Source organism: Phocoena phocoena, chromosome 12 (genome assembly GCF_963924675.1).
Source record: "Phocoena phocoena chromosome 12, mPhoPho1.1, whole genome shotgun sequence".
Lineage (NCBI taxonomy): Eukaryota > Metazoa > Chordata > Mammalia > Artiodactyla > Phocoenidae > Phocoena > Phocoena phocoena.
The window spans coordinates 36502815-36791172 of NC_089230.1; the positions used below are offsets into that span (position 1 = coordinate 36502815).

Here is a 288358-nt window from a genome sequence, read left to right on the forward strand (position 1 = left end):
TCTGTCTACCCAGGAAAGTACATCAGAATAGGAAAAAGGAGGGGAGCAGAGAGGAGGGAGGAGGGACATGGGAAGGGAGAATATAAACACAAGCAGCTTGAAAACAAATTCACTAAGTCCTTCTGCCCTACCTCACTGGGGACAGGTCGTAGCCCCCGTCTCCACCCTCTATACTGAGAATCACAATATAATTTAAGAATGTCTCTTTTGGAATAAGATGGGCCTGAACCTAGTCTTGGCAACACAATTATTAGCTGAGCAATCCTGGCTATCTCACTTAGCCTCTCTAAGCTTCACTTTCCTCATCTGTAAAATACAGAAAATAATAGTAACTACCTCAAAAAGTTGTCTGGAAGATTAAATGAGATTAAGTTATGTAAACTCTTGGGTACAATGTTTAACACATAAGGGTAATGAATAGATGTTAGCAATGATTATTATAAACAATCAGCCAGGGAGAGCTGAACTGCTCCGTCAGTGCCCTTATAATTAAATGCTTGCCAGGGAAGACATGGATGCTAATAAAATCTTTCAAGAAGTCAGGTGGGACACTTGTGACAGAACCAGCTCTCACTGGAGTGGCCACACATGGGCCTGACTTTATCAGTAAGCTATGTGTGCGGGTCCAGTGCAGAGCACGGGGGAGGCGAGCCCCACAGGGGTCAGTGCAGACTCGGGCCCACCACCAGAGCAGACCACTGTGGCAAAGCCCTTGGCTGGTGTTTGGAACCACGGCTAATATTCTCTTTTCTCTCCGAGTTCTTATTAACTCTAAGAAAAGTGGACTTAAACCTAGTTGGTAAGTTAACCAAGGGGAGAAAAATCAATGCTTACTTCCTTAGAACTGAAGATGGGCAGACAGCAGGAAGACTCCCTTATGAGGTGCTGCTGTACTAAAAAAACAAAACAAAACCAACCCAACCCCTTCTTCTTTCCCATGAGGTGCTAGCAGCACATCCCCTGGTGGCCAGGTGATGTCATAGCAGGTGTTTTTCCATTATGGGGACAAAGTCTGCATAAGTCACATCTGCATGTCTATTTCTCCTCCCCTTAGCAGATTACATTTCAAGTTACTAGCATGTACATTTTGGGATCCTGCTGAGGCACTTGCAGATAAGGAAAATGAGGATTTTCCTTTTTTCTCAAAATTCGTATTGCTATGGATTAACCCAAACGAACTTCATGATGCTGGTTCTGAAACCCTTGGCATTAAGGGCAGGTGTCAACATGGCCGGGTGATAGTCACATGCCTGGAGCTAAAATGTCTGGTGTCCTGAGTGCTAGCCCAGTTCATCAGGAGAACACCAATTTCCACCTGGAGTCAAAGTCATCCTCAACCCCCCTACCCCCCACTATTCTGCAACAGAGGCCCTGAGGGAATAATGATGAGAGGACAGGTTTCTCCAACAACATGATCAGGAGAGCTTGATGGCTGCGTAGTAGCTATTTCAGGTCCTTCATTCATAATTCTGTTCAAATCTTTTATGATTCTAGTTTGTGCCTTGAATAGCAAGTTCCATATGTTATTATACCGTGTGAATATTGGTTCTTTTTTATTTTTCTTGAACTTACCTTTTAAAAAATAGTAATAGTTCATAATGACAAGGTATGTAGGTGTCCAGTGAGCAGAAGGAGAGAGAAAAGTCAAGTAACAGAAGGCCAGTGAGGACTTCGATGTCCCACAGTTGTTCATTTCTTCCTTTGCTCTGAGCTCTCTCTCTCCTCAGACGTTAGGGAGACAGACACACTCAGAGAATGTTTGGCTTTATACTTAGGATATCTGCACCCTGTTTTTCTATTTTGACAAACTACATGTAAGAATAGCCAGCCAAATGGGAAACACTGCTGTTCTTGGGCATCTACAATGCTGCACCATGATATTTGATAGTGGGTAGGTTCCTCTACACTGTTTCAGTAAGAAGAAAGGATATTATTCACCCAGTTTTGAACGCATCACTATCCCTTCACCATTTCCTTCTGAAATTAAAGAAAAATAATTAAGTCCATATTTTGATGGAACCTGGAAGAGGACATTCAGTCTCTCTCTTCTTCATTTAGGAATGCTTCATTTAGGAATGGTTTGGAAATTCTTTTCTTTCCATTTGAGCATATAATTTTAAAGCCTAAGTGGAAAAGATAATCTAAGAATGTTTAGGGCAGAGGTGAAATCAACTGAGATGCCTTCTATTTACACCAGGACAACCCACCTTCTTATGACAGACCCAACCGCTGGAGAAAAATCATTACCTAAGGCATCTACCACAGCAGGAAAAAAAGTATTTGCTCCCATTTTAAGCTAATTCTCTAAAACTATCACAATGCTTTGCCTAAGACTGAAAACTATCTTAGGGAACCTGCTCCCTGAATGTCTTCTACATAAGCTGGCCTTACTGGCATATACTCAATAAAGCAAAGCAAGCCTAGGTCTGGATTTGACCTCACTGAGTCACTGCCTTGACAGCCCAGTGGAAATCTTCTGACCGTGGAATGCCATGCACGCAGCTTGATAGGAATCTTCTAATGCAGTATTTTTTTCAAACTGTAGGTCACTACCCCATTTAGTGGATCACTAAGTCAACTTAATGGGCTGTGACTAGCATTTTTTAAATGAAATAAAACAAAGTAGCCTAGTAATATGACAGATGTATTAGTTTTATTCCTTTTATCTGTTTGATGATTTCTGTTTAAGGTCCTTTGTTTTCTATATATTTCTATATTTTTCTTCTTTGTTTTTATAATTTGTTCTTTTTAAAAAATCTATTTTACTTAAATATAGTTGATTTACAATGTTGTATTAGTTTCTGCCATACAGCAAAGTGAATCAGCTATACATATACATATATCTCCTCGTTTATGGACTTCCTTCCCATTTAGGTCACCACAGAGCACTGAGTAGAGTTCCCTGTGCTATACAATAGGTTCCCATTAGTTATCTATTTTATACATAGTATCAATAGCATATATATGTCAATCCCAATCTCCCAATTCATCCCACCCCTCCCCCCTTGGTACCCATAAGTTTTCTCTACATCTGTCTTTATTTCAGCTTTGCAAATAAGATCATTTATACCATTTTTTTTAGATTCCACATATATGCATTAATATGTGATATTTTTCTCTTTCTCACTTACTTCCCTCTGTTTGACAGTCTCTAGGTTCATTTATATCTCTACAAATGACCCAATTTTGTTCCTTTTTATGGCTGACTAATATTCCATTGTATATATGTACCACATCTTCTTTATCCATTCCCCTGTTATGGACATTTAGGTTGCTTCCATGTCCTGGCTATTGTAAATAGTGCTGCAATGAACATTGGGGTGCATGTGTCTTTTTGAATTACGGTTTTCTCTGCATATATGCCCACTAGTGGAATTGCTGGGTCATATGGTAGTTCGATTATTTTTTTTTTTTGAGGAAACTCCATACTGTTCTCCATAGTGGTTGTATCAATTTACATTCTCACCAACAGTGCAAAAGGGTTCCCTTTTCTCCACACCCTCTCCAGCATTTATTGTTTGTAGATTTTGTGATGATGGCCATTCTGACTGGTGTGAGGTGACACCTCATTGTAGTTTTGATTTACATTTCTCTAATAATCAGTGATGTTGAGCATCTTTTCATGTGCCTCTTGGCCATCTGTTTGTCTTCTTTGGAGAAAAGTCTATTTAGGTCTTCCACCCATTTTTTGATCGGTTTGTTTTTTTGATATTGAGCTGCATGAGCTGTTTGTATATTTTGGAGATTAATCCTTTGTCAGTTGCTTCATTTGCAAATATTTTCTCCTGTCTGTCATGTTAGTAAATAAAATGGGATAAATTTGCCTCAAGAGAAAAATTTCTCCAAATAGATCATAAAGCACAACCCAACTACACCTGCTTAAAACTATCTAAAAACTATGTGAGTTGGAGGAGGTCAAAGATAAAAGTATGCGAAATGGTATACCAGATGGAGGTAAATAGTGAAAAGAAACAAAAACAAAATAAAAACAGACAGCTGAAAATAATAATAATAATAATAATAGAAGGCAAGATTATAGTCAAGGTAAAAACCAGTCATGAGATAAAGAGGAGCATTTCATAAAGAAAACCATCACAGGTGGATGCCTAACCAAATCACCCCAAGATCAAATACTAAACATGCACAGTAGAGGTAATACCAGCATTTGCAGCGGATGGATCCAGGCCATTTCCTGGGGCTACTGGTTGTGACATCATGGAGCGTATAGTCCCCCATTGTCCCCTTCCAGGAAATCTGTTGACACTCTATACCCAAGGCTCTTGTTGGAATATTTCAGTTGTCTTATATTTTCTGGCTGCTGTAGTGAAAGTGTGAGAAGAAATCACTTCACAGTGCCTTGGCTTCCAGGCTCTTGCTGTGAGGACCTGTGACATCTGAGATGGCCTAGAAATTACTGACAAACATCCATTGGCCTTCCTTGAGCAGAATATTTTGGATTTTCTTCCTTATGATTTTCCCATATTATTTCCTTTCTTTTTGAATGAATTGCTGTGTTTAATTCCAGTTTTTCCTCTATTACATTGAGAGCTATGTCCTCTAGTTTTGTTCTATTATTGATTACTAGAGGATTTTGACACTCATACTTAAAAATACATACTTAAAAGTCCAAAGTTTAACAATATTTCTACACTCTCCTTAAAAATTATAAAATGCTGAACATAATCCCTCTTTTTTTTACGTATTTATAAAAGCTCAAATTTTTAGTTGTCTTTTTAAACCTAAATGTTCCATTTTTCTAAACAATTTTCATTTGGATTTCCTTATCTATACTGATTTATTTTTCAGATTGATTTCTTATATCTTCTTCTCCTCCTTCTTCTTCCTCTTCTTCTTCTCCTTCTTATACTTCCTTTAGAAGTAACTTTAATGATGGCTTATTGGCACTAAAATCATTTTTTTCCACTAAAATATTTGCTGTGGGTACATTTCTGGGTTTTCAATATTCTCTGCTGCATTCTGGCCTCCGTTGCTTATAAGATGCCCGCCATCCAGTGGTTAAGAATCTGCCTGCCAATGCAGGGGACATGGGTTTGAGCCCTGGTCCAGGAATATCCCACATGACACAGAGCAACTAAGCCCGCGCGCCACAACTACTGAAGCTCATGCGCCTAGAGCCCGTGCTCTGCAACAAGAGAAGCCACCGCAATGAGAAGCAGGCGCACCGCAATGAAGAATAGCCCCTGCTCGCCACAACTAGAGAAAGCCCGCACACAACAATTTAGACCCAATGCAGACCCAAAAACTAAATAAATAATTAAATAAATTTAAAAAAAAAAAAAGATGCCCGCCATCAATTTTTCTCTTTGTAGTTAATCTGTGTTCTCTTTATGGATACTTTTAAGATGTTTGCTTTACCTTTATTGTTCTCTGCGGTATACCTCGGAGAATTGTGGTTTAGTTCCAGACCACCTAAGTAAGGCGAGTGTCACAATAAAGTGAGTAATAAAAATTTTTTGGTTTCCCAGGGCATATAAAAGTTATGTTTATACTATAGTATAGTCTATTAAGTGTGCAATAATAGCATTATGTCTAAAAATATCACACTTACTACAGGAAGAAGATCCACTGAAGGATAAAAACCTGTCCTTCCACTTAGATAACAAGTTGACAGAGGAGAGAGTCACTGTAAAGTTTCCACTGGAGTCACCAGTGTTCTCTGCTATGGTAACTTGTCTGAAACCTACCCAGCTGTGAAGGCTTTGGCGGAATGTACAATACGCTTGGATAACTATGGGTATCTTATTCAGCAGGTGATGCCATAAAACCTGGCCACTTTCTCAACAGAAACTTCCCAAACAAGATCTCTATTAGTTATTCTTAAAGGTGAAATGCTCCCTTACTCCTCCTTCCGAATCCCAGCTAAAAACCTTTATGCCTTTACACCGTAAAAATCCTCAGTAGGGCTTCCCTGGTGGCGCAGTGGTTGAGAGTCCGCCTGCCGACGCAGGGGACACGGGTTCGTGCGCCGGTCCGGGAAGATCCCACATGCTGCGGAGCCATGGCCACTGGGCCTGCACGTCCGGAGTCTGTGCTCCACAACGGGAGAGTCCACAACAGTGAGAGGCCCGCGTACCTCAAAAAAAAAAAAAAAAAATATCCTCGGTAAATGAGGAGGTATAAAAATAAAAGTTCATCTGACAGTTTCTGGATTTGAGATAACACAAGACTTTGTTTATTCTCTGGCAATGTGTGTATGCATGTCTGTGTGTACATGTACAAATATCTAATTACACATGCACATGCACTTTTTTTTGCCACTGTTTGAGAAAGACAGCATCATATTAATATACTCCTCTGTCTCTCGCTATTCTTATTTAACAATTCACAATGAATATACATGCTAAATGGTATAGCTATAGCTAATTGTTTTAAGGGACTGGTGACTATTCCATGGTAAGCAAATACTATATGTATTCAAGCATTGCCCCTTTGATGGACACTTATTTACTTCACTTTTTTCTGGATGGGGAAGGGCCTACTATAATCAGTGTGGCAATGAGTATCAGTGCGTGTATTATTACACAAGGTAGTTTTAGTTCCAAAAAATTTCAAGAGAAGAATTTAAATTTTAATAGATGTTGCCTGATTGTTTTCCAAAAAGACTGAAGCAATTCACATTTCAACCAGCAGCATATGAAAGTATTCCTTTCCTCCATCCTTCTCAGTTACTGGAGTTATCACACTTTTAACTTTTTACCTATCCAAAGTATATAACACAATATCATATCATTACTCAAATCTGCATTTGTATATTTAAGCATCTTTTCATATGCTGTCAGCCAACTGCATTTGCTTTTTTGTAAACTGTGCATTCAAATAATTTGCCTATTTTCTACTGATATATCAAAGCATTAGATTTTTTTATACTTTATTGATATTAATCCATTAACTGCTATATGTGATGAAATTTTTTCTCCCACCTATTATTTGCTGATGGAATTTGATAATACTTTTTTGTGATGTAAATACTTTAAAATTTTATGTAGAATAAAATGTTTATTATTTTTCTTTTCTGTGTTTCCTTTCTTAGTAAAAACAATCTCCCCAGTCATTACATGGTACATAGCCATGTCACTTTTCTTTGAATATTTGCATTTTTTTACAGTAAAGATTTTAATCTATGTACAATTAATTTTTTAAGGCATAGAATAAGAGTCTGACTTTATTTTTTTCAAATAGTCAATTGTACTAGGACTTTGTTATTAAATATTTTCCACTAAATTGCATATATTAAATTCCAGAATATTCTAAGATCCATTCTGGACTCCATTTTGTGGTACTTATCTATGTTGGCAATTCCATGCTGTTTAGAGTGACTTTAGGGTATATATTAATAGTACATAAGGTGGGACTTCCCTGGTGGTGCAGTGGTTAAGAATCCACCTGCCAATGCAGGGGACATGGGTTCGATCCCTCGTCGGGGAAGATCCCACATGCCACGGAGCAACTAAGCCCATGCACCACAACTACTAAGCCTGCGCTCTAGATCCCGCAAGCCACAACTACCGAGCCCACACGCCACAACTACCGAAACCTTCACGCCTAGAGCCCGTGCTCCACAACAAGAGAAGCCACCGCAATGACATTGTGCACCGTAACAGAGTAGCCCCCGCTCGCCGCGACGAGAGAAAGCCCGTGTGCAGCAACGACCCAACGCAGCCAAAAGAAAATAAATAAAATAAAGTAGTAATATTTTTTAAAAGTCCATAAGGCAACTCCCTCCCACACTTAGCTGTCATTATCATAATGCCTTGTCTAATCTCACATATTTTTTCTTTATAGCGACTCTTAAGAGCATTTGTCCAATTCCAAAATATCTTATCTATACTGGAACTTTAAATGGACTTATATGAAATACAGTTAGTAATTAATCTATTAAAGTTTTCAATTCTCCTTGGAGTAATTTTGGTAGTTCATATTTTGCTATACTTCCTCTGGTTCAGGGGTCAGCAAACTACGGCTTGCAGGCCAAATCTGGCCCATTGTCCATTTTTGTAAATAAAGTTGTATTGGATCATAGCCATGCCCATTTGTTTTTATAATGTTTGTAGCTCCTTTTGTGCTACTGTGACAGAATAGAGTAGTTGTGACAGAGACCATATGACCTACAAAACCTAAAATATTTACTATATGTCCCTTTATAGAAGAAGTTCACAGGCAAAACCCAAAATAAATGAACAAAGCAAAACAAACATGTAGATACAGAGTAGTGATTACCAGAAGGGAAGAGGGAGGGAGATGGTGAAATGGGTAAAGGGGGTCAACTGTATGGTGATGGATAGAAACTAAATTTTCGTGGTGAGCACACTGTAGTGTATACAGAAGTAGAAATACAATGTTGTACACGTGAAACTTATATAATGTTATAAACCAAGGTAACCTCAATAAAAGAAAAGGAAGAAAAAAGTTTGCAGATCCCTGCTCTAGGTTTAAAATTTAGTTTCCAAAAAGTTATATGTGGTATTCTTCAGCTTCTAAAATTTCTTCAATATTTTAGTTTTGTTTCTTTTTTTACTTCTAACTTTGCTCTCTTTTTCTCTGGAAATAGGCTCTCAAGGGGTGTGTATCTTTCCAAATATTAACTTTTGATTTACCCTTTCTACTATTTTTGTTGTTGCTGTTTTCATTCATTTCTGTTTCCATCTTTTAAAATTCTCTCTTCTTTTAGTGTGTTTTTTCTAGTTTCTTAAGTATTAACTTTTATTATTTGTGGTTACTTTGTATCTCATAGATTTTGGAGTGTTTTCCTCTTCATTGTTTTCTAGACAGTTCAGAATTCATTTTGATTTTTTCTCTGGCCAAGTATGTTTATTTCCAAATTTAGGGTTATATTTTAATATTTATTTCTAATTTTGTTGGACAATAAAAAATGTGGTCTGTTATACACTAACAACAGAATGTCAGAAAGAGAAATTAAGGAAACAATCCCATTTACCATTGCATAAAAAGATTAAAATACCTAGGAATAAACCTACCTAAAGAGGCAAAAGACCTGTACTCTGAAAACTGTAAGCTGCTGATGAAAGAAACTGAGTATGACACAAACTGATGGAAAGATATACCGTGTTCTTGGATTGGAAGAATCAATATTGGTAAAATGACTTACTACCCAAGGCAATCTGCAGATTCAACACAATCCCTAACAAATTACCAATGGCATTTTTTACAGAACTAAAACAAAAACACTTTAAATCTGTATGGAAACACAAAAGACCCTGAATAGTCAAAACAATCTTGAGAAAGAAGAATGGAGCTGGAGGGATCATACTCCCTGACTTCACACTATACTACAAAGCTGCAGTAATCAAAACAGTATGGTACTGGCACAAAAACAGACATATAGATCAATGGAACAGGATAGAAAGCCCCAAATAAACCAATGAACCTATGGTCAATTAATCTATGACAAAGGGGGCAAGAGTATTCAGTGGAGAAAACACTGTCTCTTCAATAAGAGGTGTTGGGAAAACTGAACAGCTACATGTAAAAGAATGAAATCAGAACATTCTCTAACACCATATACAAAAATAAACTCAAAATGGATTAGAGACCTAAATGTAAGACCATATACTATAAAACTCTTAGAGGAAAACATAGGCAGAACACCCTTTGACATAAGTCACAGCAATGTTTTATTGGATCCACCTCCTAGAGTAATGAAAATAAAAACATAAATAAACAAATGGGACCTAATTAAACTTAAAAGCTTTTGCACAGCAAAGGAAACCATAAACAAAAAGACAACCTTTGGAAAGGGAGAAAATATCTGCAAATGATGCTACAGACAAGGGATTAAGTTCCAAAATAAACAAACAGCTCATACGGCTTAATATCAAAAGAAACATAAACAACCCAATAAAAAATGGACAGAAGACCTAAACAGCCATTTCTCCAAAGAAGACATACAGATGACCAACAGGCACACTTTTCACGTGTGCCTGTTTCAATTATTAGAGAAATGCAAATCAAAACTAAAATGAGGTATCACCTCACACCTGTCAGAATGGCCATCATTAAAAAGTCTACAAATAATAAATTCTGGAGAGGGTGTGGAGAAAAAGGAACCCTCCTACACTGTTGTGGAAATGTAAATTGGTGCAGCCACTATGGAGAACAGTATGGAGTTCCTTAAAAACTAAAAATAGAGTTACCATATGATCCTGCAATCCCAGTTCCTGGGTGTGTATCCACAGAAAACTCTAATTCGAAAAGATATATGCACCCCAATGTCCACAGCATTATTTACAATAGCCAAGACATGGAAGCAACCTAAATGTCCATTGACAGATGAATGGATAAAGAAGATGTAGTGTGTATATATACAGTGGAATATTACTCAGCCATCAAAAAGAATGAAATAATGCCATGTGCAGAAACATGGATGGACCTAGAAATTATCATAATAAGTGAAGTCAGACAAATATCATATGATATCACTTATATGTGGAATCTAAAAAAATGACATAAATGAACTTATTTACAAAACAGAAATAGACTCACAGACAGAAAATAAACTTATGGTTATGAAGGAGGATGGGGGGATAAATTAGGAGTTTGGGATTAACATATACACACAATGATATATAAAATAGATAAACAACAAGCACAGGGAACTATATTCAATATTTTATAATAATCTATAATGGAAAAAAATCTGAAATAGAATATATAACTGAATCACTTTGCTGTACACCTTAAACTAACACAACATTGTTAATTAACTAAACTTCAAAAAAGTAAAAAAAAAAAATCCCATTCCACATAAGCTAAAAAGGTAACGTTACTGTCAGAGCATGTAATAAATTCCTCATTTTCAACATAAAAAAAGTATGTGGTCTGTAAAAGCTGTTCTGAAATTTTTAAGCTCTTTTTTGGGCCAAGTACTTCACTAACCTTCCCCATGTTTCATGGCACCAAGAGAGTTAGGGAAAGAACATGAAGTTCTATAGAAAGTTCCATAATATATCCTATTAAGTCAACTTAATTGAATCACCCAAGGCCCTTTTGTCTTTACCTATTATCTACTATCTCCTCATTAAAATACATCACTATAAAACTGAATTATTAAACAGTTATCCATGCAATTGTGATAGCTTTTGATTATGCATTTCTAGTTGCTATGCCATTATGAAGATTATGATATCACAAAGTGTGACTCTTTTTATTGTTTTGTGCTTTCCTTCCAATACAAATATTGTCCTCATGCTTTTATTTTGTTTGCTCTTTGCCTTGTATATTTTTGCCTATCCCCTTCCTCCCTCAAACTTAAAAAATATTGCTTAAGTATATTTCTTGTAGCAACTTTTCTCCATGCTTTTATTTTTATTGCAACAGTCTCTTTATTTAGATCTTTTACACTGTAATGTAACAATGGTATACTAGATTTTTTTAATTTTATAGTTACGATTTAGTTTGTTTTCTCCTCTTTTTTTCTTTGTTATTTTGCTGGCTTGGTAGACTTTCTGTTCATTCCTTTTTCTCTTGTTAATTTGAAATTTCCACTACTCTTCTCAATTCTATAAGTTGTTGCCTTTCCTTCACAAACAGTGGTACTAAAATCTTCTGAAGACAAAGTGCCTAATACTAGTAATCAGACAAAATCGAATGTTGGCTATCTTATACAAAGCCAACTATTGCTTCCTTCCAGATCCATTAATCCTACATCACTTCCTCCTTTGTCCCTGTAAGGCGAGAGCTTGCATTCTTCTCTCTGTGGATATGCCCGCCTCTACTGCAAAGTCCCAGAAGCTGGCCTCCTTGGATGACGCCGGAGGGCCTCATGTGACTTTGGTTTGGTCAGCCAGAGGTTTTCCCAGGAGATCTGTGACAGCAGAGAGGTAGAAGACTCACTTCAGCCACTTCTGCTGTTCCTGCAGCCAAGCACAGTCTTGGAAGCATCGGCTTTCTGTGGCTGAGGTCCCAGTGTTTGCCCCCCACCAGCTTCATGACGTGAGCCATCCATTTTGCCGGTGCAGACAGGAGCAGGTGTAGCTCAGTTCTGGAGCCAACGGCAGGAACGGCAGCTTGGTGGCAGCAGGTCCCGATGGCAGTGGCTTCCTGATTCCAAATGCTTCTTAATAGTAGCTGTGGCAGCAGCAATATGGGGCCCCAGTTCTGGGAGTAGCTTTAAGAGTTGTTCCTGAAAGCTGAGTCTGGAGTCTACTCCTTTGGCCACTATGATTCTGTGGCCTTTTAACAGGGCTCTGTAACAAATTCCTTCCTGTTTAAAATGGATGGGTGCATTCTGTCCTCTGCCGTTGGACTCTAAATGACATGCCCCCTTCCTCCACAAAGGACTCCCAGATTTTACTGAGATAATAATTGAGTACATTTGGTTTAAGACGAAGTTTCCCTTTCAGTATGTCTCTTCTATGTCAAGACTCCTTATTTAGCTCATATTACACATTCCCAATCACTATCATGATTTATTTACATTTAATCAACATTTGAGTGTCAACCAAGTTGCCAGGGATTGGGCTCTGCAGGAAAAACAACTGCTAAAACTTGATCCCTGGCTCATATAGTCACCTTCACAAGTTTCACAGGTTTTATAAATATTTTCCAGTTTCATTCTCATACAATCCAGTGATGCTTTGTTCATTGTTTTCATTAAACGTCCTTCCCTTACGATCTTCCAGTGGAGTCATACAAAGAAATAACAACAACATCAACCCTTCTTCTGTTCAAGGCCCTTCAGTAGGCACTCTTCATCCATCTATGCTTCTTTCAAATACTTATATCCTATCACTCCTAAATACAAAACCTAGCTCCAAGCTCACCCCTCCAAGAAGTTCTCCTATATAGTTCTGACCCAGGCTGGTCTCCTTGAACCTTCTGGATGCTTCAGTGTTGCATATGTATCTTCAATGCTGCTTTCATTCCCATTTTTCATTCCCATTTTCTTTTCATTTTTCTTTACTGTATAAGGATTGGCTCTATTGGAAATTCCTCAAAGAAGGGGAAGTTGTCTCTTTGGCTGTCCTCAGAGTTTATAACACAGTGACTGGCATGAAGTACTCAAAATAACATGCCTTGCATTCTTAATCCCCACCGTGTGTGTGTGTGTGTGTATTCCAATGTGGTATATAAACACACACACACACACACACACACACACACACATACACACAGTAATTGTTTGAGTACTTGGTGTGCAAATTACTTAAACTCTCCAGGCCTCCATTTATTAATCTGCAAAATGAAGACGCTGTCACCTACTGCTTAGCTATATTTTGATGAACATGAAATGGGATCTTATATGGCAATGCTCTGAGCAGTGGTCCAGGGTCCAGAGGTGAGGAAATGGTAGGGATGATGATGTCTGACAGCCAAGCCAGTGCTCATAACATCCTGACTCCCTCAGCTGTTCTCAGCCAAGTTAATTTAATGTCTTCTTCTTTCCATGTACTCCAAAAGCAAAGGCTCCTTTAAGAAGCTGCACCCAGAGCCTGGAATGTCATCATCCATCCAAATGGCAGGTTCCCTCCCTTTCTACCTGCAACCACCTCTCAGAACCACCCCCTCGGCAGGCAATCCTCTCCTGACTGCCTATACAGAGGCAGCCACTGCTCTCCACCTCACAGATCTAAAAGCGTAACTCCTACACTTTGCTCACGACCTCAGTTCATGAATCCTGAAAAACAACTTGTGCTTAGATAGCTAATGGGAAGCAGCCACATAGCACAGGGAGATCAGCTCGGTGCTTTGTAACCACCTAGAGGGGTGGAATAGGGAGGGTGGGAGCGAGACACAAGAGGGAGGAGATATGGGGATATATGTATATGTATAGCTGATTCACTTTGCTATAAGGCAGAAACTAACACACCAGTATAAAGCAATTATACTCCAATAAAGATGTTAAAAAAAATAAAACTAGAAAAAAAAAATGACACAGCGCTGTGCGTTTGTTCAGGGTTTACACACTTCCCCTGTGCCTCTGTGTGCTTTGCACATCTGCCTTAGATGCTGTTTAAACTGCTTTGTACGAGGTCCAGCCAAGTAACACACATTTACAGCTATTGGCTTAATAAAGTCCTCCCAGCATTGACTCGGCACCTATGCCTATCTGCCTTCCTAGGGACTCTTGGTCATTATATGCTTAACTGGTTTCTAGAAAGTACAGCTGCAGAGGAGCATAGCAGTGCCTCCGTAAAGTCAGAAGTATCCTAGAGTTAGCCTTGCCCATAAGAACTGCCCCGAAGGGGTGATCTAGGCAAGAGCCACTAGGAGAGCGGCAGTCCAAACTCAACATTCCGAATGAAAGCCAACTGCCCCAGAATCTCTGTAATGTCCTAGCGACTCCTCAGACCCTGAAATCAGTGCACCACCTAATAACAACTCACTCCAGCTCTCCTTTGACAAACTGAGAGAAGAGAGAAATTGTTCAGAGATCTATGGCTCATACCACATCAACGGAAACAGATCAAGCCTGGAGGCTCACAGTTATCTGTGCTGACACATTTTAGCATCCCTCCTAGTTCATCACTGTATCCCAGAATCTATACATTACTCAGCGCCCAGAAGATGCTCAGGAAATGCTTGTCAGTAAACAAATGTTATCATATGCCTCTATCTAGTTCTGTCCTCAGTGCTAGTGGAAAACACCCAAATCCTATAACTATTCTTAGTCTGATATTTAAATCCCATGATGTGGTTAAATCTCAGTTTGGTTTCCTCTCTCTTTTTTTTTCTCTAGAAAATAGCATGTACATAATCAGGTAAAATAGCTGGTCTGCCTCGACACTATCGCTGAAGTCCCCAATGGTTAACTCTTTTTGTACTGTGGCCAATATGTTTCTTGAGTCTCTTAGATAGGTCTGTTATGTAGTTCTCTTGTTTATTCCTAAGTCCTCCTGAAGGTCTTATATTACAGCCTCTTAGTCTTCCTGAATTTTGGTCTTGGCATTGCTACTTATGCTAATCATTTAGATCACGTATTATCAGGTTTGTTACCTCACTGCTACAAATTAATCACTCCAGTATATAAATCAATCAATTAATTTGACATCATATTCACTGCTTGGTTCACTGCCATCAGATTCTTTACCCTTTCTAAATCTTAAAGAGAAAAACAAACAGTGGGCTTGAACCCAACTTCTAAGATTACTTTAAGCCATCATTGTTTCCCCTCTTCTGGTTCTACCTTTGTAACCTGCACAAGTGCAACACCAGGCAGCCTCCTTCGCACTACCAGAAAGTACTGTGAATAGTCACAATTAGATGTACTGAATAGCATTCAGCAAGCATAAAGGGCTATGGTAATAGCAAGTCATTTGGCTGCCATTCTGTGGGCCACCAGAGCTGGAAACTGGTGGGATTCTGTTTCTTTATTTAAAAGAACTCTGAGCAAGTAAATAGAAAACATTTTTGATACCTGAATGTATCATTAGAAAAAACAGGAAACAGTGTTTTATATAGATGTTAAACAGTCCCACTCATGTTTTCAATTATAAGTTGAATTCTACAGAATAGGGTAATTCACACTCTCCTTTATATTCTCTGATAAAGAAAAATTGAATACATAACACATACATATGCTGAATTTATTTATTTACTTAAAAATTATGTATCACATTTAATTTGAAAATTCCAATTTGTCGGTAATGTCACGACCTTCAAAGTTAAAGTGAAATTTTGCTCAATTTAGAAAAGTTCTAAACCATGCTTGGCACTAACTGGCCGATTAACCATAGCAGATGGTAGGCGACTCTGGGAAAAGACTCACTTTCAAATGTCTATCTTTGAAATCTTAATAATACAAGCCTGCTTTTCTTTTCCTTCCTTCCCTCCCTTTCACCTTCACTCCATAACAGAGTCGAATTGGCTTACGACATCATATATGATGAAATAATAATTACACAAAAATAAAACAGGACTTGTGCAGCAGTTATGAAAAGACAGAGAAGAAACTGAAACATCTGATGATTCACCAAGACTCTGAGCAGAATAATTATTCACACGATAGAGCGTCAACAGAAGAACAGTAATAACCAGAGCTATGGATTAGAGGTAATGAAAAGGTAGGATCAGGATGGTATCGGAGTTCTGCCTGGTGGTGGATTCAGGTGCATTCAGACACCAGGTAGAAAGTGACTTTCCTTGTTGAAATGGCTATCAAACACTCTCCCTTAACCAGATTGCCTCTAAGAAGCTGCTCCCCAGAGCAACACAGCCCTCTTAAAAACCATTTCCGAATTTTTCTTAGAATTCTCAAACAATGCTATCATGCATGAGAGCAGAAAAGACTCACTTCAAATAAGAGCTGCCTTCTCAGCATTTCTGTCCAAAAAAAGATCGCTGGCATTGAGTAAGTAAATTGAAGGACTAGAAAAAAGAAGTTAGGACCACTGAAAAGAAAGAAATGAAAGATCATTCTGCTACATTGAAGCTATCCTGTGGAAAAAAACTTGTGCCTTCGATATATACCAGACACAATAAAATTATCAGCATTGTGAAAACAAAACAATAGTACAACTTGCATTATCCTAAAGCCTAAATAGAAAGGGAAAAAGACGATCTGCTTGTGAAGTGCTTTGAGGGATTTACAGAATAAACATTCAACCACAAATACCACGGAAAATTAGCATTCCTGTCGTGGTTCTTAGTTAACAAAGGTCTTTGAGGCTTGTGGGGATTATTATAATTCTTATTCACACTTCAGGGAGTCCAGCCGCTGAGCAATTGCCTTCAACCCAGAGGCTGAGTGGGACTACCCTGTCTTTCTTTGAGCAGCTCTATACTTACTGCCTTTAGCAACAGGGTCTACTTGGGTAATCCACTGTCTTCTAAGGGTCTACTTGGGTTCTACAGAACACAGTGATAAACGAGAAACGGAAGAGATCTAAGGCACAGCGTTTTTCCTCTTGAAGTTCACCGTTGCCTGGAGAGTTAAAGTTGATCAGGCAAGCGACTGGGGAAGTTATGTCCAAATTGCAGGAGAGAACCATGAAGGATGGCTGGAATGCAGTCAGGTACGTCTGTTAAGATTGAGCGGTCTGAAGAAGATGAAGGATTTCAGAGGGACATCAAAGGTCTTTAAGGTTGGGCGAAAAGAATGTTTGTATTTTGTAAGAGACAAAGAAATAACGAAATCCAATCAAGGGATGTGGGGGCTACAGGTTGCCCTTTAGAAGTCACGGAGTTGTGGACACAGCAATTATAAGTTCAGAATATTCACCAGGGTCACCAGTGGGAATGCAGGCAGCGTCCCAACCCAAATCTCTTCTCCTTGTGCAACTTCAAGTGTACTCAGGAAGCCACGTCTCTCTTCTGGAAAGTAAGCTCAGTTAAAGGCTCTGTGCACAGTATCAATCCCAGAGAGAGGCAGAATCATCTACAACCATCACTCCACCCACCACCTTCAGCACTTTACTGTTTTCTTTAGCACTGACCAACAACTAGTGTACTACATCTTCAGTTAATTTATGTTGTTTACTATTTGCCTCTTCCCTAGAATATGAACTTCCTGAGGGCAGAAATTTTCATTTTCTTTGCTTGTGTTTTTCTGGAGTCTAGAACAATGTCTTGGCACATAGATTTTTTTTTTATTTATTCACTTATTTTTTAGATTTCTTTTTTTATTGAGGTAAAATGGTTTATAACATTATATTAGTTTCAGGTGTTAATATTTTAGATAATTATTGCACAAAGAAATGAATGAATGAAAAAATGAATAAAACCAAAGCCACAGAACTGGGGTACTTGTGGGAAGACATCTGAGTATTTGGTATTTTATATTATGTTTGAGAGAATTTCATCTATTGAGAGACGATCAGGTTTATAATTACAATTTTAAGTGTTTAATTAGGAAATTGATTTAAATGTGATTTTTAAGTGGAAATCTTACTAAGTTTGTAAGTAATATTAGAACATTTAAGAGAATTTTAGATTTACTATATTTACATATTTAATTTTTAGATTTACAAGATTTAAGTAATTGGGAAGGATGTCAACTGGAAAACTGAAGTACTCAAATATGAAATTGACTATATGAGCTAAATTTGTATGTCATACTATTTGACTGTCATACTATTCAAAGTTCCTTTAAGAGTAATTATTAGCATTTGCTAATTTTATAAATAGAATAAGATTTGCAAGCTGAACTTAAGAGTGTAAGTTTTCTGAATCTGACTGTCATGAATAAAATGTTAATGTTTGAATGAAAAAAATAAACCTCCACATAGTCTTTTCAAAAAGACACAGGAACAAATCACCACAATGTGCTGCAGAAGGTGGAAGGCTGCACGTGACAGGATCACAGGGCTGCGAGGCAGGAAGGAAACCCGTGTTCTGTTCTAGTGTCTCCACTCATAAGAAACTAGCCTGGGTCAACGCCCCCATCCCCCCTCCAGATCTCTTGGAGTGTTTTCATCCACAAAACGAGGAGACTGTATGAGATCATTTATTAGTCCCTCCCAACTCTAAATTATGATGCTGTTCCTTAAGGACATAAAACAGATTCCAAATGCCATGGAAGTTGACAGAAGAGGGGGATTACCTCCAGGGAGAAGATCAGAAGTTCATTAGTAGCTGGATGGGATCTGACAAGTTGAAATGAGAGGAACCAGCATTCCAGGCGGACAAAACCACCTGAGCGAAGGGTCTAACATGGGGAAGTAGAAAGTGGGCTTGGAAAACGAAGGGACAGGAAAACGTCCAATGATGAGCAAGCCATCCAGTGCGGCCAAGAGAGCACTTCACCAGTGTGTTACATCTCATAGCTCAAAAAGCTAATGTGTTAGTAGCAGCCTTTACTGTATCTGCTAGGACGCCAGAGATATTTTCATAGCACAATGATAGTATTTACACAGGACCTAAACAAACACTTGATTATCAAAATTATTACATCTATTTGTATTAAGATTAGATTTGGGAAGGAGGATATGCTTTTACATTACACAGTTATTTCTTGGGCGCTTGTTTTAAAATGACCGTATACTGTACTACTTTATTAGGATAAAAGGCTCATCGTGATTCCAGTATTCATTTTACAGACTTCATCTTGAGTTCTATGAAACGGTTCTATGATCTGATATTTCTGTAAGAGATTTCCTCTTTAAATTCTCAGCAAAGCTAAAAGTGAAAGGTCAGTGAAAATGGGAGAAAAATGGACTCATATTCATCAATATTTCAAACCCTCACAGGTTATCAGCAAAGACTTGGGGGAGGTGGCACATTCAGGGAAGGAAATGAGTGTTTTTCAAGTCCAGTAACTTCTTGCAACATGCAGAATAGTGGACATAAGGATATGGACATATTTTCTCATAAATCTCTACAAAATAGAAAGCAGAGCAGGTCACATGCACGTTACAGAAGAAAATGTTACCAAATTATTGTAGCTTTTATTTCTATAAATGAGACTTTCATTTGTCCAGTTAAAATAGTTTGAACAGGTTTGCTGATCCGAGGTTTTCAACTGCACTGAAAATCAGCTGCTCAGGTAAAGCATCCCCACGGGACTGGGCTGCAGTCTCTCCTTCTCGTCCCTCCTCTGCCCTGTTGGACCCTCCGCCCCAGGACAGTCAGAAAAACCTGGGCACCGAAAGCACACGGTTCATTTGCACATCTCATACTGAAGACTATTAAGTATTTGCTCAATATTTGCTTAATGGAGATTGGGAGAAACTGAATATCTATTTCTTTGTTTGGAAAATATACATCAGGTGTCCAATGACCTCTTCTCTTTTGAGCTGTCTCACGAACAAAACTCTATGAAAAAAATGTGAAATTCTATATGGAATAAAGATATCACAGGGGAAACTAAGAGGTGATGATAGCATTTCCTGGGAAAGCACCATTAGACGCATCTCTTGTCCTAAGTTTCTCTCCTCAGCCTCCAGGCATCTCTTCTTCTCTCCTGCTCTATTTCTTTTTCTCCTGCTAAGGCTCACTCTTTGTGGGTCCTTCCCTCCCTGCTTCCCATATTTCTCCCTTACCCTCTCCACAGCCCTCTCACCCTCGTTTTCTTAAGAGGAGCAACTTAGTTCTGCCCCAGCTTCTATTTTTATGTCGACATTCCCCAACACCTAAGCTTAATATCTTCTTCAACATTTCAATCTTGGAAACATTCTGTGACAATGAAAGAATACTGAGAATTCTTACTATCACTCTAGCACTTCTTTAATTTGGAGAGCTTTTATGAGAAGTTATAATAAAAAATTTTAAAAACTATTCACTTCTTATAAAAGTTGAAATGTTCATCCCCTATTACACCCTGCCGGGGTTATATAAGACATTATCCATTCAGTTCTTTTCATTCATTCATTCACCGTTTCCTCCACAAATATTTACAGAGTGCTTTCCACGGGCCAGACATTGTTCTGGACACTGGGGATATGGTAATAAAGGAGACAAAGCCCCTGCCCTCAAGGAGTTTAAATGATAGTTGGGAGAAAATGAAGACAAATAGTTATGCATAATATAACATGCCATAGTGCTGTGAAGAAAAAGAAGGTAAAGGGGATAGATTGTGATGGGGTTTTACGTATTTATATTTATACCCAAATAGTTTTCATTTGTGCATTATGTTTTTTTTTGAAACATCTGAAATAGCAAGAGCAGAAATCTGCATTTGTCATTAGGAGCTTTACAGCATATTCAGAAATCTCAAGCATGCTGCTAAACAACAGAAACTGGGATCTTCCAAGGCCCGCCATCCAGAATACACACCTTGCTCCACAGGCTCCGCATTCCTTCAGCAAGGCTGCACTGTAGTAATCAACATCCAAGCCACGAGGGACCAGCAACAAGATCGGCTAACTGAAAAGACAAGCACTGCCAGCACTCCCCACCGCCCGATCTATTAAATTATTAGGAGAGAAGCAATGGAAAGGAAGCAAGAAATTTAACCTGTTCGTCCTCAAAACACATCCAAACGATGAACATTGCTTTGTTATGCCTGCATATCTCTAAGCTTTTACCCAAGTAAAGAAAGAAGGACCCAAAGAGCAATCATTTAAAATATCCTCTTGGGACTTCCCAAGAGGATGTGGTTGACAGTCCGCCTGCCAATACGGGGGACACGAGTTCGAGCCCTGGTCCGGGAAGATCCCACAGGCTGCGGAGCAACTAAGCCCATGAGCCACAACTACTGAGCCCGTGAGCCACAACTGCTGAGCCCGTGTGCCACAACTACTGAAGCCCGCGCACCTAGAGCCCGTGCTCCACAAGAGAAGCCACCACGAGAAGCCCGCGCACCACAATGAAGAGTAGCCCCGGCTCACCGCAACTAGAGAAAGCCCGCACCAGCAACGAAGACCCAATGCAGCCAAAGATAAATAAATAAATTTATAAAAATAAAAATTAAATAAAACATCCTCTTGTTAGCAAAATTGCAGTGTGCTTTAGTAGGTAAAATTTATACTTCAGAAAAGAACTTTGCATGCTGGCCAGATGTCCAAATTCCATCAACTTATATACTTATTTCTATCTTCAACCTACTCATCTTTCCTTAGCTCCAGGAAGCTATATTTAATCGTGTGGTAGGTGGTGTACCACATCCAAAGAATTTTCTGATAAAAGAATGCATTAAACATAGTAACTTGACACCTAACTGCTTCAATAAAAATAGGGTGGTAAGCTCACAAAGAAATGACATTTATTTAATAAATAAATCTCACCTTTCCTTTAATTACCATAACAGTACCCAAGCACCATCCCAAGTGCTTCACGGGCATCATCTCCCTCAGTCATCACCAAACCCACTGGGTGGCCACAACTCTCACCGTTTTGCAGATGACCAAACTGAGACTTGCTTAAGTTAAAGGTCACACAACCAAAAAATGACTGAACTGGGACACGAATCCAAATCTCTGTGACAACATCTGTGCTCTCCACCACTAGGTTAGAGTTCCTTTATCTGACAGAACCTTTATCTTTCTTCTATTTCTTCCTCCTGACTTCTCCCCACATGACCGCACTCATCTTCTCAGCCTGGAGAAACAGCTTATGTGGGTGTACAGTCAATCTCTAAATGAGAAGTACCAGTATCCAGACTAAAATATTAGGAATTACGTTAGGAAATGAAAATACCTAACTTGATTGCAAACTTTCCATATAGAAATGCAAGCAAGCATAGTTCCATTATGGTTGTTTTATATATATATATATAGGAACAGCAGCTTTATATATATAAACATACACACACATTTATTCGTGTACATAGATACATAGATACATACACAACTTTTTTATTTTTAGAAAGCAACACGGATAAAAGAACTTGAATGACCCTTTCAAGAACGAGCTAGTCAGTACCTCAAAGGACATCCGATCCAACCCCTCAGGTAAGAGGTGAGCAAACAGACCTGAGAGGTAAGTCATAATGATCTCAAAGCCGAGACCAGACACAAGTCTCCGGGCTCCCAGGCCAGTGCCCTCTCTCTACATCAGATTGCCTCCCAAAAGGGTTTGATCAAGAGACAGATGACAGAAACAACAGAAAGCATCTACCCAGGGAAAAATGTAGATTTATATTGGGGAAAGCAGCCAGGGCTCTCTATAGATATCCTTTGGACCATGTGCCTGACTCAAAGTGGAGAGTCCTTTGGGGCAAATGACTGAGCTGGCACAGCCTGGTAATTAGGGGAAGGGAGAGAGGAAAATGGGGCACAGACCAGTGGGGAAGCCAGACTCTCTCTGCCTCCTGGATTCCTTCTGTGAGCACGTGATCACACCTACAAACTGACCGCACAGTCACCAGTCTGCCACAGAAAAAGAAGAGGCCTGCTGATAGAAAGTAAGGGTTACATTTCATGGTGATACTGGTAGATGGACTCTGGTCTTGCAAGAATGGCAAACCCTGGGTCAGTTTGTTCTTTTTATGGGGGAAGTCGCAGGGAATGGAACACATTTTTTCATTTATTTAACTACTATGCTTCAAACTATTTTCTTCACATTTATTTTTTACCATTCATGCAATTATCCAATACTGAACTGAGTCAGTAGAAAGAGCCAGTTGATTTCAGTGGAGCACTAACAAGGAACCAGTAGACTCTCACAAAAGATTGTAGCTTGCTTCATTCATTTAACAAATATTGATTGAACCCCTATTATGTGTAAGCTCCAGGTACTGGAGATTGAGCACTGACGAACACAGTAAAATATTTTGGCCTCAGTGAACTTACTTTTAGGAGGCGTAGGAAAAGCCAAGGGAAAAAAAATACATTAGGTAAAATAGACAGTATGTGAGAGGGGAATAGCGGCTAAAAAGAGAAATGGAAAGCAGGTTAGGGAAATATCAATAGTAAGTGTCTCTGTGCGCCTGAGTGGTGAGGGTGTAGGGTGAAGTGTCATGTAAAGAGGCCACGACGACATGATCATCACTAACCTTTGCGGGGCCCACAGCAAGAGCGCAGAGGAGGCACACAGCCTGTCCTCTCTTCCCACAGACACCCTGCACCATGTTAGCTACCAACTGCCACATGGCATGTTACCATGAAGTTAGCTGCTTCAAATGACATACTTCTATTATCTCTGAGCTTCTGTGGGTCAGAAACCTGGGCACAGCTTGGCTGGGTCCTCTTTCAGGGTATCACAGGGCAGTAAGCTGTAACCCAGTGCACTCTCTTTTTTTCTTTTAATTAATTAATTAATTTATTTATTTTTGGTTGCTGCACGCGGGCTTTCTCTAGTTGCAGCGAGCGGGGGCTACTCTTCGTTGTGGTGCACGGGCTTCTCATTGCGGTGGCCTCTCTTGTTGCGGAGCACAGGCCCTAGGTGTGCGGGCTTCAGTAGTTGTGGCGCGCGGGCTCAGTAGCTGTGCCTCGTGAGCTCTAGAGCACAGGCTCAGTAGTTGTGGCGCACGGGCCTAGTTGCTCCACGGCATGTGGGATCTTCCCGGATCAGGGCTCAAACCCGTGTCCCCTGCACTGGCAGGCGGATTCTTAACCACTGTGCCACCAGGGAAGCCCAGCGCTCTCATCTAGAGGTTTGACTGGGGAGAATCCACTTCAAGTCTCACTCAGGTTGTTGGCAGAATAATTTCCTGGCATCTACACAGCAGAAGGCCTTAGGTTTTTGCTGCCTTCCTCAGGTCCTAGAAAACACCCACAGTTTCTAGAAGCTGCCCAAAGTTCCTGGTCACGTGAGCTTGTCTAACACAGCTGCTTCCTTCATCAACCCACCAGGAGAGTCTCAACTCCAGTCTGCTAAGACAGAGTATTATTAAAGTAACATAATCGAAGGATAATATCCCATCATGTCTGTAACATGCTGTTAGAAGCGAGTCACAGGTCCTGCCCGAAATCTCGGTGGAAAGACCATACAGGGGTATGAAAACTGGAAATCATTCATCACCTGGGGTCACCTAGAGGTCTGTCCATCACAAGCACAAACAGGGGCACATGCATGGGGAAACCTAGCCCAGTGAGTTTATATCGGAACTCTCAAACAATGTGCGTCAGAATCATTGGGAGGGCATTTTAAAACACAGATGGCTCGCCTCCAAAGTCTCTGGTTCAGTAGGTCGAGAGCGGGGCTTAAGAATTTGCACTTCTAACAAGTTCCCAGGTGAAGTCCATGATGCTGGTCAAGGGATCACATTGACAACCAGCACCCTAGCCTGTATGTCCAAGCGACTCCCACTGCCAACTCCACATTGACAACCAGCACCCTAGCCTGTATGTCCAAGCAACTCCCACTGCCAACTCCAAGAGCAGCCTGCCCGTCATCTCTCAGGATGAAGAATGTTCACACTGGCAGCATGGTCTACTCTTGGAAGGCACAGGCAAGCCTGGTAACACACTGAGGGCTGTTTGGGCAGAGAATTCTGGAGTCCCGGGTACCCAGAGCTCGGTCTAGAAGAAGAGGCACAGGTTCTAGGCAGGTCTATAGACTACTCATTCCAGACAAGGCTCACACAGAAGGCTAAAATGGGGTCCTCTAAAGTTAATGGCTCAGGAAAGGTGTCAAGAATTGTGAAGTGTTGGATTTTGCCCCACTTGCAAGCAAACAAATTAGCCTGCCAGTTTCATAGATGTTGGCAGAAGATACAAGACTCCTGGGTCACAGAAGAAAGAAAATGTATTACTCACAACAATAGCAGTAGCCATAGCAACAACATTGCACCAGTTCCCCAAGCCCTAATTCCACAAGGGTGACGTGCTGAGGGCCAGTGGTGCCTGATTACACAGTGGGATGTGTTTCCGAGAGTAGCACCGAGATTAGGATGCTCCGATTTTATACAGGGGCTGCTAGCAAATCTGCACGACGTGGGGTCCAGAGGGAGTTCTGATCTTTATTATCTTGGACGGTAAATCTACCTGCCCCTAAGGGAGACAGTCTCTGTCTTCCAAGGCTGCCTGCTATGCAAAACATCCTTGAAAAGAGAGTCAAGGGAAAATTAGCTGTGAATGCCTTTGCTCACAAGACCAGTTGCGCAGAAACTTGAGAGACCGACAGAGAACTGTCTCCTGACAACAGGGGCCCAGTTGCCAGGACTAAGGGTAACACTGAAGGTACTGTGGGAGAGTTAGGGAAGGTAGCTGAGGGAGAGTTTCTGAGGCAGAAGGCTCAGAAGGCTCAGCTGAAAGGCTCTGAAGAGGCAGCAAAGGGAACTCCAAAGGAGAGCATTAGGAGATAAGGTCGGGGAAACAACGAGGAGGAAGGGGAATCACGCAGCACCCTTGTGGCCACAGTAAGGACCCTCCTCTTTATTCTTAGTGAAAGGAGGAGTTCCTGCAGAGTTCTGCAGGGAGGAATGGCATGATACTACCTGTTTTGAGACGATCACTCTCGTTACTATGCTGGGAATAGACTGAAGACAGGCCAGGGCCCAAGCAGGGAGACCAGCTAGGAAAATCCTGCAGGAACTCAGGTGAGAAATAGTGGTGGCCTGGACCAAGGTCAGCAGAGAGGGTGGGAAGCTGTTCCACTCTCAATATATTGTGAAAGTAGAGTTGGCATGACAGACTGGAAATGGGATATGGATATGATGGGGGGGAACCCCAAAACAAAAACCTTTCCTGGGATAGGTTTTGGGCTTCCATGTTTGAAATGGAGTTGCCATTAGCTGAGATGGCAATAACTTTGGGAGATACTGGGAGACTAGGGTTATTTCAGAGGAAGAAGATCAGAAATTCAATGTTAGACATGTTAAGTTCAAGATTTTAGACATTCATGCAGACGTAGTAAGTGAGTAGGCTGAAGGTGAGAGGCCAGGTCCAGGCTGGGAAAATAAATTTGGGAGTTGCTGGTTTGTTGGCGTATGGATTGAATTTAAAAGCACAAGTCACGAGGAGCTCACCAAGAGAGCGAGTGCAGATAGAAGGCAAAGGAAACTGAGGGGGGGCTTGCAAAGAAGGAGGGGGGCAAAGTGCTTGGCATCCTGGAAACCAAGAGAACAAAATGCTCCAGGGAGGAGGGAATGAGTAACTGCGCCAAGAGATGCTGGTAGGTCAACTAAGATGGGGACGGTCGGAGGACTGACCACTGGATTTTTTTTTTTTAAAGAGAAAGAGCTAATTTTCTCTTTCCTCAAAGAGAACCCAAATTCAAAGCAATTACATGGGACCATTATAACTCCACCATATATAACAGGTCCCATTACATTAATCCAAAATATCTATTTTCCCTCAGCCTTGAGGAAGGAATAAGAAGAAAGGACAAAATTCTGAGGAAGGCAACTCTGCAGAGGCAGGCACAGGGCGTCATGGGGAAGAGGGCCAAGCAAAACACTGGCATCAAGTTCTTTTTTTCCTGAGGTCAGATCTCCACAGGAGGTAGTTTTTGTACTTACATGTTGTGAATTCCTGGGTCATTGCAAACAAGCATATTTAACTGTAAGTACACAACATGTGGGATGACACTAAATATAAATGGGTTTTTTCTCTACAGTAGCAAAAGTCATAAAAAGTTATATTTGTATCTAATTGTAAGATTTGGGATAGTAGATTATAAAATGTTAGTGCTAATACCACTATTATTTGTCCAGTTCTCTTAATGAGGGAAGTCAGCAACCCCATAACATACCTAATCAAAGAACTTAAGTTAATGTGGTGTGGGCAATATTGTGATTCCAATTCTTTTCAAATGTATACCTGAATCTCTTTTCAGATGCGTGTTTTACCGCTGTTTTTTTACAGTTACTCAACCGACCTCCCTTTTTCTTCCAATACGAGATTTGCTTTTCAAATGTATTGGATTTTTTATTTGTAAGTACAAGGGCCTTTCTCCCTTGTGGAGGCCAAAACCCTTGCTCGAAAGGAGGGGCCTGGGTCTCAGGCCTTCTGCATGCAAGAGAATCTGTAAAGCATATGCGTTGAGCACTGCCATGAAGTGACCACCTGCCTTCTGGCTGGTGGATACACTCCCCTTACGTCTTCACGTGCAGATTTTATCAAAATAGCAAGATCATATTTCAAAAAATTTCTGCATGTGTGTTCCTGTCTCTATACATTGTATCTATGCATCTTATCTCATCTGTATACATTCTCTGTCACAGGGAAAAAAACGCAAAGTCCTAATCCTCCTTCTTTCAGGGACAGTGTCATTGAGAGTGGACTATGGGAACCTGATGGAACATCTCATAATGACTGCAACCATGCCTGGCACACAGTAGGCCCACAATAGATATTTTCCTTGTCAGTAATGTCCTTCATGGAATGAGGAAAATAGAAATAGGTGAGTGCTTATAAGAACCTTCCAATCACTTAAAATAAATTTTGCAGGAAGAATGAAGATCTCGAAATTTCCAGATGGAGACCTGGGGTATCAAAAGAGGAATAACGAGGCCAAAGACTTCAATTTCCTCCTGGCCTAACTCTTGTCCTAACTCTTAAGTAAGGGAACCATCTTTCCATGATGTCTTCATGTAGAAATGAATCCATTTTGAAATCCCGAATGTTGGAAATACTTATAAACAATTTTCTTTTCTACTCTCATTATTGCTACTCTCAGCTCATTCATGTGCAGGGGGGAAAATCAGTGAAAAACAAACAAACAAATATCCAACAGCCAGAGACTCTGAAACTGAGAAATCTGAAGAGATCCCTTCTCACCGCCCCCAATCCCTAGTTACCTTTTTCTTTTGAATGAATCAGTTCTGTTTCCAGGATACTTGACAAGGTGCTCTTGTTATTGATTGACAAAAGAGGTGTCTAATTATAAGAAAATTGCATTTTGCAATTTCCAAGGGCTTGGAGGATTCTATGTTTTAGATACACAGCAGGGAAAATGTAATTTGCGTAAGGTGCAAATAACCATGGATAAGTCTGGAGATGAGGTGTAACATATACACACATTTTCAGTGTGTGGTACATCATTTGGCTATAGCACAAATAGTCAAGTGTCAGATTTTTGTCTTTTGAGAAAGAAGCAATATGGTGGTGAAGAAGGGGTACTCTTGGAGATTTGTGGTTTTATTCTGGGAATTTCACACCCTCTGCATCAAAATGTAGCACTTATAAACGACTCACACTGTGAGAAACGATTTAAAATTCATCTTTCCTTGAGGACCCAAAGCTTTCATTTAGCCAACTCAAATTCATTAAAATGTCCTACTGCCTTCCCTGGTGCATTAATAGTGATTCTTAATTTAATGTATAGATTTTAAATAAATTACACTTCATTTCTAAAATATTCAATGAAAAGTAGAATGACAGGCTGGAAAATCCACAGATTGGGGTCATCTTAACTGCATCCTAACTCCATAAGTTTAAAAGGTGGCTTCAAAGTGTTGCTGGGGACCTTCCAAAACTGCAGTAATGAAGAACGTCCACATACATGGAGAGCAAGCCAGGCTGATGACTGGGACTGCCACCCTCTTTTCTTCAATTGCCATTTTTAAAAATTAATTTTTATTGGAGTATAGTTGATTTACAATGTTGTGTCAGTTTCTGCTGTACAGCAAAGTGAATCAGTTATACATATACATATATCCACTCTTTTTTAGATTCTTTTCCTATATAGGTCATTACAGAGTATTAAGAAGAGTTTCCTGTGCATATATTATACAATAGGTCCTTATTAGTTATCTATCTTATATATAGCAGTGTGTATATGTCAATCCCAATCTCCCAGTTTATCCTTTCCCCCTCTTTCCCCCTCGGTAACCATAAGTTTGTTTCAATTGCCATCTTAGACCACAAAAATTTAACACAGAGATTGCTACAGTAGCTTAAGGACAAACCCTCTGACGATTCAATTTTTTCCACCAGCTACCTTCTTAAAGTAGGTATTGTGCTAACATGCTGGGAGACGGTTAAATTAAAACATATCGGGGTAAACAAGTAATTATAATACTCATGAGACTATAAAAATCTTTCTTTTTTGGGCATTCCTTGAGATGAGTCTTTTTAGCGGGCATCTAGAGTATACAGACCCTACTTTGTGGAGACAAGCAGGTAGATCCTATGCCTTTTATTTATTTTAAAGTCCTGAGATTACGAGATATAGATGAACACGAAGTGGAATAACATATTTGAACCATTCCACCTTTGAAATGGCTTTTCCTTGCAGCTGCTGATAAAATTCCGTACTGGCTCTAAGAATCACATGGCCTGTGATTTTACAGAATTTCCCATCTTGAAAACAGAACTAAAACAGCAAGCTGTTGCTACATAAGCACCCCTACCCCAACTTGCCATAATACGGGGCTTATTCTTGCAGACCTCAGCTATTCTGGGTCATATGCCCAGACCTAGACGCTGCCCATATATGCAATGGACAGTATGGTTAAATTCTGCCCTTTTAAAACCCCCTTGACCATACTCTATTACTTTTAACTTTGCACACTGACCACTTATACACACCAACTTAAGGAGATGGTATAGAATATTAATAAAATCCCAAAGTGTGGAGTCAAACTCTCTGATTCCAACTCTGGGCTCCAACACATCCAAGATCTATGAATTAAAGGAAGTTGTGCAACTACTCTGTCATTTAGTTTCTTCATCTGTAAAACGAAAATAGCATTACCTTCCTCTTGATTTGTTGTATTCAGTAATAACATGATTTTTTTAAGTGCATAATAGCATGGCATCTGGCACTTTAAAAAAATACAGTATTATTGTTTTTATCACCCTCATTGTGAATTAGTTCTAATTAGTACTTTAATACTCAAAAAGTCCCAATGAGATGGAAATATATCATGTAGTTAGTTCTATGTGCCATTACCCATAGGAATGACTCTTCTTGGTTGCCCTCCCTGGAAAGATGACCCATGTCAATCAAACACATCTTTGCTTCCCGTTGGCATATACTGCCCATCACATACTGAGAAATGGTGTAGTATAGTGGTGGAGCTCACACTCTGGACTCAGATGGACTTGCAATTGAATTCTGCCTGCCTCACTGAATTTTTCTGGCCTTCAGTTTTCCCTGTCTATAAAATGAATTAAAAGTAATAGTATCTATCCCATGGTGTCATTAAAAGATTCAGTAAGATAATGCAGGTAAAGTTCTTTGCTACTAAAAACATCAGCAAATGTTTATAGAGTACTTACAAAGTGTCAGGTACCGTTTTAAGCACTTTGCATATATTAACTTGTTAAATCCTCATTACAATCCTATGAGATAGCTGTTATTGTTTTCCTCACTTTATGTATGGGGAAACCAGGCCCAGAGAGATCAAATACATTTTTCAGGGTCATGTTAATGATAAGTGACCATGGTAGGATCAAAATACAAGCAGTTTGACTTGATTCTGGAATCTTAACCACTATCCCCTGCTACCTCTCAATAGTTAAGTGCTTATTGAATATTTGCTATTACTATAGTAATCAATAAATATTTGTTGAAATATTTATTTGACAAATCATTATTTGTCAACGTATCAATACTTATTTATTATTTACTTAGCTCCCTAAGTACCAAATCTTATGACTGGCCAGAAAAATGGACTCTTTTGCTTATAAGTTTTTTGAAGCAACTTCTCAGATTCTGCCTACCAAGAGTATCAAGAAAACAAGGTGTATATTAGGGAATGCAATTCAAAATAGGTTCCAATATACTATAATATCTATGATTTGTGGTTCCAATATACTATAATATCTATGATTTATTATGACTCCATTTTATAAGAATTTTAATTGCAACAATAGTACATGATTTGTTGCAAATGATTGACTTTATCTTATATAAACATCATTAATTACTTTAAAACTTTTATTTAGAGGGAAAATAAAACAATAGAAGGTAGCTCTGAAGACACTAAGAATACTCTTCATAATATTTTCAAAAGTCATTAATCAAAATGTGTAATACCTAGCTTCCACAGTTTGAGGTTTATGATTATATGGCCTGAAATGTGGAAAACAGATTTTTTTTCCTTGGGTATCTGATCCCTACAATATAAGAGACTTGATCTGTTGCTATTTATGAGAGAAGGGATTATTTTACTGCTTTGTAAAAAAAAAAAAAAATGCCTTGTTTACAAAGCAAGAATTTGTTTTCATGGAATATTAATAAAAAGGTTATAACTGTATTCATTTTTCTAGAGCTCATTCCTTGCTTCATTTTCTTTTCTTATCCTGGCTTGTTTTCTTTCATCTGTTTCTAATTTACATTACCTTGCTGTAATGTAATTTACATTACCTTGTTTCATATATCTGTATAAACTGCCCTGAGCTCTTCCTGGAACAAAATGAGTGCAAATAAATGTCCTTTGAGGGCTTCCCTGGTGGCGCAGTGGTTAAGAATCTGCCTGCCAATGCAGGGGACACAGGTTTGAGCCCTGGTCCGGGAAGATCCCACATGCCGCGGAACAACTAAGCCTGTGTGCCACAACTACTGAACCTGTGCTCTAGAGCCTGCGAGCCACAACTGCTGAGCCCACGTGCTGCAATTACTGAAGACCGCGCGCCTAGAGCCCGTGCTCCACAACAAGAGAAGTCTGCGTACCTCAACAAAGAGTAGCCCCCACTCACCGCAACTAGAGAAAGCCCGCACGCAGCAACGAAGACCCAACACAGCCAAAAATAAAATAGTTTAAAAAAAAAAAAATGTCCTTTGAGCAAAGTAGAAAGTAAGGTAAATATGACCTTTTCACTTTAATGGAATCTGCAAACAGGATTAATCTGATGTTTATTACTTTATGTCATTCATGGACTTATGAGAATCCTGAGCAGAATGTCTGAATATAAAAAATAGTTACTGTAATTTGGCTGAATAATGGCACCCAAAGATATCAGGTCCCAATCACTGGAACTTCTGAATGTTACCTTATATGGGCAAAGGGTCTTTGCAGATGTGATGAAGTTAAGGATCTTGGGATGGGGAGATTATCTTGGATTACCCAGGGGAGCTCTATATGAAATCACAAGCATTCTTAAAAGAGAGACAGAGGGAGATCTGACAGACAGAAGAGAAGGCAATATGACCACAAAGGCAGAGACTGGAAAGATGCAGCCAAAGAATACCAACAGCCACCAGTAGCTGGAAGAGGTAAGGAAAACTTATTCCTTAGAGCATCCAGAGGGATCGAAGCCTTGCTGACATCTTAATTTTGGTCCAGTGATAGTGACTTTGGACTTCTAGCCTCCAAACTGTGAGAGAAAACATTTCTGTTGTTTTAAGCCACTAAGTTTGCAGTAATTTGTTACAGCAATTATAGGACACTAATACAATTATTAATCTGAATACATACAAGTGTGAAGTGAAATTTTGCCTTTTAACGTTAAAGACAATGGGAAAGACAGAAAGTTATTTCCTAGAGTAATAAAATATTGAAAGGTAGTTCAAAAAGATCAGGAACTTTAAAGGACTGCCATATGTTTCAGGAAAATGCTACATTCCTAAATAAATTCTCTAATATATCATTTTTATGAAAGCAAATTCTCTACTACCAGGAAAACAACTGGCAACATTGGCCTCCTGTGGGCCTCTCACTGCATACTGTTCTCCAGGCCCTCTTCGTGGAATGGCTCTGCTCCTAACCCCACTTCTGTGTTTTACCTTCTACCAAAGTCAAAGAACGTATCTGCAGCATTTCACTTAGGGAAACGTTTCTAGGACCCGCTGCTGCATTTATGGAGTGATGTGTGCAAATCATATCCATAGCATTTGTGGTGGGGGGCGTGGTCCCCTGCAAAGTACATGGGGATATCTTATCAGCAGCTGACCACTTAACCTCACTCAGTTTTGCTTTTCTCTAGACCAAGAGGCAGAAAGAGAAGCCATCCCCACTCTAGATAATTCTAAAATAAACGGTGTTGAAGATAGAAACTTGCATTTAGGAAATCACAGGACTCTCTTAGAATCTAAGAGGCAATTCATTTAGCCAGAGTAACGTGCAAAGGGGCAAGAAGATCTTGAACTTGATGTTACAAGAAATTTACATCTTTGACCTGTTTCCTTTCTGGAGAACGGGAAGGGCAACACTACCTAGCTCATGAGACTGCTGTGAAGAAGAAATGAGTCAACACATGTAAAGCACAAAGAGCAGAAACAGGGACACAGTGAACAAACTCTGCTGGTTTGATTATCACCTACTAGGCCAGGAGATTTTTCAGGCTCTTGCTACACTGTAGCCCTCTTCTTATCGTTAAGATGCTTGCAATTTTACATTTTACTTATCAAATAACTATCAAATTAATGTCCATCTCTTCCTCTACTGTAAATTTCATGAAGCAGAGATCAAGGCCATGTTTGTTCCTCCTAGCACAGTGCTTGGCCAAGGAAAGCACTGGAATATTTGTTAAGTATATTTCTCAAGTAAGGCAAACGAATTACACTAGTGGGTCCAATCTGTAGTCTCAGTAACCTGATGAATGTTTCCTATCTGCTGTGCCAGAGTAACAGATTCTGTTACTCACTCACTGAGAGTAACCTCACTGAGTAACAGATTCACCTGGGAAGATTTCAAATATATCCATGCCCAGGCCCCAGAGATTCCAATTTGATTGGTCTGGAATCTGCCAGGGCCTGTATTTAAGACTGCAAATAATTCTAATCTGCAAAGCAGGTTGGAAAGCTCCAGCCTTGTTTCCACCTGCTTCAGCTTAGGAGTGAAAGCCTCCATCCTGACCTCTGCTTTTGAATTTGACCAACAACCCTTGGTTGAATTCTCCTTTCCTATTTAGAGAGTGCGGGAAAAAATACTGGAATTGGCAGCTTTATGCACAGGATCTTGGCTGATGGTAAGAACGAGGATGGTTTGTACTGTTCAGACCATCGTAATCCTGGCAGCAAACCTGCTGGGTGGCTCCAGGCCCAAGTATCTGCCAAGTCGCTCACATGCAAGACGCTTAGGCCTCTAAAGGGCGAGCACATAGGGTCATGAACCTCTTCTTCCTTTTTTTTTTTTTTAAACGGGTTTTTAATTTATTTTAAAAAGCCTTCACAGAATTTCCCGCAGTGTGTTAGAAAGGTGGTGGTGATTGTTTTAAAGGCTGAACTCTGCCCCCCCCATCCCTTCTTGGCGTTGCTCCCAAGACAGACTCCAGAGTCAGTGTCCTTCCTACCAGTCTCCTGTTCCACCTCCGCCCACCTCTGTTTCTTTCCACCGACCATTTACTTCCACTCTTGTACGATTCCTTCAGGATTCCCTAACCCTCGTCCGCGTGTGACCCCAAGACACCAGGCTGCCCTTGGTGAAGCGGTCTCGGGCTCCTCGAGCGGGCGACCAGACCGTGGCCGGCGGCCCTGCGCGCCTGGGGAGGCAGAAGTCGCTCCCGACCGTGGGAAACAGGGACACCCGTGTCGAGCTGCTGAAGATCAGCGGGCGGTAACGCTCTCCCGGCCTTGGAAGGCAGGTCCAGGCCCTGCAAACCCCTCGCGTAGCCGGGAGAGCCGGGTCCCGCGGAACCACCGCCGCAGCGCGCGCCGCGGTCAGCCCGGGACTTGGGAGCTGCGGGACGCTAGCCCTCCGCTCAGGGCAGGAGGCGTAGCGCTCCCCGCTACACCCCGCGGGGAAAAGGGAACGAAACGCGGACTCCGGTCCCTGCCCAACAGGTTCTCTGGGCGCCCACGAGGCTCGGGAAGCGTGTGGGCGACGGGCTGGGAAAGGAGTAGGGCATTCCGCTGGCGCATTTCCTGCGGAGGGTCCTCTGCACTTAATGCGTCCTTCACTGGTCCCCAGCCCCACAGCAAGTCCTGAGTTTGGGGAGCAGGAATTGCCCCGCAAGCGCGGGTAGGAGCGGAGTTGCGGGCATGTGGTGCGGTCACCCACCAGCTCGGTCCGGGAGCAAACTTAGGTGACGCAGGGAAAGGGCCTTTACGTTCCCCAGGGCCTGACCCTCAGGTCGGCGACCACTCACCTCGTGCCTGCGCCTCCATGGTGGCCGGCTTCGGACTGAGCGCGGCGGGGGCGCCCGGCGCTTGGAGGAGAAGCAGCAGCGGTGCCCGAGCTCGGAACGCAGCTGGCACAGCCGTTCGCGTCCTCTTCCTGCAAGCTTGTAGCGAGCGCAGCGCTGAAAGGGCGGGGACCGCGGAGCGGCCTCAGCTGCCCGCTTCTGGTTACCTCCGCCCCTTCCAGTCCACCTGGCCCAGGCCTCGCGGGGAGGGAGCCTACCGCTGGGCGCCACCTGCCGGCCGCTCCGCGCATCGGGCGGACGGCGCCCGCTCCGGGCTCTGGGCGCGTGATCCGCCCTATGAAGGCTTGAGGTCGGCTGTGCCTTCACTGTTTTGTGTATTTGGGGTTTTTTTAGTGAATACATTTATTGATACCCATTTTATATAGTTCAATGAAATAATCCACAAATTTAAAAGCATTTTTCTTTTGGATATCACCATGGTCCGTGTAAATACTTAACTGTCAGAATCGTCTGCAAGTAGCACTCCAAGTCACGGGTTTAAGTTTACAGACCTGAATATACATATTTCATTAAACAGTGGCACTTATGAACTCAAGTGACCCAGTGCCTTTGGAATTTATGACTACTGGGCATGTGGGATAAAAATAATGTGTACGTTTAAATCAAGGGAAGGGTATCAATCATCAACAAAAAGAAAAATTATGAATTAATATCCTAGGTGAAGAAAGTTCCACAGTTGACACTTGGTGTCAGAATACTGGAGATGAACTTTTGTGTGTGTGTGTGTTTTGTTTTTGTTTTTATGGGACAGTTTATTGTGGATGATGTTGCTAGGCCAATGGCAAGATCCATGGGCTGCAGCACCGTGGGCCAATGCCCCGGGGAGAGGAAGGAGGGTGGGTTTACAGTAAGGAATCATTGCTCCTGGTAGAAATACAGTGCTAGGTTCCTCTGACATTCTGGACCCCAAATTTTTGTCAACTGATCAGTATATAACTGTTTTATGTGTGTTTCTGTTTAACGATACATCACTTAATACATGCTGTTAACTCATTAACATTGAGCTCCCCGGTCAACAGCTCTATTAAGCTTATTTAACTCAGGAAACCTGAATGAAACTTCTTAAGCTTATTCAATGTATGCATTTCTCCCTAAGGCACAGACTGCCATCTGGCACTTAGGATACCTGACAGCACTTCAGCACTAGGCTTGGGGATCATTTTAAATAGCAAAATCACCCTCCATAACACACAAAAATAGCCTGTTTATAGTCTGTGAGAAGGGCACTTGTTTCTAATCTGAGTGCTGAAACAAGAAGGTGGAGCTTAGCCTTTTTAGACCTTTGCTGGGAGGTGTGCACATGTCTACCCAAGTTTTTCAGGCCTCTACCCGTGTCCGGGAGGGACCATGAAAGCACTTTATTGATTCTGGTGTCACAAATAAATTTTTGTGGGGAGGCAAATTCACAGATATGGAATCTGCAAATACAAAGCATCAACTGTGGATATATTTTCTAATCTGAAACCCATGGGTTGTATCTGTAAGTTGATGAAGCAGTCATATTTTCAGAGAAAAGACTAGAAACTCACAGTTCTATTCTTGGCCTGGCCTGGCAATGTGACTAGAAAGCATGGCAGGGACTAAGAAATATCACCTGTCTCACCTCCTCAGGTCCTTAGCTGTCACAGATCTTCCCCTTTTCTTCCCATCTATACCATCCTCATCTGCAAAATACAATGTAGTATTTACTTACATTTGGTCTTGAATGATTTGCTGTATTACTCAGTCTTTTTTCTCTCTTAGATGGTAAAGTCTGTCAGGGTCCAGTGTGGGTCTTATATTGAGCCTCTCATATTTCCTGCCAAAGAGCCTTATACAAATTCATAGCTAAAAAAAGATTTATTGAATAAACAATTAACTAACTAGTAGGTTCTATAGTTACTCTCAGAATATAGTCTAATAAACATTAATAGAATCTTACATTTTTGCTTGAAAGAAGGAATACTCATGATTGCCTGGCACATGTATAAACATATTAGTGGTTTTTGTTATGTTGAAGATGTCCTTGATTTGTAATCAGTGCCATTAAAATTCCTCTATAGGGCTTCCCTGGTGGCGCAGTGGTTAAGAATCCGCCTGCCAATGCAGGGGACATGGGTTCAAGCCCTAGTCCGGGAAGATCCCACATGCCGCGTAGCAACTAAGCCCGTGAGCCACAACTACTGAGCCTGCGCTCTAGACCCCATGAGCCACAGCTACTGAGCCCGCGTGCTGCAACTACTGAAGCCCACGTGCCCTAGAGCCCGTGCACCGCAACGAAGAGTAGCCCCTGCTCTCCACAGCTAGAGAAAGCCCGAGCGCAGCAACAAAGACCCAATGCAGCCAAAAATAAATAAAGTTATATTAAAAAAATTCCTCTATATATCACCAGGCATAGGTGAGCTATAGAGGAATGGTTTTTGGTGATAGTGACCACGGATGCACCAAGTGATGAATCAGAATTGGTGATTAAATCACTTTTTAGAGTCTGTTCCGTCGTTCTGGTCCTCTCTACGCTGGAGATTAAACACCAGGTTACAGCTGACTCTTAGCTGTTAGGAGGAGCTAAAAATAGTTAACGATGTTCTAGCTTGAGTCATCTAAACTTCTTCTAAACTCTGACTTATTTTTCTGATTTATAAAATTTTAAGGTCTGCCCTCTTAAACTCTTGTATCATTGTTCATAATAATGAAATATCGATATTGATTCAGAAACAGCTACTGAATATCTTCTATGTGTCAAGGACTGTGCTAGATGCTGAGGATACAGGTAGAGCCGTGATCCTTTTTACCCGGGGAGTTTATGGTCTCGTGAGAAGGAGGGGTAAAGAGATGCTTTATAAAGCGGTGCAATATAATAAGTCTGTACCAGAGTTAAGTCGAGTATGCATGTGAGAAATGAGGGAGGTCTCCTAACTCAGACAGGGGAGGAGATAAAGGAAGGTTTCTTTGAGGATGCTTGCCTCACCTGAGTCTTGCAGGATGAAGGAATTAACCAGGTTTGCGGTGTTATTCCCCACATGATGGTTTAGGCAAAGAAGACTGTGCTATGTCCTTTTTCCTTGCCACTTAGGATGATGAATTTCCTTCACATCTTTAAAGCTTAGGAAAACAACCATCTTCACCCTCTTGTTCTTTGTTCCTGTAGATACTCCACATGGAAAACAACGGGAGGGTGTTTGGTTAAGTCAATGAAAACCTGGTTCGCTCCTCCAGAATTGACCTTTCTACAGAGGTGGGGGTGCAGTGGAAATCTTAAGTGTCCAAAGGGAAGGTGTACCCAGTAGTCTTGCCTAAACGAGCCCTGGTTACTTATAACCAAGATTTTTTTTAAAAAAAGTAGTAATTTTCTAAGGTCTTAATACAGAGTTTCTTAACCTCAGCACTGTTGCTATTTTTCACTTGCTAATGTTTTCTTGTGCTATAGGATGGATAGGAGCATCCCTGGCCTTTGTTCACTACATGCCAGTAGCAACTCCTCAGTTGTGACATCAAAAATGTCTCCAGACGTTGCCAAATGTCCCCTGGAGGGCCAAGTTGCCCCCTGGTGAGAACCATGACTTTAACTCTTTCCTGAAGGTCATTATGAATAGAATCATATGAATAGAAATGCTTACCGTGTGTAATACAGGGAGGCCCACAGTATACAGAGCCCTCTGCACCTAGCCACGGAGGGATCCTTACCCAACATTTCCGCACACAGCTGCTCTGGAACTTTCCTGTCGTATTCTTCCCCTATCATCATCACTCCTCATCTGCAGATGCCTTATCCGAAAAAGGACTAAGAGGGGCTTTACCTCGTTCCTAAAGAGAGAGGGGAAGAGAAGGAGAAGGCAGAATGATCCCTGTGGTTTTTCTCTGTAACTCTGTATGAGGAAAGTGCTAGAAGTTCGTTCTCTTTTTTTTTTTTTTGCAGTATGCGGGCCTCTCGCTGTTGTGGCCTCTCCCATTGCGGAGAACAGGCTCCGGACGTACAGGCTCAGCGGCCATGGCTCACGGGCCCAGCCGCTCCGCGGCATGTGGGATCTTCCTGGACCGGGGCACGAACCCGTGTCCCCTGCATCGGCAGGCGGACTCTCAACTGCGCCACCAGGGAAGCCCTCGTTCTCTTTTTTGAGGTTGAACGTGTTCATATAAGTTCTGCCCAACTACACACTTGACCTTACAGTGACAGTGTTCTTAGCCCAATCTCTTTTCCTGGGAGACGGGTAACAAGGAGGATGGGGAAGACATTACTTATATGGGCCCTCAGGTTGGTTCAAAGGTGCAATTTCTTTACAAAAGGCTCCAAGATGGCTTGTTGCTGATTAGATAGCTCTTGTGGTTAGTGGCTGTGTCTCCAGTGGCCGCCTTAGCCAGGGTTTGACCTCTAGATAAATGGATATGACCACACCATTCTCGTAAAACAAAAGCGGAAAAGCAAGTATCGGCCCTGCTTTTTCAAACACAATGTACACTTCTGGCTTTGTTGTTTACAAGTGACATTGAAAAATTAGAGAAAGGTTAAGTAGAACATCACAGAGATTATTGATAAGGTCTTACAGGAGCCAGGAGGCTCGTTCATTTTGTTAACATAAATCTGGGTGATATCTTAATGACAGCCCACGTCTATCATCCACGGCCACGGGATAGACCGCAGACAATGCCACAAATGGCAAAGGATTGTTTATCATTAAAACTGCAGTAGGTCAATAAGAACATGTCAACGTAACCTGTGTTACACCAGCTTATGTCAAATTCAAGGACCTGGGCTGGTAGGTAGGCTTGTCTCAGTTTAAGACTCAATCAGAAAATCAGCTCTGCTAGGGTTGTGAATGAGTGAATAGTATTAACTTTTCATTTTGCAAACTATAAAATGGAATAAAGCCATTTAAATTTGATTTGAAATGCTGTATGTTGCCCAGTGTATATATAATATACACTGTATAGTGCCAACATATTTGTGGAAGAAGAAAAAATAAACCCCAAATTAGTAATTATTAAAAAGAATCATTTTGGAGTTGAAAAATTCTTAAAGCACTATAAACTTCAATTGATCAAATATTCTAATGATAATATTTAAACTTTTGAATAAAAATGAGCATATATGAATTGCTCAGAGGAAAACATTTTCATGAGCTCTCTCTCAGAAGTTTTTGTTTTTTGGTAGTAAGACTTCCTCATGAGTGAGGAGAAATCTGTTTCTCCAGGGAACTTTCCTATGATAAGCTGATGAAGCAAATTGTACAGGAAAAATTAGCAAGTCAAATATATCTCATATAGTATTAACTCATAATTAACTTTGGAATTAACTGCATTTTACATTCACTAATTTCAACCAAACACATAGTTTATGTAAAAAAAATCTGTAAATTTTCTTTTTTTGTTCATATATACAGAGTTGTTCTCAGTTAATTTCAAAACTTAAAAAATCTATTATGAAAATCTGTGAAATGGTTTTACCAAGACTAAACAAAACATTTTTTGAAGTTTATTTTTAAAATGGAAAAAAATCCAAGAGTTTTTAGTAGTTCTTTTAAGGTTCTGATTAGGAAGTCTGAAAATTTTCAATTTATACATCACCTTATATAGGTGTATAAGGTGTATAATTTTCACCTTATACATCAAAAGTAATTCCACAGAAATTAAAATATCAAATATTTCTAAGCCATAGAAAAGCTAAAAGAAAATATAACTGAGTATTTATTAGGTTTTGCAGTTTGAGGAGTACTTTCAAAGTTTAGATATGATAGAAAGGGGAAAAACGAACATATTTGGCTTCAAAAACTAAAACTTCTATCCATCAAAAATAATCAAAATTAGTAATATGGAAAATAACTTACAACACCAACAATAGGAAAAGGGAGTGGAGTACTGTAGCTGGCTTGTACTGACTTGTGAGATTGTCGAATCTTCAGGAAATAGGAAAGGATGTTATTCAGGAAAAAAGAAAATGAATCTAGATGTAAGGTCAGAAATGCAGAATGGAATGGAAAATGAATGGTGACTGTAAGGGGTAAAGCATAAATACAATAAAAAAAAATGCTCAAGTTTAGAATAACATGGAATTTAAAGATATTGCACAATTGTGTATATATACGTGTTATATATATGTGTTATATATATATACATATATATATATATATACACGCAGAGAAAAAAATATTCACAAAAATGTATTTGTGGAAAATGATTATCATAAATTTGCAAAAACCCAAAAGATCTGAGTGAATTATTAAATAAGTTGATTTCTTTACTTAGAAAACATTAAACGTCCTTTAAAGTTATGATTCCAAAGAGTGGATGATAAAACAAAAAATATGTGGTACTATGAAAAAGAATATGTTATAAGGTTCACTAAAAATATCAAGGTATAAATTATACAGAAAAATACATTTCAACCATGTTTAAAGGCAGGGGACCTATGCTTTTAAAAGACTGAAGGAAATACGACATGTTAATAATAGTTGTTTGAGTTATGGGACTGAGAATGATTTGATTTCTGAGTTTTTCCAGTTGTGCTTTAATGAACACATATTACTTTTCCATTGAATAAAATAAATATTTAAATTTTAAAAATTATGTTAAGGAAAGGAACACATTTTTGTCGGACTAAATACATAATATAATTTATGTATCCATCTTCCCCTCAAATTTTTTGAGTCGTTTCCTTTTTTTGCTATCATGAACCAGGGCTATTATGCACATTGTTGTAAATATATTCAGGTGTAATTGTGTAACATTTTTGTTAAAGTGTATATCTAGGAGTGGAATTGCTGGCTTGAATGGTATCAAATATTCAATTTTATGATATAATTATAAATTATTTTTAAAATTGTTTCCATTTTGTCTCATACTCTCTTAGTATATAAGAATTCTTCTTGCTCTGTACCCTTGCCAACATGTAAAAATCCTTTGTAAATTTTTAGGTTATACAATGAAATGGGCTAATGTGATCAATATTAATCTTTATAATTATCTGCACAAACTTCATCAATATATGATTTTCTTTATGAACTTTTTACTTAAATAGAATGTTTCTTAAGTGTTGCCAATCTAGTGTGTGTAAAATTGTATTTCATTGCAGTCTTCATATGCATTTCCTACAATGACAAGATTAAGTATATTTTCATATGATTATTTACCATTCTGTTTCCTCTTTTGTAATACACATGTTCTTTTCTTTTGCCCACTTCTCTATTGGGTTGTTTTGCATTACATGGTTAACATTTGGGAGCTCTATACACATTCTACATACTAGTCTTTTGTCAGTTACACATATTGCAAACATTTTCCCCCACTTTGTAGCTTCTCTTCTCACTTGTTTTCTATATTTTTTAATTGATTGGCATTCTAATTTTAATATGGTGAACTGTTCTACTTTCACTTACTTTTTGTGCTTTTCTGTTTAGTAAGAGAGAGCATTTATTGCTCTGGAATCATAAATATATTCTCCCTATATTTTCTTCTAAAGGTCTTAATATTTTGTCTTTCACATTTAAATAAAATATTCTTTCAATTTAAGTGAATTAAATTTTGCTTATAGCGTGAAGAAAGAATCCAAGTGCATTTTCCTCCATACCATTCCAGGTCAATTATTAGTACATCTTTTTTTTTTTTTTCCAACAAATTTGCAATGCCAACTCTGTCATATATGACATTCCCATACATATGTGGTTTAATTTCTGGAATATCTATTCCATTCCACTGATCAGTTTATCTATCCCTAGGCCAATATTACAGAATCTTAATTAATGATATTTGATACTAAATTGTAAATCTGCTCAGGAACATCTTCTAGCTTGTACTTCTTCAAATGCGTCTTGGCTACACATAGCTCTTTATTCTTTCACAGACATTTCAGAATTAGCAAGACAAATTCTACAAAAACTGCTACTAGAATTTTGATCAAAGTATCATAGAACCTATAGATAAAATTTTAAAAATTTGAATCTCCCATCCATGATCAGAGTAACTAATTCCATTCATTTATGTCTCCTTTAATATCTTTCAATTAAGTTTTATCATATTCTTAATACAATAAACACCTTGAACTTCTTTTGTTACATTCATTCCTAGGTTCCTTGTATTTTTTGTTGAGTCTAAACTTTATGAAGACTATTCTTGCATTTGACTCCCCATTTTTTTGTAGTTACAAGACCTTTTTTCTTAGTTCTTTCTGAATGGAAATAAGAATCTGCATATGCCTCCAAGGTATCTTACTTCCCCAGATATCTGCTCATAAGTCACCCCTGTCCTCATATCTCCCTTACTATTTTTTAGCCTCTTCTCTTCATTTAAAAAGTGTATTTAAAGTTTTCAATAATTTAAGAATATGTACATTTTTATCTAGTGGGGTGGTATCAGGATCTCTGGTCTATCATATTATGAGAATTAGAGATTTGAGGTTTTCATTTGCCAAATGTAAATTTACTAATGCAAGGTTTTCTCATTCCTAGTTTTCCTTACTTTCTAATCTTCGAAGGAGCAATAGACTTCACATGTAAGTATTATCCTGTTGATCTATGATGATCTTATGTATGGGCAGAGTGGACAGGCAACCGCTTGGAGCTGTCAATACAGCCTTTTGCCAAAAATTACTCCTGACTCTTGATGATTGACATTCTCTCACTAGGCAGTTTTCTAGATAACTTGAAGGCAGTTGTTAAAAAGTAAATGTGGGCTTCCCTGGTGGCGCAGTGGTTGGGAGTCCGCCTGCCGATGCAGGGGACCTGGGTTCGTGCCCCCGTCTGGGAGGATCCCGCATGCCGCGGAGTGGCTGGGCCCGGGAGCCATGGCCGCTGGGCCTGTGCGGCCGGAGCCTGTGCTCCGCAGCGTGAGAGGCCACGGTGGTGAGAGGCCCGCGTACCGCAAAAAAAAAAAAAAAAAAAAAAAAAAAAGTAAATGTGTTCTGACAAATGGTTAATATACTAATTTATGATCATATATATGGATACCTTAAAAGAGAATTAGGGACCTGTGCTTGATAAGTGTTGACTGGGAAAAGTGAAGACAGAGTGCCACCTCTAGGTGACCATCCGGTTGGAATCTCTAGAAAATAGAAGTTAGGAAGGCTGGTCAGCAAGACCAGCCACACAGAAATGGTGGGTTAGTTCTGGGAATAAGTTGTAGATAAGGTTGGATAAATCAGTGGAACTCAAGGAGAATCTGAGATGCCAAATGGTTCATACTATTAGAGGTCATGTTCTAATTTTCATTTTGAAAAATGAAACCCAAAGTAATAATATTGATTTAAGTTAATATTAACAATTTAATTTTAGACTGTGCCACAATGATAAAATAATCTCTTGCACACACATAAAGTCTCTTTGAAGAGAGGTATTTTCATTCACCTTACAGACAAAGCTGAGTCTTGGGTTGTTTAACTGGCTTAGATCAGACAGCTAACAACTGTGGAGCTGAACTATGAACCCAGATTAAACTCCTCAACCTGTGTTCTTAACACAGATGTCAGACTGCCTCCAGTTTCTAATTTTTTTTCCCTCCATTCCTGGGAACAGTTAAAAAAATTACAACCACAATTCATTCTGTAATAAGATTAGGGAATATTCAGTGAAAATATAAGTTAAAAAAAAATTTAATCGATTAAATTCTCCTGAAATAAATGTTGCATAATATCAATGGAAGAATTTGAAAAAAGAAAATAATTATGTTGACTTTCTCTTAAAAACATTGACTTACCTCTAGACCAGGATGCTTCGCTTTCTGCATATCCAACGATATCTGTTACCCAATCACCTGTCTTTTCCAGAAGAGGAAGAAAAGGGCTGCTCTATTTATGAGCTGGGTCAACAGTTTAAAACACTCACTAGAAAAATGAAGAAAATTAACACAATCTGACAAGCTGAAGGAACTCTCAAGCAATGTGACATTTCAAACCAGTTCAGTAAGGAAAATGTGTAATTATTCACCATAACTGTCAAATGAGTAGAGCAGCTGCTTTAAATGCTAGTTAATAAAATCAATTTGACAGCAAACAGGATCCATCAAACTGCTTGAATAATTCAATATCCTCTGGAAAAAAGATTTTCCTCCCTTTTTACTTCTCTTAAATATTCAAGAAGTTTTGCTTTCTACTTATGAGATTTAAAAAAAAATTCCACCTCTCTTTATCTCCTGCCCACTTTTGCCAAAGTACTACCCTGTACTAACATACATATGTTCACAGTCTGGTTTTGATAACTCATAATGATAAGAGTCACAATTGATTTCTATTTCATAAGCTAAAGTGTTCCACCTACATCTGTCATTTTCAATAAAAGCAGCAAGAAACTTTTGAAGTACACAATATAATTATTCAAATAAAAAGGAAGTAATTTTTTCTATAATTTGTTACTGCTGAGCATTTATCATACCTTTTATTCTATCATCATGATTATTTTCTGTTACTCAGATTTGCCTGCCATTGTACTAATTTCTTGGCATGGGGTATTTCTCTATTTTTCTAAGAATTCTCTCCTTCTGTCAGTTCTTTATGTCTCTTAGGTTTTGTCATTCCTTCCAATAAGCTCCATTACTTTAATTAATGTCTCTTTTTTTTAAGGCATAAATTACTGCTTTCAAATTTGTACTGCCCTAAAATTATTTTCAGCTATTATAGTTTAAAATTCATGACATATGCAGTGATCATGTTACATTTTCTACATGTACTATGGGCGATTCAGCCATAATCTAACTCATTTGGCAGCCTCTAGTATTTTTTTTCTTCCAAGTCAGCCACCATGCTGTTACTAATGATTCTTCTAATCATGTTATCACTGCCTTTATAAAAAAAAGAACTCTCCATAACCCAAGGGCATTTCTTACTTGCGTTGTCTCACAAGTAAGACAACATTTAAAAAAATAAACTACTCCAAGATCAAACATGTTAGGAAATCTGCATATTATAATGTCCTCTTAGAGTTTTACAATGCTGTGACAACCTCTGCAATAACAAAATACTGTGTAATTTGATTTAACTCAGCTTTTCGCAAACTCGACACCACATACACACACATAAACACTTCTGAGGGGTGGTGAGGAGAAGTATTTACTAAAATCTCATGGAACTCAATTCTTGGGAAAACGATGACTCTACAGGAAAGGAGTCCACAGTCTTCCCCACGACCCAGGAGGCCTTCCCTGATGTGGCCACGTCCACCTCTCTCCCTGTACCGGCCAATTACTCACTTGTACTCCGGGGTCCGGCTATTTGTAACCGCTTGAAGTTTCCACCATGAGGCAAGTGCTTCCACAGCCCTCTGAATTTACATGTACTGGAATCTCTGTTGGGAAAATCCTTTGTCCTCTTGTCCATCAAACTAATGTCTCATAATTCTTTGATTCAATTTTTAAAAATTGCTTCCTCTTTCAAAAACTCTCCTAACCCTTCATATAATGAAATCTATTGATATAAAATAATGTTTCTCAAGTGCTGTATGAGGTATAATTCTGGTTGGTACCCAAAGTACAGTTTTCTGTATTAACAGTTATGTATCTAACAAATGTTAAAAACATACTGGTTTAACATTTATCATAATGATAGAAAACTGGTTTTGGAAATATATTGATTTTCCCTTAAGAAATAAGTCAAGTTAAATAAAAATATTAAGTAAGTAACAGCTCTTTTGGATTGACAAAATAGTATGTAAATGATAGTTTGAGGAAATACTGATCTTGGTTAGCTTAACACTACTAACTGATTCAAAATTGCAGTGCCCAATAGGAACACCAGAGGGCTCCAAATCATAAGCACTTTAAAACATAAGCATGTAAAAGACCTTATTTCAGTGGCAACAAATCCAATGATGATAATAGCTATCATTTCTTGATTATCTGTTTTGTTTTAAGCATTTTGCTAGGCAATTTACATACATAAACTGATTTATTCCTCACGATATCCCTTGAAATGAGCTATTATTATCTCCGTTTTCTAGGTGAGGTTATTTCTGATAGTAACAATGTTTTGTTTCGATTTGATCTTTTGAATGTAACATTGTTCCATGCACTGTGCAGAGGTTTTGATATAGGTCATCTTAGTTCTAATTTTCAAGAACCCTGTGAGTTAGGTTATATTGCATTCCTTGTTTACAGATGAAGAAACTGAGGCTTAGTGATTAATTAAAATGCCCAAAATTACAAGGTAAGGCAGTTTTTGGTGAGACACGTCTGTCTGAAACTAAAGCTTCTGATTTCATGCAGTCAAACAGCTTCTCAAGCATTTCACAGCACATCTTTCTCTTCGTGTGCATTAAATACATAACGTTTAGCATATTCATTACATCACTCCTATAACAGTGTGGTATTAGGTTAAAGTGTTAAAAGCAATCATCACACAAGGTATAACAATGTTGATACAAGTGTTGGATGTTTATTACAATATTCTTATGTATATTTATCAGCAAAAATAAAGAAGCAAGGAAACGAGCAACTTAAGTAAATTCACCATTGTATACTAAATGCATTTCATGATTTAATAAAGTGACACGTATCAAGGTAAGAATAAATCCTAACCTAAAGTCATTGTTGGCTACGTGACTCTGGGTTATTTTAGAAATGCAAGGGTTATACACCTTTGTACCAGTACCAAGAGAGTTATCTATTAAAAGAGAGATAGAGACCCAAAGAGAGATTCCAGGGTAATCACTATAATGATTATGGCTTTAATAACCATGTCTTGGTTCAACAAATATTTATGCTGCTGACAGCGTTTCACCAGCAGCTGAAATGCTGTACACTCACCAGAGTGTTCCCCACAAGAAGCTTCTATTTTAAAGTTTATACTAAAGTGGAAGCCTCATGAAAGAAATTTAAATTGTGAAATTTCAAATGCGATAGTAAGGACTTGCCTGGTTAAGAATCCACCTGCCAATGCAGGGGACACGGGTTCGAGCCCTGGTCTGCGAAGATCCCCCATGCCGCTGAGCAACTAAGCCCACGTGCCACGACTACTGAGCCTGCATTTTAGAGCCCACAAGCCACAACTATTGAGCCCGTGAGCCACAACTACTGAGCCCGTGCGCCACAACTACTGAAGCCCGTGTGCCCTAGAGCCCATGCTCTGCAACAAGAGAAGCCACCGCAATGAGAAGTCTGCACACAGCAATGAAGGGTAACCCCTGCTCACTGCAACTAGAGAAAGCCCGCACGCAGCAACGAAGACCCAATGCAGCCAAAAATACATAAATAAATAAATAAATTTATTATTTTTTAAGTGCAGTAGTAGTCCTACATTAGAATATTTACTTTAGTAATAAATCACCTGGGATAAATGTCAATAGAATAGCCCTGGTCCCTGACAGCAAAGATAATCACAGAATTGAAGCATTGGCTTTTGCAGAAGTTTTCCCCTTTTGTATGTTCTGGCCCTCTGAACAAATACTTCTCTGTGACAAGCTTTGTTATCTTTGGTCACCAGATTGTCCTCTAAATTGGTTGAAGCTTGTGGATCCTAAGTTATAAGTAAGATCTTTCAAACCACAAGAAGTTATAAGGAATATGATGAGTTCAATAGTTTGAATTTAGGCCCCAAATGGCTGTGTTTGAATTTTAAAGCACACTTGTTTTTTAAGGGGCTTTGAAAGGATTGGAGGACTACTCGTGTTACGTGGCCCTGTTCTTGAATGTCTGATAAATTTCATGCATATGCTGGTCAGGTCGTAACAGATTGTCATATGGCTACTATCTCAGCTAGAGGTCTTTTCTTTCTTACGCATTTAATCTGTGGGTTGGTAGGTGGTGGCCTTAACATTTTGCTCATGCTTTCAAGTTTAGTCCTTCACAGAAAGGCTCCTATGATAGCTTCTATTTTGGAATCAAGATAGTACTATTTTTAAATTTAATTGATTTTTATTATTTCACCAAAATACAATTTACAGATAAGTTAAACCTTTGTCATGTGTGTCTCTGTATAGGCACCCACACATATATATGGTTACATACACGTAGTAGTCATGTGCTGGCAAACCAGCTCTCTGCCCCACTCCCACCAAACAAACAAACAAAAATGCTCTGGTGTGTAGAGACTGCCAATTTCTGTAGTGTAAACACTCACATCTTTGCTGATTTGAAACTACTAACTTGCTGTTACTGAACATAGCGTCTGGAAGAGATGAACATAATTGATTCTTGAAATCTGATGGAAGCCAGCGTCAAAACATGCGTGCGTGCTCACGTGTGTGTGTGTATCAGAGGCTAATGTGATTAGCCTAACAAACTGTCTTATTTCTCTTCTTTGTTGGTATATTTATCCCTACAACGCTGCATTGCTACCGCTTATGCTCTCACGTCTCCTCAGCCCGGGCTTTTACTTTGGCTGCACAGAGGCAATCAGTTGCTGGCAAAGGTAACCTGGCAGCACCTTCCTCAGATTTCCATCTTGGGAGCTCTCTGCCTCTACTTCACTGGATGCCCTGTGCAGACTTCTGAGCCCTTGAAATTCATGTACATGGAAGTATGAAGGAGTTATTGTTCCACGGAGCAACCCTCAACTAATGGGCATCAGAGCAGGTGGATAAACTTGTCCTCTTCTGTCTTTGGGGTGGGCAATTCTGAGAAACAGATTACATGGCTATTCTCAGGGACCTCGAGGATTGATTGAGGTACAGTTCCCACAGAGACAACTGTGCCTTGATAATGCATCCTTAGATAAGCCTACGGTCCTTTCCTGTTTCATTCTCCCAGCTGTTCACTTGGGTTCACTGTTTCTTGGGTTCACATCCCAAATTAAATTATTACCTTCAAGCAAGATCTTGGGCTCTGCTTTTTTGGAGGGCACAGCCTGAGACTCTAGGCTTATTGCTAAGGTTATATGATGAGAGTGAACTGATGAAATGTAATCACCACCAGCAACAACGAATAGGTGTTTTTTTGTCTACAAAAATTTTTGTCTACAAAACACTTAATTTGCTTTCTCCTTAGTTTAACTTCAAATTAAGATCATTTGGCTTAGACTGTAACTTCTAATAAAGAAAAAGACAGTTATGTGATAAAACCCAAATGGCGTTATAAAAAGGAGAAAATACTTGCAATACAATGGTTTACAAAATTGCCTTGGGCTTCTTCTATTTAAGGTTTATATGTCAGCAAACTATCAAAGACAAAGAAATATACATTTACTCAGTAAACTATCTATTTCTCCTGCCCACATTCACAAACTATGAGTTCTTATAGTCATATACCAGAAGTAATATGTTTAAGAACACACAAAATTCTTATGCAGGGTTTAAAATGGTTATGGAAACCATTGTCATAATATAATAGCAAAACATGGTGACTATGCTGATTTTCACATCAGTAAGTAAAAAAATTAATAATGAACTCAGAAGGTAATTTTAACCCCTACACATCCTGTGTTATAAATTGGGTTATACTATTTTTGGCTTAGGTTTAAAACATTTAAGTATGGTAAGACAGCTCTTTTTGATTTATACATTTCTGTGTTTTCCTTCTCTTTCAAATAACCACAAATCAAAACTTAATAGGAGGCATTCTCATTCAAATAAAATGAAAGAAGAAACACTCTAAATACACAACATATCCAAAAGATAAGACATATATAAAACTTAAATTTTCTTTAAATCTTTAATAGAAAGTACCCAAATACATAACCAGATGAGTAATACTATATTTTACCTAAGTTACTTATTTAGAAACAAATAATTTTAATTTTTCCCAATTTTAAAACATAGAACTTAACCACAAAAGAAAGACGTGTATATAATCAGAATTTAGAAAATACAAAAAAGACTATTAAAAGAAAACCAAAAATCTTATTTGAGTGTAAGAACATTTCATTTTCTTTTCTTCCTTTTTATTTTGGTGTGTGTATGTAATTATAAATTTTAAAAACCATTTCATTGATGTACAATTGACATTAAACTTTTATATTTAAATTTAAAATGTACAATTGAATGAGTTCCCACATGTGTATAAATCATTACCACAATCAAGTTAATGAACATTTTCAAAAAAGTTTTCTTGTGTCCAATTGTAATCTATCCTCCAATCTCTTTCTTCTCTCTGTCTAGGAGTCCAAGTGCACATGCATGAGAACTTCTGATATTGTCCCACAGATTCTTAAGATTTTTTCATTTTTCTTCAATCTTTTCCTTTCTGTTCTTCAGATAGAATAATTTTTACTGATCTAGCTTCAAGTTTACTGACTCTTTACTCTGCTATCTCCATTATACTTTTGAACTCATCCAGGGAATTTTTCCAGATATTGCATTTTTCAAGTTTAAAAAATTTCATTTGATTCTTTTTTTTTTTTTTTGTGGTACGCGGGCCTCTCACTGTTGTGGCCTCTCCCATTGCGGAGCACAGGCTCCAGACACGCAGGCTCAGCGGCCATGGCTCAACGGGCCCAGCCGCTCTGTGGCGCGTGGGATCTTCCCGGACCGGGGCACGAACCCGTGCCCCCTGCATCGGCAGGCGGACTCTCAACCACTGCGCCACCAGGGAAGCCCTCATTTGATTCTTTTTAAAATAGTTTCTATTTCTCTGCTGAGCTTTCCTCTTTTCATTCATTTCTCCTTCTCCACTCTCTCCCCTCCACAACTCCCCTCCTGCCCTGTCTTCTTTCTGTGGTTCTGAAGGCAGGTAAAGGTAGCAGAGGGTTCTACTGGAACTTTAGCAGCTGTGTCCTCTACAATCATGCCTTTGGAGCAAAACATTAGAGGTAAACAACAGAGACCATCCCACCATGGGGGTTGCTTCTCCACGTTTGATTTTTGACCACAACCTGCCTGTTCTTGTTTATTTCAACCTTTTCTGGTACATGTTTTTTTTGTTGTACTCACAGGAAAGGGTCAGCTATAGGGAGTTTATACCACCATAGCAGAACAAATGCTCCCTAGAAACATTTATTTTTGTTTTATAAAACAAATTTTAGATGAAATAAAAGCAAAGAGCTAGACTTTTATAATAAAAAATGGTTACCTGTAGTTTTAAACACATTTGCTCAGCCCCAAAGACATTTGGGGGATAAAGACTTGGAGCCTTTCTTGGCTTATTTAATAGTAATAATACCAAGTTAACATAGTTGAAATAAGTTTCAGATGGTTATTGTGCTGTACTTGATACTTCCTGGTTCTGCTCCTGAACCCATGCCTAATGAATTAGATTATTGCAATTTTCCAGGCCTTTATTAATTCATTTGTAGAGAAAATAAGCAACAAGAATAGTGCTCTTAAAGGCTCTTAGCAAAGATATGAGAGATGTTTGACGCTGTTTCCTAATGACCTGGTAACTGTTTAGCAATGATGTGTAAAGTGTTCCAATACAAACCTCTTACTCCCTCCAGGCTTTAAAAAATGATTCAGCTTTCTCTTCACAATTACTCTTAGTCTAACACTGAGCAAAGTTTGAATACATAGTCATGGAAGATAAAAACTGTGGGATCATGCAATCCTGTTTTTTATGCTTTTCATTTAACAAAACACCATCAGCATTTAGTCATGTTGTAGATATTGCTCGTCATTCTGAAGCAACTCCAAGAATAATGGAATGATTCTGAGTGCCTCTGGTGGTTACAGGAAATGTTGCAGTGATGTGTGTGGTGTTTAGCTCACAGATTTCCTCCTCAGAGGACCAAATGGTTCCAGCAATGAGCTAGCAACATGACTCCAAAAGTTCTTTGAGCAGCCTTTATTCATGCTGCTTGGGACTGGGCTTATGGCCTCCTGGAGTTAATTGCAGCTGCCAGTCTTTCCTGCAGGGCCAGCTGCTTTTTATGGTCAGAGGAGATAAACAGAGGCTCAATAGGAGATCTATTTCTGGATGTTGAAAGGGCCTCTGTGCTGCTGGTTGCAGGGGTGTGTGTGTGTGTGTGTGTGTGTGTGGGGAATCATCCAACCTCCCTCATGGAATGCCTGGATGATTTCTCGGGCTGTCCTCATGCAGGCACTTCCTGTACCCAATTTAAATAGTAGATCCGCTAAGAGAAACAAGTATTAAAGCATCTTACAGTATGCAATGATGTCTAACTTGGCAAGCCAATATGTTAATTCAAGGTTGAATTAATGACCAGGGTAAGAAGCTTACTAATTTGGGGTCACTATTACAACCCAGCAATTGTTAAGGACATTCTCTGGGTCAAGTGTGATTTGCTTGAGGGAAGGGAGAAGGGAGATTCCATTCGTTGAACACTACTTCGAACCTCCTGCATGAACAGTATCCACAGTATGTTTATTCCCATTGTGCAGTTGTTAAAGCAAATTTAACTTTATACAATTGTGAAAGAGGTTTTTAACTGCCGTAGTTTAACTTTATTACATATTACTGTTCATATAATGTGTGTGTTAGCGATCTGGTCCCCCCACATTCAAGGAAGGGAACTTGGCTACAGAAAGATGGAACACCTCCTCCAAGGCCAGGCACCCATGAGCAGGCAGTAGAAACCAGGCCTTTGGACTCAAGTCATGCTCTTTTCATTACCCCAGACCACCTTATTCATGTGATGTAAGTTTCTTGGTTAAGAATGCAAGTCAACTGGAAGTTTAGACCTCTCTGTGAACTTCTAGTTGCAAAATAAATGAGTCACAGGTACGAAATGCACAGTGTGGCATGTATAGTCAATAACTGTGGAATATCTTTGTTAACATATGGTAACTAGACTTACTATGGTGATCACTTTGAAATGTATAGAAGTATGGAATTACTATGTTGAGTAACAGGAACTAACATAGTGTTCTAGGCCAAATATACTTCAAAAACAAAGAAACAAACTCATTGAAAAAGAGATCAGATTTGTGGTCAACCAGAGGCCGGGGGTGGGGGGGGAGGGGGGATTGGATGAAGTCAGTCAAAAGGTACAGACTTCCAGTTATAAGATAAATAAGAACTAGGGATGTCATGTACAATATGATAAATATAATTAACACTGCTGCATGTTATATATGAAAGTTGTTAAAAACTAAATCTTAAAGTTCTCATCACAAAGAAAAATCATTTTTTCTATTTTTAAAAATTTTGTATCTATATGAGATGATGGGTATTCACTAAACTTATTGTGATAATCATTTCCTGATGTACTGATATGTAAATCAAAACATTATGGGGGCTTCCCTGGTGGCGCAGTGGTTGAGAGTCTGCCTGCCGATGCAGGGGACACGGGTTCGTGCCCCGGTCCGGGAAGATTCCACATGCCGCGGAGCGGCTGGGCCCGTGAGCCATGGCCGCTGAGCCTGCACGTCCGGAGCCTGTGCTCCGCAGCGGGAGAGGCTACAACAGTGAGAGGCCTGCGTACCGCAAAAAAAACACAAAAAAACAAAAAAAACCCCATTATGCTGTACACCTTGAACCTTTGCCTAGCACTGTCTCCACTAGACCAGTGTTGGGGCCTGGCCTTCTCCTAAATGCATATACGCTATATTTCTTATAACGTAGGAGGAGCTCAATACATGTTTACCAAAAAACGAATTAACTGAATAAAAAATATCAAATAGATTTGCAACAAATGATTAAATCAAAGAGAAAATAATTGGCAATATTCTGTGTGCTCGCAGACATGCTGTCTCATTTGATGGGAGCCTCAACTCTCTATGTGTGATTATTCCCTATTTCCCAATGTTCCTTTGTAAAAAATTGCAGATGCTGAAAGACTACTTGGGTAACTTGCCTCGGATTCCCTGGTTAATAAGAGGAGACGGAGAAGGAGATCCACTGCTGTGGTTCAAATCTCAGCTCTGTCCCTGACAGGCTGTATGACGGGGCAAGTTATTTAGACTCAGTCAATGCTAACAAATAATGTAACAGTGGTAATTCTAATGTTTGGGGGGAACCAGGACACGCGAATGTAGAGGAAAGAAAATTGCCTTTGGGGCTGAAATCAGATGGGGTTTGCAACTGTCTTGACTTCACTTCTTCGGCTCCTTTTTCCTATTCTAGCTTCTTAAATGTCCCTTTCTTTCCTCTTTCCTTTCCCTTCTCCCTTTCATCCCGTTCTCCTTCTGTTCCTTTTCTTTTGGGTAACGTTTTTAATGAGATGTAGAAACTTTATCAGCCAGGTTTATGAGAAGTGATCTGGCAAATGGAAGCTGCGATCAGAACACTGCAGGCAACTGTCTTCTAGCCTCCCCATAAAATTAGTCTAATTTAATTTAAAAATTCACCTCTTCAATTAAAAAAACAAACAAAACAACTTTCTTCCTTTAAACATGCAGGCATGGGACGTGTTGCTGGCGCACAGACGTCGCAGCCTCGCTGTCCCTCCCCTTGTGCTCGCGGAGGGAGACTCGCTTCTCCCAGAACCCCTGTCCAGAGGAGCGGGCAACAGCTGAGGTGGCCGGGGGGAGGGAGGCGGCGAGCAGCGTCCGGGCCGCAAGCGCCCCACCCGTGTCCCCGCCAGACGCCCGGAGGCAAGGCGGTCACCGCCCGCAGCCAGTCCGACTGCCTCGCTCAGGGCAGCCGGCGGCCTCGTGCGGGGCTTGCTGGGGACCAAGATGCTCGTGGGCACTGGCTCCGCCTCCCCCGAAGGAAGGCTTTTGCAATCCCTGGATCTCAGGACTGTAGTGGTCCTTGGGGCGCCTCCCACTGGACCAGGTGTACCTGGTCCCGGGCTGCGCTGGGAGAGGATGCGCGGAGCGGGTCTCTGGGTGTAAGCTCCTGTCCGGAGACGCCCACTCTGCTTTGGACAAAGGCAACCCCAATTTGTTTTTGTTGCGGATTGGGGAGAAGGATGTTGAAACTGTGAAATGGTATTTCCCTCTCCCTTCCCTTCCCTTCCCCTTTCGTCCTTCCCTTCCTTCCTGCCCTCTCTTTTCTTTTCTCTTTCCTTCTCTTCTCTCTCCCTCCGTTCTTTCCTTTCTTCCTCTCCTTCTTTCTTCCCAAAAGATATCAGAATTTTCCCAGGGGAAGGAACTACCTACTTGCAGGCAGCAGCCTGGAGTTTGAATGAAGGCGTTGGTGCATGACTTCAAACAGATCACTGAACTTTTGGTATTTTTAGTTTTGTTTCATTTGTAAAACTTATAAAATGGGGATAATATAACACCACAGGGTGGCTGTAAGGATTACATAAGAATACATGTGAACATACTGGATGAACAGAGATCCTGTATGAACACATAACAGGTTCATGTCAAGCATTATCCATTAAAATAATTTGCCTTTTGGCAAAACACGATGTCTAGGAATGATACCAAGCTAGCATATTCCAGTACTTATGAGTGATATCAATGAATCATATTGTATGGGCCAATGTGTCCATAATGAAACAGTCACTAACAATAATAAGCGCTAACGTTTATTGAAAGCTTGTTAAGAGCAAGGCACTATTTTAAGTGCTTTACGTGTTTTTAAAACTCAGTTAACCTTCACAGCTCACTTGGAGGCATGTGCTGCCCTCCCCAGTACAGAAAACTGAGCCACAGAGAGGTTAAGTGACTTGGCCAAGGTTACACACCCTGCAAGAGGCAGAGTTGGGGTTTGAATACAGCAGCCTAGCCACCCAGCTGTGGTCTTAACTTCTTTGCAAACCTACCTCAATTGCGATCTGAGGATTAAAACCTGGCCTATTGTAAGTTTCATTTCTAATAATCTAGTTATTTTATATTAAATTCCTAATAGCACCTTGTCTAACACCCGTATGAAGTGATACAATATTTTTTTATCATCCCTTCCTAGTCAATAACCCACACCCCTAAAGTAGTGTTGTGGCTTCTGTCACCATCGATTAGTTTTATCATCATATAAATACATCCCCTTTCGTGTCTGGCTTCATTTGCTCAACAGGTCTGTGAGATTCAACCATATTTTTGTGCACTGCTCTGTAGATTTTTAAGAATTATTTTTTCATTGTTGTTGCTCTGTAGTATTCCATGGTATAAATCTACCCCAGTATACTTATCCACTTTACTCTTGATGGGAATCCTTATACACGTCCTTTGGTCAACAAATGCCCTTGTTTCCCTGATTATAGATCTAGGGAAAGAATTGCTAGGTTAAAGAGAAGGCATATATATTTAGCTCTAATGGTTTACTGGTTTCTACTTTCCCCACTCCAGTCCAGCCTCCTCTGTCTAAAGAGCAATCACCACCCTAAGCCAAATTCCTCATTTCACAGTATTTGCTTCTTCATCACACCCCATGCAGAATGATCGTCACTGTTCTGCGCGCTTTCCTCAAAACATGCCACAGCAACACAACACAATCCACCTTCCAAAACACACACTCATCAATTTCTATGCATTCCTGCTTCTCCGTTCTTAGAATCTAGTGCAGAAATGACTTCGATAACTTTCCAAATTTACTTATGTACATGTAACTTTGGCACTGCCAAATTTTATCTTTTAATTTCTTTAAATTCCAAATCTATTGGACAAAAACCCCGAGTCTTCTCTTTTAAAAACTTTTATTAGGCATTGCTAGATGACGCTGCACGATGTCTTGCACACATCATGCGAGTAAACAGCACTCCACAGGAATCCATACAACAGTTCATACAGTGACAATCAAAGTAGTTGATTCCCATTATAGTTTGCATCCAAGTAGAGTGAATGTCATTACACCCCTCCATGATCTGATCTCACAATTAAGATTACCCTTCCATTCTAAAACAATCAACCAAAAACAATAAAAAAAAAAAATAGAAGCCCAACCACAACAAAAAGCCATAGGGATGTTACTGAAAGCCCAAAATCGGACTCCAAAATTTCACAAAGTATCAATCTTTTGAAAGACTAGCCCCTAAATTTTAGGGTAGCCCCTAAAATTTGTGTGATCTGACACTTGGGTTGCTTTTACCGCCAGCAGCAAGTGAGATTGTATTTACGAAGAAGGATCATTACACTGATATATATCCACTGAAAATTCTTGAGGTAATAGATTTTTAAATCTCATTGCTTAAAAAAAAAAAAAACCTGTTAATTTCCATGTCCTGTCCAGCAGGACATATCTGTTGGCAGGAAGATTCTTTTCCTCTTTTTTTCTTTGTCAAATATTTACACATATTTGCATATACAACCTGTGTCTTTGTCTTTTCTAAGCACATGATTTATTTTAATTATTCACTATACATTCATCAGGAAACATTGAATTGCATACTATAGTACATAAAGAATACAACAAAACCAGCTTTTTGTATAACACAAAAGGCAAGGACCAAGAAGAGCAAGGTAATATACTGTACAAAATGTCTCGATGTCGATAAAGCCCACTGTGAGTTAATAACTCTACGTAAATAGCAAACACCATCATTCTTCAGCATCTGTGTGGAAGCAGATTACAGATGAAATATTACCAAAGACAACTGGTAGTGAACTGGTCGAATTCCTGAAGTAGCATATAATTTCTTTTATTTTTAATGCTTTTTGTAAAGTAATTTTGCCCTAATTGGAGCTATAGATAAAGACTGATAACCATTTCAATTCCTGTTTTAAACTTTAATAATCAGCCTTCTTTTTGGTGGTTAAAAAAAAATACATTTCAATTATAATGGCTTCAATTTATGGTGTTTAAGATCCTTTTTAAAATACTTTAGCTTAAAAATGAGCAATGAATTTAAGAAAAATATATTGGCTAACCTGTTGTTCTAGAGATGATACAGTGAATGAAAGTAGCAAATGCAGCCTATATATATATATTCCTAGAGATACACTGTCTCATCAGCACTTTAAATAGGACAAAAGAACACTCACAAAAAATATATGGCTCTTTAGATAAGAAATAAAGTCAAGTGAAAAAAATAAGGCACTAAGAACATATATAAATGTTTTATATTCTCATCACACAAAGCACCGTATGGAAGGTTAAAGGGACTATACATTAGTGCTATTGGAAAATGGTAATAAGCCCAGTTTCCCTGACTTTTATTCACTAATTTCTTGTTTTCTTATAAGTGATTAATGTATAAACACTAAAATGGTGGGGGGAAATTATATATTCTGCTAAAAGCACAATTCATGGAACCAACAGCATGAAATAATCATTTGGAGATAAGAAGCAGATTGCTCTAAAAATGTAAGAAATTAAGGTCTTAAATACTCCTGATTTTTCAACATTTTCATCACAAAAGAATTTGTTTCCTTTCCAGCTTTCTTTTAGGAATTTCTACAAAAGAGTATTAATATTTTCTATTTTCTTATTTTATTTCTACATGCCTCTTTCTTAAAATATATTCATAATGGTTTCCTCCACATAGTTTTATGAATACCAAAGTTAACAGTATAACTAATGAAATGTAGACAAAGTTAAAAAGTAAAATTATATACTTTCAATATCATTGAAAATGTAAAGAAAATCTCTTTTCGACCAGGCTCATATATAAATATGAAAAGTAGTATGACATTATTTGGAAAATGGCTACAAGTTTTACAGAAAATGAAAAACGTATAATGTAATGAAGCTATGGACAAGATCTAGTACAAACTACTAGTGAAAGTCATTCATCTTAAAATTAAGAAATTCCTCTCATTTGCTATTGTTTGTGAGGATGTAATTATTGATAAAATGGGATATATTCTGGTAATTCAAACAGGAGGTAACAATTATTCTTTAGAACTGCAATTTCTAAATATACAGTAATGACAGCGTAAACACCCAAATGTTTTTCTTTTTAGCACTTTACATTCTTTGAGTAAAAGGAGAATGTGAATACAGTAATTTAATAGGCCCACAATTTTGCAATATATATATACATATAAATAAATTTGTTTCATGAATATATCTTATAACCAATTTTGTTTACAATAGAAACAAAACAACTAACTGATGTGGCTTCTTAATAAATAATGTGTTGTTATGTTAAAATGTGTTAACATAACAACATTTTTATGCCACTGTTTTTGTGTTCCTTCTACACAGAACTATTTCTGTTCTCTCGGAATTTACTACTTATTAAATTAATAATTTCATAAGCAACATATATATATCATATATATATACCAATTAGTGTTCTAGGTTTCATACAAAATATAAGGTTGGTTCACCTTTTTCAAGACCATCTACAGAATTTAAATTATGATGAAAATGATCAAATAACAAAATTAAGCTGTTGCTGCGTGGAATTAAAAAAATAGGTCTTATGCAGACGTAGAGAATGGACATGAGGACATGGGGAGGGGGAAGGGTAAGCTGGAACGAAGTAAGAAAGTGGCATGGACATATATACACTACCACATGTAAAACAGATACCTAGTAGGAAGCAGGGGCATAGCACAGGGAAATCAGCTCGGTGCTTTGTGACCACCTAGAGGGGTGGGATAGGGAGGGTGGGAGGGAGACGCAAGAGGGAGGAGGTATGGTGATATATGTATATGTATATGTATAGCTGATTCACCTTGTTATAAAGCAGAAACTAACACACCATTGTAAAGCAATTATACTGCAATAAAGATGTTAAAAAAATAGGTCTTAGAGAAAGGGTTTGTAATCAGTTGATAAAGTCATACTTTATCTAGAATTTTCTTTATAAAGGAACATAAAGCATGGTAATTTTGTTTAAACTGAAAAAAATTCAGATATTTCTATCAAATATTTAGACAGTATTTACTCCAGGGAAACAATAAAGTTATATTTGGACATAGAGGAAGTAATATGTTAATGAAAAAATATTATTTTTAAGAACTTGACTGGATTATTGACATGATTTTTCTAGCTGGGGCATGAGGTGAACACCTAACTTTACAGGGAACTGATGACCGATGTGGTCTGCCAGCTGCAAGGAAAAATCTGAAGTAACATCATCTCAGCAATTTGAGGGGATTTTTAACACCCAAGTTTGACTATCCCTTGAATTTTTCCATATCATGTAATAAACCTATGCTAAATATATCTTGAGTGTGGCTTATGTCTAAATCATATCAATGAAAAAGTTGAACATTTGCAAATGATGCATGGTTTCTCTAGAATAGGGCTGATATTAGTTACATGTAATACCATCCACTTTAGATTATCAGGAAGTCTAGTAACATTCCCAGAACTAAGAATCCACAGTCAAGTACAAATCCAACAATATATTATAAATCCAGCCCTAAGTCCAAGCTGTGGTACTTTTTGTTGAAACAAAGACCCCCAAACCACACATCTGGTCATTTTGGATGAATCAAGGATGATCTGGGGTCAGACTGGATCAATGTCCACACGTGCTTTCTGTCCAACTAATAGGCAAACACAATATTGACCTTATAATAATCATGAAACAATTTCTGAAGCCTGGTTTCAGTGTATTTCTATGCTCTCTGATTCAAATAACGTCTCATTCATTTTACTTCTTGTCAGAGGGCTGGGCATTGTTCTCCAACTCCTATCAGGAAGAGGGACATGTTCCAAGTATTCCTGAGATGTTTTAACTTACAGATAAAAGAAGCCAAGGTATATTATGTTTACTACCAGGGCCTAATTCTGGAGTCCTTTCAGTTTGAATTTCATTTGAGTCAAAAAAGTTAATGGTGAGAGAATTTATCCTACACTTCGTCAAGATGGGAAGGGGACTGCAGAGGGAAAAAGCAAGATAACCAGGAAATCTAAAAAGAAAACAGAAACTTGATGTTGAAGCATGTGAGTATCACTTCACAAGCAGGGAAGAAAGTCATTTAATATGATGGAACAGAGTGACAAAAATGTGGGATAGACCTGAAAAACAAAAAAAATTTTTCTATGCTAGTAAGTCTGTGTAATCTAAGTAATGCAGTAAGTAAATATACCTAATGAAATTTCTTTTATAAGCTAAAAGGAAGTGGCCAAAGAAAAAAGGCAGTAGTAATTTTTTATGTTTTCTTTTAAATTTATTGCCTTTTAAGTCCATATTGTTATTCTCAAAATAGTCACTTCTTTAGTCAAAAAAGAATATAGTTTATAATATGCATAATTACATGCTGCTAAAATTGGCACTATGTATGAGAAAATGTAAGGTATGTGACATATGAAGACTTCAGCTAATGCCCCAAATAGACAATTACAAGTCTCACACTTCTGTGACTCTCTGCTTCTTGGATTTCGATAAAATGACTACAGTCCAGCCTCAGAACAGTGATGTACAATAAAAGCCCCACTCAACAGTTGGCTATGAAATGAGTATTAGTTCCATCCTCTAAACCAGAGTTACGAAGGAATGCCTTTCTCTTATAAAGGTTTGCATTGAAAAGGTAGCATTTCACAATCTTGAATACTCCCCAAATTTGGAACTCTGATTTTGTTCAGACCATAGTTTAATGCCTCTATAAAATTATTTCAGTTTTATTAAAGTAATAATTATAGACATTCATATTAAACTGGGACTTGCAACTTATTTTCCAGAGGAGGAAAATGTCATAATTAAAACACAATGATTGGAAAAACAAAATATGCTCAAACTGGCTGTTGATGGTAGTTTTGATTTACTATGTTACTAATCAGTGGAATTTCTTTTATAGATTTCATGAAAAATAAAAATGCTCCTAAAACTTTCAGTAGAAACTAACTTAATATTTTAAACAAACACCAACTAGGTTATTAGGTAACATGCATTAATTACTTGCTACGTTTGAGCTCCTGATACCAATTTCTAGGATTACTATAATTTCAGAAACTTGGCTACATCTTTTCCAGGTATGTTTTACTTGTTTTAAATTTTCAGCTTGATTCCACCCACCCCCCTCCCTGCCCGCCCCCCCTCCCCGCCAAATTTAAAGAGGTGACATATATTTGCTAATACTGTTATTCTACTATCTCCATCAAAATACTGCAATTAGTTTCCTCAACTCTGTCAAATTGCTTAAATGGCACAAGTATTTTAAAGTGCATTATTGGATCTTAAGGCTATATTTATACTAAGCATTAACACAAAGCAATAAAGTTGACCACAGGAAAGATTACTTTCAATAGTTGGGATAGATTTCAGCCACAAATATGAAAGGTTAAGCATACAATCCAATGGGAAGACTCACATTAAGGCATATATGCAGCCTGCATATAAAATTCAAATATAAAATGGCATTTGCCATGAATTTTTATTTTGGTACTTAATGAAGTATACCAATGGATATTATTTAGGTCACTAACTTTTTATAATTATGAATTTAACAGAGCTCATAAAAGTCTAGTGTTAAAAACAACTGCATTGTTTAACAAGGGAGAAAGCAGATCCATTTGGTGGCACGTGTACTCAATTTGACAAAGGTCTGGAAGGAATGCTAGTGCTTTGCACGTGCCTGAGTGAGTTTTTAACCCACTCCTTTCTCTCCTCCTCTTTTCTAGTGTAGAGGAGCTGGTTAGAATCTCAAAGGAGTGTAGAAAAATGAGGTTGCATTGTTTGGGGACTGGAAGAGTATTTTGAAGGTCCTTTAGGGGATCCATGGGCCATGTATTTGGGTGATAGGATTGAAAGATAAAGACTACCTGTGGCCTTGGGACTCAAGAGATGGTGGGTGACACAAGACAGGGAATTTCCTGACAGGCACCACTGAATCCTGATATCACAGCAAGGAAAGCACAATTAAAGGTACCAGGTTGTAACCCGACCAGTGTTTAATTTATCTTTGATTGTTTTCCAGTCTGTTCTACCTTTAGGATACAATAGCACTTATCAGAAAATCAAGGTTGGTGGCAACAGAATGTTGTTTGTGCCAAAAGGTTTGACCCCTCTTTTCTTAACTTCACATACAGAAGTTCTTAGGGAAATGCTGGGATTCATTGTAAAATAAAGGTTTCATGTTATTCCAAATTTATGAGCAACCCAACAAACCACCAAACCTCACATACAGTCAAAATTATTTTTCTGTGGAGAATGTGGTCATTCATAATTACCAACATGTTGCTTCCTACTTTTCACAAAGGCATAATTAAGTTCCTCTGTGGAGCAACATGCATGAACATGGAGGGTGTTTTAAAAAATGTGACAAACATGATCACTTTGGCTATTTCATGTAAATCCCTCAAGTTTTAAAACTAGGCAATCCAAATGTCAACGCATCTTTCTCACATTATCTTATAGACATCTCATTGCATTTTATTTTTATTGGAATAAGATGAATTTTCTTTTGTAAGTGTTGGCAAGATATTTATTTGGCTAATCAAGCATGGGGGGGGAAATTATCCTGCAAAAGATGCTTTTCTTTAAAAAGTATGCACTTTTACACAAGTCTTTCTCCAAGAAAAGGGCCTTAAGTATATTATCTCTATGATCTCATTCATTGAAAGTGCATTAAAATTTTATTACTAATATAAAAACCGAATTTAAAAACTTATGAAAATGTTCACACAGTGACAAAAATATATGTGAAGGATCTTCACTAATGCTTTGTAATAAAGAAGTGAAAACAAACTTGATGTTCATTCAATAGGAGACTGATTAAATAAAGTATAGCCCCACAATGGAATATGTAGTAATTGACAGAAGAATGAGATACATCTATTTAAACTCTTATGGAAAGATGTCTACCAATTCATAGTAAAATGAAAAATAGTCACAGGACAGTAAGCATATTATTATTCTATTTATACAAAATGAATACACACACAGATACACACACACACACGCATACTTATTTGTATATTTATAGATAGTATCTGGAAAGACACATACCAAATTATTAACAGTGGTTACCCCTAGAAAATAAGGGGTGGGGAAAAGCAGAGGAAGTTGTATTTTATAATTCAATATACTTTGATTTTTTTAAAAGGAGCATATATTAAATTTACAATGAAAACATATCAAAAAATGACAAGCCTTGGATAAAAAGATATTCATCTTACATGAATGCTGCTTTTGTTAAAGTCGTTTTTAGAATTTACCCCAAAAGGTGCGATTGTTTTACCTTCAAGTTAGCACTAACATATAAATGATCTTTTATTTTTCTTCTCCCTTTTTAAGATCTTAACGATACTTAGCAAAAAAAATTCACAAATAACTATTTTAAGTCACTAGCAGGGAAAGGCCTGATATATACCAACTTTGAAAGCGAACAATGCATGTTAATTTTTTTAATCTATGCAATAGAAAAATGAAAATCCTGTGCAGCACTGTGCACACTATCGCGAGTGCTGATGAAAGAGCCTCCACTGATAACAAACGCCGCTCTGTAAGTGGAAAATTGGAACATTTCCAAATAATATAAAAATATCTCCAAAAGATAAATTATTCAAAGAAAGGAATAAAAATCCCTGAGTAGGCCAAAGACAACAGATACAATAACCTAGGAAAATAGATTATCCAGGACCAGAGAGTATATTATTTAGCTAGATGGTATATATGTATTCATATACAGCTATGTATATGTCTAAGTATATATACATACACATATCATACATAAACACATCCACTAGATTTAGAATTAATCATATTCACACATTGTCAAACTAACACCCAAGTCTAGGAAAGGACAATTTACATAAATTAAGCACTTTTATAACAGAATTACACGGATTTAGGGCTAGAAATTCCCATTCTCTCAGTTTTAATACTAGAGCAAGTAGAATAGGCACTCAATAAATATTTGTTGGATGGATAGATGGTTGGATGAATGGAAAGATGAATTTGTGAAACTAGATTCTTCTTGTATCATGTTATGCTTTAGAAATATGCTATTCCAGGCCATAAATGGCACACCCTCCTCTAACTGGAAATAGACTAGTCCAAAGTATAGCTTTTCTGAGCGTTACTCAGAAAAGAATGGAAGTGCTGGCTTGTTATCCATGAAAGCAAACTTCACTATTACAGACTTTCCAGATCAAATAAGAATGATAAATGTTCTTATACTCTGGAGCCCAACAAGACAAACTATCCATGTTAATGCATGTTTTATCACATAATCTATTTCAATTCAGAAAAGGTTATTGAAGAATAAATGCTACATCTACGCCAATAGCTAATGTTAAGGACCTGGAGACAAGTGGAAACTTTAAGCTTCTTAGAGGTCTTGAATTCCCTTCTGCTGATGAACATTCGTGATGAAAACAAAAAAAAACAGTTTAGTTACTTGTCCTTTTCTTATTTTTAAAGATTTCTCAGCTTGGTAAAACATCCTGAAAATATTTTTTCATTTTTTTTGTTTCCTTGTCCAAAAGCAGTTTATATTTTAGATAAACCCATGAACACAAAATGTTTTGTTTTAAATCACCCCTCCATAAGAAGACACCAACACATTATTATGCATTTGAGCAATAAACATAAGAAAAATCCTTCAAAAACAGTATTTGTTTTTATGAAAAACTTGAGGAGTAAAAGAGAGAGAGAGAGGGAAAGGAGAGGTGAGAGGGTGGGGTTTTAAATAATATCATATGCTTAACCTAAAGCATAATTATTGTAATCACAAGTTGGTTAAAAAATTAGCAGAATAGGGATATGTTTAAAGGCCTCAGCAGTTCTCTCTACAGCACACTTATTTAAATTAATTATAGAGTGAAGCAAGTATGCCAACATATAAGAAATCTGAAAAAGAAGACAGAACGTTCAGGTCTTGAGAATTTCCTAGAAGCAGCCTATTAGTTTTATCAGTTTATAAAGTTTGATAATCCTTGAGGTGACACTGCACAAATTTCTGTGTGTGTGTGTGTGTGTGTATGTGGGAGAGAGAGAGAGAGAGAGAGAGAGAGAGAGAGAGAAATAGAAATGGTCAACATCAAAATAGCCTGTTGTGTACGTTGACTTTAATTCAGTACATTACCAAATTATGCCCACAAAGGAACAATCATTTTTAAATATGTCTATGAAAATGTGGAAAAATAGTGTAGGCATGGAACTTGACAAGTACAAGGTATTGGACCTAGTTTTAATACAGATATGTATATACACACACATTCACACCCCTACACATATACATTTCAGTAACTATGATTCTTCTCATTCTTTTAGTTTCATTAGTTCCCTTTTGGGCATTGAGATTTTTAACAATTATAGCATCTGAAGGATGAAGGAATTATACTGCTTGGGTCACGGATGAAAATTGGTGCATATGGTGAGCCTTCATCTTCTGAAAAGTGGCCTTGCTTGTTGGTACAGGTGGGACCTTCAGTTATTCACACCAAGTCTCAGAAGAGGGCATGGAGGGAGATTCAGGTACAAAGACAGTCCAAGCAATGCTCAGGAGATGCATGCTCAGACAGTTCTGAGGATAACTGGTTCTAATTAAAATACTTTCTTCCAAGAACCATTAAGAAGATCAGAGTTATGATATAGATGTTTATAGTCTATGAAAGTGACCATTTTGTAAAAGCAGCAATCTGTATAAGGAAAGGACAGGATACCATGTCGGGAATGCACCGGAGCTAGAGGCATTGTGGCCTGCACAGAACACAGGAGAAGAGATGGCAAAAGGGTCCTCTTGGCAGTTTTCAAGAAGTGACCCTCAGACAGGTGTATAATTCTGTGTAGCTCCTACCCGGACCAGCGTAGTCAGATGAAATCATCTGCATTTACCAGTGCATTCCTGTCCGTGATCGTTTTCTCTGTTTTTTACAAAGGCAATAGATAGGAAATACAAATAAACCTGGGGATTAAAAAAAAAAAAAAAGATTAAAGCTAATTAAGAGGACAGGCTTTTAGTATCATAGATTTGAAAATTTTCTATTTTCAAATTTTTATTTTGCAAGCTATTTATAAATAATCATTATTTAGTAATACATGAAAATGAAAAGAGGGAAGACACCTATGCTATGAAATGTACTTAGTTCTTTAAGATTTCATTCTTTATTATTTTTCTTCAGCTCCTTCTCCCCCTTTTAATGAAGTCTGTGACACCAGTTTGGATATGAATGTTTTTTATCAAAATATCAAAACTTAAATCTTCTTTATTATCCCTAGTCATATCACTTGCACACTGATATTCATGCTTCGGTTTCAGGCCATACAGCATGTTACTTAAGAAAATGGGCAGTGGACCAAATGTCAGCTTTGATTCCCAGTTCTACCACTTGTGAGGTCCTAGTAAAGCCTTAATTTCCTCAACTGTAAAATGCAGATAATAATAGTATTTACTTCATAAAGCCTCATTCACTGTAAGAACTTAAATGTTAGTTACCTTATAATTCTATCTGTCCTGCACATGCAAATTACTTGCTAAACAGAACTTTACATATAAAAATCAATTTATTTAGGAAAAAAGAGAAATCCAATCTACTATGTGGAACAATCATCAAAGCAGCCTTTAGCTCTAGTGTTTAATTTTAAATCCTCTACAGCAGTGGTTCTCAAAGTGTGATCCTTGGACCGCCTGCATCAGCATCACCTAACTTTTTAGAACTAGGCCCCTACACTGAATCAGAAACTGTGAGTAGGAACCAGGAACCTGTTTTTCAACCAACCCTCAAGGTTCTTATAAAGCACTCCAGAGTCTGAGAACCATTGCTCGAAAATACATATTTTAATATACTTGTATGAATAAAACTATATTTATCACTGATACATTTTCTATTTGTTAGTGCTCAAGTATATGCTGGGTACGTGTTCCTATCCACATCCAAAGCATCTTTTTGACCCAGGGAACCCTTTTACTAGAACTAACCGAAGACCCAAAGGTGTAACAGAGCCTCTTTTCTTCAATGTTCCAACCTGAACTCAGAATTGGAAGATCTGGGTCCTCGTCTACTGGAATCTTTTGCTAAGATACTAGTTACATTAACTTTTGTATTAAAAGGGGACTAATAATGCTTTATAAGAAACATGAATCAAAGTGTTCATGGACTGAGAAAGTGTCACACAAATACACCCTGTACGAAACACACTCCTCTGAATCTATAAATCATGTGCTGATTGCTTATTTCGAGCAAGCATGGAACAGGTACCATCTACACTTAATACTGACTCACTATTACATTTACACTCATATTCTCTCTGTGGCACTCAGAGAATTCTCATCTCAGATACATTAAGTATTTCTTACCGATTACAACTGCTATGGCCCCTAGTGCTAATCCCAAGACCAGAATTAGAGGTGCAATGAATAATTTTCCAGCTGGAAAACAAAAGGCAAACCATTTAGAGAGTCTTAAACTAAAACTAAAAACAATTTCAGCAATGCTTTTTAATATCACAATGTATGTTATTTTTTAAGGAGTCATTAAAATTAAGGCAATATTTCTCTAAGGAAATGTATCAGGTGTAGAACAAATACACATATGTAAGTTCAGTAACTTCACTCAAGTCCTGGGCACACGTGTCATACATCGCATAAATCATCCTTTACAAGCAAGAAAATTCCAAAGCTACTGGTTCACTTTATTCCACCAGGACCATTCATCTTTGTGTTTTTCCTTTAGATCTCTTCCATTTTAAATTTTTAAAATTCTGAAAGATTAAGAAAGGAGTGACATTCTGAGCTGGCAGGAGAAAATCTAATTAGGTCACAAAATGGAGAGCTAGTAGGTGCTACAGAGGGCTGTGCCCAAGTCCACATCTGAAAATGTGATTTATTTATTTCCTGGGTCCAAAATAAACTAACTATATGAACACCTAATACACTGAATTACAAATGGGATGTTTCAATACCATTGTTAGAAAAAATTCCCAATAAACATACAATATACTGAAGGTTTTTCAAATGAATCATTTTAACAAACTTAGAAAGGAAGCACTTATAAGGATGCCAAATGGCATCAACCAGCACTTTTTTTTCTAAATGAATAACTGAGCAGTGATTACAATAAACTCTAGTTATAGCACAGAGTTCACAACTGGAATCCTACTAGCGTTAAAAGGCACAAGCACAAAAATAGAGGCTAGTAGTTAATATCTTGTCATTACATAGTAATCTTGATCTTAAGACATGTGACAGCAATAGCTGTACAACCCAAACACAACAAGAGAAGAGGAAGGCATGGAGGGACTTTGCAGTAGACTCCCTTAGCTGTTGAAAATAAAGCAGCAACACCATTCTATAAATAAGGACAGTAATTTGGAACCAATTACGTTAAAAAACAGAAACATAATGCAGCCATGTGTTGGAAATTTGTCAGAAAAATATTAACTTCTTTATTCTTAAGAAAGGGGCTTTGGAACCACAGAAAAAACATAGATTAAAAAATACAGTTTTTAATATCTAATTTTGAAAAAACTGCCATTCAATTGACACAATGTCTAACCATGGGGTTTACTTACATTTTTCACCAATGACAGAATCAATCAAGTAATACTAAATCGCATTGAACAATTACATTTTGTACATTCTTAAAGCTACACTTGAGTTTATACTATATTGATTTGTATATTGTAAAAGAATCTGGTTTTTTTTCCTACACATGTAGCTCAGTGTGCTCATTCATGTTTCCTTTTTAAGTAATTATCAATATATTTTCATAATAGTGATGAAACATGACTGCAAAGTAACAGCACTATTTTTTTTTATTTTCAAATATCACAGAACTCAAATAACCAGATATGTGCTCTCTCTCTTTGGGAAGTAATAAACTTATTACAATCATGCAAGCAATGTTCAGTACACGTTAAGTCTACCTTTGAAACTGTCTTGAGGACATTTAAGCACAGATTCTCTAATTCCTAGATCAATAATAATTCTTTTAAAATACCATTCTCAATAGCTGAAATAGTATTCTATTATATCCATATATTCTAGCTTATTTAAATATTCTAGTATTTATTTTTTGTTCCCTTTTCTGCTATTTTAAATTATACTTGCAAATAAACCATTGTCAACCTAGATGTTTTATCATGTTTTAAAATATCCTTCACATTATTATCAAATTTCTTTGTAAAAGAATTGCACAAAATTTCCAGTTCGTTCAATAGAGTATGGATGTCCAGCATAGAGTATTAACTCGACAAAATATTTGCTAATCAATATCCAGAAAAAAATTTCATTTTTTACATTTCTCTGACTACTAATAACACTGAATCTTTTAAAACATGTTTATTGGCTATCTGTATTTCTTCAATTCTGGTTCCAGACTTCTTTTCTTTTTGAAAAATGTGATATTTATTTTTGGAGGGGGGGCTTCCATTGCTTTTGTTCATATAAATTATTTGCCAACTAGAAATCAGTTAAGGACCTGTATGTTCTTTATTATTATATGTTTTAATGTAATATTTTCAATATTTGTATGGAATTATATGAGAACAAAGCATTCTTTCTGTCACTTTTATTCCCAACACCATTCACTGAATAACCTACCTACTCCCTACCAGGGAGATACCTGCATGTCAGAGGCTGCTAATTACCCTAAAATCGCTGTTCTCCCTTATTCTCTAGAGGCAGAACCTCTGATCTGTGGCTGGGCAGATGGTCACATGACCATCCTTGTTTTCCAACCTCCAGCTGTGAGAGGAGGGCAGGCCCTTTCTCTGTCTCTGTCCAAGGACATCTGCAGGCTGTGGTCCCAAACTGAGGAGCAAACTGGGTTCCATCATGCAAGGATGGAGGGCAGGAGGGTTTTGCTGTCATCCATCTACTCTCTTCCATGGCAGGGAGAACGTAACCTTGGGACTTACAGAGTAACACCTTTTCCTGCCTTTTGTAGGGATGAGATGTTTGAAATTAAATTGCTCTTTTTATTTAAAAACATCGCTTATAAAATCATTCTGTCTGACTTTGTAAAATGTAATGGGTAACATGAATTATTGTATTTTTTCCTTGTTTGTCCACAGGAAAAAAGTCCACATTTCCCTGCTATACTTGGAGTGATGGTCCAACAGCAGTTCGAGGCGGCTGTGCTGGAGGTGCAAAAGTATGTGTAGGAGGGAGAGCTTATCATAGGGCCAGCCGCTCCCTCCTTTGTCAGGTTCATCCTGACACACACGAGTACACACACATACACAGAAAAGAAAATGGGCCCAAAAGAAAACCATTTATAGAAAGCTGACCATAAAATTAAAAATAAAAACAGAGAAGACTGTACAAAGAAAATATTTCCCTGCTGACAATGTTTATGGGCTGTCCATTCTACAGGCTGTTAAATATCTTGACTCTACTTTATGACCTGGAAAGAGAATTCTAGTGGCATCTAGGCAAATGGTGAAAGGACTCAAAGAGAATGCACCCAAAATATTATTGAACAAATAGGGCAGGAAATGACTTTCCTTATTTAAGAATGACTAAACAGAAAAACGAAAAGGAAAAAAAAAAGCACGGTCAAATCAAAGATTATTTAAAACAAAAATGAAAGGAAACACTTTGCCACAAAATGGCATTGAAGTAGGAAAGGAAAGGACTACCAGTGCAGGAAATGTAAGGATTTTGGTTTTTAGGTTGCTTTCTGTATGTACAGACTTACAAATAGGTTACCGCTCAAAACTTAATTTTGCAGTTAGTTTTCTCATGGTAATACTGTTATAAATAGTGGTTAGATTCCCTAGCTATCCCTCTAAAGTCTGTTTAACTAGTAAGTATATATTGGTTATATAAATATAATATATACCGTTATAAGCAACTAAACAGAAAAGCACTGAAAATCATTAAAACCAATCTTGACTATATTGAATGCTGTTGGTTGTGGGAAATTATGTTTCATTAAAGCTCAGTAAGGGTGTTTTTATAGATATCACATAAGATTTTAGAAAATGATGGCACTGGTTTCCCCATGATAAAATGAAATTTAAAATATATGTTCTATTGTTTACCTGACAGAAGTATATTATTACCATCAGCTTTGTTCTGATTAGCCTGACATGATTCTAGCGAGGACAGCGGTTTACAACAGTAATGAAGTGATGGAGGGCTAAAGAGTGATATAAAGATAGTCTCATGAAGTAACCAGGCACAAGTAAGTAGAAAGCAAGAAACGTAGACAATGTTAAAAAGTATTGTGTATACATGAGAAAGACTGCCAGAGAAAGAAATAATGGAGTTCTGCATGATGAAAAAGAAAGAAATCTCACAGTAGGTATATTCCAGAGGAGTAGGGAGCCATTGGAAGAACTATTAGGCCAGAAGAACACTGCATCACTCAAAGGTGGTGACACTAGGCCAGAGCAGGAATCCGTGTTTATCTTTGCATATTTGTGTATGAGACTGTGTGTTGTTGAGGATGAAGAAAGGGGTAAAAAATTCTAGTGGCATAAAAGCATTGCACTTGGATATTTAAACTTGGGTTTGTATGCAATGAGGGCATTTGATGCTCATTTAATTAACTGTTAGCTATTAATATTAACTACTAATACAACAGAAAATACATACAAATATATACAATGGCTTATCAACTATATAGGTACAATGGAACTCCATTACAAGACTCTGAAACATAAGGATTTTTAAAATTGCACTGTTTGCCTTCCATGGATGAATAGAGGATATGCCTAAGACCAATGCTAGGTACTGTCACTACAAAAGAAATGTGACATTGTCCCCTTTCATCAAGTGGCTTACAATAGGCTTTCAGAAGACTAATGACTTCATATTTCTGCAGTGTAATAAATTGTTTTTCGAACAAAATCTGCTTGCTCATGTAAGCAGTGCCCTGCTAACAAACAAGTTTTTTATTTTAAACTCAAAGGGAGAGAAAACATCTTCCTCCTATTTTGAGCTAAAGGCTCTACTAGAATACCTGGCAGGTGCTGAGATTTGTCATGGCTATTCTATTACATTCCTAAGTTCTATCGTCATCACTGCTTCCTTCCTGGGGAAGATTGTATAAGTCACGTCAGACACTCACCACAGACTGACCCTCGCACTAGTCTCCTTAGATGAGGTCTCTCTGGGAGGTAGCGGTATTTGCATCCAAATATACTGAGGTTTGATGTGTGGTCTCCAAAGAAACGGAGCTGGCGGTATCTCTCCCCACATCGATAACAAAAATTAGTGTTACATTGTGAACAGGTCATATGGTCACACCCTTCCGTTCTCTGGATATGGATCTGTACCAGCGAAAGAGGGAAAGAAAAAAAAGGTTACTAAATTTTTTATAAAGTAGAATCTGGCAAATGTATGGAACAACAGTTACTAGTTTCACCAAAATAAAAGCCTTACAAAGCATTCCTGAGGCTGTAAGTTTGCTTATTATCATGCTCTCCCAGGCCACCTTTGTATCAAACATTTTAAACATGTGTAAAGCTCAATAACATTTCAGGTGCTCAAGCTGTTGACTTATTTTGAATAATACAGATATAAACAAACACATCCCAAAGAAAACTCACTTATCTTTCCAGACATGCATCGAACTCAATGATTAGGAGGCAATTTAAAATGCTGTGAAGGTGAGAAATGCAAATCAAAACCACAAGGAGGTATCACCTCACACCGGTTAGAATGGGCATCATCAGAAAATCTACAAACAACAAATTCTGGAGAGGGTGTGGAGAAAAGGGAACCCTCCTGCACTGTTGTTGGGAATGTAAATTGATACAGCCACTATGGAGAACAGTATGGAGGTTCCTTAAAAAACTAAAAATAGAATTACCATATGACCCAGCAATCCCACTACTGGGCATATACCCAGAGAAAACCATAATTCAAAAAGACACATGCACCCCAATGTTCATTGCAGCACTATTTACAACAGCCAGGTCATGGAAGCAACCTAAATGCCCATTGACAGACGAATGGATAAAGAACTTGTGGTACATATACAAAATGGAATATTACTCAGCTATAAAAAGGAACAAAATTGGGTCATTTGTAGAGACATGGATGGACCTAGAGACTGTCATACAGAGTGAAGTAAGTCAGAAAGAGAAAAACTAATATCATATATTAATGCATATATGTGGAATCTATAAAAAATGGTACAGGTGAACTGGTTTGCAAGGCAGAAATAGAGACACAGATGTAGAGAACAAATGTATGGACACCAAGGGGGGAAAGCGGGGGTGGGGGTGGTTGGTGGTGGTGGTCGCATGAATTGGGAGATTGGGATGGACATATATACACTAATATGTATAAAATAGATAACTAATAAGAACCTACTGTATGAAAAATTAATAAAATTCAAACTAAAAAAATGCTGTGAAGGTATGTTTTGTTGATGCTATGATCAGCAAGAATGAGGTGGCTTGGGGAATAAGAAGAGATGAAGAGGATTCCTTAAAGGAAAGGATTGTGTGAAATTTTTGTAAATAAATGTCAAGGAAAAGAAATCCTGTTGTGGAAGGAAATGATAGCAGGTGTAAGTGTATTTGCAGCACCATTTTAGTCTCCAGCTCTAATTTCATTTGCAAATGCTTGTACAGGACTGTGTATGCAATGCTACCTGTGCAACTAAGCACCTCCCTCTGTTGTTGCTGTCAAGTTACAGGTAAGTACGGAGGTTACTTCTTATCTCCCAAGCTACAATTTAGATGATATTACTTACATGAGAATAAAAATGTGATAATATACATACAGTGACTAAAACATTTTGGGGGCACATATTGAGTCAGATCAGTATAATATTGGTTCCATCTATCCCTTCCCCTTCACCCACCTAAAAATGTGAGAAACTAAATACCAGGGCAATGCAACTGACACTCCCTGATTGCCAGGTGATCTCCTTTCTCACTTCTTCAATTGGGTGATTCTTAGGCTGATGCTAGACTAGAGTACCTTCCTGGATAGGTGAGGGCTAGCTTGTGGTTAAGGGCATATAAGCATCTGTGGTCAAGGGTAACTACCAATCAATATTTGGTCAGTAGAAGCAAAATTTGTTTTTTCTGCTATTGGCCACCTCTTTTTTTTTTACCTCATCTTTTTCAATTACGTTGAATTCTTTTACCAGACAGTCCAGTGAGAGTCGACCCAGGTTTTGTTGGGCCTGAAGGTTATCTAACTCGGAGGCCCTCTTAAAGGAGAAGCATGTAAATTACAAATGCAAATTAGATACAAGGCCTAAGGAGACCTGAGCAGGTGAGGGTCTCTGCAGCTTGAGCTCTTTAGCTTCCTGGTAATTTCTCCCTTAGTCTCCCCATTGCACCTGTTTCTATGAATGATTCTGAAGAACAATTCCTATGACCACATCCATTTAGCACAGCAGATGGTATTAAGGAATGAGGTAGGCTAAGGCCCTACTGAACCTTTGAACTATTTCTCATGCTTTAAACTACCTGAGCACTAGGAGAGAACGTGTTCAGAGACAGCAGCTGAGCACCCAAAATAAAGGTTACTTAATCATATGCTCAACTTTTTGACTGTATACTGTAATTGCTCTTAATATGGAGGTAATTAAAGCTTAACAGATTTCCTGGCCACATAGCATAGTGTTGTATGTGACCTGTAAAGGGAAAAGGACTAATATTTGTTTAGAGCCTACTAAATGCCAAGCACTGTACCTAGCTTAGCGCCTTCAAGCCTCATGACCACACCACGAGACTGGCATGCTTATTCATAACCAGAGCTCAGAAAAGTAATCTGCTTGAATGAATGGAGAAAGTATTTTGATTCTTGTCTGTTTCTTTATTACACTAAGCAGCCTCTTATTATAAACTTTAAGATAAAACCAGAGGGTCAATTGTATTCTTTGCTAACTGACAGAGTAGTCATGTCTGCCCTCCTGTACAAGGCATGTTCGAGTCTTTCTGCTTGTTTTAGCCGCTCTCTGGATCAGTTCACATTCTTCTTTTAAAATAATGTCAAAAATTTTTCTGACAAGAAACTTGCTCTAATAAGTTAAACTTGTCACTGACAGTTCATTTGCCTCAAAATTTCACGTATCATTTTTACTGTCATTTTATATCTGCTTGTAATATTGTTTCATTGTGTTCTAAAATCTTTACGTGGTATACTTATTATTTCATTTAAATAGTGAAGACTGCAATTTTTAGCCTCTTTTAACAGTCTTTCCTCATTTCTAAAATAATATTTGAAACACAGCAGGCAACTAAAATACTGTTAGTCCAAAAATATTTCTGCACAGGAAGTGATAAAATTCTAAGTTCTGACAATACTCTACAGGAACCTTGTACGTTGCAGGATTATATAGTTCTATAGATTAATTTGAATATTTTACTCATATAATAGCGATGATTTAATCATGAAAATGGTTTCATAATTTCCAACTATCAAGTACACAGTGCTTCCTTTAATACTATTGCAAATATATATTGATTATATATGAATATTTTATAACTTCATGCTAAATAGAAATGAACTGATATAATGCAAGTTAACTTGTAACAGAAGACATTACTTTTCACATTTGCGAAGAAGCAAGTTGTAATTTTGAACTCCTAACACCCAGAGGCTAATAAATTTCATATGATAAACGACTTCCCTGAATATATCTTTAAAGGTCACACTTTGACAATGCCATTTTTGTTTTTAAAACATAGAGCCTTAAAAAGTAGGTTTAAATTACATTTATGTTAAGTCCATTTTATTTCTCAGTGAAGCTTTATAAGTTATTTTATTATAGCTTCAAAACATTCATCAGTTTAGCTCTGCTAAAAAAACATACCAATCACCCAAGTGGCTGTAATTCAGCACCAAAATTCTGTTCTTGGGCTTCCCTGGTGGCGCAGTGGTTGAGAGTCCGCCTGCCGATGCAGGGGACATGGGTTCGTGCCCCGGTCCAGGAAGATCCCACATGCCACGGAGCAGCTGCGCCCGTGAGCCATGGCCGCTGAGCCTGCGCGTCCGGAGCCTGTGCTCCGCAATGGGAGAGGCCACAACAGTGAGAGGCCCGCGTGCCGCAACAACAACAAAAAATTCTGTTCTTACTTAAGCAATGGAGACAGAGTAAGACAGATGAGATATGTCTAACCCATTAGATTAAACTGACTACCCATAAGCCACAAACATCATTTGATTTGTTATCACTAACAGGGTTTCTTCTCTCCATCTATACCGAATAAGGATGGCTGATACGTAAGGAGTTGAATATTTAAGCACTAAATGTCGCTTATATAGCTCTACATTTACAAGCCATGAGATAAAATGTTCAGGATATGCCAGATATTTCTTTAATGAGATTGATATTAAGTCCACATAGTAGTAGACAGAAATGACAGCACGGATCGTTTTTGGGCCTATGACATTCTTTATAGTACATATCAACACCTGTAATAAGAGAGTACTCAATATATGTATCTGCCCTCTTCAAGTTGTTTACATTTAGTTTAATAAAATGCCCACAAATTATCTTAAAAAATAGAACTAGACCATTTAGGAGGAAGATGGTGGAAGAGTAAGACGCAAAGATCACCTTCCTCCCCACAGATACACCAGAAATACATCTACACGTGGAACAACTCCTACAGAACACCTACTGAACGCTGGCAGAACACCTAAGACGTCCCAAAAGGCAAGAAACCCCCCACGTACCTGGAGGCGATTAAGAGCGCTGCTTAAAGGAGCTCCAGAGACGGGCGCGAGCCGCGGCTAAAAGCGCGGACCCCAGACACGGGCATGAGACGCTAAGGCTGCTGCTGCCGCCACCAAGAATCCTCTGTGTGAGCACAGGTCACTATCCGCACACCCCTTCCAGGGGGCCTGTCCAGCCCGCCACTGCCAGGGTCCCAGGATCCAGGGACACCTCCCCCGGATCCAGGGACACCTCCCCCGGGAGAACGCACGGCGCGCCTCTGGCTGGTGCAATGTCACGCCGGCCTCTGCCGCCGCAGGCTCGCCCCGCACTCCATGCCCCTCCCTCCCCCCCCGGCCTGAGTGAGCCAGAGCCCCCAAATCAGCGGCTCCTTTAACCCCATCCTGTCTCAGCGAAGAACAGACGCCCTGCGGCGACCTACACACAGAGGCGGGGCCAAATCCAAAGCTGAGCCCCTGGAAGCTGTGCGAACAAAGAAGAGAAAGGGAAATCTCTCCCAGCAGCCTCAGGAGCAGCGGATTAAAGCTCCACAATCAACTTGATGTATCCTGTATCTGTGGAATACATGAATAGACAACGAATCATCCCAAATTGAGGAGGTGGACTTTGAGAGGAAAATTTATGATTTTTTCCCCCTTTCCTCTTTTTGTGAGTGTGTATGTGTATGCTTCTGTGTGAGATTTTGTCTGTATAGCTTTGCTTCCACCATTTGTCCTAGGGTTCTATCCGTCCGTTTTTTTTTGTTTTTTTCTTTTCCTTCTTTAAAAAATTTTTTTTCTTAATAATTATTTATTTTAATAACTATTTTATTTTATCTTAGTTTATTTTATTTTCTTATTTCTTTCTTTCCTTCCCTCCTTCCTTCCTCCCTCCCTCCTTCTTTCCCTCCTTCCTTCCTTCCTTCCTCCCTCCCTTCTTCCTTTCCTCCCTTCCTCCCTTCCTCTCTTTCTCTCTTTCTTTCTTCCATTTCTCCCTTTTATTCTGACCATGTGGATGAAAGGCTCTTGGTGCTGCAGCCAGGAGTCAGTGCTGTGCCTCTGAGGTGGGAGAGCCAACTTCAGGACACTGGTCCACAAGAGACCTCCCAGCTCCACATAATATCAAATGGCGAAAATCTCCCAGAGATCTCCATCTCAACACCAGCACCCAGCTTCACTCAACGACCAGCAAGCTACAGTGCTGGACACCCTATGCCAAACAACTAACAAGACAGGAACACAACCCCACCCGTTAGCAGAGAGGCTGCCGAAAATCATAATAAGGCCACAGACACCCCAAAACACACCACCAGACGTGGACCTGCCCACCAGAAAGTCAAGATCCAGCCTCATCCACCAGAACACAGGCACTAGTCCCCTCCACCAGGAAGCCTACACAACCCACTGAACCAACCTTAGCCACTGGGGACAGACACCAAAAACAGGAACTACGAACCTGCAGCCTACAAAAAGGAGACCCCAAACAGAGTAAGATAAGCAAATCGAGAAGACAGAAAAACACACAGCAGATGAAGGAGCAAGATAAAAACCCACCAGACCTAACAAATGAAGAGGAAATAGACAGTCTACCTGAAAAAGAATTCAGAATAATGATAGTAAAGATGATCCAAAATCTTGGAAACAGAATAGACAAAATGCAAGAAACATTTAACAAGGACCTAGAAGAACTAAAGATGAAACTAAAGATGAAACAAGATGATTTGCATTAGAACTAAAGATGAAACAAGATGATTTGCATTAGAGAAATGCAAATCAATGATGAACAACACAATAAGTGAAATTAAAAATACTCTAGATGGGATCAATAGCAGAATAACTGAGGCAGAAGAATGGATAAGTGACCTGGAAGATAAAATAGTGGAAATAACTACTGCAGAGCAGAATAAAGAAAAAGGAATGAAAAGAACTGAGGACAGTCTCAGAGACCTCTGGCACAACATTAAACGCACCAACATTCAAATTACAGGGGTTTCTGAAGAAGAAGAGAAAAAGAAAGGGACTGAGAAAATATTTGAAGAGCTTACAGTTGAAAACTTCCCTAATATGGGAAAGGAAATAGTTAATCAAGTCCAGGAAGCAGAGAGCCCATACAGGATAAATACGCCAAGACACATATTAATCAAACTGTCAAAAGTTAAATACAAAGAAAACATATTAAAAGCAGCAAGGGAAAAACAACAAATAACACACAAGGGAATCCCCATAAGGTTAACAGCTGATCTTTCAGCAGAAACTCTGCAAGCCAGAAGGGACTGGCAGGACATATTTAAAGTGATGAAGGAGAAAAACCTGCAACCAAGATTACTCTACCCAGCAAGGATCTCATTCAGATTTGATGGAGAAATTAAAACCTTTACAGACAAGCAAAACCTGAGAGAGTTCAGCACCACCAAACCAGCTTTACAACAAATGCTAAAGGAACTTCTCTAGGCAAGAAACACAAGAGAAGGAAAGACCTACAATAATGAACCCAAAACAATTAAGAAAATGGGAATAGGAATATACACATTGATAATTACCAAAAATGTAAACGGACTAAATGCTCCCACCAAAAGACACAGATTGGCTGAATAGATACAAAAACAAGACACATATATATGCTGTCTACAAGAGACCCACTTCAGACCTAGAGACACATACAGACTGAAAGTAAGGGGATGGAAAAAGATATTCCATGCAAATGGAAACCAAAAGAAAGCTGGAGTAGCAATTCTCATATCAGACAAAATAGACTTTAAAATAAAGACTATTAGAAGAGACAAAGAAGGACACTACATAATGATCAAGATATCGATCCAAGAAGATATAACAATTGTAAATATTTATACCCAACATAGGAGCACCTCAATACATAAGGCAAATACTAACAGCCATAAAAGGGGAAATCGACAGTAACACATTTAACACCCCACTTTCACCAATGGACAGATCATCCAAACTGAAAATAAATAAGGAAACACAAGCTTTATAGGACATTCTATACAAAAACAACAGAATACACATTTTTCTCAAGTGCTCATGAAACATTCTCCAGGATAGATCATATCTTGGGTCAAGCCTTGGTAAATTTAAGAAAATTAAAATTGTATCAAGTATCTTTTCTGACCACAACGCTATGAGACTAGATATCAATTACAGGAAAAGATCTGTAAAAAATACAAACACATGGAGGCTAAACAATACACTACTTAATAACGAAGTGATCACTGAAGATATCAAAAAGGAAATAAAAAAATACCTAGAAACAAATGACAACGGAGACACGACGACCCAAAAGCTATGGGATGCAGCAAAAGCAGTTCTAAGAGGGAAGTTTATAGCAATATAATCCTACCTTAAGAAACAGGAAACATCTCGAATAAACAACCTAATTTTGCACCTCAAGCAATTAGAGAAAGAAGAACAAAAAAACCCCAAAGTTAGCAGAAGGAAAGAAATCATAAAAATCAGATCAGAAATAAATGAAAAAGAAATGAAGGAAATGATAGCAAAGATCAATAAAACTAAAAGCTGGTTCTTTAAGAAGATAAACAAAATTGATAAACCATTAGCCAGACTCATCAAGAAAAAAAGGGAGAAGACTCAAATCAATAGAATTAGAAATGAAAAAGGAGAAGTAACAACTGACACTGCAGAAACAGAAAAGATCATGAGAGATTACTACAAGCAACTCTATGCTAATAAAATGGACAACCTGGAAGAAATGGACAAATTCTTAGAAATGCACAACCTGCCAAGACTGAATCAGGAAGAAATAGAAAATATGAACAGACCAATCACAAGCACTGAAATTGAAACTGTGATCAAAAATCTTCCAACAAACAAAAGCCCAGGACCAGATGGCTTCGCAGGCAAAATCTATCAAACATTTAGAGAAGAGCTAACCCTATCTTTCTCAAACTCTTCCAAAATATAGCAGAGGGAGGAACACTCCCAAACTCATTCTACAAGGCCACCATAACCGTGATACCAAAACCATACAAAGATGTCACAAAGAAAGAAAACTACAGGCCAATATCACTGATGAACATAGATGCAAAAATCCTCAACAAAATACTAGCAAACAGAATCCAACAGCACATTAAAAGGATCATACACCATGATCAAGCAGGGTTTATTCCAGGAATGCAAGGATTCTTCAATATATGCAAATCAATCAACGTGATACACCATATTAACAAATTGAAAGAGAAAAACCATATGATCATCTCAATAGATGCAGAGAAAGCTTTCGACAAAATTCAACACCCATTTATGATAAAAACCCTCCAGAAAATGGCATAGAGGGAACTTTCCTCAACATAATAAAGGCCATATATAACAAACGCACAGCCAATGTCGTCCTCAATGGTGAAAAACTGAAACCATTTCCACTAAGATCAGGAACAAGACAAGGTTGCCCACTCTCACCACTCTTATTCAACATAGTTTTGGAAGTTTTAGCCACAGCAATCAGAGAAGAAAAGGAAATAAAAGGAATCCAAATCGGAAAAGAAGATGTAAAGCTGTCACTGTTTGCAGATGACATGATAATATTCATAGAGAATCCTAAAGATGCTACCAGAAAACTACTAGAGCTAATCAATGAATCTGGCAAAGTTGCAGGATACAAAATTAATGCACAGAAATCTCTTGCATTCCTATACCCTAATGATGAAAAATCTGAAAGAGAAATTAAGGAAACACTCCCATTTACCATTGCAACAAACAGAATAAAATACCTAGGAATAAACCTACCTAAGGAGACAAAAGACCTGTACGCAGATAACTATAAGACACTGATGAAAGAAATTAAAGATAATACAAACAGATGGAGCGATATACCATGCTCTTCATTTGGAAGAAGCAACATTGCAAAAATGACTATACTACCCAAAGCAATCTACAGATTCAATGCAATCCCTATCAAACTACCACTGGCATTTTTCACAGAACTAGAACAAAATATTTCACAATTTGTATGGAAACACAAAAGACCCCGAATAGCCAAAGCAATCTTGAGAATGAAAAATGGAGCTGGAGGAATCGGGCTCCCTGACTTCAGACTATACTACAAAGCTACAGTAATCAAGACAGTATGGTACTGGCACAAAAACAGAAAGATCAATGGAACCCAGAGATAAACCCACGCACATATGGTCACCTTATCTTTTTTTTTTTTTTTTTTTTTTTTTTTTTGTGGTATGCGGGCCTCTCACTGTTGTGGCCTCTCCCGTTGTGGAGCACAGGCTCCAGACGCGCAGGCCCAGCGGCCATGGCTCACGGGCCCAGCCGCTCCGCGGCATGTGGGATCCTCCCGGACCGGGGCACGAACCCATGTCCCCTGCATCGGCAGGCGGACTCTCAACCACTGCGCCACCAGGGAAGCCCCGTCACCTTATCTTTGATAAAGGAGGCAGGAATGTACAGTGGAGAAAGGACAGCCTCTTCAATAAGTGGTGCTGGGAAAGCTGGACAGGTATCTGTAAAAGTATGAGATTAGATCACTCCCTAACACCATACACAAAAATAAGCTCAAAATGGATTAAAGACCTAAATGTAAGGCCAGAAACTATCAATCTCTTAGAGGAAAACATAGGCAGAACACTCTCTGACATAAATCACAGCAAGATCCGTTTTGACCCACCTCCTAGAGAAATGGAAATAAAAACAAAAATAAACAAATGGGACCTAATGAAACTTCAAAGCTTTTGCACAGCAGAGGAAACCATAAATAAGACCAAAAGACCACCCTCAGAATGGGAGAAAATATTTGCAAATGAAGCAATTGACAAAGGATTAATCTCCAAAATTTATAAGCAGCTCATGCAGCTCAATAACAAAAAAAACAAACAACCCAATCCAAAAATGGGCAGAAGACCTAAATAGACATTTATCCAAAAAAGATATACAGACTGCCAACAAACACATACAAGAATGCTCAACATCATTAATCACTAGAGAAATGCAAATCAAAACTACAATGAGATATCATCTCACACCTGTCAGAATGGCCATCATCAAAAAATCTAGAAACAATAAATGCTGGAGAGGGTGTGGAGAAAAGGGAACCCTCTTGCACTGCTGGTGGGAATGTGAATTGGTACAGCCACTACGGAAAACAGTATGGAGGTTCCTTAAAAAACTACAAATAGAACTACCATATGACCCAGCAATCCCACTACTGGGCATATACCCTGAGAAAACCTTAATTCAAAAAGAGTCATGTACCAAAATGTTCACTGCAGCTCTATTTACAATAGCCCAGAGATGGAAACAACCTAAGTGTCCATCATCGGATGAATGGATAAAGAAGATGTGGCACATATATACAATGGGATATTACTCAGCCATAAAAAGAAACGAAATTGAGCTATTTATAATGAGGTAGATGGACCTAGAGTCTGTCATACAGAGTGAAGTAAGTCAGAAAGAGAAAGACAAATACCATATGCTAACACATATATATGGAACTTAAGAAAAAAAAATGTCATGAAGAACCTAGGGGTAAGACAGGAATAAAGACACAGACCTACTAGAGAATGGACTTGAGGATATGGGGAGGGGGAAAGGTAAGCTGTGACAAAGCAAGAGAGTGGCATGGACCTATATACACTACCAAACGTAAAATAGATAGCTAGTGGGAAGCAGCCGCATAGCACAGGGAGATCAGCTCGGTGCTTTGTAACCACCTAGAGGGGTTGGATAGGAGGGTGGGAGGGAGGGAGACGCAAGAGGGAAGAGATATGGGAACATATGTATATATATAACTGATTCACTTCGTTATAAAGCAGAAACTAACACACCACTGTAAAGCAATTATACTCCAATAAAGATGTAAAAGAACAAAAAAAAAAACAAGAAAAAAAACAAAAAAAAAATGGAACTAGAATTCAGCTTTCTATTTTCATACAGATTCTGCTTAATTATAAGGTGGAAGAATAACAATAAATGAACTGCTAAATATCCAACCTATTTTATAACTAAATCAATACACATCTGCCCACAAGTATTTATCTCCACTTTCACCAAGAATTGAAGTCTTATTTTATTCTTTATGCAGGAAATGATAACTAAATTAACTGTTATGTATTATTGTTCCCAACAAATAATTTACTCTATGTATAAAATCCTTTTAATATATGTATTTGCCTCAATGGCTTTGATATGGGGGGATTAATTAGAAGCAATAATTATGAGGAAAGTTTTAAAAAATCCCACGAGTAACTCTCAGTTCCTTACTTATCTCACTATACCAATTCTCCATAACACAGGGATTTTTAAAAACATCTTTATTGCAGTATAATTGCTTTACAACGTGTGTTAGTTTCTGCTGTATAACAAAGTGAATCATCTATACATATACATATATCCCCATATCCCTCCCTCTTGCATCTCCCTCTCACCCTCGCTATCCCACCCCTCTAGGTGGTCACAAAGCACTGAGCTGATCTCCCTGTGCTATGTGGCTGCTTCTCACTAGCTATTTTACATTTGGTAGTGTATATATGTCCATGCCACTTTCTCACTTCGTCCCAGCTTACCCTTCCCCCTCCCCGTGTCCTCAAGTCGGATTCTCTACGTCTTCATCTTTATTCCTTTATTGCCCCTAGGTTCTTCAACACAGGGATATTTAAAAAGCAAACATCTACACAAAGTCTTCAAAGACCTCATTAAAAATATGAACCTAGAATTGTTGTCCAATTACAAAATAATTAATATATGGGGGTAAAAATGAAAGAATTCCAGAGATGCTAAGACTCCTCTGTTCCTTTTCTGGTGCCATGACTTAAGGAAGCACTTCATTAAGTGAATGCGCAAGTCAAGAAAAGACAGTGTTACCACATACAAAAAAATTGTGAGAAATTTCAGCGAAAGGGCTGAAAAGCAATCAGTCCAATTTAGAACAGGAAGTCAGCTGGTTTCAAGAACATCTTCAAAAAATAACAATGGAATATACACCAAGCAACAGAATTCCTGAGGAGCTAAATATTAAATAACATGAGAAATAAAGTGGTATTTCTATTCCCAATAAGGAAGAAAGAAAAACAGTAAGGACTTTCAGGAAAAACAAAACAAAATAAAAGGCATGTAAGTTCCAAATATGAGGCGTAACAAACTACAGCATGATTAAGTAATTGACAGTGAGCAAAGATGCAAAAGGCATTTTTCCTAGAAGTTGTGATCTCATGGAAAAGGAAATGTAATCTTTGCTCCATAATTATATGTTCTTGATTATGTAAATACCCAATTGGTTATCCCATGTTAGAATTATCCTTTAGAAATAAAAGAAGTATTAAATATATTAGAATAGAATGTGAATGTTATTAAATTTGACAATATAAAAACAAAGTTACAGCTTACAGAAAATGGGAAATAGAGAAGTGGAAAGAGTTGTAGGAGGGCTAGATCCTCATATATCACCTAAAATTGTTAGACTATTGAACCAAGGTTACAGTATATTATTTAAAGGTAAAAGATAATCAAAAGAAGAGCTAAAATAATAATTATCAAAAATTAGAAGGAGAAGAAAGGGAAGGGATAGATAAGCAGAATGAATCCTCGTCTGTCATGTCAAACATGGTGGCCTCCATTATGGTAAACTATATTGCAAAAAATATATAAGATGATTTCAAAATCATTTGGTGTCTCCTGCTATGTTAGCTTTTTAAAGCCAATACTCTAATCGTCCTCCAACGTCCTGGTTTTCTTAGTTATAGGAAATTTCGTACATATTTCAGTCTTATGATTGATTTATGATGACAAATTCTTTGAAGAAGGGTGTAGAATACAGTCCGATTCTCATTCCTCATGGTAGAGTGTACTACAAATTTTCTTCCTTCTTCTTTACCGTACTTCCCTTAGCCCCACACCCCATGTTCTCAGAAATCTCCAGATGTCAGTTTTCCCCTCCTTCCCGTTCATCTTTACCCTTTCCCCTCTGTGACTGCACGACTTAGCCAGCTAATAGCTCAGGTGTCTCCCCATCCTAATAAATCCTTCCTTTAATTCCACATGACCTTCTAGCCTATGATTACTCCCACCCTTCCATTTTAACCAAGCTTCTTAAAAGAATATTTTCACTGCTTTTCTTACTCACCTCTCAATTCTTCCTCAGTTGACAGCAACCCCATGTTACTGCAGTCAAATGTTCTACTGATGAGCTATATACCGACAACCCCATGTTACTGAAACATCCAGATCAACTGTCTTTCTCCAGGAAACATTCATTCATTCACTCAGTAAATATTTATTTGTCCATTGATAAAATCTGACATAGCGGGCTTCCCTGGTGGCGCAGTGGTTGAGAGTCCGCCTGCCGATGCAGGGGACACGGGTTCGTGCCCCGGTCCGGGAAGATCCCACATGCCGCAGAGCGGCTGGGCCCATGAGCCATGGCCACTGAGCCTGTGCGTCCAGAGCCTGTGCTCTGCAACGGGAGAGGCCACAACAGTGAGAGGCCTGCGTACCCCCCAAAAAAAAAAAAAAAAAAAAAATCTGACATAGCTTCTGCCATTAAGGAGATTTTAGTCTAAGCTGTAGATAGACATAATCAATTCTGCAAATAAATAGACACTCATAAGCTATGAAGGAAAAGGATAAGGTATGAAGAGAATACTTAAGAAGCTTGATCTGGTCTAAGGGTCAGAAGAAGCTCCTCTAAGGAAGTGTCAGTTGATCTGAGAAATGAAGAATAAGTTAAGTTCACCAGTTAAGAAGACTCGGAGGTAGGGAGGCCATTCCCAGCACAGCATATTCAAGGCACTGTATCCATGAAATGAGAAGCAAGCTGTACTTGCTTGAGTGAGTATTTCTCACTCTCTATTTTCAAACTCTTTAATTATATGTCTCTGCTCAAACCCTCTCCCAGTTGATAAGATCTGAAAGGGCCCAGATCATGTACATCTTGTTTGTTATTTTATTAAAGGGAGTTGCACTGATCCTGTCACATAGCATGTTCTCAATAAATATTAAAAGAACAAATGAGTATTATCCATGACCCTCTAATTGCCAAATCCAATGAACGTGTTTTTAATTCTTATCTTATTGTATCTCTCAGTGTCATTTAATCAGTTGACCACTACTTCCCTCTGACCTTCCATATACTCCTGCTTCAGTGACACCTTTTTTCCAGCGGCTCCTCTTACCTCTCTTAGGTTCCTATTTCTTCACTTATCTCTTTTTTTTTTAACATCTTTATTAGAGTATAATTGCTTTACAATGGTGTGTTAGTTTCTGCTTTATAACAAAGTGAATCAGTTATACATATACATATATTCCCATATCTCCTCCCTCTTGCATCTCCCTCCCACCCTCCCTATCCCACCCCTCTAGGTGGTCAGAAAGCACTGAGCTGATCTCCCTGTGCTATGCGGCTGCTTCCCACTAGCTACCTATTTTACATTTGGTAGTGTATATATGTCCACGCCACTCTCTCACCTCATCACAGCTTACCCTTCCCCCTCCCCGTGTCCTCAAGTCCATTCTCTACGTCTGCGTCCTTATTCTTGTCCTGCCCCTAGGTTCTTCAGAAGCATTTTTTTTTATTCCATATATATGTGTTAGCATACGGTATTTGTTTTTCTCTCTCTGACTTACTTCACTCTGTATGACACACTCTAGGTCTGTCCACCTCACTACAAATAACTCAATTTCGTTTCTTCACTTACCTCTTAATCCCATCCATGAATCACCACTTTGCACATACCCTTTGGGTGATCTCTTCCATACTCAAATGGCTTCAACTTCCCTCCACTGGATCTCATTTCCTAATTTCCACTGCAGACCTGGCTCCTGAGCTGCAGAGTCATGTAGCAAGGGGTTGGGGGTCATATGCACCTGTAATGCCTTATAGCCATTTCAAAGTCAAATAAGCAAAACCAAACTCATAACCATTCCAAGGCTCCCTAGCCCAACAACAAGAAAACTCCATCTACATGATTTTATCACAGTTTATGGTATCACCACCTATTTAGATACTCAAGCTAAATACCCTGTTGTTATCCTCTTCTCACGTCTCACCTCCAGCCACTGAACAAAATCAGACAGTTTTAGCCACAAGATATTTATCGAATACTTCTCTTCTCCAGCCTTTGAGCATTACCTTAGCTCATACAATCACCATTTCCTTCTAGATGTCTACAACCACCTTCACATAATCAACAGCAACCAACCTAAAATATAAATTGGTTACCACCATTCCCTTGTTTATAACTTTTCAGTCTGGAGGATGAAATCCAAGTTTCTTAACATTGCATGCAAAGCCCAGGCTTCTGTTTGTTTCTACAGCCCCACCTTTCACCACTTCCTTCTGTGAACCCTACTCTAAGGGAACCACAAAGTGCTTGTGGCTCTGGTACACAGCACTCATTTCCTGGCTCTGTGCCCTGTCCTTTAAGTGTAATACTCCCACTCCTGGATACCTTTCATCATGCCAAATCCACCCAATAATCCTCAACAACCTAGCTCTCCCTGCTTTCCCCGAGATGAACGGAGATGTCCCCTTTACCATGAACTCTCTTATAATACTCTATGCAAAGCCCTGCTGAAGTGCAACAGTGTTTTATCATCTTCCGTGTAACCACTGCGTCTCCCCTTCTGTGGATTTCAAGAGAAAAAGGACCATGCTGTACAGAGCACATAATGGATTCTCACTAAAAGTACATATAAGGAGGAAAGAAAAATGACATTCATTCATTCAACCATTTTCTGTTTAGTGCTAAACAGTGCCCAGAACTGCTCTAAAGGCACAAGGTACCTCAAGGATCAAAACAGATCAATATCCCTGCTCTCATGATGCAAAATATATCCACTATTTTAAATAGTGATAAGCAATATGGAGCTATGGAAAAAAATAAAGCCTATCAGGAGCATATTACCTATTGAGGTAGGGGAAAGTGATTACTGAGAAGCTGAATTTTGCTCAAAGACATGAAGGGAGAGAGCTGGGTGTGTAGATATCTGGGGAAAGAATATTTCAAAGGGTAGAGCAGGCATGGACACCCTGAGAAGGAAACATGTCTCATGGTTTTTTTTTTTGCTGTACGCGAGCCTCTCACTGTTGTGGCCTCTCCCGTTGCGGAGCACAGGCTCCGGACGCGCAGGCTCAGCGGCCATGGCTCACGGGCCCAGCCGCTCCGTGGCATGTGGGATCCTCCCGGACCGGGGCACGAACCCGTGTCTCCTGCATCGGCAGGCGGACTCTCAACCACTGCGCCACCAGGGAAGCCCATGCCTCATGTTTTTGAAGCACAGCCAGGAGGGCAGTGTGGCTGGAGGAGGGTGAAGGAAGTACAAGATGAGGTCGGAGGAATAACGGGGTGCGGGCGTGAGCAGAGTGTGATGGGGCACATGGTCACTGTACGGACTAGCTTTTGCTTTGTGTGAGATGGGAGCCATGGAGGATTTTGAGCAGAGGGGTACGTAATCTGCCTTAGGTTTAGCAGTCTCATTCTGGCTGCTGGGCTGCTGGGTTAGGAACATTGTGAAGAGTAAGAATCCAGTCAGGAGGCTATTGCAAAAATCTTAGAGGGAGAAAGATGATGATGTCCTGTACCAGATTAGTGACAGCAAGGGTGCTGAGATGTTGTCAAATTCCACATATATTTCGATGGTACAATCTACAAAAGTTAATGACTGACAGTATGTGTGGGTGTGAGAGAAAGAGGTCAAATTCTTGACTTGAGCAGCTAGAAGGTTGCAGTTGCCATGTACTGAGACGGAGAAACTATGAGAAAGCCCATCTTGGGGACAGGAGAGTGCACTGTGCTGGAGAAGCTCACTAAGGCAAATGAAGACATTGCTTAGGAATTTGGATATAGACCTTTTCTCATAGTTCTCCAAACTTTGTTGATCTGCCTACTGATTGCTGCTACCAGCAAAACTTGTATCCTGTTTGGAGTTCTAAGTTGAGTTTGCTGCAGAAAGAAAAAGCAATTCTTAAAGCCTGAAATCAAATGAAAAGAAAAATAAATGAACCATCTTAGAAAGCTTTAGATCCTTTAGCAAAACTGGCCCCATAGGTATCCAAATGGAAAATGGGCAGATTTTTACTCAATTATTCCCTGTCTACACAGCTCATTGGCCTTCATTCCTCTCAGAAGCCCTCATCTCTAACAGGGGCTCTCCACAGGGTCTCTCAGGCCCCTGGAGATGCTTCAGAATTTCTTTGGTAGGGGAATGTTCAGTTGTCACAAAGGTGACTGATACTGGCATCTTGGGCTGTTCTTCAATGTTTGGGACATCCCACACAGAAGAGATTTAGGTTCCACCCATACAATTTTCTGACACACTAGACATTCATATAGGTGAAAATCTGTTTATAAATATCTGAACATGTTACCTAATTTCATTTTATATATAAACGCAAATAATGTTTGTATGGTTTTACTAGATAATTTTTTAGTTACTGTATAGCTACGGTGTAAACTGAGAAAGAGTGATTGTATTCAGAATCTAACTTCATTTTATATATAAGCCCCAAAGATGTATGTATGATTTTTTTTTTTTTTTTGCGGTACGCGGGCCTCTCACTGTTGTGGCCTCTCCCGTTGCGGAGCACAGGCTCCGGACGCGCAGGCTCAGCGGCCATGGCTCACGGGCCCAGCCGCTCCGCGGCATGCGGGATCCTCCTGGACCGGGGCATGAACCCGTGTCCCCTGCATTGGCAGGCGGACTCCCAACCACTCCGCCACCAGGGAAGCCCCTGTATGATTTTAATGTATCTTGAATTTTCTAGCAATAAAATTGTATACATTCATATTTACATATGCATACATATATAAGCATACATATATATACACACATACATATATACATATACACTAATTTTGTCCTCATTTTAAAATGTCAGATAAAAACGATAGCTATTGATAATATTTAGGCTTCACTTCATGGTTTCTTAAATCCAAATTTATGCATTTTAAATGGGTTCAAAAATCTGCTACTTTTTGTCTTTTAATGTCATGGTACCTGAACATTTACATGTTGAAATACATATTATTTCATTATATTTGCACTTATTTTTATTCTATATTACGAGGACAATGTATTGATTTTTAATGAAATGTTATACGTACTCACATTATACATTTAATCTCAGACAGTAAACAAATATTGAAGTTATTAGTCATAAAAATGGAGCATTGGATGAAATACAGTTTATATCCTATAAAACATTTGTCACCAAACAATCAGGCTCTTCTCACAACTAAGGTCTAGGTTTTGGCACTTCAAGAAAACAGTAGCAGTGATAACCGCTGCTTCAAATTTAGTGATTTCAAGCAATCTGGAGAGTTAAAGCGGGTAATTAGTGGTCAAGGAGAAGCTCTTTTATTTTCTGCAACGGGCACTATTTAAAAGCAGTCACCAGCTGCTGAACATACTTTTGCAGCAATGTGTGAAGTGCTAGAGAATTGCAGGATTATCTATAAAATCCAACATTAATACCCTAAGTTCTTTCCTCAGTAACCATAGGCTCTATAGCTATAGCTCAGATATAAGAGCCCACAGACAGGGTTTGTGCTAATTTGATGTGAACAGGAGCAAATTAATCTTTTCTCTGAATCAATACATTTTTGCCAAAAGCATCCTATTACAGGATTTAAGAGAATAAAATATCTGAAAGGAAATATTTTGACAAGCAAATTCCTTAAATTCCAAATTCTCAACAAATTATGAATATAATGTACTTTCCCCTGCCTGCCTTTTGGTTCAGTTACTTAACCTCTCTTAAACTGTTTCTATATCTTTAAGTGGTGGTAATTACCCCTTTCTCACAACTTTCCTTTGAGATTTAAATGAGACAACAAATGGAACTCACATACTATTGAACCTATCGTTTTATTATTACTGTGAAACACCTTAAAGTTTTATCAAAAGCCATTTAATAGTTAAGATTTGGAGGGCACATTGGAACTTAGCATCTTAGTATCACATCTGAGGATCTGATGAGATAATATGCGTGTAAAACTGCAATGGAGAGTAATATGTAGTAAATATCAGTACATGTAGATAGTATTGCCATTATTATTACTGTGCTAACACTACAAAGAAAGACAGAGCGTTGTACAAAGGCATTTTTATGAATAAAATAAAGCTGGCATATTAGAACTCAGCACTCCCTGCTCATATCTTGGCATTTCTTAAAAAAAAAAAAAAAAAAGTGACTGTCCTGCCTCCTAAAAATAGGATATATGTTGACCTTGGAATAAAATAAATGACTTAATTACCCTTAATTCATAAATCACATTACTTATATATTAGCCTATGAAAATGTATAACTTCCTAATTAATTATCCCTATTCAATGTTTTGTAAAATGTCCTAACTAGAGATATGTTATTACTTATATAAGAGAAAAATTAAAGTGGTCAGCTGCATGTCATCTAGTTGGCTATGACTATATTTGTACCACATTATATAAATGTTCACATAAGTATTTCTCTTATCTGACATTAAGGAAGAATGTAGTTTGGGGTAGGGATGTTTGAGGAATTCCCCTTCAATTTTCTAAATTATGAAAAGCTAACCATTTTGAGAAATATTAACACCAACTTTGCTTTAGTAAGCCCAGTATTCTTAGAAACATTGAACTTTTACCTGAGGAAGGAAAAAGAAAATGTAATAGTCAAATCCTTAGAGGTTGCAGAGGCAAACAGAGATGTGTAAGCAGCTCCACAAAGCTGTGATGTTAGAGTCCTTCTGTTCTCTTGTTAGGTTTTACTTATTTTTACTCATGAAGTATTTCCAACATTTAAGATTTAAAGATGACAGTGTAACAGACATGCATGGATTTACCACTGATATTTAATAATGTTAACATATTACAATATTTCTTTCAGAAATATTTTTGAAGAGATAAAATTTTCTTTTTATACTGCCTTTTTTATAAAATTGTTTCTTAACTTTAACTTCCTGCTGGCTTTAAACTGGCTCGCCTCAAATTATTGGGTAAAAGGGCCTGAAGGTGTGTCCAGCTCTGTTTTGAAAGTACGTACGTTAAAAAAATATACTCAGAGGGCAGAAATCTGGCCTTTGTCGAGTTCTGAATGTTAAAACCCCATTTTAAAAAACATTTTAAATAGAAAAACATGATATAGCTAAAAGATAAAACCTGGTTAACTAACACTAATTGACTAGTATTAAACCTTTTGAGGAACAATCAGAAGATTGGATCATTAACCATTCTTACAGAGTTCTCATTTACATTCCTGAAGGTTCATGATTGTTTTTAGCTTTAATGATGCTTATTATAATATTAGACAATAATATTAGAGATTTCTAATTCTTCTAAAATCGTTCAGGCCTTTAGAATCATCCAGCTGGGGTTTGCTATGACCTAACACACATTTATTAATAAACTAAAATAAATAATAAAAAGACTTTCGGGGAGTTCCCTGATGGCCTACTGGTTAGGATTATGGGCTTTCACTGCTGTGGCCAAGGTTCAATCCCTGATTGGGGAACTGAGATCCTGCAAGCCGCACAGTGCTGCCAAATAAAAACAAAAAGACTTTTTATAAAGTATGCGTTGAACAATAAAATTATAGGTGGTCGCCATTTTCTGGAAAAAAGGAAATGATAAAATAATTTCTTTGTTTTTTGCTTTTAATTTAGTTAGTGGGGTATTACTGTACCATTTAAAGAACTATCAATGTATACTTTGGAATAGTTTAAGTATTTCAGGCTTTCAAATGATAATATATATTTTAAAAAATTTGCACTTAATACTGTTTCCAAAATTTTTTATGAACAATTTAAATCTAAAGTATACAAATGAAATTGCTTACAACTGCTTACTTATTTGTTTTGTATTGTATAATCTCATGTTTGTTAATTTTTAGGTGTGCATCTCACTTTTCACTTTCTTTGACAATTTTTTTTCTTATTAACTCAGAGTTTAGTGTCTAATCTGTGTTATAAGACACAAGTCTCAAATGAATTTTTGCATAAAACTGAACAAATATTCTAATACCTCCAACAAAATTTAAATCTGCTATTTGCTTTAAATTTAATTTAAAATTATCATGAACTAGATTTAGTCTTGTGGTAACTATTTTCCAGAGAGACATTTTAAAATTAGCATATATTTCTGGTAGGTTAAGAATTTATACAAAATAGAAGACACATTTTTAAGATAAAAATTGGTGTCTCACAAGTGACTGAAGAATACTATGAATTAGGGAAGCAATGAGACTCAAAAAAAATGGCTAAGAAAAGTTGATCTTACTATGCTACTATTAATTTTTCATAAAAATGTCCTATAAATAAATGACTTCCATAAATGCTTGTATATTTTTATACTAGTATTAAAGAAAACACACTTATGAATAAGTATCTTGATTGTATATGGGAGAAAAAATGTTTTAATACTCAGTCTGATTATCTGCCAAAATTCAATTATAAATAATAATTTTGATTTCTCAGCATAAGTCAAATCTCTTCATAATATTATACCATCTATTAAACTGATCTTTCCACTTGAGATAAAAATAAAAACTCATTACAGGATAAATAATAATTATAAGCTAATGAAAGAAAAGTTGGTTTATTTGGAATACTAATTGAAATAATGAATTGATTATCAAACCTTGTATGGATGGGAAAATTTTACAAAAGCATAATCATTTAACACTCACCAGTACAAGCACAGAAGTTTTTTTAAAAAATTAGCAGCTACAAGATTAGGGAGCTCAGAAAAGAGCTCTTATATAAATTTAACATATGTTTAGAGAAAAATTACAAATCAATGGGTAGGGGGACACATTTAGATTAGATGCTATTAATTTGGAAAAAATTAGTGTATGTATCCAATGCATAATAAACATCAAAATAAGTAATGGGTAGATCAAAGAGTTAAAATATTTAGAAATTAAATACTAAAAAGAAAGAAAGAAAATAGACCATTTATCAAGCTTCTGGATGATAGATAACTTTTTAGGCTTAGTAGTAAAATATTTATAAAAGATATATAAATATAAATATATTCACATATCATATATATGTATGTGTTTATGTGTTCTTTCTTTCCAAAAATAAAAAGAATGATATATTTGGTCAAACACAAATTTTTAAAAATTAAAAAAATGCACACACATAAACCAATTAAGTTTAAAAAAATTATCACTGATATAAAAGAAAGTAATAAAAGATAGGAAAGAATATGTCAGAAAAGGAATTAATATTTTCAAATAGAAAATAGAGAGCTCATATGGTTTGATAATAAAAAATATCCCCAACCTGACCTAAACAAGTGGGCAAAGGATATGAACAGATAATTCAAAAAGGGGCATTTCAAACTCACAAATACATGAATTCGTACTCAATCTAAAAGCAAACAAGACAATTCAAAATATAAGAACAAAATATTTTTAAAGTATTAAATATGCATTTAAAAATACTTGAACTGCTAATAAGAAATGATCATACAGAAATAGGTTCTCAGATTTTTCTGGTGGAATTATAAATTGTTTCAGTCTTTTTAGAAAGCAAATTGGCACTATGTACCAAATACTGAAAACACTGATATCCTTTAACCTAGTAATTCTGTCTTCAGGAATATATGCTTTTAAGGGTCCAAAATATGGAAAAATACATATTCAAGATGAATATCAATACACTATTTATAATATATAGATATTTTTAAAAAAAACCCGAACACCAACAAAGCCAGCTTTGGTAACTAACAGCAGAAGGATATTTAAGCAAATATTACTTAGTTAGTAAATGTTACGAAAAGTATTTAGTAACGTAAGAAAGGTTTGACGTGTTAAATGGAAAAACAAAGCATATCAAATTATCCCCATACTACGATTCTATTTTTTTTAAAGCTACTTAAATAGGGGAGACACCGAGGAGACACTAATATGTTAACAGTGAGTATATTGGAGTGGCAGGATTCTGGTGAATTCTTTCCCTCTCTTTTCCAAATTTCTATCATATGTTATATGACCTCTATGAACAAAACAAACATTTAAAAATCAAAATAGGGCTTCCCTGGTGGCGCAGCGGTTGAGGGTCCGCCTGCCGATGCAGGGGACACGGGTTCGTGCCCCGGTCCGGGAAGATCCCACATGCCGCGGAGCGGCTGGGCCCGTGAGCCATGGCCGCTGAGCCTGCGCGTCCGGAGCCTGTGCTCCGCAACGGGAGAGGCCACAACAGTGAGAGGCCCGCGTACCGCAAAAAAATAAAATAAAATAAAAAATCAAAATCAAAATAATTATTAAAATTATGAATCAATCTAAGCAAATATACCTGTGCAGGGTACATAAATATACTTTGGTCACAACAAAATTTTAAACATATTTGATTATTGAAAACATATTCATAGGAAAATATATGATAATTCTTTTGTTCACCTGGAAGCACTGTGTGAAATTTTTTTCATAAATTCCTAGCATCTTCCTTTTTCATATTTATAAATTTTAAAAGATTATTTATAAAAATAAAGCCTTGGAATATAAAATATTAATACACTGAATAACATCTCCTTGTGGATTTCTAGTATTAGAGAGGCTTCATGGGCAAAAATATAATTTTATGGTCCAACAACAATGACAAAAAAATCACAATTAAGAAAGTGCAAAACTTTAAAGTCATATGCTTATAAAAGCCCTGAAACTATCTGTATTCAAAACGAGTCATAAAATACGACTTAAGCTGACATAAATTTTATGGAACCTGGATCTCACGAGCAAGTAGATTCTCCACTACAAGGTAGTCATGTAAACTCATTCCAGGGTTCTTTGGCTCCTTCCCCTTCAGCTATTTAAAAGGTAGTTCATTTTCAAACCCCAACCTTTTAGCTATTATTTCAAAAGAGAACCAGCATGTATGCATCCTCTTAGCTGTTTATCTATATTTGTAAAAACTGTGGGAGCTGTTAGTGCATTCAGTAAATTCCTTACAGCTGGGTGCTTTTTCTTTCAATACATCGTTCATTTAATGTTCATTGAGTTCATTTAATGTTAGATTGAGGGATTACAGTAACAAACGTATGTTTTTATGTATTACCTCAACTCATTCAGAAAATCCCTAACATATAATGCTGCAGTAGCCCTCATTTAGCACTCATTCTTAGAGCCAGGCCGACTGGTAATTGTTTCACAGCTTTCCAGAGGGATATAAAGTATACCTAAGAACAAAGTGTCAAGTAGAATGACTTAAACAGCGCTCCTGAATTCCTACTGGCCTTTATTTAGTTTGAAACTGAGCAGTACCTCTGAGTAAATTGGAAAGGCAACAGAAAGGGGGAAAGGCCTCATCTTCCCATTGTTCTTCAATGGGTAAAAAATAAAAATCTACGGAGCAATTGATGCAGTGATCTGAAGCAGCCTTACTAAAACACCACTGTAAAGCAATTATACTTCAATAAAGATGTTTAAAAAAAAAATCAAAGGGATAATTGTAAATGAATTTGCCTTCTACACGGAAAACAAAGAAAGCTTTAACTCAAACATCTGTAGACGTCACTTTTAAGACAGCCGGGCCATCCAAACTATTTCAAAAATTTCTTCCAATTGCTAAGAACATAACATGTTCCAATTGCTAAGAACATAACATGTTCCAATTGCTAAGAACATAACATGTTATTTCAGGCAATGCTTTACTTACTATACATATAAACTAGTATGTGAATTTGGTGTAGTGAATCTGTACATTATATTTATTCTCATTTATAGGCTTCAGAATATACTACTTCAAGCTTCATTCACATGATTAATTTAAAAATTTTTCCTGATAATTCAAATTTCATTTATCTTGGTGCTAAGCATCCTGGAGGGAATTGCAAAATTATTCTTGAAAGAAAATTAGGCCTGGTTTAGACAAGATTATCAAAAATAAATTTGGCACAAAATGGAAACCACACATGGTGGAGTGTACATGTGCATTTACATACATATAATTTTCTAAAGTGAGCTTTAAAAAAAAAAAACTTCAAACTTCAACAGACCCCTATCCTATAAGAGTCAAATCCAAAGTTTTCTGGCTGGATTTACGTGCTGATTTGTCTATAGGAGATCATTCCCTGGCTGTCTGCATGGTTGACTTTCAACATCTAGGTCTCTGCTCAAATGTTTGCTAACTCTTGATTACTTGCATGAAAGTAAAATGGGATTCATAAAGTCCTGATTTTAGCTCTTAGCTTCTACGTCACCAGATTTACAAAAAGGGAAATGACCAGTTTAATGTAATCCTAAAGTGATAAGCAATGGCAGAGGGGAAAAATCCCAAAGGATTACAAGGATTCAGAGCCTACCTAATTGAGAAGTGATTATAGTCCATGTTGGCAAACTAGAAATAATACTTTGTATCATTTTCATATGAGCTTCTTCCTGTACACACATCTCCATTTTTAAATGGTAAATTAGAATTTTGAAGTTTAAGATCCATATTTATACGTAGCCTCCTTAAATTCTGAAATGTAATGTAAGAATATACATTGTTTATATATAAAAATCTTCATTTTAGTTATGTAATATAATTACTCTTCTAAAATGAAACAGCAAATATTCTTTTTCTCCACCTCTGCATTAAGAAAGTTATACAGAGACTTCACTTCAATATTGTAAATAGTATCGTTCAGTGATAGCCAGATGCACGTGTTTGTTTCCTTCCCTCCCGAAGTTTGTCTCACCTTGCACTTCGGACACTTCTGGGCGTTCCTCTGCCCATGCTCAATTTCGCTGGCCCAGTGACGCAATAATTTGTCTCCTTTTTTGTACTCCTTGCAGTTAACACCTTCATGCCAAGGAGAGTGGCACTTAAAACACCAGACGAATTGGCAAGTGGGGCACTGGATCTGCATAAGGAAAAGTAATATTAAGTACTAGTAGGTATATTAAATTGTTTAAAAAGATAAGAATGGTGATGCTTAGGGAAATTAGCTAAAAGGCTATAATTGGTCCAAATTTAAAATACCTCCCCCTATACAAAACTGAAACTAGAATAAGATATGACTGTTCTGTTATTAAAGGAGGAAAGAATTGCTTTGGCATGGGTGATTTGACTGTTTGTAGACCACACTAGAATTAAACCCTTCGGATATTCTGGAAATCAATTTGGCCTTAAGAAAACCCCCTAGATTGAAGCACAGAGTAAAATCTGAAGGCTCACAATGCCCCAGATCCACACTCAGGCTTCTGCCCTTGAACTCGCCTGTCCCTTGAACCAATTTTCCAGGCATTTCCATCGCTCTTCTTACCAACAGCTTCATTCACTTTTATAAAATCAAAGCTCCACAGATGCTTCATCAAATGAAAAATGCACTGGCAAATAAACTACTATACCAGCATTTGCTGTGATAATGGATATCCATGGTTTGCTATTAATCTAAGGGAGGTTAATTATAAAAATAATATAAAGGATCTTATTAGAAATATATACATATGGTGGTCCTGTGGCCTGTACCTAGGAAACCATCAGAAGATGTCTTCGTAAGTTCACTATGTGGAGGTGTATGTGAAAAGTGCATGTATATGTTTTGAAAATATCTGTCTTCCACTTGACATGAAAGACACTTTATCTGACTTCCTGTATTTTGAATAACAGTGCGGCATCCCATTCTCTCACCATATTTCTGGTCCTCACTCTCTACAAACATATGAGCATAACTTGACTTTCCCAGTTCTGTCTGATTAAAGTGAGTTAATAAAATGTCTCACTATAAACAACTGACTATTCTCTGTGCTCCTGCAAATTACTTCACTGAGCATGACTGAATTTACTGACTACACTTTGAAGATTAGTTAGAATCTCTTTTGGTAAACTGTATACAATATCACTACTTTCTTTTTTGGAAAACCACTTTTTTGACAATGGTGGTTCCAATCTATAGATTAACTGAGTGGCAATTACAATCAGCTTTTATGTTTATACCTCAAAGCACGGCAGTATTCATCTATGTCAAGGATAGATAATGTTATTCCTAGGCAAATATGAGTAACAAAAATACTTTCTCTTTTACTTTATAGCAAAACAAAATAGTATTTTGTCATAAAATTCTAAAAATCTTCATGCTTATTTATTAAAATGCTGTTATATGGTAACGTTTATACGGCTGTATAACATGCATAATTTATCTTTATCAACAAAATAATGCCGTAAAGTCGATATGAACATCATAAGTTTACAGATGAGGAAACTAATGCTCACAGAGATTAAATAACTTGCCCAAAGAAACATAGCAAGTAAAGTTGTCTGACTTCAAGGCCAGCATCGTTTTCATTGTGCCAAAACAATTCCTCATACTAAACAGCATTCTTGCTTTGATGACTGAAAACCAAAGTGTAAAAGTCAAAGAAGGTCATGTGGTTAATCTATTCAGTAAATCAGAATTCTATATGATTATCAACATAAGGTGAATTTTGAAAATCCCTTTCAAGATTTTACTCCCATAAATTAGGAGACCCTGTTTTTTTTTTAAAGGATGATACTATTTAGTCATTTAAAATAGCCATTTTTGCCTTTTCTGATCATTAAAGTTAAAATAAGTTATTATTATTATTATTTTTTAATTCTTTATTTATTTTTGGCTGTGTTGGGTCTTCGTTTCTGTGCGAGGGCTTTCTCTAGTTGCGGCAAGCGGGGGCCCCTCTTCATCGCGGTGCGCGGGCCTCTCACTATCGTGGCCTCTCTTGTTGTGGAGCACAGGCTCCAGACGCGCAGGCTCAGTAGTTGTGGCTCACGGGCCTAGTTGCTCCGCGGCATGTGGGATCTTCCCAGACCAGGGCTCGAACCTGTGTCCGCTGCATCGGCAGGCGGACTCTCAACCACTGCGCCACCAGGGAAGCCCAAAATAAGTTATTTTTAAAGTAAGAAGAATGAGTCGAAATGGGTAAACTCCAGATAATAAAACAATGTAAAAAGATCACTTAAAACAATGAAGAATACACGTGAATATTACATGGGGGCCTACATGAATGTAATTTTTGAATGTAATGAATGAAACGAGGAAGTCGAAAAGACTCACTTTTCCTCCTGCTTCTGCCACTACGTCAGAAGGGCTGGAATATTTAATTCAGTTCTCTTCTATTAGACATTATACATAATTCTAAATTACTGAACTCTAGCACTGTTAAATTAAAAAAAAACAAACCTCTTTGGTTTTTAATCAGTCAGTCTTAGATTATACTTATGAAATGAATAGTAGAAGAATGACTGTAATGGGGGCTTTGAAACTGGGATTAACTCAAAGGATGTCAGACATTATAATGGTTCAAGGATCTCTGTGACCAAGTGCTGAACTATCGTATCTATGGATCTCTAATGAAGACAATTAGAAATGTAGGTTCTCCTAAGAATGATAAGGAATCTAATACTTGGTGTCCTTCCCAGGGACTCTGGCTCCCAACTTCACATAATAAACAACTAAGTTTCACTGCCGATCCTCACAGACAACACAGACTTGGTTGCAAACTATGAAAGGAGTTTTGCAGCAAGCTCTCAAGTGAAGATAAATAATTTAAATTCAGACTCGCCTGCTTACTGTCTCACTGAAAACATTAAAATAACTACTGCCTTGCTTTGGATTAAAATAATACAAGGACTAATCACCAATCCCAACCACCTTGTTATTCAAAGACTGTACCTGAATTGTTTAAATACTGACTTTCTGGTTTGAAGATGCCTTATTCATTCCAACCGTAACCATATTCAAAATTGTAGACATGAACACTGCATCTTCCTCCACATGAAATGCCATCTCACAGCCACAGCCCTCCCACACAGAGTGCCTGCCTCCTGAGTCATTATGTTCACACAGCGGTCACCACACTCTACGCTGGCTACTCAAAGTGTAGTTGGGGAAGCGGCAGCATCGGCAACACCTGGAAGTTTGTTGGAGACAAAGAATTCATGTCACGCCCCCGACCTACTGAACCAGAGCCTGCATTTTCGTCCCCATGTTAAAGTCTGAGAGCATTGCTCTGTATCACGTGACCCCACAGCACTGGCCACAACTGATTACACCAGGGATGAGTCCCCAGGCTAAAAGCAGGGATCTACTTGTGGGCAAGAAGCCTACGAGGTGGCTGGCAGGAGCTTTGGGCAGAGCATGTTCCTTGTTGAACAGAGATTAGCCAAGACAGATTTTCTCTCTTGAGGAATGAAAAAGGGATACACGTGCACTCTACCTTGGCTGCAGAGGCAAAGACAGAGAAAAGCTAAGTGAACACAGTGCAGATCACTGGAGAAGGGAACAGCAGTCATTTTCACTTCTAGTAACACAACAGAGGGGCTCTCATGTCCTCAGAGCTAGTGTCTGGTTCTCCACGAGGCCCACCTGGGTGGCAGCTGGGACTGCTTTCTTGCCCTTCCTACTACTTCCCGTGCAACCTCATAGTAAAACGCATTAAGTGAGGGGGCTTGAAAGACAGCAAAGCTCTGCTTTTTGTAATTGGAGAAGGTCCAATGAACACAATCTGTCTATTGAAATCTTAACCAGATGAAATGCTACTTGCTCCAAGATGTCTTCCCTATTTCTCCCAACCAGATTCAGTATCTTGCAGAACTTACATTACACGTAGCTATCTAATCTCCCTAACAGCCTACAGGTTCACTGAGGGCAAAGGCTGCTTCTCATTCACTCTGTTTCCTGAGTTAAGTAACACAGAACTTGTGGCACACGGTAGGCACTCAGTAAGTTCTTTGTAAAATGAATTACTTTGCACAGAGCAAGTACTGCATATTGGCTAACATTACATAAATTCCAAGAAAACCCAACATGTCTAATTTATGACCAGTGGCTGAGATGGTATCATTGCTTCTTAGATTACCAAATGATGTTTACTAAATATTTTACCCACATAACATTTTACTGAACATCATGATTAATGTGCAAACTCTTCTACAAGAGGCAAGGCTACAAGTGTTTCAGAAATAAAGTTATCAGAGTTAGGAATCTTGACTAACTTGTTCTATAATCCATGAACAATAAAAGAACCTCATATTACATTTTTTTTACTTCTGAATTCCCTTAGTTTTTCTAGAATTCTGGGCTACAGTGACACTCAGATGACAAATTAAACCAACCCACTTGCCCGAAGCAAATGGTATTTTCTCTTGACAGTTCATCATGCCAATAAAGAAATAACCCACATAACAAAAACAGACTTCAAAACCAAAGAGCACCCCAAATAAGTCTTTTCTTGCCTAAATACTATACACTCCTATATTCATAATTATTTTAAATAAATCACAAAATCATTACTTATCAAACTCAAAATATTAGACAACATACTCGACAAAATCGAGTATGAATTAACTCGATTTTCCAAGAAGAATCTGCCTTATTAGAAATTCAGATTAAGACAAATACTCAAGAATGAAACATTCATCAAATCATTTGACCATTCAACAGATACTTATTGAGCACCTTCAAGTAACAGATACTGAGTGTACTGATTTTAGGCACATCGAAAAGAATGAAAATACTGTCCTCAAAAAAATTACTGAAGGCAGACAGATATAATAAACCGCAAGAGCTATAAAACCATGTAACAACTGCTAGAGTAGACGCTTGGACAAGAGGATGCCATGAGAAATGTGCCTCAGGGAAGGCTAAAGAGTAGAAGTCAGAGAAAATACGGCCTTGGAAGATAAGTGGGATGTCACTGGGACAAGTGACAGGATAACACTTCAGGCAGAGTCCAGCCTGAGCCACCATCGAGGCCTGAGAGCACACGGTGCACTGGGGAAATAGTAAGTGCTCCAGTGGGGCCCGAACAGAGGTGTCACTTCAGCTGCGTCAACCCTGAGCCTTGTAGACGTGCCCAAAAACAGGGTCCAACTAGCCTTACATTAAGGTTCCTATACTCCTGATGTGTCTTTCAAAACACGCTGTGGTCCAGAAACTTCTTATACGAACCATATAGAACTTGTGGCTGTCTGACTAGTATGTCCTAAAGAAACTGATCAATATACATGTAAATAATCACGACATCTTGTAGTTATAAAAAGTTTTGTAACAACTTAAGGAGGTTTTCTTGAAGAGAAGAATATTGTGAGGAAGTGCTGGGTGTTACAGACAGGAGAAAAGAAGTCTCTTATGCGTGACTTCAAATATTTTCAAGGAAGCACGATCTGCTCCCTTTTAAGATCAAATCCTAGAGCAAGAGTGGCAGTGGCGGAAGGTTCTCCAAGTGGGAAAGATGACTTGACTTCTTGCCTTGATTTTATTCCCTAAGATTTTACCTCCTACTTGGGAACCTCTCCCTGAATGTAGTGCCAATAACACATGGGCTTCATGAGGCACTGCTCCCTAAACATAGTCCAAACGTGGTCAAGTGAGCCTTCCCTTAATTTCTCACAGCATAGCTTAAACTAAACTGGAAAATGAAAGGGAAACTTTCCTAAAGGTTGGGGACCAAATAAGGACAAGAATGCATAGTAACTCATGACAAGATAACCTAAATGGAGATAGTGTTTATTCATCTAAATAACTTTACCGACATCCCTCTTATGGTTTCCAGGCTCCTTTGACATGTGCAACACACTACTTATTGCACAATACATTCACTTCAATGCTAGCTTTTATTTTCAACGGAGAGGCATGCTTTTCTAGGGCAGTATATAGGAACTTGGGAATGGAGGTTTTGTTCTTTGAAAAGAGTCCTTCCTCTCTTCCTAATTTGAGAATCACTGTTCCATACTAACCCATCTTGCTTGTATTGCCAGGAATCATCTTTAAGCATTTATAGACTCTTCCTCTAAACCTAGAGAGCAAGGCCCAGAGGAATATCTGAGTCTATTTCTTCCACCTCTTCATAGATGAATATAAAGTGTACTGGAAGATTCTGCTCTGATTTGCATAACCAAATTCACTAGCCAGAGCAGGATGGCATCATCCGGTTTTCAAAAGGACACCCTATTCTGAACACAACACAAAAGGCTAACATCTCACAGAGATACCCACGGAAAGAAGCAAGAGGGCTAAGTACAGAGTGTACGTGAGAAAATGGGAGTATTCTCTGTAGCCAATAGGTGAAGCAGGAGAAAGAGATCTCAGCCTGAATGTAACAATGAATCTTTCAAAATGGAAGGGAATGATTCTATAAGTAGCAAGTTCCCTAACAATGGAAGTGTTCAGTGTCTGAATGGTCACCTGGTGTAGGCATATAGACTAATGCATGGGGTTCCCTTACAGTTCTGAGATGGCAGATATGGAAAAGTAGAAATACAGAGTAAACTAGGTGAGAAATGCACAGTCCTAACATCTTCCAGATCCCTTTATAATGGGCGCAAGGCTTGGCTTACTTTTACCCACTATTCAGCAGGTTGTCAAAGAGAAATGATTCTTCACTTGTCTCTTGTGCTGAAGATACAAGGGATGATGTGATGAAGTGAAAAAGACAAACAGTTCTCAATCCCATGGCTGGTCAATTTATGGTAGCCATGAGCCTCTATTATTACAATTATTGTAGTTTTTTCTCTTTTAAGGTCAGATGAAGGCTAAAATTTCAAATGAATTCCAATATTTGGCTTTTGTTGCTAGAAGTTCCAAGTACAAGTAAAGACTCTATAAAATATTACGGCTAACTTATGCATCAAGACAGGAAACAAAGAACAACTTTAGCAAAGCATCTCATTAGTAACTACAGGGAGAAACACATCCTAATAAAACTTAGTAGGCTTGCATCATAGCTGAGCGCTATACATTTGTTTAGTGGAAACATATATAACACACCCTTTGTTTAAGATGGCTTCTTTATTTTTTTTTTAATTTTTACTTTATATTGGAGTATAGTTGATTTACAATGTTGTGTTAGTTTCAGGTGTACAGCAAAGTGATTTAGTCATACATATGCATATATCTATTCTTTTTCAGATTCTTTTCCCACTTAGGTTATTACAGAATATTGAGTAGAGCTCCCTGTGCTATACGGTAGTAGTGTGTATATGTTAATCCCAACCTAATTTATCCCTCCCCCACAAAATGGCTTCTTTAAACTGGGCTAGAGGACTTTTATCTTTATCTCCCTCACAAATCTATGCTCGCAACAATCATTTAAGAAACTACACTTGTTTTCTATCGGCTCCTGACATCAATGATGCGTTACTGCCAAGAGAATTCAGTGTGTGTCGTAAGCTAAACTGATCTTGCCAGGCTGAGGCACAATCTGACTCCCAATGTGTAAACACTGTCAACCTGAAGTGATGGTGTCGAGGGAAAACAGAAGAGCAGAGCAGCATGCTAACTACACTTTCATGCGAAAGCTTTAAACACTTTTATAGATGGAAAAAATTCCTCAAATCATGTTTACAAGAAGGAAGCTTAGGCACATTTTATTCATTTATTTTTTATCTATTTCTATATAAATGAAAATTGCTCATTGGAAGTACAACTGAAGAGGTCCAGCTGGGATTTGAATAAACAAAGGACAGGCAGGCCCCCAGAAGCAGAAACAGTGGGAAACCATTGCCATCCCTAGGGCCAAAGAGACAAGGGAAGAAAGAATTTTCTGGAGCCTAGTGAGAATTAGAAACATGGTGGGGGGGGGACTACCTAGGGGGAAGCCACAGTCATGAGGGACATAGCTACTGCCAGAGCTTTGGCACTGGATTAGGAAGGGAGTAAGGAAGTAATGCATCAACTATTCTCCTTTCCATCCTCCCTGCCAATGCCAACCCTTGGTTGAACCCAAACAGAGACTGAGATGGTAAGGGAGTCGGGGAAGCAGTCCAAAGAGGTATCTTTCTGGAGTTCAGGACAGGTCATCGAGGTTTGAATAACTGACAAAGGAAGAGGTAAGCTGGGTATTACTAGAATTCCAGCCTTTCACTTAAGCATATTTTAAAGTACACCAATTAGGAACAACAAACCCACTGACTTGATTATACTCTTAAAGACCTTAGAAAAGTTCTTTTCCGCCTGAGGAAATAATGTATTTGTGCAGTTTTATAATATAAACTGTGATTTCAACCCAGAAAATTTATGATTACAAGAGAGAAAAAGTAATGCATAATATACAAGGTAAGAACATGGAGTTTCCTCAGGACATTTTATTGGCTTTTTTCACCTTATGATGAGTCAAAGCACTGTTTTGTGAATTATCAAGGTTCTGCTTAATAGTTGTGGGAGAAGAGTGGGGATTATTATTAGTTTTGCCTCAAGGAAACCATAAAGAGGATTTTCTCCATCTATTCTCATGAGGTAGTAGTAACATTGCCTGCCCTGGTCTTCATAAGATCTGCATCCCAAACCTATATGTTTAGACTCGACCCCTCTCCTGAGCTCTACATTCCAACAGCACATTGGTTATCAGAAACTGGATTTACCATGGGCAAAACAAATGTAATACTATCCAAACTGAATGCATTGTCTCTCCTCCCCAAACTTTCCCACCTCCCAAAACATATATTTCTAATTTCTGTGAATTCAGGGACCTCCTCCCCTCCTCAAATATTAATGCTTTCCATCAGATCACTCCTAGCGTTAGATCCATGCTTCTTGGATATCTCTTTGATGCCCCAAAGGGTCTTCAAAATTAACTTTATCCCACATTTCAAATGATTAGTTTTCTACTCCCCAAACCTGCTCCTCTTTCTCAAGACACAGTCTGTTTCACCCCCCTTTACTCTGACCATCCATCAGTCACCCCATCTTTTATTCCACCTCTATTCTTTTTGACTCCTCAGTCCCTTCGCTAATAACCCAGGGTTGTTCATTCTGCTGCCTTTGCCTGATAGTGATAATAAGCATAATAATTTCTAGCACGTGTTGAGCACTTAGGATATATCAGACATGGTGCTAAGTACTTTATATGTGTGAACTTGTTTGATCCTTATTACACTCTTACGACAGGTATTATTACTACCACCAGTAAAAGATGCAGAAACTGTACTCAGAGTTACAGAGCTAGCATACGGCAGGATGAGAATTTAAATTTGGTTTGAAGCCTGTGCTCTGACCCACCTTTTCTAGCATAGCAAATTCAACATTTCAAGGCTTAGTTTAATGTGTTTGCCCTTTACTGAAGCCTTCCCAATCTCTCCTGTCTTTTCTTCTCCTGTGCTCTCAGCATATTCCACCCACATTTATTATGCATTGGCCCATTTATTCGTTCCCTCAAGACATATATTTTGAGAGAATACTCTACCAAAGTGCTTGACACAGGTTATCAGCAGTAAGCAAGTCTGGACCTGGTCTCCTAGAGACCAGTGGGAGAGACTTTAAGCAAATAACCACACGAATACACCATAAAATCTTAGCTGATAATTGCCATGGAGAAAACCTTCAGGTGCTGGTGATGTGTCTGTCTCCAGGCATCACCTGAGGACCATTACAACCATAACTTCAACATTTTTAATTTCTCGATGCTAACTTGTTCTCTGTATTAACATTCATTTGGAGCTGCATTAATAAAGTGTAGGAACTGTTCAGGTTAGAAATTAGATTTCTAAATGGAAACAAATCAATCTTGTAGAAATGGAGTGGTAAAACTTTTTGGCTTCATGAGTTGCAGGGATGAGAAGGCAAATGTTATGAATGAAAAAGACTGGATTTGACCAAAGGCAAGGTTGTCTCAATGTAAATTTCTCAATTCGGGAATATGCTTGTACTATTTCACATAGTAAGAGTTTTATTGCATTCAGAACGTAACGAAAAGCTCTATTTACTAAATTTTTGCCAGAAGATGTTGAGTGAGGGATAAGTTTACCTAGAAGGTTAAACTGGCACCTAAAAGGTCTTGTTACTGCTTGTTGATATATTCTGCGTATCCCTCTTCCACCTGCAGTGTACAAAAAATTTACAAAAACCTATTCAAATGAAGTACCCAAACATGATATTTTATATCTCAAATTTCATATGTGATATACTCAAAGGTATTTCCTCCTATAAAATAGCTATAATATTTTCAAGCAATTTTAACCTTGTATGTTAAGTGCTTCTGAATTGACAGCAGAAACCGTAATAAATGCTCAAAGAATGACATCTCGGATCAGGACATTGTAACTCGACACACAAAGAATAATACTGAAATATCCATTACAAGGGTTTTATTAATAGATACAATTTAGGCTCTAAGCAGTATTATGAAGAGAGTTTAAACTGCTCAGACATGTTACACATTAGCAGTAAACTTTTTTTCTATTTCTGTTGCCTTATGACTCAATTTATTTTCTTCAAGTAATTGAACTCACTGCTCTTAAAGTTACGACAAACTATACCAATTTGGAAGTGGGTTCTGTTATTGGGAAAACTGAATTTTAAAAAATACAGCAAACCTAAAAAATATCCATGGCTTAGCCCCAAAGAATGATGGTATTAGTCTCAGTTTAGGGTGCTACAGTGTAATCACGAATATCACAGGGGCTTTGCTGGAGTATCCATGCCTGCGCTCCCTTTACTCATAATACCCAGACAGGCATGGGCATGTGAATCAGGTAGTTAATACTAATGTGAGAACTTGGAGTTTAAGGATGAAAATGCTACTTAAACATTAAACTAAACATATAAACAGTAAAAATCATTGCTTCAGGAATTGTGTAGAACTATGCAGAATATAGAACAGGAGGATGGATAATTTACCTCTTCCGTTATAGATCATCTTTTCTGTAAGAGTAAATAAGAGTCACAACAATAACCACCCCCAAATTCTGCAGTAGCTTTATTTTTCTTGAGAGCTGCTTAATAGTTTCACTTTAGGTTGAGATTTTTCATCCCTCACCTATTACCAACGATTTCAATTGCTTCATGATCAGTAACATCTAGTTTGTGCTGATTTCTGCTTCATTTACTGCAAAGGTTCCCAATTCTGCTACATATTAGAGTCACCTGGTGAGGTTCAGCTATTTGCAGGACAGTTGTTCTGGGGCGAGAGGGTTGTGGGCTGGAAACCAGACACTGGTGTGTCTAAAAGCTCGCCAGGTGATTCTAATGTACAGTTAGGGCTGTGAATCAAGGATTTGCTCCCACAGTTGTTGCCGTGGTTTCCATGCCTTCAGTCTTGCCCTCCTCTGACATCCTCTATATGCTGCCAGAATGATCTTCCTGCAATGCCCACAGAATTAAACTCAAGCCTGAGCACAGTGTAAAAGACTCAACATGATCTGCTCTTAAATACCTGACCAGCTGCCTCCCCGCTACTCTCTCTCCCTAGCTCTATCAAGCACTCATTTCCAACACGCCTGCCTCAGCCTCCAGCCTCCAGGTCTGACCTTGCTCTGAAATGCTCTCCACTGTTTATCTGCCTGGAGAACTGCATCTTCTCCATGAAGCCTTTCCTGACACGCTAGCCCCCCTCCTCGGTCAGTGTTCTCAAAGCACAAGTGTATTGGGTTTCACGTTTTTGTTTTTTGACTACTCATATTGAACTGTCATTTTAGAACATATGTCTCTCTCACCTTCATTAGACATTTTTATGAGCAAGGACTGTGTCACATTTGCCACTGTATCCCCAAAACTTAGCACGCTGCCTAGCATATACTGGCATTTTGTATTTGCTGAATAAATAGCATATTATACTATTTTCACTTATTATAGACAGAACCGGGGGAGGACTCACATTGGGTTCACTGAAAAATTTAAGCTTGTACTAAAAGACTTAGTATTTATTTAATATTTAGTAATAGCAATGATAATTACTTTAAAGATTAGTCTTTCAATCAGTGAATTTTACACAGGTTAAAGCCAAAGAAGTTTAATTAAATCCTCAATAGTGCTCTAACGATGATAGTCATAGCATCCCCAGACCATACATTTTCAGAATCATAGCCATTGTATACTCACCTTGGACTCGATAAGGGAAGGAAGCCCACTTAATGCCTACCACAAGTTGGCCTAATTTGGCTGTTCCCACCATGTGCCATCTAACCCACAACTCTGGTGAACATGCTTACTTTGTATTTGCTTTCTGATCTGGAAGGGGTGGGAATATGTCCTTTTTTCTTGAAGGTTGTAAAGTGCTTGCACTGAGGACATGGCTTGGTGCTGGAATCAATACGGCCAAGTTCCAAGAAATACTTGTATTTGATGGAGTCTTCATGCGTTAAGTTATAGATAACCGTTGTTTCTTCCAAGAATTCAAAACATTCTGTGATAGGGCATTTGATTTCCACTTGGCCAAGTTGTACCTGTGTGAAAGAGCAAATGGGAGAGAAAAAAGGTGCCAGTTATTAAGCTTCTCTTCCTTTTTCTTTTTCTTTTTTCATACAGTACTGCTTATTTCATGATTACTGTAAAGGATTATCTGTCATTTTTCATGATTCCTAACATAATAAATGATAATCACTTTGGTACCTATATCAGGCAGTACCAAATAAATAATACTATATAATGTTTCCAAAATGATTGATAGTGTGTTTAAGCATTCTCTATCATTAAATATAATGATAATCAAATATGAGAACTTAAATGGACCTAAGCCACAGGCTCACCTAGGAAGCAAATTTTCATTCCATCCTCTGGAAACTGCAGGATGAGATAGCATTCAGACAATGAGCCAACTAAAGGAACAGCTGGGATGAAAATGTGTTTCAGATTTTTCAACCTTACTACAAAGTTTCCTTACTACAACCTTACTCAGCAGTAAACCTAGGGCACATTTAACTACCTTAAAAAGACAAAAAAAGAGGATTTTGAAAGTACTTATATATACTACATCTAGTAGTTTAAAAATCACTGCTAGAGGGCTTCCCTGGTGGCGCAGTGGTTGGGAGTCCGCCTGCCGATGCAAGGGACACGGGTTCGTACCCCGGTCCGGGAAGATCCCACATGCCGTGGAGCGGCTGGGCCCGTGAGCCATGGCCGCTGGGCCTGCGCGTCCGGAGCCTGTGCTCCGCGACGGGAGAGGCCACAACAGTGAGAGGCCCGCGTACCGCAAAAAAAAAAACATTGCTAGAAAAACCCTCTATTTTCCCTGACTCTTCCAGGCAAAGAACATATAACTGTTCCCATGTCATCAGAATCATAGGAACAAGTAAGAAAACTAAACCAATCCTAACGCTTTAAAAAAATCCCTATGAGATCTGGCTACTACTGAGGTAATTTATAACATGAATTTCTTCAAAGAACTACAGAGTTAGATTAGGAGAGAGGAGAAGGAATATACTGGAATGCTACATTTACCATTTATTTGGTAGGGGATTCTACAAATGGTTAGCATTAAAAATTACAGTATAAGATTCAAGTACAAAGTGTGGCCACAATTAAATTTTAAAAGATGAAGAAAATAAGCTACTTTGAAAGAAGGAGGACCTGGAATTGTTTTCCACAAGTAGTGAGCAAGAACTCTTTATATTCATAGCATCATAATCTCTTTTTGCTCATCTTAGGGTAGGTAGCAGAGGGAGGTAGTGAAAGCTCCAAAAGGCAAACAACACTAAACCATTTCTTTTTCACTTGGGTGAACCTGACATTCTGAGAAGGCAAAACACATTGACCTTAATGAGAAAAACGCGCTATGAAAATGGAGGGAGGAATGAGGAAAAGCCACGTGATCCAGGGGAAGACAATCTCTGCAGTGAGCAATTAACAAAACCCCTAAATTCACAGTAACTTTTCTTTTAACTTTGCTGTGTATCTGGCACAGACTTGAGGAAAGGTAGTGAAGAAGCTACAGGCTGAAGGATGCCTGGGAACAATATATTTAATACTAGTAAAGAACATGAACCAGACGGATAATGAAATGAAAAAATCTGGCTTTGGGTAAACCATTTTATTAGTACTGACCTGCTGAAATATAAGTTGCTCTATCATCTTATGCTACAATTGTACAAAACATAGTCCAGAGAGGTCTTTCAAATATTAGCCCAAAGCAATTTTTTCTACTTTTTTTGATGAGTCTGCTTATAGTTACAATCAGATTTTATTTTTATACTTGTTACAGAGTTATTATAACCCAAATTATGTTTTGTAATAAATTATTTTCAGTTACGGCTGAAGGCAGAGGCTGTACAGATGAACTGGGCTCAGAGCAGGAGGGCAGAGCACACAGCCATGTCAGGAGTCTGAAGTAGACACCTAAGAAAAGAGAAAACTTCCGTTTTCAGCGTGTGAAAGACAATTTCTTTTCACTCCACATAGAAGGAGTCCACTTGGATCATCTCAAGGGACTCTCGCTTATTGAAGAGCTGCATACTTTGGGGAGTAAGAGCTAGAATGTTTTACTCCCAGGTCAATGTTTTAACCTGGCCTCCCTTGCCTCTAAGTTTATTTATTTTAAGTATATAAATAATAACAATGGAAGCAGTAATTTCACAACCACCCAGAGAGTCGGGTCGTATAGAAATGGACCGTGGTATAGGGACCAGAACCATCCAAGGCAGCTCAAGGGAGAGAGTAATCTGGTCACTCTTCCTGCAGTGGGTGTTCATTACCACACCACACTGGGACACCTACCATCTAACGTCCAACCAAGTGCCTTTTCTTCTTCAGTGTCTCTTAAATCTGCCTGTAAGTCTATTCTATTTCCATAGCACACACAATTTCCTTATGCTTCACACCCTCTGCATCTTGCGTATTCCATACCTTCCCTTCTCTCTGAAAGCTCCAAAATCCCTACCCCACTACACTGAGCCAAATGATCTCATATTTTATTAAACAGACAGAAGCAATATGATCACATTCCTTTATCTTCCCACTACAAACTCTCCCAATCTATGTCTGTCTCCATCTTTTCTGTCTTCCCTCCTTTTTTTTGTATTCTTCCCTGTTATTTTTTTTAAGGATCATGCAGCTTGATCTATTCTCTTCATCAGATTTTTTTACAGCTTTAAAAAAATTTTTTTTATTTATTTATTTGGCTGCTTTAGATCTTGGTGGCAGCACTTGGGATCTTTGTTGCGGCCTGAGGGATCTTTAGTTGCAGCATGTGAACTCCTAGCTGCAGCATGTGGAATTTAGTTCCCTGACCAGGGATCAAACCCAGGCCCCCTGTATTAGGAGCGCGGAGTTTTAGCCACTGGACCACCACAGAAGTCCCAAGTCTTCCCTTTTTTTTAGCTTTTATGTTTTTCTTTCTTTGTTTTTAATTTTTATTTTATATTGGAATATAGTTGATTTACAATATTGTCTTAGTTTTAGGTGTACAGCAAAGTGATTTAGTCATACAGATACATATATCTATTCTTTTTCAGATTCTTTTCCCATATAGGTTATTACAGAGTATTCAGTGGAGTTCCCTGTGCTATACAGTAGGTCCTTGCTGATTATTTTGTATATAGTAGTGTGTATATGTTAATCCCAACCTCCTAGTTTATTTCTGTCTTCCCTCCTTTTACAGCATAAGGCCTGAATCTACTTCCAGGACAACTGCATGAGTCTCTTGAAGTGTTTGTTGAGAATTCAAATTTCCTGGCCCACCTACGGCTTATACAATTTGAATTATTGCTGGTAAGCTAATATTTGGCAGTTTGGAACAATTACTCATACAATCCTTTGAATTACTCATACTTCTTCATACTAACAATATCCCCTTTTTCATAATAAAATGCTACTCATGACCTATGCAATCTCTTGGCCTCTACATGTCTATCTTTTCCGAATAATCTCCTCAATTTCTGAATAACTTCCTCAAAAGATCACTAAAAACCAATAATCATGATTAAGCAAAGTACATTCATTTATTTATTCAACAAGGTACATATTTCATCAATTCATAAGTATTTCAGTATGGGTCTAAAGAAAATAAGAAATCTTTAAAAAACATAATCACGATACCAAATATTTTCTAAAATGACAATAATTCTTTAATTTCAATGTAACAGTTTCAATAACATCATCTAACTTCTATTTATAGGATTTTATGTACTTAGCATCCTTAAAACAAAGGTCTAAATTTCTGTTGCGGTCAATGCTAATACTACTATTTATATCACTGAAAAATATGCTAATTCTGAACAAAAACATGTCCATTCTTGTAAGACAAAATTACTTAATTCTAAAACAATCTCCAAGGGTGTTAGTAAGAGACACAATTATCCACTAGATAATTATCCACTACCTCAAGCTAGATGGCTAATTTGTCACTTGGGAGAACTCAAAAGTAATTTAATGCCACAGCCACAAGTGAGAGAAACCACTGGAAAAGTGACAGGTTATTTAATTAACTTTCAAAAAACAAAAAAAGAGAGAAAATATAAACCTTGGATTTGAAGCTCAGTTTATCAAATGCATGGTTTATGAATTTGATCTTGGTTTTAAGTGTTGATCATGATAGTTTACAGTGTGCCTTGGCCTTTTGTTCACTTAATACCAAGGGATTTCAGATTTCCTCTATCATTAAAAAGGAACATATTAATATGGCAGAGGAGAAGAGAATACCACAACAAAAGCAATAACAATAGTCATGAAATGTATGCAGCACCTCCTCCATGCCAGGCACTGTTAGAAGCACTTTCTGTGCATTAATTACTTTGTGGCAGAGAGGCACAGTCATTTTTAGGTTCTACATTTCTCTATAAGGCTGCTTTACTGATAAATATGCTTCTTTGTTTACTCAGCAGGTATTACAGAGCATTGTGCTGGATGCCTTTGATTTTTTTAAAAAACTAATGAAAACCATCAAGTCAAATATCCCAGAAGTTCTCTCAACCCCAAGCAAGAAAAATATAAAGAACATCCACTTAAGCACATCAAGTAAAAGTGCCAAGTACCAAATACAAAGGAAGTATATTAAAAGCAACAGAGGAAAAAGACATTCCCACATAGAACACTTCAGCCCCAGGTCCCTTGCTGGTAAATTCTACTGAGAATTTAAGGATGAAATAACACTGATATTACAAAACTACTCTTAGTGAATAGTGATAAAAAGGGGGGGGAAAAAAAGGGGGGGATCACTATTCAGGTTGTTTTATGAGGCCAGCATAATCATGATACCAAAACCTGATAAGGACATTTCAAGAAAGGAAAACTACTGACTAATCTCTTCGTAAACACAAATGCAAAAATCCTAAACAAAACATTAACAAACCAATCTAGACAATACATGAAAAAGATAATACATCATAATCAAAGTGGGCTTATTCCAAGAATGCAAGATTGGTTTAACATTCAAAAATCAATTGCTATAACTCACACATTAATAAAATAAAGGAGAAACATCATATGATTATCTCAATAGAAAGAGGAAAGGTTATTTGATAAATTCAACATTCATGCATGTTAAAATCTTAGCAAATTAGGATGAAAATTCCTTAATCTAATAACAAGTGTATATAAGAAAATCTACAGTAAACCTAGCACTCAATGGTGAAATATTGAAAACTTTTTTCTTAAGACTGGAAATTGGGTGAGTACGCACTGCCACCATTACTAAACATTGACTAGAGCTAGCCAATGCAAGAAGAGAAAAAGAAAAATGAAAATAAAATAATTAGAAATGAAGATATAAAATCCTCCATTTTTTGCAGGTTGCATAATTATATATGCAGAAAATCCAACATAATCTACAGATAAACTATTAGGATAAATAAGTGAATTTAGAAAATTTGCTGAATAGGTCAATACACAAAAATCAAACTTACTTCCATACACTAGTAACAAGCAATTTCAAAATAATATTTAAGAAATAGTATCACTTATGACATATTAAAAACATCAAATATGAATAAATGCAACAAACAATGTTCAATACCCCTGTATAGAAATATCTGAAATATTTTTGGGAAAATGGAAAGAAGTAAATTAATGGAGAAATATATCAAGTTCTTGAACTGGAAGATTCATTAAAGATGTAAATAAGGTCCATATTGACCTACAGATTCCAGGCCATCTTAATAAAATTCCCAGCAATTTTCTCTCTCTCTTTCTCACTCTCCCTCTTGCTCTCTCTCTCTCTTTTTCGAGGGGAATCATCTTCTAATTCAAAATTAGAAGATGATTCTAAAACTATATTAATTACAATAGTGTGATGCTGGCACAAGGATAGATAAGGATAGATATCAGAAAAATAGAACAGAACCACTTACATACGAACACTCGATGTTTCGAAATTATAGAGCAGTGGGGACAATGTTATTCTTCAATAAAGTGTGCTGGGTCACTTAAATATCTATTAAAAAAATATGTTTGATTCCTACCCCAAACCAGGTAGACTGTAGCTATAATTATAAAAGGTGAAACAATAAAACTTCTAAAGATGGTCAAGAAGAATATCTTCATGTCCTTAGGGAAGGGAAAGATTGCTTACACATGACACTAAAAAAACTCACCATTTTAAAAAAGTGATAAATTTGACTAAGTAAAATTTAAAACTTCTGTTCATCAATAGATACTGTTAAGAGAATGAAAATGCAAATGAGAATTGGAAAAGATACTTGCAATATGTAAAGAATAAGGTTTTGCTTATCCAGAATACATAAAGAGCCCTCCCAAATCAGTAAAAAAAAAGGCAGACAACCAACCCAGCAGATAAATGGTCAAGAGGATGTTCAAGTGACCAACAAACATGAAAATACGTTTAACTTCATGAGTTGTCAGGGAAATGAACATTAAAACCAAAATGACATGGAATTTTGAAGGAATTAATTAATTGAGCTCTCATAACTCTCAAAGATTCAGCAAAATAATGTTTAAATAGTTAAAACAATAACTATACAATTAGTACAGTATTAATTTTCTATTCAATCATGCCAAATGTATTTTTCTATAGACAGTCCTCCTTTATGTTACTTAAATTTCTTTCTTCTTTCCTCACTACCCAAACTTTCATGCTCCCTTATCCACTTAAGTAAAATTTTATCCAATAGGTGAATTGCACATTCAGATTTGGGAACTCAAGCAGTAAAAACTGTTTCTTAATATGTGGAAAGAATTATAAACTTAATCCAATTTTTCTCCTTGAAAAGCACACTGAGATATATTATTAGGTTTAAGCAAACAATTTTTAGGATTCTATAGCTTATCTTGATTCTTTAAGAAGATAACACCCAAATTCTAATCCATCCTCAAAGAATATTAATAAGGAGGGCTTTTTCAATGCAAATCACTGAGTAAGTATTTAGACTGAGAGAGAAATGCATAATGTGTGCTCAGATAAACAGAATGCGTACATATTCATTTAACTATAATCAATTTTACCTTTTGAAAGGTAGAAATTTTAGAACAGGCTAGATATTTGGATACACTAGAGAGGGAAATATTTCTAAAAGAAAAAAATTTGAGCTTACTCTGTTTAAATGTTGTCCACTCTTTTTTTCATCATTACACTCATTTAAATCAGATATTCCAATTTATTACAATCAGAAAATAAAGATACTACATAGGTAATTTATGAAAAGAACCCTGGAATGGAAATCAGATATAGGATTCTGGTGTTATTAATATTTATGTGGCTGCATGTCCTTGAGTTCCAGGGACACACACAACCAAATCTCTTAGAGATGGACAGATTCACCTTTAGGATTCCCTACTGGCGCTAAAATTGTATAATTATAATATATGCTCTAACTTACAAAAAGTGTATGTAAGCTCTAAAGCTTTAGCTCTAGCTTAAAAAGCTGTAGAGGTTAATAGTTAAAAGAGTAGATTCCAGACTCAAATTGGCTCTGCTCCTTACTACTAGTTGCTAAATCTTTCTCTTGCCCAGCATCTGTATCTGTAAAAATCGGAATTTACCAATAGAATTTTGTTTAGAGGATTGTATGAGTTGACTTACATAAAATACCTGGAATAGTACCTGATAGGGATACTCAATAAAAGTTTGCTAATATTTACCTTTGTTGATATTCAGAAAGCAGTATTTCACAAAATTAATTTCAGAAATTAGAAACTCTTTTATGCTTATTTCTTATACAAGGAGAACATTTTAAATTCTGTAATCATCCGTAATTCATAATTCAGTACTCTCATTCATAATTCAGTGTTCTTCCTCCAAAAGCGTATATGTAAAGGAAGATAACTAAAAGTACAAATTACATGAATATACTGTAGAACTGAATGCTGAGATACAAAGGAAAAACAAATCATATACATTTACATCAAAGGTGTCCCCATTTTAAAAATAAATTTAACCAAGAATGGAAATACAGATGCATAATTATGGAAATGTACATATATAGTTCACATTAACAGACATAAAATAGCTTTGGAAATATTTTAGTCAATCCAGTACCACAGATTAATAATCAGTATTACTCTAGTGGGAGAGGGAAACCTTAAATTTTGTTTTACTCAGAGGTTTAATTTCAGTTAAAAGGGGCAAGTGAAAATTTCAGAGACTAGAAACAACTTTGGAAGCTTTAAAAAAATATATTACAAAGCTCACAAGAGACCTTTTGTAACTTCTCTCTCCCCCTCTTCATTGGTGTCTTTCCCTTGGCTTTCAAACTATGCTTAAATATCCTAAAAATGCCAAAAGCAAACAAAAGCAAAAGCCATTGGTGGTTTAGTTATGGAAAAGTATTTTGCCCTTCCACAAATCATATTAAATTCGTTTAACAAGTCTGAAAAGTGACATAAGAAAGCAAAATTTTGCAGATACAGGTGATTTTGAGGATTTACGAGTATTAGTGCCCAGTTAGAGCCACTGACTCAAGTGTGGGTATATTTAAGGTACTGGATTCAAGGAAAATTATTGCAAAACAGACATGTCAGCCCAGACATGGGTAATGTAGTAGCTCCTCCAGTTTTTTCCCCTGTACACCCCAAGGTAATTTTAATTCTCTCTTGGGTCTTGTAGCATGTTTACCCACTGTTCTTGGTAAGGGATTGTTAAATGCTTGAAGATAGCTGTCATGTCCCTTCAGTCTTTTTTCTCAGGAAAACATCCCACTTCTTTAACTATTCCTCACCTATTGTTTGAAGACTTTCCTTCTTCCTACGTTGGTTTGTAAAAGTGTGATACCCAGAAACCAAAGCCATCATGCAGGTGTGGTCTGGCTACTGGGGAAACAGGATTATCCTCAACCACAGTAAACTGAAAGAAAGGAAAAGGAAAAGAAAAAAGTCCTCAGGAATTATAAGTTACCAAAATTAACCCAAGAAGAAGTAGAAAATGTGAATGGGCCAAGTATATTAGAAGACATGAGGGTATGTCTTCTTCTAGGAAGGCCATCTATTTCCTAGATTTTCACCTTTGTTGCAATTGAATATTCTCTCACTGAGAATATTCTTGATGAAAAATAATATTCTCTTTCTCTCTGTGGTTTTTATTTCTTTCCTTATCTTGTCTCTTTCTCATTTTCATTACTTTTACTTTGGTCCCTAAATCAGGCTCCCCAAACAATTAATCTTTTGTTTCTTAAAATAATTAGCTTTGGGCTTACTTATCTTTCATATTGCTTTTTTCTCTTTTAGTTTTCCTTTCTTTTGATTTTTACATTTAGTATTATGCTCTCCCTGCTTTTGTCTCATTTTGTTATTCTTTTTCTAGTTTCTTACGATCACTTTGTTTTCTGCTTTCTCTTTAGTAATGAATACAGTTTTTGCTACGTTCCCAAAATTTTGGTATGAAATGTTGTCTCTTCATTATTTTCTAGGCAGTTTATTGTCTGTTTTTACTTCCTATTTAAGTGTTTCTTAATTTCTATGCAGTTAAAACTTTCTTTGGTAACTTTTTTTCTAAAATTTACTTGATTATGAATAGAGTAGGTAGACTGTATAAACTATTAATTTTGATGTATTAAGGTTCTTTTCTAGCCAATTACATAATCTTTTAAAAATGTTTTTTGGATATTAAAAATATTTAATCAAGAGAAGTAAGATTCTATATAGATTTCTATTAAATCACAGCTTTGATGATTCAAGTCAACTTCTCTATGGGCTCATTAATTTATCTACTCAATCTGATTCTGAAAGAGGAATACTGAAATTGCTTACTATAATTTTTTTCAAATTATCTTTGCACTTCTAGTTTTTATATTTTTGGTTTATATGTTTGACTGCAGTGTTTCTTGGTGCATACAGGCTTGTGACATATCTTCATAAATAGTCTTCTCTCTATCTGGTGTTTTTACATTTAAATTCTACCTCAACCTCATCAGAAATTAATACTACCACTTCCTCTTTTTATTGTCATTTTCCTCCTATGGCTCTGCTCATTTCTTCTCACCTAAACTTCATTTTAAATCACTTTGCTGGAAATGATTCTATGGATTAATTAAATACTCAAATATTTATTCAGTGTCTACCATGGACAAGGCACTCTACTAGCTACTGGGGGAAATTTAAAAATGAATAAACTACCTTCAAGCAATTTTCAGTTTATTAGGGGAGAGAGACTTGGGCATAAATAACCATGGTTCAGGTGGAGAAGCACAAAGGAGAACTGGGTTTGACTGCTCATGGAAAAGAAGGTATTTTAGTTAAACTATGAAGAATGAAAAGGATCGCAATGAGTAGATTTGACTATGTCTTATTTCTTAAATAGAAAAAAAAATGAAAAATAATATGAAATACATATCTGATAATGTTAGGTCAGAAAACATAATAAACACTGTATTTGTATATTATAAATATGTAAAAGCATATATGAAAAAACATAAACTGAGAGGGAAGAAGAAAGAATTATTAAAACGATTTTTCAGGTTGTGGAATTATTTTTTTCTTATTTAATGTTCTAGTATTGGTTTTTTTAAATAAATTTATTTATTTTTGGGGGGGCGTGTTGGGTCTTCGTTGCTGTGCGCGGGCTTTCTCTAGTTGCAGTGAACGGGGGCTACTCTTTGTTGCGGTGTGCGGGCTTCTCATTGTCGTGGCTTCTTTTGTTGCGGAGCATGGGCTCTAGGCGCACAGTCTTCAGTAGTTGTGGCATGTGGGCTCAGTAGTTGTGGCACACGGGCTTAGTTGCTCTGCGGCATGTGGGATCTTCCGGGGCCAGGGCTCAAACCTGTGTTCCTTGCATTGGCAGGCAGATTCTTAACCACTGCGCCACCAGGGAAGCCCAATGTTCTAGTATTTTTGTTACAATTTTTATCATTCAGTAATTTTTTTTTGCATCAGTGTTTTCTGACTCTTAATAGGTGACAGATACAGTGGATAGCAACACCAGTAAACCAAAACTTTGCATTGGTCTTGAAAACAAGAGAGAATACTGAGAATTATGGGTCCAGGATTTTACTTATCAAAACTAAATTATGAACATTATTTAAGTTTGTTTCTGAACACACTTGGTGGTCTAAGTTTATAGCCTCTACCATTGCACTGATGGATTCTGGGCTCTGTCCTAACCCTCTGCAGGGTGCCATGGAGAAAACAGACATTTCGTAAGTCAACTAAACCCTGTGGGAATCTCATCCCACACAGTCCTGCCATCATCACAGCTACTTCACAAAAAGCAACATTCCTTTCATGGAGCTCATGTCAAAATAGTTCGTTTTTTGCTTTTTTTAAAAAAAATAATATCCAGAAACCTTTCTTCTTGAAACTTGTTTAACAAATAGAACAACAAAATCACTCCTTACGATACTGCTTGTAAACCTGGAGGTAGTCCAAGTTTGACAAACTTTAAAAATACATGTTCTGTATTTTTATTCACAGCCATTTCAATATTTGGTGGGTTTTTTTTTCCCCTACAGGTTTTGGTCTTTCAATACTGGCAAGCATCAGTGCTTTCCTAGACTTTAACCCAAGTTAACATCATTTTTTAACTTAAAAAGAGCAATTTCAACAGAGCCTTTTCATGCCAAAAACAAAGTATCTTTGTGCACCATGCACCCAATTCTAGGAATAGTCTGTTCATTACCTGGAGTTTTTAGATTCGAGAAAGAAAAATATAATTCCATTCTTGGCTTCTATTCATTATTTCCAGATACAAAACACTGTTTAGTGTAGAGTGACCAAATTTTCCTTTCTGTCTCCCAGGAATAAAGTTAAAATGTATATGAATATGAAAAGAGAAAAAAATGTGTTTTTTTTTTATAAAAAGTGTCTTCTCTTTTGATGTTTGAATTTTAATACCTCCAAAGTAGGGAGAAATCTTTGCCTAGGAATATAGAAATCTCTTTTAAAAATATGATTGAGCTAGAGAGGTATCCAAAAAGGCTAGCCTGGTGAATGAAAAGTTTTGTGGTTAGAGTGAAAAAGGGTTGGAATACCTGGTATACCCACTGTGTTAAATGTCTTGATTTACTGCACATACACTTGAGAAAACCCCCATCCTGCTTCAACTGAGCTTCTTTTCTTTAGGAGACTACAGTACAATGATGAAAACCTCTTGACCTTGCTGCTGGCCAACAAGGTAAATACTGCTCTTGCATTAGAACGGAGACTGCTCAAATGAGATTGTTTTCATTGAAATAACAAATCACTTAAGAAAATTAGCTAAGACAAAGTATAGAGGAAGATGGTAAAACAGAGACCACAACAGAAGACTGTGAGCTATATGGAAAGAGTAGAACACATCACCATATTCTAACAGAGAAAATAATCATAAGTAAAAATGAAATTCAAGTTGTTTTTAAAAACCCTTATACTTGGGCTTCCCTGGTGGCGCAGTGGTTGAGAGTCCGCCTGCCGATACAGGGGACGCGGGTTCATGCCCCGCGGAGCGGCTGGGCCCGTGAGCCATGGCCGCTGAGCCTGCGCGTCCGGAGCCTGTGCTCCACAATGGGAGAGGTCACAACAGTGAGAGGCCCACATACCGCAAAAAAAAAAAAAAAAAAAAAATAGGAAAAATTTTAAAGGGAGAATAATAATTTAAAGGTTTTTTATAAAGCACTTACGAATACTATATAAAAATATACATATACTAATACTGTTTTGTATTAGTACTATTTCCAGTTTTATTATATGTTCTTACCTCACTTTTATATTGAATTACAATAAATTTTGCCATTATATTCCAGAAGTTAAATCCTCTTAGAACTACTCAGAGTGTATATATATATATATGTATATCAGGGGATCCTAACCTGGGATCCTGAAATTATCTTTTACTATTACTATTACTTTACTGTTACTCTTTGCATGTGAAAAAAATGCTACTGTATTATGAGTACATTGTGGTTCTTTTGTATTTGTTTTAATTTTTTTCATCCAGTAAGGGAGACAGATTTGGGCAGTTAAATCATTTACATACCCACCTGTTCTTCCATGAAATCAAGGGTCATCCAGGAAAGCAATGCGATTCTTAGAGCGTTTAGGGATTGCATACGGAAACCTGCCTACTAAAAAGACTCAACTGATAAACATCTAACTTTGATTCTTTTTTTTTTGTGAGAAAGGTTTTTAATATTTGTTTTAGTTTTGCCCTCTCAAAACAGGAATGCCCAGTGCCTTTTGTCATTCTTTCTACCACAGAAAAGTGGAGCTCTGATGACATGTTCGTGCTCTATAGTAAAGGCTTAAATTGTAAACCTTCCTGAAACTTCTGGTACTGTCACAGCGAACTGAATGATGGTGATGATGACAGCAGCAGCTAATATTTATTGAAGCTTTAATCCAAACCCAGTCACTGCCAGAGCCTGGACACATTGTCACTAAGCAAGCCCCTGCAGATGCCTCTCCAGACTTGGCAAAATTAGTCACCTGGAATAATAATGCCATGTTGCTAGAGGCCACCCAGAATTCTTAAATGCCTAATGAAAAGCAGTACATGCCTTTCGAAACATGATACTTGGATGAGCATAAGCAGTCTGTAGACAAGCAGATGGTCCGAAGCGCATCGGGGCTGTCATCATTGAGCAGCAGCCTTTCTCTGGGTCCCTCTAGGTCACTCCTTCTTTACCTATGAAACAGTTCTAATTTCCACCTCCTCCTCAAGTCCTCACCCCAACCTTTCCTTTCAGGTGACTGATACACACGCAATCAACAACCTCACTCCCACTTGACACGGTAAAATACAAGGTGTCCAGCTGAGAACCCCTTCAACTTTCTGTTCCCCATACATTCTCTTCCACCCTTCCTTCCTCCTTGGTGGAAAGCAAGACCTTCCAAGCTTCCCAAGATGAATATTTCTACCTGCCTTGTCAGGAATCTCAACTCTCTCTGGTAACTTCAGACAATCAAGCATATGATGTGCTCAAGTTTCTCCCATCAAAAAAGCAAAATGAAATAAAAACTCATTAGGACCCCTATATGCCTTAGTCTCTACATCTTAGTTTCCCTCCATTTTTCAGCCCAAGCTAACTGAAAGATTAATGTTCTTGTCTCTGTGTCCACATTTAAAAACCCACTACAATCTGTCTCACCCCTCCACTTTAAGTCACTCTCTACAAAATTACCAATGACCTTCTCCTTCCTAACTGCCCTCATGAATCCTTATCTTACTTGCCTCCTCTGCAGCACTGACCCTGCTGACCTCTGCTTCTTTCTTGACCCCTAGGACATCACATTCTCTTGGTTCTCAGTACTTCCTTCTGTCCCTTTTGTGAATTCTTCCTATGTCTATCTCTTAAATCTTCCTGGGTTTCCAAGGCTCCGTTTATTATAGATTGTTCTCTGAGAGTTATTCCTTCACCCCATGGTTTCAAGTCCACACATATGCAGAAGGCTTCCCCACGTAAACCTCCAGCCCAAATCTCTCTACTGAGCTTCTGATATCTACATGCAATTACTTGCTTGATGTCTTCAGTCACATACCTCAAACTCAGCCTAAAACCAAACTCATCACCTCCCCATCTCTCCCTGACAGCCCACTGTCCTTCATGTTCCTTATTCCTGTGAGTGGCACAGAAACCAGAAAACAAGGTATTCTCTCTCCTGACTTTTCTTTGCCTGTCTCTCCCTCAACCAATCAATCAACAAAATTCCATTTTATTCATACTTCAAAGAACCATTTATATCTTTTGATCTCCACTGCCACGAAGTCAGCCCAGGCTCTGGAGTACTCTTTCTAAAACACACATCTGGTCATGATACTCTACTAATTAAAATTTCAATGATGATAACTTTGTGCTTCAGGATTAAGTGAAAACCCCTTTGTATATGAAATAAAGATCCAATTAATGATTTGATGGCTTTTCTGGATTCCCTATTGCCATTGCCCCATCGCAAGCTATGCCCCAGTCATACACTAGTTTGCCTCTAGAACCTGCTGTTCCTTCTACCTGGGACATGATTCATGCACATGCGTCTTGCCTAAATTCTGCAGGTCTTAGCGTAGACGTCAAATCTGTAGCAGCCTGTGCTCATTCCTGTCATTTTATTTATCCCATTACAGACTGATTGCTTGTATTTTCCATTATCCTATAAATTTTTTTGAGGGCAGAAACTCTGCCTTGTTTATTCTTGCATTTCATATACCTCACTCACTACCTGGCACAGGGTAGGTGCTTAATGAATATTTGCTGAAATTCCAAAAGAGGTTAATATAACTAGTGTTGGTTTTCCAGGTAGTTTTCAGGTAATGGATCTGTAGCCACAGAAGGCTAAGGGTCAAGCAGGGAGCACAGATAGAGATGATAAAGGGGAGCACGGGGCCACTAGCCCAGGGGAGGCACTAATTATACGGGAGGAAATGTGATTTTATTTGTTTTGTCTAGTGTATAATGTAGGCTTGTAGGAAGAATAATTAATGTGTTGTTCTGGATCATTCTAAGGGGTTCTGGGAGGGAGGGGGGTGACAATCAAATTAGCCTTGATCAATAGCTCTAAGAAGATAAAAAGATCAGTTATAACTACCAGGGCAGAGAACTCACATGGGCTGGAAGCCCAGCCTTCCTTAAGGGGAAGAGACACATCCTTGACTGGACACAGGTTCAACTACTGTACCCAACATGTTAATGGAAAGAAAAAAGGCTGGGATGTAGGAAAGGAAACACTTCTGGGCCTCTCTAATGGTCAGCCCATCCTTCCTAGTCCAACTCCTCTAAAGTGTCCCTAGGCTGCTCCGATTACGGGGCACTGATTTTTTTTTTTTTTGCTTTTGTTTGTGTTTTAATGCACTAGCTGCCAATAGTGTTACTGGCTGACCAAAATTTCACTAGATCCTTACTATATATAATGGAACCATGTAAGTTTTGTTAACTGTTGAATAATATCATCATTTTGAGGAAGAATAGAAACATATTTTTTCTCCCTAAATGAAATAGGTCTGGTAGACCTATTTCTCACTTGCTAGAACTAACTGGAAATCAGATATCAATCATACTGGGGCCCTGGAGTGTAGGGAAGTGTTTGATAATAGTCTTGGGGTCTCTTGTGTTTGTGCATAAATGATTTTATAAAGGAAATGTGGAAAACAGAAAAAGGGGAAAAATTAGGTTTTGTCTTATCATCCAAATGTGAACAATATTAACAGCTTCATATATATCCTTCTAGAATATACTGTATTCTACAGGCACACTAAATTCAATTTGGCATCCTGCCTTTCCATATAACACAACATGAACATTTTCCATGTTATTACCACTTATAATCATCATTTCAGAATGTTGTATAATATTTCAGAAAGTAGAGGACCCACAGTTAACCTGTGGAGACTCCTTCCAATTTTATGCTATTATAAATAATGTGGTGATGAATAACTTCATGCATGAAGCTTCTTCTGTATTTCAGATTATTTCCTTAGGATAGATTCCCAGAATTGGAATTATTGGGTCAAAGAACATGATTATTATTAAGACTCCTGACATATACTGCCAAACTGCTCTCCAAAAGCCGTATTTATTTACAGTCCGTGATAGTAACCATTTCACCACAACTTGCTCTGATTAGTACCATCATTAAAAAAACAAGCATGCAAAGTAAGACAACAAAAGAAAACCTCCGATACTTTTGCCTTTAATGTGATAAGCAAAAATGGCAATATTTTTCTTTTTATATGTGTGGTTTAAACATTTTTTTTTACTAATTGTAAGCTTTCGTATATACGTCAGTATATTTATTTGTTGTTTTCTCCTTTCCTGTGAATCTTCTAGCTATGTGCTGACTTGAAAGAGTTTGATGACCTGTACATACTATTCAGTATTCATGAAGGTTATATAATACTCCATGTGAAGAAAGAATAGTTTCCAGCAAGATGAGCCAAAGCAACAAGCCTGTATCCAGAATCCAACCCTGAACAGATGTTTGCTTGGCAGCCTAGCTGCAATAATTAACATCAGAAAGCAGGGCAATTAAAAAAAAATACAACCAGATCTCACATCTATGAATCATGGTTCTGTAAATGTCCCAAACCATCTGGATGACTGGGCTCCAATGCTCCATTTTGAGAAAGACCTGAACGATAGTACTAAAGACAAGGGACCTCTGAATACCAAATGCTCATAGGATATTGTTTGTTGCCTCTTAAATCACTTCTCATTCCCTACCTTTTAATAACGGATATTGATGTAACTGTCTCAAGCCCTCTTTCCCTGGATTCTATACTTCTCTTAGGCACATACCACATTTGATTTATCTTTATATCCTAGGGAGCACCAGGACCCTGCCCTGCATACAGTAAGCACTTTGTATTTGTTTGTTGAAATAAATTGAAATAGAATAATCAAAGCCTTGGCAGATGTCTGACCCCAAGCCAGAGGGTGTCTCTTAATTGCACTGGTAGTTGTTTACCATTACGGTAAACAGCTCTGTCTAAAGCCCTGCTGATGGTGGGAAGTCAGCACAGGAAAAGCACAGCAGTGCTGCGGTGAAAAGCAATGTAAAGACAGAACAGCCCTTGGCTTCTGAGGCAGGTGGAGCGCCTTCACAGCACGTATGGTGCTTGCCCAGGTTTGCTGTGTGGTTCTTCACAAAGCTGACTGAGCTAGGAGGCAATCAGTGACTTCAATTTCATGTGCAAAATGGAAATATACTATTATTTTAATATACATTATTTTAGCTAAGGATTATTCATTTTCCCAATAAACAGATGGTGACAGGCAATTCTCAAAGGGAAAGAGAGGACTGCCCACCTGAATTACCAACTTAGAGAGATTTTCATTTAAATTTCTCAGTATTATTTGATCGAATATTTTCAAAACATTTAAGTAACATCTCTCCCGCATTTTAGGAAACATGCTAATTGCCTCCAATCCACATCATTTCTTTTGCAGTATTAAAATCTTCACTAAATCTGTTCTGGCAAAGAATTTACTAAAGCACTTTTTTAAAAAAGAATGCATGGCATAATCTGTCCCTCAAATTATTTCCTTCCAGCTTTCAATTAATGAAACATTTCAAGTCTCTGCCTCTCTCTCTCTCTCTCTCTCTCTCTGTGTCTCTCTCTCTCACACACACACACACACACACGCGCGTGCGCGCGCCTCTTACTTTTTTCTTCTTTTTTGCTTAACCACTTAAGAGAACAGGGGCATTATTTTACTTAATCATGATATAATCATCTCATCAGGAAACAGCATAGATAAAATATTCCTACCCAATACACATTCTATATTCATATTTCCCTAATTGTCCCCAAAATGTTGATTTTTAAAAATCACTCAGGATCCAGTCAAGGATCATATAGTACATTTTGTTGTCATTTCTCTTTCATCTGTTTTAACCTTTTAGTTTTTTAAATAAAATAATTTGTTACTAACATTTTAAGAATTCAGGCGAAAAAGAAAAAAAAAAAGAATTCAGGCGAGTTGTTTTGCAGAATGTCTCACAATCTGGAATTGTTTGCTATTTCCCCATAAACAAATATGACTTAAACATTTTGGGTGGTGTGTGCTTCCCATGGTGTCAGATCAAGAAGCTTGTACTTTCAGTTTTCCATTGTTGGCGGTGGCAGTTTTGATCACTTGGTTATGGTGATGCCTGTGCCAGCTCTCTCTATTTTAAAAGTACTTTTCCCTTGTAATTAATCAATAATCTGATTGATACTTGACTATGGGACTATATTTTATTCCCCCAAAACACTTTACTCAGTAGTTTTACCACTGGGTATCAAAAACCACTGAGCATCATTGTCTCTAGGCCCTTTCAGTCATCAGACTTATTAAATATATATATAATTTTATACATGTATATATTATAACTTTAATGTATTTTAAATACATATATTATTAATTTTTTTCTTTATTTTAAATCAGCATTTCATACTGATGCTTCCACTTATAACCCAATGCTACAAGGGCTCTTTCTCACTTTCCCTCATTCCGTACTTATAACTCTCTTCTGCCATGGTTAGAAAACTGATATCAACATATTTATTTATTTGCTTTATCTTCCAGTACGTAAATAAGAATTTCCTAATTACCGTATCAATAAATTAACAATAAACCACTACAGCAAGATAAAGATTTGTCTGAAATTCTCTTTCTGCTCATAATATATCCTACTAAGCATACACTCAGAGTACTGTGTTTAAAGTTGCCTGAACTCATTCTTCTGTGTCTATGCAATTTGATAAATAGTTATACCCTTTGCTTCTGTTCATACTCTATCTTCAGGCTTACTTCTTTAAAAATTTTTTTTAAAGTTCTTTTTGATTGAATTTTATTTTTGATAAGTAGAACATTAACATGGTTCAAAAGTCAAAACTACATTGAAAGGCATACTCAGATTTTACTCCTACTCTAGCTTCCACCCCATTCCCACCCGCCTCTACAGGTAACCATTTCACTGTCTTGTGTATCCCTCCTATGCTTCTTTTTGCAAAAATAGGCAGATATATTCATATATTCACATTTTTTTTGTATTTTTCCCTAAAGTGTTTTCAGTCTAGTTGAAGAGATACAGCATTCCCAAGTAAAAAGTTAACTAAAGAATACAAGGCAGAATATTAGTGACAAAATAGTCCACAAAATACATGCACTAGTACTAAATGCTCTGGAGGTTTTCTTCAGTACATCTCTAAGAGGTATTCAGAGACAGGTTTTAATAACCTGTTTATTCATGCACAGGATTAAAAAAGCTGTAAACATCCAGAGCTTTGCATTGCCAAACACATAATACAGTAAGAATAACATTTTCAAAATTAGCTAAAGCAAGTTGTAGTCATTATTTGCACTCATTCTTGACCATCAAGTGAGCATTCACAATCTGTCACATACATGACAAGAAGGAATAGTTATCATTATACAAAAGACAGCGGAAATCATGAAAGTCCACCTTAGAATTTTTAAACATTTAGCAATAGAAGTCGATATACGCTACAAGCTTTTTATTTTTTCTATTTTAAAATAGAATACACAAGCTAATTCTTCACTTTAAAACAGCAAACTTAAAGAGTTCTCATAAATGACTCTAACTGGCCTTAGAAGTAAAAACTTTATTAGTGATAGGACCTTTGGCTAGAAATTGATTAAATATCCAGACATGATCATTTCTGGTTTTAAAGGTTAATTAGGTAACTATTCAGTTAAGTGCTATTCAGATGTAATCTGCTTTCCCATAGCTTATCAAAAACTTAATGGATTAGAGAGGCAAATACATCTGTATTAAAGTAGTATTAATAATACCCAACATGGACAATACTATTGTACCAAGCACTATACCAAATGCTTTGTATGCATCATTCTGTTCTCTCTTTATAACATTCATATAAGGTTATTTTTATTGTTATAATCATCATCATCATCTCCATTTTGCAAATGAGGAAACTAAGGCTTCTCAAAAGTTAAGTAGCTTTCCCAGGGTCACAGAGCGATACAATACTGTCTATGCAACTGAAAAATTAGAGTTAGGGAAGTCACCTATATGTGATTGTTCACTCTATTTTTATCAATATCATACTTGCCTGTTATTTTAAAAAATCAAATGATTCTTACAAGGTAGGTAATAACAACAGAAACCCAACTCTGACCCCTATTCTGAGAGGGAAACAGTTTTTAACATAACTGTTTCTTTTGTTACCTTTTTGTTTCTAGAGAATATGCTTATGCTCCTAATATTCGAAGATTAGAATTTAGAACTCTCCTACTTTTCTCATCATTTTACTTATTTCCCTCCTCTCTGTAGTTATAACACACGTTTTTGTTAATTAAAAATTCATTTTAAAATATTGTGACTAGGTAAGTGATATTTACTATTTACTAGTGAGCCTAATATTATATTACAATGTCATTTCATTTCTCACATAACTCTTTTTTCTTTCGTAGTACGCGGGCCTCTCACTGTTGTGGCCTCTCCCGTTGCAGAGCACAGGCTCCGGATGCGCAGGCTCAGCGGCCATGGCTCACGGGCCCAGCCGCTCCGCGGCATGTGGGATCTTCCCGGACCGGGGCACGAACCCATGTCCCCTGCATCGACAGGCGGACTCTCAACCACTGCGCCACCAGGGAAGCCCTCTCACATAACTCTTAACATTTCTAGGGCTTATAATTTTTATTTATTTTTATTTTTTAGCTTTTTATATCCCTATTACTAATATTTCTTAAAACTCTGCAACTGAATTACAAACCTCTCTTGAAGATTATTTTGCACATAATCAGATGAACTAGTTCATCAAATTCCATTTCTTCTTTCTCAGAGCATACTTTCTGGAGCCCTCTGTCCTGCTCCAATATGGGCTGCTGCTAAGCCTAATACTTTTGCCTTCTGTCGGAGCCCATAGCCTCCTGGAGTTCATGTTAACCACTATCTTGCCTCGTTTCTCCTGTTTTGCTGAAGAACATCTCCATGGAGGAGTCATGCAATCCACATTTCAGAGTGAGAGAGTAAGAAGCTGATGGGGACATCTGTGAGCCAGCCTCACCGGCTGACTGCACTCCTAAAATCAGGTGGCAAGCCGGCCTTTTTGCTGGGAAATCACCAAGTACCAGTAACCTTAGGTATTTTCCCTGGAGCTATACACATTCTCCAGGGAAGAATCCTCTGGCTTTATGCCTGGAAGCATATGTCCAATAGCCAGTGACAGAGCCTGTGGCCAAACCGGGTGTTGGGGATTTGTTGCCCTTTGGTGGACTTGCCCACAGATCCCTACTGTCAGTGCAGAGCCTCTATCTCATCACACTGGGCCTGCAGCATCCCTGCTAGAAATCTTATTACTCTGGGAGAGGGGCAATCACCTTGCTGTGTAAGGTTCAGAAAGGTGAGGGGGGTGGAGTTCCTACTCTTCATTCAGATTTTCAACTAATCCTGCTACCTTCAGCCCCACAATACACCACCATCTTAAAAATATTCTGAGGTTTCCTGTTCCAAAGACTTTCTGAGATTCACTGGTGCAGACTAACCTCTTTCCTTTTTTTAGTCATCCAAGTTTCAACTAGCTCTAAGTCAGTTATCCCTCCATCCATTTTCTCCTTCTGAAAATGGGTCTGGATTTCTGGTCCACTGTTGTCTTCTCCCTAGTTCTCATTGTCCTTCTGAGTTGAAATCCAAGTTTTGTGAATGCTAATGTGTTTGGAAAGCCTTCAACTAAAACAAACAAGATGTTATGTTTTCAATGAAAATTCTTCTACTCAAGGAGATTTGTCCTTGAAATAAGACAATGAGCTCATTCTGTTGTATCAAAATGAGGTATGAATTAGACCAAGTTTTGGGAAAAAAGGGTAAATAATTCTAATTTTTAACACAATACCAGTGACCCCTGCATTTCCAGCAAGTCACTTGATCTTATGAAAATAAAGATAATTGTAACTTTCCTCAAGTGTAAAATGGAAGGCTTGAGTAAGAAATTATTAAAAACGCTGTACAAAATACAGATATATGCAGTAGCATTTTTCGGTTCTGTTCTTCATTAATTGATGCTAATGCCAAAGAAAGGAGCCAATTTACCATGCTTCTATAAAGAATATAAAGCTTTTCTTTAATACTTACAAGTTACTCTATCACAAACTCTTGAATAGCCAGCATTAGAAATGACTAGTGGTTACACTTATAAAAACTCTAATTCTACTGTGTACTATTAGAAGATTGCATGTAAACATATGTTTAAAAGCATCAGAAAATCTGATTAAAAGAAATAAGTGGTAACCTCTTTTGTAAAGTGAATAAATGCTTCTCTGTATCACTGGCTTTGTAATTCTACATGTTTTATCTTAACCTTTTACCACTGAATGTGTTAATCTATTTATAATGCTTTGCTTGTGCCAAAATAACCACTGAATACGATTTGAATAGAAAGATTAATGTGACTGATGCCCACACTGTAAAAATATACACTCAGTTAAAATTTAATAGTAACTTCCCCAAAAGTCAATGACATTCATATATACATAACTAAGGAAAGAATTTAATCCCTATTTCAATCATAGGATTATATACACTTGAGCTTAAAGGTCTACAAAACACATGATCGTAGTATCAAGTAGAGGGAAATGTGTACACACCCTAAAACAACATTACTTACCCAGAAATCTTTTTACTCCATGTAGGTTATTTTTATCATTTTATGCCTCCATGTACATGTTTTCTATACCTTATAGCTTATGGTAAGACATACAAATAAAATAAAGCTGCAAAATAAAGGCAAAAGAACCCCTGTCTATGGGCTTCCCTGGTGGCGCAGTGATTGAGAGTCCGCCTGCTGATGCAGGGGACACAGGTTCGTGCCCCGGTCTGGGAAGATCCCACATGCCGCGGAGCGGCTGGGCCCGTGAGCCATGGCCGCTGAGCCTGCGCTCCGCAATGGGAGAGGCCACAACAGTGAGAGGCCCGCGTACTGCAAAAAAAAAAAAAAAAAAAAAAAAAAGAACCCCTGTCTAATCTTGCTCAGGACAACTCCAATTAATCCCGAAATTTAACTCCGTGTTTCCCAGTGCAAAGACAAATGTGAAAAGCAGTGGGGTGAACGTCTGTTACTGTTCAGTAAAGAAAAGCATACCAACTCACTGAGAGAAACATTTTTTTCTACATGAAATTCTAAGAAAACCTGTATGACTCTTCATATAAAACACTGAATACCATGAAAGGCAGAGTCAACAAAGATATTTTTTGAAAGATGTTTTCACATGGCCATGTCTTTTTTTCTCTTTAGTTGTATTCACAGCTAAGACATTTCAGTAAAAGGGAAAATAAACAAAGGGAAAAGGCACATGGAGTGAAGTTCAGAGGAAAACAGGTGCAAGTTTCCAAAAATGCTCTCGCAGTGGAGTCACACAGAGGGCAAGTAATTTTGCCAGCAACAGACAATGCATGTGAAGTCTCACAGTCCATTAGAGATTCAGGGCCCAAGGTTTTACTGGGGACTGCTCATGTTAGCTGCCTCTGCCTAGCACAAACCCAAATTCCAGACTCCCAGAAGATAGGCAGGTTTTCAGGATAAATTGTACTCTGTGCACAAACAGTTTAGGGACAGAGACCCAACCTTACCATTTGGGCAACATTTTACTTCAGTGTAGGAAAATGTTTCCCACTCAAGTTCCCATATGTCAGCCAAGGGTCCAACTTGCAAGTCGGACTTTCCAAGGATGGTGGGCTCAAGCCTGCTATGTTAACTCCTTTCTGCACAGATTCCATGAAAATGAGGCATTAATGACCCACTAAACTGACCTACAACCTATTAATGAGTCAAGCGAGTTTGAAAACGCAGTTTTAATATTTCCCATCTTAAACAAAGAAACAAAAAATCCCTTTCTTGACACCCCATTCCCCGAAACCTTACAATTTTTTTCTTTGCTTTCCTTCACTGTAAAATTTTAAAAATCTAGAAAAGTAAAAGAATAATGAATGAAACATATTCCTGTCATCTAGTAATAATAATTAAGATGTTGTATTTGCTTAGACTTTCATTTATGTGTGTGTATATGATTTATTTAGTTATCTATTTATTTATTTAAAGAAAAAAATAGTACAAATACTGAAGTTGCCTTTAACTAGCCCCATTTTCTTATTTCTTCTCCCAGTAGCGTCAACAGTCATTAGATGGGCAGGCGTCCTTCTAGTCCCGTTTACACTATTAGGTAAAAGTGTTTTACTTGCCCATATAGTCAACATGCATTGTTCTATATTGTGCCTTTTTCCACTCAGCATTTTTTGAGACCTACTTATGTTGGTAGATAAAGATTTAATTTTTTGGCTGAAATGCTATATATGATGTTTTATCATATGATATGTCATATTTTATTAATCCAATATGTTTTTAGCAGACTCAAGGTTGTTTCCAAAGTTAGTTCTTAGAAATAGTATAGCAGTGAAAATGCCTGTACATGTTAATATATCTGTGAATGAGTATCTTCAGAATTAAAATTCTTGGGTCTTGGAGGAACTATGTCTCTTTTTACATTACTATTTTTTTTAAGATAATGTGAAAATACGGAAAATACAAAAAAATGATATATAGTAGTATCTATAATTTTATAGTATTCATATTTATAACTCTATATGATTATATGCATATATATTTTAAATAAAATACAGATCATACTATACACACTATTATGACTTGTTTTTACACTTATTATATCATAATAATATTTCCTAAAATATTTTAAAGTGTCTGCATATATGGGTGTCCCATTATTTAACCAACATCTACGATTCAGCATTTAGAGTTTTCCACGCTTTCTCTATTACATAATATAGTGATGAATATCCTAGTGATAAGTATTGGTGTGTGTGTGCATTTCTGACTGTTTTCTTACAAAAAATCATAAAATTCCTGACTTTAAAAGTATGAATTTTGAGGTCCTGGAACCAAGATGGTGGAGTAGAAGGACGTACTCTCATTCCCTCTTGCGAGAACACCAGAATCACAATTGGCTGCTGGACAATCATTGACAGGATGACACTGGAACTCACCAAAAAAGACACCCCACATCCAAAGACAAAGGAGAAGCCACAATGAGACGGTACGAGGGGCGCAATCACAGCAAAATCAAATCCCATAACTGCTGGGTGGATGACTCACAGACTGGAGAACACTTATACCACAGAAGTCCACCCACTGGAGTGATGGTTCTGAGCCCCACGTCAGCCTTCCCAAGCTGGGGGTCCAGCAACTGGAGGAGGAATTCCTAGAGAATCAGACTTTGAAGGCTAGTGGGATTTGATTTCAGGACTTCGACAGAACTGGGGAAAACAGAGACTCCACTCTTGGAGGGCACACACAAAGTAGTGTGCCCATCAGGACCCAGGGGAAGGAGCAGTGATACCAGGGGAGACTGAACCAGACCTACCTGCTAGTGTTGGAGGGTCCCCTGCAGAGGCGGGCGGTGGCTGTGGCTCACCGTAGGGATGAGGACACTGGCAGCAGAAGTTCTGGGAAGTACTCCTTGGCGTGAGCCCTCCCAGATTCCGCCATTAGCCCCACCAAAGAGCCCAGGTAGGCTCCAGTGTTGGGTTGCCGAAGGACAAACAACCAACAGGGAGGGAACCCAGCCCCACCCATCAGCAGTCAAGGGGATTATAGTTTTACTCAGCTCTGCCCACCAGAGCAACAGTCAGCTATACGCACCACCAGTCCCTCTCATCAGGAAACATGCACAAGCCTCTTAGACAGCTTCATCCACCAGAAGGCAGACAGGAGAACCAAGAAGAACTACAATCCTGCAGCCTGTGGAACAAAAACCACATTCACAGAAAGATAGACAAGATGAAAAGGCAGAGGGCTATGTACCAGATGAAGGAACAAGATAAAACCCAGGAAAAACAACTAAATGAAGTGGACATAGGCAACCTTCCAGAAAAAGAATTCAGAATAATGATAGTGAAGATGATCCAGGACCTCAGAAAAAGAATGGAGGCAAAGATCGAGAAAATGCAAGAAATGTTTAACAAAGACCTAGAAGAATTAAAAAACAAACAAACAGAGATGAACAATACAATAACTGAAATGAAAACACTACAAGGAATCAATAGCAGAATAATTTAGGCAGAAGAACGGATAAGTGACCTGGAAGACAGAATGGTGGACTTCACTGCGGAGGAACAGAATAAAGAAAAAAGAATGAAAAGAAATGAAGACAGCCTAAGAGACCTCTGGGACAACATGAAACACAACAACATTCGTATTACAGGGGTCCCAGAAGAAGAAGAGAGAGAGAAAGGACCTGGGAAAATATTTGAAGAAATTATAGTCGAAAACTTCCCTAACATGGGAAAGGAAATAGCCACCCAAGTCCAGAAAGCGCAGAGAGTCCCATACAGGATAACCCAAGAAGAAACACACCAAGACACATAGTAATCAAACTGGCAATAATTAAAGACAAAGAAAAATTATTAAAGCAGCAAGGGAAAAATGACAAATAACATACAAGGGAACTCCCATAAGGTTAACAGCTGATTTCTCAGCAGAAACTTTACAAGCCAGAAGGGAGTGGCATGATATACTTAAACTGATGAAAGGGAAGAACCTACAGCCAAGATTACTCTACCCAGCAAGGATCTCATTCAGATTCAATGGAGACATCAAAAGCTTTACAGACAAGCAAAAGCTAAGAGAATTCAGCACCACCAAACCAGCTCTACAACAAATGCTAAAGGAAATTCTCTAAGTGGAAACACAAGAGAAGAAAAGGACCTACAAAAACAAACCCAAAACAATTAAGAAAATGGTCATAAGAACATACATATTGAAAATCACCTTAAAGGTGAATGGATTAAATGCTCCAACCAAAAGATACAGGCTTGCTGAATGGATACAAAAACAAGACCCATCTATATGCTGTCTACAAGAGACCCACTTCAGACTTAGGGACACATATAGACTGAAAGTGAGGGGATGGAAAAGATATTCCATGCAAATGGAAGTCAAAAGAGAGCTGGAGTAGCAATACTCATATCAGATAAAATAGATTTTAAAATAAAGAATGTTACAAGAGACAAGAAAGTACACTACATAATGATCAAGGGATCAATCCAAGAAGAAGATATAACAATTATAAATATATATGCACCCAACATAGGAGCACCTCAATACATAAGGCAACTGCTAACAGCTATAAAAGAGGAAATTGACAGTAACACAATAGTGGGAGACTTTAACACCTCACTTATACCAATCGACAGATCATCCAAAATGAAAATAAATGAGGAAACAGAAGCTTTAAATGACACAATAGACCAGATAGATTTAATTGATATTTATAGGACATTGCATCCAAAAACAGCAGACTACACTTTCTTCTCAAGTGTGCATGGAACATTCTCCAGGATAGATCACACCTTGGGTCACAAATCAAGCCACAGTAATTTTAAGAAAACTGAAATCACATCAAGCATCTTTTCTGACCACAACGCTATGAGATTAGAAATCAATTACAGGGAAAAATACGTAAAAAACACAAACACATGGAGGCTAAACAATACATTACTAAATAACCAAGAGATCACTGAAGAAATCAAAGAGGAAATCAAAAATTACCTCGAGACAAATGACAATGAAAACATGACAATCCAAAACCTATGGGATGCAGCAAAGGCAGTTCTAAGAGGGAAGTTTATAGCTATACAAGCCCACCTCAAAAAACAGGAAATATCTCAAATAAATAATCTAACCTTACACCTAAATGAACTAGAGAAAGAAGAATAAACAAAACCCAAAGTTAGCAGAAGGAAAGAAATCATAAAGATCAGAGCAGAATAAATGAAATAGAAACAAACAATAACAAAGATCAATAAAACTAAAAGCTGGTTCTTTGAGAAGATAAACAAAATTGATAAACCATTAGCCAGATTCATCAAGAAAAAGAGGGAGAGGACTCAAATCAATAAAATTAGAAATGAAAAAGGACAAGTTACAACAGACACCACAGAAATACAAAGCATCCTAAGAGACTACTACAACTTAACTCTATGCTAATAAAATGGACAACCTGGAAGAAATGGCCAAATTCTTAGAAAGGTATAACCTTCCAAGACTGAACCAGGAAGAAATAGAAAATATGAACAGACCAATCACAAGTAATGAAATTGAAACTGTGATTAAAAATCTTCCGACAAAAGTCCAGGACCACATGGCTTCAAAGGTGAATTCCATCAAACATTTACAGAACAGCTAACACCCATCCTTCTCAAACTCTTCCAAAAAATTTCAGAGGAAGGAACACTCCCAAACTCATTCTATGAGGCCACCAACACACTGATACCAAAACTAGACAAAGATACTATGAAAAAAGAAAATTACAGACCAATATCACTGATGAATATAGATGCAAAAATCCTCAACAAAATACTAGCAAAGAGAATCCAACAACACATTAAAAGGATCATATACCATGATCAAGTGGGATTTATCCCAGGGATGCAAGGATTCTTCAGTATATGTAAATCAATCAATGTGATAAACCATATTAACAAACTGAAGAATAAAAACCCCTATGATCATCTCAATAGATGCAGAAAAAGCTTTTGACAAAATTCAACACCCATTTATGATAAAAACTCTCCAGAAAGTGGGCATAGAGGGAACCTACCTCAACATAATAAAGCCCATATACGACCAACCCACAGCAAACATCATTCTCAATGGTGAAAAACTGAAAGCATTTCCTCTAAGATCAGGAACAAGACAAGGATGTCCACTCTCACCACTATTATTCAACATAGTTTTGGAAGTCCTAGCCATGGCAATCAGAGAAGAAAAAGAAATACAAATTGGAAAAGAAGAAGTAAAACTGTCACTGTTTGCAGATGACATGATACTATACATAAAGAATCCGAAAGATGCCACCAGAAAACTACTAGAGCTAATCAATGAATTTGGTAAAGATGCAGGATACAAAATTAATGCACAGAAATCTCTTGCATTCCTATACACTAATGATGAAAAATCTGAAAGAGAAATTAAGGGAACACTCCCAGTTACCACTGCAAGAAAAAGAATAAAATAGCTAGGAATAAACCTACCGAGGGAGACAAAAGACCTGTGTGCAGACAACTATAAGCACTGATGAAAGAAATTAAAGATGATACAAACAGATGGAGAGATATACCATGTTCTTGGATTCGAAGAATCAATATTGTGAAAATGACTATACTACCCAAAGCAATCTACAGATTCAATGCAATCCCTATCAAATTAGCAATGGCATTTTTTTACAGAACTAGAACAAAAACTCTTAAAATTTGTATGGAGAAACAAAAGACCCCGAAGAGCGAAAGTAGTCTTGAGGGAAAAAAAAAGGAGCTGGAGGAATCCGGCTCTCTGACTTCAGACTATACTACAAAGCTACACTAATCAAGACAATATGGTACTGGCACAAAAACAGAAACATAGATCAATGGAACAAGATAGAAAGCCCAGAGATAAACCCACGCACCTATGGTCAACTAATCTATGAAAAAGGAGGCAAGGATATACAATGAAGAAAAGACAGTCTCTTCAATAAGTGGTGTTGGGAAAACTGGACAGCTACGTGTAAAAGAATGAAATAGAACACTCCCTAACACCATACACAAAAATAAACTCAAAATGGCTTCGAGATCTAAATGTAAGACCGGACACCATAAACCTCTTAGGGGAAAACACAGGAAGAACACTCTTTGACATAAATCACAGCAAGACCTTTTTTGATCTACCTCCTAGGGTAATGGAAATAAAAACAAAAATAAACAAATGGGAACTAATGAAACTTCAAAGCTTTTGCACAGCAAAGGAAACCACAAACAAGACGAAAAGGCAACCCTCAGAATGGGAGAACATACTTGCAAATGAATCAATGGACAAAGGATAAATCTCCAGAATATATAAACAGCTTATGCAGCTCAATATTAAAAAACAAACAACCCAGTCCAAAAATGGGCATAAGACCTAAATAGACATTTCTCCAAAGAAGACATACAGATGGCCAAGAAGCACATGAAAAGCTGCTCTACATCACTAATTATTAGAGAAATGCAAATCAAAACTACAATGAGGTATCACCTCACACTAGTTAGAATGGGTATCATCAGAAAATCTACAAACAACAAATTCTGGAGAGGGTGTGGAGAAAAGGGAACCCTCTTGCACTGTTGGTGGGAATGTAAATTGATACAGCCACTATGGAGAACAGTATGGAGGTTCCTTATAAAACTAAAAATAGAATTACCATATGATCCAGCAATCCCACTACTGGGCATATACCCAGAGAAAACCATAATTCAAAAAGACACATGCACCCCAATGTTCAATGCAGCACTATTTACAATAGCCAGGTCATGGAAGCAACCTAGATGCCATGACAGACGAATGGATAAAGAAGATGTGGTACATGTATACAATGGAATATTTCTCAGCCATAAAAAGGAACAAAATTAGGTCATTTGTAGAGACGTGGATGGATCTAGAGACTGTCGGAGTGAAGTAAGTCAGAAAGAGAAAAACAAATATCGTATGTTAACACATATATGTGGAACCTAGAAAAATGGTACAGATCAACAGGTTTGCAGGGCAGAAATTGAGACACAGATGTAGAGAACAAATGTATGGACACCAAGGGGGGAAAGCAGCCAGGGGTGGGGATGGTAGTGTGATGAATTGGGAGATTGGGATTGACATGTATACACTGATATGTATAAAATTGATGACTGATAAGGACCTGCTGTATAAAAAAATAAATAAAACTTAAAAATAAGTATGAATTTTGTATAACATCTCATACATCTAGTATATGGCTATTTTAAAAATCAACACTAATTTTATGAAGAGATTTTTTACAAGGACATAAAGTAATGCAGTCCAGGTTTGTATCTTTCTGAAGATGTGACTTCAGACAGGACACTTAATGTGTCCCTTTGTTTCCTTTTCTGGAATATCAACATATTTTGCTGACCTTCTAATAACTAGCTAGCATACACATTGATATCAAGAAAACTGCTATGTGGCCGCTAAGTGTTAGGTGAAAGTCTGTAAATTTGAACACGAGGATTTAAATGGTAATTTTGGTGGCTTTCTGTGAGAATAAAAACACACTACTAATAAACATATATAGTTGCAGGGCCAGTTCATCTCAGGACACAGGTGGCCTAAACAATATCATGAGCAGGGTCATGATTATATGATTCATCAGGAAGCAGCTCTGGATTTGCTCAAAAGTTCAATCAAGCAAATGACTAAATTCCCATCAATACTATACTATAACATACGTCAACAGATGACCTTAACCTGAAATAGTATTAGTTTTTAATTAAAAAGTAATTTCCCTTCATTACAAAAATGGATTCTTCAGAAAACTGTACCCTGGGTAAATGAAAGATTCATTGGAGGAATGAAGTCTTTATTACTGTCCATCAGAATGCCAAGCATCTAACCAACATGAAAAGCTTAGTTTTGGTGTGTTTGATTTTTGAACTGTTTCTGACAATAACTGACTGAAAGATTGAGTTATCTTTCAAGACTAATTATTCTACCTATAGTTGGATGATGGAATCTGTGTAGAGAAGAATTCATATCCTATTTCCATCATCAGAAAGGATACTGTTCAATTAATGGCTATATCAAATAATTTAATCCTAATATTAACTAGTGAAAAACTAGAGCTTTATAGCAATTATAATTTTATTTTTCTATCTGTTCCTTAGTTTCATCAACTGTACATACCTCACAGTGTTTTCCCAAGGATTCTGTGAGCTAATCCATGCAAGGCATTTCGAGTAGAGCCTGGAATGCAGTATAAACTCAGCTAAGTGTTAGTGATTATCATCATTATTCAAAATCTTTTCCTATCTACTCTACAGCGGTATTTTGTTAAAAGCACAGAAGAGATTCCAATCTATTCTGGGATCACCTAGTTTAGTCAGGGCAATCCATTTTGCCCAAAGCCAGGGAATATGTTATAAATGTACTACCTGGGGCTGTCTACCTAAACAGCACCCTCTGGAGTTGTGTAACACATTAGCCTTGAATTTGGTCCAGAGACAGTTCCTATTTAGAAAATAACAAGATGATGAGTAAAAAGGGTTGGCTGACTTAGTATAACTTGCATATGTAGCTTGGAGGGCATTATATTTCTAGGATTTATACTAACATTTCACAAATGAATTTTCTATCTTACAGCAACAAATAATAACTGCTTTTACTTCTTAGTGCTGTTTTATGTCATTTATCTTATAAACATTATCCAGTAGGTAAATAACAGCCAAGTAGTGATTTGAACCTTGACCTGCTAGGTGAAAAATATTGTGCTCTCTTCCAGTTGCCACTCAGTGAGATGACACACGGAATTATTAAAATACAATGAGTATACATGGAGTATTCTTGTTATGTCCTTTCTTTCAGAATCCATACACTTCTCTTTTACTGTATTATTTAATATGAATTAGATATGGTAGATGAATAAGAACTGTGCAATGAATAAATTGGCATTAAACATAGCCAAAGCTTTTAGAATTTTTTTTTTTTTTTTTAGCACAAATATACTCTGGCCTCAGCACTTTTGTGCCTGCTCACCCTTCTCCCTGGAGAAGAGTGAGGTCTCCTCCTCTGGGTGTTCACATGCCTCATTCCCCTGCTTCACTCAGGGCTCTTCTGAACCATCCCATCATGCACAAAGCCTTCCAAAAACAGCACATGAGCTCACACGTGCACCCGCGCGCACGTGCGCGCGCGCACACACACACACACACACACACACACACACACACACACACACATTACCTACATCTACCTATCTACCTTTCCTCTTACCTTGGTTCTGTTCTTCTGGCAATAACCATTATCACCACTGTCCTGCTATGTATATTTATTTATTATCTGTTGCTTCCTATGAGAATGTAAGCTCCAAAACCCGCTATATCCCTAGAACCATGACCAGTCTACGTTATATATAGTAGGTGCTCAGTAATATAATAATGCTGAATCAGTGAAAACATCAAAATTAAATATCAGTTTTTTCAAATATTCTTCTTTTTTTCCCCAATGGGCTTTTAAGAATAATTTTTAAAAATGGTAACTTTCAGGAAACAAACATTTAATATTCTATATCTGAAAAACCACCATGACAAATGAATGTGTTGTTCAAAGATATTTTACTCAAAGCTCTGAAAAGATACTTTCAACTTGAGGTATGAAATAGGCATTTAAAAAGGACATGGAATACAATCATCAAAATATAATGAACATTGAATAAGAAATTCAAAGATCAGAGATTAGACAATAAAGCCAAAATTCAAATTAAACTAAATCATTATTTCTAACTTATTCAAATATCAGTGACACAAGCACATTACAAAAGTCAAATATAACTTGAAATCCCACAGGCTGTCTGCTACCATAATTTTGCTAAGCAGCACTAAAGGAAAACAAGGGACAAATTCTTGGAAAATTTCAAATAGAAAAAATTTCTGTAAAACACAAAACTAATGCTTTCTAAGAATATAAAAAACTTGAGTTATAAATCTACCTTTATCATTAAAGCTCATGTTAAATTACAGTAATTATCAAAATATATTTTAAATGGAAGCCCAAAAGCAGTATATACAATTGTGAACCATTAGGCAAAACGGATATATGCAGTGTTAATACAATTAATATATGAAAACACACTGCAGAGATGATGGAGTACATTTAAAATGTTATATTCATTATAGATACCTTATATTTATCAGTGAATGTTAAGTTACAAAAATTTCACAAATTCTGTCAGGTGAGCTATTCAAACTTAAAAGTCCTCAATCTGTTCTGTTTACCAGGATACGTCTTTATAATGCTTTCTATTTTAGTATTATATATATTTAAATATATTTTAAATATTTAGAAACATCTAGAATGCCTAATTCCTTTCTATTCTTTGGAAATTTCTTATTGCTTCTTTTTAAGGATGCTTTAAAGAACTAGATGCCAAACTACCTTTATCTCTTTTGTTTAATCAAGGCCTTTAATCAAATTCAATATCTATTTGTTCAATAAGTGTTCTTTTAAAAGGAGAAAGTGGCTTGATTTAAAACTGACCTCTGGCCAGCACCTCCTGATGTGACCCTTTCAGCTCCCACTAAAATGCATATGAAGACAAAGGAAAAAGACAAGAACCCAGTAGCAAAAACTAGGGCTGGCAGTTAACACCCTACCAGGAAGAATTTCTTTAAACACCAGGGTTGAGAAAGGAGATACAGAGGAGGAGGAGTAAAGAAAAAACAAAACGCAAGGACAAATAGAGAACTAAGTGGAAAATACCATGAAAGAAATAATATTTGTTCCGATTAAACGCTCATTTTTAAATTAAAAGTGACTTTTTCATAACCTAACGTTTCCTTGTTCTCTCATGTAAAACTTTTGGATCTAATTCAATGGAAGACGCATTCACACTAATGAATGTTGGCAGATGCTTTAAGACATTACCTAACCAAGTGATTTTTGAGTAATTACATGAAGAAAATTGTTAACAAGGCTAAGATAATCAGATCAAGAAACTGAAAATCATAGACAATGGTATCTGACAGTCACAGTAGATACTCAATAAACAGTGGCTATTATTACCTGTATCATTGAAGGTGACAGCCCATTTAACACTCAGGATTTGCTTTTAGTCTTTAGCAGTAGTCTACCGTCCCTGAAGATTAAAGTTTTTGTGGAGCAAAACCTAGGCAAACTTTAAAAGAAGAAAAGTTTGTCTTATGTGTTCTGCCTCCTTCCCTTTTATCTTCCCCTTGTCATTTCTTGAATTCTTGGTTCCCTTTTATCACCACCATAAGTATACCTTCAAAGTTATTGCTTTCCAGAGTGATTTAAGTCTAAAGAGCCTGTGCTAATGTGTCTGAGATGCCAGTAGCTTAGTGTGTTAACCTTGCCAGGTTTTTACTGAATTTCACCTGTCTTTTTGGAGACACATCTTAATTGAAATCATGAATCTAACAGCAAAACTTTAGGTTCCATGGCAGACCAGGGAGGGGCAGACGTGAGAGCTGGCAGATCTTAGATCATTTCTCAGATCTCTTTTCTGCTGCATCCAAACATAGCAGGCTAGGGAGACTACTAAAGGCACTTGGACCCCAGAGTCTCTGGCTTAACTGGGATGTCATGGGGTGGCAGGAGCAAAGAAGCAAAATGTACTCTTTCTGTAAATTTTGCCTAAGATATTAAATAGTTGGGGTAAAGAGCCAGTATATATTTAAATAAAAGCAGTTGCTGTTTTCCTTAAATTCTAAAAGGTACACTATTTTTTACACAGCAAACTTTTTATTGAGTTAAAAAAAAAACCTCAATTGAAGCATTTTTGAACATTTCCTAGAGATTCAATGTGAAATAGTTTGTGCCAGAAGAATAGAAATTGGTACAGGCATTCAAATCTGCAAAATGCAATTCTCCCTTGAGCTACTTTGTGAACTGCTTATTTAGAGGGCAGTTATAGTAATGTAGACATTTAATTAAATATTAAATATCAAATCGGTTCATACATTAGACTTCATTAGCACACTCCAACAAGGAAGCTCAACTGAAACTAAAGTTAAACATATACGATTACTAATAAACCAAGAATAACATAAACAAAAACTTGGTAAATCATTATGTTCTGGCAGTTCCTATCTTAAGAGAAAATAATTTCTAGTCATACTAGTAGCTTTGTGCCTGTTACTTAAACACCATCCTCATTCATTTAGAGCAAACACTCAAGAATAATAATTTAAGAAAATGCTTTTCATTTCAATTATGTGAAATGTATGAGATGCAAAGAAGACAGTACACCCGGAGGGCAACTGCTGTCCTTTCTTCTTTTCTCTGTGAAAGCCACACCTATCAGTCTGAAAAACTGTCTGACCCTTAGATTGCGTAAAAAAAAAAAAAATTGCTAAGCTGTTTTTGCATCAGCAAACAGAGGTGGAGGAAGACAAGCATGAACCAAAAAAGCTATTTACTGAAACTAGTCTAAAATTACTGGAGCAATAGAGAAATCTGATCATTTTTAAAGATTCTATAACAAGGGTAAGATCAACTGGAAATAAAATTGCAAGGATATAAACAGTTTTTTCAGAAATTTCTCCCAATAAATATGCATGGAGAGACTGCAGCTTGTAGCAGTTTATGTCTACTAGTTAGGAAAACAAAGGCTTTTATATTTGTCTATATCTTTCAGGGGAATAACACAATAGAAATGATAGAAAAAAAGGGAAGGAGGGAGGAAGGGAGGGGATGGAAGAAAGGAAGGAAGGAGGAAGAGAGAGAGAGGAGAAATAAAAGAGAGTAAGAAGAGAGAAAGACAGTCAATATCAAATTATTATGCCAGGAGAATAGTCAGCTGCCATGAACCGAAGTCCTGTGGCATCATGATGCATTATTACATGGATATAGCTCTCCATGGCATATATTCATATTCATTCTCTCTCTCTCTCTCTCTCTCTCTCTCTCCCTCCCTCTCTCTCTGTCTCTTGCCTCCTTATTCTTTCTAGAAAGACATGGCATCATTTGAAAGACAATCACCTCTGCTTCTAAGAAAGTGAAAAAAATTTACTGTCCAGGTGCCATGTCTGTGAGAGGGCTTGACAGGAGATGTTTTGAAGAAATCACAAGGGCTCCTGCAGGACAATTAAATGTGCCCTTTGTCTACATAACCTACCTTTATCCCTTTCTTGGACTGGCTTGTGAGGGTGGATGAGAAGAGAAAAAAAACTAGTTATGCAAGAGCCTTGATTTTCATCCTATGCCTTTACCCAAGTTCTGGCAACAGACCCATGAATACAAATAGAGAAAAAAAATGGTTCAAGGTCAAAGAACATATACTCTTATATGTACATTTTGGACACCTCTGCTCAGGGAAGCCCACTCTACCTACTTTTTTATTCTCTGTGAACTAATTCTATAAAATTACATGCAATGTGGTATAAAAGTACATATAATAAGGTATCATTTTCAACCATTAAATCAAGTAAAAACATTTTAATTGATAGCAGTGAATGTTAATATCAGTATGAAGAAACTAATAGTCTCATGTATTGCTAACGGCATAGTAAATTATAAACCATTTTTGCAAATAATTTAGTGACTTCCGTTCAATATGATGAACTCAGCTGATATGAAAAATTTATCATACACAAACACATAAAAAATACTGAATGAAATGAAATATTTTTGCTATCTAATTAAGCTTGAAACCAAGAGAGGGAAGTCACCAGGATCCAGAGAAAGAGGGGTCTCCAAGGAAGGGGCCAGATACAGATTATAGCTGAGGGCAATCAAGGGAGGGGAAAGGATCCAATCACAAGGAGATCTTGATCTGAGCTAAATGCACAAGGCCACAGAGGGCTGCTCCATTTGCAGGACTAAACAATACCCCACAAAAGGTAAGAGGGGAAGCCATCAGCCTTGATGGATGGTAGAAAGAGAATCATTCCAAAAAGTTGGAAACCAAGGCTTAAACTGTGCTCAGGATGGGGATGTCCAGACTCATAGCACTCTGTGATTCGTGGACCCCGAGCAAAAACTGGATATGATGACTGGTCTGGGATTAGGTAATGCTTAGCTTCTTTGTAAGTATGGCTCTCCAACCTGGATCACAAGGCATGTTTGTGGAACGCAATCCCAGTAAGGATGCATGTAACCATAAGAAAGTGCAAGGTTAAGAACAAGGAAACATACATGCACGAAGCAACAGTCACCACAAATGAGATTTCTGCAGCCCAAGCAATGGACACAGCTGAATACATGAAAAAAGACTTTAAGGTAAGTAGGTTTAAAACCTTCAAATTGAGTAAGGGAAGAGTAGAAACTATTAGGCAAGGATAAGGTTGCTGCAGGAAAAAAAAAAAGTAAAAGAGGTCAAAATGAAGTAGACAGAAATTCTAGATGAAAAGCACAATCATTGAAATAACTCAACCAACAAGTTGATTTCTAGGCTCAACAGAGTTGAAGACAAAATTAAAGAATTAGATGATAGGTCTCAGAAAATTATCTAGAATTTAGTTTTATATATATGTTGAATATACATATATTCAATATATGTATATATTCAATAATTGTATTTATCAAACAAAATAATTGTAACATACACTGATAAGACTATGAAGTTCTTATAAATCCATTTAGTGGAATAGCATGCTTTCTTTAAAATTAATTACAAAGTCTGTGGAGCAAATTGGTAAATCCATAAAAAAGAAATCTAAGTGAAAGAAAGGATAGTAACTTCTATGCAATAATTATGAGTATATAACATATATAGAAATATATATAGCAATACAACATCGTACTAGTGACTGTGCTAGGGAAGTGAGGTTATATACTTTAATCTCTTCTATAGCCCTGTAGTTAGGAGTTGAGTATTACTAATCACCTGTATTAGATAAGTCCTCTAAAATTTCTCAACTCCCAACATCACAGTTATAATGTAAATTGTGGAATCTAGAGAAAAAAGTTCAGGCCTCTTTTCTCTTCATTAAATACGACTTAACATCTCCAACAAAAGGGGTACTCTACTTCTATGCCCCATTCTTCATTCACACTTTAAATGACACTGTTATGGGAAAATGGCCTCTATAAAGAAGCAGGAGCTCTCTGGGAAGTGTGCTCAGACCTCTGGTCCTTTGCAGGAACGGCCAGAGATGATGCAGACTTTGACAGCTCTTTCCTGGACCTGGCAGAGTGCCTCAAAAAATATCTGTTGAATCAATAGACCATTATTGAGTCCTTAGAAATGGACGCATTTTCTTACTGATTTTTCAAGGCTGTAGGACAGAGTATAAATCTTCTTTACCTGCAGTTTAAATACTACTCCTAGAAAGTGTGATATAAATCAAGCCTGAATTTGCTACATAAATAACAATTTCCCATAATTCCTAATTGTGCTCCAATGCCTTATGCTCTAGACAAACGCATATTTAATTAATTAGCAATCTATACTTGAAAGCTTTCTACTGCATACAGTTCAAGGAGAATAGCATAAATTCGTATTTCTAGAATATACCATGATACATGAATTTCTCGCATTACATCCTAAAAATTCTTAAAGATTAAATGTCCCTTCAAGATTGCAAAGATTTGGATTTAAGAAAAAAATTCTTTCAAAAGATTTTCAAAGGAAGCTTTGAAGGTCTGTTATTGGAAGCTTAGGCAATGACCGCTTGATGACTGAAAATCCTATCCACATATCTGCTTTTATCAAGAAAGATTTTCCTGCAAAGATCAAGTTTCTCATTCTGTTGCCTGCAAAACAGAAAGTCTTTCTGCTTTCTCATCACCTTTAAGAAGTTTCACCTTATACCCTTATGTTATGCAAGATCTATCTGTCTTTAAATTGCAGAGTCAACATTCTTGCATGGAATTTTTTATCCTTTGATGTCTCAATATGCTGATATTTCAATGTCAGAAAGTTTCAGATACTTCCCTGAATGACCTGAGGCACCAGGTTTGAGGCTGAGTTTACAAAATCAATCCTTTCCATTGCGGCTATAAATCCTACATACAAGCCCTTAGAAAATACCTTTTATTTTTCTTCCTTTTGTCAACTACTGAAAAAAACCTGAATATTCATGTGACTATAGAGTAGTGAGATCACTGTAGTATATACAGAAGTCAAAATATAATACTGTACACATAATCATAACAAAATTTTATTTAAAAAAACAAACAGGGAAAGTCTGAAAAACTGTCACAGCCAAGAGGAGCCGAGACATGATGACTAAATGTAAGGTGGGTAACCTGGATGGGATCCTGGAAGAGAAAAAGGACATTAGGGAAAAACTAAGGAAATCTGAATAAGGTATGTACTTTGGTAAATAACAATGTATCAATATCGGTTCCTGTGACAAATGCACCATACTAATGTAAGATGTTAATAATAGGGGGTACTGGGTATGGGTTATACAGAAACCGTACTATCTTTGTAATAATTCTGTAAATCTACAACTGTCCTAAAATAAAAGCTTATTTTAAAAAATAAAAGAGACTAACTTTCACAGGAACAAGTCAGAATTAACATTTCAAAATGAGTGTGGCTCTTGTCCTTTGTGTACATAGTTTGCATTTATAATTTTACCTTTCCCTTTACACAAAGGGCTTGTAATCAACACAACAGAGGATCATAAAAAAGATTCAGACCCTCACAGAACCTCACTAAGAGCTTTATTCTTCTTCTACCGATGCTGTCATGGCTCAGAACACTTCTGTACCTGCCTTTGGGGACAATTTCCTAGCCAGGCAAGAAAGTCATTCTCATTATCTTGAATCTGCCAGGCATTTATTCTCCCCAGGGCTAGGGCCTTGACTGCACTGCTTATCTCCCCTCAACTTCCACCCCCATACCTCTTGCCTGTGATTCACCAGCCACAGGAAAACTATCCTATCTGGATGCTGGTGGGTGTGGTTTGAGGGTGAAGGCAGAGGAAAAGGCTAGGACGCAGGCTAGAATTGCAGTGTGATGACAGCCATTCCTACACCAGCAGCCTCCCACTCTTAGGCACACAACTGGACTTTAGTAACAGGGTTAAGATAGGATGCAGACCGTAAGTCAAAAGAGAAATACTATCATTGGTATATCTTGTTTCTTTTAATAATTGGTTTTAGATCTTATTTATACATTTCTCTAAAACTTTCCTACTGGATTTTTTCTAAAACTACCTCTGAGAAAGGTAACCTTATTTGATTGCTGAATTCTAAAGAAAAAAATTTTAATTCACCATTAAAGAAAAAAGATCAGAAGCAATTTTAAAACATGCATTTCACGTGCAGAGTTTTGCAGGGCTTGATGTCATTTGGCTGCTGGACAATGAAACTAAACATAGATGTTGGGATCAGTTAGTTCTAAGTTCCCATCACAGGCCTTCCCTAACTTCTCTGACTGAACCTCAATTTCTTCCTCCCAAACCATTTACCTCACAAGGAGATTTCAGGACTAAAAGGACAGCATAAGTGAAGGGGCACAGTGTGAGATCTGACGACAGCTACTCACAAACACTCAATAAACATTTAGCTTTTCCTTTACTACAATTACCTTTCATAACGATGATGATGACGTTGCTGTCTACCAATCCTCGAGTGTTCATTATGTACTAGCTACTGTATCTCCATTATAACGTGAGGACCAGGAGACTTGGGGAAGTTAAATACCTTTTCCAAGGTCACAAGTCCACAAGCAGCAGTGCTGGGAGTTTACCCCATATCTGCCTTAATCCGGAGCCAGTCCTGTTTGCCACTACGATGCTTACTCCCTCTTCTTAACAGTTGCTGTCGAAACATGTAGGCTCTCCATTCTGCTTCTTACTGACCCCGCCTTGAATATACACCTATCATATGTAACAATGTATTTTAGTTTAAGAGAATAAATCCTGGATTGCCAATCACAGCTATGTATGCCACATTTTGGTAACAAATACAGAAAAATATTAAAATAAGAGGAAATGATGAAAAATGAGAAATCTGTTTCATTCCACTCAATTCATTCTAGACTAAACACCAATGCTAATTGCTAAATCATATGATCTCAACACTGCAAGTCAAGACTTTAAACATCACCTACCCTACCCATATATCTGATTCTCAGCCACCTTTACCTGTCTAACCACATGTGCATATGTGTGTGTGTGTGTATAAAATGACAGGAAGCTCACTAGTAAGGCAGGCCACTCAGTCTTTGGCCACCGCTGTTACTAAATCAATCTTTCCAATATACGACCAATTTTTTTCACTTTCTCCTTATCCTACAGTAAGGTTCCCAGACTCTATGGCATACTGGTTGCTCTTATTCATCTGACATATCTGCCTTATACCATGACTCTAGAACTATAACAATATAACGAGTAGCCTCTTCTGACCAACAGAGTCCTCAAAACTCCTCTACATATAATAGAACAAAATAGATTCTACAATATACATCAAAGTACTTAGTTACAAAATAACATAATAGGGAAGATTCTACTATAATGAGGGATATGAAGCCTCATAAGCCAACACAAAAGTCACATGGACACTGGCAGAAAGTAGAGAAGAGGAGGGAGACTGCCAACAGGAAAGCGTAGGGCCAGGGTTAAAATGACAACAGAAAGCAACAAAGGAAAATAGGGGGCAGCAGTAGGTAGGAGTCAACAACAGGGTCAAAAGAAATAATAACTTTAGGGATGAAAGTCAGGGAAGGGATCCAGATTGGAAGTAAATGAGGAAATGCAACCAAAACAAAGCACAGAGAAGCAAGCAATTCTTCTAAGTCCCATAGGGAGGTGAGGAGTGGCCAGGAGAGCATTTAAATATTGAGATGGAGGCAAAAGTAGGACAGTAATTCAAAGCGACCTGGGCCAGTTAGAAACCTCATCACCTCCAGTGAAGAGGAGGATTAGAAGACTTAAGGTCATCGATTACTTAATCCACAAATGAGCACATTGTTGCAGTGCCTGGAAAGTGGCAGCTGAATTCCTCAGCAGCCAAGCAAGCTTCCTCACACTCAATAGTGACAGACCAGATAGAAAGACACTTCATTTAGAAGCTAACAACTAGACAAAGATGTTCCAATTGGGATAATCAAAGTAGGCCACTGTAAGGATTGTTATTCTTTTCAGTATTTTACTCTCTGACAATACCAAAATAATTCAACCCTTAGAAGTTTGGAGTTTATAAAAACTTGTCTTAGAAGTTTGGAGTTTATAAAAACTTGTCATTAAAGATCCTATTACATATTTAGAATACAAAAGCACTTAAAATATACCTGCACAAATCATTTTAGTATGCCCTGCCTAGCTGGAAACACGGGAATTCTAGAGGTCGGCTTCAGAATACTCCCTCATCTGTCAGAGATAACTGATGGCAGTAACATTTGTTCTTCAGCTGCTGTGCATTTTTTCACTTATCGTTGCTTTGAATCACACCACTGAGGATTAAAAGATAATCACTTCGTTTCCCTCTCTCAGCACAAATAATAAGGAATCCATGCAGTGATGCATGGAGGATTCCGTTACAATGTATTCCTATCACACAAGGAAGAAATCTTATGCTTCATTCAAAATTGTAAAATTAAAGGAGAAAACCAAGACAAGTGTGTGAATTCTGGACTAGTAAGTAAATAATCCCTAAATTTAATGACTGTGATTCAATTTTTAACTGCACATTTTAACACTAAAAAAGTATACTTATAATTAGGAAGAAACTAACTTATTTCAATTTATTTTTATTGTCATATTTAATTACTAGTTGAAAATGTATTAGTACATCTTTATCATAAGATACTAACAGGTGGTAACATTAATATGGGATTCTGTGTACCTCAGCTGTCACTAGATCCTTCATTCTATAGTTCTTAAATTAAGTCCAACAAGCTTAAAAGCACAGTTCTATTTATTGCTGACCTCAAAGGCATAGCCTCTAAAAATAAATGGTAGCAAGAATGGAGTACAGTAGAAGAATAAACATACAGGAAGACCAATAACAAGAAAAAAACACAGTGAGAATACTAGAAAATGTATTTAAAATTTCACATCAATACTAGACTCAGCATTCCCTAACAGAACTCTAATCTTCAGAATACTTTTGCCTTTATTTTCCTCATGAGAAAGAGCTCATAAATAAGCAGTAGGTGCGTATTAATTAATAAGGAAATCAAAGGACAATTTAAAAATTAATATTCTGCAAAATGCCAAATCAATAAGTAAAAGGTAATCTCTGAGTTGATGATTGAAAATGTGAGACTCTATATTCCAAGGTCTTTTTGGAATTTTTAAATTATGTGTAACTGAAGTATAGTTCTCATACATCATACTTTTATACATATGAAACGCCTTATAACATTAAAAGTAAAAGGAAGAACAAAAAATGCTTAGCAAAAGCATGTTACCGTTTAAGTTTACCCTATTTTTAGAAAATCTTTTTACATAGTAATCCGTTCAGGACTCTCTCTTCCCATTAGTGGAGCATGTTGCTGGACTACAAAGCCTGATTCAAACTAGAATATGAAAAACTTCCTCAAAATGTATTGGGTCACAAAATTATTTCCATTCCCTTTAAAACATGCAGATACTCCCATACTTCAGTCAATATACTTAGATAAAAATATATTCTAGAGTGTCTATTTCTCTAATGAATACAAATCTGAAATGCACCAGGTTTTCCTAGAATATTTGATTAACATGAGGACCAAAATTTTCTTAGGAAATCAAGAGAGAATAATATTTAAGGGTAAAAGAATCAATAGTTGTGCTTTTCAAAAAATAAGAAAAGGTTTTCTTTACAGCATTTACATTCATATAAAATGACAGCGAACAAATTGTAACTGTTGTCTGATACCTCTAATACCCACCCCTTGCATTTATACATTATGTGTTATATATAACACCTCATATATTATAACATTATGTGTTAGTGTTTCTGAAACTGGAATCCAATACACAGTGATCATCACTATACTCAGAGTTTTTTTAAAACCCGGTTTTAAAGACAAAACTCCTTTTTGAGTGATTATCCATGTCTTACACCATTTAATAGAATATGTCTAGCTTCTAGATTCTTAAATAAATTAAAACACTGCTTTAAGATCAAGATAATGGTACAACATGGCAAGGTTTTGTACTACCAATTGCCAAGGGCTAAAGGGAAAGGAACAGAGATGTTAATGTAGAAAGTAAATATTAAATGATGAAACCCCATTATATAACCAGGGTTTCTCAGTAGTCTGAATGGAGAAAGGCTTGAGAGAATTGAGTCATCACATGACCAATGGCAGACTAACAAGGATAACATTCATCTACACTGATTTAGTTTCAGGAAAAAAAAAATATTCATTGCATTAAACTGATCTTGTAAATTTGTAGTCAAGTTACTGGTTGTGTAACTGTGTTGGGACCTATGTTAAAATTTGTTTCTGTTTTATAGCTGTAGAACTGCATGAGGGGAATACGTATAAAGCATGTGGAAAGTATAACTGCGTGTTTATGTATATTATAATGTTAAGTCAACAGCAGGGAGTCCATGACAATTTTCTCCCTTAAAGGTGGTCTGAGTATTTCTCAATTTTAAGAAGTACTGCTGCATACTTTCCTAAGCAGTCTTTATCATTTCATCTGATCCTCAGAGCGGCCCTGCAGGGCTTATCTCAACATTTTCAAGATGTGGCAAATGCGGCACAGTTGGCTTACGTGTCCTGCCTGCAGTTGTACTTTCGGCTTTGGCTAAGTACAGTGCTTTTTCCATAACACCACAAACATATCAGTGAGTGTGAACTACAATTTTAAACCTTGGGAGAAAAAAAAAAGTTTGTATTTGCTATTTTTCTAAGAGAAGTGGCAGAGATGAAAGAAGAGACACACTTATAGGTATTCACAAGGCAGAAAGCATCCAGTGAAACCGAAGAAGAGCTCTGCTGGGCCTGTCAGCTGAGGAAGCAATGAATCCCTGCCAGCTCCAAGCACCAACTTCTCTGTGCACCTGCGGTTAGCCACTGATATCACGAGCAGGCTAAAAATGGAATGGCGTTTCTACAAGAGGAAATTTAAAATAAAATATCCCAAGACCAACCACTCTCAGGACTCGACTAGGAGACTCAGAACCAGAGCTAATAGGAGCCAGCAGGCCCTGCTTGCCCTTATTGTCCTATGCGCTGTGGTTTCTCCTTGTTCATTCATCAGAGGATCCAAGTCACCCTGAAACAGGAAGGCGTGTTTGATGTCAAATTCTGCTATACACCAACTGCAGGTTCTAGACCATAGGTAAAGGTGTAAGAAGACATGTTTACACTTGAAAACAAAAAGTGGCAGCAAAAAGCACTTTTGAAGGACTCAATTCAACACCTACTTATTTAGTGCCTACTATATGCAAGGCATTGTTCTTCACCAAAATGAGAATATAGATTCCTTGTCAACTACAAGTTTATAATCTCATAGGCGCTTATAATCTTATGTTGACAAATAATTACTATAAATTTGATAAGGGCTATGACCAATATAAACGTAATATGTATGGAAAATGGTATTTAGAGAATTTAGAATTTTGAGATGTTGGGCAAACTGAAGATTTAGGTAAGCTTATGGATTTACATTAGCATTTAGGAAACCTCCAGTCACATGAGTCTTCACTCCCCCTTGTCTATACCCCATGGCAGTTCTTTTCCTCAGCTCCTTTCCCCTGTTTCAGACTGAGGAAGAAAAGGCAGATGTAAGTGACACATAAGGTGTCATCCACAGAGTGGGATAACAAAGGTGCAAAGGGGAAAGTGACGTGCGAAAAAATGAGGTAATAGTCAGAGATGACCAAGATTTGAGGCTAAGCAACTAGGAGGATAGAGATAACAGTAACTGAGAAAGGAAGGAAGATGAAGTGGTGAATGTTCTGGAGAAAACATAAAAACTTTCTTTTTGGAAATATTTAATTTGAGGTATGTCAGAAGCAATGTCTCTTAGGAGATGCCCCCAGCTCACAATCAGAAAAGGGACTCTGGAGCCTGTAAGAGAGATCAGGGTTAAACACAGAAATTCTGGAGTCACTCCTGCATAAGGGCAGCTGAAGGGATGGGAACAATGAGGTCAAAGGAGTACGTACAGGGTGGAAAACAAGTGTGAAGGCAGATCATGGAGAAATACCCTAACTGAGAAGACAGGGTCCAGAGACGCCATCAAGGGCGAGACAGCAATAAAGCTAAAGGTAGAGAGAATGGAAAGACAGCAGGGAGAGCAGTGTTCAGGGCTGTAGAGGGTGAACAGATAGAAGGCAGAGCATTACCTTGAAAACAATGTCAGGGTTTCTCATGTGCACTGGCTCCCTTCAAGGTCCTAGGAATGTACTCACAGGGTCACGTTTTTGCAGAAATAAGATATTTCAACTGCAACTGGTTAACACCACTTTCTCCTTCCACTCTGACCTCTCCCCATCACTGGGTCAGCTATTGTTATTGCAGCCATGAGTGAACATTTTTCAGATCTGAGAATTTGAGTTGGTGATATAAGAAGTGAGAGTTTGGGGGGATATGTCGATGAGATTTACCGTCACTTTTGAGTATAGTTAACTAATTGGTAGGGCCCCAGGGTAGGAACAACTTCCAGGAATGTCTTACTTCCTCCTGAAATGACTCACCTGGATCATGACATAAGGTACAAGGATTGTATCACACAGCGTCATGTCCTACAGAGCTCAGGGTGGGAAATACGCATGCCATGCAAGAGAAAACAGGTTTGAAATGTAGGGAGGCAGACATTTATCTGTGGAAAACTCCTTCTCATCATCAAACACAAAGCATTTAAACAGGGATTTTATTCGCTATGCTTAGGTCAAAACGGAAGTTCTCTTCAATCAGTTTAACAATTAAAGACACATCATACTTTTTTTTATAGAAATATGACATAGAATTTATCAGCATGCCTTTGTCTATAGGACACAAATTTGTAGGAGTGCTACAGGCAAGTTGGTATGAGAGACATGTTTCACGCATCCAAACTATCAATACTAAAAACATATTACAGATGTATGAAGCAGTTAATACCATATTATATTTTAAAATTGTGTGCCTTTGTAGTGTTTTTCAGCTTTCTAAATTTGTAATTTGTTTTGATTTTTCTAACCATTTTCTTTTGCACCTAATTTTATATCCACAATTTATGGTTCTTCGTCTTAAAGACTACACCCACATGGCATAAGCTTCAGAGTCCAAAAACCTAGGTCTACCCCTGATTACAGATCTTACTTTCAAGACAGCTGTATCAGTAGAATGGTGGGGGCAGAACTCAGATTGCAATGGATTAAAGAGATTTAAAACTCTTCATGAAAAGAACATCATAAAAATAACAAAAGGAAAACCATGAACTGGGGAAAGATATTGGCAACACTCATAACTAACAAAGGATTAGTACTGTGAGTATAAAACTATAACTCCCATGAATCAATAAGGAAGAGACAAGTAACCCAAGAGACAAAGAGAAAAAATGTGCTAGACCTGAAAAGGCACTTCAAAGAAAACATGAATGAACCATAATGTAAAAAAAAAAAATGTTCAACCTCATGCACACATTAAATTACGAGATTTTTTTTCATACCCACCAGATTGGTCAAACACTTAAAGTACTACAAAGTGCTCTTGAGGTTATGGAGCAACAAGGACTTTCATCAGTTGTGAGATCAAGTATAAACTGGCACAATGACTTTGGAAAACAATTTGGCAATACGAAGCCAAGCTAAAGATGCACATTCTTATGAAGCATCATACCTTCCTGGATATAAACCCTGGAGAAATTCCAGTATCTGTGTGTTGTAATAGAAACAGTAAACAACAACATCAGAAACAATTCAAATGTTTATCAATAGTATAATGTCTGGGTTTATTAATGTCTGGGTTTATTTTTTATTATAATAAATGGGGTTTATTCATACAATGAACTACAAAACAGCAATAAGAATGAGCAAATTGCTGTCATGCACTTCAATATGGATGAATCTCAGGAATTTAACTTTGAATTTAAAAAGCATGGCATAAAAGAATATACAACAGGGGCTTCCCTGGCAGCGCAGTGGTTGAGAGTCTGCCTGCCAATGCAGGGGACACGGGTTCGAGCCCTGGTCTGGGAGGATCCCACATGCCGTGGAGCAACTGGGCCCGTGAGCCACAACTACTGAGCCTGCGTGTCTGGAGCCTGTGCTCCGCAACAAGAGAGGCCGCGATAGTGAGAGGCCCGCGCACCACGATGAAGAGTGGCCCCCGCTTGCCGCAACTGAAGAAAGCCCTCACACAGAAACGAAGACCCAACACAGCCATAAATAAATAATAAAAAAATAAATTAATTAAAAATTGCAACCTCCCTTTAAAAGAAAAGAATATACAACATATGTTTTCATTTATATAAAGGTGAAATTAGGCAAAAATAATCAATACTGTTTAGGGATACATATATTTGTGGTGAAAATATATTAATAAATGATTCAATAAAATCTGAGATATTAATTATCTCTCAAGGAAAGAGCACAGGAATGTTTTGGATGGGTATCACGAGGCAATAAAACAATATATTTTTTTTTTTTTTTTTTTTTTTTTTTGCGGTACGCGGGCCTCTCACTGTTGTGGTCTCTCCCGTTGCGGAGCACAGGCTCCGGACGCGCAGGCTCAGCGACCGTGGCTCACGGGCCCAGCCACTCCACGGCATGTGGGATCTTCCCAGACCGGGGCACGAACCCATGTTCCCTGCATCGGCAGGCGGACTCTCAACCACTGCGCCACCAGGGAAGCCCTAAAACAATATTAACTTAAAAAATTGTGTCAAGAAGATAAAGGTATAAATAACAAGTCCCAAACATCTCCCTATTCAGGGTTCTAAATACCATCAAGAATTAGCAGTAATCTTGTTTCAATTCTTTCTTAATGGATATATAAGTTTTCCATAGGTAATATTTGAGTACCTAGCATCACGGTTTTGCATAACACTAGCAGCCGGGATTTACAAATGATATTTTATACACCTATACCATCAGAAATTCTTGTACTATATCCTTGACTATCTCAGTGCTCTCTCGGACAGTGAGCTCCAAATCCCTGAGGCTGTCAATAGTCAGCCACAGAGCTATAAAATTCAGAGTCAAGTAGAAGATGTAAATTTTCAAGTATAATTCTTACTCCTAAAAAGATGAAAGCATACTTAGAAATATAACGCCACACAACTGCCTACTGTAGCACTGTGAGCACTAAAGGAAACACAGGGCAGCTCAGGATGCATTAGTTTCAAAATACATTCAAAAAGTTGGTTGTAGAAATGTTTGTTACCTACTTAAAGTCATGCTAGTAACTATCTTCTTTCTCCAAATTGGAAGCAGCAATTGCAACTGAGGGAGGTTTGAAGTCAGAAGTCTGGGTAATCTTGGTTATTTCACTTACAAGCTTGTGAACTATGGCACTTATGAGGCAACTGGAAATTTTAACACTGACTAGATACATGGAGATATTAAGAAATTATTGTTAATTGTTTAGGTGCAAGAATATATTCTGGTTATGTTTAAAAGAAAGTCTTTACAGAGATACATACTGAGGTATTAGAAGACGAAATTATGTCAGGAATTTGCTTCAAAATAATAAAGAGAAGGGAAATTAATGAGAATAAAGATGGAACAAAATTGGTCACAGGTCACTGACTATTGGTAGTTCCGTGATGGGCATGAGGGGATTACACTACTCTGTCCATTATTTTATGTTTGAATTTTTCCATAATAAAAAGATGCATACACATATTTATAACACACACATATCCCTTACATACTTTTTTCTCTAGGCTAACACTTAAAAATTACCATTTCTTCTAGCCTCACTTTTTCCTCCTCCTCCCATGATGATCCCCTCCCCTTCTCCAACCTTTACATTCAAGGAGAGCAATTCATTTTCTAAAATGTAAAACACTGTTGCTTCAATGACTCCTCACTGCCTGCAGGATAAAGGCCCAAATTCCCTGCCCTTGATTACAGATGCAGCGCTTTGTGACTGAGTCCTCCTCACGGATCAATTGTGTCTTCTGCTTCTACTAATGTCACTTCGATTCAATGGAAGAGCTATGTTTTTGCAGTCTTGGTTCTCTCAGGCCTGGAAACTCTTCAGTAGCCCCTTCCACATCTGGCTAATTCCTTCTTACCTTCAGATCTCACCTGAAGCCTGACTGGGTTCTTAATAAAACCCTTCCTAACAAATAGCCTACCTGTCCCTCCTGTGTGCTGTCCCAGCACCTGCACCCACCTCTAATGTAGCAACTACTACACTGCAAGACAAGGGCTTTTACTTCTATGCCTGTCTAGTCTGTAATTCCTTGACTTAAAAACATGGTATGTTTGCTTTGCATCCCCAGGACCTGGAATAGTACGTGTAGTATCTAGAAAGCACTCAGTGAATATTTGTGCAATTAGGGAATAATCTTATTCTCTCATATTTCCTTAGCCTTTTCATCAAAAAAAAAGGAGAGCTAAGCAAACGGTGGTCAAGATGGGCTAAGGATAATAGTTATAATAATAACTATAGAAAGGTGGGAGAGAAGAAGAGCTAATATGTATTAGTGCTTACTACCTGCCAGTTATTGTTCTAAGCATTCTATTTTTATATTAATTCATTTAACCAGAAAACCCAAGCCTCTTGTTAAAAATTCGGATTCCTGGGACCATCCCAGAATTAGTGAATCAGAATTTCTTAGGGCTGGACTCAGGAATCTATTTTTAATAGGTGCCTCATACATTTCTGATGTTATTAAGTCAGCTTTAGGAATAACTAGCAGTACAGAGCCAAAGAAAGTTCATATGATAGCATGTACACTTTTCATTTTGAAGTTCACTGTTACATAATATTTATTATTCCATGATATTCTATAAATTTGTGAATAATCCTAGTGTAGGCAGAGTCAATGACATTCGTTTCTCAGCCTGTAAAATGGACAAATATTCTGTTAAATTGGAGAATTTAAGAGGCTTCACAGCAGTGTCTTTTTCTGATCTCTAATTATGACATCATCAAGGAAATAAATTGTTTTAGGTAAGTGATGGCTGGTCATTTAGCAAGTAAGGATAAGATTAATAAACTTCCAATTGCTTTAAAGTTAGAATTTGACAACAAATTATATTATAACAAAGAATAATATCCTGCTGAATAATTTACAAAGACTTGGAATAGAAATCCCCAGTGTTTTATCATTCAAAAGTTAATTTCCAACTTCCTAAAACCAAATACAAATTCTGAACAAAAACAAAAAACATGCCAATTTCAACAAGAAAATTCTTCTCTCCTCCTACTATTCTAAACGTTCATTATTTTGCTCTAGGAATCAGCAAACTGGCCATTACTTTACATCTACACACCATTAGAAATACAAAGCAGCACAAAGCATCCTATGGCAAGTACATTCCTAAAATGAATATTCTACAGCTTCTCAGTTTCTTGCTTGTTCCTGCTTGACTATGTATTATTTATGAAGCTTTCATCTGAGAATAGGGAACACATTTTAATATATGTAGCTGTCTGTGAGACCAGTATTTAAGATACCAGCTCGTTTTATTTAGTAAACATCCTAATTACAAAAGTACACCTTTGTGATAATAATAAGTGTTCTACTAAAATAATATTAAAAGGAAGTATTTCTTCACATGTAGAGGGTACTCTCTAGCCTTACTACTGAATATGTGATGTCCCACACCAGCAGCACTGGCGTTCCCTTGGAGTTTGGTAGAAATGCAGAACTTGAGCCCCATCCCAGACCTAATGAATCAGAATCTGCAATGTTAACAAGATGCCCTGGGCCTTGAAAGCATTGTTTTATAGTTTTCATAAATCATTTAAGTCCCCTGAGTTCCATCTCAACTCTGGATTAACAACCTGTGTGGCCTTGGAGGAACCCACCTGACTCTGAGCTGTGCTGTCCAATAGAGCTTTCCGTGAACTTTCTGTGATGATGGAAATGTTCTATCCCTGGGCTGTCAAACACAGTAGCCACTGGTCACACGAGCACTTGAAATGTTGCTATTGAAACTGAGGAACTGAATCTTCAATTTTATTTAATTTTCAATTTATATTTAAATAGTTCCATGTAGCTACTAGTACAAATCTAGAAAGTACCGACAGTATAAAATCCCTTCCAGCTCTAACTTCTTACAAACTTGATCCAGAAAAATGATTTACAAAATAATATTCAGGACTGTATTTAAAACAAATATCTGCTGAGTTCCTACTATGTGTCAAGCACTCAGGCTTCATTAATGAACAAATGGAACAAAATCCTTGTCCTCATGGCTTACAAACTTGCAGGGAGAGAAAGACAATAAAATAAATACAATAAATAAAATGTAACATTATTGGAAGATAATAAGGCTATGGGAAATAGAGGAGAAAAGAAAGGATGAAGAATGGTGGTGCAGGGATGAGAGCTGGTAGCATTTCATGAGGTGCTTGCAGAGAGGAGGCCACCAGGAGAAGCTGACATTGGAGCACAGCCTGGAAGCAGACAGGAGTTAAACATGTAAATATCAGGAGGAAGAATGCACCCAGAGAGAGTAAGAAGCTACTGCAAAGGTCACAATGTGAGTAAGGGCCTGATGTGAATGAGAAACAGTAAAGAGTCTCCGGAAGCTGGATCTGAGTGAGCCATGGCAGAAGTAATGGGAGATGGATCAGAGAGGAAACAGCAGGGAGGAGAGGGTCATGGGTTATGCAGGGGCTTCAGGCCACTATAAGTCTTTTAACGTTTATTCTGAGGAGCCACTATAGAAGGGTAATGTGTCAGATCACAGTTTTTAAAACGATCTCTCTGGCTTCATTCTTGAGATCATTCCACAAAGGCTCCAGGGCAGAAGCAGGAGGAATAGTTAGGCTTTTATTGCTGGATTCCTGGTCAGAAATGATAGTGGCTTGGTTCACAGCAGTATCAGGAGAAATGATGAGAAATGGCTGGATTCTGGATATATTTTAAAGGTAGAACTAACAATAGTGCATGAAAATTAAGAATGTAGTATGATAGAAAGAGAAAGTCAAAGTTGTTTCCAAAGTTTTTGTCTAAACAACTGGAAAAATGGAATGGCCATCAACTGAGATGGGAAAAACTATGGGTGGAACACATTTAGAGGGAAATATAAAGAGTGGAGTATTTGATATGCCTATTATACATCCAAGTAGAGAAGTATTACGCAGAAGGATAAACCAGTCTGGATTTCAATGGAACAGCCAGAGCAGGTGATATAAATTAGAGAATCCATGGTATGTAGAGACTATTTGCTAGAAATTGAGTAAGATGACAAGAGCAGTGAAGAACATAAACAGAGAAGAGAAGAGGACCAAGGCCGTTGAGAGTTAAAACAAAAGAAGTAACTCAAAAAAGGAGGAATTAAGAAAGAATCATACAAGAAATATCCAGAGTAGAAAGGGAAAAAATCAAGAGACTATGGTGTCCTTGAAGTGAAGAAAGTGTTTCAAAAGGGAGTGATCGATTATGTCAAATACTGTTAAGAAATTAAGTAATGTGAGAGTGAAAAAATTACCGTTAGATTAAGCAACATCAAGGCCAATGGTGACCTTTACAAGAGCAGTTATAATGAAGAGGTAGAGGGAAAGCTTGACTGAAGTGTGTTCAAGAGACAATGAAAAGAAAGGAAATAAGAAATGGGGAATATAGACAACTTTTGCAAAGAACTGGACTGTAAGGAGAGTGGAGGAAAGGAATGCTAGCTACAATGGAAAATGGGGCCATATGAGGGTTTTTGTATTTATTTTGTTGTTGTTGTTTTTAAAGAAAAGAGCGATAACAGAGGGTTTGTATGCTGATGAGAAAGATCCAGGAAAGGGAAAAATCAATGATGTGGGACAGTGCTCAGCAAACTATTTGACACGTGGGCCAAATCTGGCCCATTGACTATTTTTACAGCCCATGAGCTGAGTGATTTCTACATTTCTAAATGTTTGAAAAGAAAAATCCAAAGAAGAATAATATTTCATGAAATAAGAAAATCACTTCAAATTCAAATTTCATTGTCTACAAATAAAGCTTTATTGGAACACAGTCATGCTCATCATTTACGCATTGTGTATGACTGCTTTTGCTCATTATGGCTGAGTTGAGTTGTTGTGATAAGGGATTATATGTGACATTTTCATTGATTCCCACTGTTGCACAGAGCTCGATGAATCACAATGATAGTTACTGTTATAACTTAACAGTATTTCAAGTGTCATATATATCGCCATACCGTGCACTTTATTTTCTTATTACGAACGCAAAAGGAGATAAAATGAACTTGGAATGTCATGCTTTGAAGGCACAGTGCAGTGTGGATTATTTTGCTATTGAATTAGATGGCAAAGCATTTTGTTATGTAGTAACATGATAGCTATGCTAAAAGAATACAGTATATGTCAACATTACCAGCCTATACACTTATCACAATACTCCCAACTCATAGGAAAGCAATAGTCAGTCAAATTAGAAGATTTAAAACAGAATATCCCATTACAGCAGAATTTCTTCACAAATGTAAAAAGTAAAATGAGGCTGCAACAAAACTTAATTTTGCAAATGGCATATTTGTTAGACAAGCAAAGAAAGCTGTTTACCAATTGCATATTAATTAAATTATATTATACTGCAGTTGCCAAAGATATGTTTCTAGAGAGAATAAGCTTATATAAGACTAAGCCTTTTGGTAAGAACACTGCTCCAAAGAGCTGAAGAAATTGGAAGCAACATCAATAGTCAATTAATTTAAAAACAAGGCAAATGATTTCAAGTCATTTTCCTTAGCTCTTTACATGTCAATAGATGTACAGATACTAATTAATTGCTGTTATTTTTTTGAGGAGTCAATGCTATTTGAAGTGATAGGCAAAGTAGCCTCGTATGAATAGTCTGCATGAAATAAACGACAGGCGAGAATATTTTTAAAGACGTTGAGAAAACGTAAATTCAGTATAACCTGAAGTGGAATATGTTAAGATATATTACAATGGATTTGTGGTAAAAATATATGTAGAATAGAAAAAGGTTTAGTTTGTCAAATTAACAAAGCTAGTGAAAATTTAATGTGTTTAAAGGTTAGGATTACTCACTGTTTTATTCATTAACAGGTACTTTACGAAAAATATTCAAATCTATCATGTTATTGAACGAGTAGTGTTAACAGTGGAATTAATTTGCTTTCATGAAGTGAATTATGATTAGCTCTGTGCATTTTGTCAGGAATAGAAGTTACCTTACCACACAGTACACAGTAGTGTGATGGGCTAGTAGTGGTAAAATTTAATTGCAATTTTTTTAGCTCAGATCAGTTTGAAATTTTTCTGAATGACAAGAACCACCTTTAACCAACCTTTGGAAATTAGATTTTGCTGAAAACCTTATGTTTATTAATGAATTCAACCTAAGATCACAGACAAGACAGCACTTGTATTCAAGAGTTATACTACAGTAAAATCATTTTGACAACTACCATTTGAATCACAAGTAATGTCAAGCCGCTCTATAAATTTCTTGTGCTGTTAAAAATTAAAACTAGAAGTAAAATATCCATTCCCACACAAATTTGAAGCTGATATTCTTTCTGAGCTCAAACTACAATTCAGTCAGCATTTTTTTTGGACCCTGATTGCAATGCAAAAGAAATTTCATATTTCAAAATTCATTTCAGTCACAAAGGACCACATATTGTATGATTCTATTTACATGAAATATCCAGAATAAGCAAATCTATACAGGCAGAAAGTAGATTAATGGTTTCTTAGAACTGGGAGGGATGTCGAGGGGGCAGGGAGTGACTGCTAATGGGTGTGGGATTTCTTTAAGAGAGAACTAAAATGTTCTAAAATTAGATAGTAGTAATGGTTTTACAACCCTGTGAATATACTAAATAACATTTAATTATACACTTTAAATAGGTGAACTGTATGATATGTGAAGTACATTTCAATAAAAATGTTTTTAAAAATCCATTTAATTGTGCATCAAGGAGCTTCCACCCAACCTTTGATTGGAAGTAATCAATTTGCAACGTAATGACATTCCAAATGCAAATAAAGAGAAAAATCTACTAAATCCTATAAAGGACTTCCAAAGATAAATAAGAATATATATACAGGCCAGTAGCTTGATACCAGTGTTTGACAATGCCTATCTGTGTGAAAAGACATTTTAAAGATGAAATATGTAAAATCTCAAGACAGATCAACATTGACAGAAGACTTATTTGCAATTAATACTGATGATAGGGGACACTAACTTTGAACCCCAATTAAGCAAACCGTTATCCCAAAAGAAAAATTCTATTCTTTTTTTTTTTTTTTTTTTTTTTTGCGGTACGCGGGCCTCTCACTGTTGTGGCCTCTCCCATTGCGGAGCACAGGCTCTGGACGCGCAGGCTCAGCGGCCATGGCTCACGGGCCTAGCCGCTTCGCTGCATGTGGGATCTTCCCGGACTGGGGCACGTGCATCGGCAGGCAGACTCTCAACCATTGCGCCACCAGGGAAGCCCCAAAAATTCTATTCTTATTAGTAGATCTGTATTACATATAAAAAATCCTCTATTATTTTTATTTTTAAGTTTGTCAATAAAAATATGTGGAAATTTGTTTTATTCTCTTGGAAGTTCTTACATAATATTCTTGAATTTGTCTCTTGGCCTGCAAAACCTAAAATATTTACTATGTAGCCCTTTACTGAAAATATTTGTCAACTAATGATATGGAAGAAAGAAGATACAGATGTTGGAAAATCGTTTTGAGAAAGCAAAACAGGGGAGTTCTTATACCACTGGAGAGATTTAATTCAGCCTTTAAAAAAATCTATTAGAAATGATTAGGTACAATGACCTAGCATGAAGGTAGGACTTACAATAATCAAAACAGATTACAGCAAAGGTCAAAGACAACCGGGGGAAGAAATCAATGGTGGAAGCCATGCATACAATATCTTTGTAAAATTCGAAGGATATGTGAGATCAGTAGTTGAAAATAATATCAAAGAAAGTTTGTGGTCTGATGGCTGTCCCCCTTTTCTGCTAACCACAAAAATGTATCTTTCTAAATGTGAAAAAAATATGCCAACATGGCAATACCCAGAAAGAAGGTAAGGCATTTATAGAAGTAGTGATCTTTAGCTTTATAAAAAGAGATAGTTTAAGATCAAGAATAATGTCAACTTGGCAGTGAAGACAGATGTGTACTTCCACTTAGACGAGAAATTGAGAATTACACTCCTTTAATGGAGATGATTATTTCTACTTTTGTAACCTATCTAGAATTCATTTAAAAAATGAAAGAACTGAAAGCAGAGAAGAGTGGAAGATACAGTTTTCATTAAAAACATGGTGAATAATTATGGACTATCATCCATAACTTCTATCAGAGAGGTCTCCAGAGCTTTTGCAAATGCATAGTCAACAGTGGTAGGGCAAGAGACCCAAGAGGGTGAGTTTAAACCCAATTATCTCTATGGTGATACCCTACACTGTATTTTGTAGATGTGTGCTATCTACTAAAAAAGTGCTAGTTTGGTCCCTGCAGTGAGCCACAGGCACCCGCCACCTCTGCAGGATACCCTCCAATGCTAGCAGCCGTGTGGCTGACAGGGTCTTGGTGCTCCAGCCTGGTGTCAGGCCTGAGCCTCTGAGGAGGGAGAGCTGAGTTCAGGACATTTGACTGCCAGAGACCTCCCGGCCTCACATAGAATCAATCGGTGAGAGCTCTCCCAAGATGTCCATCTCAATGCTAACATGCTATGCATCAATGCTAGTAAATGGATTAAATGCTCCAGCCAAAAGACAGAGGCGGGCTGAATGGCTATGAAAACAAGACCCGCATATATGCTGTCCACAAGAGACCCACTTCAGACCTAGGGACACATACAGACTGAAAGTGAGGGGATGGAAAAAGATATTCCATGCGCATGGATATCAAGAGAAAGCTGGAGTAGCAATTCTCATATCAGACAAAATAGACTTTAAAATAAAGTCTATTACAAGAGACAAAGAAGGACACTACATTATGATCTAAGGATCAATCCAAGAAGAAGATATAACAATTGTAAATATTTATGCACCCAATACAGATCATCCAAAATGAAAATAAAAAAGGAAGCACAAGCTTTAAATGATATGTTAAACTAGATGGACTTAATTGATTTTTATAGGACATTCCATCCAAAAACAACAGAATACACTGTCTTCTCAAGTGCTCATGGAACATTCTCCAGAATAGATCATATCCTGGGTCACAAATCAAGCCTTGGTAAATTTAAAAAACTGAAATAGTATCAAGTATCTTTCTGACCACAACGCTATGAGAGTAGACATCAATTACAGGAAAAAAACTGTAAAAAATACAAACACATGGAGGTTAAACAATATGCTACTAAATAACCAAGAGATCACTGAAGAAATCAAAGAGGAAATCAAAAAACACCTAGAAACAAATGAAAACACGATGACTCAATACCTCTGGGATGCAGCAAAAGCAGTTCTAAGAGGGAAGTTTATAGCAATACAATCCTATCTCAAGGAACAAGAAAAATCTCAAATAAACAACCTAACCTTACACTTAAAGCAATTAGAGAAAGAAAAACAATAAAAACCCACAAGTTAGCAAAAGGAAAGATCAGATCAGAAATAAGTGAAAAAGAAATGAAGGAAATGATAATAAAGATCAATAAAACTAAAAGCTGGTTCTTTCAGAAGATAAACAAAATTGATAAACCACTAGTCAGACTCATCAAGAAAAAAAGGGAGAAGACTCAAATCAACAGAATTAGAAATGAAAAAGCAGAAGTAACAACTGACCCTGCAGAAATACAAAGGATCATGAGAGATTACTACAAGCAACCATATGCCAATAAAATGGACAACCTGGAAGAAATGGACAAATTCTTAGAAAAGCACAACCCTCTGAAACTGAACCAGGAAGGAATAGAAAATATAAACAAACCAATCACAAGCACTGAAATTGAAACTGTAATCAAAAATCTTCCAACAAACAAAAGCCCAGGGCCAGATGGATTCACAGGTGAATTCTATCAAACATTTAGAGAAGAGCTAACACCTATCCTTCTCAGAATCTTCCAAAATATAGCAGAGGGAGGAACACTCCCAAACTCATTCTACAAGGCTACCATAACCCTGATACCAAAACCAGACAAAGATGTCACAAAAAAAGGAAACTATAGGCCAATGTCACTGATGAATACAGATGCAAAAATCCTCAACAAAATACTAGCAAACAAAATCCAACAGCACATTAAAAGGATCATACACAATGATCAAGTGGGGTTTATCCCAGGAATGCAAGGATTCTTCAGTATTCACAAATCAATCAATGTGATACACCATATTAACAAACTGAAGGATAAAAACCACATGATCATCTCAGTAGATGCAGAAAAAGCTTTCGACAAAATTCAACACCCATTTATGATAAAAACTCTCCAGAAAATAGGCATAGAGGGAACTTACCTCAACATAATCAAGGCCGCGTATGACAAACCGACAGTGAACAACATTCTCAATAGTGAAAAACTGAAGCCATTCCCTCTAAAATCAGGTACAAGACAAGGATGCCCACTCTCACCACTATTATTCAACATAGTTTTGGAAGTTTTAGCCACAGCCATTAGAGAAGAAAAAGAAATAACAGGAATCCAAATTGGAAAAGGAAAAGCAATGCTGTCACTGTTTGCAGATGACATGATACTATACATAGAGAATCCTAAAGATGCTACCAGAAAACTACTAGAGCTAATCAATGAATCTGGCAAAGCTGCAGGATACAAAATTAATGCACAGAAATCTCTTGCATTCCTATACCCTAATGATGAAAAATCTGAAAGAGAAATTAAGGAAACACTCCCATTTACCATTGCAACAAACCGAATAAAATACCTAGGAATAAACCTACCTAAGGAGACAAAAGACCTGTACGCAGATAACTATAAGACACTGATGAAAGAAATTAAAGATAATACAAACAGATGGAGCGATATACCATGCTCTTCATTTGGAAGAATCAACATTGCAAAAATGACTATACTACCCAAAGCAAACTACAGCTTCAGTGCACTGCCTATCAAACTACCAATGGCATTTTTCACAGAATTAGAACAACAAATTTCACCATTTGTATGGAAACACAAAAGACCCCGAGTAGCCAAAGCAACCTTGAGAAAGAAAAATGGAGCTGGAGGAATCAGGCTCCCTGACTTCAGACTATACTACAAAGCTACAGTAATCAATATGGTATTGGCACAAAAACAGAAATATAGATCAATGGGACAGGACAGAAAGCCCAGAGATAAACCCACGCACATATGGTCACCTCATCTTTGATAAAGGAGGCAAGAATATACAATGGAGAATAGACAGCCTGTTTGATAAGTGGTGCTGGGAAAACTGGACAGCTACATGTAAAAAAAATGAAATTAGAACACTCCCTAACACCATACACAAAAATAAACTCAAAATGGATTAAAGACGTAAATGTAAGTCCAGACACTATAAAACTCTTAAAAGAAAACATAGGAAGAACACTCTTTGACATAAATCACAGCAAGATCCTTTTTGACCCACCCCCTAGAGAAATGGAAATAAAAACAAAAATAAACAAATGGGACCTAATGAAACTTAAGAGCTTTTGCACAGCAAAGGAAACCATAAACAAGATGAAAAGACACCTCTCAGAATGGGAGAAGATATTTGCAAACGAAGCAACTGCCAAAGGATTAATCTCCAAAATATACCAGCAGCTCATGCAGCTCTATATCAAAAAAAAAAAAACAACCCAATCCAAAAATGGGCAGAAAACCTAAATAGATATTTCTCCAAAGAAGATATACAGATTGCCAACAAACACTTGAAAGGATGCTCAACATCACTAATCATTAGAGAAATGCCAATCAAAACTACAATGAGGTATCACCTCACACCATCAGAATGGCCATCAAAAAAAAATCTACAAACAATAAATGCTGGGGAGGGTGTGGAGAAAAGGGAACCCTCTTGCACTGTTGGTGGGAATGTAATTTGATACAGCCACTATGGAGAACAGTATGAGGTTCCTTAAAAAACTAAAAACAGAACTACCATATGACCCAGCAATCCCTGTACTGGGCATATACCCTGAGAAAACCATAATTCAAAAAGAGTCGGGCTTCCCTGGTGGCGCAGTGGTTGAGAGTCCGCCTGCCGATGCAGGGGACACGGGTTCGTGCCCCGGTCCGGGAAGATCCCACATGCCACGGAGCGGCTGGGCCCGTGAGCCATGGCCGCTGAGCCTGCGCCTCCGGGGCCTGTGCTCCGCAACGGGAGAGGCCACAGCAGTGAGAGGCCCGCGTACCACAAAAAAAAAAAAAAAAAAAAGAGTCATGTACCACAATGTTCATTACAGCACTATTTACAATAGCCAGGACATGGAAGCAACCTCCGTGTCCATCGACAGATGAATGGATAAAGAAGATGTGGCATATATATACAATGGAATATTACTCAGCCATAAAGAGAAACAAAATTGAGTTATTTGTAGTGAGGTGGATGGACCTAGAGACTGTCATACAGAGTGAAGTAAGTCAGAAAGAGAAAAACAAATACCTTATGCTAACACACATATATGGACTATAAAGAAAAAAATGATTCTGATGAACCTAGGGGCAGGACAGGAATAAAGACGCAGACGCAGAGAATGCACTTGAGGACGTGGGGAGGGGGAAGGGTAAGTTGGGATGAAGTGAGAAAGTAGCACTGACATATATACACTACCAAATGTAAAATAGGTAGCTAGTGGGAAGTAGCTTCATTGCACAGGGAGATCAGCAGGCTGCTTTGTGACCACCTAGAGGGGTGGGATAGGGAGGGTGAGAGGTAGATGCAAGAGGGAGGGGATATATGTATATGTATAGTTGATTCACTTTGTTATACAGCAGTAACTAACACAACAATGTAAAGCAATTATACTCTAATATTGATGTTAAAAAACAAATTATCACAATAAAAGAAAAGTGCTAGTTTACTTACAAAATAAACCTATATTACCTGTCACCAGGGATGCCATAAGAGGACAATGATTACAGAATACTAGAGGTAGAAGAAATCTTGGAAATTATAGTATTCATATTCCTGAGTGTTTAAAATGAACTTCAAAAATAAAAAATATCAACCAGATTTTAAAAGTGTATTAATGTAACATACATGTTTTCACAACACCCATTATTAACAAATGCTAACATTTTATCATTCTGCTTCCTATTTTTTTATACAAAAAGATAGAACATTACAGATAAAAAGTACTTACCATTCTTCTCTCCTGCTGCAGAATTATGCACTCTTATAAATCTGGCTTATGTTTATTTTTTAATACTACACTAAAAACATATCTTTGAACAACATATCATGACTTTATATGTTTTTTAAAATTTCATTGCATTGAAACTGCTTGAATTCTGAAATTTGGTTGGTTTTTACTTAATATTGCATTTTCAGTATCTATATTTATGTTAATACATATAGAGAGATTTAGTTGATCAAGTTTAAGTGCAGTTGAATAGTGTACTTATGAATATACTAGAATTCACTCATCCATTTCCTAATGATAGAAATTTGCTTCCAATTTTTCAACTATTGTAAATAATGTTGCAATACATACCTTGTGCATACCTCTCACATATGTGCAAGAGGTTTTTGGGGACAAGCAGTGTCTAAACGTCCCTTTGCCCCATATCCTAACCAGCACTTGGTTTGCATCAGACTTTCTGATCTTGCCATTTTTAAGACCAAAATGTTATCTTGTTTTGTTGTTGCTAATTTGTGTTTTCCTCATTAGTATAAATTGTAATGCATCTTAATAATGAGTATGAACTTTTTTGTATACATTTACTGGTCCTTTATGTCATTAAACTTTGCATTTTCCAATGAGTAACTAGTCTTTTTCTTATTGATTTCTAAGAGTTCTTCTGTATAATGGATAATAATTCTTTATGACTTGTATATTTTATTTTATTTTATTATTTTTTTTTTATTTTTTTTTGCGGTACGCGGGCCTCTCACTGTTGTGGCCTCTCCCGTTGCAGAGCACAGGCTCTGGATGCGCAGGCTCAGCGGCCATGCCTCACAGGCCTAGCCACTTCGTGGCATGTGGGATCTTCCCGGACCCAGGCACGAACCCATGTCCCCTGCATCGGCAGGCAGACTCTCAACACCAGGGAAGCCCTATGACTTGTATATTTTAGAAAATGATATTTGCAGGATGTGAATTGACTTTAACCCTAATTTATAGTATCATTTTCCTCCCTCAGAGATTTTTCACTTAGATGGAAACTTCTTACTTTTAATTTTAATGAATGTATTTTCCTCACCTATTGAAATTATTGTATGGTTTCTCTCCTTCAATCTATTAATGTGATAAATAATATGAAATAGATCTCTCAATGTTAAATAAAGCATTTTGCATTCCTGAGATAATTGATCATGATGTAATTGTGGTTTTTAAAAATGCATTTGCTGGATTTTATTTGCTAGCATTTAGTTAGGATTTTAAAAATTAATGTAAATGATGTAAATGGGACTACAATCTCCTTTTTCTTACTCTTATTTTTGTATTCTCCCAGTCTGCCTTTATTTATCAAGCTCATATGAGCTTCATAATATAAACATTTTACCATGTGTAAAGGTTTCACATACATCATCCCATTAATTGACTTTTCCAATAGTCATAGGCTTATAATATAGCAAAGATTGAAACTCAAATATTCTAACTCCAGACTTCCTTTTTACTGGTCCAGTAAGAAGCACTACATTTGAAATAGGTCCACAAAGCACTGCAGGAGATTAATTAATCGGTTTACTAGGGGTGAAAGGTCACTATTATGTTCACCCCACACACACACAAAAGTGAGGGTTAGTATTTTTTACTGGTCATCTCTGTTCACATAAGTGTATGACCGAAAAGAAGGTAGCTTTGATACATAGATATCTACCTCGAATCAGATGACCTCTAACGTTCTTTCCAGTAGTGAGAGGTTAGGACATAAATCCATTAAACCACCAGTCAGTCTCTAAATTTACACTTGTTCTGCTCATATTCCATCCACTACCTCAATCTTCTACTTATTGTGCCTTCCTCTGTACACCAAATAGACTGAATATTCCACATATTCATATCTAGCCCATATCTTGGTTATCATAAATACGAACACCAGAATTTGTCTTTAGCTCCCAAGACGTGAAAATCTTTCAAAGTTAGTAGCTCTAAACCTTTTTTGGGTAATGGTCTAAAAACCAGTAAATGTTATTAACCTAATCACAAGAGAAAATGGATTTTGCATAGGATCTCAGGGCATTTATAACCCTTCTGAAGATAATCCATGAACTATTATGACTACCAAGTTAAGAACCCCTCTTTGGAAAAAGGGATGCTGAAGTGATGTTGAACAGAAAATACATAGAAAGCTTTTCTTTTCCTTTAAAACAAAGTACTCTCTAAAGTGGCCCTTCCACTCTGACAGTTATATCTGTTTCTTCCCTTTTCTCACCAGACAACAAACCTGCAAGCCAAGGAAGGATGAATGACTTCCCTTTACAGTTCTTCAATCTTATTCAAAGAAAACATTTGAGTAATACAAACCCATTTTCATTCTTCTTACCAGAAACTGAGTAAATAACTTTCACATACTATAAAGTCATCAACTTTTGACACTTTCTCTTTACAAATTTATCAATGGTATACCCAAGGTGACCTGGTAAACAAGTGTTTGCATACCATATAGAAATTTTTAAAGTCTTGAGAGAGTTGGTATGTAGGTAAAACAATTTTTTGTCTTCAGGTAGAATCTACCATAGCATCATATATAAATAGATTATTAATGATAAATAGTCTACAAGATGGCAATGGTTATAAATTATTATGTGAAATGTGTTATTTATACAAAACACAATGCAGGAATATATATATATATTTTGGTGGTTGGGGATAGGGTTTTGACTATGGAATTTTTGAAATATCAACCACATTTTTTGCTATAGAAAATATCAAAGTATCTATAAAGTGAGATAAACATTGAAAAAATATCTTATATCACCTCATGAACTAGGTTTTATTTTTTAATAAAATCGATACTTCTGGGACCTCCCTGGTGGTACAGTGGTTAAGAACCCACCTGCCAATGCAGGGGACACAGTTTCGATCTCTGGCCCGTGAAGATCCCACATGCCGCAGAGCAACTAAGCTCGTGCGCCACAACTACTCAAGCCCGCACGCCTAGAGCCTGTGCTCCACAACAAGAGAAGCCACCGCAGTGAGAAACCCGCGCACCACAACAAAGAGTAGCCCCCATTATTCACAACTAGAGAAAGCCTGCCACAGCAACGAAGACCCAATGCAGCCAAAAATAAATAAATAAAAATTTTAAAAACTTAAATTAATTGTTTAAAAAAATAAATAAAATAAAATAGGTACTTCCAAGAAAATATGTTAAAGTGTTGGGATACAAAGTTAAATCCCATTCACATTTATAGAGGAAAAATAATGAACTGACTTTGAAATGAGTTGTTCTTGACAAGAAGATTAATACAGAGGGAAAAAAAAGAGCTAAATTCTTTGCAAACAATTTAAATGAAGTATTACAAACGTAATGGATGTTCTAAACATAAACTATAAAGTCCAACATTTCTAACTACTTAAATTTTTCTCAAATTGCTTTATAAACAAAGTACTCCTAGATGCTACCCGGTATCTGATTGCTCACACTACCTAATTTGAAAATATTTTAAATTTAGTAAACACTACTGGTCTTTAAATCACTTTTATCCAGCGGTGTTACATGGCAAGAAAACTGAAAAACCTGTCATGATACAAATGCATAAGGTTTATATTCTTCTAAAATTTACACAACCCACACAGGGAACAAATCTATTTTAAAGATAAATACTTGAGGTTTTCTCATAAATACTTTAAAAAATCGATATTTTATTACCTCCAACTGAAATATTACTGGTTCTATGATGAATAATAGAATGTAATTAGAGGAAACACTTCAGGACTCTGAAATAAACAAATGACGGTTCATATAGGAGAGAGGGGGAACTCAGTTACTCAGCATAAAATCAACAAAGCAAATCTTTGTTTAAGTAATTACTTTATCAGTGTACCCTTACTATAAACAAAGAAAAGGACAACCACAGTCAAAATAAAACAGCCACTGTACAGTTAAGCCATGACCCCAGGGCCTTTCCCATTAAAGGTAGAGGAAGTGGAACTGACACCCAAAGAGAATACTGTTACAAAAACAAGAATTAGGAGTAAGAGAGTGTAATAAAATAAGAATTAATTGAGGAAGCAAAGGACAATCATTCAAAACAATGCAAAACCATAAGGACAAGAACTGAATAGAGTTATGAAATAATCCTAACTTCCTCTCAGAATTTACTGGTGGACCAGTGAGACCTTCGCCATCTGTGAGAAGGGGAGGGTGGGAGTTCCTATTTGTTTTGAGTAATGACATAAGCAAACTGTTGAGCATAAAATGAGGAAAGACTAAGAACGGCAAATTGCAAAAACATAGGTAGCAGGAAATAGCTCAACTTCTTTGATAAATTGATTCTGACAATCAGTAAAATAACAACTATGGACACCTATTCAAAAGATGTTTTCATATTTTTCGGTCAGTGATTTTCTACATGGTGTCTCTGGAACCAAACAATTAAAACCAAACAAACAAACCCATTGCAGACAGACAAAATGCAAGAGGGAATCAAGTTGAACACAGGTTGATCATACACTGCTTGAAAGATAAAGATGGCAGCTAGTCCAGAGTTATACAACGTGGACCTCTGAACATTAAAGGCTGCAAGGACTGGCAGGACATTCTGCTAGACCAAATGCAAAGCACTCCCTGCACCTTTTAAAACCAAAAGCCCAGTAAGTGATAGGACAGGAGACAGAACCATTTCCACACTAGCGCAGACCACTGTCATCTCTGCCCTGAACTGCTGCAGACGCCTCCTAACCCTTTTCCCTGCTCCTCTTCCTGCCACCTCACCCCTCAAACACAGTTTATTCTCCACACTGAAGCCAGGCTCTTTTCGGAGCATTAATTATCATTTGACAGCTCTACTAAATTTTCCAATGGCTTATTATTACAGTTGGAATAAAGTACCAATTCCACAGAGGGGCATCACAGCTGTATGTGATCTGATCCACATCTCCCTCGATAAGCCATCTCCAACCAGGCTCCCTCTGTTCCCTGTTCTTGAGACACAGCACACCCGTGGGTCTAGCTATGCAGAGTGATGCTCTGTCCAGCTGCCTGTGGTGCTCTGCTCTGTACTGAGGCCTCTGTTCCACAGACTCCTGCTCACCATTCAGCTCTTACCTCTTTACCTGTATTTGCATACTGTCCTTCCCAGCCCCTCTCTCTAGCCATGGTGACTTGCACGCCCTCCCTCTCTATTTCCACAAATGTAATTTTTTTTTTTTTTCTTTTTGCCGTACGCGGGCCTCTCACCGTGTGGCCTCTCCCGTTGCAGAGCACAGGCTCCAGACGTGCAGGCTCAGTGGCCATGGCTCACGGGCTTAGCCGCTCTGCGGCATGTGGGATCTTCCCGGACCAGGGCACGAACCCGTGTCCCCTGCATCGGCAGGCGGACTCTCAACCACTGCACCACCAGGGAAGCCCCACAAATGTAATTTTGAGTGTGTATGTGTGCTTGCTCACCCCACCTCACTTGGAGACACGCCCCACCCTTAACTCCCTTCTCCTACTCCCCCTGTACATCAACAACCACTTTTTAGATACTAGCCAAGTTCCAACTTTTTCTACTCCGATAAACACAGCTTTCTCTTCCTAGAACCACTTAAGTCAACAACCAGCATCACACAATGTAATTATAAACTTTCCCTAATATTTGCTGTACAGCTTACTTTTCACCTATTGAATTTCTAAACTCGCTGAGGATGGATCATAGACTACACTGTCTCTTCTCATAGTGATCAGCATAGCTCTAAACAAATATTTTGTGCTCTGTAAACGTTTTTAAGAGAATAAGAATGCTCTAGTTCCCCCTCCCCTTTGATTCCCTTAAACCTACTGAGTACTAGAGAACAGATCTTCTACAGCGTGACTACAGTGAAAGAAAGGAAAGTCTTGTCCACTTGAAAAGATTTCTCTACATAAAGGTCTCTGCAACTCACTAATTATCTAGTAGAACTTTTTTTATCGTATGTTTTTCCAGAAGTGGTGATGAGATGATTAATAGTAATTCTTCCATCTTGTCTCAGCTACAGTCTTCTGATCAGAAGCAGACCCTTTATATCTGACTGTGCAGGGTTAAGGGTAGGGTTATGGTCCCAGATCAGCGTCCTTAACCAGCCTATGATGAGACCTCCTGCTTTACCTTGACCTCATTAGCACCCTGAGCAAATCAACAAGGTTTTGTCCAATCCATCTAGACTATAACAAGCCAAAAGAATCCAAAAGTTGCAGTGATTTTTTTAACATCTGAATCTTATTGTATTAATGATACAAAACATCTTATCATCACTAATAGAATGAATAATAATTGTAAAAGCAATGTGTTAAAACCAGCTTTCTTATTTTTAAAAATCTGTGTTCAGCATTTAGTGACACTGGGTCTCTAAGGTCTATGTTCAATTTATTTTGATATATTGCTTGAAAAAGCACCACACACAGACAGAGAGGCAAAACAAAACAAAAAAAACCTGTTGCCTGGGCTTACTAAATCATTATACTTATTTTTACATCTCATCTACCAAATATTCAAAGATTGCTGATGAAATTCAGCTAGTAGATGTACATCTTCCCTAATGTCAATCAACTATTCTTGCAGCTAATCATAAAGTGCTATTTTTTAAACAAGTGGGTCAAAACTCTCTGAAGCAATTCATTTGGGTAATTTTCAAGCAAGATTGAAAATTCTATTTCCAAATTTTGTAAGTTTGTAGTGATTTTTAAAGAGAAAAGTATATCTGGACAAACAGTATTTTTCAGAAATCCTAAAAGCTAAAAAAAAAAAAAAAAAGCAAACTCTTGGGAAAAGAATTACTATTGTTTCAAATATTTTCTTTTCAAGAATTCCTCTAAACTCTCCCTTTATCCTAAGGGTGAAGCCCTCAGTGACTCACAAAGTGACACATTAAAAACTAACAACAGAAGAAAGGTAAGCTCAAGGAACATCTATTTTAGGTTGATTCGAACTAAACCTGAAATACATGAATTTACCTGAATGACTATACTTAGATTTTTACAAATCAAGATCAGCAAATAATCTTCTTGTAACACACAAATAAACTTGAGACATTCACACACACACACACACACAGAGTTTTAACATAAAGCACCAGCACACTGAACACACAGAATATTTCTTTTATTTTTAGGAGCCTATTATTTTCAAAATGTTTCTTTCACAAACAAACAATCTTGAGGAGGAGAAATGGTAATATAAGAAAAAAAACACTAAAGTTAATAGTAAGACTAGTTAAAAGCAGGATTAAATTAGAACTCTTGGGATTGCACCTATCATTTCCCACCAAGGGCATCTCTAGCAGAAGAATAAAACCCCCCCTACTCTCTATGGAACTAATGAAAGAAACTCACTTTCCCTACCAAGGTCATATGCTCATACAAACATGGTACACTAAGATCTAGCCATATCAAAGTCATTTCTGATTTGACCCAACAGCTCTACTTAGACTTAAACTAATAATAAACTAAACTGTAAACATTAGGAAAAATGGCATTATCAAAGGAAACAAAACACTAGTGAAACACTATGACCAATTGTTTTATTTTACCTGCTGTTTTAAATTGTTAAGCAACCAGAGGAAAAAGCTGCGGTGATCTAACTTGCCTCTTACATCTCGGAGATTCAGGAACACTGAATATGTCCAATAATCAAGTGAGGAAATAAGGCAAGAATCAACACCACAAAAAGGGAAGTAATTTGCTAGGTAGCCTATAATTAGCCTCTGAATCTTACAGTAGAGAATATCATTGAGGCAAACAGCTTAGGAAGATTTAAAACGGGATCAGTCATTCACATGAATGCATAAGCACAGAATTTAGTTACCTCAGCTGGGGGAAAAGAAAAAGGCCCATCATAAAAGCAATACACCTCCTTTGTTTCAGGGTGCACATATCCTCAACCAGGAAGAGATTTCTGAGCACAACACATTTGGTTCTGGAAACGCAAGGCTTACCTATTTGAGAGGACGCTAATCAAATGATAAAATCAGCCAAATTGGAATATCATAAACAATAAAAAACCAACAGTGGGTCAATTTAACAAAGGTTAACTAGGGTGGTTAATTCTTAGGTATCATTAAATATAATATAATTTCTGTATAGAATATCCCTGGACTACAAAAACTATCTGTTACATCAACTCTCTTTATTCAGCAAGGTATTCAATCTTTTCAAATAATATTTTAACCTCTAATGAAGCTAAAGTTTTGATATAATGGAAATTACATTATGTAGAATAATTTTAAGTGGTGTTAATAATAAGAAGCTGACCCTGATCTCAAGATATTTCAGTTACAATGGAATTATCTAAAATATTTAATTTTAAAAGGAAACAACTTTTATGTAAGCTTTACTTAAAACTAAATGAAGCTTTATTGTTAAATTATTCAACGATAAAGCATAAAAAAAACCCCACAACACCAAAGTATAAAATCAATATAATGATATGAATAGGAAATATATAATTAAATGATTGAAAAGACATGAAATTTAAAAAAAAAAAACAAATTAAAATTCAGGCTCAAAACCTTTACTACCTAAATTCACAACATTCCTGATTTTTGTCTGAAGTAGTGTGGTGGATTAAAAATATGGCCCCAAATTCTTTTACATGTTCACAAAAAAAGTTGAGGTCTAAGTCTCTTCCCCTTGAATCTAGGCAGCCTATGACTGCTTTGCCCAGGTGATGCTGAGTGACTTCCAAAGTTAAGAGAGAAAAGATCATGCAGCTTCCACTTGGCTTACTTGAGACTCTTGCCCCAGAGGAAGCCAGCCTCCATGTAAGAAGCCTACCTCCCTGAGACTATCTTGCTGTCAAGGCCACATGTAGGCACTTCTGTACACAGCTGCAGCTGAGTATCCTGACAAAGGCCAGCCAGCATCAGCTGACAGCCAAGTGAGCAAGCTGACATCTGACTACAACTGCATGAGAAGCCCCAAGTGTGAACTGACCAGCTGAGCCCTTCCCAAATTCCTGACCCACATGCCATGATCAAAAAAAAAAAAAAAAAAAAAAAAATGGTTGTCTTAAGTTCCCAGGTTCCAGAGTAATTTGTTAAGCAGAAGACATAGTAACCAGAATAGGTTTTATAATTAAAGAAGCATTTCAGTGATAGGTGGGATGCCAGGATAAAGACTCAGGCCATAGCATTCTGTTGCATTAAAAATTTAAATCTACTGTGAAATAAGATATCAAAAATTCAGGTTCAAAATCCTACCTTATTTTTCCTACCAATCTAAACTTACTATAATTTACTATCCATCATTCACTCAGTCTTTTAACAAATACTTATTGAGCACCTATTCCATTCTGGGCTTCATGCTAAATGCTAGTTATAAAAGCAGCTCAAATAATAGTGGGGAAGGGGAGATAATTAATCAAACATCAAATAATCACATAAACATATAATTACAAAAGGGGATAAAGATACAATGGCTGCAGAGTAAAAAGGACTCTAAAAGCATAAACGGCAGGAATGATTCAGTCTGGAGACTCAAGGATGGCTGACATCTGAAAGAAGAGGAAAATTAACGGAGAGAAGGCTACACGCCTGATACACGCCTGATATAGAGCTGGAGGGACAGAGAAGAGACTGAAGAGAGCAGAGGTCAAACCTTATCAGTGTTATGAACTGGAATCTTTTTGTACAGCAATGGGAAGGTCTTGTAGGTGTTTAAGCAAGATAATGAAATGTTGAGATTTTCATTTTAAATACCATCTTGGCTATCTATTCTCATACTCTGTATACTGACAACTAGCATCTGATTTATTAATTATTTATAGACTAACTACGTAAGTCCACTACACAAATACTCATTTCATGTGTACAGTATGCCAAGAGCTAAGAAATCAATCAAAAAAAATGAATAAGGTTTCTGCATGCATCATGCTTTACAGTCTAATGGGAGCATAGAGCAGGAAACAGGTGATTTAAATATAGTGAAATGAGCAGAATCTTATAGTGAGTCATAGAGTTGTCACAGAATATAGAAAGGATGCTTAATCCAGATATAGGGGGTCAAGAAGAATTCTCAAAGGAAGAAATGTCTAAGCTAAGACGAGAAGAATGAATCAGTGTGAAAGAGGCAAACAGAGTTGGGGGAGTGTGGGGAAAAAAAGTAGACCCCCCCCAAGATAGAACCTAATGTCACTAAACTAAAGGATCATAATTAAGAGAGTCATAGAGTGCTCAAGGAACAAAAAGAAGTTTAATATGGCTAAAAGCTTAGGGGGACACTTGATGAGAAACAAAGTTAAGAGTGGTAAACAGGAGTTAGATCACTCAGGCACATGTAAATCATGTTTAGATTCTATTCTACAAGCAACAGGCAGACTAAAAGGCAAAGAAGGGGAATGCTAAGACCAGTCGTGCATTTTATAAGACAATGCTGACTGTAGTGTGAAGGACAGACTGGAAATGGTCAAGATTGGAGCACTAGGACCAAGCAGGAAGCTGTGGCTGGAATCCAGGAGAGAAATGGTGGAGGCCTCAGCAAATGCCAGTAGAAATGAAGAAAAGTAGAGTAGAGAAAATATAAAAATAATTTCAGGAGGCAGAACTGAAAGAACTTGGTGATTAATTAGATCTGGGGGGTGAGGGAGAGGAAGAATTCAGGGACGATGCCCAAGTTTCTGGCCTGGGTATAACTGATGGAAACACGGAAGCCCAAAGGAAGGGCAAAGCTTTAGGGGTGTGGGAAGGAAGAGGAGGAAAGGGAGATTTCATCCTGAGAGGTTTAAGGTGGCTGTGGGTAGTACATGCACGTGGCAATGTCGAGGAGACAAACAGCTACCTGGTACTGCAGGTGAGAAGAGTCATCCGGGCTAGATACAAAGATTTGGAAGTCAAGAGCATATAGGTGTTACCTAAAACCGTGGGAGTGGACGACATGACCCCACTACTAGTACACAGTGTGAGGAGAGGAGAGAGAGGGTTTAATATAGGACCATGTAGACACCAACGTTAAGAGATGGTAACATAAGAAAAAGCTCAAACGGAAACAAAAGGAATGGCCAAGAGAATCAGGAAGAAAACGGGAGAGTGTGCTGCCATTAAAACTTAATAGTAAGTCAAATCATAGCTCCTCTACACTCCTCTTGATTTTCGTACACGACGATGAGGCTGACTGTGGTAGAAATCTTCCTCTGGATCTAAATTTGGGCAAGAGACTTCCACTTCCTCAAAACATATAATTAAGTTTCTTCTTGGACTGGAAGACTTGTGATTCTGTACAATATGGATATAAACTTAAAAGAAAAATGAAATAAATATATATTTAACCTATAAATAAGATAATAAATGCAAAGACTGTAAAAAGACCTTGGGTTTTAGAGCCAAATGGACCTGAATTGAAATCCCACCTTTGCCATTTCCTAGCTGTGTGATTTAGGGCGAGTTGTTTAATCTCTCTAACCTTGAGTTTCCTCACATAACATTCTGCTACCTACAGTACAGAAATTGAGCTGTTCCTGTTTTCTTGAACCCATTCTAATCAGAAAGCCAACCCCACCAGTGCCAATGAAAACAACACTGTTCACACTTACAAATAATCTCCTTGTTGGGAAATCCAGTGGTCAATTTTAATCTTTATCCTGCTGAAACTATCGGAAGCATTAGACAAAAATGATTACTCTTTCCTTTTTAAAACATCACCTTTGTTTGGCCTTTGGGTAACTACTCTGCCTTGGTTTTCTTCTTGCCTATCTGGCCCTCTCCCTTTCAGACTTTTTGCTGGTTCTTTCATACATCCCAGACTTTATATATCAGCAAACACTGGTAGGCCCAGACTCAGTCCTCAATCCTTCCCTATCAACTATCATGCCCCAGGTGACCTCATCTGGTCTCATGGCTTTAAATATCACCTATATGTCAAAAATATTCAAATTTACATCTTCTGTTAAGATCGCTCTGCTGAATGCCACACACCAACTGCCTATTCAACATCCTTTTATGAATGTCTAAATACTTTTCAAACTTAGCATGAACTCCTGATTCTCCTTAAAACTAGTCCTCCTACAGTATTCTTCACCTTATTAAATGACAAACCCATTCTTCTAATTGCTTGGGCTCAAAACCTGAGTCATCCTGGACTCTTTTTTCTCTCATCCCACACCCCATCATCAGCACATTCTGTCAGCTCTATTGTCACAATATATTCAAAATTCCACCAGTGCAAACCATATTCACCTCTATCACCCTAGTCTGAACTGTCACACCTCCCCTCTGGCTTACTGCCATCGTCTTCTAACTGGTCTTTTTACTTCCATTCTTGACTCCCATAGTATATTCTCCACAGAGAGCCAGAGTACTTTCTTATAAAGGTAAAGTCGTATCTGATTCGCTTAAAATCATCTTACAGCTTCCGATCTCATTCAGAGGAAACGCAAATTCTCTATGGCCTTAAAGCCCTTTCCGATCAGCTTTTCCCACTCTTCCTGCTGGTTTCTTCTTATCGCTCACCACCTCATTCCCTATGCTTCAGCCGCATGGATCTTTTTGCCATTCCTGGAACCCCCCCAAGTATGCTCCTGTCTCTGGAACTTTATACTTGCTGTTCCCTTAGATATCCTCATGGTTTGCTCTCTCACGGCCGTCAGAAAGATCTCTGCTCAAAAGTCACCTTGTAAAATAAACCCTCCCTGACAACTCCTAAAAACACTATAAATATATAAAGAAAAACCTCCTCCCCAATATTTCTTATCACCCGTCCCTTGTTTTTCTTTCTCTATAGCCCTTATTATCTCCTAATATACTAAATAATTTACTTATTTTATTATCAACCTCTCCCCAGCCTAGTATATAAACTCCATGAAGTAAGGGGCTTTATCTGTTACTGTTCTCTGTATCCCCAACACCTCCAACAGCGTTTCATATGTAATAAGTATTTAATATGTAAGGGAATTAAAATTAAATAATGAAACGTGTAAAAATGCTTGGAATATAGATGTTCAATTAATGATTGTTATTATTTGTGGAAACTCAAGTGTAATTACCCAAAATTGATAGGGCAAATAGTTCTGATAACATTGAAAGAGAATATTATTCTAGGAATTTATTGTCCTGCAGACACTGAATTTTTGTTTTAAGACAGAACTTGATTTGGGAAGGTTCATTTCATTTATCACATAAAACCCTTCTGACACTGAATTTAAACAAAAAAAATCAATTCTTTGAAAGTATCATAACTTTAAAGATTTGCCACATTGTCATGAATGATCCAAAACAAACAGCAAAATTATGTTTTCTTTTAAGCAAAGGTAATAAATATTTTGAAAGAAGCAAAGTATTAACTAATATTCTATTTATCACAATTACAAAGAACTCTGAGAAATATGTTTATTAAGAAAAAAGTAATGAGTGGATTTATTACTTTGAAATAAACATAATAGGAGGAATATGCTTACTAAAAGGTTAACTGGTATTCCAGAATCGGCTTAAGAAAATCCTCCCAGAAAGGAAGCAGAAGAGGGGAGACCCACAGCCGTCTGAGAACTTAAAGGAAAGCTTATTTATGCTTGGAAGACAAAGCTTGGAAAAAACACTGCCAACTAGTCTCTAAGATGGCTCCTTGGGGGCATTTAATACATTTATAGATTATCTCATGGTCCTTGCCACACAGATACTCAATAAATGTTTGTTAAATGTGTAAATGGTACATTAACAAATGAAAAAGTTAATTATAAGAAATTATGACTCAAGTATCTGTCTACATCCCCATCACAAACTCTTAATGAAAAGCTGGGAGCTGAAGTCCTAACGTTCTCCTTTTGCCGTCTCTCATATGAGCAGTAAGGAAGAGCCTTCAAGTGTAAAAGCTGAGCTCTATCTACTCTAGGAGAAAAAAGAAAAAATCACCACTGTAAAGGTTTCAATTGACGCATGAGGTAAGTAGTACTAGTCATGTTATTTGAGATCTTGTAGGCAATGGAGCACAATGCAGGGTTTCTCCACGTGGCGTCGTCATCTCCAGATGCTGGAAGCGACGGGAAGGAAGACACCCAGGCAGTGCCTGGACCAGGTCCTGCTGGCCCAGAGATAAGCCCTTGATAGGGGATTGATTCCTCTGCAGAAATCAAGTGCTACTTAAAATCAAATTTTGAAAAGTAAGAGAAAAAAGAAATTATTAAAGAGAAATGAAGAAATTATTAAAAGAGATATCATTAAAGAGTCAGAAGAGGAAAATAAGTAAGTGCATGAGTCAGGAAGGTATGAAAGCAAATGTTACCACAGCCCCCCAATACACATACACACACACACACACACACACATACACACACACACACACACTCATTCTGTACACACAAAAATAAGCTTACATATGCCTGAATTCTCACTTTTCAAATTCTCAGAGTGATTTAACAGAGTTCAGTCTCTTTTATTCTTCACATTTTTAAGACTACCAAAATCACACCTGGCATGATAGGATCTGTAAATCACCTGTGTGAAGACGGCTGCATGCAAACTCCATATTGAACAGGACAGATTCTAAAACTACCCAGGTTGTTTTAAGGTTTAAAGGGAAAAAGTAGGTTACACTTTTACCCATAAAAGTCTGGATGACTCAGTTTAATAATAGGATACAGAAGCTTTCATCCCTAGGTCACTGATTCGAGGGTGACTATGGTAGACAGTCATTCCAGGACATTACCATCTAGCAGCTGTTTTGTTCACAAACTGCAGAAGAAATGTGTTGCTTGTCTCTATTAATACTCATTTGACAGGTGTATACATTCCAAGTCATGCATCTGCCAATCGCGAGCACTTTGAAGCAGAGTGATGAAAGCTGCAACAGCTCTTACCTTTAGAAAGCCCTTAGGATGCCCAATTCTCTTCTTTACGTAAAGTACTAAATATTAATATTTCACATCATAACAGATTTTACGGTCTCAAAGCAAAATCATAAAAGAAAGATACCTGTGGAGGATTTTTTGAAATGAGCACAATATCATTCTATGAAACAAGGAAAGCAACAATCTTTCCTCCTAGAAAACGTGGTAAAGGCCAAACCAGCTGAGGTCAGTACTCAGAATGGCCCTGCGACCTGCAGGAGACTGCAGACATCCCTGGGACTGTGCGCTCTAAGCCATGATCATACGTGCACACACAGCTTACTAGGATACGTACTTCTAAAATTTATGTACCAAAGATTTATGTACCCAGGCAACACAAACCAATTAAACTCCCACTATCTCCGTCATGGTACTCTACAGCCTTTAAGTAACTCCCCTATGTAAGTGCCAAAGATTATAATGTATCAGTTCAGTCCTTCACCATGGCAACTGGAAACTGGATGGTCCCTATCAGCCAGTAAAGCCATTCCACTAAGAAGGATTCTCCAACAGGCCCAGTCACAGTGATAACTGAAGAAGAATTATGTTTTGAAAAACTAAAACTATTATTTTTAGAACACAGTATGGAGGTATTTAAGTCACCACCCTGCTATGTCTGCACCGAAATAGTGAAGACACCTATCTATCAGCCTTTGCCACATATTCAGTCCACGGCACTAATGGAAATAAGATTTATGATCTAAAAACCTGCATTCCTGTCTTCCAACTTTGTACCTTCTTTGAAAGAACTCAGCATCTCCTTTTAGAAGAATATTAATTTAACCAGGCAATATTCCAACTCACATTTAGTATGCATTTTTTTTTTTTTTTTTTTAGTATACATTTTTAATGTCTGCATAAAATGCTTAACAGGACTCTGCTTTGTTTTCTTAAATGATGTTAAATAATACTCTATTTGGCACAGATCCAAAAGATGATGAAAAAAGTCACTAATAACTTTTTATTTCAAATATATCATTTTACTTTAAAAGGTCTTAAGAGTCTTGCACGTTCAAGCTTGACAGATTTACTTCTGTCAAAACCAAAATGCCTCATAAAATGAGAAACAGGGCACTCTCCATGCCCTTTGACCTGGTTCAGTAATGCAACAAAACAACTCTGCAGTTTGATTTTGTTTTGCTTTAGAATTGGTGTGTCATTACAGACCATGGTCTGCAATCCCATTTCATTGATGAGGAAATTAAGACACAGAGAGGTTAAGTGATGTGGAAACACAGACTCTAAGTAGAAGGGACCTAATCATTAACACAGATCAGAATTATAACCACAGGCCTAGTTTTATCCAAGTGAAAGAAATGCCATTTTTGTATAAGCTGAAAGTTTGTTTAAAAACTCTTTAATTCTAAGTTTAATAACAAACTTAGCAAACCTATTATTTTTGTCTACTTTAAGTCTTTGTCTTTTGTCTTAAACATCGAGAATCTCAGAGTAGAATTCAGTGCTCAAGCAGATCACCTCCTTCTAGCCGTAGTTTCTGGGGGCAGTTTCATCCTCTCTTTGTTGCTCAGCTCTTCATAAACTCAATAACTAATTAGTTGAGCATCTGTTATGTGTCAGACAACATTCTAGGTGCTAATGCCACAGTAGGGAACAAATCATGTGAAAACTCCTGTCTTCATGGAAATCAACTGCATAAGTACAAGGCAGAGTATTTTTATCACTATGGAGAAAATAAATAGCTGGAAAGGAGATCTAGAGTGGGGGGTGAGGCTCAACTTTGGGTGACCACCAAACAGGTGGTCAGTGAAGGTCACACAGGTGACATCTGCATACAGACCTGAGAAGGAGAAGGGGAAGGAGTAAGCAAGGGAATGGGGGGTGGGGGGGACTCCAGGGGGATAGTCCAGGCTCAAGGAACAACACACACAAAGCCCTGAAGTGGAAGCATGCCTGGCCTGCATGATTCATCTTTTTGTTTTTTATTATTTCAAATAAAGTGTATTTTTTCTTTATTGAAAGTTCTGCCAAATACTTCAGAAGAAGGTCAGGAACATACATACAATCCTAAATACTGCCGACAACCTTCAGATACTACATTACTTCAGAGGAGCTTTTCCCAGTTGTGCATGGCAATGATTCTTCACTCACCTTGCCACCCTCCACTCCCCACCCCCATTCCTTCTCTTTCTCCACTGGAGATCAAAACACTGACTTCCTAAAACTAACTTATGGTGGCAAAAAAAATTTTGCTTTGGGGAAAGGGCCCACCTTAAAGGAATCAAACTGCAGAGTACCCCAACCTATAATGACCACCTCCCTTGAACTTCTAAACCCACTGCATCTGTATCCAGCCCTTAAGAGTAAGTGCTACATGATATTGTTACTCCGCTTACATCTTATTATATGCTACCTTGTATTTGTGTACACATCTTGTATACACACAAGGGGACTTCCTTGGAGCAGGGCCCATACCTTGGGAATGTCTGAATCCCACCACAGGGCTTTGCACATGGATGGCACCAATATCTGTTGGGCTGTTTGACAGTGATGTCATAGAAACTGACACGATGGGCAGCAGGCTTTCCTCCTTTTTCAAGCATCTGTCTGCCGATAACGCATGAAAGAGACATCATAGTCTCTCACAGGCGTTTGGATAATCTCAGCCATCTTGGCCAAGTCACTGTTTGTGTAACATTCCATTCTGTCTAAATTCCCCTTTGCGTTTGCCGTTGGGCACGTTACACACTTTCAGTCTAGACACAAGCATGGATTAGACACAATACACAGAGCAACTGCACCGTGTGAAATCCTCTTCAGTTCGCTTCAGCCAATGTTATTCAACACTATTATGGGAAAGGATACCAACATGAAACTACCAGACACAGGGGCTATAAAACCCTGTCCATACAGTCTAGCCGGACAAATAGACACATATGGAACAACCTCAGTGCATGCAAGACATGCAGAAGTATTTTGAAATACTTGGCCTGGGGGGTGAGGTAAGGCTTCACGGAAAAGTTGGCACCTGAACAGACAGAGTTTTGAAAGATGAATAGGCGTCGGACAATCAGACATGGGATCAAAGGGCATTCCGGATTGTGCAAAACACTGGCAGAAACATAACAGACTGAAAACTGCGGGAAGGACGCATTCACCACCAGGGAAGGAAAGCCGGTCTACTGCACTCTTAAACTTTCCAAGAAAAAAAACAAGTTTTCAAATAAGGAGCTGAGGAGGAAAGTTTCACCAGCACTTGTTTTGTTAAGCCTCTTAGCCTTGCTTTGCTTTGTTTCGTTCTTTCTGTTTTGTTCCCTCTCAGAGAAATAAAGCACTCTGCTGGCATAAAACTTCAGTGAGAAAAAGTACTTCAACTTAACTGAGAAAAAGGAAACTGAAAAGCGGACCAGGGCCAAGGAATAAATAAATTAGTAACACTTTTTCTGGATTATCTAAATGGAGCAAAATTTCAAATTCGGTATCATTCATTGCAACTCCTCTCTCCACCAACTCAATACATATTTATTTTATGCCCACTATTTGTTAGTTTCTGGGATACCAGGCCTCTGAGGCACTCTCATTGCCCTCCTCTTTGAGCAAGCTCCTTGCCTGCAATCTAATAAAAGAAATAGCAGAAGGCAATTCACTTGTACCCTGTTCCTTCTATGGTTGCCAATCAAAGATCGAAGCTCAAGCAGAGCTAAATTCCAGTCAAGTTAACCAGCGAAGACAAACACACTTAAACCAACAACCGAGACGTAAGAAACTGACAGAGGTCCTCCATAAGGGTGTTCATCACCTCTTCCTGTGAGCAGGGAGCTGGCGAGCTGGACTTCCTGGCCAGTGATTTGGAATGCTGAATGGGGGACAGGGTAGGGACAGAGGGGCTGAGGTTACCTGGGAGCTCAGGTAGACTTTGAGGCACTCCTCGCACACGGCCTTCTTGCAGCAGGGCAAGGGCTTGATGGGCTTGTCTTCCAGGCACACCCGGCACATCAGCACCATGAGGGGCGCATAGGGATCCCCGACCCCACCCAGGCCAGAGTAGGGTGGAGCTCCCAGCAGGCTGGGCACGGAGAACGGCTCGGGCGCCAGGTAGAACTCCAGCTCGATGCTGCCGCCGTCGGGGGACAGGGTGTCCGCTGGGAGCGACAGCCGGGGGCTGGGGAAGGAGGAGGGGGTGCTGGGAGGGTTGGTCACCGGCGGAGCCCGGGGTGGCGACGCGGGCAGCGAGAGCCGCTCCGCCGAGGGGACCTCGGGCAGGTCGTTCTCCACGCAGAACACGGAGCAGAAGACTTGTCTCTTGGCGGGGGGCGGGCGCCGCTGGCCCAGCACGTCCAGGACCAGTCCGTCTGGGGCCCCGACGCGGGTCCGGGGCTCCGGCTGCTCGCCGGGGGGCGCCTCCTGCTGTTCATCCCCTCTCTCGCTTCGGTCCCTCGCTTCCTCCTCCTCCTTTGCCAGCTGCTGTTGCAAAGCCCGGGGGTTGAGGGGCCCGGTGTAGGCCAGTCCTGCGGGCTGCGCCGGTGCCTGGTTCTTCTTCCAGCTCGGGGCCCCCCGGCTTCTCGCGGGCTCCGGGACGCTCGTGTCCGCGCAGCCCGAGTCGCTTCCGCAGCTGTCGCCGCTCGGCTCGGCGGAGGAGGCGCGCGGCCCGGGCGCCCCGGTGCTGTCCCCCGGCGGCCTCGGGGGCTCGGGGTGGCCCGTGGCGCCGCCAGGGGGGGTACGCGCCTCCAGGGGCCCGCCGCTGTCGCTCACCGTGCTCTGCTCCTCGCCCATAGCCGCCCGCGGCCGAAGCCGCCGCCGCCCATCCAGCCGCCGGGACCCCCACCCGGCGCCGGCGGGCAGCGGGGGCAGCGGCTCGGCTCGACTCGCGGCTCCGCTTCTGCTTCCGGGTCCCTCCTCCGGGGCTGGGACGCCCCGAGCTCCCTCAGGGGAGCCCGTGCTCCCGGGCGGCGGCGCGCGGGGAGCCCGGCCCGGCCCGCTGCTCCTCCTCCTCCTCCTCGTCCTCCCGGTTCTCCCGCGCGGCCGGGCACCGCCTCGGGGGCGCCGAGGGCCGCTCGCTCTGGCCGCCGGCGCGCCCGCCCCACATGCAGGTCGGGGCGGCGCCGCGGCCCCCGGGAGCCCCTGGAGGGACAGAAGGGTCCGGAGGGAGGAGGCCGTCAGTCCCGCGCCATCGCCGGTTCCCGCTGGGGGCCGGGCGGCCGGAGGGCGGTGGTCAAAGGGTCGAGGGGCCTGTGGCGCCGCCGCGGCGCGCACCAGGAGGGGCAGCCGGAGCGCGAGCCAGCCGCCGCGGCCCCTGGGGGAGAGGCCGGAGCGCGCGACCTCCCGCTCCCGCTCCTCGCGCTTCACCTAGCGCCCTCCTCACCGCCCCTCACCCCACCCCTTTGGCACACACCTCCCCACACGTACACACGCGCGCGGGCACCGCGCACTCACTCACGCACACCCCGAGTGGGTGTGATCTCAGACCAGGATGCGCTCTCGCCCCCAGGGTTCACGCTCGGCCTCCACTAAACCCTTCAGAGCCGGCAGGCTGCCCTTCGGGCTACGCTTTGAGCAGAACTTCCTACAAAACTCCTCTTTACTGAAAGCTAGAACTAGAAAACCCTGGCTAGTTAGGATTTTGGTTTCGCTTGTTTCTCTTGCGTTCGTCCAATTTTAAATCCTCCGAAGAGGGAGTTCAGAGAATTAACGCTAGGAATTATTAGTTCAAAATGCTGTGTATACTGCTCTCTGCTTAATGAGGTAGGAAGGATGTTTGAAACCCACAAAAGTGCCAAAAGCACGTTTAACCTACTCCTTTAACTAGAATCCTTATGAGAGCTGGTAAATAACGAATTTAAGATTTATCCCCCTTTCCTTCTTTTCGATGTCCTCTTAGGAACTTTTTTTTTGTTTTAACCCTTTGAATATTCCAAAATGGGTAGCATTAAGGTAGTAAGATGGTCTGGCCTAATTAATAAACCGGATCGTTGGAAATCATGAAAAGTTTCATTAGCACAACCATATTTATCCCCAAAACCGTTTCCAAGACAACAATTATAGTTGAGCCAGAACTTAATTATGTGTTGATCTATCTTTATTTTCCAGGAAGTATTAGTCACCCAGACTGGTGCATGTTAGTTCCCTAAAGCCAATGAAAACATTTTTGGGAAGCCAACCTTTGTTTTTTTCATCGAGAGGGAATTCAATTTACACATTCATGTAATAGGAAGGAGCTGTGAAGTGTGTAGAAACTTTTATCTTGAAGTTGATATTGGGTTGTTCTAAAATATTTTCCAAATCAGATAACAAATGCTAGAAAGATGACTAGCTATGCAGTACGAAGAAAGGAGGGTAACACCAAACATGTCCATCATGTATGTCTGATGTTCAGCGGCACCACAAATGGATGAATCTAATCAATCAGTCTAAATGCCCACCTCATTGATCAGTCTGACCCAAGAATGAAGAATTCTTACTTGGAAGATTAAATGCTATTTAGGGATTTTTTTTTTTTTTTCACCTTGGCTAATTGATTTCCTAGTAACTGTTATTTTTTTCCCAAATGATCCTAGTGTTTATTGTTTTAAAGGCAGGGACAAGAAGCCTACATGTTTGTGTCTTTTTTTTTTTTTTTTTTTTTTTTGCTGTATGCGGGCCTCTCACCATTGTGGCCTCTCCCGTTGCGGAGCACAGGCTCTGGACACACAGGCTCAGCAGCCATGGCTCACGGGCCCAGCCGCTCCATGGCACGTGGGATCTTCCCAGACCGGGGCGTGAACCCGTGTCCCCTGCATCGGCAGGTGGACTCTCAACCACTGCGCCACCAGGGAAGCCCTGTGTCTTTTTTTGTATGCCATCTGTTAACTACTTTTCTATTCTTTCTAAAGGGATATAAAAGTAATCTGGGGCTTCCCTGGTGGCGCAGTGGTTGAGGGTCCGCCTGCCGATGCAGGGGACACGGGTTCGTGCCCCGGTCTGGGAAGATCCCACATGCCGCGGAGCGGCTGGGCCCGTGGGCCATGGCCGCTGAGCCTGCGCGTCCGGAGCCTGTCCTCCGCAACGGGAGAGGCCACAACGGTGAGAGGCCCGCGTAACGCATAAAAAAAAAAAAAAAAAAAAAAAAAAAAAAAAAAGTAATCTGTGTTTTCTGGGTGACAACAGTGAGAGTAAGACCAGAGTAACCATGATGGATACAAAAAAGTATATCTCCACAGTGTCTCTAGGAATCAAACCCCTCAAGGTCTTCCCATAGTTTGGGGACTCCCTCCTCCACACATATTTGCCGTAGGTGTTCCAAGAACTTGTTCTTGCAGTGCCCACCATTTTGTTCCTTATCCCTCAGATCTGGTTCACTGAAAGTGGCTTTCCTCGACACTGAATCAAGTTACTTGTGGGATTTTTGAAGGCTGCCCTATAGCTCTACAGCCCTTCTCCTTACCATGACTTCCTCCCCATGGGATTCATCTGCTGTTTGTGAAAATAGAACCATGGCATGCTATATCTCCAGCCCCCAGACAGACTCAGACTTGCCTCAATCCTGGGCCCAGCACCCCTGGTGTTCAATCTGGGACCCATGGGACACCAGTAACATGGAATTAAAATGCAAAGTTAATATGGTGATCCTACTATCAATTTCCCCTAAAATGAAACACATGAAGCACCTATGATAGTTGTACTGATAGGATTCATTAAAAAAAATTGGTTGAAAATATAGTTACTGTAGCAAAAATTTCACTTATCTGACACAAGATTAATATTCTCAAAACTCAGACCATCTGCTCCATGTCAGGCTGTATACAGTTGTTAGTACAGTATAAACGCTGTCACCAATATTCTGTCACTACCAGTTTCAACTTTCAATGTTTTGTAATTTGCAATGGGCTGTGCACATTCCCTAAAACCAAGACTTGATACTGAAGACAATGTCAAGTTTGAGAATTGACATAGTCAATTACTTTTGGTCATTACTGAACGTTATTTTTTCTATTACCAACTTTCCTATCCTGGTGTTTAAGCACGACTTGTTTTTGCTTCCCCAGAAAATTTTTATTCAGACTTTAATTCGATAATTAAAGAGCCTAGATTTATTAATTTATTTAAAAGTGTTATGAAAACTCAGAAAAGCTGTGAATAATTTTAATTTTACATACTAAAGGTAAAGCGGATTTCTTCATAACTGTTGTGGAGAAAAAATACATAATGTTTAAATACCATGAAATAATTATACAGCAAATACCTGACTTGTTTTCCTATCAGTCCTTCAACTATCAAATATATGTGTGTGTGTGTATATATATATATTTTTTAAATTCATTTCCTGAAGAGGAATGAAAACAGTGGAATGAATTTCTAGGTCTGCTTCTGAAAGACACAGTGAAATGTTGGTCCTCACTCTCCTATTTTCTCTCCTCTTCACCCATGGAGGGAGAGAACCTGGAATCATTAAGGAAAAGGGGCATGTACAACACAATTGTTTCGCTTATATTTTTCCACCCAAATTTCCTAAGGAAAATCCAAATGAGATAAGGTTAAAAATAAAATGAAACAGTATATTCCTTCAAATTATAAAATTAAAGCCCAAGTGCTTTGAAAACAGAGGAAACCAAGAATAAAAAGGAAGATGAGGAAGGAAAATGAAGACAAATGGGAGGGAGCAAGGGGAAAAAAAAAGGAAGGAGAGAAGGAGGGAAGGAAGAAAGGAAGGGAAGAACTTTATTATCCACTACCCAAAATTACCACTTAAACTACTTTAACATATTGATAAACTTCATTCTACTGTTTACATCTGTGTGTATATAAAATATCAAATGATATATGTTCCTTTTCCTACATTTTTAAAATTAGTAATATATCCTGACCATTTTTCACACTATTAAGATATCTGTATATCATCATGATTTGTGACAATATAGAACTTTACTATATAGATGCATCACAATTTATTTAACTAATTCCATTTTATTTTTAAAAAGTAGATTATTTATGATTTTAAGAAAACATACATTTAATATATATGAATATGTATTATAACCTTTGTGTACATTCCTAATATACCATAGCATAAAGTCCTAAAAATTAAATAGCTGCTCAAAAGAGTAGATGTAATTTTGAGGTTTTGGCACACATATCAGAGAAACTTAGCACCAGTTTATAGCCCCATTAACAGTGAGGGTATGAGAGAGTCTACATCCCTAATCCTTCCAAGGAGATTTTTAAAACTTAAAAATGCTGTAAATAACATGTTACTTTTAAATTAATGAGCACATTCTTTTAGATAAAAAGGGAAAAATCAAATATTAACTGTCAATTCCCTTTGGATATATATAATTTAGCATCACATGTTCTCTATTCCTGAGGTTATGGTTCTAACAGCTTTCCTTCCTCATCTTTTTAAAAAATTTCCTCATTACCTCTTCTAGTGACAGTAATGCTCTAAAAATACTCGAAGGTAACCTCAGTCATAGGTAATACTTCTAAGTCTATGATACCAATTCCTCATTTCCTAAATACAGGTGCACCTAAATACAGGTGCACTTATTTGAGTGCCCCAGACTCATTCCCAAATGAATACGGTGCCAAGGAAACCCCATCTTTCAGCCCTCACTGTGGAAGCTCTTTGAATTAAGACAAGAAGAGATCCACTAATAGTGCAAGATCGACTCTTCTTGACCTGAGAAAAGCCCGTTCCCTCCTCACAGAAAAAGTCACCTTGAAGTTTAAAGGCAACTTAGAGTTTCTACTATGGTGGCTTTGGTTTACCAGAAAGATGTCAACCCTGGCTCTGCATCTAGAAATCCCTGGTCTCCTCTTCCCAAGGTACAGAGTGACACAAAGAGAGAGATGCATTCTGTTCTCTCTGTTTCCCCGCTTCCTTTTCTGAAAGGGGTGTCAAGTCACAGCCTCCTCCTGACAGGCTTTGTTTATAGCAGGAGTCAGAAAAATTTACAGCCTGGCTCCTCCCTGGCCCTGAGACTGGAATGCCTCGTTGGTTCGGTAAGCAAGAGCAAGATAAATCTCTTCTTATACAACTCTCAGTACCCAGTACCTCCTTGCTGAGTAATTCACAGTAAAGGAAATCATTTTGTCCAAACTAAAGGGTAATCAAACATCAATGTAAAGAACTGAAGATGCACTTTTACAAAATGACACTTTAATTCTGAAAAGAGTAGAGATTTTCTTAGCAAAAGGAAAAGCAAATCTCTTCCAAATTCGGGAAGAAGTAAGAGGTAATTTAGAGAAAATTTATTTAGAACAATGGCAAAGTGCTTACAAAACTATGTTAAATGAAAAAAGACAAGAAAAATCTAATATATATGATTACAGCTGTGTTGGGATGTATATGATAAAATAAGGACAAAAGTAATAGGAGTTATTGTATAAGGGTGATGTGGTTATGATTTTTTTTTCATTTCCTAAAATTTCTAAAATATTATGTTGCTTTTATAATGGACAAAAAAGAAAAACAAGATTTTTTTTTTTAAAGAGTGAAACAGTTTCATCCTAATGAACAGGGAAATAGATTTGGTGTTAATAGATGTTATTTGCATGTACACTCGTGATAGTTAAGGTAAGCAATTCCTCCCATTTGTGTTACAATTCAGTCCAACAACCATTTCCTGAAAGTCTATTAGATCCTGTGTCAAACTTTGGAAAATTCAAGTTACTAATTTGTTCCCCAAATTTTCCTTCATTTTTAACTTCATAACATCTATGAAACACTTTAAGCTGTCCAGAGCCAGAGCATATCTTAGCTATATGTGGAGGCCCAGTTGCTAGCATTCTACACATATTTAGTTCTCAACAAAACATTTTTAAAGGCAAGAAACCACGAAAAAAATGATCTTCTGTAGTGACTTAATTGTTATATAGAACTATGGTTCTCAAATTGTGTGCCAAGGGGCCTTGAGGCACAGCAGTAAACTCCCAGTTTCTAATTTATTAAAACTCTTAGGATATTTAGAATTCTTCAGGGAATCATGGCATTACCTGTTGGACACCATGTAAACTACTGCTGTTGAGTTGTTTGAACCTAATTACTATTAGGAATTTCTTTTTGCCTAAATTAAAGGGCACCATGAAAAATAACTGAGACACGAGGGTGCCACAATCTGAGAAAGTTTGGAACCTCAGGTTGGAAACCACAGGTATAGAGCAGAAACAACAGGATCAAGATGCTAACCTCTTAGAGATTTATATTTTAAATGTATGAGACACCTATGTCATAAAGGATTAACCTTGCCTAAGAAAAGTTTTGGTCTTTGCTGCCAGCTCCTGGAAGGTAAGTATAGGCCCTGACTACAAGAATGAGTCTCTCTGTTTATGTGAGGACCTTAGACCTCACATAAACCATACCACAGAGTCTTTGCTAACAATGTCATGTATGGGGTGGCAGAGGGTGTCCTTGGGTCACGTGGTATCAGCTTGACCTCTGGAGGGGCTGGGAACTAAAAGCTGAGCCACTTGCGTGGTCTGCCATGTCTACATCACTGACTTCCCATAAAAAGCCTGGATAGCAAGGTTTGATGAGCTTCTGTGGTTGGCAAAATTCCATGCATGTTGTCACACATCATTGCTGAGAGAAATAAGCACTGTCCACACAACTCCACTGGAAGGAGACAACTGGTGGCTCCATGACCAGCCTCTCCTGGACCCTACCCGTACCTTTGCCTGTTACTGATTTGAATCCGTGTCCTTTCATTGTAATAAACCATAGCTGTGAGTAGACATTTTTGCTGAGTTCTGAAAGTCCTTCTAGAGAATTATTCAATCTGAGGGTGGTCATGGGAACTTCCTGAAATACACCACTGCAAAAATGGAAATCGACTAACTTTTGTGAGTTTCCATTTCCCCAAGCAGAAAGATGCCATTGAGAAGGTACAGTATCCACTAAGGCAAGAATAAGACAAGTTTAATATAAAAACAGAATAAGAGAAAATTCATGACCTTGTTCTTGGCACACAAGAAAGTTGATTGTCTCAGAAAATATAGATAATTAAGTGACCCTTTTAATTTATGAGGTGCTTGAAATTCATTATGACATTTCACTTGACAAAATCTAGGAAAATATTAAATGATTCTGAAATGTTCTAAGCTGACAGTTTAAGCCATTCAGTTACATTTTTTTTAAATTATGGCAAATAATTTTATCTATTTATCCCTTAACACACTTGCTACCAAGTTGGAATGGGAGAACCCAGCTGCCTTTGGAGGATGTTAAATACCACAAGCTGTTTCTCAAACACTGTGGAATCAATAAAGCACAAAATATTTTCTCAAATACTTTTAAAAAATTTCTCAGCATGTATCTTAAAAAGCTTTTTATTCACAAATTCCTAACTCAATTATTTTTTATTTTTTCTTATATTTATAAGACTTTGGAGTTGTTATTATAAGCCTTATGAGAATAATGCTTTATTCCATAATTACATAATAGAAAAAGCACAAGACTGGGTAATTTAATATCTGTATCATAGTCGTATTTTGCCATTGTCTATTTCCGGGCCTCAGTTTTTACTTCTGTAAAATGGGCAGATTGAACTGGATGACTCTAAGGTTCATTTCAATACTAAAACTATCATTTTCAATTTAACCAATAGACATTAATCCCTATTTTGTGTACATAGTTGTGAAATGTATAAGGTGTATAAATGGGGAATGTAACTCAATCCATGCCTGGATGGTATAGAACCGTAAATTCAGGATTCTGGGAGTTGCAATGCAGGGGGGATTTCTGCCTTGGTGGATCATAGAAAGTTTTATGAAGAGCCTGGAAGATAAATTAGATTCTTACAGATGGAGAAGTTAGTGAGGATAGTAAACATTTCAGTAGGAGGACTAGATGAGCAAACATGATGGCAGATCACATATGGTGCCTTGGGTGGCAGCTTGTGGTCCTGGGTGTCTGATCATATGTGATGCATGGAGAAAGGACAGGAGGGGAGGCAAGAAAGATAAGCTGACACAAAATTATTTAGGGACTTTGTACTGGATAGTTCTATTTGTTCTTTTAGATCCACTCTGCTTTTGTCTACCCTCTCTGCCTCTGGAGGCTGATGCATAGGGGCACACATCAATGTCTTCAACCACCCTCTGCCTTCCAAAGCAGGTCAGCCAAGGGAAGGCACTGGCAGGTGACCAGAAAGTTGGTGTGTTTATTTTTCTAGCTCTCGATCTGCCAGTTCCCTGCATGCTGCATGCTGTCTGTGCCCCTCTATCAAAGGCCATAGGTGCCATCATCTCTGGGTTCTGAGAATTTCTTCCTTCAGATCAAGAGGAGGTGTGTTAGCTTCCCAGGGCTGCTATAACAAAATACTGCAAACAGGAAGTCTTAAAATAACAATAATTTATTGTCTCATAGTTCTGGAGACTAGAAGTCTGAAATAAAGCTGTCGGCAGGGCCATGCTCCCTCTGAAATCTGTAAGGGAGAACCCTTCTTCGCCTCTTCTAGCTTTTTGCATTTGCTAGCAATCTTTGGCATTCCTTGGCTTGTAGAAGCATCACTGAAATCTTTGCCTCTGTTATAAGAAGATGACATTCTGAAGTACAGGGGGTTAGTACTTCACATATCTGTTTGAGGGACACAATTCAACTTATAACAGGAGATAAGGCTCCCCGCAGTTGCTAATACCAAGGTACTGTGCTATCTCTTACAAGTCCTAAACCCTATCCACACCTTTGTAATTGGTCCCAGGACTAAGCTCTACTATGTTACCCAGTTTGTTTGTATGTACCCAGTCTGTTTTCTTCAGGGATTCTGATTGTATAGATTCGATTTCCCTGACAATGATTGGACCAAGCATTTTGTTTTGCTTTAGACAGTGGGATATATTTAATAGTTTAAGTTCTGGGTTTAAAAAAAAATAGATACTATAGCAAAGTAAATATGCAATAGAGGAAGGAGAGCCAGGGGACAAGACATGAGGTAGTAGCTTATTGTTATGTTGCCATGTTGGGTCCCGATGGGGTCTGAAGTGGGAAGGGGCACCAAAGGCTTCCTGCATCCCAGAGTAAAATCCGAAGTCTTCCTTAAGGCCTTTCATATGGTTTAACCTTTTCCTACCCATGACCCTCATCTCCCCCTCATTCATCACACAGATTCTCACTGGCCCTTTGCTTTTCCTCAAATGTCCCAGTCATACTCTTAGCCCAGAGCCTTGACCCATATTCCCTCTGCCAGGAGTGCTTTTGCTCCCTGGCACAGGCATGACCCCCTCTCACTTCCTTCTGGTCTCTGCTCAAAATGTTCCTCTTCCAATAGAGACCTTCAATAACGGACTTTGGTAAAATACAGTCACCTTCATATACCTCAACCCCAGTCGTCTCCAACCCTTTATTTATTTTTCCTTACTGTGATCACCAAGTGAGGTAGTACTTATTTCTTTATTTGTTAATTATCTCTCCCTCCTTAGAATTTAAGCTCCGTGAGAACAGGGATACTTTCTGTTTGTCTCCTATTCTGCCCCAGTGGATAGAACTGTATCTGGCACAACAAACATTCATTAAATGGCAGTCACCATTAGAGGCAGAATCTGTGGGATACGGTATAGATGTAACGTGGTGAAAAGGATGACCAAAAGGAACTGAATATGGCTCCAAAGGGTGTTTCTTCCTCTTAGGTAGACCTGATTTCACACAAGTTAATTTTAATGCCTTTCAAAGACGGGAATGTGTGGTAACCCAGTTTAGTTATTTTTTCATTTTACATTAAAAAAAAAAGTTTCTTTTATTTTCAATGTCATTTTAAAAGTTCTAACGTTAGTCATTGAAATCAGTAATTCTTACGAGAAACGTGAGTAAGTTGTGACTCATAAATACATTTTAAAGATTGTGCTTCCGATTTGTATGCTGTTATTCTATTATCAGATTCTATTGATACGATTCTGTCTGTGGGTTGTGGCGGAGAGTTCTAGTGCTTTTTTTCCCCTTTCCTTTAACTTCATGTAACAGTCTTACTATGCCTATGTCTCACCAGCTGACTCAATGCTCCCTTCTTTACATCAAATAGTCAAATTAGAGAATTCGTCAATATGTTTAACATGATTATCCAGCTTGCTCTGTGATGCATGACATTTGTTACTTAATTACTTGCTTCCAGATTTAGGCATGACTAAGAGATATTGTGAAATTACAACTCAACAATGCTTTACGGGACAGGTGTTCCCACACCTAAGAGACTATCCAGCATTGAGCCAGCACCTCGCAAAATGGCGTCAAGCCAGCACTTCTCAAAATGGCGTCAGTGGATGAAATTCTGCAGGCAGATGGAGACGCAATCTGTTGACCTCTAATTGTCTCAGTGAGTCACGAATCTGCAAAACCTCTCAGACCCTGGGCTCTAGAGACTATTTATGCTATTATTTTAAGAATCCTTTTAAATTCATAGGGACTATGAAGTAATAAAATTAGGGTAATTTTAAATGTTACTAGTGATAAATGTCAATGAACTTGAATCAAACAAGACTTAAGGGCTTCCCTGGTGGCGCAGTGGTTGAGAGTCTGCTTACTAATGCAGGGGACATGGGTTTAAGCCATGGTCTGGGAAGATCCCACATGCCGCGGAGCAACTGGGCCCGTGAGCCACAACTACTGAGCCTGCGCATCTGGAGCCTGCGCTCCACAACAAGAGAGGCTGTGACAGTGAGAGGCCCGCGCACCGCGATGACGAGTGGCCCCCGCTTGCCACAACTAGAGAAAGCCCTTGCACAGAAACGAAGGCCCAACACAGCCAAAAATAAAAAATAAATAAATTAAAAGAAGGCTCAACATTAAAAAAAAAAACAAAACACAACAAGACTTAAGTCAGGGAAAAGACCTTCTTTTTTTCCCACTAGAAAATATTATGATTAATAAAGTATTTTAAAGTCTAGATATAATTCCTACTTTTTATGTTCACTAAAATGCAGCAGTGAAGACTCAGAGTATATAATCATTCACTTTTTAATGTATAATATTCACTTGAAAGACAAATAAAAGTTAAAACTAGGAACTTGGAAATTCAAGTTTACTTCAATTGTTTACTGAACAGTTATGTTAAAATCAGATTATGAAGAAGTCAAAGTATATCACCATCCTGGCTACGGAGGATTATGACTGTTGATTTTATGCCATTTTTCTCTAATTCCAAAGCAGCCAGATTATTCTTGCTAAGGTTAGATTTGGAAAAATATTGTGAAGTGAACAATGTGTGTGTTGGTGTACCTTGCCTTGCTCATGGTGTAAGTGGTAGGGTCTTATGCTGGTAGTACCTGGAAAATAATGTTGCCTGCCAAATTCATCTGGCAAGACTCAAAACATTCCTTTATCATTCCCTTCATCAAAACTTAACCTTACCTATGTCCAGTTTCCTCAGACCTTTGTGTTGCCCTCAAAATGACAAGGGGTAATTATTATCATTAATAATAATATCACTTATCTATAGCATGATTCACAACATATTTTCACATGCATTATCTCATCCGATTCTTCAACATTGTACAATAGGAATGTCTAATATACATAAACCAGCAAACTACCGTCCACCACTTGTACAGCTTTCAAGCTAAGAATGGTTTTAATATTTTTAAGGAGCTATAGAAAAAAATAAAAGGGGCCATGAAGCAGAATATTGCCACAAAGTCTACAATATTTACAGTCACTGTACAGGTAAAGTTTCCCTATCTCTGGATCAGCATTATAACATTCATTAAGAGATGACTAAACAGAGACAAAGCTGCATATTGGTTAAAAGCTAGAAGCCTTTGATTTTAAATATATTTTTAACAATGCCAAGAAACTAGTGTGCTCCGTCTCTCCCTTTCTTTTTAAATTTTATTTATTTATTTATTTTTGGTTGAACACAGGCAAATTTATTTTGTTTTGATAGCTATCCCTTTTAATATGTATTAGAAAATGCATACTTAGCACATCAAACCCATGGTTTCACAGTAATCGCTACTCAGGATGAAATTGAAGTAGATAACTATATTAGACCTAAGACAACCTCAAGAAAAATATTGAGTAAATAGTACAGGAAGGAGATTTGGAAGTATCTGTTAAAACAAAAATATAAATAACCTACGATTCTGCAATTCAACTTGTAGGAATCAACCCTCAGTAAATTTTCACACACACACACACACACACACACACACGACGCTCCTGCGTAGTATCCTATAACAACAAAAACAGAAAAGTTTTCCTGTCTATCACATGAGAAATGGGTAAATAAAATGTGGCAGAGTCACATCATGGCAATCTACATAACAATTACAGAGGATGAACTGCATCTACACTTAGCAACATGCTAGATCTCAGAAACATTGCTAAGCAAAGAAAGAAAACTGCAGAATGATTCAATATACCATCTGCATTAAACACAGTATTTTCAATAAACTCCCTTTCTTTCTCTCTCTCTCTCTCAATTTCTTTTGCTTAGAAAGGAGTGAGAACAAGTACTCCCTTCTCACTAACCACAGCCTGAGACCCTGCTGACCTCATCCTCCTTACTTATCTGTCTCTTTGAATCTGTAGTACGGTGAAGGCAATGAAATAGTAGGGATAAACAAGACAAGGAGAGAAGAAAGGATGGGCATATGGGAGAGTTGCATTATCTTAGAACAGGAATAAAATAAAAATTCCAAAAAATAATAAGAGCGCTACTTTCCCTTGCTCTCCCTGAGTTCAAATGTATCATGAGGGCATGGGCAATTAATAAGAAAGATGAGAAGTAGAAAGATGAAGAATGACTACTTACTGACACTTATTTTGTACCAAGAACTTTAGGATGTGTTTTTCTTTTTTTAACATCATCTAACTTAATTCTTAATTTATCCACTATTATCCTATGTATAACAACTACTCAGGAATCCTCTCTGATTCTTAGCAGCTCAGGAAATAACACAGCCCTAAAGACATCCAACAGAGGGATAGAGTAGATAGAGTTAAGAATATGTAGTGACATGCCACAGAAGTATAATCCCTAGGGTATGATACAAATAGCTCTTATTGGACACGTAACATCAGGAAACTTTGTCTAATGCCCATTTGTGTTAATGTTTAAATCACGTAATCATTTGGTCTTCAATTTCTAATCTGCAAAATTAGAGGGTTTATCTGGATACTTGAATCTGTTCCATCTCTAAGGCCTGTAAGTCTGAAATGCCTCCACTGGCTAAACTGTTGAGAATTACATCCTTCCAAGTCCAAAATATACCATTAGTTAAAACAATAAAATGTTGCAAGGGAATTGTATCATTGTATCAATTGTATATCAATTGTATCTCCTGAAGGCTCTGAAAATAAACTGAGATTGAGTTCAATAGGAAATAAAACTTTTTGAAATACCTACTTTCTTTGACATTTTAGACACTATTATTGGACTTTTTCTCCTAGAGACTTAATAGCTCTATATGATTTTAAAATTTCAAAAACTGACAATCAAGTTCTGCTTCTATAGTCATGTAAGTTCTTAGGGGACTGACTCTCCCTCATATAGCAGATATAAACTCTGAATCAAAACCAAAAATAAAACAAACAACAACACACAGACCAAAAAACAAAAACAATTACTGAAAGCTCTGGACAGTGAGCAGAAGCAGGCAGATTCTGGAGGAGAGTCAACCTTGAAAGAAGGAATTGGCTCAGGATGAGACTCCTGTTTCTATAGCTTTATCCGTAGGACAGACCATGGTCTGCACTGCACAAGGTGGCAGGAAACATGTTAGAAAACTCAGAAGTTTGAATGAAACTCAGAGGTTTGAATGACTGGAGGCGAGTTTGGACAACATCAGCTGCCAGAAAGTAAGGGGGGAATCTCATAAAGAGAGAGGCAGTAGGCTAAGCCACAGACTCTATGTATTAGTTCTGCCAGAATCTCTGGCTGACTCTGAAACACACATGAATGGGGCACACTGTAAGCAGTCCAGCTAAGGATAAAGTAGTTAAAATGAGATGAAAGCTGCTACAAAGAGACAACATTTGTAGTTTAAATCCAGCCAAGTTAATTGCGTGTTCAAACAAAACCAATAAGCAGTTAATAAATAGCTAAATCCAAATATCATTAAATATCAACAATTTGGAGAAATATAGAGAACTGATAATCCTACAACATATTCCCAATGTCCAGCATACAATCCAAAATTATTTGACATGAACAACAAGGAAAATATGACCCATTTGCATAAGACAAAACATCAACAGAGAGCAAACACAAAATAACCCAGATGTTGGAATTAGCAGACAAGGACATTTAAAGCAGATATTATAATTATGCTCAATGAGGTAAAGGAAAATATTCTCATAATGAATTTTAAACTCTCAGCAAATGTACAGAAACTACAAAATAGAACCAAATGGAGATTGGTTTAAGATGGTGGAGTAGAAGGACGTGCTCTCACTCCCTCTTGCAAGAACACCAGAATCACAACTAACTGCTGAACAATCATTGACAAGAAGACACTGGAAATCACCAAAAATGATACCCCACATCCAAAGACAAAGGAGAAGCCACAATGAGACGGTAGGAGGGGCGCAATCACAATTAAATCAAATTAAATTAAATCACAATTAAATCAAATTCCATAACTGCCAGTTGGGTGACTCACAAACTGGAGAACACTTATACCACAGAAGTCCAACCACAGGAGTGAAGGTTCTGAGCCCCACGTCAGGCTTCCCAATCTGGGGGTCCAGCAATGGGAGGAGAAATTCCTAGAGAATCAGACTTTAAAGCTTAGTGGGATTTGACTGCAGGACTTCTACAGGAATGGGGAAAACAGAGACTCCACTCTTGGAGGGAATGCACAAAGTGGTGTGCGCATCACGACCCAGGGGACAGAGAAGTTACCCCATAGGAAACTGAACCAGACCTACTTGCTAGCGTTGGAGGGTCTCCTGCAGAGACAGGGGGTGTCTGTGTCTCACTGTAAGGACATGGTCACTGGCAGCAGAAGTTCTGAGAAGTACTCCTTGGCATGAGCCCTCCCAGACTCTGCCATCAGCCCCATCAAAGAGCCCAGTTAGGCTTCAGTGTTGGGTCACCTCAGGCCAAACAACCAACAGGGAGGGAACCCAGTCCCACCCATCAGCAGACAAGTGGATTACAGGTTTACTGAGCTCTGCCCACCAAATCAACAGCCAACTCTACACAACACTAGTCCCTCCCATCAGGAAATTTGCACAAGCCCCTTAGACAGCCTCATCCACCAGAGGGCAGACAGAGAACCAAGAAGAACTACAATCCTGCAGCCTGTAGAACAAAAACCACATTCACAGAAAGATAGACAAGATGAAAAGGCAGAGGGCTATGTAACAGATGAAGGAACAAGATAAAACCCCAGAGAAACAACTAAATGAAGTGGACATAGGCAACCTTCCAGAAAAAGAATTCAGAATAATGATAGTGAAGATGATTCAGGACCTCGGAAAAAGAATGGAGGCAAAGATCGAGAAGATGCAAGAAATGTTTAACAAAGATCTAGAAGAATTAAAGAACAAACAAACAGAGATGAACAATACAATAACTGAAGTGTAAACTACACTAGAAGGAATCAATAGCAGAATAACTGAGGCAGAAGAATGGATAACTGACTGGGAAGACAGAATGGTGGACTTCACTGCTGAGGAACAGAATAAAGAAAAAAGAATGAAAAGAAATAAAGACAGCCTACGAGACCTCTGGGACAACATTAAACACAACAACATTTGCATTATAGGGGTCCTAGAAGGAGAAGAGAGAGAGAAAGGACCCAAGAAAATATTTGAAGAGATTATAGTCGAAAAGTTCCCTAACATGGGAAAGGAAATAGTCACCTAAGTCCAGGAAGCACAGAGAGTCCCATACAGGATAAACCCAAGGAGAAACACACCAAGACACATAGTAATCAAATTGGCAAAATTAAAGACAAAGAAAAATTATTGAAAGCAGCAAGGGAAAAATGACAAATAACAACAAGGGAACTCCCATAAGGTTAACAGCTGATTTTTCAGCAGAAACTCTACAAGCAAAAAGGGAGTGGCATGAAATACTTAAAGTGACGGAAGGGAAGAACCAACAACCAAGATTACTCTACCCGGGAAGGATCTCATTCAGATTCGATGGAGAAATCAAAAGCTTTACAAACAAGAAAAAGCTAAGACAATGCAGCACCACCAAACCAGCTCTATAACAAATGCTAAAGGAACTACTCTAAGTGGGAAAGAGAAGGGAAGAAAAGGACCTACAAAAACAAACCCAAAGCAATTAAGAAAATGGTCATAGGAACATACATATCGATAATTAACTTAAACATGAATGGATTAAGTGCTCCAACCAAAAGACACAGGCTAGCTGAATGGATACAAAAACAAGAACAATATATACGCTGTCTACAAGAGACCCACTTCAGACCTAGGGAAACATACAGACTGAAAGTGAGGGGAGGAAAAAAGATATTCCATGCAAACAGAAATCAAAAGAAATCTGGAGTAACAATACTCATATCAGATAAAATATACTTTAAAATAAAGACTGTTCCAAGAGACAAGGAAGGACACTACATAATAATCAAGGGATCAACCCAAGAAGAAGATATAACAATTATAAATATATATGCACCCAACATAGGAGCACCTCAATACATAAGGCAACTGCTAACAGGTAAAAAAGAGGAAATCGACAGTAACACAATAATAGTGGGGGACTTTTACACCACACTTACATCAATAGAGAGATCATCCAAAATGAAAATAAATGAGGAAACAGAAGCTTTAAATGACACAATAGACCAGATAGGTTTAATTGATATTTATAGGACATTGCATCCAAAAACAGCAGATTACACTTTATTCTCAAGTGTGCATGGAACATTCTCCAGGATAGATCACATCTTGGGTCACAAATCAAGCCACAGTAAATTTAAGAAAATTGAAATCATATCAAGCATCTTTTTTGACCACAATGCTATGAGATTAGAAATGAATTACAGGGAGAAAAACGTAAAAAACACAAACACATGAGGGTTAACAATACGTTAGTAAATGACCAAGAGATCACTGAAGAAACCAAAGAGGAAATCAAAAAATGCTTAGAGACAAATGACAGTGAAAACACGATGATCCAAAACCTATGGGATGCAGCAAAAGCAGTTCTAAGAGGGAAGTTTATAGCTATACAAGCCTACCTTAGGAAACAAGAGAAATCTCAAATAAATAATCTAACCTTACACCTAAAGGAACTAGAGAAAAAAGAACAAACAAGACCCAAAGTTAGCAGAAGGAAAGAAATCATAAAGATCAGAGCAGAAATAAATGAAATAGAAACAAAGAAAACAATAGCAAAGATCAATAAAACTAAAAGCTGGTTCTTTGAGAAGATAAACAAAATTGATAAACCATTAGCCAGATTCATCAAGAAAAAGAGGGAGAGGACTCAAATCAATAAAATTAGAAATGAAAAAGGACAAGTTACAACAGACACCGCAGAAATACAAAGCATCCTAAGAGACAACTACAAGCAACTCTATGCCAATAAAATGGACAACCTGGAAGAAATGGACAAATTCTTAGAAAGGTATAACCTTCCAAGACTGAACCAGGAAGAAATAGAAAATATGAACAGATCAATCACAAGTAATGAAATTGAAACTCTGGTTAAAAATCTTCCAACAAACAGAAGTCCAGGACCAGATGGCTTCACAGGTGAATTCTATCAAACATTTAGAGAAGAGCTAACACCTATGCTTCTCAAACTCTTCCAAAAAATTTCAGAGGAAGGAACACTCCCAAACTCATTCTATGAGGCCACCATCACCCTGATACCAAAACCAGACAAAGATACTACAAAAATAGAAAATTACAGACCAATATCACTGATAAATATAGATGCAAAAATCCTCAACAAAATACTAGCAAACAGAATCCAACAACACCTTAAAAGGATCATACACCATGATCAAGTGGGATTTATCCCAGGGATGCAAGGATTCTTCAGTATATGTAAATCAATCAATGTGATAAACCATATTAACAACATTGAAGAATAAAAACCATATGATCACCTCAATAGATGCAGAAAAAGCTTTTGACAAAATTCAACACCGATTTATATAAAAAACTCTTCAGAAATTGGGCATAGAGGGAACCTACCTCAACATAATAAAGGCTATATATGACAAACTCACAACAAACATCATTCTCAATGGTGAAAAACTGAAAGCATTTCCTCTAAGATCAGGAACAAGACAAGGATGTCCACTCTCACCACTATTATTCAACATAGTTTTGGAAGTCCTAGCCACAGCAATCAGAGAAGGAAAAGAAGTAAAAGGAATACATATTGGAAAAGAAGAAGTATAACTTTTACTGTTTGCAGGTGACATGATAGTATACATAGAGAATCCTAAAGATGCCACCAGAGAACTACTAGAGCTAATCGATGAATTTCATAAAGCTCCAGATACAAAATTAATGCACAGAAATCTCTTGTATTCCTACACACTAATGATGAAATATCTGAAAGTGAAATTAAGGAACTGCAAGAAAGAGAATCACTGCAAGAAAAAGAATAAAATAGCTAGGAATAAACTTACCTAGGGAGACAAAAGACCTGTGTGCAGAAAACTATAAGACACTGATGAAATAAATTAAAGATGATACAGACAGATGGAGAGATATACCATGTTCCTGGATTGGAAGAATCAATATTATGAAAATGATTATACTACCCAAAGCAATCTACAGATTCAATGTAATCCCTATCAAATTACCAATGGCATTTTTTACGGAACTAGAACAAAAAATCTTAAAATTTGTATGGAGACACAAAATACCGCAAATAGCCAAAGCAGTCTTGAGGGAAAAAATCGGAGCTGGAGGAATCAGACTCCCTGACTTCAGACTATACTACAAAGCTACAGTAATCAAAACAGTATGGTACTGGCACAAAACCAGAAACATAGATCAATGGAACAAGGTAGAAAGCCCAGAGATAAACCCACGCACCTATGGTCAACTAATATAGGACAAAGGAGGCAAGGATATACAATGGAGAAAAGACAGTCTCTTCAATAAGTGGTGCTCAGTAAACTGGACAGCGACATATAAAAGAACAAAATTAGAACACTCCGTAACACCATACACAAAAATAAACTCAAAATGGATTCGAGACCTAAATGCAAGAGCGGACACTATAAAATTTTTCGAGGAAAACATAGAAGAACACTCTTTGACATAAATCACAGCAAGATCTTTTTTGAACCACCCCCTAGAGTAATGGAAATAAAAACAAAAATAAACAAATGGGACTTAATGAAACTTTAAAGCTTTTGCAAAGCGAAGGAAACTACAAACAAGACAACAAGACTACCCTCAGAATGGGAGAAAATATTTGCAAATGAATCAATGGACAAAGGATTAATCTCCAAAATATATAAACAGCTCATGCAGCTCAATATTAAAAAAAGACAAACAACCCAATCCAAAAATAGGCAGAAGACCTAAATAGACATTTCTCCCAAGAAGACATACAGATGACCAAGAAGCACATGAAAAGCTTCTCAGCATCACTAATTATTAGAGAAATGCAAATCAAAACTACAGTGAGGTATCACCTCACACCAGTCAGCATGGCCATCATTAAAAAATCTACAAACAACAAATGCTGGAGAGGGTGTGGAGAAAATGGAACCCTCTTGCACTGTTGGTGGGAACATAAGTTGATACAGCCACTATGGAGAACAGTATGGAGGTTCCTTAAAAAACTAAAAATAGAATTTCCATGTGACCCAGCAATCTCACTACTGGGCATATACAAAGAGAAAACCATAATTCAAAAAGACACATGCGCACCCCAATGTTCATTGCCGCTCTATTTACAATACAGGTCATGGAAGCAACCTAAATGTCCATCAACAGATGAATGGATAAAGAAGATGTGGTACATATATACAATGGAGTATTACTCAGCCATAAAAAGGAATGAAATTGGGTCATTTGTAGAGACGTGGATGGATCTAGAGACTGTCAGAGTAAAGTAAGTCAGAAAGAGAAAAACAAATATCGTATATTAATGCATATATGTGGAACCTAGAAAAATGGTAGAGATGAACCGGTCTGCAGGGCAGAAATTGAGACACAGATGTAGAGAACAAACGTATGGACACCAAGGGGGGAAAGCAGCAGGGGGTGGGGGTGGGGGTGGGATGAATTGAGAGAATTGGATTGACATGTATACATTAAGGTGTATAAAATGGGTGAATAATAAGAACCTGATATGTAAAAAAATCAATAAAATAAAATTCAAAAAAAAAAGAACCAAATGAAAATTCTACCTGAAAAATACAATATCTGAAATTTAAAAATTCACTTTATTGGCAGAATAACAGAATGGAGATGACAGAGGAAACAGTCAGTAAAACTTGAAGATAGATAAAATTTTTTAATCTGGAAAAGAGGAAAAAAGTTTTTAAATAGCAAGAACCTCAGGTACCTATGAGACAATACCAAAATACCTAATCTGCAAGTAACTTAAGTCTCAGAAGGAGAAGAGAGGTTTGGTGAAACCTCTCTCTTAAGAGAAAATTACTTAAGGAAATAGTATCCAAAAATTTCCCCAATTTAGTAATCAAATATTTCAGCAGTCCTCAAGCAGGGTAACTAAGAACCTTGGCTCATTATAGTCAAATTGCTGAAAGCCAAATATAAGAGAAAAAATTTCAAGCAACCAGAGAAAAATGACATGTTATATACAGAAAAACATGGCTTCAATTGATCACTGACTTATCTGAAACTAAGGAGGCCAAAAGGTACTGGAACAACAGTACCTTTAACTTTTGAAGTGTTAAAACAACAATAACAACAATAAAACAAAACTGTCAACCTAGGATTGTATAACCAGTGAAAAGATCCTTCAAGAATAAAGGTGAGGGCTTCCCTGGTGGCGCAGTGTTTGCGAGTCCGCCTGCCGATGCAGGGGACACGGGTTCGTGCCCCGGTCCGGGAAGATCCCACATGCCGCAGAGCGGCTGGGCCTGTGAGCCATGGCCGCTGAGCCTGCGCGTCCGGAGCCTGTGCTCCTCAGCGGGAGAGGCTACAACAGTGAGAGGCTCGTGTACTGCAAAAAAAAAAAAAAAAAAAAGGTGAAATAAAGACATTTCAGAGAAAAGAAAAAAGAGAAATAGTTACTAGCAAATAGTTACTAGTTACTTCCTGTACTATGAGTAGTGCTAAAGAAAGTTCCTCAGACTGAAAGTTCCTCAGGCTGAAGGGAAATGATACTAGAACAAAATCTCTATACTAGTGAAGAAATTAAGAGCAGCAAAAATGTGAAGTATTATGTAAATTAAGCACAAAATATTCTTTCTTTTTAACTTCGTTAAACTACATATGAATATTTAAAGCAAAAATTATAACATTGCTTTCTGAGAAATATCTTTTGTTTTGAGCCCTTTTTCATTTTTGGTTTTAAAGTGTCCTATATTATAAGGTAAAAGTGTCCACCTTTACTATTTCTATTCATCATTAGACAGGAAATCCCAGTTAGTTCAATAAGAAAATGAGGGATATTAGGAGGAAAGAAGAAATTAGTTTGCCTTTATTCACAGATGACACAATTTTTAGAAAGAAAATTCTACAGAATCTAAAAAAAAGTTTTTAGAGGTAATGAGCATATGTAGCAATGTCATAAGATACAAGGTTACTATATAAAATGTTGTTGTATTTTTATGTATTAGCAGCAAACAATTAGAAAATGAAATTAAAAATCATTTAAAATAGTGTCAACATAAAATACTTGGCAGTGAATTTAACAAAAAATGTCAAAGACCTCTACATTGAAAATTACAGAATATTGCTGACGGAAATTAAAGAAAAGCTGAATAAATGGAGGGATAAAACATGTTCACGAATTGGAAGACTCAGTATTATTAAGAAGTTAATTCTCCTCAATAGATCTATAGACAATAAAATTCCAATCATAAACCCAAAGTCTTTGTTTCGACTAAAAATTAACAAATTGATTTTAAAATTTATATGTAAATGCAAAGGATATGAATATCTAAAGGAATCTTGGAAAAGAAAAACAAAATTGGAGGACACATATTGCCTGACTTCATGACTCACATAACTTCATGACACTTCATAAATCAAGATGGTGTGGTATCGCCATAAGGATAAACCAACAGAGTAAATGAACAGAACGAACACCTCAGAAATAAGCCCATGATTTATACAGTCACTTGATTTTTTACAAAATTCCCAAAGCAATATACTGAAGAAAAGACAGTATTTTCAATAAATTGTGCTGGAATAACTAGATATACATTTGGAAAAAATGAAATTTGACTCCTACTCACACGTCATACATGATAATTAATTGGAAATGGCTCTTAGACCTGAGTACAAAAGCCTTAATATTGGGCTTTTAAGGAAATCATAGGAGAATATTTTTGTGACTTGAACATAGGCAAAGATTTCTTAGATTATGAAAAAAATATATAAAAAATGAATTGCTAACTATCAATTTATCAAACTTAAGACTTCTCATTGAAAGACACACATGAGCCATCAAATTGAAGTCTGGGAGAAAATATTTTAAAAACATGTATCTGATAATAATAGACTGGTATCCAAGTTGTAAAAATAACTCCTATGACTTGATAATAAGAAGGTCAGGGGGCTTCCCTGGTGGCACAGTGGTTGAGAGTCCGCCTGCCGATGCAGGGGACACGGGTTCGTGCCCCAGTCCAGGAGGATCCCACATGCCGCGGAGCGGCTGGGCCCGTGAGCCATGGCCGCTGAGCCTGCGCGTCCGGAGCCTGTGCTCCACAACGGGAGAGGCCGCAGCAGTGAGAGGCCTGCATACGGCAAAAAATAAATAAATTTGAAAAAAAAAAAAAAAAAAAAAAAAAGAAGGTCAAACAATCCAATAAAAAGTGGGCAAAGAATTTGAAGAGAAAATTTCACAAAAGAGATATATGAATGACCAATAAGCACAGGAAAAAGTGTGTGCATCATTAGTTGTCAGGGAAATGCAGATTAAAACTTCACGGAGATACCTCTACATAACCATGAGAGTGGCTAGAATTAAAAAGACTAATAATACTAAATGTTGGTGAGGAAGTTGCATGAGTGCAATTCTCATACATACTTGCTGGTAATGTACAAAGGTGTAACTACTTCATAAAAAGTTATGTCAATTTACTATAAAGCTAAACATTTTCCTATTCTATGACCCAGTACTTCCAATCTTAGATATTTACCCAAGAGAAACAGAAACAAATGTCTAGATAAAGACTAGCACAAGAGTGATCATAAGAGCTCCATTCATAATAGTCAAAAACTTGAAGTATAAAGGAATGTATTTTAAAATCTATGGCATATTTATATAAATTTAAAAATAAACATAAAGAATGAACTGTTGATACACACATTAACATAGATAATTTTTTAATATGCTAAGTGAGAGACACTTTACACAAAAAAGTACCTACTGTATTATTTCATTTACATGAAGTTCTACAACAGGCAAATCTAATACATAGTAGAAAACAGATCCGAACACTAGTTGTCTTTTGGGATGGAGGAAGAGATTGCTTGGGAAGAAGCGTGAGGAAATTTTCTAAGGGGATGGTAATGTCTTGGTAAAGGGTTGGATTATACCAATATATACATTTGTCAAAGCTCAGAAATAAAAAAGTAACTGTAAATAAATTTTGAACTCTAAATATGCAAGCTTAAGTATTTGAGGGAAATGTATAAATGTCAGTAATTTACTTTGAATTGCATCAGAAACATAAGAGTAATTAACAAATGGATAGAAAGGTGGCTAGATAAATAGGTATGTGATAAAACAAGCATAATAAAATGTCAACGGTAGAATCTAGGTGGTGGGTACGTGGGTGTTCACTGTTATATTCTTTCAAATTAGAAAAGTTTCATAACAAAATGTTAGAAAAAAATTCATAACCAGGAATTATATTGTGGGAATGACCAAGAGTTCATCTTATTTAAAATTCTTGAGTTTACTTAAAGGCACTTTGGAAAGTCTCTTTATATCCCAGGCATCTACTTGAGGGAAAATTAAATTCCATATTAATCTACAGAATCTTAAAGTTAATTCTAATGGTATTTTTCTAAAATTATTGACAAACTCCTCAGTAATTTACAGGTAAAAACAGAATGAGTGTTTTATAAAAGGGAGAGGAAAGTACAAACAAGATACTATAGACTGCATGTTTGTGTCTCTTCAAGATTCATATGCTGAAATCTATTCTCCCAGTGTGATAGTATTTGGAGGTGGGGCCTTTGGGAGCCCTCATGAATGGGATTATGAAAGAGACCCTAGAGAGCTGTCTTGCCCTTTCCACCACCTGAGGTTATAGTGAGAAGACAGCCATGTATAAACCAGGAAACAGGCTCTCACCAGACACAGAATCTGCAGGTGCCTTGATCTTGGACTTCTCAGTCTCTGGAAATGTGAGAAATAAATTCCCATTGTTTATAATCTATGATATTCTGTTATGGTAGCCTGAATGGACTAAGACACTAGGCCTAATTGCTTTGTATAGAAATTTAGACTTAATCCAGAAATTTAAGAAAACTTGAGAAGAGGGGATCTGGGAGAAGTGTGTCCAGACAGGCTCCCGTAAGAAGAGAAAGCACAGAGCCCCTGATAGGCATTGTCCAGTAACAAATGTCTTCTTGCTGTATTTGGCTAGCTACAGGAATTTAGACATGAAAGATATTCTGTTTTTTTTAAATATAAATGTTTTACTATTTGCATCTGTGCAGCTCCTTTGACCACTTTCCAGGAAAAAGGAATTTTCCAGCTATTACTAAACTATCTTACTATTAGCCTTGCATCAGCAGACAATAAATGATCTACTAAACAGATGGCACAGGCCCACAGCACATCTCCAACGCCTGAGCAGTCACAGGAGCATTTCCAGTGGAATCAAACCAACATTCACCATGGTGCTGCTACTGACTTTAGATACATTTTTTTCTCCAAATACATATTTCCTGGAAAATTTTAAACTGTATTACATTGCATTTTAGTATTTATCAATAGCATCCTATTGTTAGTTTTAGGGAAAGAAAAGTTTCATGAGTTGGAATAATTGTGTTTTTGGCTAAGCAAAGAGTCCCCTTATTTTTCCTGTCCTCTCTAGCTTGATTTGAAGTTATTCTTGGGTTGTATTAGTATTCGCTTTCACAGCAAAAAGATTACAACTTGCTGAAGACTCAGATGATGGTTAGCATTTTTGGCAATAAAGTATTTTTTTAATTTAGGCACATACATTAATTTTTTTAGACATAAAGCCATTGCACACTCTAGACTACAGTATAGTGTAAACATAACTTTTATATGTACTAAGAAGCCAAAAAATTAGTAGATTCTCTTAATTGCTATATTTGCTTTATTGTGGTGGTCTGGAACAGAGTCGGCAATATCTCTGACATACGCCTGTATTGTCCTCTCAGTAGTGAATGTGTGTTGACTGTTTGATGGTGGTCCATGCAAGGGGAGATGCCCTCTAGACAGCTGGAAATATGGAGCTACTCTGCTGTGAGGAACAGGGCATTCAGATTGGGATGATCATATAGGGATGAAGCTATGGGGAAAAACTCTCACGGACAGTTGGGTGCAGAGAGAAAAGAGCAACGAGGCCTAGTCAGGAACCCTGTGGAGGTAAAGTAGGAGAGGTAAGAAGCAGAATAGGAGCAAACTCACTTGGTATAAGAGAGCTGTTGGGAAGGGGGAAGTAGGATATAAAGGAGGCTAGGATTTTACAGAGTAATTAATAGTGAATTGGCCAGAAGAAATAGTTTCACTAAAGCTGTGGGATCAAATCATGATTACAAAGAGTCTGGAACAGGGAGAGTGTTTAGCCATATTTTTGGCATTAAAAATTCCTTCTTTACTTCCTTAGCAAGCAAAATATTGAATAAATTATTGTGATTTAATGGACTAAGTTGTCTGACCTGGTTTTCCAGAAGGAACATCCACACAAATGTATCTCTATTTCCTTAGATTTATTGGTTCCAACTGTAATTATATCTGGATGTTCTCCATTTATCTGTGCTTTATTCATTTCCTTTCTTGATAGCCTCATTCTTTTTACTGCCTTTCCTTTTGCCTCTAGACCACTCCTGAAGTCATTTTAAAATGCCAAGTGAGGACAACCTATGGAATGGGAGAAAATATTTGCAAATGATGCAACAGACAAAGAATTAATCTTCAAAACATACAAACAGCTCATATAGCTCAATATTAAAAAAAATAAACAAACCAATCAAAAAATGGGCAGAAGATCTAAATAGACATTTCTCCAAAGAAGACATACAGATGGCCAATAGGCACATGAAAAGATGCTCAACATGACTAATTATTAGGGAAATGTGAATTATATTAGAGAAATGTGAATCAGAATGGCCATCATCAAAAAATCTGCAAATAAGAAATGCTGGAGAGAATATGGAGAAGAAGAAACCCTACTACACTGTTGGTGGGAATGTAAATTGGTGCAGCCACTATGGAGAACGGTATGGAGGTTCCTTAAAAAACTAAAATAGAGCTACCATATGATCCTAGTAGATCTGTTATAAATACATAACCAACAAGGGCCTACTGGATAGCACAGGGAACTATACTCAATATTTTTTAATAAGCTTTAAGGGAAAAGAATATGAAAAAGAATATATATATATATATATATAATAACTTTGCTGTGCACCTGAAACTTACCTGAAATTAACACAACATTGTAAATCAAGTATACTTCAATAAAAAAAAATAAAATGACAAGTGGGATTGATACTTAATGTAGATAGAAAAGGAGGTAAGATATAGCAGATAACATAGCTCCACTGTCACCTTAAGAAGGGGAGTGGGATGTGTCTACTGAAGAGCTACCCAACATATGTTGGGATGCCCTTGAGAAAGTGACTAGGAGGAGAGCAAAGCTTTCCGGGAATATTAGACCCTTGGAATGAGTGTGAAAAAACTTTGTTGCTCTCTTTGAAGCTATTAATTTGTCAGTCCAATCAAGTTGGGGTTCTAGTGTCAAGTCTGTCATGAACTGGTTAGATGAATTAGACCAGTCATTAAGCTTTCACTTCTTCAGTTCTCATGTTTGAGTGAAGAGGGGTTGGACAATGTGACCTCTAAGGTCTCACTGAGATCTAACATTCGGTGATTCTTTGGGGAAGAAAGCTGGAATATGCCAAAATAAATAATAAAATAAGTAAGTGGAAAGATCAGCCTGCTAGCTTTCCTATGTAGATATAGAGCTCACTGAATAATCTTTCTTTTTTTGGTTTCCACATTTTTAGATCACTTAATAATTTCTTAATTACTCAATTATTTTCATTGAGAAATTTCATATTTCTTCTCTTTTCTCCCAGATAAATAAAACACATAGCATACTAAAAAGAATCCTCAAAAACAAAAGGATAAGATAAATGCCTAATAGAATTTCCCAAGTTTATTTGTAAGTTTATTTATTGTTTAAGACCAAAACTTCATAGTCAAAAGAGAAGGGAGAATTGAGACAAGAACTGATTTTGGTTCCTATAAGGATAAGAGGAAAAAAGATTCCACAACTGATGTGACATAGTATAGAAAGACACTTGTTTCTTCTGTCTAAGCCCACAAACTAACTGTGAGAGAAAGACCTGCCTCCCTTTTTAATTTACGAAACCCCTCCTCCCTTTCCTAAATAGCTTGTAATTCTTTGATTACTAGTAACATTGAAAGTCTTAGCATATCTTTATTCACTATCTGTAGTTCTCCTATCATAACCTTTGGTTATTTTTCTATTTATTGACATGTATTTTAAAGATATTAAACTGTTTTCTACTATAAATATACTAATTTGCATTGTAGATCAGCAATGTAATGATAGCTAATCACATTTTATTTTATTCAAAAATTATTTCTTATAGGCACCCATGATTTTATTGGTGCAACAAATCAGATATCAGCCTATAGGTCAGTATTCATAGGAAATATCTCTAAAGGTCTCATACACATTGTGTAGCAAGTTACAGTTTTCAAAGCCTTCAATTACTAACTTGAACCAGTAGGATTATAGCACAGTATTTTCACTGCAAATCCAGTTAAGCTGGCCTTTTCTGTCTCCATATACCTCATAGCATCTTCCCAAATAATCATGTTTAATGTGTTATACTTACTCTGTGAAAGCTTTCCAGCATGCAGAACTTTATTCTTCAAGAATTTAGAAATACTAAAAGTGCCAGAATTTCAACAGGAACCTGAGAAAAGTAAATGAAAGAGAGGAACCATCGCAGGCAATGAGGGCAAAGAAATGGAAGACATTTCTACAGATGCGTTGTCTTGACTTTCTGTCACCTCTAAAATAGTCCAATAAAATGAGAGCATAGTTTTAGAACTAGAATTGTAAAATCAGAATGAATAGACTTTGCTTAGTTTTATGTTCTTTGTAAAAGCTTTTGGAGAAATCTAAAATGATAATCTAATTTATTGAGAGCTGCAATCACATGAGAAGAGGAGGCATACTAAGAGGAATTTTTTTGTTTCATAAACACTGGGCAATATCTTTTTTATGCTATAATGAAATTAAGAAATATTTTCATAGTATTACATGACAGACAAGAGGCAGATGAAAACTATAACCAAGAAACAAATGAATTATAGCAGAAATCATTAAATTAACCAGCTGTTCATTCTAATATACCAGTGAATGTTGGAATAAATTAAGACTAAGTCACTGTATTACCCAATTAGATTATGTATAATTCTCAACAGAACAGCTTATCATTACCCTCTTTTCTTTTTTCTTACTTGAAACCTTATTAAGCATTGAACATTGGTAAGAAAATAGAGTGGTGATATTACAAAGTCCATTAAGAATATGAGTTTCACAATATTAATAATTTTAAAATATTCTAGAAGATAATCAAATTAAGCAATTAAATATGATCAATCTATATGGATACATGAAATGGCTCAGATTTTCCATGTAATTGCATTTCTCTTTTCTTTCAGGCAAAAATTTGAGAATTAGATTTTTTTTTTTTTAAAGCCTTTAAGGCTTCCGGGAAGATGGCGGAAGAGTAAGACGCGGAGATCACCTTCCTCCCCACAGATACACCAGAAATACATCTACACGTGGAACAACTCCTACAGAACACCTACTGAACGCTGGCAGAAGACCTCAGACCTCCCAAAAGGCAAGAAACTCCCCCACGTACCTGGGTAGGGCAAAAGAAAAAAGAATAAACAGAGACAAAAGGATAGGGACGGGACCTGCACCAGTGGGAGGGAGCTGTGAAGGAGGAAATGTTTCCACACACTAGGAAGCCCCTTCGCGGGTGGAGACTGCGGGTGGTGGAGGAGGGAAGCTTCAGGGCCACAGAGGAGAGCACAGCAACAGGGGTGAGGAGGGTAAAGCGGAGAGATTCCCGCACAGAGGATAAGGGCCAACCGGCACTCACCAGCCTGAGAGGCTTGTCTGCTCACCCGCCGGGGCGGGCGGGGCTGGGAGTTGAGGCTTGGGCTTTGGTCAGAGCGCAGGGAGAGGACTGGGGTTGGCGGCGTGAACACAGCCTGCAGGGGGTTAGTGCGCCACGGCTAGCCGGGAGGGAGGCCGGGGAAGAGACTGTACCTGCCAAAGAGGCAAGAGACTTTTTCTTGTCTCTTTGTTTCCTGGTGCGCGAGGAGAGGGGATTAAGAGCGCTGCTTAAAGGAGCTCCAGAGATGGGCGCGAGCCGCGGCTAAAAGTGCGGATCCGAGAGACGGACATGAGACGCTAAGGCTGCTGCTGCTGCCACCAAAAAGCCTGTGTGCGAGCACAGCTCACTCTCCACACACCCCCGTCCGGGGAGCCTGCGCAGCCCGCCACTGCCAGGGTCCCAGGATCCAGGGACAACTGCCCTGGGAGAACGCACGGTGCGCCTCAGGCTGCTGCAACTTCACGCAGGCCTCTGCCGCCGCAGGCCCGCCCCGCACTCCGTGCCCCTCCCTCCCCCACGGCCTGAGTGAGCCAGTGACCCTGAATCAGCGGCTCCTTTAACCCCGTCTGAGTGAAGAACAGACTCCCTCCGGCGACCTACATGCAGAGGCGGGGCCAAATCCAAAGCTGAGCCTCTGGGAGCTGTGAGAACAAAGAAGAGAAAGGGAAATCTCTCCCAGCAGCCTCAGAAGCAGAGGATTAAAGCTCCACAATCAACTTGCTGTACCCTGCATCTGTGGAATACATGAATAGGCAACGAATCATCCCAAGTTAAGGAGGTGGACTTTGAGAGCAAGATTTATGATTTTTTCCCCTTTTCCTCTTTCTGTGAGTGTGTATGTGTATTCTTCTGTGTGAGATTTTGTCTGTATAGCTTTGCTTCCACCATTTGTCCTAGGGTTCTATCCGTCCTTTTTTTTTGTTGTTTTTAAAAAAATTTTTTTTCTCTTAATAATTATTATTTTTTAATAACTTTATTATATTTTATTTTACTTTATTTTATTTTACTTTATCATCTTTCTTTATTTATTTCCTTCCTTCCCTCCTTCCTTCCTTCCTTCCTCCCTCCCTCCCTCCCTCCCTCCTTTCTTTCTTTCTTTCTTTCTACTTCTACTAATTCTTTCTTTCTACTTTTTCTCCCTTTTATTCTGAGCCGTGTGGATGAAAGGCTCTTGGTGCTGCAGCCAGGAGTCAGTGCTGTGCCTCTGAGGTGGGAGAGCCAACTTCAGGACACTGGTCCACAAGAGACCTCCCAGCTCCATATAATATCAAATGGCGAAAATCTCCCAGAGATCTCCATCTCAATACCAGCACCCAGCTTCACTCAACGACCAGCAAGCTACAGTGCTGGACACCCTATGCCAAACAACTAGTAAGACAGGAACACAACCCCACCCATTAGCAGAGAGGCTGCCTAAAATCATAATAAGTCCACAGACACCCCAAAACACACCACCAGACGTGGACCTGCCCACCAGAAAGACAAAATCCAGCCTCATCCACCAGAACACAGGCACTAGTCCCCTCCACCAGGGAGCCTACACAGCTCACTGAACCAACCTTAGCCACTGGGGGCAGACACCAAAAACAACAGGAACTACAAACCTGCAGCCTGCAAAAAGGAGACCCCAAACACAGTAAGATAAAAAAAATGAGAAGACACAAAGACACACAGCAGATGAAGGAGCAAGATAAAAACCCACCAGACCTAACAAATGAAGAGGAAATAGGCAGTCTACCTGATAAAGAATTCAGAATAATGATAGTAAAGATGATCCAAAATCTTGGAAATAGAATAGACAAAATGCACGAAACATTTAACAAGGACCTAGAAGAACTAAAGATGAAAAAAACAACAATGAACAACACAATAAATGAAATTAAAAATACTCTAGATGGGATCAATAGCAGAATAACTGAGGCAGAAGAATGGATAAGTGACCTGGAAGATAAAATAGTGGAAATAACTACTGCAGAGTGGAATAAACAAAAAAGAAAGAAAAGAACTGAGGACAGTCTCAGAGACCTCTGACACAACATTAAATGCACCAACATTCTAATTATAGGGGTTCTAGAAGAAGAAGAGAAAAAAGAAAGGGACTGAGAAAATATTTGAAGAGATTATAGTTGAAAACTTCCCTAATATGGGAAAGGAAATAGTTAATCAAGTCCAGGAAGCACAGAAAGTCCCATACAGGATAAATCCAGGGAGAAATACGCCAAGACACATATTAATCAAATTGTCAAAAATTAAATACAAAGAAAACATATTAAAAGCAGCAAGGGAAAACCAAAAAATAACATACAAGGGAATCCCCATACGGTTAACAGCTGATCTTTCAGCAGAAACTCTGCAAGCCAGAAGGGACTGGCAGGACATATTTAAAGTGATGAAGGAGAAAAACCTGCAACCAAGATTACTCTACCCAGCAACGATCTCATTCACATTTGATGGAGACATTAAAACCTTTACAGACAAGCAAAAGCTGAGAGAGTTCAGCACCACCAAACCAGCTTTACAGCAACTGCTAAAGGAACTTCTCTAGGCAAGAAACACAAGAGAAGGGAAAGACTTACAATAAGGAACCCAAAACAATTAAGAAAATGGGGATAGGAGCATACATATCGATAATTACCTTAAATGTAAATGGATTAAATGCTCCCACCAAAAGACACAGATTGGCTGAATGGATACAAAAAGAAGACCCATATATATGCTGTCTACAAGAGACCCACTTCAGACCTAGAGACACATACAGACTGAAAGTAAGGGGATGGAAAAAGATATTCCATGCAAATGGAAACCAAAAGAAAGCTGGAGTAGCAATTCTCATAACAGACAAAAAAGACTTAAAAATAAAGACTATTAGAGGAGACAAAGAAGGACACTACATAATGATCAAGATATCGATCCAAGAAGAAGATATAACAATTGTAAATATTTATGCACCCAACATAGGAGCACCTCAATACATAAGGCAAATACTAACAGCCATAAGAGGGGAAATCGACAGTAACACATTCATAGTAGGGGACTTTAACACCCCACTTTGACCAATGGACAGAGCATCCGAACTGAAAATAAATAAGGAAACACAAGCTTTAAATGATACATTAAACAAGATGGACTTAATTGATATTTATAGGACATTCCATTCAAAAACAACAGAATACACATTTTTCTCAAGTGCTCATGGAACATTCTCCAGGAGAGATCATATCTTGGGTCACAAATCAAGCCTTGGTAAATTTAAGAAAATTGAAATTGTATCAAGTATCTTTTCCGACCACAACGCTATGAGACAAGATATCAATTACAGGAAAAGATCTGTAAAAAATACAAACACATGGAGGCTAAACAATACACTACTTAATAACGAAGTGATCACTGAAGGAATCAAAGAGGAAATTAAAAAATACCTGGAAACAAATGACAATGGAGACACGATGACCCAAAACCTATGGGATGCAGCAAAAGCAGTTCTAAGAGGGAAGTTTATAGCAATAAAATCCTACCTTAAGAAACAGGAAACATCTTGAATAAACAACCTAACCTTGCACTTAAAGCAATTAGAGAAAGAAGAACAAAAAAACCCCAAAGTTAGCAGAAGGAAAGAAATCATAAAAATCAGACCAGAGATAAATGAAAAAGAAATGAAGGAAACGATAGCATAGATCAATAAAACTAAAAGCTTGTTCTTTGAGAAGATAAACAAAATTGATAAACCATTAGCCAGACTCATCAAGAAAAAAAGGGAGAAGACTCAAATCAACAGAATTAGAAATGAAAAAGAAGTAACAACTGACACTGCAGAAATACAAAGGATCAAGAGAGATTACTACAAGCAACTCTATGCCAATAAAATGGACGACCTGGAAGAAATGGACAAATTCTTAGAAATGCACAACCTGCCAAGACTGAATCAGGAAGAAATAGAAAATATGAACAGACCAATCACAAGTAATGAAATTGAAGCTGTGATTAAAAATCTTCCAACAAACAAAAGCCCAGGACCAGATGGCTTCACAGGCAAATTCTATCAAACATTTAGAGAAGAGCTAACACCTATCCTTCTCAAACTCTTCCAAAATATAGCAGAGGGAAGAACGCTCCCAAACTCATTCTATGAGGCCACCATCACCCTGATTCCAAAACCAGACAACGATGTCCCAAAGAAAGAAAACTACAGGCCTATATCACTGATGAACATAGATGCAAAAATCCTCAACAAATTACTAGCAAACAGAATCCAACAGCACATTAAACGGATCATACACCATGATTAAGTGGGGTTTATTCCAGGAATGCAGGGATTTTTCAATATAGGCAAATCAATCAACATGATACACCATATTAACAAATTGAAGGAGAAAAACCATATGATCATCTCAATTGATGCAGAGAAAACTTTTGACAAAATTCAACACCCATTTATGATAAAAATCCTCCAAAAGGAGGCATAGAGGGAACTTTCCTCAACATAATAAAGGCCATGTATGACAAACCCACAGCCAACGTCGTCCTCAATGGTGAAAAACTGAAAGCATTTCCACTAAGATCAGGAACAAGACAAGGTTGCCCACACTCACCACTCTTATTCAACATAGTTTTGGAAGTTTTAGCCACAGCAGTCAGAGAAGAAAAGGAAATAAAAGGAATCCAAATCGGAAAAGAAGAAGTAAAGCTGTCACTGTTTGCAGATGACATGATACTATACATAGAGAATCCTAAAGATGCTACCAGAAAACTACTAGAGCTAATCAATGAATTTGGTAAAGTAGCAGGATACAAAATTAATGCACAGAAATCTCTGGCATTCCTATACACTAATGATGAAAAATCTGAAAGTGAAATCAGGAAAACACTCCCATTTACTATTGCAACAAAAAGAATAAAATATCTAGGAATAAACCTACCTAAGGAGACAAAAGACCTGTATGCAGAAAATTATAAGACACTGATGAAAGAAAATAAATATGATACAAATAGATGGAGAGATATACCATGTTCTTGGATTGGAAGAATCAATATTGTGAAACTACTCTACTACTACCCAAAGCAATCTATAGATTCAATGCAATCCCTATCAAGTACCACTGGCATTTTTCACAGAACTAGAACAAAAAATTTCACAATTTGTATGGAAACACAAAAGACCCCAAATAGCCAAAGCAATCTTGAGAACTAAAAACAGAGCTTGAGGAATCAGGCTCCCTGACTTCAGACTATACTACAAAGGCTACTGTAATCAAGACAGTATGGTACTGGCACAAAAACAGAAAGATCAATGGAACAGGATAGAAAGCCCAGAGATAAACCCACGCACATATGGTCACCTTATCTTTGATAAAGGAGGCAGGAATGTACAGTGGAGAAAGGACAGCCTCTTCAATAAGTGGTGCTGGGCAAACTGGACAGGTACATGTAAAAGTATGATATTAGATCACTCCCTAAAACCATACACAAAAATAGGTCAAAATGGATTAAGGACCTAAATGTAAGGCCAGAAACTATCTAACTCTTAGAGAAAAACATAGGCAGAACACTCTATGACATAAATCACAGCAAGATCCTTTTTGACCCACCTCCTAGAGAAATGGAAATAAAAATAAACAAATGGGACCTAATGAAACCTCAAAGGTTTTGCACAGCAAAGGAAACCATAAACAAGACGAAAAGACAACCCTCAGAATGGGAGAAAATATTTGCAAATGAAGCAACTGACAAAGGATTAATCTCCAAAATTTATAAGCAGCTCATGCAGCTCAATAACAAAAAAACAAACAACCCAATCCAAAAATGGGCAGAAGACCTAAATAGACATTTCTCTAAAGAAGATATACAGACTGCCAACAAACACATGAAAGAATGCTCAACACCATTAATCGTCAGAGAAATGCAAATCAAAACTACAATGAGATATCATCTCACACCAGTCAGAATGGCCATCATCAAAAAATCTAGAAACAATAAATGCTGGAGAGGGTGTGGAGAAAAGGGAACCCTCTTACACTGTTGCTGGGAATGTAAATTGATACAGCCACCATGGAGAACAGTATGGAGGTTCCTTAAAAAACTACAAATAGAACTACGATATGACCCAGCAATCCCACTACTGGGCATATACCCTGAGAAAACCATAATTCAAAAAGAGTCATGTACCAGAATGTCCATTGCAGCTCTATTTATAATAGCCCAGAGATGGAAACAACCTAAGTGTCCATCATCAGATGAATGGATAAAGAAGATGTGGCACATATATACAATGGAATATTACTCAGCCATAAAAAGAAACGAAATTGAGCTATTTGTAATGAGGTGGATAGACCTAGAGTTTGTCATACAGAATGAAGTACGTCAGAAAGAGAAAGACAAATACCGTATGCTAACACATATATATGGAATTTAAGAAAAAAAAATGTCATGAAGAACCTAGGGGTAAGACAGGAATAAAGACACAGACCTACTAGAGAATGGACATGAGGATATGGGGAGGGGAAGGGTAAGCTGTGACAAAGCGAGAGAGTGGCGTGGACATATATACAGTACCAAACGTAAGGTAGACAGCTCGTGGGAAGCAGCCACATAGCACAGGGAGATCAGCTCGGTGCTTTGTGACTGCCTGGAAGGGTGGGATAGGGAGGGTGGGAGGGAGGGAGACGCAAGAGGGAAGAGATATGGGAACATATGTGTATGTATAACTGATTCACTTCGTTATAAAGCAGAAACTAACACACCATTGTAAAGCAATTATACTCCAATAAAGATGTTAAAAAAAAACAACCCACATTGTAAATCAACTACACTTGAAAATATTTTTTAAGTGCAAAAAATTTTTTTAATTAATTTTATTGTGTGTGCGTACCACAGTTTCAATATATAAATTATGTCAAATTGATTTCATTGTTTTTCAAAATAAAGAAGTTTTGATATTTAGGGGAAAAAAAGCCTTTATACTTACATGAGTAGATGAAATAAAATTTCCTTTGTTGCCTGACTTCATATAATCTCTTTGTTTCCTAAAGAATTTCACTTTATTCTCCAAAGCTTTTCTGTTACTTATGGTACAAATCTTCAAATAAGGTATAGCTAAGCTTCAATAAATTTTAAATTAATTCCTCATGTAATACAAATCCAAAAATAAAATTATATTTGAATAATAAGGAAAAAATTGTAATTTATGGACTCACTCCTATTTCTTATGAAGAGTTTAATCCCCAGTACATATTGTCAATGTATCTTTTATATTTCATTTAAAATAATCCAGTGATATCTTTAAAACTGGCCAGGTAATTACAGTTATATTAATCTCAATGTTAGAAATAATTTTTAGATAATATTTTCTCAAAAAAAAAATTTTTTTTCTCCAGCACATGTAAACAATTCTGGAAGGGTCTTGGTGGTCAGGTCTGCTGGGGAATGTATCAGAAACAGGGCCTAGTGTGATGCTTATCTCCTTCCCATCAAATTAAAATAATTCTTCTTGGTCATTGCTTCAGAAACTTTTTTGTATTTGAGACACCCTTTTGAATACAAAATGTTCAAAATTTGGAACAATTAAAATTCCCGAAACAAATCTGCAAAATTTACAATAAAGCAACCTGCGTGTAACAAGATCCCACAGAGTTTAGAAAAGCATCTATAGAACTACATTACGTCTTTGAGAGCTTACTGAAATATGCCTTTGAGAAAAATTCTTTACTGCTCTAAGCTCTGTCATATACTCACAAAGCAAATTTCATGGATATCCTTGTAAATACATGATTTTTCCTTAAAACCAGTTGGATATTATAATATGCTTTCTTCCTTAGAGCCAGCTTTATATCATTTTGTCAAACTTACTCATCTAAATGTTCACACGGTAATATATGTAGTTTCATTTCTAACAGAAGTGATTTTCCACACTATAAAAAATTTCACAGCACTCTATAAAGCACTGTGAAGTTCCAGTAACTCCATGGAACACAGCGTGTATGGTTGAGAAATACGCTTCTAAAATCTTGTCTGCTATGAGTCCATTTCCTTTTCTCCTGATTTATGCTTTTATAGGCCATCTAAATTTCCTATTGTTCTGCATCATTTAATATTTTCCAGGCATGTAGTGGACTTTGCTTCATTTCCTCTTTTTTTGTTGCCGTTGAGCAGTAGCCTTTTTAATTCTTTTTTCTAAATCCACTACCAATGATTACTTTTCTTTGGACTAACTCCAGCTCTTGTAACTGGTTTATAATAGACGTAGAAGGGAAATCAAGAAATCCTTGAAATCTAGGCTCCTAGAATAGAGGCAGAGAAACATAGCAGTGTTTGGGCTAAGGTTTTCTCTCCCATTCTTGACAGAGTCTAAAATCTAGACCATTCGAGTGGCTCTGGAGGGAGTACCATTTTGGGGCTGAGAGACTTGGCGGACATCCAAAACCACAGTGTTTAGGAGCAACCTGAGTCATGAGCATGACCCATCTTGACAATGAAACTGTTCCACTATACAAATACCAGCAATGTCTGGGCTCTAATCCTTTCACTCAAGCAAGGGCCATAGTGTATCTTGCTTGCACTGACTGGAAAAAAAAAACTGTGAACAGCTTGAGGTCTGGATGATAGTCAACCTACAACCTTTCTAAAACTGCCAACGAGCTCACTGTTTTTGCAGAATTGTGTCTGTGGACCCACATTTCCATTAGACTGGAGGACCTCCAGGTGTTTGCTTAAGGAAGTCATTGAAATTCAATGCAAATTACGGCCAGATTTCCAGAAGAAGAAATTCAGCAGTAAGAATTTTCCAAGCACAAGATTTCAAGACACTATTTAGGTGTTCAATATGTGCTTATAATATGGAGTTAAAATAAGTTTTAACTTTTAAAAATACAAGCTACTTTGCAGTTTGGTATAAGGAACATTAGGTTGGAATATACAGAAAATTTTAGGTTCAGGCGAAATTTGTTGATTTAATGGTAATAAGATACCATTACATTATTTCCCAGGAGCTTGTTTAAGATATAATTTTCCACTGAGAATTTAAAAGCAACATATTGTCATATAGAAAAATCAAGAAATATCAATTTGTGTGGAATGTAATAAAGATCAATAAACAAATCATTTTAAAAATTCATTTTCACTCTACATGGAGCTAGTCAGATGTTACCTAAGAAAGAAGCCCGTATATAAAAAGTTAAAAAACCCTTTAAGTTAAGGGATACATTGGAAAATCAGACTAAATGAGAAGATTAAATAATAAACGACATGCTGTATATGCTAAGTTGAATGTTTACAACTTGTCTAGATATAACATTCATAGAAAAAAACCTATCATTTTCTATCTAGCATCCTCATTTTGAAGAGAAAACCCAGGTAGTAAGTGAGTAAGAGATCCACTTGCTGTCACACAGCTCGTATGGTTGAATGGTTGAATTGATTTCTTGGTCCCTGATCTAATGCTAACTAGAGCAGATAATAAAACAGTATTGTAAGGTCGGATCTTAACAAACGGCACCGCGAAACAGAGGAAAGCTTCAAGTGAGCTTTATTAGGGAGCGCTCCCGGGCAAGGTTCACTGGTCCGAGTGAAAGGGGCCAGAGAAGTTGCACCCGGGCGAGGGTTGCGCAAGATTTTATAGGGGAAGAAGGGAAAGGGGTGTGGTGAATCTGGGAGGGCGCAGGGTATTCCTTATTTGGTGGTCTTTTCGGGTATCCTGGGAGACCGTTAGTCCCGCCCCTCGAAAGGCGGGAAGGCTGGGCTGGGTTCAAAGTGCCCAGGTCAGTTCCTGGAACTGGATGGTCCGGAATGTCTCCAGGGCAGTTTCTGGAACTGGGTGGTCCGGTGAATTTCGGTCTGATGCAACCTGCAATCTGATTGTGTTCCCCTGCCTCGGGCCAGTTGGCCTTACAAGTATATATTAAAAAACAAGTTCTTTAACCAATAATGTTAAAAAACAGTTATAAGAGTTATAAATTTGCAGCATTTTGATTACAGAACATGTTTTTTACATGTAGGATTATAGTAATTAGCTTCCAATAACATCCTAATTAATACATTCATATGAGTATTTGAGCAAACTTGTAAATATTAGTAATAATGTGGAGAAAACACATAAAAAACTTTATTAGGATACCAAAAATGATCGGTTTCATTTAAAAATGCTAATGTGGCATATTCGATGGCAAAAAAATGCCACTTCTTCCCAAGACATACCGAAGCCAAGACTATTTCCCCATCTGAAATATGAGTTTATTTTCTCTTGAAGTTATTTTGAGATAGAAACAGGAGTCTTTTGAGAAAGAAAATAGGTGCTCAGGAAAAGGCTCATAAAGGCACAGGAAAGATCTAAAGAAAACAGAAAAACATTCAGTTATCCTTTGTAATTGACTAGTTTAAGGAAGCCACTAGAGTGATTTTTAAAAACAAATCAGATCAAGTCTTGCTTTTGCTCAAGAATATTCGTTCATTGGCTTTTTGAAGCCAAATAAAAAGTCCTCACCATGGCCAACGAGGTCAACCTGCCTCCACTAAGATGACCTTTCTCTCCCCCTCCTCCACTGTGGACACCTTGTCTCTTTTTCCCAAAGTCATTTCCTCCTCGGGGCCTATTTTCTTTGCTTCCTGCTGCCTTTCTTGCTGTGCCCCTAGATAACAGCATGGCTGACTCTTGCATGCCATTTAGATCTCTCGACAGATGTCACCCTTGCAGAGCAGACTTTCCTACTATCTAAAACATCCTCCCACACAACTTTGATATCTCTATCCTATTTTATTTTCTACCCAGCACTTATCACTACCTGGAATTAAGTTATCTATTGCCTGTCTCTCCCATGAGAATATAACCTTCATAAAGGCAGAAACGAACACTTATGAGAATATATATGTTTCCACTTACGAAAGAAGAGTAAGATTTCTTTTGCATTTACTGTAATCCCTGCATTATAAGTGCTTTACATCCATTTTCTCATTTTATCTTCAAAATAACCATACTAGAAAAATACTGTTATCATCATCGTTTCCAGGTGGGGAAGTCAAAGCTTGTAGACATTAAATAATTTGCCTTAAGTCGCGTAAGTATTAAATATTTGGTACGGGATTCAAACTTTGGTCTTTTTGGCTTTAGATCCTGAGCTGAAAACAATATGAGAAATGGAGTTTCAAGGCAGATAAGTGACATAATCATTCTTGTATATACAAAGTGATAGAATTAAAGCAGAATGTAGGTAGCGTGACTCTCAGGGAATAGAGTCACAAAGAAATTTTGCACAGACCAGGGGAAAAAAAATATTACAAGGTCTATGATAAGCAAAGCTGAAAACATAGTAAGCTCTTAAAAATATTTGCTAACTTGATGGAAAAAATAGTTCCTGCTACTATCAAGTCAATTATACTACCATGTCTGAATATAGAATTATAGACTCTTAGAAGTGGACAATGTTTTAAGATCTCCTCATGCCCGGGGTTCCTGCCTCATTGAGGCTAGTATCTAAAATATGAGAAAGAGACTCTCTTCATATATTAAAGATTCCTGGAGTGGATTTTTCTTTTCTTTCTTTTTATCAAATAGATTCTTCCCTCTTTTTACCTGTACTTAATTTTTCTGAACAAAGTTTCTTTTTTTGGTGTTTTTGTGGAGTTGGGAGAACCATAGATCTGTGTTTCCTCATCATAACGCATCTTGATTATAAATGTCCTTCTACCTACTAGAACTTCTATCCAGTTCTATTGACAGTAAAGAGACCCTTTGATTACTTAGTAACCAATTCCTCCCTTTACATGAACCATGAAGGCTTAAGAGCTGGCTGCAAAGTATTAGAGAATTTCTCTTATCTCTGGAGCAGTTGGGAATTGCTAACTGGTTTCTGGAGTGAGCATGTTTTCTCGATTATCCCTTTGGGATCCTCACGTATTCTGGGATACACCTTCAGAAGACTAAGTCCTGGCAACACAGGACTGCAGTATCAACTACCAAAGTCACCAAATTATAAGACTAGGATGGAAGTTGAATCCATTTTGGTTGAATAAGTCTGATCAAAGCTAGTCCCTCTAAGTCAGCCTTCTGTGTAAATGCACAGATTATAAGCTAATTATTCTACATGAAACACAATTGGCTCACTTGCCTTTTGATGCTTAAATAGAAAATCAATAGTGTAGACTGGCTCAAATTAACTTCGGTGAACCAGGCTTCCTATGGAATTAATCAAACAACTGTATCTTGTTGTGGCCCAGACATGCTCTCAGGGATTTTTGGATAGATGACGTAGTGATTAAGAGTGGGAGTGATAGAGCTAAACCATGCAGGCACATCTATGCTAACCACAAAAATTTCTTTTAGTAAGCCACAGAGTAATTTTTGTCTTTAAAATCTCTAATGAAATCCCTAAAAGCATGGCATATAATTAAATTCAGAGTTTTTCAGGTGATTGAGGGTGTCTGTGTGAATAAACATGCGGTTCAACTGGACCCGCTTAAAAATTCCTTGGTTGGCTTGTCTGTATTTGCTTTTACTGCTCGCAGTGCTTTAAAACGGTCCAGTTAAATCAGACTGTCAAAATGGTGAGGTTCCCTGTTCGACTTACCCATGCCACACAAACCCACGCAGACTGTTATGAATATGCCACATTTGAGAAAACCTCCCGTTTGTGAAAACATATTGGGTCACATTAAAAAGGAGTTAAATGAATCCCTTTTTCAAAAAGTTTTTGGTAGGTAGAAAGGAATGCTGAGGTGACGCCTGTGTAATGGCAGAACTGCAGATGTCTCTTTCTCGTGGAAATATGCTCTATGGGCTAAATTTCCTCATATTGGGGGAGGGGAGAACTATAAGAAGCATGTTTCAAATTACCCTGAAATGGAAGGCTGGCAACTTAAATCCTGACTTTCTGCAGGGTATTTAGAGTGCAGAGCAAGAAGCAGCCTACACATTTTCAAAAGGAACCCCGTTGTGAGCTTTGCTATACCTCAGCACTGCCAGGAATGCCCTCCTTCACTGCTCTACATTGTAGAATGCTGGCAGTCATGTGTGTGACCCATTTATTTTACTGCTACAGCATTTACTGCAGGCACACTTTGTTTAAAAGGTCTCAGTTCTGTTGCTTTTTTTTTACACCTTTATTGGAGTATAATTGCTTTACAATGGTGTGTTGGTTTCTGCTTTATAACAAAGTGAATCAGTTATACATACACATATGTTCCCATATCTCTTCCCTCTTACGTCTCCCTCCCTCCCACCCTCCCTACCCCACCCCTCCAGGCGATCACAAAGCACCTAGCTGATCTCCCTGTGCTATGCGGCTGCTTCCCACTAGCTATCTACCTTACGTTTGGAACTGTATATATGTCCATGCCTCTCTCTCGCTTTGTCACAGCTTACCCTTCCCCCTCCCCATATCCTCAAGTCCATTCTCTAGTAGGTCTGTGTCTTTATTCCTGTCTTACCCCTAGGTTCTTCATGACATATTTTTTTTTCTTAAATTCCATATATATGTGTTAGCATACGGTATTTGTCTTTCTCTTTCTGACTTACTTCACTCTGTATGACAGACTCTAGGTCTATCCACCTCATTACAAATAGCTCAATTTCATTTCTTTTTACGGCTGAGTAATATTCCATTGTATATATGTGCCACATCTTCTTTATCCATTCATCTGATGATGGACACTTAGGTTGTTTCCATCTCCGGGCTATTGTTCTGTTGCTTTTAAATGGAATTATATAAGCCAGTGGATTTAAATGCATATGTAGGTGCATTATATAGATGTGTCCTAAATTAGATAAGATGGGGTTTTACAGAAGCTGGAGTGTCTTCCAGAGTGGAGTGTGCACCAATGTCCAGCAAGATGCATTGAGAGGATAGGATGACTAATGACTCCTCCCGGGGGCCTTGATTCATGGGGAGCAATGAGGATGAGAAAAGGGATGGGTGACTAACCACACCCTTCAATTTAATGACCCTCCATGTAGGACTAGAGTCAGGCCCATAAGGAATGAATCTCAACACTACTAGCTCTGCTCTAAGTAAAATGATAATGATTGGAGAAATAGCTTCAGTTTTCTTGAAATAATTGCTTATAATCCTGAAATTGAAGGATTTTAGGTTGAAAGATAATTAACAGAAGGGTGAACAAAATTGCCATGTATTTTTGGTTATAATTTCGCTGCTTCTGGACAAATTTCACAAACAATGAAAAGGTTTAAAAGAATGCACCATTTACTAAAGTCATTCCTTTGCGTCCTTAAACATAATTTGCTTATCAGTTGAGTCCTATTGGAGTCATATCACAACTGCAGTTCCCAACCATCACCACAATCACTGCATTGATGGAATTTAATGGGATAAGATGTCCATGTTGCTCTTTAGGAGCTCTGTTTGGTAACCCCTCACACTTAATTTGGCTTCTGCCCCTTTAATATTACAAATCAAGCTATTTTTCCAATCTGGTCTAATATGTCATTTAAGGCTGATATTTTCTTATTGATTTTCTGTCTGGATGATCTATCCATTGACATGAGTCAGGTATTAAAGTCCCCTACTATTATTGTATGGCTGCCTGTTTCTTCCTTTAAGTCTACTAATATTTGCTTTATAGGTGTTCCTATGTTGGGTGCATAAATATTTACAAGTTATATCCTCTTGTTGGACTGACCCCTTTATCATTATGTAATGCCCTTCTTTTCTGTTATTACAGTCTTTGTTTTAAAGTCTATTCTGTCTGACGTAAGTATAGCTACTCCAGCTTTCTTTGGGTTTTCATTTGCATGGAATATTTTTTTCCACCTCTTCACTTCCAGTCTGCCTGTGTCCTTACATCTAAAGTGAGTCTCTTGTAAGCAGCATATAGATAGGTCTTGCTTGTTTTTCCATTCAGCCACTCTATGGATTTTGATTGGAGAATTTAGTCCATTTACACTTGAAGTAATTTACATTTAAAGAAATAGCAAGGTGTGTACACATTGCCATTTTGTTAATTGATTTCTGACTGTTCTGTAGTTTCTCTGTTCCTTTCTTCTTCTCTTGCCCTCTTCCTTTGTGGTTTGATGATTTTCTTTAGTGGTATGCTTAGATTTATTTTTCATTATCTTTTGTGTATCTAGGTTTTCGCTTTGTGGTTACTATGAGGGTTACATATAACAACTTATATTTGTAACAGTCTATTTTAAGTTGATAACAACTTAAGTTTGAGCACATTCTAAAACTCTGCATTTTTACTCTGTCTACCATGCTTTAAAATGCTGTCCTATTTTACATCTTTTTATCTTGTGTATCTCTTAGCTAATTATTGTAGTTTCAGCTATTTTTACTACTTTTGTCTTTTAACCTTCACACTAGCTTTAAGTGATTAATGTACTAAATTTACTATATATTTACCTTTACCAGTGAGACTTAGACTTTCATATGCTTTCTTGTTACTAATTAACATCCTTTCTTTTCAGCTTAAAAAAAAATTCCTTTAACATTTCTTGCGAGGTTGGTTTAGTGGTGCTCAACTCCTTTAGCTTTCACTTGTCTGGAAAACTTTTAATCTCTCCTTCAATTCTGAATGATACCTTTGCTTGGTAGGGTACAAGAGTCCTCCCTTATGCACAGGGGATACATTCTAAGACCCCCGGTGGATGCCTGGAACTGCAGAGAGTACTGAACCGTGTATATACTGTGTTTTTCCCTTAATACATCCCAATGATAAAGTTTAATTTATAAATTAGGCACAGTAAGAATTAATGACGATAAGCAAAAATAAAATAGAACAATTATAACAGTATATTGTAATAAAAGTTATGTGGATGTGGTTTTCTCTTTCTCTCTTTCAAAATATCTTGTACATACTCACCTTTCTTCTTGTGATGATGTGAGATGATAAAACGCCTACATGATGAGATGAAGGGAGGTGAAAGAGAGATGCTAGTGCTCTGGATATGACAGAGGGAGAGTGTAAAGATAGTGCCCATCCTCCCAGGTCTCAGAGAAGGTTTATAGTCAGTCCTTAGATATGTGTTTAATTAGAATCCTGCCCCTCAGGCTGCAGTTATGATAATAAGCTAATAGGCTTCTTCCACAGAAAGACTGAGCTCCTGGATTGGTTGCCTCTAGTGCACTAGGGGAGGTAGCTGTTTAAGAACAGTTTCTTCACTGGATACAGCCCTGTAGGACCCATGAGCGTAAGCCCCGCTGGCCACCAGAGCCAGGCAATGTAGAGGTGGTCCCGGCAGCAACTGCTTTGTTGTGATTTCCCTTTTGTTTGCCCAATGCGAAGGGGTTGCTCTGCCAGTTTTAAGGTTTTTTTCTAGAGGAAATTGTTCCATAGATAGCTGTTGATTCAGGGTTTCTGTGGAAGGAGGCAAGTTCAGGTTCTTTCCAAATTGCCATCTTGAACCAGAATGATCAAGTTATTTTCAAACCCAAATACTTAGTGTTTAAAGCGCTAGTTTCATAGAATAAAAAAGACCTAAGTGAAAAGAACAAGCTAACTTTGTTTATTGCTATTTTCCCTCCCAGACAGGAAGAGAATAGAAGACTGTACTTAGAACTGGAAAGAAAACAGTTCTACCTGATCCATTTGTAAAATCCTTTACACTCAACTTGTTTTAGAGCCTAGGTGAGTTGAAAATCCAATATATATGAAGACTATGTTTCATTTGTTGAGTCTCTGGGATTGTGTCTGCAGGTCCCTAAACATATAAAAAACATATATAATTGAGAGTAAACATAGAAATTGGAAGGTGTGTCTGGAGGGTGGCCAAACATAGCAAAAACATGATTGGCCAGGGGCTGTTTTAACAGTAAGGGCTGCTAGCCAGGTAGATTCCCTTAATAGGGCCATGAACTTGGCCAACATGGGGACTGTCTGGAGCTCAGCATTGTATTTCTAAAGGAGATCAGGACCTTGTGATGACACTCCTTCCTACAGAATAGACTTTGGTTTCATTCCAATCAATATTGAGCCTTATCCAGGAAAGTACTATGTAGATTTATCAAAGAGATTAATTTGGTTTTTAAGTGATTTCTCCCAAAAGGGAGACATGTTGCAAAGATTTAAAGATCAGCATAATTACAAGTCTACTATTTTGTTTTGTTATTTGGGAATGTACAGTTTAGCTCTATTACCAGCTCGCCATAATGAGACTATATTTTAAGTATTAATTTAACATCTTTGAAAAGTGGTGAAAGACTTTATACCAAGAGAAGATTTTGGTGAGTTCTTGGCATACGAGGGTACAGAAGATAATAATTTATCTTATTTTCAAGTTCCAAGATCATAACCAGATTTTTTTCCCCCAAACAGATGGGGCCTAATACACTGTTCCTTAAAGGTTACATAACTTTAAAAACAGACAAACAGAATATCTTGGCAAAAGAACATATAGCAGAGGCAGAACTTACTAAATTATACTTTCTCATGATAGCACAATGAATTAAACATATTGAAGAATATAGTTAGTGAAACAAATTTTTAAGTTTACCGTATCAGTTATAAATAGCATTTGAAAAATAATAGGAGAAACATTCAAAGGAATTTCTATTAATCTATGCTTCACTTAGAGTTTACAAGCATGACTCAAACTTTTCTTTGAAATATCAGGACTTAGAGACAACTTAGCAAAAAATCATCCATATGCAATCAATCTTCCATCTATACATAGAGGATTTGAAGATGTGCATAAATTGTTTCAAAAGTGACAGTGTTTAGACAAATGAACTTACAAGAGCTATTGTTCTGTGTGGTCTTTTTTTTTTTTTTTTTTTTTTTGCGGTACGCGGGCCCCTCACTGTTGTGGCCTCTCCCGTTGCGGAGCACAGGCTCCGGATGTGCAGGCTCATCGGCCATGGCTCATGGGCCCAGCCGCTCCGCGGCATGTGGGATCCTCCCGGACCAGGGCACGAACCCGTGTCCCCTGCATCGGCAGGCGGACTCTCAACCACTGCGCCACCAGGAAGCCCGTGTGGTCATTTTTTTTTAAGCGAAGCTAATAGATACTCTTTGAATGCATGGGCAAAACTTGATAATACATGATAGGCAGATGGGCCGATTTTTTTTTTCTTTTTAAGGAACTAACAATTCTTAATAATATGGCACAATATGCTTTAGGAGTCAAAAAAGTGGAAGATGTGAGAGATGTTTCAGGGGTTCAGTAGGAGGAAGGGTCTAGTTTTAGAACAGTCAGTGTTAGACCCAAACGGTCTACGAGGGATTCCAACTCGCCCAAGAACCGCCAAGAGTCGAGAGCCGCTGCAACACGCAAGAGGTTTATTAGGAGCCGATGCACCGGGGTTCCCTGAACCTCACGCAGGAGGCCGATGGGGAACCCCTAAAAGCGGAATCACATACTTTTTATAGGTTTATTTACTCATAGGGCGGGTATATTCTCACAATGATTGGGTAAATGTGGTGACTTTTGAATTCATTGGCTTAGGAACTTTTGTCCCACCTTCTGGCCGTTATAGTTGTCTGTTCATTGTGGCGGTTAGGGCGTATACCTGTTACGAGCAACTGGAAAATTACCCGCTGTCTGGCAAGTCCCCGTCAACTGAAAAACTCCAAGAATTGGTTTCGATAGGGAGAAGGAGTGGCGCACGATAGGGAGAAGAATTGGTTTACGGGAACAAGTGAGGGGGTGGAAAGTCCCTAAAGGCCCCACATTCCCCCCCTTTTTTTTTTGTAACTAATTTCAATCATGGAATTTCAGTTTCTTTTTGCGAGTTTTGGTATTGTTGCCTTAGCATTAAAACTTGTACCGTACTAATGCGTTCTCTAATAAAGGCTATCAGGCGATTCAGAATGTATGGTCCAAAAGTTAAGAGCAACAATAAAATAATGAGGGGCCCTAACAAGGTGGAAACTAAAGTAGTAAGCCAGGGAGATTTATCAAACCATGATTGAAACCATCCTTTTTGATTTTCCCTTTCCTGTTGTCTTTTGTCCAGGCGCTCCCTAAGTTTGTCCATAGTTTTGGTAATAGCCCCAGAATGATCAATATAAAAACAGCATTCTTCTTTTAGTGCAGCACATAGTCCGCCCTCCTTAAGGAACAGCAGATCTAATCCCCTCCTGTTTTGCATTACCACCTCTGAAAGCGAGGTGAGGGATTCTTTTAACTGAGTTATGGAACTTTCTAACGCCCGGAGGTCAACATCTACAGCTTGCCTTAAGGCATCATAATAGTGGGGTTGTTGGTGGGGTTGTTGGATGAGGGCTGTTGTACCCGTTCCTACCCCGGCTGCCATTTCTAGTCCTAGGAGTACAGCCAGGGTGAGTGTTATGGGTTCCCTCTTAAACCTTCCTCTGCCCTCATATTTATCTAGAAAGGATGAATCTGAATGATAAATGAGTCTGGGGACCAGCTGAACTAACACACAAAAATCGGTTGAAGCTTTAAGGACCTCTAAAGAAATGCAGGGGGTCAATCCTGTGTTACATGCCCACCATCCATCCGGAGGAGGGAGGAGATACCCTGAGCCCTGTGGGAGGCTTAAATTGGCACAAAGATGTCGGTGGGACGAGGGGGGCGTTCCCACACATGTACCGTTTCCTAATACTGAGGCCAGGGTCAATTTATTATTTTCTTCTTGTTTTCATCGACATTGATCTGGAGTGTTAACATTATTATAATTAGAATTATATCCTATAGCATCATAATAAGGGGGAGGAGCAGCGTAGCAAAGCCAACATGATTTGGTAGCCTCCGGGTTTGTGGCATTTAAAACCTCAAAAGCCGCCTGGACCAATGACAGCATTCAGTCCCGGGGGGTCTTGGGCTTGATTGTCATTCCTTTTGGCTCAAAAGTTTGGTTTCTTATCTCTGGTAACGCTGTGGGAGGGGCCAAAGGTAGCAAAGAGTGCCCTATCTCAGGGTTGGGGCCTATAGGAACTGGAGTAGGGGTTTCAATTTTTAGTTTGATGGTCATTAGTAATCCATCATCATATCCTTCTTTATAAAACCTGATTCCCCATGAATGGCCATTTATCCAGTTTTTTATCTTTTTTTCCTGGTTCACTAAAAGAAATCTTAAGGGGATGGCACCATTTAGTACATTCAGGCCTATAAGTTAAGGGGTTGGTTGGGTGTGTATAATTGGCTGTCACCTTAATAAAGTCCCAGCCAGAGGTGGGCTTCCAATAGGTGTCTCCTGTGGTTTCATATCCCCAGCTTTTGCAATAAAAGTTTTCAGTTCCTCCATATTTATAATTAAGGGACCTGTGGCGATGGAACCCGGGGCATATGTAGAAAGCAGGAGCTCTGAGCCCAGTCCTCCGAATCCCGTTTTTGCAACCCTTTCCGGAGGAATCAGCTCTAGTTGATAAAATTTTTGGAACATTATGTTGATCATAATAGTCTTCTAAATCCCAACCGGGAGCCCCTATGGCCAGTTTACAAACATCAGGAAAAAGGTTTGGCCACCAGGTCCATGGGGGAGCGATATTGCTAACAGACCATATTACATCTCCAGTCTGGGAAATTACCTGCCAGGTTAAACGCTGGGGCAGGTGAGGACTAAAATTACTCACAGTCAGTAGGGGTAACAAAGTTAAAGTTATAAATCTGATGATCGCAGAAGCTTGAGCTTGAGCGGGTTGCTGGTCTTTTGGGCTCGCCATTCCGATGTTGCAGATGCTGGTGCGGCCTTCACGTGTGAAGCGTGGATCCACGCAGCGATGCCGTCTACCTTTATAGCCGTGGGGGTGGTGAGCAGGATGATGTATGGTCCTTTCCACCGAGGCTCTAGAGTCTGGGTTCGGTGCCGACGGACGTACACGGAATCTCCGACTTGGAAGGGATGAGCCTCTGCTGGTGTTCCTGGTCGGTAAGCCTCTGCCAGCTGGGACCACACCTCCTTTTGGACCAACTGGAGTCCCAACAGCCTAGCATATAAGTCAGTGTTATTCTGACAGTCAGGACTTAATATTTTCCTTAGCGTAAAAAGAGGAGGTGGAGCCCCGTATAGTATTTCAAATGGAGTAAGATAATAGCGGGAGGGGGTATTTCTAGCCCGGAACAGGGCTAAGGGAAGGAGCACCGTCCAATCTGTACCGCCAGTCTCTATGGACAATTTAGTTAGGGTCTCTTTTAGAGTTCTATTCATTTTCTCTACCTGTCCTGAACTCTGGGGTCTATAGGCACAATGTAATTTCCAATCAGTCCCCAGGTATTTGGCCACACCCTGACTTACCTGGGCGACGAAGGCGGGACCATTATCTGATCCTATTACCTTTGGTGCCCCGAACCGGGGGAAAATTTCTTTTAAGATCTTTTTGGCCACCACAGTAGCTGTCTCCTTCGTCGGGAAAGCTTCTACCCATCCTGAGAAGGTATCTATAAAAACTAGAAGATTACCTGTTACCGTACCTTCCAGGGCGTATTTCAGTGAAGTCGACCTCCCAATAGGCTCCTGGGCGGTCTCCTCTGAGCCTTTTTCCGACCTCAAGTTTTCCTTTATGGGAGTTTACCTGTTGGCATGGAATGCACTCTCGTGCAATCTGCTCAGCTAATTTAGTTAGTCCAGGGGTATCATAACCTGTCTTGTGTAGTAGGGACATCATCTTTTTGGTTCCCAAGTGTGTCCATCTGTGAATCTGTTGTAGCATGGATTTTGCTTGTTGAGGAGATAATGTTCCTTTAGTTATGGCTGGGGTACTTGTTCCCCTATCATTTGGTTTCCCAGGACTCTCATCTGATAGTTCTAGTATGATTTCCCATAGAGCCACTTCTCGTGCCACCCTATCTGCCATGTTGTTGCCTCTTGTCACCGGGGTATTGTCCTTCTGGTGTCCGGGGCAATGAATGATGCTGACTTTAGTGGGGAGCATGAGGGCAGCTAGCAGTGCCACTATTTCTTCTTTGTTTTTAATTTCTTTGCCCGCCGAGGTGAGCAACCCTCTTTGTTGGTAAATGGCCCCATGGACCTGGGCGGTAGCAAATGCGTATCTACTGTCCGTATAGATGTTTACCTTTTTGTTTTCTGCTAGTTCCAATGCTCTAGTCATGGCGATTAGTTCAGCCCGTTGGGCCGATGTCCCTTGCGGTAATGTGGCTGCCCAGATGACCTCTTTCCCGTCTACCACGGCTGCTCCCGCCCGACGCTTACCTTCCTCTAGGAAACTGCTTCTGTCAGTAAACCAGGTAACGTCGGCGTTGGGGAGGGGCTGATCCATCAAGTCTGGTCTGCTACGGTGTGCTGCAGCCAGTACTTCCTGACAATCATGGATGACGGTAGTGCTTTCCAGGTCAGGGTCGGGTAGCAAGGTGGCCGGGTTGAGTCCTGTGGCTGAGGTAAACTTAATACGATCTGAGTTTAACAGCAGGGCTTGGTAATGAGTCATCCTGGCATTTGTTAGCCATCTGTCGGGTGGCTGGCGAATTACACTTTCTAATGCATGGGGGGCTGTTATCGTTAGGTTCTGCCCCAAAGTCAGTTTGTCAGCATCTTTGACCAAAGCGGCCACCGCGGCGATTATTTTTAAACAGGCGGGCCATCCTGCTGCCACAGGATCCAATTTCTTTGATAGGTACGCAACCGGGCGATTCCAGGGGCCCAGTTTCTGAGTTAGTACTCCCTTTGCAATACCTTTATTCTCGGCCACGTACAGATGAAAAGGCTTAGTGATCCTTCCCCCGTTCCTTTTTTTAGGGCATTCTCTTGCCCAATGACCTTTTTCTTTACAGTAGGCACATTGGTCCTTGTCTAATGGCCGCCTTCTATCCGTTGTTCGCCCTTTCTGTCTATTTCTGTCTCTACTGTTTCCTCCTCTGACTACAGTGGCCAGTATCTTACTCAAATGTCTTTCTTGCCTCTTATCTCATCTTACCTCACGAGCCTCTTGTTCCTTCTGCTTTCTTTCTTCTCTTTCTTCTTCTGTCTCCCTCTTATAATATACCTTATCTGCCTCTTTTACTAAGTCCTGAAGGGAGAAACCTTGTAGGCCATCCAGCCTTTGTAACTTCTTTCTAATATCAGGGGCCGCCTGGTCAATAAAGGCCATTGCTATGGTGGCCTTATGTTCCTCAGAGGTTGGATCATAAGGAGTGAATCGTCTAAAAGCCTCCATTAAGCGTTCTAGGAACACGGTTGGCGATTCCTGGGGCCCCTGAGTTACCTCTCTTACCTTAGCCAAATTCGTGGGGCGCCTGGCCGCTCCATGGAGACCCGCCACCAGAGCCTGGCGATACATTTTCAGGTGCTCCTTACCTTCCGGGGTATTAAAGTCCCAATTCGGCCTGACGAGTGGAAACCCGGTATCAATCTCGTTAGGCAACTGGGTAGGTTGTCCATTGGCGGCTAACACATTCTTTTTAGCCTCCAGGAGAACCCGTTGCCTCTCCTCAGTTGTGAGGAGAGTCTGGAGGAGCTGTTGACAATCATCCCAGGTGGGTTGGTGGGAGAAGACAAGAGACTCTATTAAAGCAGTAAGAGCCTGTGGGTTTTCAGAGAAAGTAGGGTTATGCATCTTCCAATTATAAAGATCTGCAGAGGAAAAGGGCCAGTATTGAAGGGGCCTATTCCCGTGGTTATCGGGGGGGCCATATTCTCTAAGGGGTAAAGCAGTAGAATCCGGGGAAACAGCCCTCCGGCTTCTGGTGCCCGCCGAGGGACCCCCCCTTTCCGCCATAACAGGTGGCCCTACTGGTGCGGAGGGTTGTGAAGCTGGGGGTCCTAGGGGCGACATGGGATTTAGGGCCGGAGGATAAGGAGGTGGGGAATCTAGAAGAAGCAAATCAGACTGCAGGTCAGGATATATCGCCTTTGGCGGGTCCGGGGCAGCAGATGACTTTTCCGTGTCTGGGGTTTTCTTCAGGGCCAATATCTCCGATTGTGCTGGAGCGCATGCAGACGTGCCTGTTGAGGAAACAAAGGGCCGGACCCACGGAGGCGGGGAGAGAACTAGATCTTCCCAGACCAAGATATATGGTATCTGGTCTGGGTGTCCGTGGGGTCCTGTGTTAAAGACCCTAGACTTGACTAGCCCAACCTTATCTAACAAAAAAGATCCTTCGGGTGGCCACCCTGTCTGAAATGTAGGCCACTCAGAGGTACACAGCGTTTGCCATTTTCCTTTCCTTACTTCTACCGAAAGGTTGTGGGCCCTAGCCCTAACTTCGGTCCAGTGGCTTAGGGTAAGAGAAAGAGTCGTCGTCATAGTTTGTCCCATTGTCGTCCGTCAAAAGAAAGATAATAGTACAGAAAAACAATAAAATTTCAAAAGACACACATTGATATTACCGCCGCGAACTTAAACCCGAAACCAACTCAAATTCAGATGGCAGCTTATATAACCTGCCAGAACCAGCCGCCGCGAACTTAAACCCGAAACCAACTCAAATTCAGATGGCAGCTTATATAACCTGCCAGAACCAGCCGCCGCGAACTTAAACCCGAAACCAACTCAAATTCAGATGGCAGCTTATATAACCTGCCAGAACCAGATGAAGGGGAGACAAAATTTGTTTCTCCTTCCAGATGGACCACCAGGGCGTCCCCCGGGGCCCGTGGACACCAGCTTTCGGCACGTCTGCCTAGCCAGGAGTCCAATACAGATTCCACAGCAAGCCGGTTCGCACGGCTTTTTCCTAATGGCGGCTAGCAACAAACAAACGACAAACAAACAGACAATTGGGCTCGAGCCTACCTGATACCTCCGACTCCCGATGTTCTTGTGACCCGGGGGCGAGAGGGGATCCCGGACGAGCCCCCAAATGTTAGACCCAAACGGTCTACGAGGGATTCCAACTCGCCCAAGAACCGCCAAGAGTCGAGAGCCGCTGCAACACGCAAGAGGTTTATTAGGAGCCGATGCACCGGGGTTCCCTGAACCTCACGCAGGAGGCCGATGGGGAACCCCTAAAAGCGGAATCACATACTTTTTATAGGTTTATTTACTCATAGGGCGGGTATATTCTCACAATGATTGGGTAAATGTGGTGACGTTTGAATTCATTGGCTTAGGAACTTTTGTCCCACCTTCTGGCCGTTATAGTTGTCTGTTCATTGTGGCGGTTAGGGCGTATACCTGTTACGGGCAACTGGAAAATTACCCGCTGTCTGGCAAGTCCCCGTCAACTGAAAAACTCCAAGAATTGGTTTCGATAGGGAGAAGGAGTGGCGCACGATAGGGAGAAGAATTGGTTTCGATAGGGAGAAGGAGTGGCGCACGATAGGGAGAAGAATTGGTTTACGGGAACAAGTGAGGGGGTGGAAAGTCCCTAAAGGCCCCACATCAGGAAAAACTTCTGAAATGAATTAGGATTCCAGTTGGATCTTGAGACGATTGAGGGGCCTTTCTAGTGAAGGAATTTAAGTGAGATACGCGGACAAGAGAAGACTTTGCACAGGAGCTGCAAAAAAGAAACAAGAGAAATAGAGAAGATGATTTCTGCCTTCCTAGAATTTACATATAAATGAAGGACTATCTACACAGGAAAAACAAAATCCCATGAAATATTTAAGAGTCATATTCAATTCAAATTAACATTGTGGACTATATACAATGTTGAGGAAGCATTAGAATGGCAGTATTATTCTGGGCTAAATTAGGGGAGGATTGTGGAGAAAATGGGTTTAGAGTTACAGTATAAAGAGAGCCTTTGGCATGAATTACTTAGACTTAATTCAACATTCTCACTGAATATTTGATCGTCCAGTAAATATATCTTGACTGCTCGTTCTGTTGCAGGTTTCCAAAGCCTAATAAACTGAATTTGAAAGGTTTTTTCCCCTTTATTGTTCCTTATAAATGTAACTTGTAATTGCTACAATGAACCATAATTACCTAAAGTCAGATTAGATGAAATCTAAGTGCCATTACTATCTCCCTTAATTAGGGAAGGCAAACTCAAGGGAAAAGGAAAATGGATCCGGTGATGCTGGCTTTTACTTAAGCAGAGCAAGGACACTCAAGGGAAGTTAGACTACACCATTCTAATTCTAAGCTTATTAATGCATTACCAAGTTTACCATTTAAAAACTATTTTTGTTGCTATTTTAAAGTCATATCTTAATTTCCTGAAACCTCTAGTTTGACTTTTTCTGTTAAAAAGCCTGTCTTATGTGTGTGCAATGAAAATAAATAGAAAGAGAATGACTTTATGGTTGGAACCAATGACAGGACTTCCCAAATTTAATATTTATGTATTTCTTGTTCTCTTTAATTATATGCCAATTGTTTCGTTTTTTCCGGTATTTTGTTTTATAAGGGAAGATAATCCTAACCCAGCTTAGATGTAGGAGACTGCAGAAACAGTCTTCTGTTTTTGTGCAGAGAAAAATAATTCTGCAAGTGTAAAGACTTGCCATATCTGTTTCCTTTTCTTCTAGGTCTCTTTTATTACTGAAATGGTGGTAAATAAATCTCAGAGATTTATATAGATAAACTGCTTCCACCTATCAAGAAAATAAATCCAAAAGCAAACAAACAACCAAAGAGATGCAGACCTTCTGCTTGTGCACTTTCAGAGCATGATTTCCCCACTGTGTCTTGTCACGAGGCAAGATCTTCCTGTGCAACCCAGGGCTCCTGAGGGACTGCTAGCGCCAGTCTCAGAAAGCTCGGGACGAGCATTTGAGCGTGTTTTAATATCACTGGGCACTTTTACACTTCTTTCAGTGAACAGGATTTCATTATGGTCAAACAGGGGCTCAAGAACTTTTTCTGATGAATTACTTAAAAGGGGGTAGAGGGAGCAAAGACTTATCATCTACGTATTTTATACTGGAGCTGGGACACAAAGCAATATGATGCCTAAAGGTATAACATTTGCAGTAAGAGAACTCAGAGTTTGAATCATTCTTGCTGTGTGACCTTGGAGAACTCCTTGTTTTTTAAACAAAACTTTTTTTTTTTTTACGGTACACGGGCCTCTCACTGTTGTGGCCTCTCCCGTTGTGGAGCACAGGCTCCGGACGCGCAGGCTCAGCGGCCATGGCCCACGCGCCCAGCCGCTCCGCGGCATGTGGGATCCTCCCGGACCAGGGCACGAACCCGTGTCCCCTGCATCGGCAGGCGGACTCTCAACCACTGCACCACCAGGGAAGCCCTAAGCAAAACATTTTTGATACAAAACAATGCATGGCAGTTGTAATAAAAATATTCAAACTATATCTAACAAATACAGGGTAAAAATGGATAATTTCTTTTTCTCTTTTACACTGACTGCCCAGAGGAAATCATATTTGCCGTATGTCCACAGGGACCTTTTCCTATACATTATACCGTTTTTCCACCGTGTGGATGCTATTTATTTTAAGCAACAACAACAAAAGGATTTAATTTATTAGACAGAAATACTTCTACTGAAAATTATGTAATTAGATGGGTGGATTACTTAACCTTTTGCCTTAAGAGTCCTCCACTTTATTTTATTTTTTTTTAAATTTATTTACTTTTGGCTGTGTTAGGTCTTCATTGTTACATGCAGGCTTTCTTTAGTTGCGGTGAGTGAGAGTTGCTCTTCATTGCGGTGCATGAACTTATTGCAATGGCTTCTCATGGCGGAGCACAGGCTCTAGGCGTGCGGGCTTCAGTAGTTGTGGCACTCGGGCTTGAGTAGTTGTGGCTTGCAGGCTCTAGAGCGCAGGCTCAGTAGTTGTGGCACATGGACTTAGTTGCTCCACAGTATGTGGGGTCTTCCCGGATCAGGGCTCGAACCCGTGTCTCCTGCATTGGCGGGCAGATTCATAACCACTGCTTTTCCAGGGAAGCCCAAGAGTCCTCCACTTTAAAATGAGGATGTTAATTCATATTTCAAAGAAGTTTGATGAGGATTCAATGAGTTAACAGAAGCCAAGTGACTGGGGGAGAGACTGAAATATGGAAAGGGCTCAGTAATGCTGAATGTTTTACACAGATGTGCTCACTTTCTCTTGTCTGGTTGTACTTCACTTCCAGGGTTCCACAGTGGCACAAACCATGTTACTTATTTATACCTTTCCAAATCCTAGAACAGGTCATGGTTCACAGAATGTGCTTAATCCATGATTACCGAGTGAATGAAAACACCACAAGTTTAATACACATTGAGATGCTTTGCAATGATTGAGTACCTCAAGTTCTCTTTATGCTGAAAGCTCCTCGAAGACACTGTTCTATCCATTTTCTTCTCTTCAGCACATTAAGTGGGTCTTAACCGATACCTGGTTAGCATGCTCCTAATCTAGTCAAGCCCAGAGCTAACCTTTACCTCAGTGGAAAGTAATCTGAAGGAGCGACTTCTTTAAAAAAATATTTTATTTAAATGTATTTATTTTATTTAAGTTTATTTTTAGAGGTTTATTGAAAATTATTGGCATACGTTAAACCTCAATGCTTAAGTAGAACAATTTGATAACAACTGACATATGTATATATCATTGAAATCATCACTTCATCAGATTAGTGAATATAAAACCATCATGCTCCACATCTTCTTTTTTGACCCTTTGTAATATTTCCCCTCCTCCACTGCCTGGCGCCTGAACTAGCAAATACTGAAGGCCCACTATGGGTAGAATGAGAAGCTCACAGCCTCATTTCTCTCAGGCAGGCTGTTATCATTTTAAAACACCAAAATAATCCTCTAGCTCCTTGTGAAATTTCGGATGTAGAATGTTTGTTCGAGGACTACTAAGGAAGGGGGAGCTGAAGCCCGGACCCATGACTCATCTTTGAGAGAAGCCTCAAGGGAGGGAGGATCCACTGACAGTTAAGAGAAAGCCTTTGGGGTCCTTTCTGGTTGGTCCTCAGGATTGAGTTCTCTCTTCTACTCCTCTGGATTCTTGGAGAAAAAAAATCTTAACTAAGCACAAATTTCTATATCTTTATTTTCATGTCAAAAATTGTTTCATCTATCTAGTCTGGGTATTTATCCGCTGGGATTTACCCTGAGGAATTAGATAATCATCTTCCTCTTTAATTGCTTTTAAACATATCATTTAAATTAAAATCTAGTAAACTTACCAGAATTTCCTGGCAGCCTTTTTGTTTCTTTGAATGAAACAAAGAAACAGTTTACCTGCCCAGGAGCATAAAGTCGGTCATATAAGCAGCAATTACCAAGTCTACTAAGTCCACTATCATATCTTTTATATTTCCCACAGGTCCTCAATTACATGCAATAATTTTTTATTCTGTACAACATGTGTAGAAAGTTTCTATTTAGCAAAATATTATTATATCCGAGACAATATCAGGACTTAAAAAACAATGCTAAATATACATAACATAAATTTTAGCATTTTAACCATTTTTAAGTGTATAATACAGTGGCATTAAGTACACTCATAATGTCATATAACCATCATCACTATCTATTTCCAGAACTTTTTTGTCATCTTAAACAGAAACTTAAAGCAGGCCTTTATTTTTTTAAAAAAATAATAGACTTTATTTTGTAGAGTAGTTTTAGGTTCACAGCAAAATTGTGTAGAAAGTACAGAGATTTCCCATATACCTACATATACTCCCACATATGCATAGCCTCCCCCATTATTAACATTTCTCACCAGAGAGGTACATTTTTTACAACTGATGAACCTACATTGGTACATCATAATTACCCAAAGTCCATAGTTTACATTAGGTTTCACCCTTGTTGTTGTATATTGTATGGGTTTGGACAAAAGTATAATAACATGTATCCATCTTTATAATATCATGTAGAGTATTTTCACTCTCCTGAAAATTCTCTGTGTTCTACCTTTTCATTCTTCCTTCCCCCCAGTCCCTAGCAACCACTGCTCTTTTCACTCCATAGGTTTGCCTCTTCCAGAGTGTCATATAGTGTCATATGACTCCAACTATGTAGGCTTTTCAGATTCGCTTCTTCAGATTTATTTCTTTTTAGGGCTGAATAATATCCCATTGTCTAGATATACCACAGTTTATCCACTCACCTACCAAAAGACATCTTGATTGCTTCCAAGTTTTGGTAATTACGAATCCACTCATACTCATAGCAGTATTATTCACAATAGCCCAAAATTGGAAGCAACCCAAGTGTTCATCGATAAATGAATGGATAAAAAAAATGTGGTATATACATGCAGTAGAATATTATTCAGTCTTAAAACGGAAGGAGATTCTGACTCATCCTACAACATGGATGAACCTTGAAAATGTTATAAGTGATATAGTCAATAACTAAAAGACATAATGTATCATTTCACTCATATGAGCTTCCTAGAGTAGTCATTCATAGAAACAGAAAGAAGAATGATGGTTGCCAGCAGCTGGGGAAAAGAGGAATGATGAGTTAATGTTTAAAGAGCTTCAGCTGGGGAAGATGGGTGGTGATGGTGATTGCACTACTGTGTGAATGTACTGAATGCCATAGACCTGTATACTTAAAAACGGTCAGAATTTAAATGTTATGTGTATTTTACTACAAAATTAAAATTTTTGCTGTTCAGCCTTATATTCTTTCTTTTTCTAGCTGTCTAAAAGTAGACAGTATTTTTAGATGATGAGAAATAAAGCGAAATTTTTTCTTATTTTTTTGTTTACTAGCATCTTTCTGGACCTTATTCTTGAACAAAAATGATCTAGTGAGATTTAATCAATTATACTCTGGAAACATCTGTGACGTCTATAATTTTTCCCAGAATGGAAAATCAACAACAGAACCCTTGAGTTCAAAAATAATCTAATCTAACTCCTGAGTTTTACAGACAAGGATGCTGAGACCTGGGGGGATTTCGTGACTTGGGGAGATAACATAGATGCTCTCTGACGCTGTGGGTCCACTGGCATTACTGTTCTAACAGAAAACAGGTTTCCAGACTGTGTACTTCTTGTGGTGCAAATCATATTAGCCAGGAAAACAAAGTACTGACAAATTCAGTAAACAAAACAGCCATTAGGAAAACAGGATTAGGGCAGGGCTCAAAGAAGCCTCCGGCAGTACATTTTGCATGTTAGAGGCTGTTAAGGCCTTTGATCCCCTGTCACAATACTCAAGGGCACTCAACTAACTGCTCACTTCCCTCTGCTGCAAATTGAGCATAATTGCATGGCATCCATCATAGAGCTCCTATGAGATTAAATGAGATGGTGCGTTTAGATGAACTGGTACTTTCAGATGGCTCTGTGGAATGGTCTATTCTTGTTGTTTCTGATTCTTTTAGTCTAAAAATGAGCAACCCAGATTCATAGAATGGCTATGATATCACAAACCCCAAACCGTAAAATTATTGTGCTATAATCTTGGGGGGTTTTCCCCTTACTTATGAATTTTGTTCACCAATTTGCTGCCTTAAATGTCTGGGAAATTGTGCTAAGACATATTATTCTTAGATATTCATTACTTTATTTGAAAGACTTAAGAAGTATTAAACAGTAAACTTATTCAAAATGATTTTTGCTTATTAGAAACTTATTAAATTTATTAGCTATGGTAACTTGAGGTTTGCAGGTACAACCAGGTAGTAGACTGTAAAGTCTTTAAGGGAAAGAACATTGTCCCATCTATGCTTCTCTTAACAAGTAGTTGTAGGCGTATGATAGATGGTTGTTGGGTAAGTAATAGAATGAATAGAGAAATAATGAACTACCTGTTCATTGCTCATTAATATTGGTATAGCCTTGATTATTTTTTTTAGTGTGTATTTCCCATTCATCTTTTACGTACTATCATTTTAAGTTCTTTCATTAAAAAATTAGTTAAGGTAATAATGCCACAATGCTGGACAATCTTTAACCCTGGGCTCAATATGTCTGTTCTACCAGAGTAGATTTATCCTGACCACAATCCTGTATCCTGTGTTGATTAAGAACATGGGTCATCCCAGGCACTGGAGTTGGGGAAAAAAGCAGCTTAGGGACATCCCAGAGTGAGTTGAAACAATGAACTTGCAAAGTATGTAGGACTAGGTCTCAGGCTTAAGGTGACATCAGTGAGTATCAGACTCCTGTGTGGACTGATCTGAAAAAGCTGCCAACTTGTTTTCTTTCTATTGTGAACTTGCTTTCTTTTTATCTGTTGCCATCTTTTTTTTTTTTTTTTTTTTGCAGTACACGGGCCTCTCACCGTTGTGGCCTCTCCCGTTGCGGAGCACAGGCGCAGGCTCAGCGGCCATGGCTTACGAGCCCAGCCGCTCCGGGGCATATGGGATCTTCCCGGACCGGGGCACGAACCCACGTCCCCTGCATCGGCAGGCAGACTCTCAACCACCGCGCCACCAGGGAAGCCCTGTTGCCATCTTAATTAATACACTTTTTTACATTAATTTATATTTGTTGGAATATTGATTTTTTCCTTTTGCCCCTCACTTTCTGTTTTGGGTCTTTTCCTTTATCATAAATAAGATAAAAGTTTCTTCCAGCTTTGTTTTCTGTCCCTCAAAGCCTGTAAGAATATTCACAGAGTACAATTACTTTGTGAAAGAAATGTTGCAGAAATCGGATGTGGTTTACAATCATTTTGGAGCTGGAGTAGGACCAAGAGTTAGTCATGTATAGAAAAAAATTTTATTTGCTGCTATCTGGGAAATAGATGCTAAGTCTACTGTTGTCTGTGACTTTTCCAAGAAAGGGATTACAATTACTACAGAAATGAAGTGTATGGTCATATATTACTTCTAGAAAAAATAATTACTACCTACATTTGACAGACAGCCCTGTGTATGTTCAGAAAACATAGAAGCTTAATGAAATTAAAAATTTCTAAAAGCCTAGTTGGTCAAACAATTTAACATCTAAACTCTTACATCATTTTAAAAATAAGAACTTTAAGAATTTGGTTGAGGTTAAGGAAACGGTGTAGAGTCAGCACCTCTGTGACCCTTGTCACATGTCTTGTCACTTCATTGATAAACTCATAGCTCTCTCTTAATTAAGACGTGGATTAATTTACTGAAATTATTTCCTTAACGTGTCTATTTATATTTCTGTTTTCTAACTTTCCTATTGTCTAGTTTAGAACTGGTCCATCTGAAGAATTTTGTTTTTTATTCCAGAAAATGTTATTTGAATTATTATTGAATTTCACATTACCTCAGTTAAGCTTCCCTTTGGTTTATGTTGACATCTGATTTATGGGCGATAGCCAGATGCAAGGGCTGCTAATTTCTCAACAGCTTTCTGCCAAGCTCTCATTAGCATTTAGTTAAGGTAATTCAGTGACATACATGTGCATTATCATTTACACAGCACTAAGAAGATGAGTGCAATTGGCAATGTAGGCAATTCAAGGGAGTAGTGGAAGAACTCATCCAAAGATATGGAAAATGTAGGGAAGCAAGTGGCAAAAGGAGGGGGTGCTAATTGATTGTCTTTGATGCAAATAGAGAATTTATGTTGATGGAATCTAGGTCCTAGTGAGAGGCCCGCATGTTCTAACAATAAGGAGGAGGCCAGGGTAGCTGGAGGGGAAGGAGCAAAGGGAGAGAATAATAGGAGTTGATGTTGGAGATAGGTAACAGGATCACTGTAACGTCTGTATGAAAAATAGTCTATTGGCAACAAAGTTGAATCAAGATGAACAAGAGGTGGAACCTAGAAAAATGGTACAGATGAACCGGTTTGCAGGGCAGAAGTTGAGACACAGATGTAGAGAACAAATGTATGGACACCAAGGGGGGAAAACTGCGGTGGGGTGGGGATGGTGGTGTGCTGAATTGGGCGATTGGGATTGACATGTATACACTGATGTGTATAAAATTGATGACTAATAAGAACCTGCAGTATAAACAAACAAACAAAAGAAAACAACTAATACTAAACTTTCTTTGGGTTATTTGTATGGAAATATGTTAATATAAATGTTTCAGACATTACACGAAATTTCTAAAAATCTTACATGTTCTAGTATAATGTTATAAGTCATAATTCTAGTTATTACTTTAAAATGTATATCTCAGAAATAACTAAATTTCCTTGTCAATTGCATTATTACGAACTTTCATCCAATCTTTAACCGTGGTCATTTTTAAGTCTTTTGTCATTTACAGACAGTTCTGGGTGTACTCTGATGCTTTTGCAAAAATGTTCCCATAAAAGGATTTCATCTTCAAGGAATTCATGGAAAAGACTCTGACAAGTACAGGTTTCTGGTAACTGACTATACTGCTGAACTGAATGAATAAGTATTTTCAGAACTCTAATGGAAAACTGATGGATTCATAAAAGTGCTAACAAAAGATCAAGATAAAAAAAAGTTAATTACATGGGACTGAGTGAACTGATGAGGATGATTATAATTTTTGTGACTTTCTGTTTGAATAAAAAAAAAAATCCCACAAGGACTCAGAGGCAAAAAATATACAAATCAATTTTCACTGCAAAGTAAAGGAGCTGTTACAGTAGAGGATTACTGGACTGAATGTCAATATTATGACATAGTATGAGTGTGTTTCGTGTTTGGTAATTGCAATCATTGTTACTTTTGTTGTGGCCATACATTTGCAATGCTTGGTGTCAGTTTATTTATCTTTTGTAAAAATAAAATACAGTGTGTGTGTGTGTGTGTGTGTGTGTGTGTGTGTGTGTGAAAAAAAAAAAGATGAACAGGAGGCCATTACAATAATACAGGGTAGAAATGAGAGTGGCATGGATTTACTGGTAAGTGGTCAGATACTGGATAGCGTTTCAAGGCAGAGCCAACAGGATTTGCTGATACATATGATGTGGAAGTTGAGAGAAAGGGAGGATCCCTTTTGTATTTATTGAGTCAGTATATGTGTCAAACATTGTGCTAAGTATCTTGGCCTAGAAAGATAAAAAAGCACAGTGCCTGCTCTTAAGAAGCAGATAACCTAGTACATTTTTTCCCCAAAACATTTTGATAACAACAGTAAAAAAAAATAAATTTTATCCTGTGACCCAGTATGCATGTACATATACCTGCATAACTGAAATGGAGGTTTCAAGAAACTATATTTATCCATGTGATGTAAAACTTTAATTTAAAATATAATTTTAGTAATATAAAAATATAGTGTTCTTTTATATTCTATTTCATTAAAAAAAATGCTGGTCACAATCCATTAAATCAGTGGTTCTCAAACATTTGGTCTCAGGAACATTTTACACTCTTAAAAATTAACAAGACCCTAAAAAGCTTTCGTTTATATGGCTATATCTTTTGATTTGCCACATTGTAAATGAAAATAGATAACTAAAAACTATTTAATTGATCTAAAAATGACAATAATAAACCTATTATAGGTTAACATAGCATTTTTTTTTTTTTTTTTTTTTTTTTTTATGCGTTACGCGGGCCTCTCACTGCTGTGGCCTCTCCCGTCGCGGAGGACAGGCTCCGGACGCGCAGGCCCAGCGGCCATGGCCCACGGGCCCAGCCGCTCCGCGGCACGTGGGATCCTCCCAGACCGGGGCACGAACCCGCGTCCCCTGCATCGGCAGGCGGACTCTCAACCACTGCGCCACCAGGGAAGCCCTAACATAGCATTTTTAATGAAAAATATTCTTAAGGAAACTTCTGCAAAAATTAGTGCAAAGACACATTGTGTTACATTTTTGAAAATCCCTTTAATGTATAAGACAGCTAGATTTTCATATCTGCTTCTGTGTTCAGCTGGTTGAGATGTATTGTTTAACTCGAAGTACAGGTGACCCTTGAACAACGCAGAGGTTAATCTGAATTTAACTTACACTCCTTATGCGCAGTTCCTCTGCATCCATAGATTCAACCATCCATGGACCGTGTAGTATTGTAGTCTTTATTATCGAAAAGTATCTGTGTATAAGTGGATCCTCAAAGTTCAAACTTTTGTTTGAAGAAAATCTGGCCTTATACAGATGCATAGAAGAGGGAGGAGCATTTTAATGGCCTTTTGAAGGTAATCATGGATATGCTTTGTTACACAAAATTCAACGAGTGGTAGTTTCTAAAACGTTATTTGCATCTTGAAATCTGAAACTGTGTCAATGAACTTTTAGTACATTTTCATTTACATCCATTGGCTTGTCTTGTAATTTAAATGGATCTTTTACCAATGCATGATTTTGGAATGTCATGCATTGGTCATTTGGAAATATTGGTTCACCGAGTTATGAAGATTTTCCAGATGGTTTAGACATTTCATTATATAATATCAAAGAATTGCATTTGTTAATATCACCATCCATTTCATCAGAAAAGTAGTTTTGGCCTTGTGAATCCCTGAAAATATCTTGGGACCTCTCTTCTGCCAGGGTTCCACAGATTACACTTTGGGAACTGCAATGTTAAACTGGTTTGGCAACCCACTAACAGGTGGCAAACCACAGTTTGACACAGAGAACATTCTAAGGCAGGAAAATTTAAAAAGAAAGAAATTTGAAGGAAATGAAAGAAGTATCATTGAACTAGATTTTAGTTTTATCCCCACCAACCAAGGTCATGGCTAATAATTGGATGAGAGGGAATTCAATTTAAGTTTATACAATTTCAAAACCGTGTTTTTTCCAATATAAATGCCGTCCTTTTACAGGAAATTGTTGTGAAAAAATTATTTATTTTTCAACAAATATTTATTTAGTATCTGCTATAAGCCAGAAGCTATTTTATTATCGGGATTCCTATTATTCTAGGTAATATAACAGGCAAAATCTGCTGTTAGTACCGTGGTAGCAATATTTTTTTAAAGTATATAAAAAAAACCAAATAAAACAATATTTCAGGTAGTATTAAAGTCTATGATGGGAGTACGGAAAAGTAAGAGCAGTACTATCCAGGCCCCATGCTTTAAAGGTCTCCACTTGAAAATAAAGGCCCTTTAGCCATACCTCTGACCACCAAACAAAGAATCTACGGGACCAAGGTTCATGGCCACCCTAAATCACAATCTCCAAATTCCTCATTCTCAGGGCCTCCTAATGGTGTTTGTATTCTAAGGGGAAGGATGAGCCACAGGTGTGGACATTCCTAGGACAATTTCTGGAAACAAGGAGGCTGGACTGAGCTGCCCATAAGAGCATGAGGTCTTTCTTGGTGCAGGATGAAGTGGAACGGGGAGGAAGGTAGGCATGTGGCAAGAGAATCCATTTATGCTCTGCTTTGTCCTATAAATGTTGAGAATGGGCCTGGATAAAGGGGTAGAGAGACTGGGTGAATGGTTCGGAAACTACTTGTACTTGGGCAGGTCAGTAGGTTACTTTTCAACGTGGACTAGACACACTTGTAGAGGCCCCATCTCATATCATATCAAACATATTTTAAAAGTACATATTAAATATTAGTTTTTGCTGTAAAAATTTTAGGTTTTTATAGTTTTGTTTTTCATAAAATTTGGCCATGAGAAACTCATTTGATTTGCAACTGGCTATGGTTTGATTTCTTGGTGATTATTATGTATACTTGGAATTCTTGTGAAGAGGAAAAAATAAACAAATTATTGTGGAAACGCAATGCAATTTTCTTGAGTCCTTAAATGATTTTTTAAAACCGACACAGTATGTTTTGCAACATTTAATATTTTTATATTTAATATTTTTCAAAATTTATTAATTTTGAATTTGAGGTTTATTGTTATTTTGTAATAATATTTTCAAGTCTCATGTATTTTCCCAGGTCCTTGAGGAAGCTTATTGTGTTTAATGTGTTGAACTCTCATAGTATCATTTGATAGCTGAGGGCCTAGAATTAGGCTGTGTTGTCCAGTAGAGTAGCTACTAGCCACACATGCTGTTTAAATTAAAAATAAGTAAAATTTAAAATTCAGGTCCTCAGATGCACTAGCCATATTTCTGGTGTCCAGTAGTCTCACATGTGTTTAATGGTTACCATATTGAAGAATGCAGGTATAGAACATATCCATCATCATAGAATGTTTTTTTGGACGATGCTGATCTGGGCTAATCGTAGCCCTGGAAGTGTGGACACTGATGCTATCTGCAGACTACAAATCAAGTGAGTTATGAAGTACTGAAAAGTCTTTCAACTGGGTTGTAAAGGAAAGGAGTGTGAAGAAGACAGATAACGTTTGCAGAATGTTTTGGAGGAAGGTCTCCAAACCAAGTACAAATGAAATAGAACTGAGTACAGAATGAAAAGAAAGCCTGGAGGAAAATGTGAACAAATAAATGGGTGAAAAGGTGATACTAACTGATAATCAAAAAAAATTCAAGACTTTGAAAATGAGAACTTGTGGCACGTAGGAAAATGAGAGCCAATGTAGTCAAGGACAAGAAAATTTGATTCAGGTATCTGCTGCATTTAGAGGAAGCAGCAGATTTCCAAGATAATACAGAGGAAATAACAGCAGAATCTGGCAACTGGTTAAGTGTGATAGGGGGGGAAAAAAAGCTTCTAGGAGACAGAAGAGAATGAAGAGATGATTCTATAGAGTTAGTGCAATTGAGAAGGGTCCTGTTTGTGAGACTGGACAAAACTTGGGAGGAAATGGAGACTTGAGTGTTTATTCTTTTCAGTTGAGAGGGTAGGCAGAGGGTGTTACCATCAGAAAACAGGAAGAAATGTGGGACTTAATGGGGTCATGGGTCAGTGGGTAAATCATTCACACAAAAAAGTGATGGCTACAGACCTGAAACAGATGGGCTTTCTCAAGGAAGGAAGAAAATAACCAGCAGTCCTTGTTTGGAGGGCACTCAGCTCAGTGAAAGGAAGGAAAAGCTATGCCCAAAGGAATGCATAAGAAATAGTCAAAAAGGGTGAACAGTCCAGAAGAGGAACAGTTCTAAAAGCCAGTAGGAACATCTTAAGGTAAAGGAATGACAGAGAGAACTACAGGTAGAAAAAACTTTGAGATTAGAATAGAAAATGAATTGACTTACACCTATAACTACATCACTGAAAGCCTTTCTTATAGTGCTTGAATATGAGGGCAAGAAAATGCCTTGACCCTAGGGCATGAAGGACCACATAGAAAATTCTGGAATCAGGACTTCTCATTGCAGAAAGGATGCGCACACTGATTAATGACAGCAGAGGGGATATGATTCTGTAAGCCAGTGTTTAAAAGGCAGAGGCATATGTTTACAGTTAGTAAGAACAACTAAAATTTGTAGAACATGATCTTGTTTCCAGAGCACACTTCTTGAGCACACTGCCTCATTTAAGCTCTGATGTGTGTCATGTAAAGGCGACTCTGCTCTTACTTTCATTTCATGCATTGTTAATGAAGTAACTGAGGTAAGATGGTTATTTGTCTGGGATTATCAGTTCCATCTACTGTGGCCCTACTACTAGTTCTTTCCACATTCCTAAGGCTGCATGCAAGGCTTTGCAACATATTTCCCTTCCAATTATAACTAGGTTTCACCTGTCTGGTTTTCTTTTTCAACGCACATTCAACTTGTGCTGAATTGAATCTAATCGTCCTAGGACTATGTAATGCTTTAAAAGTTCACACTTGGCTGGAAAAGAATAGAAGGAAAAGTTTTCAAAGGTGGTTTTCTGACTGTTCCCAAGTCAGAAAATTACATTCTGGGTCAAACCTTATGCCTTATTCCTAGTGTAGATTTTGTGTCTCTCTCATCTTAAAGAAGCTGTTTTGTCACAGGAGAGGGAGAGTATGGACTCCTATTGATAGCAGCAGACTTTGGAGTAATAAGGGAAGCTTACATGTGGTTGAAGCTACACCTTACTAGTAGCTTCCACATAAAAACTGTTGAGAAAAGTATATTTCTTTTTTATAGTATAGTCGATTTACAACATTATATTAATTTCAGGTATACAAAATAGTGATTCAATATTTTTATGAATATACTCCATTTAAAGTTATTATAAAATATTGGTTGTATTCCCTATGTTGTACAATATATCCTTGTACCTTATTTATTTTCTACATTGTAGTTTGTGCCTCTTAATCTCCTGTCCTGATCTTACCCCTCCCTTCACTGCTCTCCCCACTGGTAACCACTAGTAACCACTAGTTTTCCCAAAGAGTGTTTCATTTAACAGTAGGACTCCCTAGATATATTGAGAGAGATGGAGAGAGAGAGAGAGAGAGAGAGAGAGAGAGAGAGAGAGAAAGAAGACATTTGCCTAACAAAGCAGTGAACAACTGAAAAATTGTAAGGAATTTTTGAGCGAGGGAAATACCAAGAACACCTCAAGTGGCAGAAATGGCTGAGACCTTCAGGCTACTGCTTAAAGGATTTGAATGGCGCTAACATGGAAGTATTAAATGTTGTAAGTTCAAGATAGAGAGAGAGAGAGAGAAGGAGAGAGAGAATCATCTAGATAAGAAGAAAAATGATCCATCTTGTTCCATGCGTTTATTTTTTTTTTCTCTTTTTGTGTGGAAAAACATTTTGTAATATTTTTCTGTCTTAAACTAAATGCCCACATCTGTGTCAGCTGAAGATTTCCTACTTTCACAATGAACCAAACAAAAGTGGGGGAATAAGAATGGAGAGAAAGTGTTTTTAACAATAAATCACCCTGGGCATGATATAAAGCCTAAACCTTTTAAGAAGTGAAATTTATTTTGAGCAATGCTTATAAGATTGAAATACCAGTGTATTATAATGTAAGTAGTGTTTGACCAAAAGAACAATACAAAACAAAATGCAACAAAGCAAAAGCAACCAAGTTAAGAACAAATTATAGAATAATGCTTGTCTCTCTCAACAAATTTTCCTGATTCAATTTTATATGATAATTTGTACCTTTTTATTTTTGGCTGTTAAGGGGGTCTGGTCTTTTTTCTTCCTTGAAAGAACCTGACAGGAAATGATTCTTACCACTAAGTCAAAGGAGGCATATTTACATAGTTCCTCATGATGTGACCAGGAAATCCTGTTGTAGAAAAAACGTTGCAGAAAAAGGAGGAAAAAAAAAATGTAGTCTGCTCATGTTTTCTTAAACTTCGCCTGCTCCACCCCTGGAGCCATTTAAAATATGGTCTCACTTTTTTTTTAACCATAGATGTCAGCACCAAAGTTCATATTTTTGGGTTTGCTTGCCTCTTGTTGAAAAACTAAGAAGGCAGAGGTTTCAGATACATTTTCCCATCATCTCTAGGTCTGCCCAGTCTCAACAGGGATGGTTGAATGTCCATGTGCAGGAGAAGGCATTCCAGCTTTGCAGGTTTCTAATCTCTTGCCTGACATGCCATCAGGTCTCCTGCTGACGTCTGTGAACTGTGCATCAAAGGCAGAAAGGATCTAGGCTCTGTGATCTCTCTCCTGAATGACAGCAACACTGCCAGCCAGGAGGGGGCTGTCACTTCAGATTCCACAGCGACTTGAGCAGCTGCAGCTGCTGCCTGAGGGAAAACCAGATGCACCAAGATTTTGAATGTGCTGTCAGGTTTGCTAGGAATGTACAGACTTGTTGCAGTTGTTGTGCAGGATTCTGGTATTTGAAATCTGTCACAAAGCCAATTCCAATTTGGGTAATAATATGGTAACTCTGAGCACTGGGTGCCATGCACTAAATTTTACTTGAGGGTTCACACATTCTTACTGGCAAGTTCTATGAACCCCATGTTATAAATAGGGAAACTCCCCAGCGTGTCTAAGGACACATGGTGAGTCAGTTCTATAAATGGTACTCTGGCGGCACATCTATTCTCCAGTAACTTTCAACCATTTGTGTTCTACGTCGTATAACATATTCTATCCTGGGAGGGATGGAGGCCATTTGTTACCACCTGGGAATGAAGAATTAGCTAGGTAAATCAATTGCTCTAAGTACATTTTATTTGGAAGGAAACATTATTATTGTAATTCAGAGACAAAACCACACCTTTTATATTATATGTATTTGTCTATGATCCTTATTGGGTATTCAAATGGCACTCATTCTCAAATTCCCTTTCTTTGTAAAGAAGGCAGACTTCTCACTCTCCTAATCAGATTTTCTCTTTCTATAGCTGTTTCCCCAAATTTGCTGTTTTTGTCACTTCAGAAAGTGTGAGCATGACAACTTAACATTATATCAGAGTTCACAGTTTTAAAAGCCATGGTTTTTTTAAAAAAAGTCCTCGCTCTATTGACTATCTTGATTCTCAACTTAAATGTTATTTGATCTTTTCGGAACTTAGTTGAATTCTTTGATCATTAAGGATTTTCATTAAGCAAAGGCACAAGTAGGAGAAATTAAAGTTCTAATGCGATTGTGATGAGCTTCCACTACAGGAGGTTTTACCTCTAAGGAAGAGGACATGGGTCTGTCGCATAAGCAAGGATGCTGTTTGCCTCATTTTCCCTGTGCCTCTGGCATATAGAACAGTGCCTGGCATGAAGTAGGGACTATATAATATTTATCAAAGGAAAGCATGAATGAATGAATAAATTGCAGACTTTCAAGAGGAGCTTTTGATGTTATTCTGGGAAGAAAAAAGAACACTGGGCAAACTCTTCCAGCGATTTCTTTTTTCCTCACCTTTATTAATGTCAATGTAGAGGGGTTAAGATAAGGCCTCTGCCCTCAAGCCACTTTCATAACAGCTACTGATTCTGGTAAAACAGCTAGCTTCAGGTCCTCCGTCCTTCTAATGTCAGAGATACGCCATCATTCCCCAGTAAATATTCTTGTATGCTCATCCCAAGATTCAGAAAACAGGAACTTTGTGGTTTGCATCATAATTTTTATTTGGAGTTTCCTTCTGCTCTAATTCCTTATACCTACTTGGTGTTCTATTAGTATTATTGTTGGACTGAATTATTAAATTTCAAAAGCATATTGTAAAAGACAGTTTCAATAATATTTCCAGATTATAAATAGCTTTTTCATTACTTTTTGCTAAGTACGGATGCTTAGAGAATTCCAAAAAGTTCCTTGTCACTGAACTCTTTTGCATGGACATTAATAACTTTTTCCCCATCTGTATATTTATTTTGTCTCTCCAGCTTAATTGTTGTGTGTCTTTTTCTGACCCTCAGTTTTCTCATGTAGAAAATATTTACCTTCTGAAGAGTTAGTAATATTCAAAAGAGCCCATATAAAAACCCTGAAAATTTCTTCAGGTTGTAAGTACTCTGCTCAAAGTTGCCGATTATTAGTATTGTATGGGATTATGACAGAGACACTATGAAGGAATAATACATTGACTTTACTCTCAAGTAGTAACTGTCCCAGTATGTAAATAAACAGATCATAATGCAACTGGGTGATAACAATAAATGAATGAAGTGCTTAAGAACATGGTGATTAACTTCATCCAAGGATACTCCGTGAAGACTTCCTAGAGAATGGAATTTTGATTTCACACTTGAAGAATGGGTATAAATGTACCAGGCAAAGAAAATTAAGAGGGTCATTTTAGGCAGTGGTTATTCACGAAATAGAAGTTCAGAGTGACCAGAACCTTCAGTGACGGTTCAGCCAAAGTGGAGGTGGGAGAGAGGTGGTTGAAGAAGCGGGTAAAGTTTGTTGAAGACAGATGTGAAGGAACTTGTATGGTAAACCAAGGAATTAAATTTAATTTTCTGTAATTAGATCTATGTTTTGGAAAATTAACTCAAGAGGTAATGTGTATGAGAGAGTAGTGGTTAAAAGGATGGAGTCTAGAGCTTGCCCTATGACTTTAGGGCAAGTTACTGCAACTCTGTGCCTCAGTTTTCCCAGCTGTAAAATGGGGATACTAAAAATACATACTTCACAAAGTTATTGTGAGGTTTAAGTGAGTTAACCTCTGATTAGAATAGTGCCTGGCACATAATAAGTGTTATAAATAAGTGTTGGTTAAATAATCATATAAAATAGAAAGTGGATAGCATGGAGGCAAAACCCAGATGGGAGGCAAGTGAGGATCAGGTCTCAGACTTAGACAGTCATTTTAGTGGACTGCATAATGTGGAAAGAAATTTGTCTGGTTCAAAACACAGAGAAATCTGAATAAAATGACAATATTTCTTGAAACATAGGTGATCTTGAACTATCAGTGATTGGGGGCAAATGCACAAAAACACATAGTAGTATGTAAACCAGATCTAGTCCTGTTGCTGGGCACTGGGACCAGCAAGAGGCAGAAAGGGGGGCTTCCCTGGTGGCGCAGTGGTTGAGAGTCCGCCTGCCGATGCAGGGGACACGGGTTCGTGCCCCGGTCCGGGAAGATCCCACATGCCGCGGAGCGGCTAGGCCTGTGAGCCGTGGCCGCTGAGCCTGCGCGTCCGGAGCCTGTGCTCTGCAACGGGAGAGGCCACAACAGTGAGAGGCCCGCGTACTGCAAAAAAAAAAAAAAAAAAAAAAGAAGAAAAAAAAAAAAAAAAAAAAAAAGAGGCAGAAAGGGCAAGTTTCTAGGCATAAGTACACAGACAGCTGAAATTAAGCTATCTGTATAAAGCTGGAAACATTGAAGAGCTGCTCAAGCTATGAAAATGGGGCCAGAAAATCTATCTCCTGGCCTGGGAGATGTGAGAAGGACATTTTTATTCTACGTATTCAGTTCCATAGATGGAAAAAGTGCCATGTGCAAAACAAATAGGTATGCAAAGCAATGTGGGGTCCTAATGAATATTACCTACAAGTTATGGAGATTTTACACTGATGAAATGAACATAAAAAGTGTTCATGAACAACCCAACTATGTGCTATATAGGAAACACACTTCAAATTCAACTCCACGGGTAGCCTGAAAATAAAAAGATAGAAAAAGATATACCATGCCAATATTCATTGTTTAAAAAGGACTTTTCATATCTGGTAAAGTAGACTTCAGAACAGTAAAAATTGCTAGAGAAAAGGAGGGACATTACATAATGATAAAAGGACTAATTCACCAGGAAGACATAACAAACCTAACTGTATACATACCAAACAACATACATGAAGAAAAAAAATCATGAAGCAAAAATAAATAGAGCTGAAAAGGAAAGTAGACAAATCCAAAATTATAGTTATCTAGGATATAGATGATCTGAACAGTACAATCAACCAGAAGCTCTAAATGACATATATAGAGCATTTAACTCAACAACAGCAGAATATATATTTATTTATTATTCTTAAAATACTTATTTATTTATTTATTTTTGGCTGTGTTGGGCCTTTGTTGCTGTTCACGGGCTTTCTCTAGTTGTGGTGAGCAGGGGCTATTCTTTGTTGTGGTGTGCAGGCTTCTCATTGCAGTGGCTTCTCTTGTTGCGGAACACGGGCTCTAGGTGCGTGGGCTTCAGTAGTTGTGGTATGTGGGCTCAGTAGTTGCGGCGCATGGGCTTAGTTACTCCACGGCATGTGGGATCTTCCCGGACCAGGGCTCAAAACCCATGTCCCCTGCATTGGCAGGTGGATTCTTAACCACTACCCCACCAGGGATGTTGCAGAATATTTAGATTTTGAAAGCTTCCATGGAAGAGTAGCCAAGATGGACCATATAAGACAAATTGAAATCATATAGAGTATATTTTCTGACCATAATAAAATCAAACTAGAGAACAACAATAGAAAGACAATAGGAATATCTTCAAACACATGTAAATTAAACAACACACTTCTAAAAATTCATGGGCCAAAGAGCAAGTTTAGACAGAAACAAAAACAAAAAAGAACAGAATGAAAATGAAAATGCAGCATATCAAAATGCTATATGAGATGTTGTTAAAGCCGTTCTGAAAAGAAATTTATAGCATTAAATGCTTATGTGAGAAATGAAGAGAGTTTTAAAATTAGTAATTTAGGTTTCTACATCAAGAAACTAGAAAAAGAGCAAAATAAATCCAAAGCAGCATAAGAAATAGTACGGATCAGAAATCAATAAAATTGAAAACAGGAAAACAATAGAGAAAATTAATGAACCAAAAAGCTAGTTGTTCAAAAAAAACCCAATAAAACTGATAAAACTCTAGTAAGACTGATAAAAATAGAAAGTGAAAAATAGTGATCAACAATATCAAGAATGAGATAGATGACATCACTCCTTATGCAGCAGCCCTTTAAAAGGATAATAACAGAATATTACAGACAATATTATTCTCATAAATTTGACAGTTTGGAAGAAACTGACTCATTCTTTGAAAAACTCAAAGTAGTACAACTCAGCCATAAAGAGATAGTTAATCTGAACAGTCATATAACCAGTAAAGAAATGAAATTCATAATTAAAAAGCTCTTTTAAAAAGATCTCTAGGCCCAGATGGTTTCACTGGTGAATTCTACCAAATGTCTAAAGAAGAATTAACGCCAATTTTACATAATCTCTCTCAGAAAGTAGAAGAGGGGAAAACTTTACAATTCATTTTATGAGGCTAATATTACTCTGATACCAAAACCAGTCAAATATAGTACAAAAAAAAGCGCTACAATTTCTCTTTTGAACCTAGATGCAAAAATCTTCAGTAAAATATTAGCAAATGAAATCTAACAATGTATAAAACATAATAAACTGTGACCGAGTGGGATTTGTTCCAGGTGTGCAAGGCTAGTTTAACATTTGAAAATCAATCCATGTAACCTACCATATTAACATGTTAGAGAAGAAAACTCATATGATCACATCACTTGACACAGAAAAAGCATTTGACAAAGTCTAACACCCATTCATGATAAGTAAAAGCAAACAAACAAACAAAAACTTAGCTCATTAGGAATAGATGGAAATTACCTAACTTGTTAAAGAACAAATACAAAAACAATCCACACCTAATTTTATACATGGTTTGAAAAACTGAACAAGATAGGAAATAAGACAGGGATGTCTGCTTTCACCACTCTGAATTCAAGATAGTACTGAAAGTACAATATAGTACTGAGAGCAATAATGCAAGAAAAAGAAATAAAATACATACGGGTTAGAAATGAAGAAATAAAACTGTCCGTATTTGACGATAAAATTATTGTCTATGTAGAAAATGCCAAGGAAACCCCCCACACCAAAACCCCTCCTGTAACTAATAAGCGAGTTCAGTAAGGTTGTACAATATAGGAATAACACAGAAAAATTAATGGTATTTCTATATCCTAACAATGAAGATGTAGAAGCATAAATTAAAGACATAATAACATTTATAAACATTCAAAAGAAATTAAATACTTAGATATATACTTAAAACAGGTACAGTCTCTGTATGTTGAAAATCTTTAAATGCTGATGAAAGAAATCAAAGAAGACCTAAATAAGTGGACATATCCTAGTTGGATTGAAAAGCTCAACATGGTAAAGACATAAATTCTCCTCAGATTGATGTATTGATTCAATAGAATTTCAATCAAAATCCTAATAGTATTATTCATTAGACATAGACCAGTTTATGTTTAAAATTATGTGGGAAGATATAGGACTTAGATTAGCTAAAGCAATGATTACAAAGAAGAATGACATGAGAGGAATGACTCAACCTAATGATAAGGCTCACCATAGTAATCAAGACAGTATGGTTGGCAGAGGGACAGACACAGATCTATATGACAAAACAGAGAAACCAGAAACCGACTCACTCAAATATGCTCAACTGATTTTTGACAAAGGTGAAAAACAATTCATGGGAGAAAGGATAGCCTTTTCAAAAAATGGTGCTGGAGCATTTGAACATCAATAAGCACAGAAATGAACCTCTACCTACACCTCAAACATATAAAATATAACTCAAAACCAATATAAATATAAATGATGAAACCGTAAAACTAAGCACATATTTTATATATGCATGTATATGTAAATAATACACCAAACACATAGCTGAGTACAACAACTAGGGGAAATCTCAATAAACTTGGTGAATTGTATCAATGTCAATATTTTGGTTGTGATACTCTATTATCATTCTGCAAGTTGTTACCTTTAAGAGAAACTAAGTAAGCGGTGCATGAGATCTCTCAGTATTATTTCTTACAACTGCATGTGAATGTATATGTATAATGATCTCCAAAAACCAGTCCTGAAATGGTGAAGCCACAAGGGCCTTGGCAGAGAAAAGAGAGTTGTGATTCCATAGAAATGTTTCCACAAAGTAGGCCCGTTGAGACTCTTGGTTCATGAAAACAGCACTGTTGAAGAGGAGCTTACAGTCAGAAAATTCCAATCACATGAGAAAATGAACTACTATGAAAAGGTCAGCAGATGTAATAAATGTAAGATTCACATCTAACAATTTGAGACAGAACAACCTGGAAAAAAAAGTTTAAAATTAGCTTGTTCAAAATTTTCTAGGAAATCTTGGAAGGGAAGAAAAAACTATGAATCAAGAACAGAATGATAGGGCTTCCCTGGTGGTGCAGTGGTTAAGAATCTGCCTGCCAATGCAGGGGACACGGGTTCGAGCCCTGGTCAGGGAAGATTCCGCATGCCACAGAGCAACTAAGCCCTTGTGCCACAACTACTAAGCCTGCACTCTAGGGCCTGTGAGCCACAACTACTGAGCCTGTGTGCTGCAACTACTGAAGGCCGTGCACCTAGAGCCCGTGCTCTGCAACAAGAGAAGCCACTGCAATGAGAAGCCCATGCACCGCTACGAAGAGTAGCCCCTGCTCGCTGCAACTAGAGAAAGCCGGTGTGCAGCAATGAAGACCCAACGCACCAAAAATAAATAAACAAAATAAATAAATATATAAGAAAAAAAAAAAAAGAACAGAATGACAAGGGGGCTTCCCTGGTGGTCCAGTGGTTAAGACTTCACCTTCCAATGTAGGGGGTGCAGGTTTGATTCCTGGTTGGGGAGCTAAGATCCCACACGCCTCGCGGCCAAAAAACCAAAACATAAAAAAACAGAAGCAATATTGTAACAAATTCAATAAAGACTTAAAAAGAAAACAAACAGAATGATATTCTGGGAAAAAATCAGGAGGATTGAAAAATAAAACCAAATGGCAAGTACAGACATAAAAGTATATTTAGTAAAATAACTCTGTGAATAAGCTAAGTAGCAGGTTAGACATAACTGAAGAGGAATTTAATGAACCACAAGAGACATCTGAGGAAAATAGAAAAGAACAGTGCAGAGATGATGAAGGCTGAAATTAAGGAACATAAAGAAAATAGGCTCAAAAAACAGACTCTGCAGGATTCGATTATAAAAAGTACGTGGGAAGTGAGAGAGGGGGTTATTATTGAAGACGGGTCTGAGATCTCTATCTTGGAAGACAGTGGAAATTTGAACTACCTGCAGAATATTTAAGTCGGATGCCCAGCTTTCAGTTACGGGTAAGAGCCAGGGCCTCAGGAGCAAGCAACATGCTGGAAGGACCTTGTTTTACAGAGGAGAACACTAAAGTCCATAAATGTAGAAATTTTCCAAAAGTGGAAAAGCAGAAATTTTGATCTACATGTCAGAAGGATTGATTGCCAGCTAATTTGAGCTTAGTGTGGAATAGATGAAGACCAATATTAAGAATTCAAAGCATTTGTTTTTGCCCAAACTCCTAGAGGATCATACGATAAGGTATGGCAAGATGGTTCGGTCACGTAAAAGCTCTTGATCACACTGCAACAAGTGAGTATTTTATCCTGACAAGTAGCTCATTAAAGAGAAATTATTTTTAGAGAATAAGTGAAATAAGTTAGGTGCTTTTGGGTAGCTACTAACTTATTCTTGATAGAGCAGAGCACATTACTAGAGTTAATAATGGTTGATGGCGGGGAAGCATTCACTGCTGAACGTATTTTCCTTTTCAATATTATTCAAACAAAATGGGCTATTTTTGCAAATAATTCTACTGAATTTTAGCCAGTAATGAATGAAGGGGATGCCCTCACTTATTTATACATGAATATATTGTGTCAGTGTCAATAAGTTTATGAATTTACTATTAGTTTACTTATTTACTAGATCTTCTGTTTTCTAGGACAACATTGTAATGATAATATAGAAACCTCTGTCTGAAATAATAGGGTTGGAAATCGTGATGCTTAGATTAGTGAAATTAACAGAGGTGGCATGTATATAAAATCAATTCGTTTACCAATTTGTTAAAATGTACTAAGAGCTGGAACTCTACTGCCAATAATGTTTAAGCAAACTTTCTGTTTCATAATATACTTGAGCAGTAAAGGGCAATGTTTAAAGAATTCCGGCTTTTGTGGTCAAACACATCTGCTCTGTTGATCACTAGTTGTGTGGTTTTGAGTCAATTAAAGTAGCCTTTTCATGCCTTCATGGGTGGCAGTAGGAGGACTTTATCTCAAAAAATTCTGCTGATTGAATTAACTCCAGCTTGCGATGCACAATTCCTGATAAACTGCTCAAAATAGTGTTAGGTTTTAATAGAATTTGTCATTGCCTCAGTGCTATCATGATATAGTCAACTATCAATTCTACTTATGAGACAGCTTTGATATGGAAATCTGATTAATAGAGTTTTCTGTATGTGGTTCTTACGAAAATACAAACTTTAATGATGAGGTTCTTATAAAATTAGAAAATAAGAAAGCCATTTATATTGAGCTGCTGTGTTACAGGACTGTGTAAAGAAATTTCACGTATTTTATCTCATATATTATTTCATATTTCACATATATTATTTCACTTTATGTGCACAAGAGTCCCATAGGACAGTAATATTCTTTTCATTTCAGAATTGAGATAAGAGAAATCCTGTTTCAAGAGCCACACAGATACTTAGTGGCAGAATCATATTCAAATCCCCTCAAGTCCCTATTTTTACTTTCTTGTAGAAAAAATGATTAAGCTATAATATTGGTTGAATGGAGATTGACTTTTCCTCATTTTGTTGCTTCCACTAAGTTAACTGCTTGAAGCAGGTCATGATGTAATCTTTTGTTTGTTTGTTTGTTTTGCGGTATGCAGGCCTCTCACTGCTGTGGCCTCTCCCGCTGCGGAGCACAGGCTCCGGACGCGCAGGCTCAGCGGCCATGGCTCACGGGCCCAGCCGCTCCGCGGCATGTGGGATCTTCCCGGACCGGGCACAAACCCGCGTCCCCTGCATCAGCAGGCAGACTCTCAACCACTGCGCCACCAGGGAAGCCCTGTGATATAATCTTTTATTCCTGCTGTTGTGTATGTAACTATGCTGGAAATAAGTCATGAAACAATGATTGTTTTTGTAGTTTCTGGTTGATCTCTGATAAACTACCAATATATAGGTTACAAGGTCTGACTGATAAAATTATAGTTAGATGGATAGATAGATAGATGGATAGTTAGGTAGATGATAGATAGATGGATAGACAGATATAGATACTAGGAAAAACAAGGGCCAGTCTGGCTTGACCACGTGGGTAAAAGACTAATTCTGATGAGAATCTAGAAACTTGGGCATTTGTAAAGTCTTAGGAATGTGCCCTTAAACTTTAGCAGCCAGGAGAAGTTAAACTAGCAGGAGGATGTAACAGAGGGGAAAATGACTCCACTCTCCACAATTCTCAAACATAGTTAAACATCAAAAAATGACATATTGGTAAACCTTTTAAATACTTGTATATTCAAGTAGATGAGTGGACATGCTGTTTTATAAACATGCATAGAAAGAAAGAATTTCATGTTAATAAAATTAGAGTTTGCATTGCATTTGAAAAAAATAAATTATTCCATATTTAAATATTTGGATTGAGATCCAGATTTTTTTTTAACTTTTTCTGGATTTATTATATAATTTAGGTATTTTGGGTTCAGCGTTTGCTTATATTGAAAATTTGATAGTTTTAGCTTTGTGAAGGCCGGGGTTTATATTCCAATCTTAGTCCGCCCTCTCCTGGTTACTGATAAGTATAAAAGATTCTGAATTTTCTCAATGGATTCCAAGATTTGTGTCAACATTTCTATTTCTGTATTTTTATAATTAAATTTCTGAAACGTGACTGTAAATCACCACATTTGATAGTTGACAACTGACCAGTTTACCTGAAGTACAGTGTGTGATGATCAGGAACCCATCTGTATGCACCAGGAACCTCTAAGAAGCTTCCTTTTGGGAGTCAAGATGCTTTGAATCTCAGGAGTCAAATGGGAACACCATAAGGGAAGAAGAAAGAAGGAAGAAAATGGAGGTGATTCAGTAGTTGCTATATGTCAAATGAAGTACTAGGTATTTCCCAGTCATCATCTCAAAGAGATCAATTGTTGCTGATTTGACAAAAAAGGAAATTGAGGTTCAAAGAGCTTAAGTGACTTTCTCAGTATCACATAACTGGTAGAGCCAGGCATATGATGCTTTCTTGACTCCAAATTCTGTCCTCTCTTCACTAATACATAATAAAAGGTAGAGAAGCAGAAAAAGAGTGACCTACGGCAGAGAAGAGTTAGTGATTTATTTATTCAATTACGCATTTAATGAGCACAGTTCAATTTGTGGATTGTGGAGTACATATTGTTAAAATAATTTAAACATATTCTAGTTTACAATATTTTAGTGGGCAGTTAGATTGAGCTATAAATAGTGTCAGATAATCTCTTCATTACATAGTAATAACACTAAGTAACAAGTAAGAGCGAGTAAGAACAAATTGCATTCTTCTAATTCTTTATTTTAACACACACACACAAATTGTTTTTCTTATCCCCCAGAGGAAGGGGAAGAAAAGAGACAGGATAGAAAGAGGCTAATTTTTACCTAGTGCTGACTACCTGTAAGTGTTTTATGTATTTTGTTTTTATTAATTGTCTCAACAACCCCGTGGTGTGAGGCATTGCTTTTTAATTATCCTGATAAGATAACCACACATCCTGGCTTGCTGGATAGTCCTGGTTTACTCTTGTTGTCCTGAGATAACTATTAATAGCGTCTCCTTTCACTCTTAAAAATATCCCAATTTGGACAACGTACTATATGTCCTTCTAATTATCTCTGTTCTGTACTTGTAGAAACCAAGACCCAGAGAAGTTAAGCAACTTGGCCAAGGTGATCAGTTTGTTAAGTTGCCACATAAGGATTGCGAGAAAACTGCCTGACCCTAAAACCCATACTCTTCTTACTGTGCCAAGGTTGTGTCTGTCACAACATCTTCAGAATTTCTTCATAGCCTTTTTGACTCTCCCTTGCCTATTGAGGCATATGATCTACTGCTTACCTTGTAGGCTTTATAGGCTAAGTCCTAACTGCCATTAAACTTTCCACATAAAATCTAATTTCATTTTCAAAAGGAAAAACAGATCGTGCTGATAGGACCCCTCATGAATGCTAACAGCCTTTTTAAACTGCTTCCTCCAGTCCCTTTGTAAAGCCATCACCACACAGTGCTTAACTAGGTCATATCAGAAGCTTCTTGTGGTATTGAAAGACTGTATTATCTTTATTTAATATTCTGCCCTTTCTCTAGTGCTCTATCAGATCAAAGTGTTAACCTTGTAGAGTAATTATTTTGCTAATGAGTTCCTGGTAAAATTGTGTCATTATTAGAGAAGAGAGAATCATTTGAATTAAAACTATCAATGCTGGGGTCAAATGTCAAGTAAACCAGATCCTTGAAATTTATCCTCAGGAAAGCTGTCCACAGGTGAAGCATGCTGTATGAATATAAGGTGAGGGGTGGAGGGTAGGGAGTAAGTTGAAGCCAAAAAGTGAAATGCACAGCAAGAATGCCCTTGGGGGAAAAACGTACAGAAAGTCAGCTTCGGGGCTGTATGGGAGGTGTGTACCTAAAGGGAAGTGGTTTTACCCCCTTTTGCTTAAAGGTAGTTGAGGGTGGGGGAACTGAACAGCCAGATAGTAAAATATTATGCTTGATACAACTCATTAGCTTTAATGTGACTTAACACATTTCTTCTCCCAGGAGTATTTTGTTTTCTTTTCTTTCTCCCAGATATTTAAAAAATGAGAATATAGACAGAAATTTCAACATAGGTTGACAGCCTGGACACCCTTCCGTGAGGGGTCTGCCTGCAAAGTCTCAGTGCAGAGGTGAATGCTACTTTATCTGGCAGTTGGTGGGGTGTCTCTCAGGACTTAAAGAAATATTATGAATGACGATTTTAAAAAGCTGCTCCCTTTCTGGGCTCTGTTCTTGACATAAAATTCCCAATTATATACTATTTTTTTTCTCTCTTTCTCGGCTTAAAATAACATATACATAATACAAGTGTTATCATAAACTTTCTCACATTTGTGTGAGAAACACTTTTGTGTTTTATGTGGGGAGAAAAGGAATTTTTGGTGGATAATGAGGGAGAAGGAGAGAGAAATATTTCAAAATCTACACTTTGTACCGAGAAAAACCATCCTGGATTTTGCAAGAGCACTTCTACAAAGTCAGCAATCTGAGAAGCTCTCGAATTTTTGCAAAGTCCACCTGGAAGAATTATTTACCATTTTATCAGCATCTTCTTTCTCATCTTGGCTTATTAGGGATTGCCAAAATGTATTACAAAGTATGTTAAAAGAAGCCTCCGTTTCTTTTTCTACTCACATATCCTTGTGTCTAGCCTCTTAATAGCCCATAATCAGGTGAATTGTTTATGCTGCTGTTAAGTGAAGATGGCCTTATACTGGAGGTACCCTGGTGTGTTGCCATGGAGATGCCATGAGCACTGATTGAGCGTGAGGATTTTTGGCCACACTGTGGTAATAAGCATAGAGAGAAGACAAGTTGAGATTTTCTTTAAAAGGATCCAAAATAACATCAGTTATACTCATACCTTTCTTATGCAACAGATACTTCCTTTAAAGAGTTTATTTTTCATTAAAAAAAATCCTGTTATAGATACATTAAAGAAGCCTGATAGTTATTGTTGGCTAATCTGGAAACAAAGAAAATGAGGATTTTTGTTGTTGCAATTGTTGTTAGTGATAACAATACCTACTCCCTGGTTATATTATTTTAGTATAATTAAATACTATAATATATGTCAAGCATTCAGTACGGCTTTTAACAAGCAGGCAGATTCCTAAAGCTGCCCCTTAAGACTCCCATTCCCTGGTTATTCACCAAAGACTAATCTAGACATTGCTCTATAGAGCAATCTAGGAGAGACTCTACAAATGTAATTAAGGTTACTAATCAGCTGACCCTAAAGTAGATTGTCTTGGGTTACCTGGATGGACCCTGAGAAGCAGAAGAGAAAGGTAGAAATATCAGTTACATCAGTTAAAGGGATGTGACAGAAGAAGTCAGAGATATCTGAAGTGTAACATTTATGAGCCAAGGAATGTGGCAGCCCCCAGAAGCTGCCCCTGGACAACAGCTACGATGGAGACAGTTACTCCAGTCCTACAACTGTGTGGAGCTGAATTCCAATAACAACCAAGTGAGCCTGGAAACAGACTTCTCTCCAGAGCTTCCAGAAAGGAATACAGCCCTGCTAATGCCTTGATTTCAGCACTGTGGGACCCAGAGAAGCTATCTGACTCCCAGAACTCTGAGATAATCAATCTGTGTTGTTTTAAGCTGCTAGATTTATGGTAATTTGTTATGGCATCAATAGAAAACTAATACAGGCACAAAGGAATGAGCAATGCATGTCTTTCCTTTTCTTCCTCTTTCCGCACTGCCCCCATCTTCCACTTATCATTGCTCTCTTCCTCCATTATTGGTAATTTGTTGTTATTACATACTGTACTTGCAATCAGAAGGAGTAAGAGAAAAAGAATGCTGCTCTCTCTCTCTCCCCTTGTCTTGTTCATCCTCATCTCCTCTTCCCCCAGCAGGTTCAAAGTGATAGATATGCTGTAGTGGCCGGAAGTATGACCAAGATTATTTAGGGCATGGGGGAAGAAACATTTCACTGTTTCTTTACATAACCCTCCCCACCCCCGTACCCTGTTCTTAGGTTAAAGCAAATTTCATGAATTAAAACAAAGAAAGAAAAAGGTGAAAGTGTCTTAGGAATAGGCTTATTTCTAATGTAGTACTTGTTTATTTTTGTAAAACATAGTGGAGGTGATTGAGAAAGTAGCAATCATGAGTTTGTAAGAAGGATAGAAATCTATGAACATCCTCATCAACGTCAGAGTCATTAGTGCCCAATGTCTGTCTTACCATCAAGATTTCCTCCTCTTAATGGGTTGATATTCAACATGTGAAGTGCCCAGCTCCACTATAGCATCATATAATAGGTGACATCCTCCCAAGCCAAATGCATCCCTTAGATAAAAACAGCTGATGATAGAAGGTTGTGATGTGTTTAAGTGGGAAGTGAAATGGATCTGGAAAGTTAAACCACATCCTGTACGACCTTAGTGGAGGTCTCTATGTTAGGGCCTCCCTAGAAACCAGTCTGTCTTGGTTGGGTGCTCTCTTCAGCATATTCAACATCTCAGGTTTAAATGAGTAGAGTTTTTTCCAGATGACCAGGATTCCAATAACAACCAAGTGAGCCTGAGGATATTTGCAAAATAGCAAGCATAATTTTGCACCATAAAGTCTAAGCTGGTCATAGAGGAAAGTAGACTCCCAGGCTGAAAGTGATCACTTTGGGGTAATGAAAGTTTACACTTGACATATGGAAGGTAATCAGAAGATATCAATGTATAATGTGAGAATGTACAGTTTAGAATAAAGTCAAGAATTTCCTGGAGCTGAACTTTTTATCATCATCATCATCATCATTATTTATGATATTAAAGATACTTCGTGATTGTAGGGAGTTTTAGAATTTATTTAAAAAATTCTCTCTTACAAAACCTTCTCACAGGAGCACTGTGAGGTAGATATCATTATTATTTCCATGTTACATATTAAAAGAAGTAAAGTCTCAAATAGTTACAGCACTCCAAAGGTCATTCATTAAGAAGTGGTGAAGATGAGATTCACATTAATGCTTTCTAATCCCTACCTTCTCCACAAAGGTACTTGGAGAAGACTAGTATACAGTTCTTTTTCCTCCCCCATTTAAAAAAATTGTTGTAAAATATACATAACATAGGGCTTCCCTGGTGGCGCAGTGGTTGAGTCCGCCTGCCGATGCAGGGGACACGGGTTCGTGTCCCAGTCTGGGAAGATCCCACATGCAGCGGAGCGGCTAGGCCCGTGAGCCATGGCCGCTGAGCCTGCATGTCCGGAGCCTGTGCTTCGCAATGGGAGAGGCCACAACAGTGAGAGGCACGTGTACCACACACACACACACACACACACACACACACACAAATATATATATATATATATATATACATAACATAAAATTTGCCTCTTAACCATTTTCAATTGTACAGTTCAGTGGTATTAAGTACATTGATATTCTTGTGCAACCATTATCATCATCCATCTCTAGAACCCTTTTCATCTTCCAAAACTGAAATGCTGTACCCATTAAATAGTAACTTCCCATTGTCCCCCTTCCCCCAGCTCCTGGCAACCACCATTCTACTTTTTGTCTCTAAGAATTTGAGGTACCACATATAAGTGGAATTATATGATGATTTATCTTTTTGTTACTGAACAGTCCTTTTTAATTCAAAATAAGAATTCTAGGACTCTTGCAGGTCAAGATAAGCTAAGAAATGTTTTTTGTTTTTCAGGATTCTTGACTTGCCAAGTGATGTTCTCCCATCACTTCCAGTGAATCATTTGCAGACTTCACGTTTCTCATTCCTGTGGGCTCTGATAGGCTGGAGATCCTGGTTCCTGGGGGATGGAGTACGAGGAGGGTTTCCTACAAAAGATACAGTAAGTGACCCATTGAACCTGAAACTACAAACTGCCGCCTGGTCACTTAGGGGTTCTCATGCCAAGGGACCAGGAGGCGTAGAAAGGAGTACTACAACTGGCAGGGATAATTGATCTGTCCTCTTTCAGGAGGCAATGGAATTGTTGTTACATATGGAAACAGGGAAAATTATGTCTAGAACTCGGATTCACTGGAGTGTTTCTTGGTACTGCCAGGCATGATAATGACTTGATGGACAATTGCAAAAACCAAGGCCTGGCAAAGAACAAAGAACCAAGGGCATAGACTCTTCAGTGGTGAAGGTCTGGGTCATCCCACCAGATAAGCACCCTAGGCCAGCTGAAGATGAGGCAGAAGTGAGGGAAATCTAGAACAGACTAGAGAATAAGGAGATGATGACTACTAATTACAGCCTGATTACTAATTAGTATTTCTCAGCTACCTCTCAAGAAATCTGTGACAGAGTGGGGCTCCGTGTGAGGTATGAGCAGATCTGAGAGGTGCAAGGAGTATTACAGCAGACGCCTTTATTGGCCCCCGCCATGTCTCCTTGGTCTACCTCCAACCTCAGCCATTGCCCAGGTGGGTAGTTTTGTATGAGCTCATATTCAACTTGTGCTGGCAGCTGTTCCATCTTAAGAGTGTACTGTATACGTTTGCACTTTCAGGGTCTTCTCTAATGCCATGGCATCCTACTTGGCCCTTGGGTAAGGGTAGCTCAGAAGTGCAGGGGGAGTTAGGGTGCCCCCAGGGACAGCTCTCATCCAAAAGGTGATGATGGGAACCAGTAGATGAATGATCCAGATTCCAGTTCTCTGAGTAGTAATTCCATGGAGGCATTTTCTACCCCTCTCAGAGTATCAGTGATAACAAAGTCTCTATTGCCATTTTTTTTCTTTTCTTTTTTTTTTTCCTACTTCCTTGGAACAACTCCCCAGTTAATGACCTACTTCCAAGTCCTTGAATTCTTCCAGAAAGCAAATGAGCAGAAAAGTGTTTGCAGAAATGACATTAACATTAGGATCCATCAGAAGATGAACTTGAAGGATAGCTCCCATTAGCATATTTAAGTTTAAGCATGTATCTTTCAAAATGTATGGCTAAATAACCTATTTATTGGGAAGGATTTTTGCACAAAAACAATTTGACTTTCGTTGTCTTAATACTAATTATTATCATTTGTAGTTGCAGATGGTAAATCTGTACAATTCTTTTATACATTTTTTGGTGACACAATGAAATTTAAAAGCATATCTGTATATGTGACTCAAGATAAGGTGTCTACTTATCACTTGTTAAGCAACTACTTTTTACTGGGTATTTTTTCATAACTACCTTGTGCACTGGGTGGACATTATTAGCTTCTAGATTTACACCTTACGAAGAAAATATGCCTTAGAAAAAGTAAGTTTCTTTCCCAAGATCACACAGATGTTGAATGGCTCAAACAGGATTTAAACCTAGGAATTTCTGTCTCCAAGGTCCATGTTCTTACTATCATATCTTAAAAGAGGTTATTAGGAAACCCTAAAATGAATTTTCATAATGTCTGGAACAGGCATAATCAGACCTTGTATTTTCTAACATAATCAGAGCAATTATAAAAACAAAATTTTGGATATGCATAAGAAATAAGAGATCATTAAACAGTTTAATCTTTATCAGGTAGTTGAAGGTATTAAAATATTAATAACCAGATATTAGCTAATAAAATTGTATACTAATATGTTTAGTAGCATTAAAATTTTACGTAGAGTCACTCAGTGAGATAAAAGAATATTGCAAATATGATAACTAAGATAGAGAAATGGTAAATGTTTGGTAGACTTTCACCCAAAGAAAGTCATAGATCTTGGGCAATAGGTCACCTGGGATTGTCACTCACATTTAAATAATAAAAAAACTCAACATCTTGCTTTGTGATTATACTTGATTTAAGGAATCAAGTCAAAAGATGGAAACTAGTGAGCAAAAGATAGATTCACCATACTTAAGAATCTAAAATAATCACAAAAATAAACATAAAATTTTCCTTTGAGAGAGAGGTATACAGAGTTCACAAGAAAGTTCTGCCCCAGCTAGAGGAGGCTTCCTTTGAGATAGGAACTTTGAGTGAGATCTCTTTCAGTTATCCACTGTTAGGTAAAAAATTGGCCCAATTTGGTGGCATCAAACAACCATTTATCTTGCTCATAAGTTCTGGGGGTGTTGAATTTGGTCAGGACATAGCAGATATATTATTTTGTTTCTGCTCCATGGTGTCTGGAGGCTTAAATGGAAGATCCAAAGGCCCAGTGTGTGTGTTGGTGGGGGCGGGGGTCAGGGGTGGGGGAGGGTGGGAGGTGGATTCTAAGGCTGGGAATCAGAGCCTTCTAAGCACTCAGTCACCCAGCTGGCTGTAGCTTGGGACTTCTTTTGGGACTTTTGGCCAGAGCACCCACACGTGGCCTCTCCATAAAGCCTGGACTTCCCCACTCATAATGGCTGGGTTCTAGTTCCAAGAAAGAGAGAAAGAGAGAGCTAGACAGAAGCTATATGATGGTGTTGCTTCTACTACATTCTGTTCTCAAGGCAGCCACAAAGGCCAGCCCAGGTTCAAGGGAAGGGGAAATCGACTTTTCCTCTTTACAGAGAAAGGCAAGATTCTGGGAAAGCTCACAGGGGACAGGAAGTATTAAGACCATTTTTGGTGAAGGATAACGTATCACAGATCTGAAGAATGAGTAGAAATTAACTGAGCTAAGGAGTGGGTGTGAGATAGGACGAAAAGGAAGAGCATTCTAACAGAAGGAAAGAGGACCGCAGAGGACCTGCACACCTGGAGAGAGGAGTGGTACTGTTTAATGAGACAGGAAACACCAGTTCTGATGGAAGATCAAGTGTAGAGTTTTGCTTTGAGATGATTTTAAACACTCAAATTCAAATGTCAGTTCACAGGGCTAGGAACTCAAAGTATTTCATCAGACTATATCAAATAGATTTTCCCATGGTTCAGTCTCCACTTATAAGCTGAAAACTCCAACCTTCCTTAAATTACTCTGGCATATCAAAAGTTTCTCATTTAGTCCTTCCTTTAACCAATAAGTAAATATTGAGCACCATAAGTACCAATTACTGTTCGAAGTACAAGTGATACTGTTGGGAAGAAATCAGAGTTCCTGTCCACATGGAATTTATATTCCAGTGATATAAGCTCAACCCATAGGCAGTCAACTCACAGAGAGATAACTATAGTCATCGCCTGGTATCTGCAGGGGATTTGTTCCAGGACCCCCCTGAGATACTAATATCCTCAGGTGCTCAAGTCCCTTACATAAGATGGTATAGTATTTGTATATAACTTATGCACATCCTTCTGTATACTTTAAATTATCTCTAGATTATTTATAATACCCAATACAATGTAAATGCTATGTAAACAGTTGTCACCATGCTACAAATTCAAGTTTTGCTTTTTGGAATGTTCTATAATCTTTTCAGAATATTTTTTTTTTCTCCCGTTGCAGAGCACAGGCTCCGGATGCACAGGCTCAGCGGCCATGGCTCACGGGCCCAGCCGCTCCGTGGCATATGGGATCTTCCCAGACCGGGACATGAACCCATGTCCTCTGCATCGGCAGGCAGACTCTCAACATTGCGCCTCCAGGGAAGCCCTTTTTGGAATATTTTTGATCCACATTGGTTGAATCCTTGGATGCAGAGCCTATAGATAAGGAAAGCTGGCTGTATAAATAACTGTAAGTGCTATGAGGAGAAAAGGCAAGGCGTATATGGTACTAGAGAGTGACAGGTGGCAGTCATTTTAGACTTTAAAGGGAAGACACCTTTAATGAAATGGTCTTTAATAGCGGCCTGCTGGTGGGGATGGTGGGGGAAAGGCTATCTTTGACCAACTGAGCTGCTATATTGATCCACTTGAGCAGGATTCTGACTTGGAAGTGTTCAGTCATGACTCCATATTCAAGAGCTTCATCCTATTGGTTCCTCAGCCAAGCATATACTCCAAATGTCTGATGACTTGATTAAAATGGAGTGCCAGCATGCAAGTACCGGTGGGAAGAATGTTTGAAGCAAAGGGAGAGGCAGTTGTAAAAGCCCAAGTTAGGTGTGCTCCTGATATATCTGAGGAAGAACAAGGTAGCCAGTTTGACTGGAGAGAAAGTGGTAGATGAGGTTGCTGATGTATCCAGGGAGCAGCTCATGGAGGGCCACTTAGTCATGGTAAGGAAGGTTGACTTTATTTTAAATACAATAGGAAGCTATCAACAATTTCAGGTAGAAGAATGACATGATCCTAAATATATTTTAAATGGATCTGTCAGGCTGCTGTGTGAAAACAAGCAGGAGGGGTTAAGAGTGGGAGCAAGGAAGCTAGGAAGGAGGTTATTGCAGAGATCCAGAAAGAGAAAACAGTGCTTAGATCAGGCCGATGGAGGCAGAGATACTGAGAACAATCAGATTTGGGATAGAGATTGAAGGTGAAGCCTACAAGAAACCTCCTCTCTTCCAGGTCATCTTATAGCATTGTGGTTTCCATCCACCCTGCCACATTCACCACCTGGAATGAGCTGGTTTGATTCACTTCCCAGGCTACTGTGCTCCTATAGCTCACCTGGTCCATAAAATGCCCTCTCCTATCATATCATGTGTTGCCTCACCAAAGGGGAGAGAACATGCTTCCTGCCTCTCTGACGTGACTCACCGTGCTTGGTCCCGGCATGTGTGCCTTGTCTCTTTGTTTCTCGAGTGATTTTTTTTTCCCCCCATGATGCTTCTTGATCTCTTAAGCAAAAGGACGCTGTTGACCCCATCCCTCTGCTATCCAGGCAGTACTAGATATTTTGTGTTGAGGCACTACCCAATGACAGCCCATTCCCCAAGAGTCCCTGAGGTAGAGGAAGGGATGCTTCTTGATCTCTTAAGCAAAAGGACGCTGTTGACCCCATCCCTCTGCTATCCAGGCAGTACTAGATATTTTGTGTTGAGGCACTACCCAATGACAGCCCATTCCCCAAGAGTCCCTGAGGTAGTGTGGGCAACAGAACATTGAGAATCTGTGTGGTACGGTTATCTTTAAGCTCTGGTACATCAGTTAATGATTTTCACCATTGTAGGAATCTTAGAACTTTAAAAAATGAAACCAGCTTATGGTGAATTGTACAATAAGATTCACTGTCTTATATCTGAAGGCATTTGTTCTTCCTTTTATAATGACACTCATTTATTTAATACTTAAATATTTACTTGCCTTTGCCTTCCTTTGTGCTTTATCCTGAAGATTGTCTTTTAAATCTGTAAAATGCCTCAAGCTTTTTTGGAATCAAGAAAGGATTCCAATATTAAATGAACAAATGAATGAATATTTAAGTAAATAAAATACTTTGTCTCAGCTTAAAATGAAGACCTAGAAAAAAGAAACAATTATTTACCTTACAGAGGAAAGCTTCATGAGGCATCTTAAAGCTTATTTTCATGTGTATGAAAGGGAATGATGAAAAAATATTGAATTTCTTTAAATATAGGACCTCAGAAAATGATCTTGGGTATTTTTTTCTAACTGAAATATATTTGACATATAACACTGTGTAAATTTAAAGCATACAACATGTTAATTTGACACATTTAAATATTATAATGTGATTGCCATCGTAGTGATAATTAGCACCTGTATGACCTTGAGTATATATCATATATATCCAAGAATAGAATATGTACTTATTAGGAAGAATTTCTGTACAAAGACAATTGTGAAATATTGGGAAGAATTAATGAAGGTAGTTGTGGCTGGGACTTCTTAGATGATTCTTTAAAATAACTTGTTTTCTTCTGCGTGAGACTACTTGCAATTCTACATGGAAAAGAAGATAGAATAGATGAGTTAAATAAAAATAATTTTTACAAATAAAACATACACTTAATATGTGACTTTCCAATACATTTATTTTTGGAAAAAAATTTAAAAATAACATGTATTTTTAAAATGTTTTAACGATTAAACTTTTGGTTATATAATGCATTGCATCTCATTTGAAGCAATTTTAAATGGGATATTTAAAGGAAAAAAATGATAAATTATGGGCAAAACACAACAGCAAGTCAAATTTATGATCTCTTTTTCTTGTTTTTGTCTCTACAGTCAGTTTGACGACTAGTGCTCTAATTGATTGTTAGAAGTGCCAGACCAGATTCAACCATTCACTTAAACCAGAATACATATTAGGGTTAAGGATGAATAATTCAAGAAATATTTTGGTGGAGCTCTTTTCACATTGCAACTCTAATCAGCAGATGGAATTTAATAGCACCTGGATTAGGCAGAAACTAATGAGGTAAAAATTTCTTCCTCTATACCTACAAAAAAATGTTCTCATTTGCACTAGGAATTTTTAAAGGGAGAAATCATTCA

At 38.1% G+C, this 288358-nt stretch overlaps 1 protein-coding gene across 1 annotated transcript; it reads right to left on the reverse strand.

Annotated features, from left to right (window-relative positions):
- Positions 1–66774: 66774 nt before the first annotated feature.
- Positions 66775–195118, reverse strand: RNF217 (ring finger protein 217). Its single transcript, XM_065889171.1, has 6 exons — positions 194145–195118; positions 112138–112371; positions 99935–100099; positions 73743–73944; positions 69023–69094; positions 66775–67630 (listed from the first exon to the last, which is right to left on the reverse strand). The coding sequence occupies exons 1-6, from the start codon at positions 195018–195020 to the stop codon at positions 67557–67559; spliced, it is 1623 nt and encodes a 540-aa protein (XP_065745243.1). The 5' UTR covers positions 195021–195118; the 3' UTR covers positions 66775–67556.
- Between the last annotated feature and the right edge of the window lie 93240 nt (positions 195119–288358).

Coding starts and splice junctions, on each gene's coding strand:
- RNF217 (XM_065889171.1), bottom strand. CDS start 195,020: ATGGGCGAGGAGCAGAGCACGGTGAGCGACAGCGGCGGGCCCCTGGAG. Junction 73,945..99,934: donor AGAAGTGTCCGAAGTGCAAG/GTGAGACAAACT, acceptor TCGCTGGTACAG/ATCCATATCCAGAGAACGGA. Junction 69,095..73,742: donor AGTGCGAGGGTCAGTCTGTG/GTGAGTGTCTGA, acceptor TTTGTTTTCCAG/CTGGAAAATTATTCATTGCA.